Source organism: Zalophus californianus, chromosome 17, assembly GCF_009762305.2.
Source record: "Zalophus californianus isolate mZalCal1 chromosome 17, mZalCal1.pri.v2, whole genome shotgun sequence".
Lineage (NCBI taxonomy): Eukaryota > Metazoa > Chordata > Mammalia > Carnivora > Otariidae > Zalophus > Zalophus californianus.
Genome location: NC_045611.1, coordinates 48047699 through 48322297, shown reverse-complemented (window position 1 = coordinate 48322297; position 274599 = coordinate 48047699). Strand labels below are relative to the sequence as shown.

Here is a 274599-nt window from a genome sequence, read left to right as displayed (position 1 = left end):
GATGGCCATGTTTCTCCCCTGGATGACTGGGTGGATGGAGGTGCCATTCATTGAGACAGGAGAAAATACGAGGAGGCACAGAGCTTATTCAAAAAGGTTCTTTTCAGAACCTCTGATGTCTGAGGTGCCCATGGGACATGTGCTGGATCCAGCAGTCTCTATTGGCTCTGCAGTCGATATTAGGATATATTCATGTGCAGTATCACGGAGAGAGCCTGGGCTGAAGGTTTGGACATCATCAGCATACTGGTGATAGCTAAAATCATGTGGGCGGATGATGTCTCTCAGGAAGACCGTGCAGAATGAGAAGAGCTATGGGCCAAGAAAGGAGCCTGGGGAAGAGCCACATTTCAAAGATGTGCAGAGGAAGAGGAGTCCCTATACGGACCAGAGAAGAAGCAGTCAGGGAGGAAGAAGAACAACGAATATGCTAGGTCATGGAAGCTGTGGTAGGCAGCCTCTAAGAGGCACCCAGTGACCCCTGACTCCTGCCTTGTGTTATCCCCTCCCCGTGAGTGAGGCCTGGACTTAGCGACTCACTTCTCATGAACAGACTATGGCAGAAGTGATGGGTTGTAACTTCCAAGATTAGGTTATAAAAAGACCACAACTTCTGTGCGTGCTTGCACATCTTTTTTCCCTTCTCTCTTCTCTCTCTCCTTCCCTTCCCTAATCCCTTTGTTGGATCACCCACCCTGGGGAAACTATGGCATGCTATATCCCCCCACACACACAACCCGAGCCTTCAGACAAGATCACTACCCCTCCGCTAAGCCGCTCACGGATTCCGGACACACAGAAACTATGAGATAATAAATGTCTGTCGTTCTTGAAACACTAAGTTTTGCAGATCGATTTGTTACGCAGAAGCCAAGGGAGGAAAGATTTTCCAAGAGAGAGGTACTGGTCAGTGGAGTCAGATAAAGACTGAAAAATGTCCTTGGATTTGGCAAAAGGAGGTCACCCACAAGCTCAGTGCAAATGGTTTCAGTGAGTTAAGGCTCAGATAGGAGATGAAGGGTGGGCTGGTGAGCAGGAGTGCTCCTCATCGCAGACATCCATTGTTTCTGCCTGCCCAGCATCCATTTCCCCCTCGTCTGTGACAGCTCCCTGATCTTTCTCTGAGTAACCACCCTTGGCCTCCCAGATACGATTCCATCAGACTGTCCGTCAGGATGCCCAGCTGTCCACAGGCCAAGAGGAGGCCACGTGACTCAAGCCGCACCAATCAGAGGCTCTCCCTGGAATTTGAATCGTGAGCTTACGTGACCTGCTGCTGGAACCTGGTTGGAGCTGATTCATGCGGCAGCCAGGGCCCTGAGGAAACTGTTATTCCTTCCTGCTGTCTCCATCCCTGCCACTGCCCTGGTTCAAGTCCTTTCAGAAGCGGGGCTCTTCAGTCTCTCCCTCCATCTTGTGAGCCACCCTCATTTCCTTCTAATCAATTTCTTTCTTGCTTAAGATCACAAGTCAGTCTCTGTTGCTTGCAGCCAAAGAACCCTAACTCATACATATCTTTTCAAGAATTTTGGATGGGATGAGGAGGAGAAAAAAGGACAAGCACTAGAGGTAGAAGGAGGTAGAGGCTCTTTGTTAGTTTTTAAGGCAGTAGAAACTTGGACATATGAATAGGCAAAGAGGGAAGAGAGAGCAGGAAGGACTGTCGAAACAGAGAAGGGAAGGATGATGGAGTGATGCTCTGGGAGTCATGATGGGCTGGGCGATGCATGGGTGGAGAGGCCGGCCTGCAACACAGCCTGGAGAAGTGAAGTAAATCTGGGTGTGGATACCTATAGGTTTGAATAGGAAGCTGCAGGAAATCACGACCGATTCGCCTTAACTGTATTTGTTGAGACTGAAAAGGTAGTGTCAGGGGTTCCTTGTGGGAGAGTGGTGACAGAGAGAGGCTGGCCAAGAAGTTGGCCTACTTTGCCACCATCCTTCTCTGAACAGGTCACAACCACCTGGACTGAGGCTAGGGATATGCTGCTAGATGAGGCAGAAGGCCCCCACGTAAAGCAGTCAAGAGTGTGCTGGTCATTTTCCCTTTGCCCTTCCAGGTCCACTCTCCACCCTTCTCTACCCATATGGACAACATCCTCTGGGGTCCCTTGCCCTCTGACATCTAGCTGGGACCTCCACAGAGGCACCAGCAAGATGTTAAGAGTGGGAGAAGAAAGCACCGTTCTGGATATTTCTTCTTCTACTCCCAGCTCTGTGTCAGTACCGTGGTTCTGGCCGTAGCTGTACCTTTCACAACTTCAGTGCCTCTCAGGCATGTCCCATGGCTCTTGCTGGGCTCCAGTAGTACCATTTCCTTTCCTCACCCCTGCAGACCTAAGGGTGGTCACAGCTTCCTGTTGCTTTCACCTCCCTTGTTGGTTCCCTCAACCCTGCCCACACCTCTGCAAATAGTTCCTTCATTAAATTATCTTCGAAATCCCAGCTGTGATGCCCTCTGTTTCCTGCTGGGACCCTAACTATTAGAGAGCTAGCAAGAAAGATCAGATAGTCTAATATGAAGCTCTGGCTGGGCAGGGAAGGGAGAGAAGCCAGGAGGGGTCTGGCCAACTGGCCCCATAATCTACAGGTGTGATGGCAGTGGGGGCCTGGAAGGCAGGTGCTGGGATCAGAGTGCAAGATACTGGATTTCAGGCATGGAAATAGTAATGGGTTGTGGTTAAAACAAGGGCTTTTTTTGTTTTGTTTTAAAGATTTTATTTGTTTTTAAGTAATCTCCACACCCAACCATGGGGCTTGAACTTACAACCCCAAGATCAAGAGTCATATGTTCTACCAACTGAGCCAGCCAGGCACCCCTAAAACCAGGGCTTTTTAATGTGAGACCCAGAGAATCCTGTGTAGCATCCTAGCCCTGCCGCTTCACTGCGCGTCAGCCGGGGAAGTGACTTCACCTTCCTTAGTGTGCATCCTCACCTTTAAAATGAGGCTACTAATACCAACCTTGCAGGTTTTTGTGAGGGTAAACCCGTGTAAACCATTTGGCGCTGTGCCTGACATGTGGTATGAATGCTCAGCAAATGTTTGCTATGTGCGCTGCACTTCCAAGTAATGACTAAGTCCAAGGTGTGGTCACGGGAATGAATGGCTAGAGTGGGATGAAGGTCAACAGAGATGAGGTGGAAGGAGACCAAGAGGCTAGATAATTGGAAGACTGAGTCATCACCCTCCCTCCAACCAGGGAGGTTAAGTATTTGAGTAGGACAGTGGAATGGGATGCAGTCTGTGAGGAGGTGCTAGAGTCTTCAGGAATGAGGGCAAGTGACCAGAGAGTCAACAGATGTCAATGAGGAAGTGGCATTGAGGGTGGTAGAACCTGAAGACATAAGCCTCAAGGAAGCCCGAGTTCCGTGAAGCCAGATTAGAGTCAGTGTGTGCCCCTTCTGAGCTTCCACAGCCCCTTGTATGTCCCTTTGAGATGCCCCCAGTGATCATGTCCCCCACCAAGCCAGAGCCTGTCAAGGGAGGGGTTGGATCTGACCCATCCTGTAGTAGCCAGAACAGATGATGGGCAAATGATTGTTGAATGATTTGGGAGGTCAGGAAAGGAGCACAGTTCTGGGTGACATTTAGTAAAGTGGTAGGGCCAGGATGCTAATGCAGGACTCTCTGGGTCCCAAATCAAAAAGCCCTGGTTTTAACCACAACCCATTACTGTTTTGCGAGCTCAAAATCCGGTATCTTGAGCTCTGATCCCAGCACCTGCCTTCCAGGCCCCCAGGTCCCCACTGCCATCACACCTGTAGATTAGCTCACAGAGAGCTCCACTCCCCTGATCTCTCTGTTTGGGGCCAGTTGGCCAGACCCCTCCTGGCTTCTCTCCCTTCCCTACCCAGCCAGAGCCTTATATTGGACCATCTTATTTAGGTTTGACTTTGTCCCATTTATCTCTCTGCATTCTCTTTTAATAACCTAGTGCCTTAAAAAAGACCTCTTATTCAATTTAAACAAATGTTCCCTGAGGGGCACCTGGGTGGCTCAGTTGGTTGAACATCCGACTCTTGATTTCGGCTCAGGTCATGATCTCAGGGTCAAGATCGAGCCCCACATCGGGCTCCGCACTGGGTGTCTCCCCTCTCCCTTTGCCTCCACCCCTCACTCGCTCTCTCAAATAAGAAAAGAAACAAAACGAAAAGAAAAGAAGACAAGGGGCACCTGGGTGGCTCAGTTGTTAAGCGTCTGCCTTCAGCTCAGGTCATGGTCCCAGGGTCCTGGGATCGAGCCCCACATCGGGTTCCCTGCTCAGTGGGGAGCCTGCTTCTCCCTCTCCCACTCCCCCTACTTGTGCTCTCTCTCTTGCTGTATCTCTCTCTGTCAAATAAATAAATAAACTCTTTAAAAAAAAAAGACAAATGTTCCCTGAGATCTCATACATTCTATTCCACCTATCTGTAATACCCTTGCCCATTCTATCCACCCAAAGACTTCCTACTCGTCATTCAAGAATGAGCAGAAATTAATCATCAGGGAGAAGAAAAATAAACCACAATGATACCACACATTCATCAGATTGGCAAAATTAGTGTCTGACAATACCAAGTGTTGATGACGATGTGTAAAGAGAGGTTGCAAAAAGAATTCTCATTCAGTGCTGGTGGGAGAGTAACCTGGTACACTTTAGAAAAATAGTTTGGCAATGTGGCAGTCTGCAAAATGTCCCCCAAAAGGTGTCTACGGCTTAATCCCTGGAATCTGTGAATGTGATCATGGATGGCAAAAAAAAACTCTGCAGATGTGGTTAAAGTAAGGATTTTGAGATGAGGAGATTATTCTGATTATTCGGGTGGTCCCTAAATGCCATCACATGCATCCTTATAAGAGGGAGGTCGACAAAGGAGATGTGACTCAGTCAGAAGAGGAGGCAATGTGATCACAGAGGCAGAGATTGGAGGGATGTGGCTGCAAGCCAAGGGATGCTGGCAGCCACCAGAAGTTGGAAGAGGCAAAAAGCAAAATCTTCCCTAGAGCCTCTGGAGGGAGTATGGGTCTGCTGACACCTTGATTCTAGCCCAGGGAAATTTTTAGATTTCTGGCCTTCAGAACTACAGAGAATACGTTTCTTTTGTATTAAGCCATCAAATTTGTGGTAATTTATTACATCAGCCACAGGAAAGTAACATAGGCAGTATCTACCTGAACATATGCATGTCCACCAGTTTCCCTTCCAGGTATATCCCAACAGAAATGTAGGCATTCATTCACCAAAAACCGTGCACAACAACGATCGCAGCAGCCTTATTTATAACAGCCGCAAACTGGAAACAACCTAAATGTCCACCAACAGTGCAATGCGTGAAGTATTTGGGGGATGTTCATAAAAATGAGTTAACTACTAACAGACATGTGGAGGAACCTCACAAACACACCACTGAGCAAAAGAAAGCAGACACAACAGAAGATATATTGTATGATTCCATTTATATCAAGCGCAAGAAGAGAAAAAAATGAACTACATCATTGAGGAACATAAAACTAGCAAAAAAAAAAAAAGCAAGGAATTATTACTGTAAAATGTGGGATAGTGTTCCCAGCTAGGGGAAGCAGTGGGGGGGGGGGGGGGGGGCTGTGGTCAGGAGGGAGCACATGACAGCCAGGTGTGGGGTGGTGAGGGGCTTCTGGGGTGTGGTAAGGTATTAATGTGGGAGGCACAGGTGTTTTACACAGGTGTTTTACAACGCACTAACACCATCTATCCGTTGTCCGAACTTTTCGGAATGTTCTATTTCGCAGTTGAAACGTACGATGGTGGTGTTGATTCTAAACAGAATGAACAGGGGTCCGATCCACGAGGCCTTCCTGGGGCCCTCCATTCATGTCCTCTGGGCTCCCCCAGCCTCTGCTGCTTCTTCAGGCACCGCCCACCCCGGGCTGAGACCCGCGGGGGGCCCGGGGGCCCGGCGTGGCTCGCCCGCCAGCACAGGAGCTGCGGACCCGGGGCCCGCCTCACTCTACCACCTTCTAGCGTAATCGTACTGTCACTGTCATCGTGGCCAGCCCGGGGGGGGGGGGCAGATGGCCGCTGTGCCAACGAGGGGGTGTCTGACTCCGCACCGCCACTTACCTCTGACTCTGCCTGTCCATCCGTCTCTCTGCACCCCGTTCGGTCATGTTCCCTAAGGCCTTCCAGGGAGCCGTTCTCTCTGCTGGAGGACCCCCTCTCTGTCACTCTGTTGAACTCCTACTCATCCTTCAAGAGCCAGCTCGGGGCTCCTCTCCTCTGTGAAACCTGCAACCTCCTCCTCCCCTAAGCTCCCACAGGCCCCCAGTTCGCCTGGCCGCAGCCTGTCCATGCCCGGCTCCACAGAATCCTTCTCGACTCCTGAAGCTCTTGGATCTCCCTGGCTTGTCCTCATGGCTTGGGTCTGACCCACTTCTGGGCCTCAGGAGTGTGTCGGTCACCTCGGTGTCCGGCGCGGGCTCTGGCAAGTCCAGGCCAGCTCCACAGCGCACGCGCTCACGGAGGCTCTGGAGGCGAGAGACATCTCCTCAAGGTTCCCGCCACAGCCGACTCCTGGCACGCACTGCGCCTGCGCGGGATCCGCTGCCTCGCGGTTAGGCGTCTCCACTTCCGGCACGCGCGTGCCGGCAAGAGACGCCGACCCCCTGCTGAAGAGGGCGGGGTGGGCGAGGCGGGCGGGGTGGGCGAGGCGGGCGGGGCCTCGAGGATGGGGGAGGGCGGGCCATGGGCGGGGCCCGTGTCACGGAACTGACGCGAGGACAGGGCCTGAATCTCTCCCGCAAGGGGCGGGGCCCCTCATTCATAAGGGGCGGAGAGACAAGCCTCAAAGCCTGAGGATGAGGCCGACTCCGCAATTCAGCCCGGCGGAGGCAGGACCAGCAGCAGCTCCCACCCCCAAGGATGGAAAGCCCCAAACCTTGAAGAGAAAACCTACTCCCGCCCAGACCAATCTCCCCAATCGGAGGGAAGGGGCGTGGAAACCCCCCACCTGCCTCCCCAACCTGCGTCCACTAGGGGAGAGAGGCTCTGGAACTCAGTGCTGCTCTATCCACCAGGCCAGTCACCCCCCCCTCTGAAGCCCATTTCCTGTCAAAAATGGGGGTAGAATCCCTACTTCACACAAGCTAAGCATTAAATAGATCTTGAGGAGGTGCCCAGGGACCTTACTAGCTCCCTTCCAGAGAGAGTAAAGGTATAGTCTGAAGTCAAAAGCAACTAGCTAGACCAGGTCTTGACTCCAGTACAGGACTCAACCCCTAGACTTGCCACAGTGTCCCTCTACACCAACACCGGCCAGGGGTCTAGGTTCCCAGATGTGGGCAGGAGCACCCGGAAAGGCCAGCAGTCCCTGCCCACCCCCTCTCACCCACCTCCATTCCCCAGCCCGGCTCTCTTCCCCCACAGGAAGGAAAACCTTGGTTATTGTGTAAGAAACCTGAGTTCCTAAGCCCTTAAACAAGGGGTGGGGAAAGGGGCCACAACCTCCGGTAGCCACAAGGCAGCGGGAAGCAGTGTTGGGCTCGGGAGGAAGAATGCAGGTCCAGATTTAAGACGTGACTGTCCAGAAGGCATGAGAAGCCATCTGGGGAGGGATTCCAGGCAGAGAACTGTGGCTCATGACCAGTGTGGTTTCCAAAGCTTTGGACTAGACAGCTGGCACCTCAGGGAATAAAATCAAAACACTAGTACTCCCAAGAACCTAACAAGAGCAAAGTATGTGCAAATGGGGTTGGGACAGGTTATGACTCCAAGGCAGTATTTCGACAGATGAGGAAACTGAGGCCCAGAGAGGAGGGGAGGCCTGTGGTAGCAGTGGCAGATGATGCTCCAGCAACCTGCACCTGCCCTTCCTAGCCGGATACTGGGAGGGGAGGCCTGTGGTAGCAGTGGCAGATGATGCTCCAGCAACCTGCCCTTCCTCTAGCCGGATACTGGGCCAGGAACCCCAGGATTGGTAATGGGCCCAGATCATCAGATCCTTCCTCCAGCCCATAAAGAGAGAGTCCTAGGGAGCCTTAATGCCCACCCTAAGCCCCAATCCAGGGCCGTTTTATTGGCGCCACTTATAAAAGACCTTTCTCATCAGCCCCAAGCCTTTGCCTTCCCTTTCCGAGAAGGAAGTTGGTTTCTGATCCTGGCCCCATGGGCAACAACACACTTGGTCTGATGCTGCTGCAATGCACGTGTGACACTCTGGGTGCAGGTCCTTGTGCAAGTCTGCGTCCAACCGTGGAGAGCAGGAGAATGTGGAGAGCCAGGTCTGTGTATGGAAGCTGGGCAGAGAGCCCTGGCTGGCTAGAGAGATGAGTGGGCAAGGTGAGCAGGCCCCGTGTGCACCCTAGCCCCAGTGCCCAGCGTGGCTGAGGTCCAGGGTTGGGGGAAGTAAAATCAGAGATCCTGAGAGAGAAGCCCTTAGGCCAAAGACATGTGTGGAGCAGGCCAGGGCAGGAGCCCAGGGCAGATTCCAGGGGGGGCAGTGTGCATGTGTGCACGCAGCCCACAGTCAGGAACACGGTGTGCAGGGGGCCTTTGGTGAATGTGTAGCTATGCCTCCCTCCCGTTCTGATCTGCATGCCTGAGTCCCTGGCCTCCTGAAGCTGAGGGAACACACCAGAGGGTAGGGTTGGGAGGAGGCTGGGAAGGAAACTCAGGTGGAAGTGGTTTGGGCTTCAGAGCCCACATCCTGTGGCAGAGTCTGTCAAGGGGCCAGGACATCTGTCCCAGTCCTCAGGGCTGCTGGAGTGACAGTCTTCTAGGGGCAGAGATGGATGTCCTCCGGGGGGAAAAAGTGGCCCGGAGGCTAGGAGGTGGGTTCAGTCCTGCCAGGTCCGGAATCAGGAGGCCTCAGTTGGGCGTCGTCCTCCCTCCTCCTCCATCAGCAGCAGGCGGCGCCGGCCAGCCTCGTAGTCGGCCTCGTCCACACTGACCAGCAGGCGGACAGCCTCCCGGCCCACGGCCTCGCGAAGGGCCTCAGTCAGGAACACGCCCCGCAGGGCCTGCAGCAGGGCGCCACTCAGGTAGTCGCCCCAGAAGGCGTCCAGATAGGAGAGCTCGGAGAACTTGATGTCGCACACCACGGAGCCCAGGTCCCGGGAGCGCAGCACCGCCGTGGCCTGCCCAAACACGTCCAGCTGCCGGGCCAGCGCCTGGGGCCGCCGGGAGGCCACACCCTGCTCCAAGGCAGGCCCATGCTCACAGTACTCTGCTCGCACCCTGAGCCGGATGTCTGCGGAGAAGGAGGGACTGGTCAGGGAGGGGCCAGCACTCCACACACGGCGGCGCAAGGGACCGGCGCAAGGGACCAGGGCCCGCAACCCCTTCCTCCCAGCCCGAGCGTCCTCCCACAGGCTCCTCCCACAGGCTCCTCCCCCTGCCCCATGGGTTGCACTGCACCTACCCACATCCTTCCCCCTTGTGGTAACCACACCCAAGTACAGTGACACCCTCCCGTGGCTTCTCTCCTGGGGCCTGGTCTCTGTTACCTCCTGACCCGGCGACCTTGGCGACCTCCTCTCCCCTCACGTGCTACCCTCCAGCCTCAGCACCCTGCTGCACCCCTACCCACCAGGCAGGTTCTGCTCAGCCCTGCCTCTCCTTCAGCTGGGGATGCTCTGGCCCGCCCCGCAGCACTTGCTCCCTCACTTCCTCCAAATGCCACCTTCCTAATGAGGCCTCCCCTAACCTCCCGATTTAAAACGTCACCACCACCACCCCAGCCCCCGGCACTCCCAGTCCCCCAGACCCTGCTCCCTTTCTTCCCAGGGCACTTACCACCTTCTAATCTCGGTGCTTTCCCTTATACTGTCAGGCTTATCACCTGTCTCCCTGGGTGAGCCCCCTGAAGGGACTGTTTTATTCAGTGGCGTAGCCCTGTGGCACACAGTAGGCGCTCGATATATATTTGTGCAAGAACCCATGCCTGGACTGATGGACTTGCCTTGTGGCAACCAGGCTCCTCGTCCTGCCCTCAGTGAGACTCCTGTGGGGCCACCACACCCAGCACGCGAGCGCCGCCCAGGGGTCTCAAGGCTGGGACCAGGCCAGCTCTGCTGGCAGCAGGTGCCCTCTTCCCTCAGAGGTCGCTAAGATGATGGACCCTAAGCCCGGAGCTGCTGGGGGCACTTGGCCACCAAGAGGGGAGAGCATGAGGCCTACCCGGAGTCAAGACAGAGAGGAAAAAAATGAAGTTCCTCACACGAGCCCTGGAACATCCAGATTCTCAGCCAAGATCAATTCCCTTTTTGCTCAGGCCAGTCTGAGCTGAGTTTCTGCTACTTACGACCCTGCCCACACCTGCCCAAATGAGGGGGCAGCTCTGCACAGGGCACAGGACCCAGGACTTCCTAGACTGTCCCTGTAAGTGTGACCTCGGGCGGATCACCTCCGTGTGGGATTACTAAAGCTCCACCTGTGACTCAGGCTAACAGAACCTCCTCTCAACACCACACCGGCTGTGAGGGTCAGCTACAAGCTGGAAAGGACAACAGACACTACCCACATATGAACTCATTTAATCCACGACCGCCCCGTCAGACAGGCCCTACTATCACCCCAATTTACAGGTGAGCAAATGGAGGCAAAGAGAAGGGAAGGGATCTGCCCAAGGTTGCGCGGTCAGGGTGTGGTGAAGCTCCACAGACGTCACTGAGCGTCCTGTGCCCCAGGGGGCAGCTTCGGGCCAGTGGAGACGATTCTAACCCAGGAGACTTTGGGCACTGCTGTGTGACCTGGCACAAGTCAGCACCTCTCTGAGCCCAGGTTCTTGCTGGAACCTGGGAATTCCACTCTGAAAGGCTGTTGAAAGGATTAAAGCGAGAGCAATGGACGGAAAAGACGTGGCTAGCACTGCAAACAGCGCCCAATGGGTGCTCCAAGAAGGGCCGCCGCCAACAGCTCCGATGTGCCAAATGCTTCACCCCCGCCATTCAGCCAGACCAGCCCTGAGGGGGCGGGGGCCACAAGCAACCCAGTGGACAGATGAGGAAACAAGCTCGGGAAGGGGAAGTGCCAAGTGCCTGACTCCCTTTGCCTTCCACACACGGTGTCAGCAGCAGAGCACAAGGTGGAAGGCAGGTCCCCACTCTCCCAGATGACTTCTCAGTACCACCCACTTCCTCCTCCCACCCCAAACCCTTCCTCTTTCTGCGAGGGAACCTCACCCTCTCCACTTGAGGCCCAGGGAACCCAACCTGGCCTTGGTGCCCAGGGCTTCCCGTGGCACTCAGGCCTGGCTCCCTTCGTGTTAGGAACTACACAAGACCTTCAGGCCCACAGCCTAGACTCCCCTGAGTGTCTGACCATGCCCTCAAGTGGTGTGGACCAGGGAGCAGGGAATTGGGAGGGGCAGCACCTGTCCAAGGCCACACGGGGCAGCTCAGTGGCAGAGGCACAGAGCCAGGTGGCGGAGTCCGACAGACCTTGAGGCGAGTCCCGGCTCTGCCACTCTCTAGCTGTGGGGCCTTGGGCATGTGACCTCACCTCTCTGAGCCTCAGTTTCCCCATCTGAAAAACATAAACAGACAAACAAGAGGTCCCTGCTGCATGGTGCGGTCATGAGAATTCAAAAAAGCAACTCATGAAGCACTCGCCAGGTCCTAGGACACAGAAGGCACCCAGAAACAGGAACTGCGATTTAGACACCCATCTCTCTACCCCATGGCCCCTGCCCAGGCCTGACCCTCTCTCACTTGGGCCCCTGAGTCAACCTCCTCCCTCAGTCCCGGCTGCGTTCTCCCCTGCCCTGCCTCCAGTCACAAGGGCAGCACCCCCAGCACAAGCCTTACTCACTCACACGATGACCTGTCCACCTCCTCTGTCCAGAGCAGCCCCACTCAGTCACCAAGGCCCAGCTCACAGGACCACACATCCCGAGCGGGTGAAACCCCCCCGGATGGCCTTCCTCCTCGGCACAGGTAGGTACTCAACCTGTGGCAGAAACTGTTCAGAGCCTACCCCCAACATGGGGGTGGAAGAACGAAAGGACCAGAATGGACTGGTGTGTGTCCCATCCATTCTTTCATCCAACAGATCTATTTACGAGGTGCCAGGAATGTGGGGCGACATGCGTGCCCCGCCACCAGTGGGCCTGCAATATACGGAACCCCAGTTAGGGAACACCTCTCATGGGCTAGGCCCTACCCAAGGGCTCTCCTGACCTTCGGCCCTAAATCCCCACAGCACTTTCCTTATCCCCATCGACAAATGAGGAACTCCTTCCCCAGACCACAGTCCAACCTCGGGTCGGGAGCACAACAGCGTGGCATACACAGAAAGAACAAGGAACTCCATGAGGGAAGAGGAGAAGACCTGTGTTACTTGAAGCCACCCCGCCACCCCTGGCCAGGAATCAGGGGCACCAAGCCCCATCTCTCCTTTAGTCCTCAACAAAATGACCAAAGAACAATAGGTGACAGATATAGAGTATTTACTGGAGACTGGCACACACGTCACATTTATTGACCCCTTGATTCTCCCTGCAACCTTCTAAGGCAATGCTATTACCTCCTTTCTGCAGATGGGGAAACTGAGGCACAGGATGAGTCACCTGCCCAAGGGCACACAGGCAGGAAATGGCAGAGGTGGAATTCCAACCGGGGTGCCTGGCTCCAGAGCCTGAGCTCTTAACTCCCCCATCCTGTTTGCTGCCTGTCACACACACAATCACAGAAACCTATCATTAAAAGAAATCCCAAGGGCCACAGGAGAAAATTAGAGACAGCGAGGTGTAATTTAGATTTCAACGATGAGACGGAACCTCTCTAGGAATGACACTGGAAGTAAAATGTGAAGAACAAGTAGGTCGAAAGAGAAAAACAAGAAGGAAGAGCAGCCTTCCCAGAAAAGAGAACAGCCCGCATGGAAGTCCAGAAGTAGAAAATGAACTTGAGGCATTCACAGGCTAGGGGCCAGGGTGGCCGGACCACGTGGACGAGAAGGGCATCAGGGGATGACTGGAGGTACGGGGCCTCACGAGGCAACCACACCCCCGCCCCCGCACCTCAACGGCCTCCTTCGTAAAACCTCACCCCAGGACCTGCTCTCAAGGGGTCACTTTGGGGATTACACCGCTGGCTGCAAGTAAAGAGCAAAGGCCAGTGCCTGGCATATAACGAGCCCTCCGAGGGCCTCAGGAAGGACGTGAGCTCATGCCGAGGTGACTCGGGCTGCACGGCGGAAGCGGCAAGGCGGCAGGAACAGAGTCAAGGCAGGGGTCAGGGAAGGTCAAGGGGCCAGGACAGATGCAGCAAACATGGAGACAAGTGGACGGACTGGCCCACGTGTGTCCGTGAGGAGCAAGGCGGGAAGAGCGTCTGGCCCCCGTGTGACCCGGGCTGGGGACTGGCTGAACTGCTTCCTCTGGCCAGGAACACCAAGCATTTAGCAACAGTCCCTCCTCCACCTGGGCAGCTGTGTGGAAAGGCTCCCTGTCCCCAGGACATAGGGTTTGGCGATGCCTTCCTAGTGAGGACAGCTGTTCTTGCTCCTGCACGCAGTTCGGCCCCAGCACCCTCTTGTGCCCCAACCCCATACACCTCATCCCTCTCTCTTCTAGGGCAGAACGAGAGGCAGAGGGAAATGGGCAGGGGTCCCCAGTGGGGGGTCAGGGAAGGGACAGGGACAGGCACAAGGGGAAGAGAGGCAGCCAGAATGCTCTGATGGAAAGACCCCTGCCCCTCCAGGGCCAGCACCACCCTCCTCTGGACAACAGCGGCACCCAACCCCTGCTTTAGTCTCTTCCCCGGGACGCGGCCAGTGTCGTCATGTCAAATGTAAGGTTCGACTGAACTAAAAGATAGAGGCAAAGAGGAGACGCTGCCACCAACGTCAGAGAAAAATAAGCAGCCACTCGCTACCTGCTTCCCGATGGAAAGCCACAATACCACCTGGGAAGTGAGCTTGAAAATAAAACATCACACCAGAATCTGATCAAGCCTCTCCAGACCAACCACTGATTTTCAGGAAACATGGATAATAGGGGACCCTATCAATCAACTTGACTGTAGGATGCAATTGGCAAAATCAGTTTTTAGGAAACGCTACATGGGGCGCCTGGGTGGCTCAGCCGTTAAGCGTCTGCCTTCGGCTCAGGTCATGATCCTGGGGTCCTGGGATCGAGTCCCGCATGGGGCGCCCTGCTCCGCGGGAAGCCTGCTTCTCCCTCTCCCACTCCCCTTGCTTGTGTCCCCTCTCTCGCTGTGTCTCCCTCTGTCAGATAAATAAATAAAATCTCAAAATAAAAACTACAGGACAACTACTTTCAACAAATACAAAGCCACGGGGATAGGGGAAGGAGAGCCGACATGGCGGGGGAAATCTCAGAGATCAGGAGACTTACGAGAGCCAGCACTGCGGCGCCTGGGTGGCTCAGTCAGTTAAGCGTCAGACTTCCACTCAGGTCATGATTCCAGGACCCGGGGATCAAGCCCAGCATTGGGCTCCTTACTCAGCGGAGAGTCTGCTTGTTCCTTTACCCCTCCCCCTGCTCGTGCACTTTCTCTCTCCCTCTCAAATAAATTTAAAAAGAGAGAGCCAGCACTTTTTTTTTAAGTTAATTTCTTTTTTATTCTTTTTCTTTAAAGATTTTATTTATTTGACACAGAGAAAAAAAGAGAACATGCACAAGCAGGGGGAGCAGCAGTCAGAGGAAGAGGGAGAAGCAGGCTCCCCGAGGAGCAGAGAGCCTGACCCATCCCAGGACCCAGGGATCGTGCCCTGAGCCGAAGGCAGATGCTTAACTGACTGAGCCACCCAGGCGCCCCATAGAGAGCCAGCACTTCTGAGACAATGGGACAACATTAGAGCATTAACTGGACATTTGACAGGAAGAACTTAATGTTTTCAGTGCGGTAATTTTTCCAAGAATTCTGATCTTTTAGAGGTACACAGTGAAAAATCCACAGACGACATAACAGGATCCCTGAAAGTGACTCCAAGACACCGTGGATGGTCCAACAGGATCACCCACAAGCTGCCAAGGGCTGAGGCACAGTGAAGGGGGGACCGGGTCATCACGCTGGTGTGCCTGCCTCTGTCCCTCCTCCAGAGAAACAAGGAGAAAAGCAAAGCTCATCCTGTCACTCAAATCCTCTGGCTGCTTTCCGTCACGTAAAGCAGTGAAAGCCCTGGCCCCCCGGCCCACAGGACGGGCCCCCCACCTCTCCTGCGCTCACCTCCCAGCAGCCCCCTTGCTCGGCCAGCTTCCTCACCAGCCCTTCATCACCACTGGCTCACTCCTACTTGACCTTGGCAGCTGCTGTCCCCAGATCTAGAACACTCTTCCCCAGCCAACCACACGCTTGTTCTGTCTCTTCCAAGAGGGCTTCTGAGACCACTCTACCTTGAAAATACATCCAAAACTGCATTTTCCCTCACTCCCTCCCCCCTTGCCCTGCCTTCTCTTCTCAGCTGCCCTCTGAAGTTTCTGTCCACTTTCTCCTCCCACCAAAACACCTGCTCCGTGAGGACAAGCGTCTCCCATCCCTGCTGTGCCTAGCGCATAGTAAGCGCTCTAAGAACACGCGTGGAGTAACAGCATGAACCAAGCCTGCCACTCTGCACAGTGGGGGCTGTCACCCCTACCTCAGGGCTGTCTTGAAAACTCTGGGCCAGGCGAGTAGTGTGCCCAGCACAGGGCCCGGTGGATGGCCCTGAAAGGGATGGGGAAACTCAAGAGGCCCTGTGTCCAAACCCGGGGTACTCCGGACACCCTTCCCCTTCGGAAACCCAGAGTTTGGTCCAATTCTTCCCCTCTGGGGAGGGCAGTTGACTAGGGGTTAAGCCCCACAGCTATCACACACGAGGGAGCAAGAATGGCAGGTCACTCCGGTCTGAAGGAGCCTCCTTCCACCTCTGGTCTTGGGCCTCATCAAAGGTGAGGCATCCTGGCTTTCAGAGGGAACCACCAGGGCCCTACTGGGGAGAGCCTCCCTCCAGCCCCACCCTGCCTAGTGAGTCAGCAGTCAGACCTGCTTACAGTCCTCCCAGCAAGACCCAGGCACACCCTGCGTAACAACCTCCCTGCCACAGCCCTGCCCTCGGGGAAGAGACCTGAAGCCTCCACAGGCAACAAGACCCCTCCCCAGCCTCAGCTCAGCAGGCTCCCTAGGGAGGCAGGGACTCCCTCTGCTGCCCAGCCAGCCCCGTGGCTCTGCTCATGACTGCCTGCCTGGGGGAGAGTCACACCGGGCAGCTGAGGGTTGTCAGGGGACATCTGCCGGCCCTATTGGTCTGTTCCTCCCGGCAGCACCAAGCGGCTATCTGCAGCCTCATTGGTGGAGTGGATGGGACACTCAGAGGAGAGGGAGCCAAAGAGGTGTGGGCTGAGTGAGAGTGCACCCACCCATGCCCGTCTATGACCCTCAGGGCCACGTGGAATTTCCCAAAGGCAAGGTCAAAGCACGAATCTCTAAAGCAGAGCCCACAATCCACCTGGCCTACCACACGTGCAGGCCCAGGCAGCCCTGTTAGTCCCCACCTTCTCCCCAACAGAACTTTCCCGGGCCAGACCTCCAGCCTCTCCTGCTCGGGCTGTCCAGCCTCTTCACTCCGTTCCCCGCTTCCTTTTTGTTTACTTACACACACACCAGGCACGGCACATACTACATAAATACATATACCTAGCGCAGTTCTACGTACTTTATAAATCATCATTAACTAATTTTCCAGATGAAGTCAGAGTTCCATCAAAAGCAGGTGTCAGATCAACCTTGTTCCCCTGCTGAAAACCCGAGGTAACACTTGCCATATGGAATAAAATCCACACTCCCATCCACTCCAAGGTCTGCCAGGCCCAGTGGTTTGGCTCCTGCCGGGCTCCTCCACCCACTCCCCACCCTCTGTTCATGGCACTATCTAAAGCGAGCTTCAGTTTCACTGATCTGTCACCCTACTAGAAGGTCGCCGCCTCCCCAAGGGCAGGGCCCCCACTGCTATTCCTGTCCCAAGCACACTGCACAGTAACAGCAAGAAGACGCACCAACTGGTACGTAGCACATAGCATAGGCCTCAGGCCAGGCACTGGGGCAAACATATTACCAGGCTAATTCATTTTCTCTCTCAACAACCCCACGTGGGACGCGCCCTATCAGCCTCCTTTTACACCAGAAGGGTTCAGTCACCTGCCCAAGGTCAGACAACCTATCTAAATGCCAAGGCTAAGGGGTGAATCTGGCAGCCTGCCCCAGGATCCTCGTTTTTTACCCACACGTTACTCCACTACAGAGTAAGTAAACCTATAAAAACGTTTACTGAAAAAAATAGACAAAACTGAGAGCAAGAAGTCATCAGGAAAAGCTTCCTGGAGGAGGTCGCACACGTGATCCTTCCACGACACGCAGGACGGAGACAAGCAAGAGAGGATGATGAATGGAAGCTGCCGCCTCCCCACTGGGTGTGCCACACTGCGCACGAGTGTCCGCGTCTGCCCCCCTCAGGCTCAGCAGCCGGCTGCGGGCACCATCCAGGCATTCGCTGAGGCCCACAGACACCTACCACAGGTCACTTTGCCTTCTGAGGCAGGTCTGGCTGGCTCCTGCGGCTGCTGGGGGGCGGCGGGGGCCCCTCTCCGCCGCCGTCGGGCACCACCACTCGGCCGGCCCCGACTCCGCCGCTGCCGCTTGGTCGGTGGGGAGCCTGAGGAGAGAAAGATGGGGCACACTGAGGACCAGGATAACAGGTAGAGCACGGAGGCAGGGGCCTGCAGAAGAGCTCAAGGCTGGTCCCCATGCCATGAGACCTGGGTGAGCCCCTCTGCTTCCTGGGCCTCAGTGGCCCGGTCCATAGGATGAGTGGTGAGTAGAACCTAGCGTCATCTAGAAGAGCACACCCCACCACCCAGCAGCCCCACTCCCAGGTCTGACCCTGAAGAAAGCCCTGCACAGCCACGCCAGGAAACAAGCATGACAACAGACCACTGGGGCATTGTTCATAACTGTCTAAATGTGAACACAATGTAAATACCTGGCAAGCAGTACACAGGGTAATTCCCAGAGTAGACTGTTTAGTGAAGTAAAAGCAAGGTGCAAAACAAGTGTCTATGATTTGCTACATCTTGCGTTAAAAAAAAAAAGAATATATACAAACTTGCTATTTTTGCAAGACAAAACACTGTAAAGACAAATAGGAAATGAACGAAATTAGTTACCTACTCACTAGGGATTGGGGACCAGTGGAAATGATCCTTCTAAGAACATCCTTCTTACATATGGTAGTTTTGACTTTTGAGTCATAAAACTGCTTTACATACTCAAAAAATTAAAGAGACAAAAAAACACACCAACTATAGAATTAAACAGAAACAAACGAACCTAGCTGTATATAAAATTGGTAACGCGAACTAGAGAAGGATTATTTCAAGTAACTTGGAAGAACATTCTGACTGTAAACTCTCGGTGGGATACGCCCCTAGGACAGGAAGAACCACAAATAAATGGTATGCTTCATTCAGTAGATAGTCGGCAGCGGTACTGAACTTTCAAAGCTACAACTGTCATAAAACGAAGCAAATAAATCTGTTATCTCAAAATTTTTAATAAACGTTTTTAGTGTACAAGAAACACATCTTTGTATATTAATTTTGAAAACACTAAGACGAATTTTTTTTGGGGGGGGATAGAGGAAGTGCGTGCAAGAGCAGGAAGGACAGAGGGAGAAGGCTCAAGAGAATCCCAAGCAAGCTCCACGCCCAGCACAGAGCCCGACACGGGGCTTGATCGGAGATCATGAGATGAGAAAGATGGGGCACAATGAGATTACGACCTAAGCTGAAATCAAGAGTTGGATACTTAACCAACTGAGCCACCCAGGTGCCCCAAAAAAGTAATATGAATTTTTTTAAAGCAATTTCTAGGTCTGTTCACTAAAAGAGCTCAGGAACCACACACATGCAGCACCCAGAGCTTGGTCTCTAAATGTCAGTGCCTCTAAAAGGAACCAGGCTTCCTCTGGAAATAGCTGATTCCAGGGCTGGGGAAGGAAAAGTACAAGTTGAGTGCAGGACATCTTGCAGTGCCCCAGAGCAGGAAGCCCAAAGAATGATGGAGCCACATCAAAAAGACAGTAGGAGCTAGTCAATTCGAACCTCAGGAAGAATGACTAATGGATTCTAACACAGTAAATAAATAATTATACAGGAATCCATAGTGCTGCTCCCCCTCCTCCCAAGGAGAGAGAGGGAAAAAAAAGAAAAGTCTCGAAAGAATGCCAGCTAATAGACACTGGAAAAGAATAAGAAAATCACCATTTTGTGAACACCAATGTCATCACTGGTTTAAGAAGAGATGACCGATGCCTGCTAAACCCACTGGGGATGCTGTTGGGGAACAGTATGTGCCAAGTGTCATCCCACAGATTGACTAACCATTAAAGGAGGAAATGTCCCTTTACGGAGGACAAATATGGCAGACACCACCTTAACCAAGTGTTCAAACTTGCCCACTCACAGCAAGAAAACGAGACCGTCAGCCTCTTGATGTGCTCCAATGCGAAGCACACAGCATCAACCAAGGAACATTCCTGCCAAAACATGTAACCTGAATCTCATCAAACCTCCTGACCCACTTTTTATTGTACCTTACTCTACTTCACTCAACTCTCAGTCCTGGAAATTACTCTCTTCTGGCCACACGTTTACAGGGTTTTTGAGTTTCGAGTCATAAATTAGAAACAACGCCCAGTGGCTGCTACCGTGCTTGTCTCTTAGGGTGAGGGTGTGGGGGCTCCCCACTTCACGGGAGATACACCCGTTCCAGGACCCCATGAGGAAATGATCGGACACTTCCAAAACAATCGTGACATTCTACAAAACAAGTGGCCCGACAGAGTCAATAAGTCAACGTCATGGGAAGAAAAGAAACAAATTTGGGGCAGGGGAGGAGTTTGGGTTCTCAAGTAAGAGGTTAAGGAGACATAATAAATGAACACAGGAATGCTGGGTGGCTCAGTCGGTTAAGCATCTCCCTTCGGCTCAGGTCATGATCCCAGGATCCTGGGATCGAGTCCCACGTTGGACTCCTTGCTAGGCGGGGAGCCCACTTCTCCCTCTCCCTCTGCCTGCCACTTCCCCTGCTTGTGCTCTCTCTCTCAGACAAGTAAATAAATAAAATCTTTTTAAAAAAACCAAGATGCAGAGAAACTCAACTATGAGTGGATCCTGAGAGTGGAGACCATCTTGGGGAAACGTGAAAATGAAGCGTTAGGGTATCAGAGGATTAGTATTCATTTTCTTAGGTATGATAATGGTCTGGAGATGATCTAGGAGAATCTTCTCATTCTCAGGAAATGCCTGATGATTTAGGGATAAAGTATCCTGATGGGTGTAACTTACTTTCAAAGAGTTCAACCGAAAATCCATTGTTACATATACGCACACAAGTAACAACCAAAAATCCATTGTTAAGTACATACACAGTAAAGCAAAAGTGGCAAAATGTTAAAATTACTGAATCAAGGTGGAAAATAGGAGCATGCTCACTGCACTTATCTTTCAACTGCTCTGTATGTTTGAAATTATGTTTGAATAATTTAGGAACTAGGGACAAGAAAACAGCCTAAATGAACTGGCAGGGCAATTAAAAGAAACAAATTAAAGGTACCTGACGTGAATAAATCTCAGAAACGTGTCCAGCAAAGCCAGCCACGTGAAGACTACCCACCGTGTGATGTCATTCAGATGCCCTATAAAACCACCACAAACAATTCCATTCGTTGCTTCCGGACACATGCTTTTGTAGAATAAACACCACACATAAAGGAATGTGGACACAGAATAACCCCTCAGGCCCCTTCCTTGATGGGCCGGGATGGAGAGGGTTCATCAGGGCTCAGGAGGAAGAAAGGGACGCTGCCATCACGCCCACGCAGCGAGGCTCACCTGTCTCCCACTGACCCTGCTGCGTGTCTGAAGTACTGCTTGACTGCCGGCGGCGGCGGCGACTGCCTTCAGTCCTTTTGGAAGAAGAGCTGGAGGTGCCGTAGTTGTAGCGTTCCGGAGACACTTCAGAAGGAGAAAAACGGAAAGAAGTATTCCCAGCCTCCAGCCCCTCCCCAGCCCAGCCTCAATTCCCAGCTGGAGATGGACTCCGGCCCCACTAGGTGCCCGAGCTCCCCAGAGCCCAGAGCCCAGATAGCTGCTCTCTCTCAAACGCCTCCTGCCCAATGGTTGTTGTATGCCTACAGAGAGATAGGGACTTGTGACCTCCTGGGGCTGTCCAAACCATGTCTACAGCAGCTCCAACTGTCAGGATTGGAGTCTGTAAGCCGAGTCATGGTCAGGATCCCTGCAATGTTGCCCACCCCCCAACCCCGGCCGCCTCGAACTGCCCCCAACGCTCCCTGAGCCCCCAAGGGGTAAGCAGGCTCCCCCAAACCTCCCTTCCATAGCCTAACCTCCACGTATATTCTTCCAAAAACACGGCCAGTTCTTCTCTAGTGATGCCCCTCTCCTGGTTATCCAATTGCCAAGGGCTTCCTCTGGGCAAGGGAAGTTCGGAATCCCCCTCCAAAACCAGCCACTGCACCACTAATGACCCAGCCAAGGCCCCAACAGCTCGAGGCCTAAGCACGCACAGGACTCCTGTCCCTTAAACCCCGGGGTTCCTCACCTCAGAACTGCTCCCCCAGGAGTACTTCCCTCACAGGACTAGGGGCATCAGCTCGGAGCCAAACTTTCTACCTGGGTCATCTGCAAGCCCCTGTGTGAAGTGGCTTCTTACCTCCCTCTCTGCTCTTGCTTTGTCAGTCTCCCCTGCTCCTGCCACACTGGTCTCTGATGATACCAAACTCATTACTGACTCAGGGCTCGAAAAGCTTGTATTTCCCTCTGCCTGGCATTTTCTCCGCTGAGATCTATGCACAGCAGGAGTAGAACCTCCGTTTAAACATGGCTTTTTCAGAAAGGTTTTGACTGGTTATCCAATGGGGGGGGGGGTTCCTTCACTATGAAGCGCTCCCTACTCTCTGTATTCTCTTAACTTTGCTTTAGTCTTTCTATAACCCTATACAAAAGCAAGCTATCTGCCCCAATGGCTACGTCCTCCCCACTAAACATAAGCTTCATGAACAAACACTCTGTCAATCCCAACACCTTGTATCTCCTGTGCGCAACACGCAAGATTCAGTTCTTACATGTGGACAAGCTGCTTAACTTCTCTTAACCCTGTTCTTTTCCCTGTAAGATGAGAACACTAACAGGACTTCCTCACGGGATTACTGGGAGGATATAAGGCGACAGTTCACACGAAGGGCTTACCGCTGTGCCTCGCATGAAATAAGCCCTCCATAAACAGTGGCCACAAACACCACTGATGTGGCCAAATTCCACAAGCTCACCTCTCCCAAAGCCATGCCTCCTCCCTGTTGTGTTCCTCATTGATACTGAGAGAAGGGGAGGAGCGAGTTGGGACACAGGCTGATACGGTGCTGTCTGTATCAGGCCACCATGGAGGCCCAGCCAGGACAAGGCCCCGTCCCCACCGGAAGTCTGTCACCCTCCCATTCAACCATACCTGGCCGGCGCCTCTTGCGCGCCAGGTGCGGCAGCAGGTCGTGGCGTGCCAGCACGCGCAGGAGTTGCCCCAGCAGCCGAAGGTTGCTCTCGTCGCACTGCCCGCGGCGCTCCAGCTCCAGCAGCAGCTCCAGGCCGCTTCGCGCGCGAGCCAGACCGCCGGCCGCGCCGGGGGCCTCGTCGAGCAGGAAGGCCAGCAGCTCCAGCTCGCACTCGGTCAGCTGCCCGCCCACCACCTCGAACATACGGTGAAGCGACAGCATCCCGTAGTAGTCCAGGCATTCATCCTCCTCCCAGCTCGGGGCCGGGGTCAACCCGGACAGCGCCATACCCAGGGGAGGGAGGGGGCGGCACAAGCTCTGAACCAGGGCCTAGAACCCACACAGCGGGGAGGGGGCAATGGTCAGCGACGCGGGGACCCGGACCCCGCCCCCGCCGGTGCGTCTCCCCCGCCCCGTCCTGCCGGGCAGGGCCACCTTCGCACCCCAGGCTTCTCTGCCTCTCCCCTTCCCTCAAAAAGGAATGGTACCGCCCGAGGTCCCCTAGTAACAGGTCGAGACGCTAGACCCCGTTCGTCCTCCCAAGAGTCGGGCCGACCCAGCCCGAACGCCCCTCCCCAGGTGGTATGCCCCGAACCAGCCTCCGGACCCGACCAAGTGATTCGGTCCGAACCAGCGTGGGGGCCCGTCCCGGGGAACCCTGCCAACTGCCCTCTGACTCTGGGCAGCACTGACCGGACGTGCCCCTTGGCTCCGTCCACTGGTACTGTCCGATCAGCGCCGCGGCTCCACCCAAATGGTAGCGTCCGAAAGTGACCCTCTGCCCCCCACAAGTGGAACCGACCAAAGCAGCCCGTCGCCCCACACAGGTGGTGCTGTCCGATCCCGACCCCCTCGCCCTGTTAGGGCGGTACCGCCCTCCCCCCAACACCCAAGTGGTTCCGTCTACCCGCCACCAGCCGCCCTCAGGCCTCTCTGGATCCTCACCGGATTCCGGCGTCTGACGACTCCTGGGCGACGGCCGCAGCCACTTGTTTTGGATCTTTCTGGCACCTTCTCTATTATTACGCCTGCGTCACCTCGCCCCTCCTCCTTCCCCCAACTCGCGCAGGTGCGACCGCCACGCCCCTTAGGCGCAAGCGCAGAGTGAAGCTTCCAAGCCCCACCCCTCCGGGCCCGCCCCCAACCGTAGCGTCTTGCCCGCCAGTGCTGCGCCTGCGCAAAGCGAGAGTGATTTCCGCGTCTGAGTTGGATCTGTTACCTGGTGGCATGCAGGGTTGCTTCTGTCCGCCCGTGACTTAAGCCGCTGGATCCTTGTTGCCGCACGTCAAGCCCTGTTGGAAATACTCATCTCATGGACTACAGCCCCATCCTAGACATGATTTAGACGCCCACATTACCACTGCTCCCAGCTGCCCAAGGCAAAGGACCACAATAGCAACCGTCCTGGCTTCAAATAGCTCCCAGACCCCTTATGATCGGGACTTGGACGCTCCTCCGTCAGCCTGCCCCTTACTCCTCATGGCAACCAGGAACCTACGTCACAACCGTGCCATCTCATGACCCCAACTGGAATCTCCTTTCACCCAACAGAAGCCCCATCTCTAAGTTCCTTCCCCTGATCAAGACCAGGAAGCTCCCCCATCTCATGTTAGGAACCAATACCTCCTTCCCGATTGCAATAGGCCCCTCCATCCTGACTGTTCACTACCTGATGGCATCCATCACAGTCTCCTATTACAGACAGCCTCTTCCTGTCTCAAATGCCCCCCACCCACCCAACAACCCTTTCCAATCTCTGCCCTCCAAAGTCAAGGAGCCTCCCAATACCCCCTCTCTAACCTGCACCTACAAGTTTTCATTCTTGCGAGGGCAGGTCCCTATCAAGAGAGCTGGAGCCCAGGCTGCGTATCTGAGCAGCTCCCCTGAGGCGGAGCCTTGGGCATGGTGGCCACCCCCCCCCCAACACACACACTTAGGTGACTCAAGGTCAGGGCTCGCACATACCTTGAAACAAGTCTCCCCGGAGTGGTTCCCACCCTTGAATTATCTCCCCTTGAAAGGTGGGGGGGACCTAGGTCCTGCTTGGCACTGCCTCAGCACTGGCTCTGCCTCAGCACTGGCTCTGCTTGGGCTGCAGCAGTGACCTTGGAAGACTCCCTCTCTCTAATGTCAATTGTCACCTATTGAGACCTACTCCTGGGCCAGACACACAGTAGGCGCCCGATACGTGATTACCGTTAAATCAAGTGAAGAGTGGGAGGGAAGGGAAAGCAATTTTACAAACTGGGAAGGACTACGTCCATGTTAGATGGTTTATAGTGAGCATCCACAGTGTATCAGTGCCGAGCGCTTTTACGTGTCTGATTTCATTCAATCCCCTCAACAGCCTTCGAGATGGATGTGATTCAAGCCCATTTTACACAGGAGTAAAAGGCCCTGAGAGAAGTACCCCAAGTATGTCTGGCTCCAAAGCTATTCTCTCAGAGATGCTCAGCCTTTTCAGCTACAAAATAACACCTCCGTCAAGGTCTCCCGCCACCCAGTTCACTCCTCGCCTTCCAAAGATGCCCACTTCTCACCACTTAACTCACGTTTGGCAGGGCAGCCCAGAAGAACTGCGCAGGCGCTTGCCTGAGCCGCACCCCCAAGCTCCGCCCACAGGGAACAGTTGTGTGCGTGGAGAAACTCGCCGAGCCCCGCCTGAGCGTCAACACGCAGGCGCAAGGGCGCGTGCCCTTCGCTGACGGCTCTGATTGGCTGCCACGGGTAAGGGCAACGCCCAATGGGAGGCGTGGATAGTGAGGGGTCCCGCACGCCTGGAGCAGAGAGGGTCTGTGTCAAGAGCGGCGGGGGCTGCAGGAGGCGAGAGAGACGGGTGAGGGCGCCGCGGGGCGGGCGGGGGAAGAGAGCGCTGGGCGTAGGGAGAGGGCGGAGGGAGAACGAAGGGGACACCGGGGGACGAAGAGCCCTGGGGCCTGCGCTAGGGCGGGAGCGGCGTGGAGTGGGAGGAGAGCGCTCCTTCCTCTGTGCCCTAGAGCATTGATTGCACTCGTGCGGCGTGCAGGACTCTACCCTGGAGCCCGCCGCCCCCACCCCTTGCAGGGTGCTCTAATGCAGCGGAGTTGCTAAGTCTGGTCGGTGAAAAGGGACGTGTAGCGGAAAAGTTGAACTTCCAGGCCCCTGGTGGGTTCTTTCCTGGAAGGATTTATTGGTCTACCGTGTAAAAAGCCCCTATCTCCTCCCCACCAATGGTACACAATCCCACAATTGGGAAAGGAGGAATGTAGACAAAAAGTCCAAATTTTAGATTGCCCGGGTCACCTTCCAGAGGGACATATACTGGGTGCCTACTTTGTGTGTAAGCCTTACACCAGGCCTTGGGCCTCGCCCGATGGGAGTTCTGTTTGGAGTGCGGCTGTAAACAAGGAAAAACTGAACTCTGGGGATCTGGGCTGACTCCTTCTAGGAAGATCCTTTATTGGGTGGCTGTTGTGTGCAGGGCCATGGCAATTCAAATATTAGTGAGGGAGTAGGAATAGGTAGTTAGGAAAAGGTAAGTCCTGGGCTTTTAGTAAATCATTTATTCAGGGAGCATGTATCGGGCATCATGAAAACAAGGTCATGTGCTGGGCTGTGTTATTGTGGGAGTTCACTGTCCATGGGGAAAGTTGGTCTGGTGGGAGAAGTGGAATGGGCACAGGGAGAGTTAGACTCTCATGGCCTCACTTCCTGGAGGGAGCATTTTTCATTCACAGCATATCTACTGAGTACCTGTTGTGGGCTAATCATTGTTCTTGGTGCTAGAAATATATCAGTGATGAAAAAACTAACTTCCCTGCTCTCTGGGAGCTTAGTATGAGCAACTTTGCCTGCCTGGATGTAAGCTGAGCTCCACCTGCCCTCTGGCACTAACAGATGAGTTAAAAAAGAGATGGAGACAGTGGAAGTTGGATTCAGAGACTAGGTTGTAAGGGGTGCAGTTGTTTGCTCAAGTGGCTCAGAGGCCTGGGTTGTGTTGAGCCCACACATGTAGAAAGGGAGATGGGGGCATGTAGAGGGAAGTTCAGAAGTTTTAAGATCCCCGTCCCAGGTCCGTGGTTTTGTTGGTGACATCAGCACCTACTGTGAATCAGACCTGCCATGCCTGCATGCTCAGTCTGAAGAGGAGCACAGACTGCATCCCAGGCTCGTGATATTGGCTTTGCCAGAGGTGGCACAGATTACCATAGGAACCCCAAGGAGGCAGGAGTGGACATCCCCCTGGGGATGTAGAGATGTTGTCAGAAAAGGCTTCACAAAGGAAATGCTGGGTACGGTTTTGCTAGACCAGAAAAGGAGAGAACTTTCTCGGCAGAAGGAATAGCAACAGGAAAGACTTTGGGCTCGGGAACAACATTTCTGGAGAACCACAAGTCATGGTTCTGTCTGACCTTTCTCGGGCACCGGGGCCTTCGTGGTCAGCACTACTTTTACTCCCTTTCACGGGTGACAAAACAATGTCAGAGAGAGGAAGTTAATAACGTGCTGGTGCTCAGATTCAAGCCAAGGGCAGTCTGGTCCAGAAGCCTGTGCTCTTGAACCCTTTGCTGCTCTGTATGTGTCCATATAGTAGGAGGAAAGGTGGTGCCCAGTGAGGAAACCATCCAGGCAAATGTCAAGAGGCGTAAAGAGACACGTGTTCTTAGAAAGGGTGCGGGTGGACCTCTGGGTAAGGAGGGATGGTAGCATCGGGGGCCAGACGGAAGGGGGATGTCGCTGTCTTACAGATGTCTGGCACCATGGGGCATGCATCCGCTTCGGAGTCACATGTTCATTGAAAACTGAGGCACCAGCACTTGATCCAGGCTTGCTGATTGATAGAGGCTGGTGAGTGAGGGGACAAGCGGGGAAGCTCCTGAGCCGCCCCCCACCCCGCCACCACGCCCCTGGGTTCCTGATGTCTCACCAGCTCCCCCTTCTTTCTCCAGGCACCGCCCCCCCCCCCACCATGGCAGAGGTGGCGGCTGAGGTGGCTGAGCTGCCCGCACAGATGTCGCCAGGGGCGGTGGAGATGTCAACACCGATGTTCGGGGAGATGTCAACAGAGGTGACCGAGATGACACCTGGGGAGGCGCTGGCCTCATCCCTTTTCTTCCAGCATCACCAGTTCATGTGCTCTGAGTGTGGCAGCCTCTACAACACGCTGGAGGAAGTCCTCTCGCACCAGGAACAGCATGTGCCCACTGTCACCGAGGATGAGGCACTGGCCGCCCAGGATCCTGGCCTGGAGCCAGAGCTCATGGCAGGGCCTGAGGAAGGGCCTTTCCAGTGTGGGGAGTGCAACCAGCTCATCCTGTCCCCCGGCGAGCTCCTGGCCCACCAGGACGCCCACCTCCGGGAGTCTGCAAGCCAGATCCAGTACCAGTGCGGGGACTGCCAGGAGCTCTTCCCCTCGCCTGAGCTGTGGGTGGCTCATCGCAAGGCCCGGCACCTTTCTGCTGCAGCCACCGAGCCGCCAGGGCCGCCCCCGCTGCCCCCGCCGGCACCGCCCCCTCCACCCCCCGCTCCACCTGAAGTTAAGATGGAGCCCTACGAGTGTCCCGAGTGCTCTACCCTCTGTGCCACTCCCGAGGAGTTCTTGGAGCATCAGGGCACCCACTTTGACTCCCTGGAGAAAGAAGAGCGCAATGGGCTAGAGGAGGAGGAGGAAGAGGAGGAGGAGGAAGACACAGAGGAAGACACAGAGGAGGAAGAGGAGGTGACGGCAGAGGTCGGTGAGGATGCTGCGGGAGGCGACAGGTCCACAGCCGCCCGGGCCCAGGGCTGTGTGGATTGTCCCCAACCCTGGACGGCCGCGGAGGCGCGCCGGCGACACCGGCGGGCCTCCCGCGGCCCGGCATCGGCAGCCCACCCCTTCCACTGCAGCCAGTGCCAGCGCAGCTTCAGCTCGGCCAACCGGCTGCTGGCGCACGGGCGGGCCCACGTCGGGGGTACACACGAGTGTACCACCTGCTCCAAGGTCTTCAAGAAAGCCGCTTCCCTGGAGCAGCACCTGCGGCTGCACCGCGGCGAGGCGCGCTACCTCTGCGTGGACTGCGGCCGCGGCTTCGGCACGGAGCTCACGTTGGTGGCCCACCGGCGGGCTCACACTGCCAACCCGCTGCATCGCTGCCGCTGCGGCAAGACATTCAGCAACATGACCAAGTTTCTCTACCACCGGCGCACACACGCCGGCAAGAGCGGGGCGCCCCCCTCGGCGGCGGCCTCCCCAGTGCCTGCCGAGCCCGCACCCCCACCGCCGCCGCCGCCGCCCGCCCCGCCTGCCCAGCTGCCCTGCCCACAGTGCTCCAAGTCCTTCGCCTCGGCCTCCCGGCTCTCGCGGCACCGGCGCGCCGTCCACGGGCCCCCCGAGCGGCGGCACCGCTGCGGCGTCTGCGGCAAGGGCTTCAAGAAGCTGGTCCACGTGCGCAACCACCTGAGGACGCACACGGGCGAGAGGCCCTTCCAGTGCCACTCGTGTGGCAAGACCTTCGCTTCCCTGGCCAACCTCAGCCGCCACCAGCTGACCCACACGGGCGTGCGGCCCTACCAGTGCCTGGACTGTGGCAAGCGCTTCACGCAGAGCTCCAACCTGCAGCAGCACCGGAGGCTGCACCTGCGGCCTGTGGCCTTCGCCCGCGCGCCCCGCCTGCCCATCACCGGCCTGTACAACAAGAGCCCCTACTACTGCGGGACCTGCGGCCGCTGGTTCCACGCCCTGGCCGGCCTGCGGCTGCACCAGCGCGTCCACGCCCGCGCCCGCCCCGGGCCCCCGCCCCCGCCACCGCCACCACGATCCCCACCCCCTGCCCCGCCGCCGCCGCCCCCCGAACCTCAGCAGACTATCATGTGCACCGAGCTCGGGGAAACAATCGCCATCATCGAGACGTCCCAGCCGCTGGCACTTGAGGACACGCTGCAGCTGTGCCAGGCGGCACTGGGGGCCAGTGAGGCAGGCGGGCTCCTGCAGTTGGACACGGCCTTCGTGTGACACAGCTGAGGAGCAGCAGTAAAGGAGTTGGGTTGCGACAGCCGTTGTGGGCCCCTCTGGGGAGCAAGGGGAGCCCCACCCCCACCCCCGCAAGCCGCTCTGGCACCCACTGGGTGCCAGGATCCACCCTGGCCTCTTACCCACGGACTCCTCACAAGAGCCCTGTCCAGGTGTCTCTCGCCACTTTTCTCTGCCTATGGGGAAACTAAAGCTCTGAGGCCTGATGTGATCCGTCCCAGGTCACCCCACTGCGTTGCAGAACAGGGCTTGCCAAGACTCTTGGCTCTGCATCCATCACCCTGGTGCCCAGCAACCCCGACCACGTGCCAGATCGGTGCTGGGCACTGTCGTATACCTCTTCAGGCTCTTGCTCGTCCCCAAGCCCTCCTCTCCCCTGGACCCCAGGGCACCCAGGACTTGGCTCTGCCTGGTAGAGAAAGGTACTTGAGTTCTCTGGGCTTCCTTAAGCTCCCTTCTGACAACGTCGAAGGAACTCTATAGGTACCCAGGTACTCCGCTGCGCGCTGAGTGATGCCAGAGCCCCAGGAATGACTCAGAGCCAGGCGCTGCCCCAGGAGGCACACGGTGGGGTAGGAGGAACACCCAAGTACAGATGGCCTTGCTCTCTTTGAGTGTGTCTTGTTGATTCATTCAGCCTGGGAGTCCTCAGGCCTTCCTCACACATGCTGGGCGATGCTGGGGGCTGGAGAGGAGTCAGGCCTCTGCCCTGCCCCTGGGGAGCAGGCAGATCTCAGCCCCGGGATCCTCAGGGCTGTGATGGGGATGTGTAGGGACAGTGGGACCCCAGAGCAGGGAACAACCCCTCCTCTCCCCTGCCCCCGCCCCAAAGGAAGTAGTCCTTGAGGAAAAACTAGGAATCTGCTAGCGACAGAGGAGGAGAACATAGGCAGAGACAGCACTGCAGAGGAGGGTGAGTTCTTGGTCGGCTTGGAGACCGTCCAGTTAGTCACAGCTACAGTAACCGCGAACGCGGCTGCCTAGCCGTGGCAGGCACGCGGTTAGCACTGTACGTGGATTGTGACCCAGCAGGCCTGTGAAGTGATCTCAGTGTCAGCCCTGTTGTACGGATGAGAAACCAGGGACAGAGACTCACCCAAGGTCTCACATTAGGCAGCGGTGTCACGGAGATTTGAATCCCGGGGGTCCGCTGAGCCCATGTCTCTAAGCAGTAGTTGAGCGAGTGTGACCTGAGACTGGGGGGAGGGGGGCAGCGTCCAGAGGAGGATTTGCTATGGCTGGAAGAAAAGTGAGCTGGTGTCACAGAGCAGTTGGGGTTTGTTGGGGCCCCCGAAAGATCAAAGGTCTTAGGAACAGGAAGGGATCCCCAGCCTTTTCAAAGGTTACCTAAGGTGGCAGTCCTACCTTCTCCAAACAGAAGCAGATGATTTATGGCAGGTCCCTGGGGCAAGCTCCCGCCAAGCCTCTACAGACCAAGGTGTTCAGGCAGGGGAGGCTATGGCTGAGAGTTGTCTGGGAGGGAGGCAGGCGCAGACCTGGGAAGGCAGGGAGAGCCTGCCCCAGAGGTTGGGGCAGCGGGGGATAGGGGGAAGAGAGGGTCGGAAGTGGGGCTTCGGGCTTCCTGGCATGAAGGTGGGGCCAGGGGGAGGCCGGAGATGGTCTAGGAGGGGAAGCATGGGACCAGACTAGGGCAGAAGCCACGGGAGTGGGAGGGAGGGTGAGCGACCACCTCAGCGACCTCGTGGCTGAACAGTTGTGAGCAGCAAGGGAGGCAGGGGGACCAGCCCTGCTCCCGTCTCTGGTCTCCTTGCTCTACGTATTCATCTTACAAGGTGGGATCCAGAGGGTATTAAGCGGGGAAGGCGAGGGATTGTCCTGGGCAGTATACAGATACCCCTGGGGCTGGCCTAAGCAGACTGGAGAGTCCAGATGCCACAGGAACAGGCCCTGAACTCTTGGGACATGTTCAGAATTCCCCCTTTTGGGGCCCCTGGCTGGCTCGGTCAGTAGAGCATGGAACTCTTGATCTCGGGGGTCGTGAGTTCAAGCCAAGTGCGCCGCCCTCCCCGCCCCCCGCGCAATGGACGTAGAGCTTACTTGAAACGACAAACTCATTCCCTTTTTCTTCACAATTGAAGTCCAGTGGAGGGCATATCATTTGCTCCTCCCCAGGCCTCCTTCCACTTCTGGGGCCTCCTGCCCTCACATACCATTGGCACCACATGTAGGAGATGCCATTTCCCTCTGCCCGTGGCCCCACCATCTGGCCCCAGCATGTTTTTGAAGCAAGGGAAGAAGCCAAGTTCTCTGCACCAACCTTCCCAGGCTTGTCACTTCTCAGCATCCCTAGATAGGGGCCAGGTACGTGCCCTGTTTGAAACAGAAATGAAAGCTTGGACATCTGTTAGGGTTTAGGGACCGCTTCTCTGCCCACGTCCGTGCCCACCAAGAGTCTACATCCAGGCTGTTTTGGCCTGAGTGACTACGTGTCATCCGGTGTCCCGTGAAGCAGCAGGTAGCTCGGGCTGTGGGACACAGAGCCCTCTGTTCAAGTCTTGACTCCGCCACTTTCTGTCTGTGGCCTTGATCCCTGATCCCCAGTTCTCAACTGTCACCTGGGGAGGACAGTGCCTGCCTCCCTCCTGAGGCAGAAGAGGACAATGGCGGGGTCCATGAGGCCGGCTCCCCTGAGGCCTCTGCAGCGGATAAGCCAGACTCTGTTCATCACACGTGTGAAGGAGAGCGGAGGCCCGGGGAGGCTGGGCACGTGAGCCAGGGCCAGGACCCAGGCCTCTGGCAGCCCAGCCTGGCTTCACTCTCAGCGGTGCCCCTGCCTGAGAGGTCCTGTCCCAGCACAGCCCCTCAGGGCAACCTCCCTCACCTCCACTGAAACAAGGCAGCCAAACAGGAAGCAGGTTTTCATGCCAATAATTTATTGAACGGAGGTCTGTACACAGGCAAACCTTACTGTGGAAACTAAGACATCGGGAGCTCCCCCACCCCCACCCCCTCAGCCCTCCAGGGTGGGGAGAGGAGGGAGGAGACCTTAGGGGCAGAGGACAGGAGGGGGGACACAGTTGTAGAAGGGGGACGGGCCAGGTTGGACGGTGTGAATCGACGTTTTCTTTAAGAAAAAAATTATAACAATCTATTTACACCCGGGGGGGGGGGGCAGGGAAGGGAAGAGTAGACGGGCTGGTCTGGTTCTATTTACAAGGGACACAGGAAGGGAGAGGGGTTGGAGGAGTGTAGGCCCGGGAGGAGGGGAGGGGGCCGAGGGGGTAGGAGGTCCTCATGCCTCCAACCCCCTGTCCTTCCTTCTCTTCCCTCCCCACAACCAGTTAAAATCCTCTTAAAAAGCCCACCACAGGGTGAGGCTGGTGAGGGAGGGACTGGAGGTAGGGACAGGGACTCATTTACCTCTGCCCTCTAGTCTAGGGGCCCAGCCAGGTCAGGAGCTTGATGGGCTATGGTCCCCCTTCCCAGCCCCACTGGGGGCTCCCAGATGGAAGAGTAGTTGGCGGAGCCCTCAGGAAGAGTTAGTGAGGGGAGCTGTGGCGTCGGGTGACTGCCAGTCCGAGCCGGTCTGAGCCTCACTTAAAGCTGAGGGGGAGGAAAAAGCAGACAGTTACCCTTTGCCTCTCAGACCTCCCCCAAGAGCAGGAACCCGGTGGGGGATGCTACATCAGAAACGGACAGCTGCCACTCTAGGTCCGGCGCTGCGTACTCGAACACCAAAGGGCCAGGCCGGTCACTGGGTGACTCACCCGACAGCCGGGCCCCACAGAAAAGGGGGCGGCTAGAACTTGGCCCCAACTCACAGCACTGCCCTGAGGAAAGGCAGGCCCAATGCTGCCCAGTCAGATTTTCTTCCCCAAGAGACACAGGAAAGCTGGATTTGTAACACGCAATGGCCTCCATTTTTAAATACGGGCAACAAATTTAACGTCTTGTTTGTTTGTGCATGCCAAACATAGGTCTTTGGTTTTCCAGTTGGCACTTAAACACAAATATAGACAATCAGACCCGATAAAGGTGGCTGTTCACACGTACGCTATCAGATGTCAACAACTTCCACACCCGTGCGGGGAACTCGGGGGCTGTAGGCACAGGCTGGCCTCCCAGGCTGAGAAGCAGAGGGCCCTCAACTTACCTTGTGAGGATGGAGTGAGGGAGGCAGTGCCCGCTGGGGACCTCAAGTGAGGAGGGATGAGAATGGCGTTGAGAGATGGTTGGATGGAGAGTTCTAGAGACAGGATTGGACATGCCCAGTCAGCAGGCGGGGTGTTGGGAGACGGGGTCGGGGTTAGAAAGGGGCACCAGGTAGCGACCCAGCTCTTGGCAAGGCCAGCTGACACGTGTAGCTCCTGAATGCTTTAAATGACAAACCAGAAGGGGCCCAGCACAGGTGACCGCAAAGCACAGGTGAAGCAGCTTCGGGGCTCCTGTATTGGGGGCATCTCCCGAGCGCCCCTCCCTCAGCATCCCGCTCCTATCTCTAACACCAAGCCCTCCTCCACAATCTTTGCCTGCCCTTCCGGCTCCCTGCCTCCCAAGCTGTGCCCTCACCTCCAGGACTGAAATTGAAGAGCGGGGGAAGCGGGCGGTTGTTGGGGAGCTGGGTTCCGTGACATCGCAGTTCATCAAAGAAGCTGTGGGCGCAGGCTTCCAGAGGGGAGAGCCTTGAGGACGGTGTGTACTCCAGCAGGCTCGAGCAGAGTGCGATGGCCTCCGGCGGCGTTCGAGATTTGAACACCTTAGGGGGTGGTCAGGAGGGTGAGCCGCCCAGGTACTATGGACTCCCGCACCCCCACTTCCCATACGAGGCACAACCACTGAGGGGAAACCACGTTCTTTGGGGTGAGCAGCTCGCGCGGGTCCCATCGTGGTACAGGCCCCGCAGGGAGCCTGTTTCCCCAGCAGAGAAATGGCACTCAAACTTACCATGGACCCTCAACTTCCAGAGGATGGGAGATGCCATAAACTTTGAAATCTGATGAGTTACGGCCCCATTCCCAAGCCCTGACTCTATAGCCAGGTCCCCAGACCAGCTGGCCTCCAAAGGGGACCTCGGCCATGCTGCCTGAGCCCCTAGCCCCGTCCCACCTTTGTCCAGGGGTGAGCTTTAATCTGGGGAAACTTGAACTCCGTGTAGTTGGGGTTCATCTCTCGGATCTGTTCCCGGGTTGGTGTTCCCAGCACCTGGAGAAGGGACAGGTCTGAGCCAAAGCCCCTATCCCTCAGCCCCATCCCTGCCCACCCCGCCGTGCCCTCACCTTGATGATCTCCACCAGCTGGTCTACCCCACTGTCCCCGGGGAAGATGGGCTGGCCCAGGAGAAGCTCGGCCAGTACGCAGCCAGCTGACCACACATCTGAAGGGGAATGCGGGGAGGGTCAGGGCTGCCCCACCCACCCCCTCACAAACGCTTCCCTACCCCCGCAATCATCCTGAGGGTGCCAGGAGGGAGCCCCATTTTCACTCGGCCCCAAGAAGCAGCACCCTGCTCAAGGTCCTGCAGGGTTTAGGGACACGGGAGCCCGCTGTTGAACCTCCAGGTCTGCCTGACAGCGCCGCACTCTGCAATCCAAGTGTTTGCCACCTTCGTTGCCTCTCTCCCCTCAGCGACCCCAGGAAGCCCCTGCTCTACCCCTAGCCTCCAGACAGCCCAACGTACCTAGCACAGGCCTCTGTGTTCTTTGGGCCTCGAGAAGTTCCAGCCTGAAGTCCTGGGCCCAGGCTCTATCCTGCCCACGCGAACGGCTACAGGCTGGTACTCTCACCCCGACCCTGGCTTGTACCTCGACCCCCCGAGGCACAAGTTCACCCCTAAGGACCACACAGTTCACACTGCCGATGAGTGTTCTCTCCCAACCCCTTCACGCCCTCTCCTCAAGCCTGGAAGGTAGCACCGTCATCCCCACCAACAAGGAACGCCCCCCCCCCCCCCCCCCCAAGCAAGCCTCCGCTCCAAGGTCACCGGCAGCCCCTCCCCCCCGGGGCTCAGCCCATCCCCCCAGGCCGAGAGGAGAGGGCAGACTGGGAGATTCCAGAGCCCAAGTGGACTCTGGAGTCAGGTCAGCTTTCAAAGCCCAGCCCTGCCCAGCCCCAGCGGTGCGAATGCAGGCAGGCGGCCTCAACCGCTCTCCGCCTCAGCCTGCTCGTCTGTGAAGCGAGCAGACGCCAGCATCGCCCTCCAAAGTTTGGGAGGACTGGGTAAAAGAACACAGGTTAAGCTTGTATCACCGAGCGCGGCCCACAGCCCACAGAAAACGCAAAAGCTGCCGCGCCGGCCGCTCCCCACCCCCGCCCTCCTGTAAGTCTGACCAATGGATGAGGTGTAATCAGTGGCTCCAAAGATCAGCTCCGGGGCCCGGTAGTAGCGAGAACAGATGTACGAGACGTTGGGCTCCCCGCGGACCAACTGCTTTGCACTGTGGGAAGAGAGGGGCAGGAGTAAACAGAAGGCAAGCGTTGGGGTTCCCCTCCCCCCGCCGCCCCTTCGGCCAACCAGCGCACTCCAGGTCAGGCCCACCTGCCAAAATCGCAGAGCTTGAGGACAGCAGTGTCGGGGTCCACCAGCAGGTTCTGGGGCTTGATGTCGCGGTGACACACACCCTGGGAGTGGATGTAGGCCAAGCTCCGGAAGAGCTGGTACATGTACACCTGGGAGGGGCAGCGGACGGCACAGATGCAGCCCGGCTCCGCCTGCCTGGCCTCCAGGGCCCTCCCGCACTCCTCTCCCCGGCTCAAAACCTCTCCTGCTGCCCCTGGGCCCTCAAGCTTTAGTATGTGCCAGAATCACTGCAAGAGCTTGTTGAAACAGGGACCCCTGGGTCCCCCTCCCAGAGTTTCCCCCTCCCGTAAGTTCAGGATGGGGCATCTGCAACATCCGGGCCGCTGCCACTCCCCACTTCGAGAATGCTACCTCGGCCACACACCTCAGCAGAAGCCTGACGTCAGGAAGGCCTTGTGGGAGCCAGTCACTCAGCTCCAAAACCACCGGCTATAGGAAGGGCTCAGCCTCCTTCATCTGCCAGTCAAAACCACCCACGGACTAGCCTCTCTCCGGCTGGATTTTCCTGCCACTCTCCCTCCCACTGATTACAACATAAGTGCCAAGAGAGCAGGGATCTTGGTGTGTTCCATCTCCGCCGCCGCGTCCCCCAGGGCCTAGACCAGTGCCCAGCACGTAGTAACTGCTCAGGCCAGCTTCCCGGGCCCCCCTCCTCCTCTGTTTCTGCTGCCCTTGGCTAGAGATGCCGCTTCCTCACCCTGCACCTGATGAGCTCCGGGAAGCCTTCCTTGATCCTTCTTATCCCCCAAAGCAGGCAGGCCTGGGGGCCTGTTTCCAGAATTCCCTGTGCTCCTTCTAATATGGCAGTTGCTAGTCGTTTTATAGTTCTTTGTGACAACAGCTGTCCGCTTGGCTAAACAGAGCTCTCCCGGAACAAAGTCTGGGTCTCAGTCATCTGGGCTTCTGGAATCGCTCGGTGCTGGGTTCAGCACACAGGCAGCCATGGTAGGGATTCACCAAACCAGGGGACTCCCCTCCCGGGAAGCAGGGTCCCCCAACACCAGCCACCGGTAGAGCTCTGCGGCCCACCTGGGCCCAGGGTTCTTAAGGCCGGCAGGAGGAACGACCTTCATCAAACCTGAACCCACCCACCTCCTCCCGATGCTGAAGGTAGCTGCAGCCTCTACGCTCCACATCAGCCCTCGGCTCACTGATCCATTCACCCATTCATTCAAACACCGGCTAGGATAGTAACACCGGGGCCACAGCACCAGGCCCTGCGGAATGAGCCTGCACAGATGATGGAGAGGCATGCTTTCCTCCAGCCCTGCCTCCTCCCCACCCCCTTCTGCCAAGGCTCCGAAGGCCAGGACTCGGACCTCAGTGTCTCTCCCTTGGCATTCTCAGGCCCCAGCCCAATTCCGCGCTAACTCCACCAACACCAGTGGTGCCCCCGGGCTCCCAGCATGGACCCGAGCAGGTCCCTTGCAGTCTCCCCAGACCCCAGTCAGCCTGCCTCCCTGATTCAGTCAGGCCTCAGGGTGGCCTGCCCAGCACTGGGCAAGCTCCATCTAGGGCAGTTACGGAGACAAGGACAGGCAACACAAAGCCTGTAGACGGCAACATAAATCTGGAGAATGAGGGAACCCACAGAAGACAGGAGGATCCAGGGTCCCTGGCTTTGTAGGCCTGGGTCCCAACAGCCTGCCTGCCTGCCCACCTTGACATAGATGATAGGGATGGTCAACTTGGCCTTGGTGAAATGGCGGGCCACCCGGTACACTGTCTCGGGCACGTATTCCAGCACCAGATTTAGATAAAGCTCGTCTTTCTGCAGAGTGCAAAGGAGAGGTGTGAGGCACTGTGAGGAACGGGGCGGGGAAGGGGAGGGAAGGCTTGTGGGGGTAATGGGGGAAGGACTAGCAGTCACAGGGAAAAGGCAGGCAGGAACATGGGTGGAGGACTCCCCCGCACACCCAAGGTCTCACCTTCTCCCCACTGGAGTAGAAGAAGTATCTCAGCCTCACGATATTGCAGTGGTCCAGCTTACGCATAATCTGAAGCTCTCGGTTCTTGGAAGCAAAGGGAAAGCGCCTCAGACAACAGCTGACTCTCCCTGCCGCCCCTTGCCACAGCCCTGCTCCTCCACTCCTGCCAACAGAGCCAGGCACTGACTCCTTGCATCCCAGCTCCAGAGCCCCTCTGGGGCAGCCCCGAATTCCTCACCCCAACCCATGCCCCTCACACACACGCTGGAGGCCTATGGGCTAAACCCAACCTACAGATGGGTTTTTTTTTTTTCAGCCCACCATTCAAAAGTGTCCAATTTATTGCTGACCTTTGAAAATCAAATGTCTTCATATATAAATTCAGTTTTCCAGCTTGTCTTGAATAATCAGATGACATGGCCACACAAGGCCTGAGTGACAAAAGACAAGTACTGGCCACCCAATTCACCCTGGTCCCCACTCCTCTCTATTGCTTCCCCTAGAGGCATCTGGGCCCTTGAACCCTGACTTGATCCTGAGTCCCAGGCTCCAGACTTCCATCTTCCCATAGGGGGTCCGGCCTCAGCCTCTTCTCCGAGACACGGTCCTGGTCTCCTCCCTATTCTCGGCTCCCCTGAGTTCTGGCCTTGGGAACTCCTGCCCTCAGATCCCTCTCACTTCTGGGACTCAACACTAATCAAATTCTGACCCACACTCTGGAGCTCCTCCTGCCCGAGGGTTCTCACTGCCAAGGCCCAGGCCCTGACCTGGTTCCCTCCCAGCTTAGGCTTGGGTCCTTTATATCCAGACTAGCCTAACGCTCCAAAACGCCAGTCCTTGCAACGCCAAGTAGCCCTCAACCTCCACCTTTTCCGTCTCCTCCTTGCTCCCTGGGCTTCCGCTAGGTTACAGGGCACAGCTGTATAAAGGAGGAAAGGGCGCCCCTTCCTCAGGGAGACACAGCCCCACACCAAGGCACAGTGGTTCGGTGAGCATAGGGCGGGCTGGATTTCACCCTGCACTTGCCAAGCACCTGGGTCAGAGCATGACCTTCACAAACACACTCATTACCTCTACCAGCATCCTTCCCTCTCTGTGCAGAAGGGTAACTTAGTGGGTAAGGTGGGAGGCTTCAGGATCAGACAAGCCAGAGTCTAGCCTTGCCCTCAAGTTAATTCTCTAATCCGAATCTCAGTCTTAGCAATACACCAATACCTACCCTCAAAGAACCTTCACGTGAATTAAACATGAACTTGCCTACAAAGCACTTCACACCAACCCAAAGCCCAATAAACATCAGCTCTGGGCTCTCTTGGAACCCGTACCCCCATCTTCCACACAATTCACTCCCTTCTCCTTCCATTCTCTGGCCTATGTTCAGAGCCCTGTGGAAACCCAAGTCCAGCACTCTCACTAGGGCCCCCTCGCCCATCATGCCTGGTCACACTTCCTTGTCCCCATTCGCCCCCAAGCTACCTTGAACCTCTTGTCCTGGAGAACCTTCTTGATGGCCACCAGTTCCCTGGTCTCAGCCAGCCGTGCCTGGTACACGACCCCAAAGGAGCCATTGCCAATCACTTTGATGTCTGTGTAAGCCACCTCCTGGGAGCGTTCCGGGCCTTGGCCTAGAGTGGCTACCACTGTGGTCACCTTCCCGCTGTCACCTGGGGAACAAAGGGGACACACGATCCACTGACCTTCCCCTTCTTGCCACCACCCGATCACAGGGCTGTGGGAGGGAGGGAAATCACTACAGGATGCTCACTGGGGGCCTCCTTGTCCCTTCTTTGTCTTTGAGCAAAGGTAGGTGTTGGATGCCTCCAGGCGCCCTTTCTCCTCTTCCCTTCAGGGAACCCCAAATCCTGCCTCTTCTCATGTGGGAGGACAATGACAAGTAAACCTCTTGCTGCTCAAGTGTTGATAAGCCGTAATTTCTATCTCTAGTAAGCAGTAAATCACTGGTCCCTCTTGGTTTGAGGACATCCTCACACTCCATCCGCTCTTGAGCTTACTGGCTGCTGGGGCCCCCTCCTGACTGGGGAAAGCCTGACCCAGTCTCTTCCACTTACCGGAGCAGCAACCCTGAGATACTTTTGCTTTAGGAGAAGCACTGACCCTTCTGACAACTTGGGGGAGAGTGACCTCTAAGTCCTACTTGGTAGGGCTGGTAACCGCCACTGGGTTTTGGTGGCAGAAAGGACTCCTCCAGGTGTGAGTGCCCAGGGCCATGGCTCTCACTTCTGGGGGACAGTCAGCCCCTCCCCCAAATACTTCAGGGTTAGAAAAGGTGCTGACCTGACCTCATCGGCGCGGCCCAGAGCCCCAGACCCCTTCATGTATCTGGGTGGCCCCCAATGGACAAGTACTAAGTGGTGGGAATGGTGAACCTGACCTCCGTTAACAAGGGGCTATCCAGGCCTCAGGCATTTGAAGGAAAGTTGTAATTCCCAGTTCCATTCTCTAGACAGCAGCAAACCGTTATGGCATTCTTGGGGAGGAGTGACCCCTTTTCTTTGGGGAACCTTTCGTCAGTTCCCCAAAGAAAAGGGGTCACTGATAAATCAAATCTGTTTTGAGGGGATCACTATCACCTTCTTTTGGAAAAGAGACTATCCTCTGTAGCTATTCTTCCAGAGCCAGTGACACCGTATCTCTGGATAACGAAGGGAATTTAACCTCAGATCCGTATTCTATGGGGAACTGTAACCCTTCCTGATTCTGTTCCATTTTTGTGGAAAAAGACCCACCATGACAAGTTTTTTTTTTTTTCTTTGTTTGTTTTTTAATAAATTCTACCCCAAACGCGGGTCTCGAACTCATGACCCCAAGATCAAGAGTTGCATACTCTTGCCGACTGAACCAGCCAGGTGCCCCAAGCCAAAGAAAAGTGACTACGGACTTGATCTGCAGGATGCACTGATTCCCAGTTTGTCCTTATTTCTAAGAAGCAGCAACCATTAATTCCTACCACTGGGGATACAGTTCTGTTATAGATGGGTGATGGTAACAGATCTTGCGTTTTAAAAATCACAGGTTGCCTGGATACCAGGTTTGGGAAGCCGTGACCCTATCTTTTAGGGACAGAGTAAGCCCAAATCCGTTTCTATGTGATATTCATTCCAAATCCCCATCCTCTAAAGGGAAGCAAATTTAGATCCCCCTCCTTTTGGGGAGATGGTGATCTTACTCTTTTTGGGAACAATAACTCTCTAGCCCCATTTGCAAGCGACGATGACTCCTGATCCTGTTGTCTAATGGATGGCAACATCAGATTCCTGTTTTGGAGGCTCAAGGACCCAAGACCTCGGTACTGGAAGAACAGGAACCTGTGACCTCTGTTTTTTGAGGATTACTAATGCTAATCCTAAACTCCAATTGATGGTAACCCCTCAATCCCTTTCTCTGGGAGGGGGACAGCTCAGATCCCATGTTTGGGAAGCACAGTGAGCTGGAGCTCCTATCTGGGCATACGGAAGAACCAGATCGACGTCTGAAGGGCTTCAGGAACCCTGATCTCCAGCCCCCACGGACGCCGCTAATACTCACGGCCCAGCTTCACTCCCGGCGGCGGGAAGCTAGTGCCCGCACCGGGGCCGCCGCTGCCTCCTCCGCCGCTGCCGCTGGGGCCGCCCCCGGAACTCGAGGCCCCCACGCCCCCACCCATGGCTCCGACCGACGCCTTCCCACCGCCGCTGCCGCCGGGGCCGGAGGCCGAGCCCCCGGGGCCGCCGCCGCCACCGCCTCCGCCGCCGCCTGGCTCCGCGAACGAGCTGGTCCGCGCCCGGCCCGAGCCCCCAGGGCCGCCCCCTGAAGGCGCGCCGCCGCTCATGGCGCCGAGCGCAGGCCCAGGCCGCGGGGCTCGGGCTGCCCGGGCTGCCCCCGCCGCCGCCGCCGCTGCCGCCGCCTCCCCCTGGCTCTGGCCTCTTCCAGGCCGCGCCGCTCGGGCTCCGGCTCCGGCCCAGCGCCCGCCGCGGGGCACGCCGGGAGTTGTAGTCCGCCTGCCCTACGCCCCGCCGTCGCCGCCCTCGCTCCGCACAGAGAACCGCGTGGCACGCCGGGAAATGGAGTCTGCAAAGGCCTCAGAGCCGACCACGGGGAATGACGGGTCGCGCTGCACGTCAGGAAATAAATCAGGGGAATGTGTCGACGGCGGACTCTGAAGCACTTTGGAAAGTGGAGTCAGAGTCACACACTCACTCCACTGCAGCAACTGCAAGCCCTAGGTGTGTTTCAGAAATGTAGTTGCAGCCACTCTTTCGGTGAGCTTTGTAGGCCTGATGCCCGCCGGGAAACAGAGTCCAGACGCTCATTTAGTCTATTGGCTATGTATGTCGATCGGCGCCAGGTGCACTGTGGGAAATTGAGTCGGCGCCGGTGTATCCGCAGATATAGGGCCGTGAGGCAAGCCGGGAAGTGGAGTCGTCGCCACGCCCTCACCGCATTGCAGGTGTAACGCGACTTCCAAAGCACGCCGGGAAATGGAGTCCCATGTGCTCCCCCAGCCCCAAGTAGACACTGCAATTACGGAGATAGGCTAGAAAATAGAATAGGTAGGTACGGCGTTCTTCTGTCCTCCTGTGCTAGGCCGCAGTCCCTGCCGGGAAATGTAGTCAACACCAAGGCTTCAGAGTAGTTGCTACAGAGAGCCTTTGTATCTTCTGGGAAATGGAGTCCAAGGCAGGCTCTCCGTTTGAGGGGGAGGGATCTACCGGGAGCCCGGAGCATGCTGGGTAATAGTCCAGACCGGATCCTGACCCTTTATGAGACGAGGCTGCAGAGGCTTGCTGGGAAGTGAAGTCCAATCGGTACTTTTGGGAAAGCGAGAGCCAAAGGTGAGAAAGACATCACTCCCTTGGGGTAGACTGCGGAGTGTTCAACGCCTCCTTCCCCTCCCCAGGCCCCAAGAAAGAGCTGAAGTTGATCAGGGGCTGCAGGAAAATGGGAGTTCAGACATTCCAAATTCCAAGTTTCCACAAATCAGGAAGGAAAAATCCCCCTCAATTTGGGGAACAAAGTTACCGGTGGTCTCTCAGAACGATAGTCCTCAAATACATTTTCGCTTTTTCTACCAACGTGGGTTGCACCAAGAGGCTGAGACGAGCATTAAAACAGGTGAAAACAATTTCTGTTTTGAATCCCGTTTCAGCTTTTTGCGTCCTCCCGCTTCCTAAGTTTACAGGATCCAGGAGGGCCCCAAACGAGGAAGCCGGCTGTAAGGAGTAGCCTCGGGTTTTGTGCATGGACTAGGTCGCCCTATTTATCGATTAATACCCGGAAAGACACTATCCTCAAAGGACGCTGGGAAACGGAGTTCGTGTGAGCGAGCGTGTGGTGTGTGTGTGTGTGTGTGTGTGTGTGTGTGTGTGCGCGCGCGCGCGCGCGTGTGCGAGTGTGTGTGTCCCGGAAATACTTGGAACTAGATTGAAATCATCCTCAGCCCCTCCTACCTCGTAGAATAATGGGAAATGGAGTCTCTAGACTTTCCCTTAATCTGAGTCTATGTTCATACTAACTGTCCTGCCCTTTCCGAAGCCTCAAGAAAGTCTCGTCCACTCGGCCTGACTGCAATTCCCAACGGACCCACAGACCCCTGGGGCCGGACAGTCTCGCCGAAGCCTTCTCGGACTACAGTAACCAAAAGGCAAAGCGCGGACATACTTCCGCTCCCTTTTCAATGAAGGCTGCTGCGTTGTGAACAGTCCAGAGCGGGTGTTTCTGGGAGCTGTAGTTTTTCAGCCAAATGGTGGTTACTGCCCTCTGACGGCAGCTCAGGGATGAAAAGCAAAGATCTTAGTCAATCCCCAAGGCTGGGAAATCCTACACTGGACCAACAAGGCCCAAAAGAGCAGCGGAGCGGGGGCGGGACGGGGGCGGTTACTTAACGGACAGAACTCATGGCACACGCGCAGTGGACGGCTCGTGGGCAACCGCCAAGAGGGGACTGAGGTCCGTGGGAGTCTGAGGGCGACCATCTGAGGGAATCTTACCAGGATGTTTGCAGGGGCGAGAACGTTTGTTGAGGGGTGCTAGGGCAGATAGTAAGTGTCTATGAGGGGCCTGTGGGTGTCTGGAGGTGCTCAGGGGAGTCCGTGGAGAGGTAAGGGGTCTTACTGGGGTCCAGTGGAGAAGTGACTGGGGATTTGGAGCGTTTTTAAAAGGTCTGTGGGATACCAAGAAACTACTGCTGATTGAGGGGATCTCTGAGGGACCCGAAGGGGTGAGCGATGTTTAAGAAGCATCAGGGAGGAGCTTCGGAGGCCTGGGGGGGCTGGGGGAGGGGAGTGCTGGGGGTTATAGGCATGAAGAGAGTCTCTGAAAGGATGAATTAATTGATGAAGTGTTGTGAGCTCTATAAAGGGCTTTCTGTTTGGAATCCGAGATCCTGGGATGTAGAAGGGAGCCAGGGTGTGGTCTTGCAGAAACTGAATAGGCTTAGGTGAGTCATTAAAGATTAGAGGAGCCGCTGGAGTTTTCAAGACGGGGGAGATGCCACCTGTGACATCCCACTGGGTCAAAATTGGGGGCAACAAGTCTGGCTGGGCTGTGGTCTGACCTGGAGAGCAGTTCTGGAGCTGAGCACTTTTTAATCCGCATTAGACCTGGTTAGAGGTGCTCTGAAGGCACTGGAATCGGGCTGAGACTCCTAGTCTGGGTCCTCCCTCCTCCCCCCAGTGATAACATCCCCCTTTCTCCATCACACCACCAACCACCAACTCCGTTGCATCTATGTTGCCAGGAGACATGCCTCATCCCAACTTCCAGAAATAGCCCAGTGGCCCCCACCCCAGGGAGTGACTTACATCACCCAGGAGAGGGAGCAGTTGCCCGCAGCCTGCCAAGGGAGCCTCGGTTTCCTGCCAGTACCCCAGCCCTGGATCCTCTCTTCACTGCCAATCGACATCATCTGGGACCACCCACCCTGGGCTGGCAGGAAATGAGGGTGAAGCCTGAGTAGATAGGAGCTGCCAGTTTCTTCCCCCTCAGACTTGTGCAGGGTGGAGTTTCTCCGTGAAGCCAGTCCAACAGGCCTGAGTCCTCCATTCCCACTCCATTTCTTCACTGTGTGGCCTTAGGGAAACTCCTTCCTCTCTCTGGGCCTCTGGCACCTCACCTGCTCTGAAGGGGTTGGGCTGTCCCTAAGGACCCTTTCGGCTTGAATTCCTCCTGATTCTTTCACCCCTGAAATCAAGCTCTCCAACCTGCGCTGCTAGCTTTAGGAGCTCACCTTTCAGAGCCTATGATCTGGAGACCTTTGTCTAGATCCAACCATACTGGCCTTAGGAGGAACATGGGCTTTAGAAACAGACCTCATTTCGAGTCCTGCCTGCGCATAGGGCCTTGGACAAGTCACTTAACGGAGCCACTTGCCCCCACCTTGCTGGATGTGGGAGATAAGGCGCTGCAGCTAACTAGGTGTCAGGCACTGGGCACACGGCAAGTCAATCAGTAGCAACTAGGATTAAACCTGTCCCTTCTCAATTTGCTGGCGGACGACGTTCCCTCGGTTTGACAGAAAGACGACTAAGGAACGGTGGAAGCTCTACATTTCAAGAGACCCTGCAGGCCTGTTGGCCGAAGTCCCACTCCAAGCCACAGGGACACAGACAGGAATACACAGCAGCAGAAAGGAAAGGCAGTTCAGGTGATCGGAAGAGCAAGGGCAATAGCGTGGTTTCAAGGACCAGGGGAACCCCACAGAATACGGGAGTGGTCAGAGGGCCAGAGGATGCCTGAGACCTTTATCATCAGGCCCTGGGGGTTATGTGCCTCTGGGGTCAGATCATTTCCCAGGCCTGGATTGGACCCATTCAGATGGGGTTAGACCCTCTGGCCATAGATCCCCTGGAGGGCCAGTCTAGACTCCTGTCTCTGAATCAAAGGCTGAGACCTCGTGGTGATTGTACCCAGCACCCAGGACAGATCACCTCATCCAAAGGTCCAAAGTTTTATTGTTTTGAATACATTCTCCAGCAGCCCCCCAACTTCCCTCCCCCCCCCACCCTCCACCCCCAATACAGAATAAGGCTTGACCACAGACCCCCACCCCAGGGGCCCCAGCTAGGAGGCAGAGGGGGCTTCCAGTTTGGTTTCAGGGCACCCCCTTCTCACCCCCCCCCACCCGCCTGCCTGTGGGCTAGTCCTAGGAGCAGCTGGGGGTGAAGGGGTTGGACCAGTGCTGGGGTAGGGGGTGGGAGAGGAATAGCAGGCACTTGTAGAGATTTGTGGCCTATGGGCGGCACCCCTCCCCCTCCTCTACCCCCCACCCCCCAACATGGAATTTTTGGTTCATCATAAAATGTCCCTCCCTCCCCTGCTGCAACCCTGTGGGGTATGAGAAACCCAGGCACTCAGGGCCCCTGGAGGGGCAGGGAAGGCAGGATCGGGGCTGAGGATGGCCGGGAGTAGACAGGGACAGGGACAGGGACAGGGACAGGAGGCAGAAAACAGGGAGGGAGACAAGGCTTTTACTTCCTAAGCGATTGTAATAAAAAACGTTCCTGGGCATCGAGGCCAGGGCCTCAGTTCAAATATAAATTCCCCAGAATGGAGGTGGCCCCCTCAACTCCCCCCCCAACCCCCCACCACCACTTTGCCTGGAGCTTAGAAACCCACAGATAGGGGAAAGCCCCCAGCCCTGGGCACCCACCCACCCTCACCATTAAAAAAAAAGAAAATTAAAAGTTTTATACAAAACGTGGGGGCAGGAAAGGGGAGGAGGCAGGGAAGACACCAGAGCTGTCCTCACCTCCAGGGCTTGGGGGGGGGGGTGGTTAAGGCAGCAAAAGAAGCATGGGAGGTGGGGGGACCCGGGCCCCCTGCCCACAGCCCTCAGGAATCTCGATGCTCCAGAGAGAGCTGGGCTGTAGCATGCTGGAGGTCAGAGCTCACTCGCCTCGGGGTGAGGGGTCCCCCGGCCTCCCCGGGCCCCTCCCCACGCACCTTCTTGTCCTCACCCTCATCCTCCAGGCCCCCAGTGGGGCCCCCACCCCCCTCCAGGCGACAGTCTTCGCTCCAGCGCCGCTTAAAGCGCAGCTTGAGGGGCATGCACTGTGCTGCCCCGGGTGCCTCGCCAGGCTCGGGCTTGGGGGGTGCAGGTGGGGCACGAGGGGTCTTGAACACCTCCCCATCTTCCTCATCTTCGTCGCTGATGTCAGTCACCTCCACTTCCTCCGACTCGCCTTCCGAGATGGGCTCCACCTTGATCTGCGGCGGCGGCGGGGCCAGCGCCCCCGCCCCGGCACCCTCGGCCAGCCCGCCCGCGCTGCCGCCACCGCCGCCGCCACTCTTGTCAGCACCCACCGGAGCCTTCTCCCCGGCCGCCCGCTGCCGCCGTCCCAGCGGGGGCGGCTGGAGCTTAAACTTGAATGGGGAGGAAGAGGAGGAAGAGGAGGACGAGGCTGAGGAGGGGACCGGTGGGGTCTCGGGCGCCATGGGCGGCAGCGGGCACTTGTCAGGGCGCTGGGGCTGGGGCACCACCAGCCCAGGGTAGTGCAGGAAGGCGCGGGGACTGAGGTGGTAGTTGTAGACGCTTTGGGTGTGGGCCTGCAGGTACCGTTTCATGTCCTCAGGGCTGAAGGAGAAGTGGGAGCCTCCCCCTGAGCCGCTGGGGCCCCCGCCACCACTGGGGTACATAGGGCTCAGCGTGGGTGAGGGAGTGTAGGCCAGGTGAGTGGGTGTCATGGGCAGAGCCGGTGAGAGCTGAGGGGGAAGCAGGGAGCCAGGCCCAGCCAGAGGCGACACAGGGAAGGGACTCAGGGGCTCGGGGCCACCCCGGGGCCGGGGGTAGACGCGGAAGACGCCAGGGTCATGGGGCAGGCGTGCCAGCGGGGGCCCGCGGAAGGCCCCCAGCTCCGGAGGGCCTGGCGGCCGGGCCCGGGGGTCCTCTCCCAGCGGCTCTTCCAGCTCTGACGTGCCATCGCTACAGTCACTGACGGAGCCCCGGCCCAGGCGCCGGGCCACCACAGCCGAGAAGAGGGAAGATGAGGAGGAAGAGCAGGCCGGTGGTGAGCGGGGGTCCTCGGTGGGGGACAGCACCTCGGAGGGCGTTGAGGGAGGGAAGCGGAAGTGGCTGCCACCCGACGGCACTGGCGGGGCACTCTGGGGCACTGCCCCCCCTGCGGGAGAGGGGAGACGTCGTTGTCAAGGCCCGTGGCCCAGCCTGGACCCAGAGGCACATCCCCTTCTCCCTCTGAGGCCCAGCACACCCGCCCTAGTTAACTCACCAGCCAACCCCACATCGATGAAAGGGTAGTTAACCAGCACCAGTTTGTTGAAGTTGAACTTGTAGGTGAACCGTTTCCCCTTGGTCTTGTGCAGAATGCGTTTGTTGTAGTAATAGCTGTGGGCACAGAAACACATCGGATGACTGGTCACACCGGACCCCAGTCTAGACCTCATTCCTTGACCCGGGTCAGGTGCTGCTCACAGAGAGGGACCAAGAAACCTGGGCCACGCAAGAGAAACCAAGGACCCGGAAGAACGGACCTAGCTCTCCCCTCAGGTCTGGGACCAGACCAGAGGCCACACCCAGGACTGCAGTCTCTCCTCAGGACACCTCTATGGGACAGAGGTGCTCAGAGGAGGCTTAGGACTTGCCCATCCATGGTCACACAGCTATGATTTGGCAGAGGATCAAACCCAGAGCCTCTTCCCATGGGTTACAGGCTCCCCAACCAGTGAGGGCTACCCGCAGCGGCCCAGGGGCTTCGGCCCCTCCTCACCGCAGGGCCCGGCTCAGCTTGTCATAATTCATCTGAGGCTTGCACTTGCGGACGCCCCAGAGCCGAGCCACTTCATCGGGGTCCTTGATGACGAATTCCCCGTAGTCCCCCTGCCAGGCGATGACCCCCTGGTACTCCTCCTTCCGCAGCAGCTCCAGGATAAAGTGCCACAGCTGGATCTGCCTCGAGCCAGGGGACGACTCCGGCTTGTAGGCCCAATCCGGGAAGGCAAACCCTGGGGACAGGAGGCAGGGGAGTGGCCCCGGGTCAGGACGCCAAGTCCAACGCTCCGGGTCCCCTCCCAGGGTCCACCCTCCTACCCCGCCCTCCACATGGGGAAATCCGTCTCCCCTCCGCCAAGTCAGGACCTGAAGTTAGAGGGAGACAGTGTGTGTCTGTGTGTGAGGGGGCTAGACAGGAGCTGGGGGGGAAGGGAAGCTGGAGCCTGCTCCAGCGACACCGGGAGAAACAGGAAACCGTCGGCGGCGGGTCCCGGGGCCAGTGCCAGGGGGCCAGGCACCAAGCCAGGCCGGCGGGCAGGCCTGCCAGTGGGGGAGGGGCAGGAAGGGGCACACGTGGCCAGCCGGGTTGGGGTGCACCCCCCCAACCCCCCCAACTCCCATTCAGGGCCAGTTATACCCCTCCCCCAACTCACCCCACAGCTCCAGTCCCCTCCTGGGAACATAACACTGTCTCCCTCCCAAAACCTACCAGAGCCCTACTCCCACCCCAGGACCCAATGATTTTTTTTTTTTTTTCTTAAAAGGACCAGGAGGGGTGGGGTGGTTGGTTGACGATGAGGTCAGCGCTTGCACACACAGAGGCTTCTGTCTTCCCTGGAGAGTGAAACCCAGACTGTCTGAGTACAGCCCCCACCCCCAAGCCCTAGACCCTCTGTGCAGCACTGCCCTCCCCGGACCCAGGCACATGGACACAACCTGGCTGGAAGGCCCCAGCCCAGGCCTGGAGACTGAGCAGGCAAATGATGCAGCCTGTTCCCCCCTTCCGCCTTCTCATTCTCAGCTTCTTCCCTGCCCACCTGCCTACCCGCCCCCAGCATTAACCTTGGGTAGAGGTTGGTGGTGGGCTGGCTGGTCCCTGGAGGGGGTGGGCAGCCTGGGGTGGGGGGGCTGCGGTTGTCATTTCCCAAACCCCCGGGTAATCAGGGGCCATCAATAATTCAGCACTAGGCAGCCGGTAATGGAGGGGTGGGAGGAGGGAAGGGGAGGAAGAGAAGGAGGGGGAGGCAGGGCAGGGGCCCTGGTGCCACCAGAGGGAGAAGGCCAAGGTGGACAGCTAAGGATGGGCGGGGTCCCTAGTCCCAGTCAGGCTGCACGGTGAGCCTCTGGCCCCTGGCCCTGGCTCAAGCCCCAGCTCAAGCAGGTACCAACCAGGCCTGGGGCAATGCTAAGCCTCCCTCAAAGACTCCACCACAGTCTCAACTCCCAACAGGGGATCCTTCCCCTTGGGGACATGGGTTCAGCAGTTCTTACTGCCATAGGGACGACTCCTTCTAAATCCAGAGCTGACTCTCCCCTACAGTGACCCAGCTTCCTGAGCCCTGGCCTTGGGTAGAATGGGATGGCCAGCATTCCCCACATAGTCCCTGCCCAATTCAGAAATCCCAGCCTCAAACCAGCCCCTTAGGGCTCCAAGGATATGACCTCCAGCTGGTCACAGACCCAGAGTCCCACACCAGCAGCCCCTGTTCCATTCAGAAGTGACAGCCCCCAACAATGCCTTTCATAGATCCCAGCATCCGAAGCCCCATCCCTCTCACAGGAATCCAGGTGTTCACCCCATTATCCTCACCCTGCTCGAGAATCCAGGTCCCAGGGTCTTCCTCAGAGCTCAGAGGCCCTTGGGAATCCAAGTTACCAAGTCACTAGCTCCATGTACCCTCTGAACCCTCCAAAAAGCTCCTACCCCCCACCGAGGGCACCAAGCTCTGTGCTTCTCCCACCTAAGCCCCAATCTGGCTCTCAGACCCAGGAGTGTGTGTGTTGGGGGGGGGGGGAGGCGAAGCCCCTGAGACAGCAGTCTGGAGTTGGGGGGGGTATACTGACTTCCATCCTCCCCCCCCAAAATTAAAGCCACCCTTCCCAGCCCACCCGCCCCAGCCTCCTTGTCCCGGTAACCAGGCAACGTGTGTGCAGCGACAGTCCTGGGAGCGGGGGAGCAGGAGGCTAAAAATAAACTTTGCAGAAGAGAAGGAGTGAGAGAGACTACATGCAACACAAAGGGAACTCGAAAGGGAGGTGGGGGGCTCTGGAAAGGCCTCACGCTGCATTCCGGGGGCTGTCCCAGGCCACCTTGTTAACCCCCCCTCCCTGAGGGAGACCCCCTTCAGGGCTACGACCCTGGATCCCACTCCAGGCAGGGACCCTCGCCACTCCCAGGTCCACCCCAACCCAGCTTTCCTCATCGGACATGGCATACATGAGGGCCTGTTCCTGGCTTTGGGGGGAGAAGAGCGGGGGTGACGTCAGGGTGTCTCAATGGGGCTCTGTTCCCCAGGCCTTGGAGCCAGGAGCCAGGCACGGGCAAGGGGAGCATGTGTGAGTGTGTTGTGTATGGGTCCACGTGCTTAAACAGGGAACCACCGGGCCTGCACCAAGAAAGCTTGGGGGAGCAGGACCTCTGGAGCATGGGGGGACGGTGAAACAGGGAGCAGGCAGCTGACACAGAGAGGTCCTCAGGACATTTTGAGACAGGGTGGAGAGGCGGCAGCAGACAGACAGGAAGGGTTGGTATGGCAGGGTCCCAGAAGGCACACCTGGGTCCCAGAGGCGGGGTAGGGATTCTCCCAGACAGACTGGAAATGAGGGGGGGGCAGAACTCCTGGGCACCCCCCAAATTCACATGACTGGCCAAACTTTTTTTAAAGAGACTATGGGGGTCGGAAGGGAGGGGTGGTGGTAGAGGAAGAACACGCCGACCTCCTGGGGGGCCCTACCACCTCCCCCACTCCAGGCAGCCCTCGGTGGCGCCAGAGCCGGGAAGAAAACAGGAAGTGGGAAACAGCCGCGGCAGAGAGGAGAGGGGCCGGGATGGAGGATCGGATGGAGGGGCGTGCGGACGGACAGACGCACCGATGGGTCGATCGGGAAGCCATTCCAGGCCCCCGCCCCTTCCCCCAGCCGGAGAACCCACACGCGGCTCGGCCCCAAGACAGGGTTAGGGGAGCGGCCCAGCCGGTCCCACCAGGCGAAGGCCCGTAGCAGGGAGGGAAGACGAGGCGGGGTTGTCTGGGCGCCTAGGCCCCCTCCCCGGGCGAGGGGAGGCTCCTGCTGCCCCCAAGGCCCAGGGGCCCTGGAGCCTGTGGGAGCCAGAGAGTATGTGGGACGCACGTGACTGACCCTACAGCACTCCGCACCCCTGCCCCACCCCCCTGCCCCCCTCCTCGGCCCCAATCCCCAGGCGCCGGAGCACGGCTCCGAGCCCTTTAAGAGCCGCCCCCACCCGCCGAGCGGAGGGGGGGCGGGGTGGGTGGGCCGGTCGGGGCACACACCCGCACACAGGAGCCCTAGCCGCGGCCGCCGCCGGGGGAAGGAAACAAGTTTGAACAGCGGCGCCCGGCCCCCTTCCCCCTCCCCCGTCCCCGCCCCGGGCCGGATTCCGACGGGGTAGACGGGCAGGGGGCGGCTGGGACCCCTCCCCCCAGCGCGCCCGGGCGCAAAGTCCAGCCCGCGCGAGCCCGGGGGCGGCGGGGGAGGGGTGGGGGGAAAGTCCGAGTGGGAGGGGGGTTAATCCCGCTGCCCCCCGCCCGCCGACGGAGGGGGGGAGGGGAACCTTGGCCCCTTAAGGAGGAGCAAGTTGGCGGGGAAGAGGGGGGGCGGAGAGAAAAGACGGCCGGTTGAAAGACAAGCGCTGGATGAGGAAGGGGGGGGTGAAGGGGGAGCCTCCGCGTCCCCCCCCCCACCTTCCCCACCCTCCTCAACCCCGGGGCCCCGGCGGCGCGGGTGGAGGGTACCCTGGTCTCCCCGGAGCCACCTTAAAGCCGCGCGTTCTAAGGTCGGAAACAAAAAGTTCCTTTTTCGAACGTTCGGGCTGCGCTTTGGAACTTTGCGACTCGGCGCGGGCGGGGGAGCGAGGAGTCGGCGGAGACGGGCGGGGGAGGGGCGGCGCAGCCCGGACCCCGAGTCTTGGGCTCCCCAATCACGCCCTCCTCCTAGAAGCCATCCCGTATCCCCTTCTAAGCCGGTGCGGGGCACGCGCCGCCGTGAAGGTCATGGGCCGGACCACGCAGCGCGGAACCGGGAATAGCGGGCCCCGTGGACAGGCCCCCCCACACGCCCCACACACGTCCCGGCCCCCAGAGTGCAACGTGACAGAGCGGCGGGGAGGGACCCCGCCACCCCCGTGATCCCGGGAGTGGGGGAGAACCCAGCTTTCGGGATCCAGCAGGGAGAGGACCAGGACTCGTTGCACCCACACCACTCCTCCCGGACCCAGAAATTGGGGGTCCCGTGCAGCACCCCTCGCTTGCGCCACGAGAAGCAACAGGTCTCGAGTGCTCGGGGGTCCCCCGGAACTGGGGATCACTCGGGCTACCCCGGAACCCCCCAGCCCCCCCAAAGTTTCTCCGCCTGGTTTCCCGGGGCAACAAGTCTCCCCCACACGTGCTGCCCCCGCCCCCACCTGTGTCCGCCGGGGTCTTCATGCTGGGGGGCCCGGGGCGAGGCGCCCCGACTCCGGGCCGCAGCTCCCGGCGCCCGCGCTGCCCCGTCCCGTCCCGCGCCCGTCGGGCCGCCCTCGGCGCTTCACCCGGCCTCGCCTCTCAGAGCCTCTCCCCTCCCCGCCGCCGCCTCCCGGGTTAATATCGCACTCCGGGGCCGGGACGCCCACGCCCCCCGGCCGGCGACGTCACCGCCGCGTCGCCATGGAGACACTGCGCCCGCCCCCTCCCCGCGCACTCACACACACACTCGCCGGCGCGCAGCCACTGAGGACCGGCCGGCTCCGGGCTTAAAGGGGCCGCGCGGCGGGGGAGGAAGGAAGGAGGGGGCGGGGGTGGGATGGGGTCCTGGGGGTCATGACCCTTTTCCGAGGCTCCAAGTCTGCAGATAACTTAAGTCCTTGGCACTCGCGACCTGCCGCCCCTCCTCCTCTCCTGCCCACTGCAGAATCCAGAGTTTCTTTTGGGAGCCTGTAAGAGGGCGGGGTGGGGGGGCACATGGAGGGGGGTCAGAAACTTTTGAAAGGCCTGGACCTTTCGGGAGGGGGCAGAATCTTCACTGCAAGGGGGCGGGGTCAAGACCTTGGGGGTTGATCAAGACCACAACATTTCCCACCCTGGCCTTACCCTACTGCCCCCCCCCCCATAGCCCTTAGCCTGAATGGGGGCAGCTGTCCAGGGGTGGGGTGGAATGGGTGGGAGGCATTTCCCAGAATCGGAAATGGGGAGGCGGCTGTGCCCTCCGTTCCTCCGGGGATGGGGTCTTGGCCTTCCAGATATCCCCAGTCCCAGCTGCGGAGGAAGTGACCTGAGAGAATGCATTCGGTAGCATCCCCCCACTCCATCCCCAGGCTGCAGCTGTTCTAAGGACGCGGCTGGCGTCAGAGGTACCCCCACCTCCACCACCAGCGCAGGGGTTCCGGAGGTGGGGCCAGGATGCGAGGGGGCGACCAAAGTCTGAACAAATGTGCTCCCAAGGGGCACTGGGGGGTCGCCAGGAGAGAGGAAGGTAGGGCTTAAGGATGAAGGCCAGTGCGTAGGGCAGTGTTAAGTCTGTTCTCCGCAGCAGGGAGGGATGGAAGAAGGAGCCTGAGGCTTCAGGAAACAGGAAATCAGCGCTGATCAGATGGCTAGTTGGAGCCGGCAGCAGGGTAGAGAGGGCAAATAGAAGCAATATCCACAGACCGAGCGTGGAGACAGTTTCAGAGAAGACTCCGAGGTACCAAAGGAGGGGAATATTGCAGGGGTTGGGGGGTGATGCTCAGAGAAACTGAAACTGAGAAGATGGGCCGGGAGAGACAAGCCACAGGGAGGGAAAGCCAGCAGGGTCAGACTCTATCTTCTTAGGGCTCTAACCCACGGCGGGTTCCTAGATGCATTAGAACAGTCTCTCACCATCGCCTCAGAAGAAGTCTCTAGCCTCTTCCTCTGTGGAGACCAAAGCCTCCAGAGAAGCATCACCTCCCTGGGGAATTATGTAACCTTGCCTACGGACAGTGCAGCTCCCCCACGGATATTGTAACCCTCTGGGAGCACTGTGGTCCAGCAATAATAATCACCATCATTGTTATTATAACAGCTCCCGAATTCCTAGGGCTCACGATGTGCCAGGCACTGGGCCAAGCATTGTATGGGGCATCTTGTCATTTGATGCTCACAAAACCCCAAAGAGGGAAGTTACTATTGTTATCCCCATTTACAGATTAAGAAGGTGAGGCTCAGAGGGGAAATCAGTCTGCCAAAGTCCTACAGCCAGGAAGTGTTGGGAGTCAGGATTCAAACCCGACCTATCCCATTTGAAACCACCCCCCTTCGCCACTATGCTTTACTAACACCTCTACTGTCCCCCCCCCCAAGAAAAAGACAATGCAGAGTTTCAAAGATAATAGGTCTGTAACAACTTCAGTGATCCCACACTCCCACCGACAAGAGAGACCTGTGTTGCAACCCTAACTTTGCTATTTCCTGTCTGTGACATAGAGCAAGGGAGTTTGCCTCTTTGAGCCTCAATTTCCTCATCTATAAAACGGGAATATTATTAGATCCTACATGACCTTTTTTTTTTTTAAGAAATTGGGGATGTGAAGTAAGTATGCAGTAAATACTGGTAATAATTAGTAGCAGAGGGCGCCTGGGTGGCTCAGTTGGTTAAGCGACTGCTTTCGGCTTGGGTCATGATCCTGGAGTCCTGGGATCGAGTCCCGCATCGGGCTCCCTGCTTGGCGGGGAGTCTGCTTCTCCCTCTGACCCTCTTCCCCCTCGTACTCTCTATCTCTCATTCTCTCTCTCTCAAATAAATAAATAAAATCTTTAAAAAAATTAGTAGCAGAATGAACCATATACCCCATGGATAATGTAAGCACGACTCACCGTATAGAGACTCCCAACTGTACACAATAAACAGGGTACGGACAGTGTGAAATGGCTTCATCCCACCCTGACCCAGTCAGATAATTCAATCCTATTGTTTCTATGAAGTACAATCATGGATGGTGGGCATGCCTGGTGGTAGAGTCTGAGCCATCACAGAGAATGGGCATCCCTGGTGAAAATGTCCCTTGGGTTGTGTGACCTCTGGTGGTTTGTGAAAACCTATCCACAGATAGTGTAACCAACTGAGCGATTGATGATGCGACGCTACCACAGAAATGTGGACCCTTTTGGATAGTTCACTTGCCTCGTGAACGCTGAGAGCAATCCTCAGGGAAGGTGGACCCATCACCACTGGTCATTCCTTAAAGATATGCCATCCAACCAAGGCCATATCAATTCCAATGAACAAAGGGACACTCCACTCCCTGCTCCCGTTCACTGTGAAAAATCTCCACAGATCCCCCCTGGGGCTTGTGAAAAGTGCAGTCTCTCACGAAGACCTAAGACATGCCTACAGTAAACAGTGTCATGCTCCGGGAAGAAAAGAACTCTTTCTAGACAGTGAAGGCACCCTTGCTCCCATGGACCTAGCACTTCTTGTTCCAGTTTACCATCCTGACACAGATAACACACTATCCTGTTGCTGTCAGGCTAAGGCATGGACAGAACCTGTCCCCAGAGAAGTCCCAACACTCCACAGACCTCACTCCTGGAAAGGAAACTGTACAGATGATGAAAATCATAGTTGCAACCTACCTATCACCTATAATAAGCAACACTGAGCCATCACTACTGCGTAGTGATGTATTGTAGTCCCCTTCGAAATAACATGAATCACCCTATATAGAGAGTGTAGCCACCTAAATAGAGTGACTGCCCCCAAACAAAAATGTAACCCCATTAGAGAGTACCACCCCTCTTCAGCTCCCTGACTTGAACTGCCAAAGGGCTCCCGGGCTCAGACCTGGGTCCTCCTCTCTCCTCCATCTATTGCTCATTCCCTTGGTGATCTCCACCAGCGCCATGTTTTCACATGCCATCTCCATGCTGATTCCACCCAAATTTCTCTCCAGCATAGGACTCACCCCTGGTCTCCAACTTCACACATCAGACTGACTCACCGGTGTCTCCATTGGGATTTCTCAAGCTTGCCAAGTCAAAACGGTTTTCCTCAGCTCCCCCAAACTGTCCCCACCTCAGTCTTCCCCATTTTGGGCGCCTGCAGCGCCATCTTGCAAGTTGCTCAGGCTGAATTCCCTGGAGTCCTCCTTGACTTTCCCTCACCCGTCATCTGATCAGAAAGGAACTCCCATGTACTCTACTTTTCAGCTGCTTCAGAATCAAGTTCCTCTTCACCACCACCACCACACCCCTGGTCTGGGGACTCCTCACTCTCTCCTGGCTGCCACCAGCCCCTATGGTTTGAGCCCCACCCACAGCCAAAGGGGTTCTAGTAAATCACATGATGTCCCTGTGCTGCCCCAAATCCTCTGTTCCCTGGGAGTAAAAGCCAACTCCCTGTAGTGACCAGCAGGGCCCTTCCTCCCTGACTTCACTTCCCACCTTTCCCCTCCATTTCTGTGCCAGCTTCACTCCAGCCTCTTTGCAATTCCTTGAACAGGCCAGGCAGATGCCTGCCTCAGGGATTTTGCCAGGGCTGTTCCATCTGCTCAGAAGGCTCCCCCTCACCCCAGAAGTATCCATAGCTCTGCCCTTCATCCCCTTCAGGTTTTTACTCAGAAACCACCTTCCCAATACCTGACCACTCTGTTTTAAATTGGAGCCCCCTTCCTTGACCCCTCTGTCCTTTCTATGCACTGTTTTTCTCCATAGCACTTTTTCTCAAGTGATATATATTACTGTAATGTATTAGCTAGTCATCTGAATCCCTCCTCCATCCCTGCTTTATCACCGGAGCCTACACCGGGGTGGGTCATAGAACAGTCTGGTAATATGTATCTGCTGAAATGAACTGAGTCCCTGTGCAGCTGGTATAACCCCACAATCAGAACCCATCAGACAGACAGAACAATGTCCATAACTGATAGAAACTCCCATTTGCAATGTGGCTCTCATATGGACAGTGGAAACCCCAAATAGTGCAATGCTCAAAAACAGCGTGAACCCCAGTAGAGGCAGCACGACCCTCATAAACCTCATACAGACAGGGTAACCCTCATAAATGATAGGAGCCCCATTCAAACAGCCCAGCCTTCATAAACTTTGTGAGCCTCGTATAAAAGGGCAACCCACATAAATGGTGTAAACCTCATATTGCCAGTGTAACTCTCATAAACAGCGTGAGCCCCATATACATGGTGAGGCAGCAAATAAACAGTGTGGGTCCCCCTACAAATAGCGTATAGTCTCATTAGTGTGCCCCACCATAGAGGCAGCGTGGCTTGTTGAACATGTGAATTCCTCTATCGACAGGGTCAACTTGTACAACCTGGGTAAACCCATATGCACAGTGAAGACAAGCATATAAATAGGGTCGTTTCTATAACCAGTGTGGCTTTTCATGTGAACAGTGTAGCCCCATAGTCACATGGCCTCATGCAGTGTAACCCATGGGCACTGTGCCCTCACGTGGACAGTGCCGCCTGCCTCAGTGGACCACTCAGTGAACAGTGTAGATTTCACAAGGATTGCAGTAGGGGTGCCTGGGTGGCTCAGCTGGTTAAGCGTCTGACTTCAGCTGAGGTCATGATCTCAGGGTCCTGGGATCGAGCCCCATATCAGGGTCCTGGGATTCAGCCCCACATCGGGGTCCACGTGGGGGGTGTCTGTGCTCAGCGGGGAGTCTGCCTCTCCCTCTCCCTCTGCCCCGCCCCCTGCTTGTGCAGGCACCCATGCACTCTCTCTCTCTCTCTCTCTCTCTCTCAAATAAATAAAATCTTTTAAAAAATCCAATGGCTGCAATAAACCTCAATGTCACTATGTCAGTTTTCAGTCATTGATAATGTAGCCCTTTTCCATAAACAGGGAGAAAACCCATATTCCATTTAAGCCCCCTAGGCCTTTGTAACCTTCATAAAATTATATTATCCACCCCCTCCCCAAAGTCCTAATTCTCCCATTAAAAGTTACCCAACTGTCCTTCAACACACACATGTATTAAGACAGTAGGAGTCCCTGAAGGGTGGAGTAACCTGTCACAGGACAAAGAGGTCCCAAATAAAGACAAAGAAATGGTGAATTCGTGAATGGCAAGGATTTTCCAGGGCCCAACACAGGATAAGCCACATAAAAAGCGCCCGTCTGGGACGCCTGGGTAGCTCAGTGAGCTGAGCATCTGTCTTCGGCTCAGGTCATGATCCCAGGATCCTGGGACCAAGCCCCGCATCGGGCTCCCTGCTCGGCGGGGAGTCTGCTTCTCCCTCTCCCTCTGCTCCTTCCCCTGCTTGTGCTCTCTCTCTCTCCCTCTCTGTCAAATAAATAAATACAATCTTAAAAAAAAAAGCACCCCTCCTATTTAATGAGCACTTACTATACGCAAGGCTCTGGATTCAACATCAGATTTCATTGTCACCTCAACTTTATCAGGTAGGTACTCCAATGATCCTCATTTTTCAGAGGAGGAGAGTGAAAGTTAGGTTCCAGGCAACACAGTTAACTATGGTGACAGCTGGGACATCAAGTACTGGACCGTAATGCTTCCCGATAGACTGACAAATGCCCCAAAGATATGCTGAACCCTGAAAAACCTCCCCAAAACACTGCCGCCGCCACCAGCAGCACCACCAGCCTACAAACTGCGGACAAGGTGACCAGTAAGACTGAGACAGCATAAACTCTTCAGGCAGGGATAACCTCCTGAATACTAACGATCACACTAATAGCCAAGATTCTCTGCTGGAGACAGTCTTAAATGCTTTGCACATATTAATTCATTACAACCCTATGCCGAGGTGGGTTGTTTTTTCTTTTTTTTTTCCCAATTATCCCTGTACAGATGTAGAAATGGAAGCACAGAGGGATGAAATGACTCACCCAAAGTCACACAGCTGGGGAAGAAGCCCACCTAGCTGGGTTTGACCCCAGCAGCCTGGCTAAGCCTGTACTATCCTGCTTCCTGCAACATCACCCCCCACCCCCGCCCGCCGCTTCGCGGGACAGTGTAATTGCAGTGAACTGTAGAACTAAGTTAACTACAGTTTATGTAATTCTCCCAGGGGCAGGGCACGGCTCACTGTGCACACCTTTCCTTGATGACAGGGAAAATAGGCCTTAGACAGTATGAATTCCCATGGACAGGTCTCCTTCAGGCATGGTGTAACTCCAATAAACAGTGAGGATTCCTCTGTGGACACTGGTTTTTGTGGGGTTTTTTGGTAGATTTTATTTATTTACGAGAGAGAAAAAGTGAGAGAGAGGAGCAGAGGGAGAGGGACAAGCAGGCTCCTCACAGAGCATGGAGCCAGATGTGGGGCTCGATGCCATGACCGTGAGATCGTGACCTGAGTGGAAACCAAGGGACAGACAACCGACTGAGCCACCCAGGCGCCCCTCCTCTGTGAACATTGTAAACGCACCATAGCCAAGACGTTCCTGAATGGGACAGCAGAGGCCCCTCTCACTACAGCAGAAAATACTCCCTGGGCAGGGTGAGTTCCTTCATGGCCAGTACACACCTCCCCACCGACAGTCTGATTCTCCCTCACACCCGATGTGAACTGACTGCGGACCGTGAAACACCATCCCCATCAATGGAAGTCTCCCTCTAACGCAATAGAATCTCCTATGGGCAATGAGAACTCCCACCCAGTATGTGGTTCCGGTGGACAGTATGATGTCTCATATCCATGACAAAGTTAACAAGGACAGGGCACATCGCCACGTATGGGCAACCTTCTGCAGCTGCGGTGAACCCCTTTTGTGACAGTGTGAACCACTCTCCAAGGGTCTGCCTACATAGGCAATGGGAACTCTCTGATGAGTATAAACTTCCCTCAGACCCAGCATCTGCCCAACGTACCCAGTCTAAACTGCCCTGTGAAAGTTCCCTCAGAGCCCAATGTTTAAATGCAAACTCTTCTAGAATGTCATTAAAACAGTATAAAATAGGATGGTTATAAAATAGTACGTGCAAGTCATAATCTAATACTGTAATTGTGTAAGATTCCTTCCCAGTGGAACTTGCAGACAGTGAAATTTCCCCCTCTCTCAAAGCAAATCTCCCGTGGACCGTCATAACGCGTATCACCTTCAAACTCAGTGAACCCCACTGGACAACTGACATTTCTTCCCCGCCCCGCGGTGAACTGGCCATATGTCACAGGTCGTGGGAACGTTGCACAGCATATGCACCTGCAATAGGCTGGGTGTGTTTGCTCCACAACTGGTGTGAATCCTGTGTGCATACTGGGAACCCACCACAGGCAGCGGACGCCTCGGCTGAGGCCAGTGTTCACTGCTCCCCATTACCCTCAATCTAGGGCAAATCCAACGGGGAGAGTATGGAGGCACTGCAGACAGCTTCACACCTGGTGTAAACCCCGTGTCTGGGCGGCAGGGATCTACGACTGGCAGGGCATATCGCTCTCCTCCCTACCCTGTGCGAACACCCCCCCCACACACACACACCCCGAGACCTTAAAAATGTCTCGCTCCCGCCAAGTGCGAACACCCACAAAGTAGCTCCCCACAGAATGTAGTGTGAAGGGAATGTGGTGTGAAGCGCCGCCTTTTCCCATCTTGTGCCCCGACAAGCCTAGGGGGGGCTGTCAGAAAACTGCATCGCCCTACATGTCAAAGTCTTGGAAGAGAGGACTGGTCCCCAGGGTCCCCAAGCCCCAGGCCGCGCGCGTTCACTCCACGGCAGCGCGCGCCTCCCCACACGCGCACGTTCTCTCCCCTCCCGGTGGCAACAGGGCTTTCCGCGGGGCCGCGCCGGACTTTCTGAGGCTGTTGATTGGTCATAGTCCCGGCCACCCTACAGCCAATCAAGCGGGGGAAAGGTGACATCACTCGTTCTCCTCCCCTCCCCCCCACCCCAAACTTCCCTACTCCCGGCTACCGACAGCAACAACCACGTGGGGGAGGGGTAACAGAGTAGAACCCGGTGAGGTCATTGCACCGCCCCGGCCGCTGCTGATTGGCTGTGGGGCTTGCGGGTGGCGGTTGGCTGCTCCTCGCACCTCCCCCTCGTGCCGCTACCGCCGCCACTGAGAGGAGCCACGGCGACGCCAGAGCCGGGAATCCGGGTGAGTCGGGGCCCTAGGTCTAAGATGCTCCCGGTGTGCAGGGAGACTTACAGGAACTGCTCTGTCCGACTTTTTCTCCTCGCCCGGGTTCTTTGGTGCTCCAGCACTCTGTCACATGGGAGTTGTAGTCTGCTTTTTACTATCGACTATGGGCCGGAGACGTAAGAAGACTACCGTTCCCAGCAGGAATTGCGACTAGCCGGTCAACAAACGCTCAGGCCACGCCTTCTCAGCCTGCTTATTGGACAGCCTGTCCCTTAGCCCTTCCTTCTTGCACCTCATTGGCTACTGTCCCTCACAGAGGCTGGGTTCCGGCCTAGAGTGCAGGGCGACTGGGTACTGTATTCGTCAGTCTGCACTAAGACGGCCTGCAATTGGTCAAGGCTGATGCCCATCACTTGTTGTGGGGCAGGGCCCTAGGCAGATCAGGCGGTCGTAGGCTCAGGTTGGTGTCGGTCCCAGAGGGAGGCCGGTCTTGGACTTTGGCCCCTCCCCCTGGCGCTGCCGGGTGGGCGGGATTGGTCCTGGCGAATGTCGCTCGTCGTGGAGAGGCGGAGCCGGCCAGGCTGCGGATATCTATTGGTCTAGGACGGCGCCGGTCAGCGGGGTTGTGGCCGGTGATTGGCTGGCTGCTCCAGCTGTTGCAGGTCCATTCACCATTTTGTGTGTTGGAGTAAAAAAAAAAAGGGAGAATCGAGAGGGAGAGCCGGAGGGGGGGCGGGGAGGGACCGGACCGGACCGAGCCGGGGCCACGGCCCCCCGCCCCGAAACCCCGCCGAGCCCGAGGTGAGGGGCGGGGCCAGGGATGACACGGGCAGGGGGGATTTGGGGTGCTGGGGGCCGAGAGGGGACAGGTGGCAGGGACGGGGAGGGGGTACAGGGGGAAAAAAGGTGGGTTGAATGGTGGGAAAGGGGGGTAGAGTGGACGAAGTGGTGGGGAGAAAGAGTGACAGAAAAGGGGTGACGGAGAGGGGATGGTGGGCAGAGAATGGGTAACAGGAATGGAGGGGTTACAGGACTAGATCAGGGTGACAGGGAGAGGGAGGGGACAGAGTTGGAGGGGTGACAAGGAGAGGTGATGGAGAGAAAAGGTGACAGGTCCAGAGATGGCTGACAGGAGAGTGACTGGGAGGAAGGGGTGACAGAGAGAGATGAGGGGGACAAGGATGGGGTGGCTGAGGAGGGGGCCTAGGGCCTGTGAGGAGAGAGGCAGAGGTAGAGGTGGTGACAGGACGAGAGAGAGAGTGGCAGAGAAGCTGGTGCCAGGAGGGCTGATGGGAGCAGAGGGCACGAGACCCTGAAGAACCAGGGCCTGGGCTTCAGGAGTTACTGCTTGGATTCTGAAGGAGGTGAGGGCCCACAGGGCCTTGGGTGGGAGTTATCCAAAGTGGGGTGGACAGGAAGGGAGTAGGCCCCAGGGGAAAGAAAAAGGCTTGGCTTCTGGGGTGAAGAGGCAGGACCAGTCGGCAGGGTCCAGGGGTGCCAGGCCATATGGTTGTAGGCCCTGGGTGGGGTATGCAAAGGTTTGTGTTTGGGCAGGACTGGGGCCGGATCTCAGTCCCCAGGACGGTGGCCCAGCGGGTCAGTGGGGAGAAGGTGGTGGCAGCTGCCCAACTCCTGGGCACTTGGATGCCTGCCCCAGTGTGGGAAGCCCCGGGCCCTACAGGCTCTGCCCGCGAGGACCCCAGGACTGGCCCAGAGAAGGAGCAGCCTGGGATTGGAGGGTCCACGGGAGGAGCAGGCCCCAAGTAGGAGAACACAGGACCAGGGGTCCTGGGGGAGCTTGCAGACTGAGTCAGGGGTGTCTCTGATTGTGTTTGGGTTATGGCCCTGGGTATCCGCACCCTCCCAGAGGCCCCCTTTTGGCCTCTCAGCTTCTCTTAGTCACTTCAGAGTAAAGTTTTTTCCCTTTTCTTTTCTCAGGGCAGCTTGAAAGGGGGCGGGCAGTAATGACTGTTCAGGAAGTGGGTGAGGTTGGCCTGCTGGGCTTGCCCTGCTTTCTTTGACCTTCTCCCACTTACCCCCACCTGGAGTCGGAGGGCATATTTGGGGGCCCCAGGGGGCCGGGCCATCTCAGCCACCCTGCCAGAGGCAGCCCAGTCAGGGCGGGGGAGGCGTGCAGGCCAGAAGGGGGGCTGGGCTTGCTGGGATCACGCTGGGTGCTGTGGGGGGAGGGGCAGGCTCCCATCCAGTGGGACAGCGAAACCCTGGGGTGTAGCTCCATGTCCCACTGTGTGATGACGTGTGTGTGCCTCTGTGTGTGTTTTTGTGCGCGTGCGTGTGCTCATGCACGGCCCCGTGGCAGCACTGGGTATCAGCTCTTGCCCCAGACGTGCCCCTGCCTGCTCCCTGCCAGGATCTGGGGAGATGGCTATACCTGGCAGGCCTGGGGTGCAGAGCAAGAGTGGGCAGCCGTCCCTCAGGACTTTCAGCTGCCCACTCCTTCCCTCAATGTCTGGCCATGCCAGGCGGCCCAGAGGGGGTGGGGGTGGGGGTGGAGAGAGGCTCCCATCATAGCCCAGTCACCTCCTTTTCTGTGACTGTGTTCCTGTGCATGTGTGTGTATGAGTGTGTGTGCTCTCTGGACAGTGACAGTGCAAGGAAGCGTGCCCTCTGGATCATGTGACAGGCGGCACACTGAAATGGTTAGGAGCACAGACTCTGGAGCGGCCAGATTGCCTGGGTTCAGACCCTAGCGCTGCCATTTCGTAGCTGGATGAGTTTGAACAAAGTTGCTTGAGCTCTCTGTGCCTCAGTTTCCTCAAGTAGGGCTGTTGGTCGCACCTGCCTCTTAGGGCTGTCGTCAGGATGAAATGGGTTAATAAAATCAAGTTCGGCCCACAGTTTGGCACAAAGTGCATGCTCCACAGGCGTGAACTGTCACTGCCTTTTTGTGTCCCCTTGGGCAGTTACACTCACATGCTGTGGCCTGTGTAGAGGAAACAGATCTGTGTCAGTGGCCCCAAGGAGCCAGAGCACATAACTCGGGACATGAGTGCCAGTCTGTCTGGGTGCCGGTCAGGGGCCCCCATGAGTTGAGGACAGCCAGGAAAGAGCCTTCAGGTATTCATGGAGCTGAGGCGGTGGCCTTGGCAAGTGGGAAGTCTTGGGGGACACTGGCTATTGGGGGGAGGTTCATGAGTTGCTCCCGATGATCCCTGTCTGCCCTCCCACCTGCAGGTGGACAAAAGATGAAGCCAATGAAGAAGGCATGTGTCGGCCTCCCAGGTTCTGGCAGTGGTGGCAAGTCCCCACCGGCCACCCGGGCCAAGGCCCTGAGACGGCGAGGGGCTGGGGAGGGCGACAAGCCGGAGGAGGAAGACGAAATGGTGCAGCAGCAGCCGCCGCCACCTCCGGGGCCAGAAGAGGCTGAGGAGGGTGAGGAGGAGGAGTCTGAGCGGGGCCCTGGGGCTGAGGGGCTGCCCCCGGAGCTGCCCCCTGAGGACCCGGCGGCCCCAGGCCCTGCTGAGGACCCCAAGGTGGAGGGGGAGGCGAGCCGCTGGGAGCCATCACTCAGCCGTAAGACGGCCACGTTCAAGTCTCGAGCGCCCAAGAAGAAGTATGTGGAGGAGCATGGAGCTGGCAGCGGTAGCAGTGGGCCGGCCGGGGCCCCTGAAGAGCGGGCACGGACCCCTGAGGAGGCCGGCGCCCTGGGTGTCCCTCCACGGCCACCCACCTCCACCCGTTCCTCTTCCACTGACACAGCCAGTGAGCACTCAGCCGACCTGGAGGATGAGGCAGCCGAAGCTTGTGGGCCGGGCCCCTGGCCCCCAAGTGGCACCAGCGGCGGATATGACCTGCGGCAGCTGAGGTCCCAGCGGGTGCTGGCTCGGCGGGGAGACGGCCTCTTCCTGCCGGCCGTGGTGCGCCAGGTGCGCCGAAGCCAGGACCTGGGGGTACAGTTCCCCGGGGACCGGGCCCTGACGTTCTACGAGGGGGCACCCGGCGGCGGTGTTGATGTGGTTTTGGATGCCACGCCACCGCCGGGTGCCCTGGCGGTGGGCACAGCTGTCTGTACCTGCGTGGAGCCCGGCGTGGCTGCCTACCGTGAGGGTGTGGTGGTGGAGGTGGCCACCAAGCCCGCTGCCTACAAGGTCCGCCTGAGTCCCGGCCCCAACTCGCAGCCGGGCCTGCCGGCCGCCCCACCACAGCCCCCACAGCTGCCACACCGTGAGCCCGAGGAGGCCGTGTGGGTGGCCCGCTCTAGCTTGCGCCTGCTGCGGCCCCCCTGGGAACCTGAGGCGCTGCCAAGGAAGCCCCCTGTGGGCCCCGAAGAGGAGCAGGCTGAGCCAGGGGGTGTCCTGCCCCCCTGCCCTACTGCCCTGGACCCCAAGCAGCCTGAGGATGCGGAGGTGTCGAAGATCAGCTTTGGTGGCAACCTGGGGACTTGTGAGGAGGGCGAGGAGAAGCACCCGCCAGCCCTGGGCACCCCGGCCCTGCTCCCACTGCCCCCGCCCCAGCTCCTGTCTCCCCCGCCCAAGTCCCCAGCTTTCGCGGGCCCCGGCCGCCCTGGCGAGCAGCCGTCGCCGTGCCAGGAGGGGAGTCAGGCTGGCAGCCGGAGCAGCAGCGTGGCCTCTCTGGAGAAGGGGGCTGCGCCAGCCGCCCGGGCCCGCACGCCACTGACAGCCGCCCAGCAGAAGTATAAGAAGGGGGACGTGGTCTGCACGCCCAACGGAATCCGCAAGAAATTCAATGGCAAGCAGTGGCGCCGGCTGTGCTCCCGAGACGGCTGCATGAAGGAGTCGCAGCGGCGGGGCTACTGCTCGCGCCACCTGTCCATGCGAACCAAGGAGATGGAGGGCCTGGCGGACAGTGGCCCTGGTGGGGCCGGGCGGCCGGCGGGCGTGGCGGCGCGTGAGGGCAGCACCGAGTTTGACTGGGGTGACGAAACATCGCGGGACAGTGAGGCCAGCAGCGTGGCGGCCCGCGGGGACTCGCGCCCACGCCTGGTGGCTCCTGCTGACCTGTCGCGCTTTGAGTTCGATGAGTGTGAGGCGGCCGTGATGCTGGTGTCGTTGGGCAGCTCTCGCTCTGGCACGCCCTCCTTCTCTCCCGTGTCCACGCAGTCGCCCTTCTCACCGGCCCCATCGCCCTCCCCCTCGCCGCTCTTTGGCTTCCGCCCCGCCAACTTCAGCCCCATCAACGCCTCACCAGTCATCCAACGCACTGCCGTTCGCAGCCGCCACCTGAGCGCCAGCACCCCGAAGGGGGGCGTGCTGACACCACCGGACCTGGGCCCCCACCCACCGCCGCCTGCCCCCAGAGAGCGCCACTCTTCTGGCATCCTACCCACCTTCCAGACCAACCTGACCTTCACCGTGCCCATCAGCCCCGGGCGGAGGAAGACAGAGCTGCTGCCCCACCCAGGGGCCTTGGGGGCGCCCGGTGCGGGCGGCGGAGGAGCCACCCCGGACTTCCCCAAGAGCGACAGCCTAGACTCCGGTGTGGACTCGGTGTCCCACACGCCTACACCCTCCACACCGGCTGGCTTCCGGGCTGTGTCACCCGCCGTGCCCTTCTCCCGCTCCCGCCAGCCCTCGCCATTGCTGCTGTTGCCCCCGCCTGCTGGCCTGACCTCGGACCCTGGGCCCTCCGTGCGCAGGGTTCCTGCTGTGCAGCGGGACTCACCCGTCATTGTTCGCAACCCCGACGTGCCGCTGCCCTCCAAATTCCCTGGGGAGGTGAGCACTGCTGGCGAGGCGCGGGCAGCGGGACCTGGGCGGGGCTGCCGAGAGACCCCAGTGCCCCCTGGGGTGGCCAGTGGGAAGCCTGGCCTGCCCCCACCTCTGCCAGCCCCCGTGCCCATCACCGTGCCTCCAGCCGCGCCGACTGCCGTGGCCCAGCCGATGCCCACCTTCGGCCTGGCTTCTTCACCCTTCCAGCCGGTGGCCTTCCACCCCTCACCTGCTGCCCTATTGCCCGTCCTGGTGCCCAGCAGCTACACCAGCCATCCTGCCCCCAAAAAGGAAGTCATCATGGGCCGACCTGGGACAGGTAAGAGACGGTGGAATGGCTGGGTGAGGGCTCATGTGGGACGGGGCCACTTGCAAACTGGCTCTCGAGAGAGGTGAAGCTCCCCACCTTGGGAGGGGCTCAAGGGGAGATTAGCCTCCCCTCTGCATAGATGTTTCAGCGGGAATTCACATGCCAGGCAAGGGACTGGACTTGGAAGGCTGAGTGCAGTGTTTCCAGAGACCTCCTGTTGGGAATGCACTCTCAAGCGCTCTGTCAGTCAGCAGACCTTTCCTGAGCTTCGGGAGCCAGGCCCCCACCATCCTGATGGGGTAACAGAGGAACAGAGTTGATAATTGTGATGACAGCTGCCGTGTTTGGAGGGCCGGTGGGGGCATCACCATGATAATAAGCATCGTGTGCGTTACCTCGCGGAACCCTGAGACACACCCCGTACTGTACCCAGGGCCTGTTCTCAGCCCTTTGGAAATATCCGCTCATTTCGTCTCCATGAACCTAACAGGCAGGGGCTAGGATTATGCTCATTTAAAGGCGACTGAGGCCAGGTTAGTAACTTGCCCTGGATCCCACGGCTAGTAAATCCTGGAGCCAGCCTGCAAAGCCAGGCAGGCTGGCTCGTCCCCGCTGGGCCACAGTGCCGGGTCGCAGATGGGAAGATGGAGGCTCCAACGGCGCCTTCTGCCTCGGGGTGGCAGGATCGGGACTGGAGCGCTCACCTCACGCCTGTGCCCAGTAAATACCACAGGTGCAGTCAGTGCCGTGGAGGGGAGCTGGGGGTGTGCTGGGCAGGCCTCCAGGTGTGAAATCCAGTCTGGCTGCCCTCAGGAAAGGGCGTGTAAGCCAAGAGTTGAAGGATGAGTTGGAACCAGCAACCTTGGGCTGGAAGAGCCTCCTAGGAGGCCAGAAGGAGCACAGCTGAGGGAAGCTGTTATGTCCAGAGGGCTGAGGCCGGAGGCCGGGAGAGCCAGAGGCCAGGCCAGGTTGGGCCTTGTCAGAGCAACTGTCAGGGAGGGCGACCAGTCACCAGCTCCTTCCCTAGCACCTTTTTCTTCTTCATTTATTAATCCACTGTTGACTGAGTACCCTGACTCTTTGCTAGTTGGTGCTGAGGACACAGCCCTACCCTCACAGGGCTCACAGTCCTGGGATAGACAGATCTGTCCCCAGACAGTGAGCATCCGGAGCAGTCCGGGCTGGGATGGGGGAAGCCCAGGAGGCGGGGGGGTAGGGGGGAGTCAGGGAGGGCTTCTTGGAGCAGGGGCCAGGGTCTCTAAAGTGAGATGTGCAGGGTGTGCAGAAGCGGGCCTGGGTAGGCTGGCAGGAGGGCCATCAGGTGGAGGGAAGAGCTTGGGCAAAGGCCTCGAGGCCAAAGTAGGTAGTTGAAGGAAGTGGAATCTGCAAAATCAAGGGCTCTAGATGATGGGCGAGTGTGGGAATGTGCGGCTGTATTGATGAGCAAGGGTTAGATCCCTGAGGGCCCTCAGGAGACTTGGGAACTTTATCTTGAGGGCATTAGGGAGCCATGGAAGGCTTTGAGCTGATCTGACCCACACTTGTACTGTGGAGGGTGAGTTGCTGTGCCTGAGACCAGAGAGAGGGAGACCAGGGAGGAAGGAGACCGGATCTCAGGAGGTGGGGATCTGGGTGGGAGCTGGGACTGGGGCAGAGACTGTGGCAGGAGGGAGCCCAGGCCCTGACCTTACGGAGCTCCAGCCCAGATCCAGGACACAGGGACACAGGGGCTGTGCTTGCCTCTCAGACTTAGATGCTGAGGTTGTGAGTTGTGTTTTTTGCCGGGCCCCCAGCATCTTTTACATTTGTTAGTATAGTTGATAGAAGCAAAATTCCACAGAGAGGGGCACAGCAGGGATTTCTGTCCTTAGCCAGATGAAGAAAGTGAAGCAGAAGGACTCCATCGAGAACTGTCCTCCTCTGCCCCCACCCCACATGCCTACAGCCCCCGACATTGCCTTCATAGCATTATGTCACGTGACCGTCGCTGCTGGCGCTTGGAGGAGGATGGCACCAATGCGGGTGACCCGAGGCCTACCAGGGCTGACCCAACAGGGGTACCTGCCACCATTTTCCTGATGAGGAAAAGCGACAGAAGAAGAGTCCTGATTGAGGTCACCCAGCCAGGGAGGGTCAGGACTGGGCCTTGAACCAGGTCTCCCAATCTCCAGATCCTGGGTCTCTCACTGCCGGAAGCTACAGCAGTCCTAATTTCTGGAGCACCGCCCGTGTGTGTGCGCGGTACACGGCTCTGTAAGCGCCGCCTGAGCGTTTACTCACCGAATCCTCACAACACCCCAGGAGGCCAGCACCATTAGGATTTCCAGTGTTCAGAGGGGGAAACCGCACCCCAAGAGGTTAAGTGACTTGCCCAAAGTCACCCAGCTAGGAAGAGGGAGAGCCAGGATTTGAACCCAGGCTGTCTAGCTCCAGAGCCCAGGCCCTTAAGTACTCTCGATAACGACGGTAACAGTAATAGTAACCCGTCTTTTGTTAAGCATTTACCACGTGCCCAGCCCCAGGTGTGGGGCCATCTCATGGAATCCACCTGATGCTATGCAGTAGGGATTATCAGCTCCGGTTTGGGGGGGGTGGGGGGGTGGGGCCTGAGGTTCAGGGAAGGGAGGCTGCAGGCTGTCTGGTCGTCAGAACTTGTCCGGTGCCTGTCCTGGCGGTTCTGAGCAGCGCCTCCCTAACAACACCCATGCTGAGGTATCCCGGCTGCCCTCAGATTCCCAGCCAGCAGGTCCTTTTGTTCTTCTCCCAGAGGCCTCCCCAAGCCCTTGGGAGGCAGGCACCCTGGGGCCCTCTGCCTCTGAGGCCCAGGTAGGGCAGATCCTGCCCAGTGGCATAGTGAGGCCGTGGTCTTGTCCCTTTCTGCCCGCTCATGCCAAGGCCTGACCCTCACTCAGGGCAGCAGGTGTGAGGGGGCGGCCTGGGACAGCTCGTCTGCTCCTGCCCCCCGCCAGGCATTTGCTTCCGCTGGGGGACGTGCTGGGGCAGGCGGCCGGCATTCTCCACATTCTGTGCATGGCCGGGCCAGCCAGCTGCCACTGCCACCTCCCTCTGACTCTTCCCGCCTGCTCCCCAGGAGAGGAAGCTGCCCCAGGGCCTGCAGCCCCAGCCCAGGAGGCCAGATGTCTCAGCCCCATTCCTGGCACGGCCTCCTTTCCAGCTCCCAGCTTCCGCCTGGCTTCCCTGTACTGACAGGCAGTGCCCCCTCTCCGCGGCCTCGGTCTGCCTGCCTTTGAGCCCCTGTGTCTCTCTCTGTTTCTCCCTTGGGTCCCTGCATCTGTCTGTCTAGGTCTCTATTTCTGGGCCTGAGTCTCTCTCTCTGGACTTTTGTCTCTCTCTCTCTCTCTGTCTGCCTCTCTATATCTTTCTTGGTTTGTCCCTCCCTAGACATCAGTCCTTGCCTAAGCTTTCATCCCACCTCTCTTCTGTTTTGGCCCCCTATCTTGGGATCCTGTGTCTCTGGGCCTTCCCTGGCCCTCCTCCCCCTCCTCAGACAGACTTGCTGCCCGCCTCCTAGCCCCTCACCTCCACCCTGTGCACATCAGGTGCTCCATCCCTTTGAATCAGTGGACAGTTGCTAAGCACTAGGTCCCTCAGTCCCCTTCTTGGGGAGTGGTGGGAGGTTGTACAGGCCTGGGAGCCCCTTGTTCCTTGACAAATTAACTGCCCACCACTGTCCCTGAAACGTGCTGAGAGGTGTCAGAAGCCATCTACATCCAAGCACCTGTTCCCAAGTCAGGCAGGAAGGCGGGGGCTGCATGGGCAAAGCTAGGAGATCCGGCTGTAGGGGAACAACAGGAAGGCAGCTCCTGTGCCCACCCACCTGCTAGAGGGCATGACCCAGATCACCCCAACTACCCCCTCAGTGCCTTGCAGGAGACACGTTTGGTGCCAGCTCCATGTAATGGAGTCCCACATGTAGTAGGACTTCAGAGACCGTGCTTGGCCAGGTGGGGAAAATAAGGCCCAAAGAGGGGCCTAGGTTCTCCTCACTCCCCAAATCCAGATTCTGCCCACCAGAGTTCCTGTTTTGTCTCAAACGGTGAACCCCTTCTCTCCCGCCAGAAGTCCCTCCTCATCTCTCCCAGGCCCAGGCTGAGCGGCCCTGGGGGAAGTGGGTGGGCAAGGCAGACCTGGAAGCAGGCACAGGCAAGGATGAGCAGAGGGAGGTACAGAGTCTGGGGAAGCCAGAGGACAGAGACAACTCTGGCTCGATGCAGGGTGATGAGGGAGGTACAGGTATGCTGCTCAGTGGAAGTGACATTTGAACTGAAGCATGAGGAATGAGTGGATTTCGGGAGAGTGAAAGAAAGGGGTGTTCCTGGCCAAGGCAGCCACAGCAACAAAGGCCAGGAGGGGTCAAAGTGCATGACCTCTCAGTGGCTTAGTGGAAGCTGGAGCTGATACTAGAGCCCAGGATTGGCAGAAGCGTGCCAAGGAGCAGTTCTAGCCAAGCCAGCTTGAATGCCGGTGGGTGAAGAGGCAAAAGTTTAGAGCAGGAGAGGGAAAAGGTTAGATTTGGATGTCAGAGATCTCTGGAGACTCTCCTGGAGAGGGAGGAGGCCTAGGCTGGGAAGAAGAGGATGACCTGCCCAGGAGAGAAAAGAGAAGGGCCGTTTTTGAGGTAGCGGGAGTCAGTCTTAAGGACTTCGCAGAAGAGACCCCAGCACCAGGAGCTGCAAGGGGTCAGGCTGCCTCCTGGCGGCGGCGGCGGCGCGGCGGCGTCCGGCGGGCGCATGCGCGAGGCGGTGCGGGGGGGGGGGGGGGGGGGTGGTTGCGGCGGCCCGGAGCCCCCGGCGCCCGGGCATTAATGGCTCCATTAGTGGCCGGGAGGGAGGCGCATTAGCGGCGGCGACGGCGTCTGGCTCCCATTACCACCGGCGGCAGCGGCTGCACCGCAGGCGGCTGGACCCTAGCCCGCCGCGCCGCCTCCTCCGCCCGCACCCCGTCCCCTGTTCCCGCTCCCCACGGGGGCCTGGGCCAGGGAACCCCCGTCTCCCTGTTTCCGCAGAAAAGCTGATTGTGAGGCCAGGCAGACCTGGGTTCAAATCCCGACCCTGCCACCTCTTGATTGCAAGAGCCTGTCCCCCTCTGAACCTTTTTCTTGCGAAGCAGCCGGGGAAACAGGGTGCACCCGGGGCTTTGCAGATCCGGACCGGTACCCTGAGGGCCGCGCCCAGCCCCGGTCCGTACCGAGGGGCGCGGATTCCCGCGCCCCAGGGGTAGGCCCTGAGCGTCGGGCCTCCGTCTTTCCCATTGGCCGCCTACGCGCCTCCCGGCGCTGATTGGCCGAGACCACCCCCCCCACGCCGTTGCGCCATTAACCCTTAAGTGGCCGCGCCCTCGGGCTGGGTGGGGGGGCCCCCCCGCAGACAGCTCGGGTGCCAGCTGGCCCGTGCCCCGCCGCGGCCCGCGTGGGTGTCAGGCCGGCCGGGCGCCCGCCCGCCCTCCCAGCACAAAGCGGCTTTGTGGGGCCCGCCGGGGGCTGGCTGGGGGCCAGGCGGCGAGTGGAAAATCTCGTGAGCGCGGGGAGGGTTGGAGAACGCAGGGCGGCGCCCCCTCCTCCGCCCGGGTGGGGGCGCCTCCCTCACTCCGCGCCGACCAGCCCTCTCAAGCTCGGGTGCCTGTACATTCCCCCACCCCACCCCCGTCCCTTTCCACCCCCAAACCCACATTCCCCCTCCTCCGTCCTATCCCGTCCGTCTCCCAATCCCTGGGGACCCTCCCCCACACCTCTCGGCTGCCTCTTTGCCTCCTAGTCCCCCTGCCTACCCCAGCCCCACTCACACTGACTCACCCCGGCGCTATTTTTAGGCCCCCATCCCTCCCGAGCCTCACAGCCCAATCCTGGGCTCGTTCCCCAGGCAACCCTGGCCGTCGCCGACGCCGCCCGGGGTGGGTGGGTGTGTATGTGGAGAGCGGGTGAGGGGAGCTGGGGACACCGGGGTGGTGAGCCAAGGCGGGGACCCGGGCCTGTAGAGCTGGGTGGGGAGCCGCGGGCGACAGGGGCGCGGTGCCTCTTGGGCTCAATAAATGGGCCCGTGAGTTCAGAGTGTGTCTGCCTGTCCCTCAGTCTGTCAGCATCCCTGGCTGTACGCCCCAGGCCTCTGGGCAGGCCTCAGCCTGTGCCACCCTGGGTGGCAGTTGGTGTCTCTGTCTGGGCTCCCTGTCCCCGGGCTGGGGGTGGGGTAGTGCTTCCGGCGATGTTTGGCGCCAGACCTTTTGGGGAATTGGTGATGGGGTGGTGCAGGGGGTGGCTGCACCATAGTTCCGTCAGGTACCTGCCTTGAGTGAAAGATGGTGTTGCACCACCTCTCAGATGGGACTGGGGCCCCGGCTTGGGAAACCCCCTCAGCCTTTTCCAATTAGGGAGGCCCCAGTTAGGGTTGAGGATGGCTGGAGAGATGGAGCTGTCTGGGGTTAGGACCTGCTCCCTCTTCTCCACTTCTAATCACCCCCACCCAGGGTTGCTCCACTCTGAACAATGGAAGCTAAGTATAGGGCTGGCCCAGTGCCCAGGGCAGGGGGGCCCTTCCCACCCGGATTCCGGCCCCTCCCTGCCAGGCTGGGTCCCCACTTGGCTGTACCCTACCCTGTAAGGGGCCTCTTCCCATCCCTCCTATGTGGGCACTGTGTCTTCTACCAGATGTGCAACCCTCCCAGATGTGTGGGGCCCTCTTTCCCTGCTGTGCCAGGCCTAGCTCTTTTTCTCACCCCACAGAAGTGGGGGAGCTGGGGGCAATGTTGCTCCGAGCTCTGTCCTGGGCTGCATTGTAGTAGGGAAGGGGTTAACTTGCCAGTAGGTGACTCACCGGTGGGGAGAGGAGGGGGCAGTGGTGGGGAGATAGCGGGCCACATTGATTTCAGCCTTGATTTCTGCCTCACATTGCAGTCCCTGGGGCAGTGAGGTAATGGAGGGTCTGAGTCTGGGGCTGCATAGGGAGGAGGGGGCAGTCACCTAATAGTCCCTCCAGTGGCCCCCTCCAGGCTCACAGCCAAGTGTCTGGCCCTGCACTCTCTGGAGGTCAGAGGGCTATGGACCGTCCCTTCCCCTCTGGGCCCAGATTACAGGTTTCTGTCCCCTTTCCATGCCTTCGGCTCTGTCAGTGGATGGAATAGGCTGGGAAAGGGATTTGTTTGTGCTTGTCACTGACTCCACCTGTGTAGGAGCCCACTCTTTGTCCATCTGGGCTTGTGCAACCTTTAAAACCTGCCCGGGGTGTGACCCCAGGCCTCTGCCTCTACTGGATATGACCCCAGGGCCCATCTTGGGTGATCCAAGGCCTCTGCCTCTCTCCCTGGTGGGCCCCAGACCTTTGCATGTGTCTCTGTGTGTGCTCTCTGGCCTTTCTGTAGTTCTTTCTGTATCACTGTCTGACCATATTCCTGGACGTCTGGGAGTGTCTGCCTGGGTCCACCCCGAGGTTAAATTTTCAGTAGTGGAAAGAGCAGCTGAGTTGGAGCACTGGGGTGTTACGTTCTGGAGGCATGATCTTGCACAATTTATTCAGTTTCTCTGAGTCTCATTTTCTCATCTGAACAATGGGCATAATAAAGTGTACCTCCCTGAGTGGCTGTGAGGATTCAGTGAGCAGTATAATACATATAAGCTCCCAGCACGCTGAAGCCTGTGTTTGTTTCCTTTCTGCCTCCTGGCCCCTTTCTGGAAGGGGTGGCTCCCAGCCTAGAGTGGTAGGGCCAGCCCACAGTGGTGCTCTGTGCCCCCCCCGCCCCCCACCGCATTATACTGTGAGGTAGGGGGTCCCAGGTGGCTGCTAAGTGTCAGGCCAGTGAATGGCCATGGCGCTCTGTATTCCTGGGGGGCCAGGGTACTGAAGTAGTGCTCACTGGGGTAAGCTTATATAGTGTGCGGGGGTCAGTACAATGGCATCTGTAAGAGTTAGCCTGTGTTGGGGATGGGAGGTGCCAGGAAGGCCCCATGAGAGTGTGTGAAGATGGAAGAGTGTGTGTGGTTGTGTGGGAGGGATGTGGGTGTGTGTGTGTGTGTGTGTGTGTGTGTGTGTGTGATGGACAAGCAGCGGTTGTGATGAGATGTGTGAGATAATGCTGCCTGTTTGATATGTTGTTTGTATGATGATTCATGTGGGCTGGCAATGAGATTATGTGTTGGTGAAGCATGTATGACAAGGCGTGCATGAAATGGGTGATGTGGAGGATGGGTGAGAACGAGTGTGTATGATGATGGGTGGGGAGTGATGGACCAGGAGTGTGGGAGGTAGTACATGCATGTGAGCAGGTGTTCAAGGTGTGTGACTTCGTGTGTGACAGTGTGAGTGTAAGGCCAAAGGGTGCATGTGACCGTGGGGTGTGTATGAAATAATGGGTGTGGCAGGAAAAGTCTGTCTGTGAGAAGGGTGTGTGTGTGTGTGTGTGTGTGTGTGTGTGTGTGTGTGTGTGAGTGTGTGTGGTGGGGGAAGAGTCGGCTGGCGTTAGCGTTGGTGAGGGCTCGGGGTGGCTCGCGTAGCCCTACCGCGCAGTTCGTCTGCCCTGCGGAGCCGTGCGCGCTCAGGCGGGCGTGAGGGAGGTGGGCCAAGCCGCGCGTGAGCGTGTTCCTCGCGTGGACTGGACACACGTAGCACCACACACAACCCCGGGGCCTCCGCAGCGCGGTGCCGCGAACCGCCCCTCTGGCTCGCTGCCTTTACTGCAGTGCGCCCTCCCTGCCACCCTCCTCCCGCGGTCCCGCCCCGGGCCGGCTTGGGGCCAACCGGAGCCCGCCCCGCCCTTCCCCTATTTGCATATGACTGACGTTCCCCCGGGGCGGCCAATGGGGGCGGGCGCGGCGGGGCCTGACCCGCGCGCGGCGGCGGCAGCCAATGGACTCACGCGCGGGGGGCCGGGCTTGCGCGGAAGGCCGCGGGGGAAGCGGGGAAGGGGCGGGGGGAGGTGCGGCGGGGGGAGGGGAGCGCGTAGTAGTGGCGGGGCGGGGAGGCGGCGGTGGCTCTGCGCGGGGCTCGCTCGGAGCGCACGGACGCACGCACGCTGGTCCGTCTGCCCGCCCGGAGCCGAAGGTCGACCCGGCGCTGAGCCGCGGGCCCGGAGCCCGGAAAGGCGGGGCGGCGGCACCGGCAGCCGGGGCGCGCGGGGCCAGAGCCGTTACCCGCCGGAGCTGCGAGGGAGGGAGGGAGCGAGCCAGCGAGAGGAGAAGGGAGGGGGCCGCCCCCGCGCACGCGCGCCGCGCCCCGCCCCGCCTGCCCCGCCCGCCAGGCACCGCGCGGGAGGAGGGAGAGGGAGAGGGAGGGGGCGGCGCCGATGGCCCCTGTGCCGCGCGCCCCGTGACGGCCCCCGCGCGCGCCGGGGGGCGGGGCGGGGCCGGCGCGCTCTGACCTCCCCCGCCCCCCGGGCGGCGGGAGGCAGGCGGCGCTGTGCGCAGGCGCGCCCGGCAGAGACCCCCCCGAGTGGGGCGGCCGGTGGGGGGCGGCGGGGGGGGGCATGCGGCGACGGCCTCCAGCTCCCCCCGGGCCCGAGCGGCGACGGCCGAGGAGCCGGCGGCGGGCGGAGTGGCGGCGGCCGCTGAGGAGGCGCGAGCCCCGGCCGGGCCCCCCCGCGCCGGACCATGTACTCAGCCCACAGGCCCCTGGTGCCCGCGTCCGGCGCGGCCTCCCGTGGCCTCGGCATGTTCGGTCAGTAGTGCCTGGGCCCTGCGACTGCAGGGGTCAAGGTGTCGGGGTGCTAAGTGCGGCGTAATGGTGTTAGGGGTATAGTACGAGAGTGATAGAGGCGGAGTACAGAGGTGACGGGAAAGTTACAGAGCTCAGCTGGGCCAAGCGGTTAGTGACGGCAGGTGGGAGTGTAGCGGGAGTGATGGGAGAGAGGCGAGGGGAGTAGCTGGGGACAGCTGTGGTGTTTGGGTGATGGGGTGGCACGGTCCGTTGTCATTGGAGGTGAGGTGTGCAGAGTAACTGGCTTGGGAGCATGGATTAGGATAGGGGCAGCGTGAGACCTGCTGGCTTTAGGTGTGGAAGAGAGGGGGAAGGGAGTGTGATCGAGTAGTGGGGCTAAGAACAGGGCTTGAGAAGTGAGCGAGGCGCTGCTTGCTTAGAACAGAGTGATGGGCTGGAGTGTATGTGGTGTGCTGGGCAGAGACGGAGGGGCCCAAGAACCTGGATGGGAGTGCACTGAGGAGGACTTGAGGAGGGGCAGGACCAAAGGACTCTTCCCCCATTGTCTGCTGGTCCCCTTCTTCCCCACCCAGCAGATGAGGAGGCCCGATGGGAAAGATCTTGGTGAAGAGAGGGACCGGTCTAGATCCTTGGGGTTGGAGGGCCGAGCAGGCTTTTGCGGTCCCCAGTGTCCCAGGGATCGGGGACAGGGTCCTCAGAGCATCTTGAGACCCCCTCTGGTGCTGGCTTCCTTATTTCTGTTCTGTTGACTTGATGTCTACTTTTTCTTTTGTCAGCCCCTTGCAGAATTAGGTCTCGAGGCCAATGTCTCCTATAGAGCTTTCTTAGTCCAGGCTTTTGAGGGCATAGAGGGGTCACCCCAGGTCAGATTGATCTGGATCAGGGGGAGGCTTGGAATGATGGAGACCAAGGCTAGGGCGTTTCCCTTCTCTCTTCATCGTCTTCCCTCGCAGGGGCCTCTTCAGCTGGTTCCACTTCCCCCAGGGAGCCAGCAGTGAGAGGGCAGCCCACTCCTAGGCTAGGCCTGCCCCAGGAGTCCTGCCAGGAATGGGTCCCAGCCCAGGGCTTACCCTGCTACCCCCCAGCTCCTGGGGCAGAAGGTTGGACCCCTGGGACTGGCCCCCTGGGAGGGAAGTGCCTTGCTGTGCATATTTTCAAGAAAACACCTGGCACTTTTGTCTTCCTTGGGCATAGACTTAATAACAGTTCCCTTGTTTGCCCCATTGTCTGTGCCTTTTCTTCTAAGGAGTTTACCACACCCTCCCCTTTTTGGGCAAGGGGGATGGATGCTGCACCCAGGATAAGCTCCAAGGTTGAGAGGGAGCGGGGCTGGGAGACCTCTTCGTGGGCAGTAGATTCTCTTAGGGGGTGGGGGGAGACGCTGGAGCCACCTGTGCCCAGCCCAGGAAAGGCGGGTCTGGCTCCTTGGGGTTTGTGGTACAGGGAGGGAGGCAAGGAGAAAGACTTAAGATCCCACACTCTGTGGGTAATGGAGAGGGAAGAGAAGGGGAAACCAAGCCATGGTCTCCTCAAGGGAGAGAAAGGGAGTGCGAGGTGAAGATGAGGGGCCATGTCAGATAGCAACCTGGGTGCTGGAAATGTGGCATGACTGGGGAGGGTTCCTAGCCCTGCTGAGGTCTTGGGGCCTTGGGAGTATGAGATGGCAGTCGAACATGGCCTGGTTTGTGACAGGAGCCAGTCATTCCTCTGGCCTGGTCCCTGGTGGCCGGGCTGGTGGCGGTGGGGGAGGGAATGGGGCGTGAGGCCTATTTCCCTTCCCAGCTACTGTTTTCTTTTGTATAAACCTCGAAATCTTTCAGGGAGGAGTTTTTCCTGAGTGATGTTGTACGCACAAGCCCATGAGGCTCTCGGATAGTGGAAGGGGGTGTGAAGGAGGCGTGGAGCCACCTCATCCAGGGTGGAAAAGAGCTTGAGTTGGGGGTCAAGGCCAGGGACTCCTGCTGCATAGCTTAGCTGGCTTCTTCCCACAGTGTGGACAAATGTGGAACCTCGCTCTGTTGCCGTGTTCCCCTGGCACTCCTTAGTCCCCTTTCTGGCCCCCAGCCAGCCCGACCCCTCTGTGCAGCCAAGTGAGGCCCAGCAACCTGCCAGCCACCCAGTGGCCTCCACCCAGAGCAAAGGTGAGGAGTGGGGGGGCCATGGAAGGCATGGGGATAGGGTCCGGGCAGCCCAAGAGCCCTCTGACCTGCTCCTCTGCCCCCAGAACCTGCTGAGTCCGCGGCTGTCGCTCACGAGCAGCCACCAGGTGGTACAGGGAATGCTGATCCCGGGCGGCCCCCTGGAGCCACCTGCCCTGAGAGCCCAGGGCCTGGACCACCCCACACTTTGGGGGTGGTGGAACCTGGAAAGGGTCCCCCTCCTACTGCTGAGGAGGAGGCCCCTGGCCCTCCAGGAGAGCCCCGGCTGGACAGCGAGACAGAGAGTGACCATGATGATGCGTGAGTACCATGAGGTTTGGGACTGGGCGTCGGGGGGGTGGGGGGGGTGGGGCCAGAGATGTGGCCCTCACTTTTCCTGCCACTCCCACCACAGCTTCCTGTCCATCATGTCTCCTGAGATCCAGTTGCCCCTGCCACCCGGGAAACGCCGGACACAGTCCCTCAGTGCGCTGCCAAAGGAACGAGACTCCTCTTCAGAGAAGGATGGACGCAGCCCCAACAAGGTGCCTCATCTCTACCTGTCCCTAGCTCACCCTGTGGCTGCCCAAACCTTCTCCTGGTTTTAACCGTCTCACTCTGCTGCAGCGGGAGAAGGACCATATCCGGCGGCCCATGAACGCCTTCATGATCTTCAGCAAGCGGCACCGGGCCCTGGTCCACCAGCGTCACCCCAACCAGGACAACCGGACCGTCAGCAAGATCCTGGGCGAGTGGTGGTACGCCCTGGGGCCCAAGGAGAAGCAGAAGTACCATGACCTGGCCTTCCAGGTAATGACTCTTCCTCTTGGCTCCTCCCCAGCTTCCTCTGGTGGGGTGGGTGGTAAGTGAAGGGTCCCTCCTCTCTCTCTCCTGCCAGGTGAAAGAGGCCCACTTTAAGGCTCATCCAGACTGGAAGTGGTGCAACAAGGACCGGAAGAAGTCCAGCTCAGAGGCCAAGCCCACGAGCCTGGGGCTGGCAGGCGGGCACAAGGAGACCCGGGAGCGGAGCATGTCAGAGACAGGGACTGCCGCTGCCCCTGGAGGTTGGTCGGCTCCTTGGTTGACTCGTCCTGCCCCCTCCCTCCCTGAGAGGTGCCAGCTACCCCCTTGTTTGCTCAGCCCCTGCTCCAGAAGGCTCTGTCTGTTCTCTCATTTCATTTGAGGACTTTTAGCCATAAAGGAACTGGTAGTTGTTTTGTATGAAGGAGTCAGGGAGGTCCAGACAGGTAGAGTCTCCAGGCAGTTGTCTCCTTGTCGGATGTCATTTACTGAGCTTGTAGTACATGCTGGGTACCAAGAGGGGTATAACCTCTACTTCTGAAAGCTATACCCCCATTTTCCAGATGAGGAGACTGAGACTCAGGTAAAAATCATTTGTCGGAAGTTATAGAAGACTAGTAAATGGTAGAGCCAGAGCTTAAACCCCAGCTTGGGTGGTTTCCAGAATCATAGTTGGAAGCCCCTCATTGGCTGCATATACTGACAGTGTCAGTAGGTGTGCATAGCGCCTTTCTGAGGCGCTTTTTTAGAGTGATCTGTGGGTACGGGCCTGCAATTCTCTGAAGGTGGGATTGCTTTCTCTCTGAGATAGGGGAATGGAGACTCAGGCCCATGGTTATTAGCTAGTAAGCACCACACTACCTGTTTTCAGCTTTCTATACTCAAGAAGGCCTACCTCCCGGGGAGCAATCCATTAGGAAATGCTGGGCTGGTGGCTGGTATCTCTTCTGCCAGGTAGCCCGGGAGTTTCAGACTTCCTTCTGCTTCTCCAGTACGTAGTCACATCTGTGGATGTCTTGGCCAGTCTAGGTGCCGCTAAGGGGCTTCTTGACTCTGTGACACCTCTCTCCTTACACTCTGCAGTGTCCTCGGAACTCCTGTCCGTTGCAGCCCAGACACTCTTGAGCTCGGATACCAAGGCTCCGGGGAGCGGCTCCTGTGGAACAGAGCGTCTGCATGCAGTGGGGGGACCTGGCTCAGCCCGGCCCCGAGCCTTCTCCCACAGTGGGGTCCACAGCCTGGATGGTGGGGAAGTAGATAGCCAGGCACTACAGGAACTGACTCAGGTCCGGGGGCAGGGGAGATGGGCAGGGAGGGCTGCCCCAAGGTGATGGCCCCAGCTGAACTCTCCCGGTACCTGCCCTGCAGATGGTGTCTGGCCCTGCATCCTATTCTGGTCCAAAGACTTCCACCCAGTATGGGGCTCCAGGCCCCTTCTCAGCCTCCAGTGAGGGAGGTGCCCTGGCGGCCAGTGGGCGACCCCCGCTGCTGCCCACCCGGGCCTCCCGTTCCCAGCGTGCAGCCAGTGAGGACATGACCAGTGACGAGGAACGCATGGTCATCTGTGAGGAGGAGGGAGACGATGATGTCATTGGTGAGCAGTTGCAGGGCCCAGAATCCTGCCCAGAGAGCAGTAGGCTAAGGTTTGGGGGGGTGGGTAAAGATTTGATCTAGGACTCAGGCTCTTATCGTTTTGCATGTTTGTTTAAGATTGCAGGCGTGTTCAGCTCAGGTCCTACTAAGTAAACCCAGCCCTGCCCTTGGGAAGCTTCTGGCCAGGCAGGAAACCAGGAGCACAGGGGCATGGATGGCCGGGCCATGGGGCCTAGTGTTAGGTGGTAGTACCTGCATGCTCTTAGGTTCTCCTGGGCAGGTGGTCGCACCCTAGGCTGCGATCTTGGACAACAGTTACTGCTGGCTTAGGGGGCTGAGGCCAGAGCCCGGGCTCCGTGCTGCCCCTGCCGGGCACTCCTGCACCCAGCTCTTTTGCCAATACCGTTCGCTCCCTCAGCTGACGACGGCTTTGGCGCCACTGATATTGACCTCAAGTGCAAGGAGCGGGTGACTGACAGCGAGAGCGGAGATAGCTCTGGGGAGGACCCAGAGGGCAGCAAGGTGAGAGCTGGGGTATTGGCGCTGTCTGGTGACGGTCCTGGGAAGGGGAGATAGCTGTTCTGGTGCGCATTGCCACAGAGGAAGATGAAGGCCCAAAGAGGGCAAGCTGCTCGCCCCATGGCGAATTGGGTCACAGCCTGGATGAATTGAGGCCTTTAGCTGGCCTTGCTGCCCGGCAGGACAGGGACGGGCAGGGTGTGGGTGTCCAGGCTCCCTTGATGTGGTTGCGTCTCCTCCTTCCACCTAGGGCTTTGGCCGGAAGGTGTTCTCGCCTGTGATCCGTTCCTCCTTTACCCACTGCCGCCCACCGCTGGACCCTGAGCCCCCAGGGCCCCCGGATCCACCAGCTCCAGCCTTTGGCAAAGGCTACGGGCCCACCCCATCCTCCTCCTCCTCCTCGTCCTCACCTGCCTCCTCCTCAGCCTCTGCCGCCACCTCCTTCCCCCTGGGCTCAGGGACCTTCAAGGCCCAGGAGTCAGGGCAGGGCGGCAGGGAAGGCCCACTACGGCCCCCACCTCCTGGGGCTGGGGGTCCGGTGACACCTTCCAAGGCCACCCGGTTCCTCCCAACGGATCCTGTTGCCTTCCGGCGCAAGAGACCTGAAAGTGTGGGAGGCCTGGAGCCACCGGGCCCCTCGGTCATTGCGGCACCTCCTGGCGGGGGAGGAAGTGTCCTGCAGACGCTGGTCCTGCCCCCAAATAAGGAGGAACGGGAAGGCGGCGGAACCCGCATGCCCCCGGCCCCAGCCCCATCACTGGCCTATGGGGCCCCAGCAGCCCCCCTGTCCCGCCCAGCTGCTACCATGGTCACCAACGTGGTGCGGCCTGTCAGTAGCACTCCTGTGCCCATCGCCTCTAAGCCCTTCCCCACCGCTGGCCGGGCCGAGGCATCTCCAAATGACACAGCAGGTGCCAGGACTGAGCCGGTCACAGGGTCCCGGGCACCTGGGAGCTCCCCGCTGGGCGTAAGCTTAGTGTATTCGGACAAGAAGTCAGCAGCAGCCACCTCGCCGGCCCCACATCTGGTGGCTGGGCCCCTCCTGGGCACTGTGGGGAAGGCCCCTGCCACAGTCACCAACCTGCTGGTGGGCACACCCGGTTATGGGGCCCCGGCGCCCCCTGCTGTTCAGTTCATAGCCCAGGGGGCCCCTGGCAGTGGGGCCACCACAGGCTCAGGAGCAGGTGCTGGGAGTGGCCCCAATGGGCCAGTGCCCCTGGGCATCCTGCAGCCAGGTGCCTTGGGCAAGGCTGGGGGAATCACCCAGGTGCAGTACATCCTGCCCACGCTGCCCCAGCAGCTTCAGGTGGCGCCTGCCCCAGCACCAGCCCCTGGGACCAAGGCAGCAGCTCCTGGTGGCCCCGCACCCACCACCAGCATCCGTTTCACCCTCCCACCGGGCACCTCCACCAACGGCAAGGTTCTGGCGGCCACCGCGCCCACTCCTGGCATCCCCATCCTGCAATCTGTACCCTCCGCCCCGCCCCCCAAAGGTGAGGTCTGGGTTCAGCGGCGGCGAGGGAGAGGGGCCCCAGGCCCCTTGTGGCTCTCTGGCAACTTCTCCTCTTTCCACTTGCAGCCCAATCGGTTTCTCCTGTGCAGGCCCCACCGCCGGGCGGCTCAGCCCAGCTGCTACCTGGGAAGGTCCTGGTGCCCCTGGCGGCCCCTAGCATGTCGGTGCGGGGCGGAGGGGCTGGCCAGCCACTGCCCCTGGTGAGCCCGCCGTTTTCGGTACCTGTGCAGAATGGGGCCCAGCCACCCAGCAAGGTAAGGGCATCCTGGCTCCACCTGTTTCCCGTTCCCTCCCCTCCTGGGTGTTGGTTTCTGTGCCACGGTTTCTGTCTGCCTTTTCTTTGGTCTCGTGCTTTTTTCCCTTTTTATCTGTCTTCCGGGAACCTTGTCTCTAGGATCGTGTCTTTCCGCGCGCTTCGATGTCTGTGCGCGTCTCGATTCTGCCGTCAGCATCTGCATCTTGTTCCTTTGTGTGAAACACCCTTTGCTGTTTTCTTTGTTTCTTTCTGTCTTGATTCCAAATTTTGTGTTCCTTGTCTTCGCTGAGACCCACCTTTCTAGGTCTGGGTCTGCCCCTGCTCCAGCCTGAGTCCCCAGCTCACCCCAGCCTGTGGGTGCCCTTGCCCACAGATCATCCAGCTGACTCCGGTGCCCGTGAGCACACCCAGCGGCCTGGTGCCGCCCCTCAGCCCAGCCACACTCTCTGGACCCACCTCGCAGCCTCAGAAGGTCCTGCTACCCTCCTCCACCAGGTAATGGCAGCTGAGCCCACACCTGGAGGCCAGCCCGGAGAAGGGCCTGGGGGTGGGGGGGTGGGCAGCTCACCTCACTCCTCCCCCTTCCTCTCCCTGCGGCAGAATCACCTACGTGCAGTCGGCGGGTGGGCACGCGTTGCCCCTGGGCACCAGCCCTACGTCCAGCCAGGCTGGAACAGTCACCTCGTATGGGCCCACAAGCTCGGTAGCCCTAGGCTTCACCTCGCTGGGGCCCAGCGGACCCGCCTTTGTGCAGCCCCTACTTTCAGGTGAGGGGCAGTGTGGCAGGCAGAGATGGGGACCCAGGGTGGTGCAGAGGTGGCCCAGGCCCTAATTGGGGCCCCTGCCTCTCTTCTTCTGTCTCCATCCCTGCAGGCCAAGCCCCGCTGCTGGCTCCTGGCCAGGTGGGCGTGTCACCCGTGCCCAGTCCCCAGCTGCCGCCCACCTGCACGGCCCCCGGAGGTCCCGTTATCACGGCGTTTTACCCTGGCAGCCCTGCACCCACCTCCTCAGCACCCCTGGCCCAGCCATCCCAGGCGCCCCCAGGCCTGGTCTACACTGTGGCCACTAGCACCACCCCACCTGCTGCCACCATCCTGCCCAAGGGCCCACCAGCCCCTGCCACTGCCACCCCGGCCCCCACCAGCCCTTTCCCTAATGCCACAGGTGGGTGTCGGGCCATCCCAGGGTGGGGTGAGTTGGGAGACCCAGGAGAAGGGCTCCAGACAGGCCTGGCTCAGCAAATGCTCTTCTCTCCACCGGCAGGCTCCATGACCTACAGCTTAGTGGCCCCCAAGGCCCAGCGGCCCACCCCCAAGGCCCCCCAGAAAGTGAAGGCGGCCATCGCCAGCATTCCCGTGGGTTCCTTTGAGGCAGGTGCCCCTGGGCGGTCAGGCCCTGCAGCCCGGCAGCCCTTGGAGCCTGGCCCAGCCCGGGAGCCCCCTACCCCCGAATCTGAGCTCGAGGGGCAGCCTACGACACCGGCCCCTCCACCACCCCCAGAGACCTGGCCTCCCACAGCCCGGAGCAGCCCCCCGCCGCCCCCACCTGCTGAGGAGCGAACAAGCACCAAGGGCCCTGAGGGCATGGTGAGTGCACAGCAGGCCCAGGGCCTCCTGTTGCTGCCTGGCTCTGTGCGTCAGTCCGCCGTGTGCCTTTCTGCTCCATCCCTCTTTCCCGCACATCTGTCTGACCTGTATCCTTGTTTGTGGGGCTGGGGCGGGGGGGTGGGGGGGGTGGGGGTGGGGGGGGGAGGAGGCTCTTCTGTTCCTCTTGCTTGTCCGTATGACCGGGTCTTTTTCAAAACTCTACACCTGGGGCAGTCAGCTTCTGTCTCTTTGCTGTTCTGGCTTTTGCACCAGTGAGTCTGAACCCAGTGTCCTCCGTCTCTCTGCCATCCCTACCCCAGGCCAGCAAATTCCCCGGCTCGTCTTCAGACTGGCGAGTCCCAGGGCTGGGTCTGGAGAGCCGCGGGGAGCCTCCCACCCCTCCCAGCCCAGCGCCAGCTCCAGCCCCAGCCCCTGGCGGCGGCGGCGGCGGTGGCGGTGGCGGCGGCGGCGGCGGCGGCGGCGGCGGCAGCAGTGAGGGCAGCAGTGGGAGGGCAGCTGGGGACACCCCCGAGCGCAAGGAGGCCGCTGGTGCCGGCAAGAAGGTGAAGGTGCGGCCCCCGCCCCTGAAGAAGACCTTTGACTCTGTGGACAAGTGAGCACGGGCTGGGGTCTGCGGCAGCATGTGCGGGGCTGGCAGGAGAGGGGGGCAGCTCCAGTCTGGGACGGGGGAGGTGACCCTGCCGGCTCTCCAGCAGGGTCCTGTCGGAGGTGGACTTCGAAGAGCGCTTTGCTGAGCTGCCTGAGTTCCGGCCTGAGGAGGTGCTGCCCTCGCCGACCCTGCAGTCTCTGGCCACGTCGCCCCGGGCCATCCTGGGCTCCTACCGCAAGAAGAGGAAGAACTCCACCGGTAGGCGAGTGTGGGGCACCCGGGGAAGGCGGGGGACAGACTGGGGCCGCCACTGCTGAGCCTGCTTGCTTCCCGTTGGACCAGACCTGGACTCAGCCCCCGAGGACCCCACCTCGCCCAAGCGCAAGATGAGGAGACGCTCCAGTTGCAGCTCCGAGCCCAACACCCCTAAGAGTGCCAAGTGCGAGGGGGACATCTTCACCTTTGACCGCACAGGTGCCGGCGCCGAGGCAGGCGGAGCTGTGGGGACCCGGGACCTGCAAGAAGGGTGGGGTCTAGGGAGTGGGGTTACAGATGAGAGGTGGGATGGCAGGTCAGGGATGGGGGGGTGGGGCCTGGAGCCTGATAGGGTCCGGAGGCGGGTGCTGTCTTTGGAACTCTGCTGTGGAATAGAATTCGGTGAGGGCTGGGAAGACGCTTTAGGCGGGGGGTGGAGGCAGGCTGCTGCAGGCCCCTTGACCAGACCATGCCGCCTGCGCTGCTCCCAGGTACGGAAGCCGAGGATGTGCTCGGGGAACTGGAGTACGAGAAGGTGCCATACTCCTCACTGCGGCGCACCCTGGACCAGCGCCGTGCCCTGGTCATGCAGCTCTTCCAGGACCATGGCTTCTTCCCATCAGGTGAGCCTAGCTCAGCGTCTTGGGTAGGCACTTGGAGAGGACCTGCCTGCTCCTCTCACCCTCCTCTCATCCTCTGTCCCCAGCCCAGGCCACGGCAGCCTTCCAGGCCCGCTACGCAGACATTTTCCCCTCCAAGGTCTGTCTGCAGTTGAAGATCCGCGAGGTGCGCCAGAAGATCATGCAGGCGGCCACTCCCACGGAGCAGCCCCCTGGAGCCGAGGCCCCCCTCCCCGGACCGCCCCCCACTGGCACTGCTGCTGCCCCTGTCCCCACTCCCAGCCCTGCTGGGGGCCCTGACCCCACCTCACCTGGCTCGGACTCTGGCACAGCTCCGGCTGCCCCGCCACTGCCCCCACCTCCAGAGCCGGGTCCCGGACAGCCTGGCTGGGAGGGGCCCCCGCAGCCCTCCCCCCCACCCCCCGGCCCCTCCCCAGCTGCCACAGGCAGGTGAGGGGTCCGAGAAGATCCCAGGACCCACAGTACCCCCCTCAGGACACGGACAGTATGTAGGTGGCAGGAAGGGGGGGGCAGGATGGTTACGTCCTCCCCACTAAAGCCATTTCGTCCTTTCTAGTTTGGGGCGGAATGAGGCCTGCTCCTCCTGTCTATCCCCCCTCCCCCCACAGCTTTCTCCCTGTGATGGGGGGCAGCTGAGGGGAAGCAGGGGCACAGTCTCCCTCCACCGAGCCCCTGTATATAACCTGGAGTGTGTTACCTTCAGACCTTTTCACTTGTACTTTATGCAAAATGGCTCATGTGAGGGCTACAAGCTGGAGGGTAGTGCGGGCCTTGGGCCACAGGGAGGTGCCTGTGGAGTAGGGGGGAGTTCATGCACCCCTTTTTTCCCCAGAGGGGCTGGACTCAGGTTAGTTTGGGGTGGGGGCTCCTGCACTTTGCCACAGGCATGGGGAGGGTTCTCTCCCCACCCCCTCTGCCCTCCCAACTTGGGTTGTACTTTCTAAGAAGGTGATTCCCCCTACCCTTGTCCCCGTCCCCAGAACAAAACATGTTGATCATGTGCAATATTTCTTACTGTGCCGAGAAGCTGAAATGACCGAAATTAAAGCTGTTTAACACACCTGTGTGGCTGCCCACTCTCAAGGGAGATGGGGTGTGGGTTGTGCTGGTCCTGTCCCCAGATGGGCAAGGAGCTATACACTAGCTATATGCTCCCCCCGCACCTCACTGCGGGGCGCAATTCCAGGACCCACCCTCCCGACACTGTGGGCCGAGGACCCGGACTCGCCGTGGACCGAGCAGCCTCTCTCCAGCCCTGGTGCTTGGGGCTCACTATGCCTACTCTCTTTCACAGCCATCCAACAGGAGGCCGTTTGGGGAAGGGGTCAGGTGAGGTGCTACAAGAAGGGCGGTTCACCCTTGAAGTTCCAGCTGGACCTGAGAGGTCTGAGCCTCGGTGGTGCGGGGCAAGGGACAGTGCTCTTCTCGGTGATTCCTGCTGCCCCCACATGGCCCGAGCCAGCACTGCAGCCAGGCCCACTGGAGCTTCTCCCCGGTCACATCCCTTGTGGCCAGCCTGAGGACCGTGCCCCTCTGGCGAGACAAATACCCATGCCCTGTGTAGAGGGAAGGCTGCTTGGGATGGGAGGGTCAGGAAGCTTCTACAGGAAGTGGCATCTAAGCTAAGACCAGAGCACCAGAAGTTCCAGCCAGGGGAGGATCTGCAGCAAAATGGGGAGGGCAGCTTCGGATGGGCTCTGACTGCTGGGTCACTATGTTCCCAGAATTCTTACTTAACCTCGACGGTCTAGGGTGGCGTTGGCAAACTGGTTTCGCCGAGTGTCTTACTGATGGACAGTGCCTGTGTGCAGCGTTCCCAATAGTAGAAACCTGCCAGATTCTGTAAGAACCAGAGTGCCTTGACGGATCAGCAGATGCCTGCTTCAGGCAGAGAAACAGGACACCCTCCAGAGCGTCAGGGTCACAGAGGTCAAAGCTGAGGTGGAGGGACCCAGAAGGGCTGGGCCATAAAGCAAGAAACGGGAGACTGAGGAACGAGAATTTAATGTCGGGGAAGGAGGATGCTTAGGGTGCAGCCTCTGGCAGGGGGACTCCCTGGCCCTGGTCTTGGGCCAGCAGACGCAGAAGCAGGGAGTGCAGGGCCCGACAGACAGGTGTGTAGCCCAGGCGGCTCAGATGCAGGTAATCGTACATATCATGGTGACTTATGGTACCGTCTGAGTGCACAAAGCCAGGGTCGGCATCCAGGAAGTGGGCCCGTGGGTGGCCAGCCAGTGCTGCTCGGACCAGCTCGTTCACCCGTCGGTTTTTCTCACGAAGTGGGTTAGGGTGCTGGCCCCTCGGAAGCAGGCCCTGAGGAAGGGCACCAAGAGTTGTGAGGAGCCATCCTACCGGCATCTGGGTATCCTGTGCTCTGGGCCAAACCGTTCACCCTCACCAAGGAGTGGTGAATACCCTGTGGAATACACTAGGGATGGGAAAGCGGGGGGGATTGGCAGGATGATTCCCGATACCGTGTCTGAGACTCCAGTTCAGCAAGAACCTTCTGGGTGCCAGCCCCTTGCCAAGTATCAGTCCTAAAAATGTCAACAGCGTGGCAAAGGGTCAATCCCTCTTTCTGAGGAGGGAAGGTTCTGGCCGGAAGTGATGGAGCCTGGATCCACCCTGGGAATGCCTGACGACTTCTGGCTAATTGTTTTGAGTTTTGCAACACCCCCAGAACCTTCAGCAGTTTCTTGGGCAAAAGAGGCTAACTGGTCCCTGAACGTGACTTTAACTACAGCCGCTGGGTGTGTAGCAAGCCTCGATGTGAGCTTTTGCCTGAAAGCCACTTCTCTGCCACCATGCTGCCCAGAACCTGCTGCGGCTGCACCTGAGGGGGTCCCGGACCACTGCCATTCTTTCTTCCCTGACCTCCCACCATCTCACCAGCACCACGACCCGGGCCTGGGGCTGCCGTTGGTTCACCAGTTGCACAATGGCCTTGATGCCACCAGTCACTTGCTCCGCTGTGTGCCCGTGGTTGTTGGTACCCACCCAGACCACCACGATCTGTGGAAAGAGAGGCAGGAAGCAGTGGTAAAGGGGGAGGCCTAGGGTGCTTTCGCTGCCCACCCAAGCTCCGCTCACCTTGGGCCGGATGTGTTCCAGCTCTCCATTCTCCAGCCGCCAAAGCACATGTTGCGTGCTATCATTGCCAATGCCAAAGTTAAGTGCGTGCAGGGGAGAGAAGAGCTCCCGCCAGATCTGTAGACAAGAAGTGGTGTGGGCACAGGGGCGTTGGCAGCAGGGACCACGGCCCTCTGTCTGAGCGTGCACCAAATGTCAGCACGGAAGAGCCCTGTCTTATGGAAGGAGTCTGGTCAAAACCTCACTTTATGCAAACCTAGTATAGTCTCCCTTTCACAGAGCCCCACAGAAGCCAGACTCACTTTATGGAAACCCACTGGGCTTGAGTCACGCATTGAACCACTAGCCTTACAGTTGATGAAAGCCATTACGGTTTGACCTCACTCAGTGGAAAGATAACATAATTGAGCCCCCTTTGTGGAGAGCTATTACGGCTGACTTTTCACTTTGGGGAAACGCTGCAGCTGTGCGGCCATTCAGTAGGGCTGTGCACTCCCTGAAGCCAACAATAGAGTCTCACCTCAGGCAATCTCGCAAGAAAGCCTCAATCTGACAAAGATTGGTCACACAGTTCCTTCTCAGTACAATGTTGCCCCTTACACCAAGATTTGGGGTGTGGGGTGCTGCCCGAGGCTACTCCGGGAACCTCATACTCTGTCTGGGCTGGGGTCTGATCCAGGTGTGTCAGTGAGGGCACAGGCCCGGGTGGGGCAGGGGGACGGGGACGGGCCTCACCTCGCACTGGTGCATTAGCTGGACCAAGGAGTCCCCGATGAAGACCACTTCGGGTTCCTTATCTTTGCTGTCGGCCACGAACCGATGGTGCTTTGGGGACGTACAAGGGGGAGTGAATGGCACGCGCGCTCCTGGGCCCGCCCCGCTCCGCTCCCTTAGGCAGCACCCACCCGACTGCCCGGTTTCCTAATCATGTACAGAGAGCGGGGCCGCACAGCTGCTCTCCTGAGGCCCCTCCCGGAGTCCTGAGTATCGCGGGCCGGGTCGCTCACCAGGGACATCCAGCGTCCGTCGCCCTGCACGTCCTGCACCGGCGTGGGCTTGCTGGCTGGATTCTCCTCTCCGCTCATCTTGGCGCCGCAGCTCCTGCAGGATGGGCGAGCGAGGCCGACCCGGGAGAGTTGGCCGAGGAGGTGGCTTCGCCACGCCCACCCCTCCCTTCCCGGCAACAATGGACGGTCCCGACGCCCGCACTCCAGCGGGGACGACGGCCGATCCCGGGCGCCGCCTCCTCTGCAGGAGCGGAAACGTTCACTTCGAAGGGGAGGCGGAATCGGGAACACATGCTTCCCCCGCGGCGGCCGCGCAGTGGACTCGCCCAGCGCTTCCCGCCCGGGCCTCCCCCTCCCCCTCCCCCTCCCTCTCCCTCTCCCTCTCGCGCTCTCTCTCTCTCTCCCTCTCTCTCTCTCTCTCTCTCTCTCTCTCTCTCTCTCTCTCTCTCTCTCTCTCTCTCTCTCTCGGGCGGCGGCCGCTAGCGCACCGGGGCACCTGGGGACGGGGAGGCGAGACCATCCAGCACCCGTGGGGGAGGGAGAAAGGACCACACCGGTGTCAGGGGGAGGGGCGAACTACCTGAAAGGCCGAGAGTGGGGGAGGGGGAATCTAGAGCTTTTTCTGTGTGTGTGTGTGTGTGTGTGTGTGTGTGAGAGAGAGAGAGAGAGACACGGGATCACCAGGTGTGTGTGTGTGTGTGTGTGTGTGTGTGTGTGTGATCACCAGCTGTGTGTGTGTCTCATTCATGTGGTGGGGGGGACGGGAATGAGTGGAGGAGTCCATTCCTGGATCGCTTGAGGGGGTGGCTCGCACGCACCTGGCTAGGAGGGGACGCTCCCATTTTCTACCGAGGTGGGGAGAAAAAAGGAAGATGGCAAAATGTGAAAAAAGAGCCTCAGTTGTAAGGCTTAAGGCAGCACCAGGACTTTAGTGAGCCTACCTGCTCATGCCCCCACCCCTGCCCCCCTCTCAAAAGCACCAGTGTTTGTGGCATAAGATCTAAACTACATAGCTTTGCATTACATACATCACAGGCAGCTGCAAAGAGGGCAGCAGAAGGTGCAGAAAGAGAAAGGAAACTAGAGATGCTTCAAGGCCCAGGTCCAGCCTGGCGCCCCTCCCGCCCAGCTCATCTTGCAGATCCGTGGCCTCCATTCCCCTCCCTAAACCCACAGGTGTGTCTGGGCTCTGAAACCTACAGCCATAGCCAAGGCCACCTAAGGTCGCCCCTCAACACCCCATATTAATCTCAAATCTCAAGTCTTCCCAGCTCTTCCTGTTCTCAGGGACCTCCTCTACCCCTCTAAACTTCCTGGTTATATTTCTGAAGCTCCACTCCCAGATGGGACCTGCCCACCTATTCATTCTTTCTAGGTAGGTTGATACTGAGATAGTCTTATTTATCATGTTAATGTTTTGCCTCCATCCCCTGGCCTGGAACAGGGCCTGACTCATAGTACCAAGTACCATCGCTGCTCACGAGAACTTGAATGAATATTAAATGAATGGGTCAGATCCTGGCCTTGTCCCAGCGTGTTGGGGAAGACAGATCAGACACAGCTGGGAGAAGGATCAAGGCTGTGATTAAGAGAAGTAGAGGGGGAGGAAGAGAAGGACTCTGAGGGTGAGGGGTTTCCCACTAGTATTTGAGTTAGGCTTTGAAAAATCAGGAAGACTGGGTAAGCAGTATTACACAGGTAATACAGCTTATTGGGGGGGGGGGCCTGGGTGGCTCAGTTAAGCATCTGCCTTCGGCTCAGGTCATGATCCCAGGGTCCTGGGATGGAGCCCCCCATCCGGCTCCCTGCTCAGTGGGGAGTCTGCTTCTCCCTCTCCCACTCCCCCTGCTTGTGTTCCCTCTCTCGCTGTCTCTCTGTCAAATAAATAAATTTAAAAAAATCTTAAAGAAATATATATAGCTTATTAGGGCATGGGGAATACTCTGGTCATAGCTTGATTTTAAAGGTTGAGGAGGGGGCACGGTGCCTGGGTGGCTCAGTCAGTTAAGCTACGGACTCTTGATTTCAGCTCAAGTCATGCTCTCAGGGTCCTCGGATCAAGCCCTACATCGGGCTTCACACTCAGCAGGGAGCCTGCTTGAGGATTCTCTCTCCCTCTCCTGCCCCTCCCCTTGCTCATGCTCGCTCTCTCTCAAATAGATAAATACATCTTAAAAAAAAAAGTCTGAGGTACTAAGGATAGATAGATCAATTAGAAAGGTAGAGAAACACTTCTGGAAGCAAAGCTTAGCGAGAAACAGCTTTGAGGCATTCATTTCATTCAAATCAAGCGCTGTTTCAGGTTAGGTATATTGGCTCATACTACTACCAACTCCATTTTACAAATTAGGAAACTGAGGGTCTCAGCAGTTACACACTTGTCCAAGGTCACACAACTCAAATATGCTAGTTTGGGCATTTGAACCTGGGGAGTCCTAACACCAGATCCAGCTTCTGAATGACAACTCTACACTGATTGGGGACCGGCAGCAAATGGAGACTACGATGGCCCTTTTCCCCTGTGCCTCGTCTCCTCGCACTTTCCGGAGAGAAAGTCCGCTATTAGACATCTAAGCCAATCAGCATTCAGGAAGGGGGCGGGCCCCAGTGGGCCTCACAGCTAATTGGTGGGTGGGTGGGGTCCAAGGACAAATGAAAGAGGTTTCTGAAAGTAAGGCTGGAATGGGCGGGACTATAACCGGCACTCTGTGCCTCGTGCCCACGTCGCTGGAGCAGGAAGCCAAAGGGCGTGGGAGGGACACACGCATGCGCGTTGTGCGCAGGAGGGCCAACGTGAGGCCCGGAAGAGACTCCGGTCCGTCGTGAGCTAGGGTTACCGCGGAAAAGAAGCCACTGCACCCCACAGCCACGTGGGGTGGGTGTGGGGCGGGGTTCGTTGGTCCAGGAGAAGGTGAGGTGCTCCACGCCCTGCCCCCACCGACCGTACCCCCCTCCCTAACCTCAACTGCCCACCCTTGCCTGGTCTCCTACCCTAGGCCACCTCGCTCCCGTGACTAGGCCCCAGTTCCTGGTAGCTCCGCCGTTGCCCTTTCTGCTCTCCCGAGGTCTTCTCAGCCTCTCCAACTTCTCTTCTGCCATTTCTCTCTTCTGCCTTTCTCCCTCTGCCATCTCTTTCTGCATTCTGCAATACCTCCTCTATCCCTAGATTTCTCCTCTGTCCACGATCCCTTTCTGGTTCCCCAGATCCCTGTGGTCTCATGATCCTGTCCCCATCCCCCATCTTTTAGCTGTTTCCTCACGCCCCTGTACCCTGTAGCCCTTTGTCTATTCCCTGACAAATCTTCCCATTGACCATGACTCCCTTGACCCCACCCAACCCCTATGACTCCTTACCTGACCAAGCCTTTGCCAGTCGCTCCCTCCCCACTACCTTACTCCCATCTCGTCTCCGTAAATAGTATTTCCACCTCAGCCCAAACCATCTCCTCTTCTCACCATTCACTTTTAGTCCCTGACTTACCTGCATATGGTTGACCATCCTAGCTTTCTCTTCCAGGACACTATGGACCCCCGAGGGCCAGCCCCCCAGCCTTTCCAGAGGCCTGAGAAACCTGGTCGTGTCCGCCGTCGGAAGACCAGGCGGGAGCGCAACAAGGCCCTGATGGGCAGCCGCCGGCCATTGACCCGTCAGGATCCTCCTGTGACCAGTCAGGATTCCTCTGTGGCCCCTACTGCTCCCAAGCTTGTGGTCATAACCCAGGGCCGGCTGAGCCGGGAGCACCGGGGTCTCTTCAACCATGAGGTGAAATCTCTGGACGTGGCACGGCTGCTTAGCTGTGAGTCCCTGGAGCCAGGCACCCCTTCAGTGCCCACCAAATCCTCCCCAAGCCCAAGGCGGGCCCAAGAACCGGCCCCGCAGTCAAGGGGCAAGGAGAACCAGGAGCCTAGAGGCTCTGGCCCAGGCCCACCCAGTCCCCCAGAGCTCCCTGGCTTGGGGCAGCTGCTGGAGGAGCTGCAGTGCCAGCTGATTCTGCCACAGGCCTTCCCCAGGAGGAACCTAGTGCAAGAAGCCAGGGATGCCATTGTGAACACCTTACAGGCCTGCCATGGCTGTGTGCCCGACCTCACCGTGGTGCTCCGTGGCTGCCAGCCACCCTTACCAGGTGAGCCTGCCTCCTGCTCCCTGTACTCCCCTTCTTGTCTGCTCTGGCTCAGCTGTCCCCCATGCTTTTTTCCTTTGTGTCAGGGACCAAGCCTGGGGGCCCTGAAAGCCGAAGAATGACACCCTCCTGGATCGACAGCCCCGAGCCGGCCCCAGGGGAGGGGAGGCAGAGGAGGCAACAGAGGACAAAGGAGCTCACCTTTGCCATGCCTCACACCTCCAGCACTCCCATGGTGCACGGGGTGAGCCTGGCACCGCCAAAAGGTCCCTGGCCACCCCCCTTGCCCTTGTTGCCTTCGCCATCCGGGGCAGCCTGGGGCCCCCCAACAGCCTTTGACCTGCTGAAAAGCATCTGGCTGGTAGCCACACCGCCCCCTCCGCGGCCCTGGGGGGTCGGGCCCCAACAGCCCGTGCCTCAGCCACCATCACCCTTGTTGCCCAGAACCTCTGCCCTGGACTGGAGCCCCAGCCCCCCTGCCCCACTGCCCAGTCTCTCCTGGGTGGTGGCCCAGAGCAGTCCAGAGGCCTGGTCCTTTCCACCCATGAGACTGTACTGAGGGGGCTGAGGCTGGGCTGGGGGCACTCCTAATCACCTCAATAAAGTACCTTCTACATGGTCCTCTTGATTTTCAGTGAGTGGCTGACCCAGGACAGCAGCTTTGCTTTGTTCTGAGTTCTGGGTCCAAGAGGGAGGGGAAGATACTGTCACTTGTCACCTTCCTGGGGTTTGAGGCGCCAGGGGGCTGGGGAAACCTGGGGCTTTAGTCAGTCCCACACATTCAGCCACTGAAGCCAACTATGTGCCGGGAGTGCAAGGAGGGAGTGATGATCCTGCCCTGGTGATGAGGGAGTTATTCAGAAAGGAGCAGACGTAGACTTTTACACATTTTAAGATTAGTAAAAACTTACTAGTAGAGGAGGAAAAGAACCATCTCAGGCAATCCTAGAAATGCTGTTCTGTGGGACAGTATGTGCATATAGTCCATATCCCTCGGCTGTCCTGGGACCTAGAGCGAGTCACGTCACGTCCAGGCCCTGCCCTTGATGGGCTCCTGGTCCAGCAGGCACAGGAACTGTGTTTGCAGGATCACAACAGGAGTGGCAGATGAGGCCTGGAGCTGCCCCACAGACTTTTTACTTTGGCCCAAGATATAGTTTACATTTTTGAATTAATTGCCTACTATTACAAATCAGTTTGCTTTAAAACAAAAGCAAAACAAACAAAAAAAGCCTAACACATTTCTGGCTTCTCTGGAAAAAAAAAGAAAGAAAAAGAAAGAAAGAAGGAAGGAAGGAAGGAGAAAAGAAAGAAAGAAAGGAAAGAAAGAAAGAAAAAGAAAGAAAAAGAAAAGATCTGGCAGCAGACCTACTATCCCTTCTGGCAACAACTGGCTCAAGCCAAGTAGCAGAGGCCGCCTTTTCACGGGGCTCACACTCTCTCGCACTGAAATGTTTCATGCACTTATGTTTCCTGCTTGGCCCCTGGCTTAGAAAGTTTTTTAAAATGATATTTTGAGGAGCAACACATTTTTTGCAGAGGAGGGGGAGGAACGAAGCTAGAAATGTTTGTTGGAATCTGATCAGGAAAATGAAGCTGAGGGACTTGGACGCTACTCTCTAAAGCCTTTCCAGGGATCCTCATTGCCCACTGGGAAACCATAAGGTTGGAACCAGCTGGTAGGGGACTGAACTGGGAGATTACAGGATTTGGCTGAGGTCTAATGAGAAAGTGGCGATGTTGGGTTTTGAACCCAGGTAGTTGATTTCAGTCTACTCTGGACTTCTCACAACACCACCTCTTCTGAGAGGCAGCAAGCCGGTTTCACACCCCAGGGAGCAGTGACTGGACAGGGTCAGGTGATGGAGTGGAGTGGTTGTGGCCCAGGGTTGTGCCATCTCTGTGTTTTGTGACCCAGGACAAGTGGTTTTCCCTCTCCCACCTCTGTGTCTCTGTGGGCACTTCACAGAGTCCACAGGATCTTGGGTGGACACAGCTGGGGATGGCTGTCATGCGGGGCGGGGATGAGCAACAAAAGAGCAGTTTGGGGACTAAATTCGGGGGAGGTCAGGACAGAGCTGGGGTCTATGGTTTGGGGGGTCATCCCGAGTTGGCAGTCTGGAGGAGGCGGCACGGCTTGGGGGAATGGGAGTTCAGTGTAGGACACGGGGAGCCAGAGGTGTCAGGGACACTCTCAGAGGGGAGGACTTAGGCTGGGGCGGGGTGGAGAGGCGTCCTCTCTCACACTGATTGGGAAGGCGGCAGGCCAGGCCATCCCGGAGGAGGGGGCGGGGAGCGCGGCGGCCGGCGGCCCCTTTAATCGGGGGCGCGCGCTGGCCGGCCCGCGCGCTCTCGCCGCCGTCGCCCGGCCGGAGCGGGAGTCGGAGCGGAGCTGGGGCCGGGGCCGGGGCCCGTAGCGGGCGGAATGGAGCCCCCGCGAGCGCCCGCTCTGCGCCTCCTGCTGCTGCCGCCGCTGCTGCTCCTGCTCCTGCCACTGCCCCCCCGCGTCCGGGCCAAGTACGTGCGGGGCAACCTCAGCTCCAAGGAGGTGAGCGCGCTGGGCCCTCCCCTGCCACCCGCCGGGCCCCCTGGGATCCGAGGGAAGGGAGGGAGGAGGGTGCCGCCCCGCCCCCTGCCGCCCTTCCCTGGCGGTCCCTGGGAGCCGCGGGGGGCGGCGGGGGGGAAATGGGGCTGGGGTTATGGGGGTGGGGGGACTGGGTCAGTGTTGAGGCTGAGAGGGGCTGTGGATTCGAGAAGAGACTTGGGGGTTGTAGGAGGGACATTGAGGTCAGAGCTGGGCGGGGAGGAGGGCCCGGTTGGGAGAGTCGGAGTTTGGGGTGGGGGTTGGGCGGGGGGGGGGCGGGGGACGCCGAGGTGGTGCTGAAGGGACAGCACTTTTCACTCCGCGGAGAGTCTTGAGTTCACGCTCCTGCTCAGGGCCCGGAGAGGGCCCCAGCATGAGATGGTCTCTGGGACCCCTCTGGGGGGCATGTGTGTGGATAACCCTGGGGGGTGGCAGTCAGATGGTATCTGGGACTGAACGTGGCCTGGGTGGGTATCTGGCCCTCCAGGATCTTTCTCAGGGCACTTGGAAAAATGGGACAAGTGTTTGAGGGGAGAAGAACCTTGAGGGGGTGTGGGGGGGCTTCTGAGGCAAGAATCCTGGCCCCAAAGCGAAGGGATCACAGAAGAATTTGGGATGTAACCTGGTCCTCTTATGCTTCTTGGGAAACCAGGTACCCAAGGGTAGGGAAGGAAAGTTGGGGGCCCGTGGAGTCGAGGAGAGTTTTCAAAGGACTCAGCAGGACTGGGCCCCTTTTTCAGGACTGGCTGTTCCTGACGAGATTTTGCTTTCTTTCGGATTATGGCCGACTGGACTTCCGTTTCCGATACCCTGAGGTGAGCCTTCCTTAACTAGTCTCTATGCTGAGGCTGGATACTCCCTTGGCCTCCCAAGGCAAGGGCCACCCCAGCTCTCTGCACTCCCCCAAACTTCAAAATCTCTGGGTTTGCAGGCCAAGTGCTGTCAGAACATTCTCCTCTATTTCGACGACCCATCCCAGTGGCCAGCTGTGTACAAGGCAGGGGACAAGGTGAAGGCTGTGAGGAGGGTGTATGGGCGGAGAGGGGGGAAGGTCGAGGCTGGCCAGGGGGTGACCATGGCCCTGCCTTCCCCAGGACTGCCTGGCCAAGGAGTCAGTGATCAGGCCCGAGAACAACCAGGTCATCAACCTCACCACCCAGTACGCCTGGTCGGGCTGTCAGGTATGGGCCCAGTCTGGGGGAGTGGGCAGGTGCTGAAGGCCGAGGGCCTGGGGGCTGCACAGACAGGCTTCAGCCTTCTTCTTGTTTCTCCCCAGGTAGTGTCAGAGGAGGGAACCCGTTACCTGAGCTGCTCCAGCGGCCGAAGCTTCCGCTCCGTGCGCGAAAGGTGGTGGTACATCGCACTCAGCAAGTGTGGGGTAAGGGGCTGGGACGGCCGCCCGGGCCTTCTCCTCCTGGCCTTCCTGCTGATCCCCTGCCTGCCCAGGCCCCCCCTCACCCCTTAGGCCTCCACACTCTCCACAGGGAGATGGGCTGCAGCTGGAGTACGAGATGGTCCTCACCAACGGCAAGTCCTTCTGGACGCGGCATTTCTCGGCTGATGAGTTCGGTGAGCATATGGGGACCCAGAAGCCAGGATCTTTGTGAGGAACCCCCAGCCGGACTGAACCATTTCCTCCTTCCACCAAATCGGCAGGGATCCTGGAGACAGATGTGACTTTCCTCCTCATCTTCATCCTCATCTTCTTCCTCTCCTGTTACTTTGGATGTGAGTCCAGCACATGGTGGTAGTGGTGGGGTTAGGAGTTATGGGGGGCAGGGGTGGGGGAGGTGAGCTACTCTCTCTTCCTGCCGGTGAACCCCCTTCCCCTGCCTACTTTCTAGATTTGCTGAAAGGTCGTCAGTTGCTCCACACAACTTATAAAATGTTCATGGCTGCAGCAGGAGTGGAGGGTGAGGTTTGGAGTAGCTCAACTTTGAGTTCTGTCAGAGGAGGGGCCTAGGGTCCAGACACCTGGGTCTGAGGGAGGAGGGGCTGGGGGCCTGGACCCCTGGGTCTGAGGGAGGAGGGGGCTGGGGCCCTGGACCCCTGGGTCTGAGGGAGGAGGGGGCTGGGGGCCTGGATCCCTGGGTCTGAGGGAGGAGGGGGCTGGGGGCCTGGACCCCTGGGTCTGAGGGAGGAGGGGGCTGGGGGCCTGGACCCCCGGGTCTGAGGGAGGAGGGGCTGGGGAACTGGACCCCCGGGTCTGAGGGAGGAGGGGGCTGTGGGCCTGGACATCTGGGTCCTGGAGAGGAGAGACTGGGGCCTGGACTCCAGAGTCTCCGAAGACATCAGTGGGAAGAAATGGTCTAGAGTCCTGATGGGGATGAAGGAGGAGTTTTGGCCATCTGGATCATAGTGCTAGGGAACCGTGATGCCCCAAAGCCGGTTTCTGTCCTTTCCTCCCTCTGCCCGTTCTCCCCTCAGTCCTGAGCCTCCTGTTTTTCTGCATCTACTGGGGCCAGTATGCCACTGATGGCATTGGCAACGGGAGTCTGAAGATCTTGGGTGAGAACGAAGTGGGCTGGGGAAGGGTGCCCGGGCTCTCTCCGAGCACTGTGTCTGAGACACCCTCTCCTCCCTTCTCACAGCCAAGCTGCTCTTCTCCTCCAGCTTCCTCATCTTCCTGCTGATGCTCATCCTTCTGGGGAAGGGATTCACGGTGACACGGTGCCCAGGCTGGGGCGGGAGGGAGTGCTGGGGGGAGGTGTGGCTGGGCTAGGGAACAGGGCACTCGGGTGGATCTGGGGGGTGGCTGCCCGCTTCTCCCTGACAGCCCCCACCCCTGCTGTCTCCCCTCATGGCCGGCTGCCAGGGGCCGCATCAGCCACTCGGGTTCCGTGAAGTTGTCTGTCTACATGACCCTGTACACCCTTACCCACGTGGTGCTGCTTATCTATGAGGCCGAGGTGAGTGCCACCCGCCACTACCCAGGCCTTGCCTCCCCGCCACCCCTCCCCCAAGGCTTTTGGCCACCTCCTCCACCTGTCTGCCAGCCCTTCTTCACATCGCACTCTTGCTGGCTCGCTCGCTCCCACTCTGCGATTTCTGCCTGCCCATCTGTCTCTCTGAGTGCATGCCTCCCTTCTTCACCATCTCTGAGGAGCCTTCTTCCTCCTCCCTCTGTCTCTCACTGTCTGTCACATTTATGCTCAACGTCATGGCTGAGAGTTCAGGAGTCCCGCAGACCTGGATTCCACCCTGGCTCTCCCACTCCCCAGCTGGCTGACCTTGGGTGATGCCCGCCCCCTTGAAGCCTGTTTCCTCTTCTGGAAAAGTAGGAGGGTTTTACCTATCCCAGTGAGGCTCCCCTAAGGCTTTATATGACCTTGGCTTTGACTTTGGCCAAAAGGTGTCCCTCTTAGCCTCAGTTTCCCCCTCTGTGAAGTGGGGTGATAATAAGACCTAACTCACCGGGTTGAGGCAAATGGAAAAGCTTACGTATGGCAGGTGTCTCGCCCCATGTTGGGCCCCTGGTAGCAAATGTATTCTCTTTCTCTCTGCGCTTCCGTTTCTGTTTTGTGCTCTCCAGCTGCTTCTGTTCTGAGCAAGTATCTCTGCCCCCTGGGTGCTCAGGGGTGGGGTCTGGGGTCCCTGTGTGGAGGGCAGGGGGTCAGAGCTATGACGAACCCTCTCCCTTGCGTCCAGTTCTTTGACCCGGGCCAGGTACTGTACACGTACGAGTCGCCGGCGGGCTATGGGCTCATTGGGCTGCAGGTTGCGGCTTACGTGTGGTTCTGCTACGCCGTGCTCATCTCCTTGCGCCACTTCCCGGAGAAGCAGCCTTTCTATGTGCCCTTCTTTGCTGCCTACACCCTCTGGTGAGACGTGCTGGGCCCCCAGCCTGTCCCTCTCTGCCGGTCCTGGGGCTTCCTGGAAACGGCTATCCCTTTCTCAGGCCCTCCTCAGTCAGGCAGCTGTCCCAGAGTCTGCCATTTACTCACTTTGTGACCTGGAAAAAAGTCATCTTCCCAAATTAAAAAAAGAAAAGAAAAAAAAGGTGCCTCAGGTTGCCTACCCATAAAGAAAGGATTCTCTTGAGCATGCGTCGGGGAATATGTAAGGCACATAGTAAGTGTTCAATAAAAGCTAGTTGTAATTTTTTATCGTTCAACGTAACATAGCAGTACAGTAGGGCCTGACTGCCTGGGTTCAGATCCCAGTTCTAAAGCTTGTAAGCTGTGTGACCTCACGCAAAAATTAACTTCTGTCGGCCTCAGTTTCCTTACCTGTTTAATGGGGATGGAAATTGCACTTGCCTCATAGCGTCATTGTGAGAGTTAATGAGTTTATATACGTGAGATGCAGTAAGTCCTTAATTGTTATTGTCCTATGTTAATTCATTCACCAAACATCTTTTGATTTCCTATCAGGTGCCAGGATTTGGGGTGGGGTGGAACTGAGTTAAATTCAACCTAGTCTTTGCCTTCCAGAATTTCCCAGGCCAGTGGGATTCCTGCCCCCCTTTTAACCTCTGGCTTCTGAAGGTCACACTGGCTTCTCTCCAGTTTGGGACCCACCTGGGCTCCATGTCTGTGTGCATGGCAGGGGAGCTGGGGCCATGGGGTGGGGATGAGGGCAGGGGCAGTGTCTCTACTGACCCAGTACCTCCCCTTCAGGTTCTTTGCAGTTCCTGTGATGGCCCTGATTGCCAACTTCGGGATCCCCAAGTGGGCCCGGGAGAAGATTGTCAATGGCATCCAGCTGGGGATCCATTTGTATGCACATGGCGTGTTCCTGGTGAGGAAGGGCATCCAGGTGGGGGTGGGAGCCTGATGGCAGAGGATACGTGAGGCTGAACCTTCTGTTCTGAGTTCTCCATCCATTTCCTTCACTTCATCCCTTTAGTCATCCAACAGACATTGAGAGCCTGCTGGGTTCCTGCAGGCTGCTCTCCTGTGTCCGCCCCCCCCCCCGCCCACAGCCCACCCTCTTTTATTCCTTGCTCCCATCTTGTCCTGGCCTCTTCCCCAACCCAACCCCCCCCCTTCCCCTTAAATAAACTCTATGCTCAACGTGAGGCTCGAACTCATGACCCTGTGATCAAGAAGCCTCATGCTGTACCATCTGAGCCAGTCGGGCGCCCAATAACCCCACCCTCTTTCTTTCACCCCCTTCCATTCCCATTCCGGACCCTGTGTCCCCAGACTCTCACATTTCTCTTCTCTATCCCCCTGCCTTTCCCAAACCCCTTGGTCACTACTCCACCCTTCCCCAACATGTTCTCCCATCTGCCATCACAGGCCATTGTCCAGGAAGAAGCAGGTGGGGTGGGCCAGGCTGGGGTCCCAGGGGGACCTGGATCTGAATGCTATCAAGAGGCTATCAGCACCAACCTCTTCTTTGCCCTGGTTTATATCCTCTCTGGCCTTCTGGGTGACAGTTCATGTACCTATATGTTCATATATCTCGTTTAATTGTCAGAGCAGCCCCAGGACAGGATGGATAATGGTGGTTGAACCCACTCCACAGAAAGGGGAAGAGGCTAAGGCCCAGATGGGGGAGGTGACCTGCTAGGGCCTCCATGGCCTTTGGTATTAGGGCAGGAGACTTTGAGCCCAGTCCTTCAGCAGACCGTCAGAGAGCGCCAGACCTGGACATAGGCATTGATGAGGGTCCCAGGTCTTGCCTGACCCCAGGGGTCCACAATGTGCTCTGGGTGGGGAATGTACTCAGTCACAGGTGGCCAGGTCCCCCATCTTCCACCCCAGAGCCTGACTTAGTTCCAGACTCACCTTCCCAGCACAGCCCTCCTTGAAACTCTGCAGGAAGTCAGAAAGGGACAGAAAGAGGAGAACTGCTGGGGACCATCACGTGCCAAGCCCTGCGCCGGGGCTTTGCATTTCTACCCTCTCCTCACCTTTCCAAGTCGGCCCTGCAATCCCTTTTCCCCAGTGAGGCTCAGGGAGTTTTATCAACGTGACCCAGATCCCATACTCAGTGAGCTGTGGGGCGAGAGGTGGGGTGCGGGCCCAAACATGGAAATGCAGTGCCCTTTTAGCTGTATTTCACCTTCAGCCAGTTTCTTTCCTAAAAATGCTGTTAGGTGAGCACAGTTCCACCTCTGGCATTCCACAGCTCCTTGTCCCCTGTTGAGCACAACATTAGTGGGGGGGTCATGCTGGGCTCCCATGTGCAGTGCTAGAGTCACACATAGTCCCTGCCCTCATGACCTACCAGACTAACTGGGGACACATCTCTACATTCGACCAATATTTATTGAGTGCTTATGAGGCAGGTACTGTTGTTCTAGCCGGTATTGGGGATTCAGCAGGGAACTGAACAAATTCCTACCTTCATGGTGCTAACATTCTAGAGTCTATCTGGTGTTGTCCAATTGACCTTTCTATGTTTATGAAAATATTCTATACTCTGTGCTGTCCAATACAATAGCTACTATCCACATGTGGTTACTGAGCACTTCAATGTGGCTAGTGTGACTGAAGACAAAAATTTTTATTTACCTTTGATTAATTTAAATGTAAATAGCTCCATATGGTTAGTGGCTGTCATACTGGACAGGGAAGGATGCTGACACTTAACCAATCTGCGATAAGTCAGTGATCAGGGCTCTGATGGAGGAAGGATCGCAGAGTGGTCAACGGAAGAAAAAGGTGGGAGCTCAGGGCACAGTGAGAGCCCAGAGTAGGTGCCTAATCCAGGCTGGAGGGCCGCAGGGAATCGTGGGGGATGTCAAGTGAAGGGGGATCCTTAGGACCCCATGTTTATGGAGACGGCCTGAGGCCTGGAAAGCGCTTCTCCAACCAGCACCTGGCCTCTCGCCCCAGATCATGACACGCCCTTCGGCGGCCAACAAGAACTTCCCGTACCACGTGCGCACGTCGCAGATCGCCTCGGCCGGGGCCCCAGGCCCCGGAGGGAGCCAATCCACGGACAAGGCCTTCCCGCAGCACGTCTATGGGAACGTGACGTTCATCAGCGACTCGGTGCCCAACTTCACGGAGCTCTTCTCCATCCCCCCGCCCGCCTCCTCCGTAAGCCCCGCGCCCCCGGCGCACGAGGAGCTGCTGGCGCCGCCCCTGGAGTACTTGACCCCGCTCCCGGCCCCGCCGCCGCCCCCCTCTCCCAGGCACCTGAGCCCACCCCCCGCCTTTCGCACGCCCCGAGCCCCAACACCGCGCCGCGACCTACCCCCGGCGCCCGCGCCCACCCTGCCCGATTGGGTCCTGGCGCTGTTGCGCACGCCCCCGCAGACGCCACGCGCCGTGCCCCCGCCACCAGCCTTCCGCGGCTCTCCACCCACTCCCCGGCCGCCGCCGGAGTTCGCCCCGCGCGCTCCGACGCCGCCCCTTGAGTACCTGGCCCCGCTGCCCAGGCGCCCGGCCACCCGGTCCTTCCCTGATTGACACCTGCGCCCGCACCTCGGGAGGGGGGCTCCTTTGCGGGGAGGGGGACGGGCCTTCGGGGCCGCATCTGCCCCCCGTGGGTCCCGGATGGCCTCTGACCCTGACCCCCCTCCCAGGCCGGGAAGCAGGTGGAGGAGACGGCGGTGGCGTTGGCGGTGGCCCCGAGGGGCCGCGTGGTGACCATGGCCGAGCCGGGCGCGGCCTCCCCGCCCCTTCCCGCTCGGTTCCCCAAGGCGGCCGACCCGAGCTGGGATGGCCCGACGCCGCCCTATCAGCCGCTCGTGCCCCAGACGGCGGCGCCGCACACCGGCTTCACCGAATACTTCAGCATGCACACGGCCGGGGGCACAGCACCCCCGGTCTGAGCACCCTTGCCCACCCCGCCCCATGGGCCGCGCGCCGGGCCCCGGCCGGGCTCCGGATCCCCGCTCTATCCCGGCCCCAGGGCTCTGCCATTCCAGGCCTTCCCGACCCTCCCCACCCCGCGCGCCCAGGTAGGGGTGCGTACAGTCCCGCTCCGCCCCCTTCCCCCGACTTTTGTGCCAAACGGTCCCGCGGGAGCCGCTCTCCCCGTCCCCTCCCTCAGCCCCTGCCCCGAGCGGCGCCGGATTCTGGGCTCCCGCTGTTCCGAGACCTACGGCCCCCTGGTCCCCTCCGAGACCTCTGATCCTGCCGGACCCCGGAACACCAGTGACGATCGCCGGGACCCTGCCCGTGACTCTCCAGGACTCCGCGACCCCGAGCCATTGCTCCTGGGACGGATATTGTGAATCCGGTCTCGACTCTGAAACCTTCCCTTGGATCTCTGTGACCTCGGACCCGAGCTCTGCCCACCCCATCTCCATCCGGGGGCCCTCCCTCAGGTCCCCGGCGGAAAGACTTTTTTCCCTTCTTGCCAAAATAAAGCGGATTCGTTGAGTTTTTATCTAGAAAATGGCCTCTTTACATCTTGATGGTGCTCAGAGGCGGGGCGGAGCATGAACCATTCCAGGCTCTGGACCTCAGTGTGTCCATCTGTGAAATGGCATTTTGGGAGGGGCCTGCAATAACCTGGCCTTCATACTGGCCCGGAATCTGGGGGCACCGAACATCTAAATCATCCACCAGAACCCTCTTACTGCACCGCTCCTTTATTTTTTACCGTCTCTTCTTCAGTCAGGGCTAGAGGCGCCCTCCAGTGGCACAAACTTTGCTCAACCACCTGTACCCCGAGTCTGCGTTACGATTTTAGCACTGCGCATGTGTAGTTCTCTCTTCCCAAGTCAAGAAGGTCACTGCTGCGCACGCGTCTGGGAACAAATGGGCGGGGAAGTTTCCGGAAGTCTCCCTCCGTGCAGGGGTGGGGTTGGATGCTCCGCAGTCCTCCCAGGGCCGCTCTGACCAGCGGCTCTGCGACTTCTCGCCTCCTCTCCATCTTTCCTCCCACAGCGGCCGCTCGGCCCCCGCCCCCTCGTCCTCCCGGCGGGTCTTCCCAGGCCGCTCTGGCCCGAGCGTCCCCTCGTCTCACTGATCTGGCCCATCCGGCTCCGGAGGGAGGCGCGGGTGGGTGAGCAAGGGAGTGCGTCTATGGGGTCCAGGCCCGAGCCCCTGAAGACGGGCTCCGCCCCCGACACCCGCTCGCGCCCCGCCCCCGGCTGGAGGGGGTCTCTCTCGGATCTTCTGGGCCTGGCCCGGCAGGACCCGCACCCTCTATGGAGGCCCCCGCCGGGCTGTAGAGCCCTTCGCCCCCTGGGGACCCACCCGTATATAAGGTCCGTTTTGGCCTGCAGCGGCCCGCCTTTGTAACTGCTGGACATCGTCTATGGGGTCAGCTAGCCTATGGGGGCCCGTAACTGTAAGGGACTCCCACGGTCCCTAGGGGTCGGCCTCGTCCATAACGACCCCATTTACGGGTTCTTCCATGGGTCTATAGGACCTACTCCGCGGCTTCCAGAGCCGGTCTACAGCGGCGGTTCCCTTCGTGGGGTCTGCAACTCCTGGACCTCCCTGGTCTACAAGGCCATGTCCCGTCTATAGAGGTCACATTTGCAGGGCCTCACGCCGCGTGGAGTGTCCTCTCCCGGTCTTTAAGACTTGTCCCGTCTGTAAGAGTGCGGGAGGCGGCGATGGCCCTGGGCCTGGCTCTGGCCGTGGCGCTGGCTCTATCTTTGGCCCTGCTGGGGCCTCTGATACCTGGGGCCCAGGCAGGGGACTGCAAGGGGCAGCGGCAAGTGCTGCGGGAGGCGCCAGGCTTCGTGACGGATGGTGCGGGCAACTACAGCGTCAATGGCAATTGCGAGTGGCTCATCGAGGGTGAGTGGGGCCGCGTGGGTCACACACCCACCCATTCGCTAATTCATTCATTTGTGCACTCATTAATCCCACTCACCGCATTCCCACACCCCGGTTCTGGTCCAGGCCCTTTGCTCTGAAATGCAGCCAACCTGGGCCCTGTCCTGGAAGTCCTTGAAGTCTGGTGGGGGAGTTGCACCCAGGCCCAGATGGACAATTACAAGCCAAGAGCATCAATGAGAGATACTCTGAATGATTGTTAGCAACTCAGGCTCTGAGCCCAACCACTTGCTTCAAATTTGGGTTCCACTTCTCACTAGCTTTGTGAATTTGGGCAGGCAGCTTCCTTTCTCTGAGGTCCAGCTCCCTCCCCTCCCAAGTAGGGTTCATACTAGTATTGACCTCATAGGGTCGTTGGAATTCAATGAGAACACCATTTAACATGCCTGGCACATAGTATGTACACAGTAAATGGTATTAGGATTATACTGTTGTTATTTTTATTATTTACTTATTTATTTTTAAAGATTTTATTTATTTATTTGACAGAGAGCGAGAGCAGGAACACAAGCAGGGGGAGTGGGAGAGGGAGAAACAGGCTTCCCGCGGAACAGAGAGTCCGATGCGGGGCTCGATCCCAGGAGCCTGGGATCATGACCCGAGCCGAAGGCAGACACTTAACGACTGAGCCACCAACAGGTGCCCCTGTGGTTATTTTTAAAGTAATTCAATAAAGGCATTTTTTTCAGTCATTCATGTGCCAGACATTATATTTGCTATTGAGACATAACAGAGACCAAGGCAGCCCCAGCAATCCGTGATGACTTGGGGCTTAGAATCCGGTGGGGAAGACAAACACATGAATAGAGAGTGACAACCTAGAGTGGGTGGGACTGTGATGGAGGAACCCCAGGGGCCTGTGGGAGCCAGAGGAAGTACCTGACCTGGGGGTTAGGGGAAGACAGAGGGCTTCCTGGGGGAGGAGATGTCTGAGCTGAGACCCAGAGGACCAATAGCAATTAACCGGGAGGAAGAGTAAGAGCATTCCGGAGGGAACAGCCTATGCAAAGGCCACATTCTTACCCTTGTGGGCTCCTAGTCTAGTGGGGGAAGCAAACCCACCCCCAAGGAGTGGGAAGCCCAGAAGACGTCTGATTTAGCCTGGCCTGGAGCTAAGACCAAAGGCATGTGAAAGAGGGAACAGGAGGGCCCCCCCCCAGGCCAGGAGAATAGCCCATGCAGAGGCCTGGCAGCAGGAGGGATGATGCTTTTGAGGACACAGAATACAAGAAGACAAACAGTGAACCAGAGGGTGGAGGACTGATTTTGACCTGTGTCCTGAGGGCACCAGGGAGGTGGAAGAGAAGTCCCAAGGCCGTGGCTGGAGAAGTCCAGGAAGGCTTCTCTGTAGCGGATGTAGGAGCTGGTGTCCAAGGAGTGGTAGGAGTCCCCCAGAGGAGGTTCTGGGCAAAGGCCAGAGGCTTGATGTCCCAGATCAGGCATGGTCTCCCTTTATAGGCTGCAGACCTTGGTCTTTATCCGAGGACACTGGGGAGTGTGGGAGGGTTTTGAACAGGGAAGGACATGATCTGACTTAAGTTTTAGGTCTCTGTGGCTGTTGTATGGGGTGTGGATGAAGCATGTTTCTTGGGGATGAGTGTGTGTGTCCCCAGCTTGGGGGCCATGCCTGTCTCGGGGTGTGGGTAAGCACAGAATGGGAAGTATGGGTATGTGTTTGATGTGTACATCATTATCTGGCCTTAAAGAGCCCAGCCTTGTTGGGGATGGTAAGGCTGGATGCAGACGTTCATTCTACAGCATGCTCAGGCTATGTCTAGAAGGAGGTAGAGGGGTTGGGTAGATGGGCGGAGGGGGATGAGAGAATACTGGGGGTCACAGAGGAGGGGCCATTGGAATAGGGTTCTGAAGCATGCATAGGAGTTTGCTGGGTGAGGAAAAGGAACAGCTTCTGTGAAGACAAAAGAGAGGCTGGTGTGTCTCAGGAGCCATATCTAGGTTTTTCTGGTCTGATCGGACTGCTGGCTGAGAGGTGCGGAGGGCGCCACAAGCAGGGGAAGAAAGGCCTTGAATGTCATGCTGAGTAACTTGTCTTCTTCTCTTGGCATTGATGGGGAGCCAAAGAAGGATTGTGGGTGGTGGCCTGGAGACTTGGTGTGCTAGTCTTGCTGGAGAGGAGGAGGTGGAGAGGGGCTGAGAGCACTGAGAGGTGTTTGGGAAGTTTCACCAGTGAGATTTGGGGACCACCTGGTGGGGCGTTGGGAAAGGGAGGAGTCTAGGTGACTTCCAGATCCTCCTTGATCTCCCATGCTTCCCATATTACCTTTGAGAACAAACATGTTCCCCCATCCTTTAAAAAATAAGCAGCTGACCCACTTCCTTTTGTACCACATCCACGCTTTATTGTAGCCAATCCTCATAACATCCTCATGAATAAAAAGGCATTCTGCTTTTGAAAACCAGGGGGTTGGGGTGCCTGGGTGGCGCAGCCGGTTAAGCATCCGACTCTTGGTTTCGGCTCAGGTTGTGATCTCAGAGTTGTGAGATCGAGCCCTGAGTCAGGCTCCTTGCTCAGCTCAGCATGGCATCTACTTGGGTTTCTCTCTCCCTCTGCACTCTCCCCACCCCCATGCGCTCTCTCTTTCTCTCTTCTCTCTCTCAAAAAAATAAATAAATATTTAAAAAGAAAATGAAACGCAGGGAGTTTTGGGGTTGGATCCCTGTCCAGGAGGGCATGGGCGTTGAGCCTGTGTTGGGTGGAAGCAGGAGACCTTGAACTTAGGGAGGAACTTGGGGAAAGCAGATGGTGAGCTGGCTTCCAGCATGCCCTTGACAAAGATGTACTTGTGATTCTGGGAACTGAGCTTTATATTTTGGTTGAGGCTGGCAAGATTCTGGGAGGTCTGGTTGCCTGGTCTGGCGAAATGGTTCTTCTTCCTTCCCCAGACCATGGTTTGGGGTCTGTGTGATATTCTCAGGGGCTCTGGCCAGAGCCTGAGGGAGGGCTGCCAACTTCAGTATTCTTTCTTTTGTGCATTTCTTCATTCCTTGCTCAGTGCCAGGCCCTGTGCTGGTTAATGTCAGGGAGGGACCCCAAGATGAGTTAGGCCTAGGCCCTGCCCTGTGGGCCTCCTTGGCTGCAGAGGAGACAAACCCAGACACAGATGGTCCTGGCACAGAAGAATGAAGGTTATAAAACCTAAAAAAAAAAAAAAAAAAAAAAAAAAAGCCCTCCATGGCTCCCTGCCATTCCCGGTATGCAGGGGAGCATGCTGAGGGGCATGGGGGAAGGGGCCGGCCCAGGGTCCCCCAGCAGGTCAGGAGCAGAGCTGGAACCCAGGTCTAGTTTCCTGAGCCCCTAGTGTGAGATGTGGGCTGAGGGTTATGGAGGAGGGCTGGGCCTCTCCCATGGTTGTAGCTGGATGTCAGCTGGGACTACAGGTCATCCAAACACTCACTCACCTGAGCCAGACGTCCGCGCAAGCTCCCTCACGGGGCTGGCGGTTGCTGCTGGCCGCGGGCTGGAAGCTCAGCTGGGGCTGTCAGCTGGGACGCCGACACGTGGCCCCTGCCATGTGGCTTTGGCTTTTCATAGCTTGACAGCTGTGTTCTGAGAAGGAGCATTCTGTGATGTCCAGGTAGAAGCTGTGAGGCTTCTCTGATCTAGCTGTGCAGGGGCCAGAATGTCTGCTCTGCTGGTTTGTATGGGTCACGCTAGTCTTTCTGAGGGTCTTCCCAGATACAAGGGGCAAGGAACCAGCCCTCACCTCTCGATGGGAGGAGTGGCCAAGAAGTTTGAATGCACCTCAGTACCGTTATAACTCCACTTTCCAGATGAAGAAGCAGATCCAGAGAGGTTAGGGGACTTGCCCAAGGCCACACGGCTAGTAGCTAGTAAGTGGCAGAGCCAAGATGTGAGCCCAGGCAGTCTGGCTCAAGTCTGTGCCTTTAGCTACTACAATAAACTGAGCCTTCGGGTGGGGGTGGGGGTGCGAGAGGAGCTGTGGTACTCCAGGGTTTGGCCTGTTCCGGGGGAAGAAACTGGCCTCTTTCCTTGGAGCTCTGATCAGCCTGGAGCAGGCGACCCACCCAGAGGCCCTTTTCCATCTGGGAGTATGCTTCTCTGCTCAGGTCTGGACCCTGCCCCTCAGGCTTAGTGTCTGAGGCTCAGGAAAAAAGGAGAACAGCTCTGTGTGACCCCCGGGGTGGGGTCCTTTCTGGGGCACTTCAGCTTTCCCATCTGAATGGTGGGAGATATTCAGCCTGGTATCAGGAGTCCTTTCCGGGGCTGACACTGTAATTCCTTCTCTGGCCCCTGTCCCTCTGGCTGTCACAGCTCTGACCTCCCTGGGCTGTTGAGACCAGGGGCCCCTTGAAGGCAGGGCTTGGGTCTGACTCATCTTCGGGCCTCCCACATCACCAGGCAGGCCTTGGTATTTTGGGGTGAGGTACGTGGAGGCACGGGGAGAGGGTCCACATCTGAGCCCAGCCCCCCTGCTCTCGCTGCCCAGCCCCAAGCCCCCAGCACCGGATCCTGCTGGACTTCCTTTTCCTGGACACGGAGTGCACTTACGACTACCTGTTCGTGTATGACGGGGACTCTCCCCGAGGGCCCCTGCTTGCCAGTCTGAGTGGGAGCACCCGGCCTCCACCCATCGAGGCCTCCTCAGGCAAGGTCGGTGGGGCCGGACTGTGGGGGGAGCTGGGCTGTTGGGGGGCCAGGCTGTGCGGGGGTAGACTGTGGGGCTCTGGCTGGAGGTCCAGGTGGAGTTTGAGGAGCAGGGAGGGGGGGGGGTCGATGCCCAGAAGGAAACAAAAGAGGGGGAGGGGCAGAGAGACTGCAGGAGAGACTTGGCGTCAGTCAGACGGAAGGACACAAGGACAAAGAAGGGTGGAGAGAGACCAAGAAAGGAGGTGGGGACGCCCAGGGTGGGGTGGGGAGAGCGGCAGCCCGGCGTCCCAGTCCAGTCCAGTCCTCCGGCGCCCGGAGGCGTGCCCGTCTCGTGCCTGCAGATGCTGCTGCACCTCTTCAGCGATGCCAACTACAACCTGCTGGGCTTCAATGCGTCCTTCCGCTTCTCCCTGTGCCCTGGGGGCTGCGGCAGCCACGGGCAGTGCCGGGCCCCCGGGGAGTGCGCCTGCGAGCGCGGCTGGGGGGGCCCGGACTGCAGCCTGCAGGAGTGTCCCGCCTACTGCGGCAGCCATGGCACCTGCGCCTCGGTGAGCCTGTCCCCAGCTGTGTCGTGTGCCCCCCCGCCACCCCCCCCCCCGGGTCTGTGACCACAGCTACCGCTCCATCTGCCCCTGCCCCACTCCCGCCCGGGACCCTGCTGTCACCCTGTCGCCTACAGTGACACTCCCCTCTCCTCCCAGACCCCGACCCCGCCTGCCCTCCAGCCCCACCCCACCTTCATCTGCGGCCCCTCCTCTGCCTGAGCCCACCCCCCTCCTGCCTGTAACCTGCCTCCCGCCTGCAAACCCACCTGCCTTCCGCTTGCCGCCCGACTCCATCCTCCCACCCAGCCGCTTTGTCTGGCCCTGACTTCGGACCGCTGACCACTGACCTTGGGCCTCAGCCTCGCACATCCGGCTGCGGGACTGGGTCACGTCTTGAGCCCTCCTGCCTTCACCTCCCCAGGCTGAGGTCGCCCGGCGCAGGCTGTCCTTGCCCTCGCCGCTGTCCTTCTCCAACCTCTCATGCTGTCTGTCTTCATTTTCCTCTCCGGGGCCTTCTGTCTTTCCCGTTCCCTTTTTTTGTTGGGCCGTCTGCTTTTTTCTACCTCTCTGCGTCTCCCTGGTTGTGTCTCGGTGTCCCTTTCTGCCTCCATCTGTTGGCCTGTCTCCTTCCTGGCTGTTACTCCATCTCTCCTTTCTCATCCATCTTCTCCCTTCTCCCTTTCTGTCCTCTTGTCTCACTCTGGCTTCCTCTCTCCTCCCCCTTCTCTCTTTTTTTTCTCTCTCCATCCCTGCCTTTGTGTGCCCGTCCCCCTCCAGCCCCTGGGACCGTGCCGCTGTGAGCCTGGCTTCCTGGGACACGCCTGTGACCTGCACCTGTGGGAGAACCAGGGGGCTGGCTGGTGGCACAACGTGAGTGCCGGGGACCCTGCCTTCTCGGCCCGGATCGGGGCGGCCGGTGCCTTCCTGTCCCCGCCGGGGCTACTGGCCGTTTTTGGAGGTGAGCTGACGGGGTGTGCGTCTGGGGTCCGGAGGCTTGGCAGCCTGTGGCCAGGACTTGAGCCGTCTGCCCCTCCACAGGCCAGGACCTCAACAGCGCCCTGGGGGACCTGGTCCTCTACAACTTCTCTGCCAACACCTGGGAGCGCTGGGACCTGAGTCCTACCCCGGTACGAATCCTCCCCAACCCCCCGCCCTGCTCGGGGGCGCCTGTGCACTCCGGCAGACCCAGCCAGGGCCCCCCGGAGCGACCCTACCAGCCCGTACGCCCGCAGCCCTGCCGCTTGATATGGGCCCACCTCCTCCTACTGATGCTACTTTTCTACCTCTGATTTTCTTTTTGCTTTCTCTATCTCCGTTTTTGCATCTTATCCTTCTGTGGATCTCCTGTCTCTTTCTCTTGGTTTCTCTCTCCATTTGTGTCTCTGCCTGTTGGTCTTCTGCTCTCTCTTGATCTCTGTGTCTCCTCTCTGGGCTGTCTGTCTGTCCGTCTCTCCCTCTGCTTTTCTCTGCCACCTCCCCTATCCCTGCCCCCCTGCCTCCTCTGCCTCCTTTTTTTTTTTTTTAATTTGTTTTTGTTCGCCCGTGTCTGTCTTGCTGGGTCTGTCTTCCTTTTTCTCTTTGTGTATCTCTGTCTGTCTTTCTCCGTGTCTCTCTCTGGCTGGCTTTCGTGTCACTCTGTGTCACCATCCTGTCTCCCGGTCTCTTACCCACAGGCTGCCCGGCACTCCCACGTGGCTGTGGCCTGGGCCGGCTCCCTGGTGCTCATGGGTGGCGAGCTGGCCAATGGCTCCCTCACCAGCGATGTGTGGGCCTTCAGCCCGCTGGGCGGGGGCCACTGGGAGCTCCTTGCGCCACCTGCCTCGGGTTCCTCGGGGCCACCAGGCCTGGCAGGTCACGCGGCCGCCCTGGTGGACGACGTCTGGCTCTATGTGTCTGGCGGCCGCACTCAGCACGACCTCTTCTCCTCCGGCCTCTTCCGTTTCCGCCTCGACGGCTCCAGCAGAGGCTACTGGGAGCAGGTGATTCCAGCAGGTGGGCGACCCCCTGCCGCCACTGGCCACTCCATGGTGTTCCACGCACCCTCGCGCACCCTACTGGTTCACGGTGGACACCGGCCCTCCACCGCCCGGTGAGTGACCTGCCCTGCAGGGCCAAGCCTGGCCCAGGCCCCTGGGTCTTCAGTCTTTAGTGGTCTTCGCCCACTGATGGACTTCAGTCATCCAGGCCCTCCTTCCTTAGGTCATTCACTAGTTCATTCGTTCTCTTACTTGCTCATCCACTCACTGACTCTCTAACCTTTCCTTCACTCTCTTGGCCACTTACTTCCCATGCGCTCTCGCCTGTCTGTCCACTCAGCCACGCCCTGCTTGGTGGCCAGCCCTGGCTAGATGAGGCACGGAATCCGGGGATGAGCCGCTGGGAGACAAGTGGGGACATAAACCCCATCATGCCGGTCTCACCCTGCCTGATCACGCGACTCTTGAGAGCCCAGAGGAGGGAGAGAAGCCTTTCCTGCCCTGAGCCCCTCCTCTGCCCCTCCTGATAGGTTCTCTGTGCGGGTGAACTCCACCGAGCTCTTCCACGTGGATCGGCGCGTGTGGACCACCCTAAAGGGCCGGGATGGGCTTCAGGGCCCACGGGAGAGAGCCTTCCACACAGCCAGTGTCCTGGGCAACTACATGGTGGTCTATGGTGAGGAGGCTCCCTGATCCCGCCTGCCTGCCTTCTAGGGCCCCAGGCCCACACTGAGCTGAGGCTCCCTGCCTGGGTGTCCCCACCTCTGCCAGGCTTGCCAGCTGTGCCCCTTTCCTCCTTTCCAGGGGGCAACGTGCACACCCATTACCAGGAGGAAAAGTGCTATGAAGATGGTCTCTTCTTCTACCACCTCGGCTGCCATCAGTGGGTGTCGGGGGCTGAGCTTGCCCCCCCAGGGACCCCTGAGGGTGAGTGGCCCCTCTGTTTTCCTGAGGGGCTCCTGAGAGTCACACTTCCCTGACAGTGAATATGGGCTTTAGGCGGGAGCCCCGTTGGTCCTCCTAGGGTGAGCCAGATGTCCTGTTAGAGCTGGCCTCCGGAGGCGAACCTGTGCGGGGGAGGCAGGACGGGGCCGCTATTGCCATGGAGACGGGAGGCAGGTCCAGCAGCTCTGGTCTAGGCTCTAGTCCAGATTTTGCCAGTTTCCAGATGTCCCGGGGAATGACCTACACGTGACTTTTTCAGGGTCATAGAGTGCGCAAGTGGCAGAACCAGGATGGCCAGGACCCAACCAGCCATCTGCACAAAAATATCATTTAATCTCTCTGTGCCTCAACTTGCCCGTCTGTAAAACGGGGATGACAGTAATACTTAAACCACTGGCCTGTTTGTGAGAGTCGATTGAGATGGCGCAAAGAAAGAAGACCACCTAGCCAAGGGCTCAGTATGTTGACTTTCTGATAGTGTCAGCATCCTGCCCGCGAGGGCCCAAGGGCCCGAGGGCTTGCCTGGATAGGAGTGTGGAGAAACCTTTCAAACTCATTAAGTCAGACTGCTTAGAGAATCGGAAGGAAGCCATAGGCCCTCTGCTTGAAAAGACACTTGTACACACAAATTGGGCCTATCATTTCAGGGGGCTGTGGACTTCCCGGAGGCCCATCTCTTCTCCCCGCCCCACCGGACAGGAGAGCGAGGACAGAGAACAGGCATAAGGAAGGGACATTGACATTTAAGGGGTAGGCTGGGCTAAGGGTTCCCCATGGAACCCTGTTTGACCGTTAGGCATAAAGCCTTGGCCTGGCATTTGAGGCTCTTCTGCCTGTCCCTATCTCTCCTTTAGGCCAGAGTGTGAGGTTTCTGGAGGTCTCTTCGTCTGTAGTTTGTGAGACCCCAGGCCAAGTCCCGTGTACTTACAGAGCATATGGGTCGGTAAGAGGGTGAGGGGTCACCAGTCACTGACCACTTACCCATCAGTCAGTACTCTTGGTTCTGAGTGACAGGCTCCAACCCAACCAGCTTGAGCGAAACCGAGTTCTTTTTTTTCAAGATTTTATTTATTTATTTGACAGAGAGAGACACAGTGAGAGAGGGAACACAAACAGGGGAAGTGGGAGAGGGAGAAACAGGTTTCCTGCCGAGCAGGGAGCCTGATGTGGGGCTTGATCCCAGGACCCTAGGACCATGACCTGAGCTGAAGGCAGATGCTTAACGACTGAGCCACCCAGGTGCCCTGCAAAACCGAGTTCTTGGCTCACCTGAGTGACAACTGGCTTCAGGCTGGCCCCGGGTCTGGGCGCTCACATGATGGCATCAGCTAGTTCTCACTCAAGTTCGCTTCAGTCTGTGGCAGATTTGTCTTTTGCAAATGGTCACCAGCAGCCCTGGGCCTATATCCTACCCCTTTAAAATGCCCAGAGGGAGGAAGCACGTGCCTTTTCCCCAAAAATCATAGGAATTGGGTCCTGTTCCTAAACGAGTCACTGACCTGACGGGTCTGGGCTCAGCTTAGCTTGAGCCTGTGGACTGTAGTGGGAGACGGTGGTGTTCCCAGAGGAAGATCAGAGGCTATCCCCAGAAGGGAGGCTGGTGTACAGACAAAACCAGGTGAGAGCCAGGCGGCCTGCCTCATGGCTCCCCGAGGGCAGGAAGATGGTCCATTTATTGAGGAGGAAACCAAGATTCAGAGAAGTTGAGTCTCTTTCCCAAGGCCACACAGCTACTCAGAACCCAAGTAAGTGGTAGACCTAGGAATCAAAGCCAGGTTGTTCTGACCCCGAAGATCATGCTCTTTTTTTTTTTTTTTTTTTTAAGATTTTATTTGTTTGAGAGAGAGAGAGAGAGAGAGAGAGAGAGCACGAGCAGGGTGGGGGGGGGGGGCAGAAGGAGAAGCAGGCTTCCTGCTGAGCAGAGAGCCCGATGTGGGGCTCAATCCCAGGACTCTGGGATCACGACCCGAGCCGAAGGCAGACGCTTAACCAACTGAGCCACCCAGGCGCTCCATCATGCTCTGTCTTTTAAAGATGGTTTGGTCAGTGGTGTGGGAGCTCTGGCAGGTGCAGGGCCGGGCAGCCTAGGAGGGTTTCCTTGGGTGCGTTCAGTTGAAGCAGGAAGTAGGAGGCTGGACTGAGGCATAGGTGAGTCGGAATAGTCCTCTGGGCAAGGGAGCCGTGAGCATGGGAGGGGAGACTGGTTGGAGTCTCATGTCCTTGGGTTGGGGGGTGTCTGTATTCTCCTAGGCCGAGCAGCGCCTCCCAGCGGCCGATACTCACATGTGGCGGCTGTGCTTGGCGGCAGTGTCCTGTTGGTGGCTGGGGGGTACAGTGGCCGGCCCCGTGGGGACTTGATGGCCTACAAGGTGCCTCCCTTTGTGTTCCAGGCGCCTGCTCCGGACGTGAGCACTGGGGTGATAGGGAGAGGGTGGCTGGGGAGGAGGTAGCATGGTTCCCATGGAGGTGGGAGCAAGTTGGGGTGGGTCCCTGGGAGAAGGGCTGGGGGTCCCTAGGGATATGAGGGGAAGGCGGTTGGTCCCCAGGTTCAAGTGGAGAGGACTGGAGGTCCCTGGGGCTGAGGGCAGAGTGGCTAGGGGTCCTTAAGGTGTCGAGCAGTTGAGGGTCCCCGGGATCATCAAAGTGGTGGGCATGAGGGAACAGGCTCCAGGTCTGAGGAGCAACCCCCTCCATCTCCCTGCAGTACCACTTAGACTATTGCTCCATGTACACGGACCATAGCGTCTGTTCGCGAGACCCGGAATGCAGTTGGTGTCAGGGAGCCTGCCAAGCCGCACCACCTCCTGGGACTCCCCCTGGGGCCGTGAGTGACTGTCCTAGCGCTCTGTCTCCTAGCATGTGTCTCCCTCTGTTGAAACTAAGTAGAGAAGGACCTCCTCCCACTTGGGAGACTTGTTTTCACACCGAAGATTGGCACTCCTGCCGGCTGACCCCTTGGCCCCTCCCGATCCTTTTGAACTTACAACCCTGTCCCCAGACCCCCTAGCTCCTGCCCTCTCGATCTTCCTCAGTCCAACTGGCTTTCAGTTCCCTTCTCCGATTTCCTGACACTTTCCACCCTGTGACTCCCGAATCTACAGCACTTCCTAGGTCCGTTGCGCCCCCGTGGACAGTAACCCCTGTCCCCTCCCCTCCCTGCAGTGTCCAGCTGCCAGCTGCCTGGGACTGGGCCGCCTTCTGGGTGACTGCCAGGCCTGCCTGGCCTTCAGCAGCCCCACAGCTCCTCCCCGGGGGCCCGGCGCCCTGGGCTGGTGTGTGCATAATGAGAGCTGCCTCCCCCGCCCTGGTGAGTGTGCAGGGGCGGTGTGGGAGGGGGCGGCGCAGCGCCCCGCACTGACCTCTATTCCCCCCACCCTCCTGTCCTCACAGAGCAGACCCGCTGCCGAGGGGAGCAGATCTCAGGCACCGTGGGCTGGTGGGGGCCTGCGCCTGTCTTTGTCACATCCCTGGAGGCCTGTGTCACCCAGAGCTTCCTGCCTGGCCTGCACCTGCTCACTTTCCAGCAGCCGCCCAATGCCTCCCAGCCCGACAAGGTGGGGAGCCAGGGGATGGGGCCTGGTGTGTGGTCCCAGGGTTTTCATTTGTCAAATGGTTCTATACCACTCTTGTGGTTGCCTAATAAGCCTTTACAGTCAAGAGTCTGATTTTACTTATTGACCTCTAAAGATTTTTTTTTTAAGATTTTATTTATTTGAGAGAGCAAGAATGAGAGAGAGAGAGAACACATGAAGGGGGGGAGGGTCAGAGGGAGAAGCAGACTCCCTGCTCAGCAGGGAGCCCGATGTGGGACTTGATCGCGGGACTCCAGGATCGTGACCTGAGCCGAAGGCAATCGCTCAACCAGCTGAACCACCGAGGCGCCCAACCTCTAAAGATTTTTTTAAATTGTGCTAAAACACACATCGTGTAAAATTTACCATCAGTGATATGAAGCACGTTCACAACGTTGCACAACCATCACCACCTAGTTCCAGAAAGACACTCCAGATCCATTAAGTAATCCCTCTCTGTTCCCCCTCTCCCTTTGGCCCCTGGCAACCACTAACCTTTTAGTGGTTAGTGGTTGGCAATCTGTTAACTATGGATTTGCCGACTCTGGGTATGTCATATAAATGGAATCCTATATGTTGTATTTTGTATGCGGCTTCTTTCACTTAGAGTAATGTTTTCAAGGTCCATCCATGTTGTAGCATGTCTTAGAACTTCATTCCTTTTTACGGCTGAGCAATATTCTCTTGTGTGGCCGTGCCGCATCCGTTCATCAGCGGATGGACGTTCAGGGTGTTGATACTTATTGGCTATCCTGAATAGTGCTGCTGTAAGCATTCCCTGTATAAGCCGCTGTTTGAGTACCTATTTTCTTTTAAAAATTATTTTCCTTTATTTTTTTTCAATTGAGGCATAATTGACATACAATATTATGTTAGTTTCAAGTATATAAGGTAATGATTTGAAATGTGTATATATTGCAACAAACACCTATTTTCAACCCTCTTTGGGTATATATCTAGGAGCGGAATTGCTGGGTCATATTGTGATTCAATATTTAGCTTATCGAAGAATCACCAAACTGTTTTCCCCAGTGGATTCTTATTGATTTTGATTTTTTTTAAAAGATTTTATTTATTGGGGTGCCTGGATGGCTCAGTCGTTTGAGCATCTGCCTTCGGCTCAGGTCATGATCTCAGGGTCCTGGGATCAAGCCCCGCATCAGGCTCCCTGCTCCACGGGAAGCCTGCTTCTCCCTCTCCCACTCCCCCTGTGTCTCTCTCTGTCAAATAAATAAAATCTTAAAAAAAAAGATTTTATCTATTTATTTGACAGAGAGAGACAGCGAGAGAGGGAACACAAGCAGGGGTCGAGTCCCGCATCAGGCTCCTTGCTCAGTGGGGAGCAAGTGTGGGAAGCCTTCTCAGTGTGGGAAGCTGTCCCAGCACCCCCTCAATTCGACGCCACCCTGACTCTTCCCAGAAGATCAATTGGGATTTCTTTTTTTTTTTTTTTTTAAGATTTTATTTATTTGACAGAGAGAGACACAGTGAGAGAGGGAACACAAGCAGGGGGAGGCTTCCTGCGGAGCAGGGAGCCCAGTGCGGGGCTCGATCCCAGGACCCTGGGATCATGACCTGAGCCGAAGGCAGACGCTTAATGACTGAGCCACCCAGGCGCCCCTCAATTGGGATTTCTTATGTATCCTTGCAGGTCTACCCATTCACGTACACCTTAAATGTGACATTTAATTATTTTTCTTTCTTGCACAAAAAGTAATATTCTAGTCACACTACACTGCCACTTTTATTTCTTAGAATGTATCCTAGCAAGCTTCTTAGAACTTAGGAAATACCCTCTCTTTTTCTTTTTTTTACAGTTTTGTAATATTCCATTTAGATTCTAGGGCTGTGGTGCTATAGTTTATTTAGGTAGTCTCCCGCTGATGAATACTTGGGTTATTCCATTCTTTTGTAATTACAGAACGCGCGCTAATAAATCGTGTAGCGTGTCTGTCACTTTGAATGTTGGATCTGTACGCTCTCTCTCTCTCTCTTTTTTTTTTTTAAATCGTGTATTGGTTTATTATATAACCGAAAACACGTTACATAGGGTGAGGTCCAGAAGGGTCATGAGCAAAGGAGCTCTGTCCCTGTAGAGCTGGGATGTGACCCCCTGCTGGCACGGGGCTGTGTTCACTAACTTGGAAATTTCTCCGAACCCTGTAGTTCAGGGACCTTTTTAAAAAAGCGTGGACTCTTAAGGGCTTGGTGGAAAGTGGAAGGGTGGGATGTCGGAGAAGAAGTTCGCAAAAGGTCTGGGGTCCTGGAGTTTCATGAGAGAGGTGCTGAGTCGGGGCCGGGACCCTGCTGTCTATTGTCTGAGTTGGAGTCCCAATGCAGAGTGCCCCTGGCCTCGGTCTCTCGTTTGATGAGAGAGGGAAGGAGGTTGGGGTGCCTGATCTTTTCTAGTTCTAGTGTTTGCCTGAGGGGTGGGGCCCCTGTGGGGCCATGCACAGAAGTGCTCACGCATATCCTCCTCCGTGGCTTGCCCAGGTCTTGATTGTCCGCAGTACGACCATCACTCTGACGCCCAGCCCAGAGACCGACGTGTCCCTGGTCTACCGTGGCTTCATCCATCCGCTACTGCCTGGAGGGCCCGGAGGGGCGGGGGCTGAGGATGTAGCTGTGTGGGCCCGAGCCCAGCGTCTACATGTCCTAGCCCGGATGGCCCGGGGCCCTGACACGGAGAACATGGTGAGGGTGCCTGAACACACAGGGGGCTGTTAGTTATAAATGTGGGGGCTGGGGTGTATGGTGCAGGGGAGGCCTGGGGAGAAATCAGAAGCACAGGATATATCCTTAGTGGAGGGAGGGCCCTGGGGTTTTCAGTTATGAATGGAATTGGGGGTGAATTTTGAAGAAGGTGGGGAGGGTCTGAGTTACCAAGTCAAACTCCCCCTGAGGAGGAGGTGGGTGGTGGTGGGGGGGGTTGTTGAGGGTTCTCAGAGGTTCTTGGGGTCTAAGGAACTCTGAGGCCCTCTTCCTCTTCCCAGGACAGGGGTAAGTGCTAGGTGGGTTTGGGGTTCTTGGAGGTTTCAGGGGTTGGGGTGGCTGGAATGTTCTCAAGCCCCTGTCTCTCCCTCACCCGTACCCAGGAGGAGGTGGGGCGCTGGGTGGCTCAGCAGGAGAAGGAGACGAGGCGGCTACAGCGCCCAGGGTCTGCTCGCCTCTTCCCACTGCCTGGCCGGGGCCACAAGTATGCGGTGGAGATCCAGGGCCAGCTCAATGGCTCGGCGGGCCCCGGGCACAGCGAACTTACCCTGCTGTGGGACCGGACTGGCGTGCCAGGTGGCAGCGTGAGTACCCAGGCCCTGGCCTCAGATCCCTGGAGCTTTCCGAACCCCAGACCACAAATTCTAATTCTCTTGACCTGACCTCCCGCTCCCCCACCGACTCTTGAACTCTGGGCCTCACTTTGAGCCCTCCAGACCCCAACCTCTGACCCCCAGACTCTGACCCGATCTCACATTCTGACCCCCTGCCTACATCTCTGACTTCTCCTGCCCTGGCCTGACTTCCGCCCTCTGTATTTGGCTCTCTCATCTCTAGATGCTCTCAAACCCCGATCCCCTTTTGTCTGCTCCTCCTAAATCCTGGCTTTCCACATGCTTGGGGTCTTAACCTTGTCTCCAAACACGTCCTTAGCGCCAAACCCTGACCCCTGCCCCCAACCTCGACTCCTGCCCTGGGACTTGGCTTGTGAACCCCCGGCCCTCACGTGAGCCCTTCCCCCAGGAGATCTCCTTCTTCTTCCTGGAGCCCTACCGCTCTTCAGCTTGCTCCTCCTACTCCTCCTGCCTGGGCTGCTTGGCGGACCAGGGCTGCGGCTGGTGCCTGACCAGCGCCACCTGCCACCTGCGCCAGGGCGGGGCCCACTGCGGGGCCGACGGGGCCGGCGGGTCCCTGCTGGTGCTGGTGCCTGCCCTCTGCCCGCTCTGCGAGGAACACCGCGACTGTCACGCCTGCACTCAGGTGCCTGCCAAGCCACAGAGGGGAGGTCTCAAGATCAAGGCAGCCGAATCAGGCAACTGGGAAAGGGGGAGGGCCCCCTGGAGTTGGCCGGGCATCCGAGGGGTCCCCTGGGTGCAGTGGGGGGAGACAGGTGGGGCCGTTGTCCTTGATCTGCGGGTGAGAGCCAGGTGGGGAGCAGGGGAGAGGGGCTGGAGAGTGGGCCCCTGGCAGTCAGGACTCTCCCTGTTGTAAGGGCCAGAAAACCCAACTTAGCACCTCTTTACCAGAGGGGCATTTGTGGGCTCTGGCACCAGAGCCCGGGAAGAGGTCTTTAGGCCTGTGGTTTAGACCGTGTGGTCAGCCGTCCATCCCCCTCTATCCGATACCCTCACTTCCCTGGAGGTTCATTCCTTGGGAGTGGCAAGGGAGCCACGAGGGCTCTGGAATTTCATCTCCCCCACTCAGCCCCCCGAGGCCCAAGTGGAAGAGAGCACCTTTCTGTCCCCACCCCACTCTCACCCCCAGTTCAACTGAAGTCCCAGAAGCACGTTTCGTTGGCTCTGGTTGGGTCTTGTGCCGACTCTCAGAGCCATCTGCGAGGCTAGCGGGGAGGGAGTGTGGCCTCTTGCCCACCTCTGGAGCTTAAGGATCCACCAGCCCCAACCGGACCAGACATAGGGGTTCTTTTGCCCCAAAAGGGAGTGGGTGCCGGAAAGGCGGATCCCATGGATGCCATTGGCTGAAGGAGAAAGTCTAGAGAGGCAGGCCGCTGGGGAGGGAGGGGGGCTTGGAGGGGTGGTCTGTGGGGTGGGGCAGGTGAGGGAGGTAGCTACTTGTGGAGCCCAAGGTAGATGGCCATCTGGGCTCTTATTCCTTCTTTAATTCCCCAGGACCCCTTCTGCGAGTGGCATCAGAGCTCCAGCCGCAAAGGGGACGCCGCGTGCAGCCGGCGGGGCCGGAGTCGGGGTGCCCTGAAGAGCCCAGACGAGTGTCCCCCACTCTGCAGCCAGTGAGCCTCCTGGGCCCAGGGGGAGGGGAATTAGGGGGCGTGTGGGGGCCGCTGCACGGTCTGACCCTGCCCCTGCTCCCCGCCCCCAGGCGCCTGACCTGTGACGACTGCCTGGCCAACTCCAGCCAGTGTGCCTGGTGCCAGTCCACGCACACCTGCTTCCTGTTTGCGGCCTACCTGGCCCGCTACCCGCACGGGGGCTGCCGTGGCTGGGACGACAGGTGCGGTCTGGGCCGCGGGGCGGGGCCCACAGAAGGGAGGGCGCGGACCCCCCAACCCACGCCTGTCGCCCCGCAGCGTGCACTCGGAGCCTCGGTGCCGGAGCTGTGACCGCTTCCTGACCTGCCACGAGTGTCTGCAGAGCCACGAGTGCGGCTGGTGTGGCAATGAAGACAACCCTACGCTGGGCCGGTGAGGCCGGGAGGCGGGACTGCGAGGCCGGAGGGCGGGCGGGGCGCGGGGCTCTCGCCCGCCCTGATTCTAATGGCGGATTGTGTCTGTGTGTTTCTTCCCTTCCCCTCTCCGTTTCCCTCTCTCCTCTGTCTCCACCTTCTCCCTGTCTCTGTGACCGGTTTCTTCTCATCTTTCCTCCTTGTCTTTCTGTCTTTCCTTCTCTCTCCCTTTCGCCGTTTCCCTGTGTGTCTCCTGTCTGACTCCTCTGGGTTTCTCTCTCTCCTTCATTTCTCCTTATGTCCTTCTCTCCGTGTTCATGTTTCCGTGTCTCTCTTTCCCTCTCTCCCTGTCTCCATCTCGGTCTCTCGTTTGTTTATCATCTCCTCCTTCCCACCCCTCCTCCCTTTCCCGCCCCCCCCCAGGTGCCTCCAGGGGGACTTCTCGGGGCCGCTGGGTGGGGGGAACTGCTCCCTGTGGGTGGGGGAGGGCCTGGGGCTATCTGTGGCCCTCCCTGCCCGCTGGGCGTATGCCCGCTGTCCCGACGTGGATGAGTGTCGCCTGGGCCTGGCGCGGTGCCACCTGCGGGCAACCTGCCTGAACACACCCCTCAGCTATGAGTGTCACTGCCAGCGAGGCTACCAGGGCGATGGCATCACCTACTGCAACCGCACGTGAGCGGGGGCTTGGTTTCCATGGAGATGTCACCCGGGGCTGGGGCACGTGGAGATGGAGGGAGGAAGCCGGGGAGGTGCTGGGGTGCCTCCCGGGGAACCAGCATCCCCAGTGAGCCTGGGGTTTTCACCTTGCAGGGTAGGCCCTTGTTAGAGTGACAGGGTCCCCCAGTGTAACACTAGTTACTGTGGAGACGGGTCACCCCGGGACTGTGGCCCATAGTCTTCAGCGTTGCCATGGAGGTGGAGGAGGACCCAGTTGAAAGGGGTTTTCACAGAGAGCAGATCACCAGTGATGATACGTGGTTACCATAGAGACAGGCGTTACCACGTGTGGTTTAGTTACCCTGGAGACAGGGCTGCCCACAGAGTCCAGGACGAGGAACCACAGTGGCCAGGGATGGCGTTGCCGTGGAGACGAGGCGGTGGACTGGGGCCGGGGCGGGGTGGGGAGGGTGGGGATGGGGGGTGTGCCTTGGGGGCCCCGGGCCCCGCCCAGCCCTTCCCCACTGCCCCCCACCACGCCCTCAGGTGCCTGGAAGACTGTGGCCACGGTGTGTGCAGCGGTCCCCCTGACTTCACCTGCATATGTGACCTGGGCTGGACGTCTGACCTGCCCCCGCCCACGCCCGCCCCGGGACCCCCGGTGCCCCGCTGCTCCCGGGACTGTGGCTGCAACTTCCACAGCCACTGCCGCAGGCGGGGGCCTGGCTTCTGTGATGAGTGCCAGGGTGAGCGGCCTCAGGGACCCTCCCCGGGGCTCCAGTGTCCTTCCTCTGCCTGGGCGTCTGGGTCCCCTCACCCAGCTAGGGATCCCCCTGCCCCATGGCCTGCTCCCGACCCCACACGGCTTCAGTGCCACCCATCTCTTTGGTGGGGGCTCGGGCCCCTCTGGGGGGGCTTGCAGAGCCTCCCCGGTCTGGGTTTCCCTGGTCACCTTTCTCTGGAGCAGCCGCGTGGGGCCAGGGATCGGCCAAGCATTGTGGGGCTCCTCCTGCCCTTGCCCTGACTCCGTGTCCTGCCTGCCGGGGCCTCCACAGACTGGACGTGGGGGGAGCGCTGCGAGCGTTGCCGGCCCGGCAGCTTTGGCAACGCCACGGGCTCAGGCGGCTGCCGGCCCTGCCAGTGCAACGGGCACGGGGACCCGCGCCATGGCCACTGTGACAACCTCAGCGGGCTCTGCTTCTGCCAGGACCACACCGAAGGTGCCCACTGCCAGCTCTGCTCCCCCGGCTACTACGGGGACCCTCGGTGAGACAAGCCCGCCGGGAGGGCCAGGGCGGGGTTAGGGACCAGATGGGACAGGGCGGGACCTGGTCTGACGCTCTTGCTCATCTCCCTCCATCTCCCCAGGGCCGGTGGCTCCTGTTTCCGGGAGTGTGGGGGTCGCACCCTCCTCACCAATGTGTCCTCAGTGGCGCTGGGCTCACGCCGGGTCGGGGGGGCCGCTGCCTCCAGGGGGTGGGGCAGCAAGAGCCGGGCCAGGCCTCTCCTACTGTGTGTGGGTTGTCTCGGCCACTGAGGTGCTACAGCCCTGTGCCCCCGGGACCCTCTGTCCCCCGCTCACCCTCACCTTCTCCCCCGACAGCAGCACGCCCTGCACGGTGAGTACCCAGGGTGCCAGAGTTCAGGCCCGTGTCTCCCCCAACCCAGTCTGAATCCGCAGATGGACCCTGACCCCGCCTCCCTGTTCCTTTATCCTCCAAACCCTAAGCTCTCTTCCTTAGACTGCAGACCTTCATTCCGAAGCCCCCCCAGACCCTCCCCATTCCCCTGATCACTTCCTATTTCCTGGGCTCCCCACTCCCTGGTCTAGGCATGGTTAATATTTGTACTTTGTGTGCCAACTCCGACCAGTAGGTAGTGGCCGCCAGGAGCTGTGTATTGAGAAAGAGCCTCCGTGCAAGAGTGCCTGATCCATGCGCCATGTCTGCTGCGCACACAGGAGGGGAATGGTGGCCACAGTTTGTCTGTCCAGAAGTCTCCCGGGCTCAGATTGCCCTTCCCTCTTGAGCTCCTCCTCCTCCCAGACCTCCCGCGTCCCTCTTTCTCACCCTTGCCTTCCGTCCCCTGATCCTTCACTCTGCATCCTCCGCCTCCAGCTGAGCTACGTCCTGGCCTTTGATGGATTCCCGCGCTTCCTGGACACTGGTGTCGTCCAGTCGGACCGCAGCCTCATCGCTGCATTCTGTGGCCTGCGACGGGACAGGCCCCTCACTGTGCAGGCCCTGTCTGGTACGGGGACTGGGCAAAGTGGGACCCTGTCGGAGGCTGGGTAGCCCTTGCCCCTTAAGCTGTTCCCCCCCCCCGCCCTCCCCCCCAGCTCTGGGGCGGGGGATCAAGACCCAGCCCGACTCTGCCCCTGACGTGCCAGCTGATGCCGTCCCTTGTTACATCTGGGCCTCCGTTTTCTCAGTTGAGGGGCTGGTAGAGAGGTTTGTCCTGGCTGGACGGCCTCTCTGGAGAGCAGGGCCGAGTGGGACAAGTCTCTGGGAGACACAGAATGTGGCTGGTGTGGAGGCCCCCTGCCCATCTCCTCAGCCTGGTGGTTCTCCACCAGGGGGGTTTTGCCCCTTGGGCCCTCTGGCTCTGTCCTGAGTGCTCCTGGCATGTCACGGGTGGGGGCCAGAGATGCCGCTCTGCATTCTGCAGTGCACCGGACAGCCCACAACCAAGGCCCCGTTACATCAGCAGTGCTGAGAGTTTGGGAACCGGCTCCGTCTGATCGAGTAGCACTAAAAGTAATTTGTCACCTGTGGCAGTTGAAGGACCCTAGTTTGAACCATCGTAGATCGGCGAGATCTCCAGGGCTGGGAGAGAGAGGGCAGAGGGGTAGTTGGCCCGCTGGGGGTTGCACTCAAGCCCAAACCCCTCCCCAGGGATCAGCTAGAACCGAGGGGCCCTCGATTTCATTTCACTCAGCCGTTGTGAACCGAGCACCTTCAGTGAGCCACGCCTGAGCTGGGTGCTGGGCATCCAGCAGGGAGCAGGGGGACGCAGGCCCTGCCTTCGGGGACCCACGGCGGGGGGCAGGGGGGGACACACAGCACTGAACAAATTCTAGTCAGAATAGTGACACCTTTGCCAAGGGGCAGAGGAAGTGGGAAGGAGCAGGCACCTGGCCTGTCTGGGGAGCTGGGGAGGGCTTCTTCACCGAGGTGAGATTTCACTGGAGCCGTGATGGGGATGTGTGGGCGAGGGAGGAGGGCGGCTTCTCCAGGCCCGAAGAGCAGCAGGTACCCAGGTCCTGAGAGGCCGGAAGGGGCCTGCAGTGCTAGAGTGCTTGGGGCTGGGACAGTGGGGGCCTTGAAGTCAGAGGGCCTACGGCCGCTCCCCACACCCCCCCCCCCGCTTTAACATAATTTTATTGAGGCACTGTTTACATATCCTATATCTAATCCCTGCCCCCCCCCCCCCCCCACTAATCGGTTTTGTAAGGAGACCCGGTTTTATGCCAGAGCTGTAGGGAGCCGTGCAGAGTTTGGAGCTTGCCAGTGACGGGACTGGGATCGGAATTTGACGGGTTGGATGAGGGGGAGGGTGTGCAGCATGCAGAACAGTGAAGCATGGCAGTGATCACACATGATAAGGAGAGCCTTGTCGCCCTGGCCAGTGACACCGGATTTTCTCTAACCCTGGGGGTAGAGTAATGTCCTGGAGCCCCACCCGGCCACGAGCCTCTGGCCCCTCTCCCCCCACAGGGCTGCTGGTGCTGCACTGGGAAGCCAACGGCTCCTCGTCGTGGGGCTTCAATGCTTCAGTGGGTTCTGCCCGCTGCGGGTCGGGGGGCCCCGGGAGCTGCCCGGTCCCCCAGGAGTGTGTGCCCCAGGATGGAGCCGCAGGTGCTGGACTCTGCCGATGTCCCCAGGGCTGGGCTGGCCCCCACTGCCGCATGGCTCTGTGTCCTGAGAACTGTAATGCTCACAGTGGGGCAGGGACTTGCAACCAGGTATGGGGGGGGGGGGGGACGGGCAAGCCACATGGGACAGGGGTGGTGATCTGGCTTCCCCTGAGCCTCCTTCTGCTGTTCCCCAGAGCCTCGGTGTATGCATCTGTGCCGAGGGCTTCGGGGGCCCTGACTGCGCCACGAAGCTGGACGGCGGGCAGCTGGTCTGGGAGACCCTCATGGACAGCCGCCTCTCAGCCGTGAGTCGTGGATGCCACTCTGTCCATGGAGGTGCCACGCAGCCCGCCTCCTGGATGGTTCTCCCCTCCCTGCATTTCTGGGACCACCCCTCAGCCCTGACTCCCAGCCTGACCCCTCGTGTCCTCACCTCCACCCCCAGGACACTGCCAGCCGATTCCTACACCGCCTGGGTCACACCATGGTGGAGGGACCTGATGCCACCTTGTGGATGTTTGGGGGCCTCGGCCTGCCCCAGGGGCTGCTGGGGAACCTGTACAGGTGAGGACTGTCTCCCGGAGGTGGGATGCCCGAATGAGAGGAGGTCACGACCTCAGGAGATGCTGAGATGTGTGTCACATAAGAGTCCCTTTGGGGGTTAAAAAAAAAAAAAAAAACTGGCGTAAAAAACCCTCTAGAGATGCCTGGGTGGTTCAGTCGGTTAAGCGTCTCCCTTTGGCTCAGGTCATGGTCCCGGGGTCCTGGGATGGAGCCCCACGGTCCCCTGCTCAGCAGGGAGTCTGCTTCTCCCTCTCCCTCTGCCCCTCCCCCTGCTCGTGCACTTTCTCATTCTCTCATGTGCTCTCTCTTTCTCAAATTAATAAATAAGATATTTTAAAAACAACAACAAAAACCCCTATAGGTGAAGGACACCAAAAAGATACTGGGACACTTGTCACAGGAGGCTCACTTTGGGGTCTGGGATACTTATTTGGGTGGTGCTACCCCAGGGGGGATGGTAAGATGGTTGTCAAAGGAGGGGTGCCCTAGGGGATTTGGGGATAACTGTGCAGGGGGGTCACCCCAGGTCATGCTGGGATGCCTGTATGGTGAGACTCCTTTTCTGCAACCTTCGTGCCAGGTACTCAGTGAGTGAGCGGCGGTGGACACAGATGCTGGCGGGAGCTGAGGATGGGGGCCCAGGCCCCTCACCCCGCTCCTTCCATGCGGCTGCCTACGTGTCCGCTGGCCGTGGTGCCATGTACCTTCTGGGGGGACTCACAGCTGGGGGTGTCACTCGCGACTTTTGGGTCCTCAACCTCACCACCCTGCAGTGGCGGCAGGAGAAGGTGAGCCCCTCTCCCTTCCCCCGGCCCTGCTAGACATGATCCATGTCTAGCAGGGCCAGCCAGAGGGCCTCCTGCCCGTTTCACCCCCAGGGGATGCAGCTTCTCCCCACTCCCCACCGGGGCTCCAGTACGAGTCCTAGAGTTGAATCTCAGCCATCCTGGGTCACATTGCAGTCCCGAGCGAGCCTGTGGCCAAGTGGGTGGGGTAGTCTTGTCCGCTTGGCTGGGATGCACGCACTGTGGGTGGGTACAGTCAGCCCCACGTGGCCAGAGTGAGAGCACAAGGGCCAGGGCTTCCCAGAAGAACACCAGGCTGCCCCCACCCGCATCGGTGACACTGAGCAGGCAGAAATGGCAAGGGGCCTCCCACACACCTGCTGGGACCGTGGCAGGTTGGAAGCTTGGGGTCTGACCAGCCCCGGGCAGCTCACTACCTCCTTACCTGGTTCAAGGGGAGTGTCCGGAGTTCCGAGTCTTGGAAGATGACCCCTAACCTCCAGCTCCCTGCTGACCTCTGCCCTTTATCCCCTAGGTGCCCCAGACCGTGGAGCTCCCGGCAGTGGCTGGTCACACCCTCACTGCCCGCCGAGGCCTGTCTCTGCTCCTGGTGGGCGGGTACTCCCCCGAAAATGGCTTCAACCAGCAGCTGTTCGAGTACCAGCTGGTGACTGGCACCTGGGTGTCTGGAGCCCAGAGCGGGACACCCCCCACCGGTAGGGCTGGGGATAAGTCAGGGACAGCACCTTGGACGCCTGGCCATCCGGGGCTTTGTGGAGGCTCTCTGTCCACTGCCGTTACCCTGTGGTCACTGCCCTTAGACCTTGTTATGTCCCTGTCTTCCCCCCCACCACGCCCACCCAGATTCCCAGACCTGCTCTTGAGAAGTTCAGTTCCCCATGAAAGGCTACCCACCTCCTGCCCAGTGACAGTGGGTCATTGCGTTCCTCTCCCAGGTCCTGGGTTCCTTTCCCTCAGGCATTCCCCTTCTCCGTTCTTTGCTCATTGTCCCCCCAGGACATGCAGGTCACTCCGACTCCCCCTCTTCTCTTGCTCGGAGTCAGTAGAGGTGGTCCTTTGGAACCGAAGCGGGAGGGAGGGGTTGACAAGAGCTCCTCGGTGGCGTGGTCCCAAGAAGGGGAGCCCAGGAAGGTGTGAGGGCACTCCTAATCACCAGCCCTCCCCCCAGCGTCTGCTCCTTCGTGCCCCCCCAGGTCTCTACGGTCATTCTGCCGTGTACCACGAGGCTACTGACTCCCTCTACGTGTTTGGGGGTTTCCGCTTCCACGTCGAGCTGGCAGCCCCCTCCTCTGAGCTCTATTCCCTGCACTGTCCTGACCGCACCTGGAGCCTGCTGGCCCCTTCGCAGGGGGCAAAGGTCAGGAAAAGAGGTGTACACAGTTAGATCCAGGGAGCAGGAAGGAGGGAGTCCCCCCTTACCTGGCACCCCAGGGACTGGCTCAGCCCTGGACTCCTGGTCCCCTCCTTTCTAGTCCCCTAGACTCAACTGTGGCACCCCACACATCTCCCCTTCTTTCACTGCTCGCTTGGAGGGAAGCATCCTAGACGAGGAGGTCAGAGGCCTGGGTTCTGCCCCAGCTCTGTCCCACCCTTGGCATGGCCCTCAACTTCCCAGCCTCCCCATCTGTAAAACCTGGGACTGAGGCTCCTTGGGCCTCCCGCCTTCAAGGCCAAAGGAGATAGTGGATGGGAGTACGTGGACTCCGGACGTGCTGGTTAGAGACGATTGAGTTTTCCGTCTGCAAACATATCTCCAAGCCCTTTTGGGGACCGGACTGTAGGGGAGGCCCAAGCCTCACCCCAGGATGCCCCCGGCCAAGCTGGCCAGGTCACAGGAGAAACGTGGGATTCATCTCAGGCAGCCTGGGCCAGGTTCCAGGGGAACGGCACAGGGCATGGGGGTTCTGGGAGTTCAGGGAAGGGAGCTGGCCCTGGGGGCTGCTCTGAAGAATGAGGGAGGTCTCCTGGACAAAGGAGCTGAGATTTGAGGGAGATTAGGGTTGGGTAGGGCTGGTGGGGGCTGAGGTGTGGGAGGGTGCAGGGTGGCGGGTGGGCTGAGAGGCAAGCGGAGGAGTGTGGGCTCTGACCGGCCATCCTGCGGGTGTCTCCCCAACAGCCCCGCCCCCGGCTTTTCCACGCCTCAGCCCTGCTGGGGGACACCATGGTGGTCCTTGGGGGGCGCTCGGACCCCGATGAGTTCAGCAGCGATGTTCTGCTCTACCAGGTCAACTGCAATGCCTGGCTCCTGCCCGACCTGACCCGTAAGTCCAGTGCTTCCCCTGGGAGGCCCTGGGGACATCCTGCAGGAGCCCTGGCCTGTCCTGGGTCGCTCACTCATCCGGACTCCCTCAGGCCCCTACAGACCCTCTGGCAAAGCTGCTTTCCCCTCTGTTACCTGAACACCCATGAACATATCCGCCTTCCTTTTCTTTTCCTAGAAAGTTTATTTTTTGTCCTGATTATAAAAGTAATAATATTCGCTATATGTAATTGGTGAAATAAGAAGGAAAGAATCCCCCATGATCCTGCTCTCTAGAGACAGCACTATTATACGTGGGGGTGTTTCTTTCCAGTCTGCTGTTCGGAGGCCGGAAAGGGGCTTGGACCTTGTCTTTCTGTTTCACTTCCCAGTGTGACTGTGTATGCCTCTGGGGCTTTTCCTTTTGCGTCTCTCTCGTACTCTCTGTCTCTAATTCCCTTTTGCCCTTATCTTGTTTGCTACTCTGTGACTTTCTCTTTTTTTCCCCTGGAGGATTTTTTTTTTTTAATTTTTAATTTTTCAAAAGATTTTATTTATTTGAAAGAGAAAGAGAGAGAGAGAGCACAGCAGGGGAGGGACAGAGGGAGAAGCAGACTCCCCACAGCGGGGAGCCCGATGTGGGACTCGATCCCAGGACCCTGGGATCATGACCTGAGCTGAAGGCAGACGCTTAACTGACTGAGCCACCCAGGCATCCCTCTTCCTGGAGGATTTAAAAAAACTTGAGGTGAAATTCACATAAGAAAATGAACCGTTGTGAAATTAACGATGCAGTGGCACCTGGTACCTTCAGGAGGTTGTGCAACCAGCACCTCTGGTTCCAAAAGCTTTGTCTCCATCCTTATTCCATTCTTTCTGCTTCCTTTTCCTGTTTATCTCTCCCTCTCTTTTGCTGTCCTTGTCGATTCTCTTGCCCTGTATGGCCTTACGTATCTTCTCTGTCCATGTCCGTCTCTGCCGTCCTTAGCCCGTCGCTCTGCTCGGCATCCCTCTCTGACCGGCCTCTTCATGGGGCTGTCTTCCCTGAGTCTCTGAATGTTCTGTCTTTACCCAGGCCCAGCCTCTGTGGGGGCCCCGATGGAGGAGTCCGTGGCCCATGCTGTGGCGGCGGTAGGGGGCCGCCTGTACCTCTCAGGGGGCTTCGGGGGAGTGGCCCTGGGCCGCCTGCTGGCCCTGACCCTGCCCCCTGACCCCTGCCGCCTGCTACCCTCACCCGAAGCTTGTAACCAGTCTGGGGCCTGCACCTGGTGCCATGGGGCGTGCTTGTCCTGGGACCAGGCCCATAGGTAACCATGGTGACCGAACGGTGCATGGGTGGATGGTACTGGTGCCCTCCGAAGGGGGTTCTGTGCTAGGCCAGGCTTGTGGGGGGAGGGGGGCACTCAGGAGGGTATTGTCCGGACAGGGCACCGGCTCACATGGGAAAACGGGCGCTGCATCACAGGCAAGGTCAGGCTGGGGGACCCCTGAGTGAGAAGCCCTGCTTGTGGGCTGGGGTGTCATCCGAGAATGTTTTCTGGAGGAGCTGGGTCCGAACTGGCTCCCAAATGACCACTAGAGTTTAGACCAGCGAAGGTTCCCACGAAGAAGCGGGGCTGTGCCTGGTGTATTTTAGGGACCATCTGTGCTGGGGGAATGTGAGACTGGAGCGGTGGTGGGGGCAGCTCAGGAAGGGCTCCCAGTGCCTGGCTGTGGCGCTGGGCTTCTGTTGTTCGGGAGGCCAGACATCTCAGGAAGCTGAAAGGGCTGTCCTTGGTTCAGCACAAACTCTTTTGGCTGCATTGTTATCCCGAACCGGTATGAGGCTACTAATGGCCTTGGCTTGTCCCATTAAATGTGTCATTGTGTTTGCTACTGAATTATTAAAGGATTTGATTTATGGGGTGCTCCCCCAGATTCCAGTAGGAGTGTTATGTAACAGTGGGTACACCCACTGCTTTTCTAAAATCTGGAAAGTTCTGAAATTTGTGCCTTCAAGGATTTTGGATAAGGGATTATGATTATGAACCTCCACTGTGGGTGATGGGGAGCCAGGGAAGGTTTGAGCAGGGGAGGGCAGGGGCAGACCTGGGCAGAAAGCCCTGGGGCTGTTGGGAAGGAGCCAGCGGTGAGGGGAAGCTGTGGGTGGAGACCTGGGAGGAGGCTGAGGAGGAGGAGGCTGGAGAAGAAGAGGCCTGAACTGGGCAAAGGGCTGCAGGGGTGGAGAGGCGGGGAATGCCTTGGTGGCTGGAGGGACAGGGGAGTGTGGGATATTGTCCAGTACCTCTGGCTGGAGTGGCAGGGGGCCGTGAGACCATGGCCAGGTGGGGTGGGGGAGGAGCAGGTTGGGGAGGCCTGGGCTGAGACCAGTCCGGGATACACGTGGGGGGGGGGGGGCGAAGGATGATGTCCAGGAGACACCGGGAAGAGGCAAGGGCGGGTGGAGGGGGGACGGGGTCTGGCTGGGTGTGCTGAGCCAGGCCTCCTGCCTCCCCAGGCTGGGCTGCGGGGCCCCCCCATGCTCCCCCATGCCTCGCTCCCCCGAGGAATGTCGACGTCTCCGGACCTGCAGTGAGTGCCTGGCCCGCCACCCCCGGACCCTGCAGCCTGGAGATGGAGAGGTGAAGCGGGGGAGGGGGAGTGGGGGGGTGTCTCGGGAACTTCAGCTGGGATTGGGTGGGAAGAGCTGGGTCGCGGCGGGGGGGGGGGGGGTTGCCGGGGACCCTGAGAACCCCGCTGAGCCCATGTTCCCCCACCCAGGCATCCGCCCCCCGCTGTAAGTGGTGTACTAACTGCCCTGAGGGTGCCTGCATCGGGCGGAACGGGTCCTGCACCTCGGAGAATGACTGTCGCATCAACCAGAGAGAGGTGTTCTGGGCCGGGAACTGCTCGGAGGCTGTGTGCGGGGCTGCCGACTGCGAGCAGTGCACCCGGGAGGGCAAGTGCATGTGGACCAGGCAGTTCAAGAGGACAGGTGTGGCTCCCCACTGAGGACGGCCTCGGGCCCCCCACCCCCCGAAGGGGCAGAGCGGGGGAGGGCCTGGAGGCCAGGCCCAGGCTCTGATTCCTGTGCCCTTGACCCCAGGGGAGACCCGCCGCATCCTCTCAGTGCAGCCCACCTACGACTGGACGTGCTTCAGCCACTCTCTGCTGAACGTGTCCCCAATGCCGGTGGAGTCGTCACCCCCGCTCCCCTGCCCCACTCCCTGTCACCTCCTGCCCAACTGCACCTCCTGCCTGGACTCCAAGGGTGCAGACGGGGGCTGGCAACACTGTGTCTGGAGCAGCAGTCTCCAACAGGTACTGCCGGGTGGGGTGTCCGGGGGCCCTCCCCGCCCTGCCCCTGCCCCTCTGTCCTACTTCCTCCTCCGTTTCCCTGGCTCCGGTCCCTCCTTGGTGCTTCCTGTCTCCTTCTCCTTCCCCTTCTTTCCTCCCCCACCAGCACCTCCTCCTTCCCTCCTGGCCTCTCGAGTCTCCCTGTCGTGTCTGCTAGGACCCTGCCACGCCGCCATCTTCCGGACCCTGCAGCCGGGGTCACGGTCCCCCCCATCCTTCCCCCGACTGCTAATGCCATCTCGCCTCTCCCTCCCAAATCTCTGTGCCTGCCTTCTCCGTCCCTTTCTCTGCTTTTGGAACTTCTGGTTGTAAGATACAGAGACCCGCTCGGTTTTATTATATGGAATTGGGGTAGGAAGTCCTGCGGCTCCGTCCTTCTCGGGCCTCAGGGTCTCTAATCTTGGCCGTTCTCTGCGCGTCTCCATCAGCCCCTTTCTCTCGCCTTGATCATCCGGGGTTAGCTCACATTCTCAAGGGCAGACTTTGACTCAGCTGACCGGTGAGATGTCCAGCTGTGGCCTAGTGAGACGTGGCCAGGGAGGGGTAGGAACACGGCATTCAGCTGCGGGCTGGAGAGATGGCTCTCTGTAGGTGTGGTCTGGGCAGGCAATGTGGGTACCAGGGACAGTCCACCCCTTGACTGTCCGGCTCCTGCTTACCCCGTAGAGTCTGGTCCAAAGATGGCTCTGCTTAGCATGATTTGGCCGCCCCCAGTGGCAGCCACAAGCCCTTCGACCCCCAACCCCACCCCAGGGGGAGACAAGAAAGATTCGCCTCCTGCTGTCACATGCAGAAGCAGTGTCGTTCGTTGGGCCGGAGTTCTGGGTCTCTGAGTCCCGGTGATGTCCACTTCTCATTCATCCTTGTGGATGTTCACGAGTGACCACTTGCCATCTCGCAACACATGCACCTACGTGAATCTTTGGTAAAATAGGACCGATAACAACAGACCCAACACCAACAACCCGTTCTCCAATTCTCTGGACACCGACTGAGTGTCTAACAACTCCGTTCACTCCTGACACCGCCCACCTAGCACTGGGGCCAGATCCTACAAAGTTCAAGTCCCACAGGCCTGCCCCCATTTTGAGGCCAGTCACGCCTTCAGACTGCCTGTGCTTCTGACCAACAAACTGTAAATCGGTTTCTACCACCCCCACGGCAGGTTTGATCATTTGCTAGAATGGCTCACAGACCTCGGAGAAACAACTGCTCGCTAGGTACCTGTCAAGATGAGCTAGAATCCCGCTCTCGGGAATTAACATTCCCATATCTCTTCCAAGAGCGCAGGGGATGCAGTTGATGGTGTTGGGCAGCATCACCTGTGGCCACTAGGGAGGTCACAGCAAAAAAAAGCTGTGCAGACTGGGGACTTGGTCTCCCACCTCCCCCCCTCCCAGGTTGCCCCACCATCTGCTAAGGGGTGCACTAAATTTAGATCTGGAAGCCAAGCTCCAGCAGGTCAGCAAGGCTCAGCTCACTGCTGGCCGTAAGCGTCTGTGGGCTCAGAGCTCTGGCCACAGCAGCGAGGGTGTCTATTTCAGGATTGCGTGGTTGCTGAGTGCTGTCAGGCAGCCTGGACTAATCCCTGTCTTCTTAAGGCCCGAACAGTAAATGAAATACTCTGACACCCTGTGGAAAGTTCCCAAGAGTCTGACCCTGACTGCACACCTTGTCTGGGTCCCAGGACGTGCTAAGTGATGACGTGTGAGCTACTGGGCAGCCCCTGACCGCAGACTCCGCTTCCCAGCCTAGCACGGGAGGACCCTGTGGCCCCAGCAGCCAGCTCCATGTTTTACCTAAGTGACAGTGGCTTGCAACCCTGCACCTGTCGCTAGTTTCTGTCCCAACCTGGGATTGTTGCCTCCCTTTGGTTGTGAGAAACAGCCATGCGCGCTAAGCCAGGTGGGGAGACCGACACCGCCAGTCACACCAACACAGTGGTACTTCTTGGAGCCCAGGGTGCAAAGTGCAGCCAGGCCTGGCGACGGAGCCTGGAAAAGCTGCCCTCCGCCCCCCCAGCCCCGCGTGCCATGGGCTTGGGGTATGTGGTCCTCATCGATGCTTCCTTCTGCATCTGCTCTTTTCCTGTCCCTCTGTTCTTTTCATTTGCTGTGATTTGCTCATCCTAACAGCCCCCAAAGCCCTCACCTCCAGAATCTTCCAGTTTCAAGGATGCCCCTAGCCTGACTCCCATTGTGGACTCCCAAGTTACAAATGCTTGACAGGGAGAATGTGATTAACCCCTGCTGGTGTCCACTTTGACCCATCAGCTGTGGCCAGAGAGGGGCGAGAGCTCCGAGGAGGGGGTGCGGTCCGGGAAGACACCCAGAGTATGTTTGATCCTCTTTCTCTGCCTCTCTCTTGCCCACCCCCCCACCTCATTTCCCATCTCCCCTCCCCTGTACAGTGTCTGAGCCCCTCCTACCTGCCCCTGCGATGTATGGCTGGAGGCTGTGGCCGCCTGCTGCGAGGACCCGAGAGCTGCTCCCTGGGCTGTGCTCAGGCTTCCCAGTGTGCCCTGTGCCTGTGGCGCCCCCACTGTGGCTGGTGTGCCTGGGGGGGCCAGGATGGGGGCGGCCGCTGCCTGGAGGGTGGACTCAGCGGTCCCCGTGACGGTGAGCCATGCTCGGGGGTGGGTCTGGCCCAGAGAAGCTGGGGGGCGCTGGGGGGTCTCGGAGGTGGGGCTCAGGAAGGTAGAGCGAGGGCCCCAGGTGGCTGGGCGGCTGCTGCACAGGCACCCGGGGCAGCTCTGCGTGTCCCTGCGCCAGGGCTGACGTGCAGCCGGCCTGGGGCCTCCTGGGCCTTCCTGTCCTGCCCCCCTGAGGACGAGTGTGCAAACGGGCACCACGACTGCAACGAGACGCAGAACTGCCACGACCGGCCGCACGGTTATGAGTGCAGCTGCAAGGCGGGCTACACCATGGACAAGTGAGGCGGCGGGGGCCCAGGCGACTGTGGGGGGGTTGGGGGGGGCTGTGGGAGCAGGGCCGGCACAGGTGTGAGGCGTGCGGTGCATGCAGGAAGGGGTGGAGGGCCAGTGCGTGGAGGGGCAGGGCTCGCCGGGAAGAGGGAGGATGGCAGGCTAAGCCCCTGAGGGAGATGGAGGCTAGACCCCGGAGGCGAAGCATGGGACAGACCAGGGGTGAGCCACGAGTTGAGGGTGGTCTAGTGGGTGGTGGGCTGGCCAGAGCCCTGAGGACCCCGGCCCTGCCCTGACCCTCCACCTCCCCCGCCCCCTGCCCCCCGCCCCTGCAGCGTGACCGGGCTGTGCCGCCCCGTGTGCGCCCAGGGCTGCGTGAACGGCTCGTGTGTGGAACCCGACCACTGCCGCTGCCACTTCGGCTTCGTGGGCCGCAACTGCTCCACCGAGTGTCGCTGCAACCGCCACAGCGAGTGTGCGGGCGTGGGGGCCCGCGACCACTGCTTGCTATGCCGCAACCACACCAAGGTGGGCTGCCCGGGGCCTCCGACGCGCCCCGGGGACAGGCCCTGCCGGCCCTCAGCCCATGCGCCCGCGCCTTGAGCCTCACTCCGAGCCTGGAGGAGCCAGCCCCGGGGGTGTGGGGGGGGGTGGTGTGGGGAGGCTTTGGGGACACTGCCTGGATTCGTGTCAGAGAGGGGCCGCCCCGGAATAGGGGACAGAGTCAGTGCTGGACTAGGGAGGTGGGGCCGTGGAGGAGGACTTCGGGTGGTGCAAGGAAGGGCTTTCTGAGCTCAACACTTTGGGCTGGACGGGCATGAACGCCACCCCCCTCGGCCCGAGTCACCAGAGGTGTGCGAGCGAAGGCAGAGGGCTAAACTGCCCCAAGGCTGGGATGGCCCAAACCAAGAGCGTGAGCCCCTGCCGCCCTCCCGCGGTGCTCCCAGAGGGCCCCTTCTCCCACTCTACCTGCTCTGACCACCCCGTCCCCGGTTTCCAGGGCAGCCACTGTGAGCAGTGTCTCCCCCTGTTCGTGGGTTCAGCCGTGGGGGGCGGGACCTGCCGGCCGTGCCACGCCTTCTGTCGTGGCAACAGCCACGTCTGCGTCTCCAGGAAAGAGCTCGAAATGGCCAGGAAGGAGCCCGAGAAGTACTCGCTGGATCCGGAGGAGGTAGGAGAGGCCACAGGCCAGGACTCCTGGGTCTCGGGGACAAGGGGGCTGGCCCACGCCTCTTTGCGATCACCTCGTCTTTCCTTGGCCAGATTGACAACTGGGTGACCGAGGGGCCCAGTGAAGATGAGGCTGTGTGTGTGAACTGTCAGAATAACAGCTATGGGGACAAATGCGAGAGCTGCCTGCACGGCTACTTCCTCCTGGACGGGAAGTGCACCAAGTGAGAAGCAGGGGGGCCGGGGACCCTAGCCCTGCCCACGGGGAATAGCTCTGGGAGCCACACCCCTCTCCCCGGTTCTCTGCCCTCAGGCAGGAGCGGACAGGATCCCCAGGGAGGCCCCGGGCTGAGGCCGAGCTGGGGGCCATGAGCCAGGCTCAGGTGGGAGACCCCCTCCCTCAGAGGCCGGTGCTGACACGCAGACCACAGAGCGTCTGCCGTGGAGACTAGGGGGCAGAGAGGGAGCTGCTGAGGGGCGAGGCCTTCGGGCGGCCTCCCACCACCCCCCTTCCTTCCCCGAATGCTCAGTAGACTCAGATCATTTGGACCTGGCTTCAAGTCCTAACCTTGCCGCTGACTGGCTCCATGGCTTTGGGCAAATGGCTTGACTCCCTGTGAGCCTCAGTTTCCTCTTCTGTCCTGGAGCTCGGACTCAAGCTCACCTGTGCAGCATCCAGCCTGGACCCCTGTGGGCCAGGGGAGCTCTGTGACCCCTGTCTTCTCCCCCTTCCTCAGATGCCAGTGTAATGGCCATGCAGATACATGTAACGAGCAGGACGGGACGGGCTGCCCGTGTCAGAACAATACGGAGACGGGCACGTGCCAGGGCAGCTCCCCTAGCGACCGTCGGGACTGCTACAGGTACCAGGTACGGCTGGAGAAGTGAGTTCCAGGCCAAGGGCCCCGCACCCCGAGAGGGCCACTCATTCATCCAGCACATGTTTACTGAGCACCTACTGTGTGCTGGGCTGCATGGGAGGCACCGGGACGCAGTGGGCACCAAAATGGGCAGGGTGTTCTGTCCTCGGGAAAGTTGCATTCCGGTGGAGGATCCCAGCAACAAACGAACAAGTAAGTCAGATGCAGAGTATGTTAGTGATCAGCAGTGAGGAGAAAGGAATGGGAATGGTAGATGTGACGACGAGGGAGGGCCTCAGTGGGAAGGTGACGCTTGAGAAACGAACTGATAGAAGTCGGGATACCAGACAAGCAGCCACGGGGTTTGTGGGCGAGTAGAGAGTGATCCAGGCAAGAGGATCAGCCAGTGCAAAGGCCCTGAGGTGGGACGTACCTCATGCAGTCCAGAAACAGCAAGGCTGGCAGGTGAGGCCGGCCTACCCTGTGCTGTGCCTGGGGCTTCAGCAGTCCCATGCGGGAGCCCTGTTTACCGCCTGGGTACAGAGGAAGGATCTCAAGTTCAGCGAGGTTGGCCACATAGGTAGTGAGGAGTAGAGGCAGGTTCGACAGAGCCCTTCATCGCTGCGCCTGAGAGTTCTAGAGGCCTCCACATCAGGGTGGGACAGCAGCGCTGGAGTGTGGGGTCCTGGGGGCCTCCACACTGCTTCGGGGTGAGGGACAGTCACCAGGAAACTGCTGGGGACTGAGGGAGCCTGGGGCAGTGGCTGCTCACCAGTCGGTCCAGAATGTCAGGACTTGGAAGGTGGCCGGGCGCTGAGCTCAGCCCTGACCGCCGCCCCCCCCACCCCCCCCCCACCCCCCCCCGCTCCCCGCAGTGCGCCAAGTGCCGGGAGTCATTCCATGGGAGCCCGCTAGGTGGCCAGCAGTGCTACCGCCTCATCTCCGTGGAGCAGGAGTGCTGCCTCGACCCCACGTCCCAGACCAACTGCTTCCACGAACCCAAGCGCCGGGCTCTGGGCCCTGGCCGCACGGTCCTCTTTGGCGTGCAGCCCAAGTTTACCAATGTGGACATCCGCCTGACGCTGGATGTGACCTTCGGTGCCGTGGACCTCTATGTCTCCACCTCCTACGACACCTTCGTGGTCCGCGTGGCCCCTGACACAGGCGTCCACACCGTGCATATCCAGCCCCCTCCGCCCCCGCCGCCTCCCCCACCCCCTGCTGACGGCGGACCCCGGGGGGCCGGGGACCCAGGGGGACCAGGGGCCGGAAGCGGGCCAGGTGCCCCAGCCGAGCCACGGGTGCGGGAAGTGTGGCCACGCGGCCTGATCACCTACGTGACGGTGACGGAGCCGTCGGCAGTGCTCGTGGTTCGTGGCGTGCGGGACCGCCTGGTCATCACCTACCCGCACGAGCACCATGCTCTCAAGTCCAGCCGCTTCTACCTGCTCCTGCTGGGCGTGGGGGACCCGAGTGGGCCTGGCGCCAACGGCTCGGCCGACTCGCAGGGCCTGCTCTTCTTCCGGCAGGACCAGGCCCACATCGACCTGTTTGTCTTCTTCTCCGTCTTCTTCTCCTGCTTCTTTCTCTTCCTCTCGCTCTGTGTGCTCCTCTGGAAGGCCAAACAGGCCCTGGACCAGCGGCAGGAGCAGCGCCGGCACCTGCAAGAGATGACCAAGATGGCCAGCCGCCCTTTTGCCAAGGTCACCGTCTGCTTCCCGCCCGACCCCGCTACGCCGGCCCCTGCCTGGAAGCCGGCCGGGCTCCCGCCGCCCACCTTCCGCCGTTCCGAACCCTTCTTGGCACCCCTGCTGCTGACCGGGGCCGGCGGGCCCTGGGGACCCGTGGGAGGAGGCTGCTGCCCACCAGCCATCCCCGCCACGACCGCTGGCCTGCGGGCCGGGCCTATCACCCTCGAGCCCACCGAAGATGGCATGGCTGGTGTGGCCACGCTGCTGCTCCAGCTGCCTGGGGGACCCCACGCGCCCAACGGTGCCTGCCTGGGCTCCGCCCTCGTCACGCTGAGACACAGACTGCACGAGTACTGTGGGGGCGGCGGGGGCGCCGGGGGCAGTGGGCACGGGGCTGGCGCAGGCCGGAAGGGACTGTTGAGCCAGGACAATCTCACCAGCATGTCCCTCTGACCCACGGTGGGGTCCTCAGCCACGGCAGCGCAGTGCCCTGGTGACGCCGCCCTGGACTCGGGGCTCCTCCCCCCCTCCCCCGACACCGTGTCCTCAGAGACCTCCGGCTCCCTTTCCCTGGGGCTCCCCAGCCAGGGCACTCGCCCTTCTGCAGCCTACGATTATTTATTGAATACTTAACTCTACGCTGTTGAAGGCACTGGGCAGAGCAGAAAGCGAGACAGACCAGTTCCCTGATCTTGTGGGGCTTCAGTTCGGGTGGAGGGAGACAGTCGGTGCGTGCCAGTGTGTGTGCGCACGCACGCACACACACACACACACACACACACACGTGAGATCGTTTCTGTGAAGGAGAGGTGCCAGGAGGGATCACGGGATGTGGCCATGAGGGACCGCGGGGTAGGGTAAGTTGGGCATTCGGAGAAGCTGGGCCTAAAGATGGAGAGAAGCGGCCGCGGGGAGAACGCTGGGAAGTGGGTCGCAGGCGGTGGGAGCTGCAAGGGCAAGTCCCAGAGGTGGGGACCAGCGTGCTTTATTGGAGGGATCGGAGCGGTGGCCAGTGTGACCCAGACCGAGTGCGAAGAGGAGGCGAGGTTGGGGACCAGGCAGGGGTGGCATCACCCGGGGCCGTGCGGGCCCCAGATAGGGTTTTGAGTTTTATTCTCAGGGCAATGGGAATCCGTGGGACAGTTGTATGAGGGCGAATGACAGGATCCGACGTACCTATTCAAGAGATCCCTCAGCTGTGGTGTGGAGAATGGGTCGGAGGGGACAAGAGATGACAGTGGGCTGGACTAGGGTGGTGGCGGGGAAGGGGTGTGTCAGGGACAGGTGCAGGATGTGTGTGGATGTTGGGGCGGGGGAGAGGGGAATCCAGGATGACCTCGACTTTGTAGCTCAAAACTATGGGCAGACGGCGGGGTCGTCTATTACAGTGGGGCAGCCTGGGGCTTGTGGGGACGATCCGAAGGCCAGTCTGAGATGCCCTGTTCAGTCAGGCCCAGCCAGGGAGACAGACCGCTCTGCGTATTTCAGTGGAAGGAACCGAGTGCGGGGGATTGGCTGTTCTGGTCTGCCCATCAGAGGTGGGACGGTGAGGTAGCAGCCACCACCTTGGACTTCGGAGCTCCTGTCCCCCTCGAGGACCGCCCCCATCCTAGCCATCTTGAACTTGGGACTCGTTTTTGCAAGACTCCATCCCCCAGCTGCGGGTTTGGACCTTGAGCTGAGCCCCGCCTCTTCTCTGCTGGGGGCCTCAGTCTAGGAGGCTGAAAGAGGGACAGCGCCTGAAGCAGCAAATAAAGAGTGTGGGGAAGGCCGGTGTCTGAGCTCCGTGTGCATGCAGGAGATGGGGTGCCTTGTTTCTCGGAACAGCACCCGAGTGTGGATAAATCCAATTGGTGCGCTTACCTTGGTGGCCCCTTGGAGCCGCGTGGCTGGGCCTGGCTCTGCCCTGCCTCTCCTTTGCAGGGGTGGGATGGTGCTGCTTGTTCGTCCCTAGAAAGGACGGACCTAGGGGAGGTGAGGGCTCGGAGGCCTCTGGCCCTTCCTCAGATCCCTGTTGCAGGGAGACCCATTTGTCTCAGGAGGTAAAACAGACTCCCTTGGTCCCAGGCTTGGGTTTTATTCTGCCCTCAGAAGAGTTGAGGCAGCAGAGAGACCAAGATGCCCCAACATGATGAGTTTCCTCAAATCTGAGAAGGCTCTCACGGCCCGAACGGGGAGCATCTCGGGAGCCTGCCAGGCCCACAGGGCAAGCAAGAGCATGGCGCGGGTGGTGGAAATGTGCCCTCAGTCGGCCTTGTGCAGCGTGGGAGTCCGGCTGAGAGGTAAGCAACATGCCTTCCAGTTCAGCCAGCCTGGGGGCAAGGCTGGTGGCTTCATCTGGTGGTTAGCCAAAGACACTGCAGTGAGGTGCACTTAGGGGGTGGTTGCGTCTGCAATGTGGTCCACGAAAATCATAGTATTTCCAGATTTATGGGCAATGCAAAGGATTTTCAGGGATGACTCTGCCCACACAGGAGTTCTGCCTTGATGAGCTGTTGGTAGGACCTAACCTCCACGACGTGACTGTGAACTTGTATTTGCTGAGTACCCGTGTTAGACAGTTCTCCTGGCCACGTTCCAGCCCAACAACCGTATGAGGGGGGTAACTAATCCCGGTGTGCAGATGAGAAGACCGAAGTTCATAGACATCATTCAGCTGTTCAGGGACAGCTGCCCCGTGACTCAAATCCACATGCCTGACCACCAGGCCCTCTTGCCCCCTGAGGAGGGAGGCCCCGGGAATAAGGAGGGGACAAGGCCACAGAGAGAGCAAAAGGGACATCGTGCAGGTTCTTCCTTAGCCCACCTAGCTGAGCGCTGTCCCAGCACAGAGCGGGCACTAGGGGCAGGTGTTTGAAATACCCCGTTTCTGCCAGGGGTAAGGCATAATTTCGCACCCAGGAAGCTCGCCAGAAGCAGGCATGCTGCCTCGGGGAGTCCCAGGCCAGTGGAGCGGTCATCCTGCACCACCAGGAAGGAGCTAAGGTGGTCCTTCGAGATTCGTCTGCGTTCTGATCAGACTTTTGGTAAGGTCTCTTTCCCGCCACCAGCCTGTGACTGTGCCTTCTGGGGCAGAGCATTTGCACTGTGACTGGACCCTGTCCCTGGGACACAGAACCGCCCTCTCCAGCTGCTGTGCATACCGCGCGGATGCCCCTGTACGAATGCCCTATAGCACGTGTCCTCTGTCCCTCCACGTTAGCCCCTCAGCGGGCACCTCGCCACCTCGCCCTGAGGTGTATATTCATCCACATACATGAATGCAAGAGGCTCCCCAGGAGCATGAGAGAAAGCCTGAGCGTGGGAGCCTGAAGGTCTGGATTCAGGGGTCTGTGTATGGCCATCAGTGCCCTAAGGACTTCGGGAAAAGGGGTGGGGGGGCGGATTTCACCAAGGGCCTACAGCATTCCAGGTAGTGAGTGCTGGGTGCTTGGTGTGTCTTTTACTCTTCCCAACATCAATGCTGAGAGGTACAGGTTGGTGCCCCCGTTTTGCAGATTTGGAAACTAAGCCCCTTGCCTAAGGACCCAGGGCAGATTAACAGCCCAGATTCTGATGCAAGCCTGTCTGTCCTTTGCCCCCTCCCCCAATTACCTCTAAAATAATGTCCCTTTTCTGCGTCCATGGCTCCCACCTGTGATCACTCCTCTCCGCCTGCAATGGGCTCCACACTGTTCTAGGAGTTGGGGACACAGCTGTGAATGAGGTCCCTGCCCTCATGGAGCTGACAAGCCAGCGGGGAGCCAGATAATGAATAAGCAAACGATGTGGTATGTTGATATATGGCCAGAAAAACAAGGTGTTGAAGGAGGGGAAGGGGGGTCAGTACTCGCTATGGAAGATAAGGTAGAAGGGAAGGCCTCTCTCTTCAGATGGCGTGTGAGCAGAAGTGAAGGAATGAGCCGTAGGGACATGTGAGGGAAGAGAATTCCAAGTTGGGGGAACGGCTAGTGCAAAGGCCCTGCGGTGGGAGCATGGCTAGCATTGGAGAAACAACCAGGAGACTCGTAGGAGGGAATAAGGAGGAGAGAAGGGCACAGAGGAAGCAGGAAGCAGATGGTGCAGGTCCTTGGGCCACAGTGAGGGCTCTGGCTTGAACTCTATGCAGGAAGAGCCATGAGAAGGTTCTGAGGGCAGGAGGGGTGCGACCTAACTCAGGTGTTCACAGGGCTTCTCTGTGGGAGGAAACTAAAGAGGTGGAGTTAGGGCGCAGAGCCCAGTGAGGAGCCACTGCATTAGTCTAGGCTGAAGAGGAGGGTGGCTGGAACAAGGTGGGGGCAGTGGAGTAGGGAGAAGTGAGGTTCTGGATATATTCTGAAAGTAGAACCAATGGAACTTGTTGACAGGTTGGGACATAGGGTAATAAAGTGACTGAGCAGCTGGAAAGATGGGGTTTGCTATTTCCTGAGAGGGGGAGCCTGGGAGAAGCAGGTTGTGGGTGGGGAATCCGGAGTTAGGTTTTATTTATTTATTTATTTGAGAGAGAGAGAGAGAGAGAGAGAGTACTTGCGGGGTGGGGGAAGGAGAGAGAATCTCAAGCAGGTTTCATGCCCAGCAGGGAGCCCAACGTGGGCTCTCTGAGATCCTGAGATCATGACCTGAGCCAAAATCAAGAGTCGAACGCTGAACCAACTGAGCCACAGAGGCACCCCTGGATGCCTTTAAAACCCAGGTTTTAAATTTGAGATGCCCGTTAGATACTCCAAGTAAAGATGTCACTTGATGGTTGGATACACAGATGGAGAGAGAGAGCGAGAATAACAGCAAATAATACAAATAACAGAATAGTGTAGTGTTATTATACATAATAATATTAACAAGTTTATTAAGCTCACTCTTTGGTCTTTCCATCTGTTCTGTCTCTTGCTCACACAGTAGCCATATGACATATTAGGGATTATCCTCGGAGGAGGAGACAGGCCGAGAGAGGCTTATTAATTGACTAAGATAACACGCCTAGTAAGTGGCAAGAGTTGAGATCAGATCCTTGGTCTGCCCAGTTCTGAGACCAGATTTTCTTAATCTGCTAGTCGCTTTTGCAATAAAGAGAACTGGGTGATCCTTAAGGATTAGTTTCAGCTCCAGGGAGCCTTGAACCTGGCAGTTCTCTGCTTTGGAGATAAAGGACCCCCTCCCCCCAAACCTGTTAGGAATGTGTGTAGGCCAAGAGTCCATAGGTATTGACTTAGTAGGGGTGGGGGACAGGCTCTCCTAAATTTTTTTCTGGAGCTTTTTCTGGTTTTGCTTATTTTCAGGATCCTGGCAGAACTTTGGTTGGGCAGTTTAAGGGGTTAGTGGTTTCACTCTGTTAATGAGGGACCCGCTGGTTTAGCGAGGTAAGAGACTTGCCAATGTCATACACAGCAGGCTGGGGTCAAGGCTCTGACCCTGGCATCCTTCCACACCTAGACATCTTCCCTGTGTCCCCACACCCCTCACCAAACCTCCTTCTCCACCCAGATTCCTTCCCTGGGACAAAAAGAATGCAGGCGGAGTTGGTTTTCAGGTTTTTATTGTGGGCGTATTTCTGGTAGCGGGATAGCGCGGAGGGGCAGGCCCTCCCACGAGGCGGCAGAGGGGGCCGAGGGGGCCGAGGGGGCCGAGGGGGCCGAGGGGGCCGGGCGTGACAGGTGGAAAAGGAGGAGACGCGGGGAGCTGTTTTACTCCCGGATCTTCAATTCCCGCGCCATCTGACAGAGGGCGCAGGGCAAACAAAAGGTGAGGGCCGCCCAGTCGTGCCCGACGGAGCCCTAGAGGGTGGGGGAGAGAGAGTCAGGAGCCCCGCCATGGGTCCCCCTAGGAGGTCCATCCCCACCCGGGCCCCGCGACCCGCACGCACCTGGATGTGATAGCGCTCCCGCATGCCGGTGCGCAGGGAGTGCAGGCCTCCGGGCAGGTAGGGCGCGCAACAGCACTCCCCGAAGTCGTCGGAGATGCGGCAGGCGAGGCACAGGGGGGCGAAAGTGCCGCACAGACCTGGGGGCGGGCGCGGGGCAGTCAGAGCGGGGCCCACCGGGCGCCCCGGGCCGGCTCCGCCTCGGGGAGAGGCGAGGCCGGTGCTCCGCGGCGCCCAGTCGAGGGTCCCGGAGGGAATGAAGGGTCCCAGCGGCGGGTGGTTTAGGAAGCTGGGAGATAGGGTTTTGGAGGGGGAGCTGGGGCCACAACGGGGAAAGTTGAAGGTGCAAGGGACGGGGAGGTTGAGGGTCGCAGGGGAAGTTGGAAGAGGTGACGTCAGGATCCTGGGGAGTGTTGGAGGTGGGAGGAAGGGGTGAGGGTTAGAGTGTGGGAATTCGGGGTCTAAGGAAGGGAGGGGGCGTGGGGTGCTTGGGGCCTGGCCCCGCCCCCCGGAGGGAGCCGCCGGCACTCACAGACGGGCATGTCGTTGCAGCAGTCCGTGAGTCCCGTGTGCCAGTCGCTGAGCTGGGTCTGGTAGCAGCTGCTAGCGCACTGGGGCTGACTGGTCACTGGGTAGGACATGGCTGCGAAGGTGGTGGGCCAGGGTCAGCGGGCAGCCCGACAGCCCCTCCCGGACACCGCATCCCTGCCGCCCCTTCCTCTGCCGGGCAGTCTGGGCGGGGCCACCAGGCCGCCCACGGAGGGGACACACCACTGCGCCCCTCTTCCTGTCCGCCACGTTTGGGCACTGACACCCCAGTCTGTCCCCATCGCCACTGCCTCCTGCACATCTGGTTGGGCTGTGGGTGGGGAACTCCTGCAAGTCTGGGCTAGGGTGGGTGCCACATCCGGGCGGGGCGAGATGTGCGCCGCCTCCTCCTCGTCTGGGCCTGGGGAGCCGGGTTCCCGCATTTCCAGGGGCCTCTGGGGTGCAATCAGGCGCCATCTGTCTTCGAGGCCAGGGTGCCCAGGGGAGGGAAGCGGCCAGGTTCCAGGGCCTGCAAGGGTTCCAGTGATCCCACCTTTGCCTTTCACGTTGTCGTGCATCTCAAACTGCATCTTGCTGGCCCTGAGGAGGTGGCGGTGTTGGGGACGGCAGAAGTGGCCGCGGTGACAGTGGCTGAGTCTGTCCAAAGGATGCTGGATACTGGGGGAGGGGCGGGCAAGGAGCAGGGGCACTGGGGGCTGGGTTCTCAGGGGGAAGGGCACTGGGGAGAAAGAGGCCAAGTCAGCCTGCCAGCTGGGAGAAACATGGAGTAGGGATGTACGGGGTGGGGGCGAGAAACTCGCCCGTCTCTGTACGGCTGCCGGACAGACCCCACAGGACCTTCCTCATACCAGAGGTAGAGCTGGAGACAGAGACCAGGGGACAGAGACAGGCGGAGTCAGAGACAAGTGGAGAAAGAGATCAGAGCCAGGTGCCCATAGCAATGCCACCAGTAACACTCACACCTGCCCAGCGCTTTGACTTCTCTGCAAGCCCATTTCGCAGATGGAACACCGAGGCTCAGAGAGGTGAAGAGAAATGCCCCACATCCGACGGCCCAGGCCAAGGGGGTTAGTAGAGGCCGTGCTGGGCCCCAGGACTTCCAGATTCAACCCAGCGCCACTGAGGTTGAGAAGGTGGACACGGAGGGCATTGAGAAAGACAGAAGTGTCCACCGAGACAGTCAGAGATATGCAAGGGACAGAGATGTCAGTGGAGTGGGGGTGGGGGGGGAGGACACAGTGAAGAGGCTGTGGGCAGATGCTCCTACCTGCAGGAGACAGCAATGGCGATGATGCAGACAGGTGTGGGTGAGCCGGGCACTGTGTTCTGTCTCTGGCCAGGAGCTGCTTATATTGGGGCGGGCCACACAGCCCTGGGCGGGGCTCTGACGGAGGTGCCCAGGGAGCCCAGCCGGTCTGGCTGACCCTCTTCCCCCCACAGGAACTTCCCCTCCCCGGCTCTCCATCCCCCATCCCCCCTTTTCCCCTCCAGCTCTTGTGGGACCAAGGAAATCAGGGAGGGGGCCAGGGATGCGGAGCTGGGAGGGGAGACAGAAAGGGGAGCAGGCAGAGAGAGACAGGGGGTGAGGGGAGAGAAGGCAGAGGGGAGGCGCGAGGGGCGCAGCTGGGCTACAGTGCAGAGACCCAAAGAGAGGGACAACAGAGAGACGGGGGAGGGAACGGGGGACACAGAGACAGAAGGGGAGAGGCCCAGATGGGAGAGAGAAGGGGATTCAGAGAGGTGGACAGAGACGAAGACATAGAGAGATGGAGAGATGCCGAGACAGAGAGGGACAAAGATCTGGGGGAGAAACAGCAGAGAGAGGAGCCAGATTCAGAGAAGAGACACAGAGGTGGAAAGTGGAGAGGCAGGGAGGTGGAGGAAGGAATGGGGGGTGCAGGAGAGTGCAGTGGGGGCTCCCCTGTGAGGGCCTCTCCTGTCCCCCTGAGTGAGGCTCCCACTTCCCTGGAAGAGGGGGCACTGTCCTCCCATCTGGGGCCACCAGGCACATGGGGGGCAGTGTGTTTTGGGGGTGACTCATGCTGGCAACCAAAGTAACTCAACTCACTCGACCTTCAAACTGGGAAGGGAGGAGGCTGGGAACCAAGAAGTGTGGTTCTGGTAGGAGATGGATGTGGCCCAGGACTGGGGGTGGGGGGCAACAGAGCAGATTGGGGGCACGGGGGCCGGACTCCTGGATCTGAGGGAGGAGGGGCTGGGGCTTCATCTGAGCCCTTAACAGAGGAGGGAGAGGGGCTCAGATTCTGGCTGGGGGTGTAGACTCTTGGGTTAGGCTAGGCTGCACCCCTGAGTGTGCAGGGGTCCTGGGATTTTTGACTGCTGGGCTCCTGAGGGGTGAAAGAGCGAGGGGCCTGGAGGCCTGAGTCACCAAAGTCTGCCCCCAACAGGCCTGGCAGGGTTGGAAGTGACTCAGTGAGGGAAGCAGCATTAGAGTCGGGTGGGGTTTCCAGCCCGGGTGTCACCCCAAAAATGTAGGAGGCGCTGGAAAATTGGGGTGTTACCTGCAGAGAAGGTAGTGGTGTCACCCCACTGGGAATGGGTATGGGGTGATGGCAGGTGGATCACCCTGTCCGCCTGGGACCCCAGCTTTTCCCTCACCTCCCAATCCAACCCACACCAGGACCCAAGCCTTGGTCTCCCAGCACCACCCAGATGGCTCGCTGTCCTTGTCCCCAGACTGATGGGTGGCACTCAGCGTTTTGCTGGCGCCTGTCCATTACTTGGTCCAGGAGCCTGAATGTCTAGGAACATCTTCTCTCCACTTCTGGTCTAGTGTCCCTGTGCCCCCATCTCTGCATCTTTGCCTCGCCAGCTCTGTATCTCTTTCCTGATGTGTTTCCAAGCTGCTCTGGTTCTCTGTCCCCCCATCTCTGAGTCTCTGTTCCCTCAAGCTGTGTGTCTCCTGCCCTCGTCCCGGGGTCTCTGCCTCCCATCCCCGCATCTCCATCTCCAGGCCTCCGCATGGAGGCAGCCCCAGGGCCCCATCCCCCAGCTGGCCGGACCGTGATCTGCAGGTGACTCAGGGTCAGTCATCTGTGAGGACCCCAGGGCTTCCAGGATGACAACCCGAGTTGTCCTCAGGTTTCCTCTCCCCATTCTGACACCGCCTGGGGGTGCAATTAGACAGCAACTCATGTAGATGAGGAAAGCGGGTGGGGAAGCTGTGAGGTGGCCTGCTTCGGGGCGAGGGGGAGGGCCGGAGCAGGAAGAGCAGGGGCCTGGGGGCTGACCAGTGGCCATGGCTGTCCCGGGGCACCTGGCATCCATCCCCTCAACAGGGTTGCCAGATAAAATATAGGATGCCCAGTTAAATGTAAATTTCAGGTAAACAACAACTACAACAACAACAACACTGTTTTTGGCGTAAGTATGTTCCATGCCATCTTGGGGATATACTTATACTAAAAGAGGTATCTGTTGTTCATCTGAAATTCACCTTTAACTGGGTGTCCTGTATTTTTATCTGCTAACTCTGGAACCCTGCCTTTAAAGACAGAGGAGAGGAATCCAAGTCCCTGGCCCCTCTTTTTCCAGAACCCAGGATCCCAGGCCTCCCGCTCTTCTTCCTCAGGACCTAAGAGTCCAGGTCCAGATCCCCGTCCTCCTCTCTCCTAGAATCCATGACTGGGCGGGGGCACTCAGCTCCTATTCCCTCAGCACCCAGGAGTTCAGGCTCCCAGCCCCTTTCTCTCCAGAATCCAAGCGTCCAAGTCAGGTCTGGGTCCAGTTGCCCAATGAGGGTTTCATAAGGCGGGTGGTGCCATCCGTGGCCCTCGTGGAACCGGTCAGGCAGAGCGGACAAGTGAGGTTGCCCCCTCTTCCCATCCTGAGCCTGCTGCTTCCTCGAGGGCCAGCCCAGTGGGGCTGGGAGCAGAACAGGAGCTCAGTGGCGTTCTGGGTGGGACACCGAGTCTGGGTTTGGGTGTGGTGTGTCTCTGCGTGTGGTGTGTGCGTCTCTCTCTGGGTGCTGTGTGTCCCTGTGGGGGTTGTCCCCACATCTCTGTGTGTTCTGGGGTGTGACATGTGAGGGGGTCTTTTCTATTTGTGTGTCTATATTGCCTTTCTGAGAGTCTACCCACTGTGCATCTCCCCGCTCCTCCCCCGCTGTGCATCTCGTTCAGGTGTGGTCGGTTGTCATGGTTCTAGAACTCTGACTGGATTAAGGGAGGAGTGATTTACTGAATAGGAGCCTCGTGTGATGGGTTCCAGAGCCAGAAAACCTGGGTTCAAATTCTCATGGCCTCTTCCTGGCCCTGAAAACTTCGGCCAATCACTAAGCTTGCCTGGACCTTGGTGTGTCCGTCTTCAAACTGAGTGGTGGCAAATAGAGTGGTTGTGAGGATTCGACGAGTTAGTTCATGGGAAGGGCTTAGAACTGTGCCTGGCACTCAGAAACGTTTTGTGTTTCTGCGGGTGATGACAGCAAGGTGCTGTTCTAGTTGCTGGAGATACAGTTGAGAATGAAACCAAGTCTTCTCGTGGTCCTGGCTGGGTTTGAATGAGTGGCCTGCCTGTGGCTGGGCATATAATTGCATACCTGGGGTGTCTGATTTGCATGTGGAATAGGATATTTCTGTGTGTGTTGTCAGTAAGGGCGATTGTGTGATTGTGTGCTGATGTTTATGTTTGTGTTTGTGGGTGACTGCGCGTGGTGCATGTGATTCTCTGATTGTGTGGGTGCAAATGAAGATCCCACTAAGCAGGTATCGAGGGCATGTGTTTGGTGTGATCTTGCATTTCTGACTCCGAGATGCCAGGGGTGTGTCTGTATTTGGGGTCTTGAGAACCCCTCTCTCAGCTCCTCCTTTTCATGTCCCACAGGTGACCCTGGGAGGGTGACTTCTCCCAAAATGATCCTCAGTTTCTTCCCCTCCTCCCTCTTCCTTTTCTTCCTTTTTATAAGACTTATTTATTTATTTGAGCAGGGAAGGGGCCGAGGGAGAGGGAGAGAATCTCAAGTAGACTCCCAGCTGAGCACAGAGCCTGACACAGGGCTTGATCCCAGGACCCCGAGATCATGACCCAAGCCGAAATCAAGAGTTGGAGGTTCAACCGACTGAGCCACCCAGGTTCCCCAAAGCCTCAGTTTCTTCTTATTGGGGATAGGGGGCCCTGTGTCCTCGGATGAAACACCTGTGTGAAAGGGAAGGTGGGAGGAGATGGGCGAGGCGAGGGAGAGGCTGAGAAACACGATGCGGACACAGAGAGATGGTCAGGATCGGGACAGAGGAATAGCTGCCCAGAGAGGTTTGTCCATCCATTCGGTACGCATTTGCTGAGCTCCTGCGATGTGCCGGGACCTCTGGTGGGCATTGTTTCAAGGTGTGGGGGAAAGCAGAGAGGCCCAGAGAGATGCCCCAGGGTGGCCCACTCATCTCCACGGTGGGACTTAGTGACAGTTCTGAGTGATGGAGGTGCAGTGGTGGAGAGGGACAGAGAAGACCCTGCCCCTCCCCAGTCCTTCCTGAGGCCCAGTCTGTCCAGATGAAAGAACAGAGGCCATGGGGGAAAGGCCCCTCCCAGGCTGGGGGCACCCCCATGAATCATTTTCTTATCATCTCCTAATAGGATAATGACATGCCTGCCCCCTCCTAATCACTATTTTTGACCCCAACCGGGTCCAACGCCCATAGTGAGAAGGGTTGGACAAGTCTGGTATTTGGAAATCAGCAGAGGAGATACTTGAAAGCCCCAGTCCTAGGTCCTTCCGACCCCAGGACCCAGGAGTCCTAGGCCCCAGCGCCCTACCCCACCCCACGAGTCCCCGCTTGCAGCCCCTCTCTTTTGTTTGCTGTCTACCTTTTCTAACCTCCCTGGGCCTGTCTTTATCTCTTTGCCTGTTTATCTCCATCTGTGTTTTGTGTCTCTCCTGTCTCTTCACATCTGCCTCTTGATTCTTCCTCACTGGGCATCAATTTTCTCACTTGTAAAACGGGGATTATAATAATCTGATCTCTTAGAACTGTAATGAGGAAGACATGCGATAATTATGTGAGATGCTTCGCATAGAACCGGGGCCACAGTCCACGCCATACAAGAGAGAGCTCTCTTATAATTATTGTTTTTACTATTTTAATCTCTCTTGGTATCAATGTTTTTCTCTTTGTCTCCATGTGAGTTTCAAGTCTCCTCCCGCTCTGGGTTCCCCTGGCAGACAGCACCCTGGCTTCCCTTTCCGGGGAAGTGGAAAGGGCACACCGAGGCCAGAGCTTCCCCTAAGCCTCCTCCTCTTCATTTCTATTCTAAGCCCCACCTCGCGGGACCCAGAACTCTTGCCTGGGGACAAGGCCTGGCTCCAATCCCATAAATAGCCACATAAAATCTGAAACCTCAAATCCGTCATCCCGGGGCAGGCCAGAGACTCTTGGGAGTCCCCGTCCCTACACCCCGACCTTTCAGGTTCCCAGCTTCCTCCTTCCTCAAGATCCAACCATTCAGATGCTCCTCAGATCCTGAAGTCTAGGTTCCTCTGTTCCTCCTCCCTCAGATCCCCAGCCCCTCCTCCCTCAGGACCACGGAGTCCAGACTTCTCAAGTCCCCATCATCCCTTAGGACCCAAGGATGAGGCCAGCGAGCAGCGCGAGCGGCTAGACCCCACTTTCGAGGCGCTGCTGCAATCCACCACGCCCTCGGCTACCACCCCTTTGCGTTTTTCCAGAGGCGGGCCTGAACCGGGAGCGCAACTCCGGAGGCTGGCTGTGATAAGCTACCCATGACGTCAGTCACTATCTTCCAGCCAATAGACGCTCCGCCTCCTATCGCCCTGGACCACTTGGGGCACGTTTCCCTGGTAGGCGGAGCCCACGGTCTAAGTCGGGCAGCGATAGGCTCTGGAAGACGCCAGTCTCCGCTAGTCTCTGCCAGGCAGCCAATAGGCCGGGCACCTGCGGGGTGGGAATCCCGCGGCGCCCCGCAGAGGCTGGAGCGGCCGGTGAGGGAAACAGGTTCTGCAGGTCCAGTCGGTAAGCTCTTCCCAGCACGCCCAGTACTGGGATTCTGGACATAGTTCGGAGGGGAAACGGCGAGGCTTGGTGGGGTTGAAGGCGGAGGGGGCCGCTTAGCCCGGGCGACCGCGCATTTTGCTTTGTTGGGGAAACTGAGTCCCAGACATTCATGTCTCCGTTCCATTCCTCTCACCCTCAACCTGATTCCCGGCTGCGCCTACCCGGCCTGCACACCCATCCGTTCAGTCTCTCCTGCCCTCATTCTCTCTCCCACTCACGGGCTTTCCCATTTCCTTCTGTTGCTACTCATTGGCTCGCTCATCACACACTCAGCCACCTATTACTCAAACGTTTCCCGAGGTTTCCGGTGTGCCAGCGCTTGTGCTGGACGACGGTGGTGACCAAGATGAGTCAGGCCTAGGCCCCGCCTTCGAGGATCCCGGGTCAGATCCCCGGGAGGACAGACACGTTGATGGGCAGGGGTGTGCGGAGGTGGGGAGAGTCTTTCTAGGCTTTGCTGGGTCAGGAAAGGGTTTCCAGAGGAGGGGACATTGGCGCTGGATCCTGGAGGGGCAGGAGGTGCCAAGCAAAGGAGAAGAGCGTGTGAGAGGGTGTTTCAGCACAAGCGAAGAAAGGGAGGCATGCGGGAGTATTACTCTGTGTAGGTGCCCAAGAAGGAGGCCAGTCAGGTCCTTGCGGTGGGGTAACTATAAGGCTGGAAGAGGATGAAGTGAGCAAGGCCAGCCTTGGCAGCATGGACTCTGTCCTGGGGTGGGGTGGTCGTGGGGAGCCATGGAAGGGTTTAGATCCTGCAGGGGAAGACCAGGTCAGAGCTGGAGCCGGAACTGGAGAAACGAGACTGGACGCTGCCAGTAGCCCAGAAGGTGGCTTGGGCAGACACCCAGGCAGGAGAAGATGAAGCGTGGATTAGGTCAGAGACGGAGGGGATAAGGCAGAGAGAGGTTCGAGAGGCAGAAACAATAGAATATGGGGCTTGATGGGCTATGGGACGAGGGGCTGTCCAGGACAAGACCCAGAGTTCTGGCCTGGGCTACAGGGGTACAGGAGCTGTCCCTGAGATGGGGACGGGAAATACGAGCGGGTTGGTGGGTGGATGACTGTTTTGGGAGAGATGAACAAGGGTTCCTATGAGTTCAACAGGGGGAACAAGACCTTCAGGGAGAGTTCTGGGCTATGGCTCCCTCCTCAGCCCTCCATGTCTGGCTGCCCACATCCCATGGCCCTGCAATGGCTCTGGACAAGGTCACCAAGGACCCACCTGCTCCCTGCTGAGGCATGAGGATAATATTTCCATCCTCATCTCACGCCGACCACTCCCTCCCACCTGAAATCTCCTCTTGTTTCCTGGTTAACTTCTTCCCTCTCCGGCTGCTCCTTAGAACCCGCGAGAACTGATTCCCCTTTTACTGCCCACCCCTTTCCTGGGGGTAGTGGGCCTCAGGGCTCTCTCTCTGTCCTGGTCCTCTGCTCATCCCACCTGTCCACTCTTCCTGGAAAGGTTCTAGTCCCTCAGCTCCAGCCAGAAGTGAGCAACCAGCCTGCTCTCCTGCCCCCTGCTGCCTCCTGGATGCCCCCCCCCCCCCGGATTGCTTCACAGAGACTTTTCGATCTCTCCATGTGCAAAACAGCTCTCAGTAGACGGCCACCCTCCTTGTACACACCAGAGCCTCCTCCCAGTAAAGACACAGCCTCACTGTCCACCTGCTCCCATGGCTAGCCTGAGCGCCAGCTTCATCCCCAACTGCTCTACTGCAATAAGTCCTCTTCAACCTCAGTTACCCCCATGGCCTCTGCCCCAGCTCAGGCCTTGTCTTCCCTGTCCCCAGCCTCCTCTGCCTCCAGGACTCCAGTCTTTTCCCCTTTCAGTCCATGCCCCAGTGTCCCAGCAGGCCCTTTCAGTGCCTTAGCTGATCCTGTCCTTCTGCTGCTCAAAGCCCTTTTGTGGCTCCCACTGCCCTCCAGTTCAGTCCAGATTGTACTCCAGGACCTTCAGGATCTGCTCTTGCCGACTGCTCCAGGCCCCCCAGGCCACTTCCCACTTTGTACCTGACCTTCTAGCCAGGCAGAGGCTTTGATAACTGCCCAGTGGCTCTCACAACTTTGCATGTTTCTTCTGCCTAGCAGACTTACACTTATCCTTTAAGGTCAAATTCAGATCACCTCCTCTATGAAGCCCTCCTTGATTACCACACATGGAACCTGGGGGAACTGTGACATGCTGTGTCTGGCTGGGTCTCTCCGCCCATTCTCCCTGAGTCCCTTGAGGGCAGGCCCTGGATAGAAATCATCTCTGCTCCAAACCCAGGGCCTACAAAAGGACAAGACCTCAGAGTCTTGGTTGAGGGACTGAGTGACTGTCACAGCTCAGCAGAGCTTGCGCTTCCAGTATTTGGGGTGATCAGTTTTGTTTCTGGTTTCCTGATATAGTTGCTGCAGTTCTCTAACGTTTGGGTTTTCTTTTCTGGGTGGGTGCTGGGGCTGGGTCTGCGAAGGGGAGTAGCTGAGAACCCAGGGCCATCTGGCACACCACTTGGATTAAGTCTGAAGGGGAGGTGGTCTGTGTTAGTAGGGGCGTCCAATCCCTCCGCACCCAAGAATCCGAGCCTGCAGTCCCCTCGTTCCTCAGGACCCAGAAGTTGGGCTCCCAGCTTTCTACTGCCAGGCTGCTCCGATCCCAGCAGCAGAGTCCGATGCTGCCCCCTGGTGGGCGACACCCGACCCTATTTGCAAGAGGCCAAACTAATTAAAATACTTTTATTTACAAAGGAACAAAACAAACCGTCTTGCCAGGTAGGGCCAGGCCCCCACCCTGCGGCGGTCACAGCAGCAGTAGAAGGCGATGATGGAGTGCAGCTCCAGCTGTCTACGGAGACTCGTTGGTGTGCGCCCCCCACCCCTCAGGCCAGGGTCTCGGCTTTGGGCCCCCGCCCCGACCCCCCCCCGCCCCCGGCCGTCCTCCCACCTTAAGGCACAGCCTGCCCCTCCCGCGCCTGGCCTGACGGAGAGGCTGGAGGGGATCGGGAGCCCCTCGACCGGGGGTGGGGTTGGGGGGGACGTACCCGCCGCCTAACCGGGGGCGCATTCACCACGGAGGCCGGCTCAGATGGGAACAAGAGGCCTTTAGTGTCGCCCCCGCGCAGCCCCAGCTGCCCGCGTGGCCCGGCTCGGGCTGGGGCTCAGACGGGCTGCGCGGTGGGCGGGGCGGGCTGAGCGAGGATGAGGCGGATGCACTCCACGCACTGCGCGGCCGCCTGCCGTGTCTCGCGGCACAGCGCCGCCAGGCTCAGGAAGCCGTGCGGCAGGTCCTCCACCACGCGCAGCTTCACGGGCTTGCCCAGGCCGCGCAGCCGCCGCGCGAACATGACCGAGTCGTCCAGCATGGGGTCCAGCGCGCAGGCCTGCGGGACGGCGCGGGTGGGGCACGGGGCAGAGGAACGAGGGGAGGGGGGCGGGGAGTGGGAGACTGAGCCTCGGCCCAGCATCTCCGGCCCCCTCCCCCCCTAGACCCACCACCTCTTTCCCTTTCCCCGACTGCAGGGCTCCGCAAGACCGCGAGAGGAAATAGCAGCCCTGGTTCCCCTGCAGCCCTCCCGCCCCCGGGCATTCCCTCCTGGTGGCACGCCTCTCCCTTCGGCTGGCAGCCAGGCTACCTTACCCCACCCCCACCCCCACCCCCACCCCTCCGCTCTCTCGCTCCCGAGCTCCCTTCCGCAGGTGCACCTGGCCCCGCCCGCCCCTGCTCCCCGCCCCGCACTGTCCCAGTCTGGCGCTCACCACAATGTGCACGGGTGGCAGGCTCTGTAGCATGCCGTCAGACGCCAGCAGCGGCGACATGAAGGGGTTCTTGACGATGGGCGAGTCGCAGAGGGGCATCCGGGCGGGGCCCTGGCTGGAACGCCTAGGGTGGAAACCCTCAGGGAAGGCCGCGCGCGCGCTGCAGCCTCTGTCCTTGGTGCTCAGCTCATCCTGTGCCTTAGCGGCCTCGGGTGCGTGGTCTGGGCCAACCAAGAAGTTGACGTCGGAGGGTGTGGAGGGGCCAAGTGTCTCCGCAGACATTGACAGTTCCGGGCTGTTTGACGTTTCAGAGCTGTCCTTTAGGCTCAGGTTGTGTAGGGTCAAGCTCTTGAGGGAGTCTGTGCCCAGCGGGCCCCCGGGCTGGGCCAGGGCTGCCTCAGACACGCTGCGCCGCATTGGCTCTGCAAGAGGAGCAGGGGCAGGTGGCCAGTGGGGGCCACAGATCAGCCTGGCTCTGTGGACTGGGTGTGTGAGTGGCGGTCAGGAGAGGTCAGGCGGGAGGGCAGTGGCCTCTGCAGGAGGAGCTGCGCGCTAGGGCTGTGGAGGCCGAGTGTTCCCCCCCAGACTCCCGTCCTCGGGGATGGGTGGGGAGCCCCAGGTGCCCCAGGCTGCAACTCCAAGGGGGAGGTGGGAGGAGTCACCGTGGAGGGGTGTGTGTGTATGTGTGTGTGTGTGTGTGGTAACCGGGAGGGTGAAATGCAAGTCAGTTTACCTCTGGGAGCCTCAGTTTCCTCCACTGTACAAAGAGGGGATAAAAATAGTCCTTACCTCATAGGAGGTGGTGAGGACTCGGGATGAGGCACTGCTGCCCCCTGGGAGGTCACACACTATCCTCATGTTTTATTACTAGGCCCGGTGCCTCGTTCCAGCTGCCTCCCTGACCCCAGCCCGAGGCCCAACCAACCTGTGAGGGCCACTCAACACAGAGGGTGTCAACAGTGGAATAGTGAGCAGGCCACGTTCACAGGGAGCTAAAGAGAGTCTTGGGAGCCTATTCGATCCCCAGGGATCCCACACCTGCAGCCACACAGATCTGCTCCCCACATTCCTTCATGTTCTTTAGTTTTATCCCTTACCTTTGAGCGACCCGACAAGCAAGTGCCCCGCTGAGGCCAAAGACACGCTTCGGGCTGCGTGGAATGCCCACCTGAGCCTCCGCTCCATTAATCTGATCCGACCTATGCTGCTTACCACTGGGGCCACGACCCTGCCTTTTGCAGGTATCTTTTCTTTTTTAACTCGTCTATATAAATCCACGAAGGCAAGATGCAAGACGATGTGAGAGTAACTGCATAAGTGCCCCGTGACCCAAGAGGGTCACCGGAATGGAACCAGTGAGGGGAGTCACGGGGCGCAGCCTGTCAGGGGTGCCGGCATCTGCTAGGAGCACCTACTGGGTGTCGGGTTTGTGCTGGGTGCTTGGCACAAATAGTTGCATGAAGTCCTTATAACAACCTAATGAGGCAGGTCCTCTTACCATCCTCATTTCATGGAGGAGCAAAGCAAGGCTCACAGATAGGGTACCTGGCCCCCATCACCCCGTAGGTTGCTCGACTGTGGGCCTCTAGGGACTGTACCTGTCACCTCTAACCTTTAGGGAAAGCCCCAGTGTTCAATGGTCCACGGTTCAAATCCCTTTTGTTTTTGTGTGTATTTGCATCCATTTGAATATCCTAAAATTTAAAAAGTTAAAGTAAGACACACTCAGTTGGAATAATTTTCTGAATAGGAATGGTATCTGTCTTCTTCTGAACACGCACTATTATTCAGAAAATACTGTTGGCTTGCTGGAGATAGAAAATGAGCTGGCTGTACTTTAAAATCATTAAAATGTTAAAAAAAAATTGTGGGGAAAAAATAGATCCCTGGATGTTGGTGATTTTTGGCTGCATGAGGATCCTGCCCTGCCCGAGGCTGGAAATCTCTCCCACTGACCGAGGTCTGTGCAGTCAGTCTGCTGATCCCTCCGACCCCAGGCTCCTAGGCCAGCCCCCGGAGTGGGGCATTACCCCCATGTGTCTCTGTTAAAAGTCTGGGAAGAATCTAGGAGGGCTGGACTCCCCCCCCTGAGGGCCCAAGGGATTTGAGTGGCATTCTTGGGATCAAAAATTGGCACATGTGGCAGGCCTTCTGAGTTATTTCCTGGGGTTCCTTTCTGGGATGGGCTGTTTGCAAGGCTACCCCCTATAGTTCCTAGGAGTTCTGAGATGACCTGGCGGACCAGAAGTCCTGGAAATTCTAGGATGTGGAGTGTCGTGGAAAAGCAAGGCTGTGTGGTAGTCCCCAGGGCTAAATAGGGGGTTAGAGCCAGAAGGTGATCTCTGCTTCCCTGAGCACCCGAGGACACAGCCACTCGCCTCCCCCCAGGACGTTCGGTGTATCCGGCTGTCCCTGCTGTCCACCCCGAGTGGGTGTGTGAGGGGAGGGCTTCACTCACCTGCCGTGGGCACTGAGTTCGTGTGGGACTTGTGCCCACTCAGGTCTAGGAAGGAGTGGAGCCAGGAGGAGGCGCCCACGCGGAGGTCTCGGAAGAGCAGGGCTGTGTCCCGCCGCACCAGCCCCATCACGCCCAGTGCCTTCTGGTCTGAGTCCGAGTGCTCCTCTGTCTCCCCACCTGTGGAGTATGTGTGGAGGGCTGAGGCCCAGTCTCAACACCTGGAACGTCAGGCCTCGGTGCCCCCGGGGACCCAAGGATTTCTGATGGCTTCAGTGGGGACCAGGAGTCTCAGATTTCCTCTCCCGAGCCCCGGGAGACTGGGCGCCAGCCCCCATCCCTGCAGGACTCCAGCATCCAAGTCCCCCCCAGGCCTCCAGCTGTGTGTGTGGCGGCCTTACCAGCATAGGCGCTGACACACTTGGTGAGCACGCTGAGGGGCAGCAGGGGGTCCATGAGGCTCAGAAGGCGGGAGGGCGAGGCGGTAGATTGTAGCATCGTGGCTGGGTAAGCTGCCATGATGCCATCTGGCACCCGCACCCCGTAGGCTGCTGCCCGGAGGGACACGGTGAAGCAGAGGTTCCCACCTGCGCTGTCCCCTGCGAGGCATATCCGTTCCCCTGTTGAGCCTGGGTTGGAGGGGGCTTTGGTCAGCCTGGCAGGGAGGAGCTCAAGCTCTGAGCCAGGAGCACTGGACTCTCAGAGGTGGGGTATGGGGGCCCCAATCCCAAGGTCTAGCCAACTGCAATTTTAGAGATTGGTAAACTGAGGCAGGGGTTTGGGGGACAGTGGTCGGGGATCAGGCAGACTGAGGATGTGGAGATCAGGAGGCTCTGGGAAGCTTGAGAGGCTGGAGGTCAGAAACAAGGGGGACAGGTGGTGGGAAAGGGGAGACCAGGGCCCATTTCGGGAGCGAGGGGCAGCTGAGGCCTGGAGATGGAAGGGCGGGGTTCAGCTGACCATACAAAAGAGCCACATTCCTGTGCCCTGGGGCACGCCCCCACCTTGCCCTGTGCCTCTGGAGAGGTCAGAAGCAGGAGGTCAGAGGAGCTGGAAGAATGGTCTGGAGCGTGGGCCGGGAGGCTGGCAGTGCAGGACAGGGGGTGGAGAAACAGGAGAGAAAAGGTCCTCGGGGATGGAGAGGTGGGGGGATGGGGTGTCAGGGCTAGAGTGGGGGGGGCAGGAAGCAGAAGGAGGAAGTGGTTGAGACGGAAGGTCTGGAGAGCAGTGGGGCAGGAGGGGGTAAACAGGTGGCAGAGAGCTGGGGAGGAGGAGATGGCAAGGGAGGCAGGGGGTGCAAGACTGAGGCCTGAGCTCTCTCTCCCAGTGCAGCACAGGGTGGGGGCAGGAGCAGGGAGCGGGTGACAGTGAGGGGCAGGGGCTCACCGAGGAGGGCACAGTGCTTGACAGCCCAGCAGTAAGCGTAGAAGCACTCCTCCAGCGCTCGGGGGAAGGGGGCCTCGGGGGCCAGGGAGTAGTCGACGGACAGGATGGGGACGCCCAGCTCCTGGGCCCAGCTCTTGAGGTAGGGCTCATGGGATTTGGAGGTCTGGGCCACGAAGCCACCGCCATGGATGTGCACCACCAGGGACTGTGAGCGGGGTGCCTGCTGGGGGCGTGGCCGCAGCTCCAGGCTCCAGGGCCCCTCGGACTTCACCAGGCTGCTGAGCAACTCACTGTCCTGCGGGGGGTGGTGAGGGAGGAGGATCTGGGTGAGGCTGGGGTGGCCTGCCGGGGCCTCACCCCACCAAAGGGATGTGCTCAGAGAGACAGGATGGGGGCGGGGCAGGGGTAAGCACTGAGAGGTGGGAGGGCCTCTGGGGAGTGGGGCTGTTGGTGCTCCTTGGCTCTGTATCTCCTACCTGTCCTTCACGCAGGTCATAGGAGATGAGCCTGACGAGGACCGGCCCGGGGCCCGAGTGGGCCAGAGGAGGTGAGATGGTGACCGTGAGCTTGGGGTCAGCAGTCAGCGGCATTTCAAAGGCCTCTGGTGGCAGACTGAGCAGGCGGCTTACCCTCACCGTAGCTGATGTCATGTTTGCTAGAGACTGGTGGGAGGGAACAGGAGGGGCGCTGGGGAGGAGCTGCTTGCAGCCCCTTGTGCCTCCTCTCCAATCGCCACCCCCTCTACCATCACGCGCTGTCCCAGGCCTGGAGCCCTGCCGAGGCCTGATGTGGCCTGGGATGGGGTCTCTGGGCCCCAGTGTGCCCATCCTGTAACATTGGTGGGGCCTTCATCAGGCCCCCTTCTCACCGATAGCACCTCAATCTCAGTGATATTCCAGAAGGCTTTCCAGAAGTGCACATCTAGGTTCTGTATGATCCGCTCAAACTCCGCACCGCGCAGCTCTGGGTCGATGGCGAAGCGGCCGCTTGTGAAGAGCGAGCTGGCGGTCACACCTGGGGATTGGCAGGGGTGGTCGGGGGCCCAGTGGGAGTGGGGGCTGGGGGGGTGGAAGAAGGAGGAGGGACAGGAAGGGAGGCGAGTCTGCAGGCAGGATCTGGCCAGGACTCACCAAGGCCTGTTTCGTTGCGCTTATAGTGCTCCCCGAAGGACACCAGCCCGATGGAGATGGTCTGCAGGAACGGCCGGATGGCGGGCGTGAACTGTGGAGAGATGCCGCTGGGTCACCCACTGCCCAGGAGGGACTGGAGGCGGGCAGGGGTGAGGGGCAGAGACGTGGTTTGGGGAGAGACGTGGTCATCCAGCAAACATTTAGTGAGCTCCTACTGTGTGCCAGGCACTGCTCTAGGCGACAGGAAGCAAATAAAGGCATATGTTCGATGTTAAGGAATGCTTCGTGACCAATGCTTTGAAAATTTGAAAAAACAGTAGGTGGAGGGGACACAGACTGACGACTGGGGGTCAGGCTACTTAGATGGGTAACCGGGAGGGTGCTGGAGGAGGAGCAATCCAGAGGAAGTGAGGGAAGGGTGCTCCCTGCAGAGGCCGTGGCAAGTGCAAAGGCTCTGAGGCAGCCTGTGCTTGGCGGGGATAACCTGTGCGGCTGGAGCAGAGTGAATGAGGGGAGAGGGGTGGCAGCCAAGGCCAGGGAAGCAGAGGGGGCTCATGGAGGGCCTGAGGAATGTGGATGTGTTCCAGACGTGGGTGGAGCCATAGAGGGCTGGGAGTAAGGTGATGCAGGGATTTCCTGAAAGTCAGCGAGGACAGAGATGAGGCCAGGCGGATGGGGACCAGTTCCTGGGCGGCAGGAAGACAGACAGGAGATGGTCAGAGACAGACAGGGCCAGAGATCTTGCGGCAGAAAGGCAGCCAAATGGGGAGACAGCATCTGAGGGAGGAGCCAGGCCAGCTAAGAAAAGACAATGGGGAGACAAGATCAGAGAAAAAAAAGCCATAGGAAGCTGGGCAAGGGGCCAGCAGGGTTCTTTTGTTCATTCAACAAATACAGGCCTACATCCTACTTTGTGCTAGGCACTAGGCTTGGGAGCAGGGGGCAGGGGAGGGGGGACCGGGTGCTGAGTTAGAGCCCCATGTGGGAGGCTTCTGCCCTGTGGGGGCTGACATTTTACAGGGGATAGCTGTCCCGTAGCATAGCAGCTGGGCCCTCAGAGAAGAGCTGTCAGGCATGACCTTGCCCCTGGCCAGGGGCCCAGTGGGCCAGAGAGCACAGCGGTGCCTGGCCATTTTGCCTGGAATGCTGGGTTGGGTGGCCACAGGATCACTCTCCGGGGACTCCAAGGTCATGGCCGGGACACAGGGAGGAGCCAGCTGTCCCAGCTGGGCTGATCAATATTTGTGGGGGGTCAGCTTAGGTGAAGGGAAGTTCCCAGGAACACCCAGGCTGCTCTGTGGGAAGCGGGGAAGGAAGGCCGAGAGACTGCCAAGCCCACCTGGGGTGGGGGTGGGGCGGACCCGGAGAGAATCGGGGCGGGGGGGGGGGGGGGGACTGCAGAGTCGCGCAGCTCCAGATACTCCTGCGGGGGGGGTTCCCCGATGTGGGGCTGGGGCCCCGGGGACCCTGCACTGACCTCACACAGGAGCATGTTGGGTCTCTGCTCTGAGTCCCCAGGACCCCCTCCCACCTCCCCCCTCCCCAATTCTGAGCCCCCAAACTACTTTTGCTCTGAGTCCAAAGGCTCCCAGGCTACTTTCCTCTTGGTGTTAAGGTGAATGGTACCCCCCTGGGGGTGGCTGGGGTGGGGCCACCACCAGGTCTCCCTCATGGTCACCAACTCGGAAGTGCTCCTTGGCCTTCCCCATGGCCGGAAAATCCTGAGTCGAGTGAGAGCTCCCGAGGTGAGCCAGAAAGCCCAGGCCGACCGGGGTCCCATGGAGCAGCCGCGACCAGAGTCCCTTGAGCCTCTAAAATGGAGCTAGCCCCCTCCCTCCTGCCCATGCCTCTGGGGGCGGGGTGACTAAATGGGGTGTGCTCTTATAAAGAGGCCTTTGAGAACAGTACTAACCACCCTCCTGAGGGGTCTCAAATGATCTCAGAGGACAGACAGGTCACTGCAAAGAGTGGACAAATCTGAGTGTGGGGATCCTGGCGCAAAGAGCTATGCAAGTTAACGATGTCTTACTACACGGTGGAATCGACACAGGGGCCACAAGTTTGAGACCCCCCCCCCACAACCCCGTGCAGCCGCCTAAGCCCTAGACGGCTTCCCCTTTCTGAATCTACCGTCCCCGGAGTCCAGTGATACCACTGTGGTAATCCCACCATGCTGTCGGGCCAGTTAGGGGGGCCACCTGGCACCTTCACTGTGGGTCCGGAGGAGCGGGGCTGGGGGGAGTGGGGGGCTCACCTGGAAGCCCAGACAGCGGCCGTAGAAGCAGCCTTTGTGCAGAGTGACGTACTCGTGCAGGAACTCAGCAATGAGCCCCTCGTCACCCTCGAAGAAGAGCCCCCCGGGCTGGTTGGTGGCCAGCAGGCGCTGGGCATAGTAGGCTAGGGCACGGAGCTGGGTGAGGGCGGCCAGGTAGGCCTCGAGTTCCGCCAGGTTGTGGCTGGTGCGGAAGAAGATGCTCCGGCGGTTGGAGGCCACGTAGCGGGATTTGTGCAGCAGGTGCGCCAGGCAGCAGCGGGCCGTGTGCACCAGGCTGCGGTACCCGTTGGCCGGCGTCTCGGCGTCCAGGTCGAAGAGGTGCGCCACGCTCAGCAGGCGGCACAGGGCCGGCTCCAGCCCCAGCGCCTGCTCCCGAACCCCCGCGAAGACCCCCGACAGCCGTCGTGCTGTCTCCCCAGGGCCCTGGCTCGAGAAGAAGGCCATGTTGTCTTCTGCCAGAGTCACCAGCGACTGTGTCATCGTGCGCAGGTCCATGCTGTGTGTGAGCCGCGAGGCTGCGGGCGAGTGGGGAGCCCCCATCAGGCAGGGATGGACCCAAGGGTGGAGTCTAGGGCCCCATCCCCTTCCTTTTTCAGACCCAGGAGTCCAGGCCCCAGACTCCTCTTCTCCGTGGTGTCTCCTACGTGGGACTCTTCTTGGTTTCCTAGCTCCATGCCTCTCCTACAACCCCGGAGTCTATCCACCCCTCTGCTTCCTTCCAGGGACCCAAGAATTCAGGTAGCCGTCTCCACTTGGCTCTCCTGGGGCCCAGGACGCTGAGGTTCTCTGAGAGGTGTGGCGCCCAACTAGGTCCCACCTCTCTCAGGACCCAGGGGTTCAGGCCCCCTATCTCACCTCCTTCTCAAGGCCCCAGGCGTCATCACCCACAGGCCCTTCCCCTCCCCCAGTATTTGGGAGAGCTCAGCCCTCAGCCCACCCATTCCCGTCTACCTGGTGGTGTCCCAGGATCCTGGTCTCAAGCCCAGTTCTCTTCCGGAACCCAGTTCATAATCCTAGCCTTACTTCAAACTGAGGAGTCAATCCTGCCCCCTCCTGGTCCCTCGGATCTGGCTGTGGAACCCCCTCCAAGCTCCAGCTGCCTCCCTGTTCCTCTGTGGGATCCCCACAAGACGGTCCCACTGCTCCCGAGCTGGGTCCCCTGGCCTTCGGGCCTCTCCACTTGGCTTAGACCGCACGGGCCAGCCCCACTACCCTGCCTGGAACAGCTGCCCTCGCCTCTGCCGTTAGCCTTGAGCTCACTCTGCCACACCCACGCTAAGAACTTTCTCAGTGCTTGCTCACCCCGAGAACCCGACTGCCTCCATTCACGTTTCAACTGTTATCGGTAGCATCCCCATTTTACAGGAGAAACTGAGGCTCAGAGGTGTTCAGTAAGGAGCTGAAGCTTGCATCAAAAGTGGCCGCGCAGAATTCAAACCCAGATCTCTGGGTCCAGAGACATTACTTAAATCGCTGGTCTCCCTCCCAGGGCTCTGGAAGCTGGGTTTCCAGCTATGGCCCTCAAAAACTTGCCCTGGACAACGCCCGACTCCCCACACTTCAGGGTCCCTGGTGATCTTCCCTCCGGGGTCCTTGTACTGTCACCCAGGCCCTGGACAAGCTACTGTTGTCCCCCCTTGGTGGAGACGGTGCCCTCTGCTCTGGAGACTCTTCTCTCCTGAAGCCCACTCAGGACCTTGCCTGGCTTCTGCCTCATCCCCCAGAAGGTGTCTCCCCTCCCTTCCAGTACCTGGGGTTTTAAAGCGCGACCCGTTCCTGTCTCTTAGCAGACAGTGCACTCACCCCTCCCAGACCTCTTCTGAGCTCCCCCAGGCTGAGCTGCGGGCTGGGCTAGGGCTGAGAGTGGGGAGTGCCAGCAGAAGCCTGGGGCCATAAACCGGCTGGGAGGGGCAGAGCCTGCCCGGGGTGTGGCCACGGGCCCCACCTCCCGCCCAGAAAGGCCTGGGAACCCGCGCGCGTTGTAAACACAGCAGGGAGCCCAACTCCCCGCGCCCCCTGCTGGTCCCCGGCCCCCGCTCAAATGCGAGTCCTTGTCCCAGGCTCCTTTGCCTTAGGACCCCGGAGTCCAGGGCCCCAGCGCCTTCCTCGCTTGGATCCAGGAGTCCAGACACTCAACCCCCTCAGTAATTAGAAACTGAGATATCTAGCTCGCCAAGCCTCTTCTCTCTTAGGAGCCAGGAGTCTTAGCCTCAGTGATGGAACAAAGTGTCTCTTCTCACCCAGCCCGGCTGCCCTCCCTCTCCCCAGGGTGGAGCTCAGAGACCAAAGGCCCAGTGATCTCAGCTCCTGTCCCCCAGGCTGGCCCTGGCACAGGCGGCCCCAGCTATTGGGGGGGGGGGGAGAGAGGGTAGCCAGCCATGCCTGTCCCTCCCGAGGGCACAAAAGCTGATTAAGGGTGGTGCCAAGCTCAGCTAGGGGTTCTGAGCCACACATGTCCTACTGTGTGGTGTTCCCATACAGGGCACCTGCCACTTACCCTTCACAGGCCATCCTGCTGTGACTGCCATCCCCACCTCACATATGGGAAACTGAGGCTCCAAGAAACACTTTACCTCTGTTATTCCATGTGCTCCTTACCTGGCCAGCTGTTTCTCACCCTTCAGGCCTCCGCTTGTCACCTCCGCACAGAGGCCCTCCCTAACTACTCCTCTCCACCTAAGACACACCCCCATCATTACTTTCTGCCATCAGACTTGCGTTTCTTCCTAGATTTTTACACACTTGCAATTAGACACGTTCATTTACAGGTTTGTTGCTTGTTCCCCCCCAGGGACAGAACCACACTTCACGGAGCTGTGAAGCTGACGTGTAGAGGCGCAGCTCTTTAGGAAAAAGGATATAAAATCACAAATACAAACTTCGGGACAGGGCTTTGGAAGGGGTCTGCACGAATGAGAGGCCCTAAGGTCATTTGCCTGGCTGTAGGTGAATCCTCTGTCTCTCCTCCTTTTTTTTCTTTTTTCTTTTTAAGATTTATTTATTTATTTGAGAGAGAGCACGAGAGGGAAGTAAGAGGGAGAGAGACTCTCCATCAGCCTCCCTGCTGAGCGGGGAGCCTGATGCGGGGCTTGATCTCATGACCCTGAGATCACGACCTGAGCCGAAACCCAGAGTCAGACACTTAACCAGCTGCGCCACCCAGGTGCCCCTGTTTCTCCTCTTTGATTATCATGCCCCCTCGGGCAGGGGGGTGGCCCCAGGGCTCATCATGGGATCTGGCACATAATAGGTACTCAGCAAATATTTGAAGACGGAAAGAAAGCGTGAAGAGTCAGAGTGGGGGCAGAAGCAGGTGAATGGGAGCTTGGGAGAGGACCACTGCTCCCCAGGGCAGACAAACAGATGAACAGACAGAGGCCTCTGGAGACAGCACTAAGGCTTGGTGGCCAGGTGAGCCTGGATGGGCGGTGGTGAGGAAGAGGCTGAATCCCAGGCCTTCATGATTCCAGGGCCCTGCTCTTCGCCCTGTTCTAGGCAGCTCCCTGGGGGCTGAGCTGGGTGGAGCTGGGAGGAAGGGATATTGAGGTTGCCCAGAAACTTGCCAAGAATCTCAGGCAGAGGGCACTGGGGCAGAGGGAGGCGCCCAAGGCCCATGGGCAACAACTGGGGTAGAGGTAGGACCCAGGGGGGTCTTGCTGCCTGGCGCCAGCCCTTTGCCCTAAAGAACCACAGGACAGCCAGACCCAGCCTGGATTCTGGCCCCTGGGGACTGAGCAGGGGTGAGAAGGGAAGCAAGCTCAGGGAGGATGGAGGAGCAAGGACCAGCTCTGAGGCCTGGGAGGGGCAAGGGCTTCTGAAGGGGAGAGGCCTGCGGCGCAGATGCATGCCAGGCACTGTAACTCATTTCATCCTCTCCACGGCCCAGGGGCTAGGGACCGTCACCACCCCTTCTGGCAGTGGAGAGAAGTGAGATGCCGAGGAAGACGGGGCCGCCCACGGTCACAGGACCCGCTAGGATGGCTCAGCCGGTCTCTGCAGAGTTTCTGCAGTGTGGGGGGGCTCCTGCTCTCCATCAGGTCTCAGCTGCCCGCTTTCTGGGTGGTCAGGTGTGAGTGTCTTGGAGGCTCACACACAAATTTACATATGTATGTGGGTACATGTCATGCATAGTGTTTGCCTGGCTTGTGTTTGTGGGTGGGTGACATTTTCTCCCCAGTCTGTGCGTTTGTACGTTTCTCCGTACGTATGAGGGCATGTGCATATGTATGTGTCACGGCCCCCGTACGTCTGAGGGCATGTGCGTGTGTGTGTGTCACGGCCCCCGTACGTCTGAGGGCATGTGCGTGTGTGTGTGTCACGGCCCCCGTACGTCTGAGGGCATGTGCGTGTGTGTGTGTCACGGCCCCCGTACGTCTGAGGGCATGTGCGTGTGTGTGTGTCACGGCCCCCGTACGTCTGAGGGCATGTGCGTGTGTGTGTGTCACGGCCCCCGTACGTCTGAGGGCATGTGCGTGTGTGTGTGTCACGGCCCCCGTACGTCTGAGGGCATGTGCGTGTGTGTGTGTCACGGCCCCCGTACGTCTGAGGGCATGTGCGGATGTGTGTTTGTGTTCTTCTTGGCCCGTGAGATTGCACGGGCAGGTGTTTGTGTGTGTATGGACGTATACACTCATTATCTGTGTGCACCCGGGTGTGTGTGTGTGGGGGGCACTTCTTACTCTCATCCAATGCATCACAAAGTTCTCTCTACTCTGCCTGCCCCCGCAGAAACCTCTGGAATCTGGCCCTTCTCCCACTTCCACTAACCCCTCATCTAGAGGATTTTAACAAGTCTTTATGTGTCTCTGATTTTGCCCCCTTCAATGTCTTTTCCACATAGCAGCCAGAGGATTTTTCTAGAACTTCAGTCTGGTCACACAATCCTAACCCTGCAACAGCCCCCATCCTTTGCTCTCAGGATAAAGCCCCAAATCCTAGACATGGCCGCCCAAACCAGGTGCTATCTGGGCCCCCTGCCCACCCAGCTCCCTAATCCTCCCCTCCCTTGCTGAGCTCCCTCTGTGCTGTAATAAGCCACTTCCTTGGGCCTCAAGGTCTCTGCCTGAGCTGTCCCCTTTGCCTCCCTGCCCCCCTTGCCCAGCAGTCAGCACTTGCTCATCCTTGGGTCCAATGTCACCTTCCTGGGAAGCCTCCCTCTTACATTTTCTCAGGACTTTCCCTCTTGTATTTGCCAGTTTACAATTATATCTGATTTGTGGGATTATTTGATTGATATCTGTGTCCCCAGCTCAAATGTGAGTCTGTCCTCACCACTAAGAGTCCAGGCCTGACACAAGTAAATGCTCAGTGAATGTCTGCTGAACGAATCTGTGAGACTGGAGCTTTCTGGGCCCACAGTCAAGGTGGGGGCACAGAGCAGGTTTGAGTTCACACACCCCTGCCCTCAGGAGGTTGGGTTGGCCATCTCTCTGCCCTCACCTGCCAGGTAAGGAAGCCCAGGTGACCTTGCTCCTTCAGAGCCTCAGCATCAGCATCTCGGAAATGGGGAGATCATAATGACACTAGAGTCATTGGTTCCAGACAAGATCAAACTGATGACTAGGACTGCTCCAGCCAGCCTGGATGTCCTTGGGGCAGGGGCAGGGTCTGATTCACCCTAATGAGATGTGGCACCAGGGCAGAGTCTCAGGAAATGACAGGTGGATCTCAGAGTTTAGTGGAATGAGCCTTTGTGAGTAGGTGGGCCCTTGGGTTTGTGGGTGGGACTGGCTCAGCCCTGTGCAAGGCACCCCACCCAAGAGGATTCTGACTCCTCATGACAAGCCTAAGGGCAGCATTATTATTATTATCCCAGTGTTACAGTTTGAACATTCCTTCACTTACTAATTCAATAAATACCTGAGTGCCTCTGTGCCTGGCATATCAGGCTATGAAAATGTGGGGTAAACAAGGCAGACACGGGCCCCTTCTTAGGGAACTCACTGCCTAATGGGGAGTAATAGTAATCATAACCTCCACCTCTCAGGCAGACTTGCTGTGTACCAGTATCCAACGTGCTACACTCATTCAAACCTCACAACAGCCCTACGAGTCAGGGAGTCCTATCATTCTGCCCATTTTACAGCTCAGAAAGTTCGGACAGGGATAGAAGAAGCCTGTTGCCCAGTGTACCACGGTTTATGACCCCAGGAAACAGGCGACCAACGCCCACATTTTTAACTTTGGTCTGTACTGCCTCTGGGCACACTGTCCTGCTCATGAGGCTGTGTCTGGCAGTATGACAGTGAATGCCCTCAGGTCCCAGCCTGAGCTCCGAGCCTGTCTGAGTCTGCGTGTGTGCGTGTGTGCAAGTGTGCGTGTACTTGTGTATAGCCAACTCCAGTTCTGTCTTTGGCTAATGATGTTGCCTAAGGCAGAGAGGACAATGGGCTTGGGGTCTCTAGGGTCTGGGGGCTACATCAGTTTCTTCACAGGAACTTCCCATTGGTCCTCACTTGGCTTCACAAATACTCATCACCTAGCAAGGACTTAATGTGCGGTCCTGCCTGGGGCTTGCAATATCTCTGTTGGTCTGTCAGTCTTTCTCCAGCTTGCTGAGATCTGTAAATAATATAACACCTTAGGAACCCAGTTGACAGCCCTCCCTTCTTTGTGCCAGGGAGGGTGTGGTGGTCTGAAGCCTATCCAGGGCTCCCTATTCCTAAAAAGAGTGGGGGTCAGGAAGTTAGGCCCCAGTGGTGCTGGGCTGAAGCAGGGAGGCTGACAAGGAACCGGAGGCACGGATTGTACGAAGGATGGGAGGATGGACTGTTTTGAGCCATACTGGCCCTGGGGCATTTCCTACTACGAGGCACCCCTTCCTCCTACTTTTTCCTGACAGTGAATGCTCTCGAAACTTCCTCTCTGAGCAATAGTTTCTAAACCTCTCCATTATCCTCTCATGAGTGCTGGGGCCCTGAAAACCGGCGCTTGAACCATTTCCCCGGTAGGAAACACTGAAGCCAGGAATTGCCCCACGGTCACACAGCGAGTACGGAGCCGGACCGGGAACTCTAGTCTTGGGGACTCGCATTCTGGACACTTCCCAAGTCGTTACTGGGGCGTCCGGTAGTCTCTATGCTGAGGGTAATATTCCACTCTCACATCACCCATTCTCACAATGGATCATCCCCGCATCCCCTCGCAGGGCGGCAATGGGCCAGCCCACGGGCTCCCCCACTTCTCGGGGCAGTGGGTCCGTCCACTCAGTCCCCAGTTCCCCGCAGGATGTCCAAGGTTCCTTCCGTTCTGCTGCCGGCCCCGCGCGCTCACCTTTGGTTTTGTTTTTTCGCCACCGCCGGCGGCTACGACTCTTGGACCCCTCTTTGGCCCTCTTCGAGGCCAGGGCCCCATCGGCCCTGGCTGCCCCGCTTTCCCAGCCAGACTCCATCAATTCTCCGCGGTCCCCACGCGGGGGCCGATTACAGCCGCCAGGCCCCGCCGGGAGAGCCAATCCTCGTCGCACACCACCACCGGGCCCCCATATCACCCAATCCTGGGCTTGCTCCTCTCTGGATCCCGCCCTCTGAGCAATCCGGGCCTCACTCCACTGCCGGGTCCCGCCCCCAAACCCAGGGGCCTAAAGCCTGGCCCCGCCTCCTCGCACACTTTAAAGGGCCCGTGACCAACGAAAATGCAGCCCTGGAGGCGGCGAGAAGTGTCCTTCGGGCAGGACTAGTGGGGACTCCCGCGGGGGTCACCCCAGAAGGGAAGCCTCGATCTTCTCACGTGCTGACTCTCAGCCTCACTTTCCCACTCACCTTCCCAAGTAGGGATCCCCTAGAACGCGACCCGGCCCGCCTGCGGTAAGGGGAAAGCGGGGCGCCTTTGAGCCTCCGCCTCGGCGGGGTGGGGGGGGCGGGCGGGGTGGGCCAGGTCCACCGGCAATTCAAAGCCGGGGCGGGGCGACAGCACTGGAGGCGTGGCTCTGCCTGCGAGCTGTAGGAGAAGGAAGCCCCGCCTTCTTCCTGCCTTATTCGTCCTATTGCTCTTTCTCAGGATTCTTTTCTCTGCTTTCTCCCTCTCTCCCAGGGAATGGAAGGGCGGGGTAAGGAGAATGCTCGGCGCCTGCGCACTAGCCCGAAGCCGCGGATCGGCCCGTCGAGAGCGACGGTAGAGGGCCTGGCGCGTGCCTGCGAAAAGGCGGGAGACGGAAGGGGCTCGAGGCTCGCGCATGCGCACACAGTCAACTGCGGACGGAGCGTCGGAGGAGAGGTTACCGCGTTGGTGTGTGGAACGCCTCCCTTGAGACTGGGTTCTGGAGCCTACTGAAATAGCTCTTTATCCTCAGCGCCAGAAAAAAAAGACCTCAAACCCTCCCTTTCCGTCCTGCCCCTCCTCTCAGCTGAGGCCACCATTGCCGGCCCTTCCGGAGCCCCTCAGCTTCTGGACTGGGGCTGCCTTGCCTCCCCTCAGGCTGCTTCAACAACTAGCCCCTCATTCCATGGACGAGACTTTGCGTGCCCCCTTCGGCCCGAGCGCTGTGGAGCTGGAGCCTGCCCTCCCCCAGGGGCACCATGGCCTGCGTCAGAGGGGGAAGCAGCGCTGGCGGCTTAGCGGAGTCCCGGGCCCGGCCCGCTCCGATACTGCTCCCCGCAACTCTCCCTTCGTCCAGCTTCAGCCTTGCCCGAGACTTCGGCAGACCCCGCAGCCCCTCTCCCACGCCACCCTTCCTGAGAACACAACCCCCAGGCCACCGAGCCTGGCTGGACTGGAGGCGGCCTGGCAGGGGAACAAGTGCCTCCCTGCCCGCCCGGGGCGACCTGGAGAGCTCAAGGATCCCCGAGGCCCGATGTTCCCCCTAGTGGGGATGGAAACGCCGTGAGGGTAAGGGTTTACGGGTAGCACCAGGTGGCTGGTGCCTAAGGCAGAGGGTGCCCCAGGGCTGTGAGTTTGGGGACCGATGAATGAATACTGGCGGGGCTTGGGGGTGGGTGGGAGCTACTCTCTTTTCCTGGCCCGAAGCCCAGAGCCCTGTCCCACTTCTGTCTGATTTCCCCCAAATCCTCCGTGGGGAGGCAGCCTGGTGCAGGGAAGAAGTCACAGCCTGGCTCTGCCACTCCCGATATCAGCCCTGCCTCCTGCAAGGCCTTTACGTCTCCAGGCCTCAGCCTCCTCATCTATCAAATGGGGCTGTTGATCTTTGGAAGGACTGGTGAGGGATCCCCAGAGCCAACCTGACATACTGGCGGTCCTTAGTTCCTCTTGACTGAACGAATGACTGTCTCTGGGAGGCTCGCTCATTTCCTCCCGCCTCAAACTCACCTGTGTCCCTGTAGTGTCTGTGATTCTGGCTGCCAGTTTTCTTCCCGTGTGCTGATATCCCACCATACCCTGATGCTGCTTCATGTTTCCCCTTGAAGGCCAGCTTCTTTCCCTGGGCCACTGTTCCACCCCTCTTGGGTGATGAATTGCCCTTTAATGGAGACCCCACATCTGGTTCTGAGTCAGAATCTGTGACCCACTCATAAAACGTCCTCCACTCTGAGGCTCGTCGCTGTGTGGATGCTTGGTGTAGTTTTGAGAGAAATCCCCACTCAGTCGAAGATCTCAGCTGGGATTTGGCTCCTCGGACTGGAACTCTTTGCTGGGCTGTAGGGTCTGACTGTCTCAGTCTCTCTTGGGATGTAGATTCAGTCTGGGCAGGTGATCCATTTTTGCATCCAGGTCTAGGCTCGGCTGGAGGTGTTAATCCAGCTTCTTGTTGATCTGGAGGTTGCTGCACTGGGCCAGGTCCTGGCTGGGCAACATGTGCCTCTCTCAATTCTGGTTCCTGTTGAGTTTCAGATTCTTTTCCTGGCCCAGGTCCCTGCTGGAAGGCAGCTTCCTGTTGAGAGGAGGGTACCCGGTGCACGGCAGGTGATTGCTGTGGTGCAGGCTCCTGCGGGGCAGGAAGTTCCTGCTGCAAACCTGAATTTTGTGGGGTGCTAGGTTCCTGCTGGGATTCAGCTTCATGTTGGGCAAGGGGCTCCTGCTGAGTGAGGGGTCTTTGCTGTCGATCGGGCTCCTGCTGAGTACTGGGTCCCTGATGAGTCTTAGATGCTGGCTGGGGTGTGGCTGTCACTTTTGGCCCAGGCTCTGGCTGGGTGATGTGTGTCTGGGGTGGCTTAGGTTCCAAGTCAGGCCTAGACACTGACTTAGAACCTGGCTCCACTGTTGTTACTTCCCTCTCGGGAGGTGTTGCTCTCCCAGGTTTCATCCTTCTGGGCCCCCAAGGCCTTTTTTGTCACAGACCCCTCATTGATTCCTCATAATGGCACCTCCCTTTGGATTCCACTCCTTCATCCTGGCATTCCTGGTCTTCCTTTTTAAGGCAGTTGCAAGTGGCACTGCTGACCTCCACTCCTGTGCCTCTTGCTGTGGGAGGAGGGATTAGGAACGGGAGGAGGCTGTGTGCCCAGCACTCTCCTACCAGAGGGGAGGGGCTTGCCCTCTTGTGTCATAAATAGGACCCCACCCACTTACCACTCAGTTAAAGTGTTTTTTCTCTTAAGGCAAGCAACCTAATTTAGTCCTTTGTTTCATCTGGGATGACAGAAGTCAGATACTGGATGAGTGTTCCTTTTTTTTTCCCCCTCCCCTTCTGACATTTCAGGAAAGGGTTAGAGGGGAGGCAGTCTTTATATGTTTTAATAATCTTTTCCTCTTTATTCATCCTTTCAAATGGCTGCCAGTTTAATATCCTTATATTATTGCTTTGATCATTTTATTTCCATGTTAAAAAAATGACACCCTCCCATTTTTACAGCTTGAAGCCCTTTTCAGTGGCATTTGAGATCTTCCACACCATCTCTCTAGCCTTGAACTGTGGTTATGAATATGTGTTTCCTTTTCTTTCTTTCTTTTTTTTAAAGATTTTATTTATTTGACAAAGAGAGACAGCGAGAGAGGAAACACAGAAGGGGGAGTAGGAGAGGGAGAAGCAGGCTTCCTGCCTAGCAGAGAGCCCGATGCAGGGCTCGATCCCAGGACCCTGGAATCACGACCCGAGCCAAAGGCAGACGCTTAACAACTGAGCCACCCAGGCGCCCATGAACATGTGTTTTCTGTACTAGATTGGAAACTCACAGAGTGCAACGACCATTAACGATAATGATGATGATAAGAAGAATCATAAATATTGAAGGCATTTTATGTGTTGGGAGGCTGTGCCAGGGTTTTTTTGTTTTTCTTTAACCTACATTGTCTTTAGTAAGATCATGTCGGATTCGTTGCTATACCTGCTTTCTTTGCCCCACTTAGCTCTTACCTCAAAAAGGTTTGTTAAATGGGTAAAAGCATTAAAAAATTGGGCAGTGGAGAGGAAGAGTGAGGCTGGGGGTGGGGAGAAGTGTGTGTAGAATCTGGGTAGAATTTGCAGTAAACAGGCTAGAGTGGGGATTGAATGAGTTGCCAGACCCCATTTGAAAGAAATGATTTTGACTTATTACATTTAAAAATATTTATTGACTTCTGCTTGCTACTTGCCTGGTTATATTTAAGGTCATTTGGGACCAGTTAAGAAGCCAGGGTTTCCAGGTTTCTTTCAGGTAATTAAGCTTAAGCCCGGGAAAGGGGAGAGAGAGCAGGGCACAGGAAAAGACTGACAAGAGAAGAGGGCACCAGAGGGAGCAATAATCTCGGGGAAAATGCTTTGTGAGAACACTGGAGAGGGGACACGGAGGGTGAGCTAGAAGTGAGAGAAGAACATCCTCTAGGTGTGCTCACTATCATCTTGACTGAGAATGTTTCATTGGGAGAGCGAGCCCTCAGAGGTCCTACAATGGCAGAGCAAAGCTTGCTAGCTGACATTGTTTGAGAAATTCCTGGCAGGCTCTGGAGTGCTTGTTTGGCTTCCTGTGGTGCCTTTGGTGCCCTAGGGTGAAAATAAAGATTAATGTTAAAAACGTTTTAAAAACTTAATTTTTGGGCACCTGGGTGGCTCAGTTGGTTAAGCGACTGCCTTCGGCTCAGGTCATGATCCTGGAGTCCAGGGATCGAGTCCCGCATCGGGCTCCCTGCTTAGCAGGGAGTCTGCTTCTCCCTCTGACCCTCCCCCCTCTCTGTGCTCTCTCTCAAATAAATAAATAAAATCTTTAAAAAAAATTTAATTTTTATGAAAGCTTTCAAGATGATATAAAAGTGAGACTCGTCCAATGGAAAAAATAAAATTAAAAAAAATTTTTTTTAAATTAAAATAAAGAAAATATATTCTTCACTCCTCATTCCTCAGAGCTGGATGCTTAACCAACCGAGCCACCCAGGTGCCCCCCAAAATAAAATACTTAAAAATAAATAAATAAATTTTTGATAGGTACTACCAAATTGTATTTTACTTCTACCACCAGTGATAAGGATCTTGATTTATCTCATTCTTCATAATATCATTGTTTCAATCAGTTTAATTTGCCAATTTACTTTTTATATGACATTTAAAAACGTCCCAAGGGAGGAACCAAATTCTATTTGACATCTTCAGAGATCAATGACCGGGTCCCCAATAGCCCCATCTCCCTCCACTTTGATAAGCAATGAGCTTCTAAAATCTAAGAATTTGGTTGAACCTTTCTAGTATTAGGAAAACTGTATCCGCCTCCCTTGCTCTTCTTATTTCCTCAAGTTGATATTGAGTAGAAAGTGTTGAGAGGTGTGCTTATCTTGGTGTTCATTTCACTTCTCTTGTCTATTCTCAACCCCTGCTCCGTCCCTAGTTGATTCCACAGAGTGCCTCTGGTTTAAGGAAGGTCATTCTTTTGAAACTTACTGGTTTTCTTCACACGGGCCTTGTACTGATCACAGGGACACTGCTTCTTTGGCATCTCAGGCACTGTCATGATTTTTCTTTTAGGGGCTCTCAGGAACCAGTCTGAAATAACAGGTTTGGTGCTTAGAGGGGAAGGTTAGTATCTTTGAGAATAGGGAGTGGGGGCAGGGCTTTACTTGCCATCTTCCTCGCCTTCCAGTTTCTTTTTCAGACTGCAGTGGAGGTGGGGAAAGGGGTCAACACAGAACAGTGGGGATACCCAGTTATATGAGCACCAGGATTTCTGAGTTGTTTTGCCTGACCTGTATTGGCACGAATTTGGTGGCAGGTTTGGAGGGGGCATCAGGATATCATTAAGGAGACCAAAATATGAAGAAAAGATTGAGGCGGCTGCCTTTGGCTGCTTTAACTAGGCCAAGCATTTTGCCTCTCCGATTTCAGTCTTATTTATGGGTAACCAAAGGTCAAAAACAAGATCCAGGAATTTTTGTAAGGCAGCCCTGGGTTCTTGGGGGAAAAGACTAAGGGAGAAGGGGCAGCCAGAGATTCAGCCAGCTCTCCCTGGACTTTGGAGGGGTCCTGCTCTTGCTTGGAGACTCAGGAAGAAGACAAGCGTTGGTGCTGCATGTGGTGGGCTGGAGGAGAGGGCAGTGGGTGAAGTCAGCTCAGAAAACATCTGTAGTGGTGTGTGGGGGGCAGGGGTGGGGCTCAGGGGAGGGAATTGGATGGTGATGGTGCAGTTCTATTGTTGATACTGACCTTTGCACTTACATTCTTGGCCTTCTTCGGGGAGCCACCTCTTAGGAGCCTGGCGATCGTCCCGATGGCCTCTGGCGACCCCTGGTGGAAGGAAACAGGTCATGGCCAGGCACCGGAAAGGGAAGGGGCCAACAGAAATGGTACCCCAGCATTGTGCTACCTGCATCAGTGGTTTTTCCTTTCTCTCTCTCTTTTTTAAAGATTTTATTTATTTATTTATTTTAGAGAGAGAAGGAGCACAAGGGGAGCAGTGGCAGAGGGAGAGGGAGAGAGAGAAGCAGGCTCCCTGTGCTGATGCCAGGCTTGATCGCAGGACCCCGAGACCAGGACCTGAGCCGAAGGCAGACACTTAACTGACTGAGCCACCCAGACATCCCTAATTTCCTTTTTTATTCAGGGATCTAGGGTACTTCAAGAGAGGAGTATTTTAAATGGATAAGGAATTGAGGTTTAGAATCTGGCTTAGAGAAGAACTTAGCTGGAGGTAGGTGGAAAAAGAATGGCTTCTAGATGGAAGAAAGGACAAAAGGTGGGCATAAATCAAGACCTGACAGGGATACCTGGGTGGCTCAGTTGGTTGAGCATCTGACCCTTGGTTTTGGCTCAGGTCATGATCTCAGAGTCATGATCTCAGGGTCGTGGGATTAAGCCCTGCATTGAGCCCCAGGTCGGGCTCTGTGCTCCATGTGGAGTCCCCTTGGGTTTCTCTCTGTCCCTCCCACCCTTCTCCTGCTCTCACTCCCTTTCTCTCTCAAATATATAAATAAATTTTTAGGAAAAAAAAAAAAAGACCTGACAATACCCCCTAGCCCCAGCACACATTAAAATTCTCATGACTTAAGGAATGAGAACAAGGAGCAGATTATTCCATAAACTAGTCAGGATCTTCACCTGACCTTCAAGTTCCTGTATTTGAGTCCATAATCCCAGTTCAACTATAAAAGGATGGTATTTACTTTTGTGCCTCCGGAACAAATCCATTCCTCTTTTGGCCTCTAGTCAAGTCTGTCTTATTACCTGATGCTGTCTTATTCCCATTTTGTGATACCTAAAATATTTCTATGACAATCAAGGATGACGGTTGATAGACCTGAGACTCTGGAGCTAGAAGTGGGCCCAGATGATGCTTCCTTTGTATAGTAGTTTCTGATATTTCCTGTAAAAGTTAATTATGCTTTCACATGGTTCTCCATTGTATTTGAAGGCAGCTCCCTTAACGCACAGTTATATGTATAGTTTGTTGTTTGAAATCTACGGTGGACTGAATTGTGTCCCCCCAAATTCATGATGAAGCCCTAATCCCCAGAATGTATTTGAAGATAGGGCCTTTAAAGAGTTGACTGAGTTAAAATGAGTTTGAGTCAAGATGAGGTCGTTATGGTGGGTCCTGATTCAGTCCGACTGGAGTCCTTATAAGAAGAGATTTGGGCAAAGCGATACCAGAGATGTGAGAAAATAAATTTCTGTTGTTTAAACTCCCCATTCTGTGCTAAATTGTTAGGGCTGCCCTAGGAAACTAAAAATCTTTCTCCCACAGATGGCTCAATAGTCATTCAACTACATACAGCTGACACATGGTAGGCACTTAGTAAATGTTTGTTCAATAAGCAAATGAACAGATTTTCTGGAGAGGGCCCTTAGAGATCATCTGGTTCAATCCAGGGCTCTTTCCCAGACTTGTGCCCTTTCTGCCACACAGATGGAAGGTGTTGCATCATTTTCCCAAGTGCTAGTTTCCAAATTGTTCTCATGTGCTGTTTTGAGTGCTATTAAAATAATTTAAACAGGCACACATAGCCCCTGCCATCTAAACTTTTCTAATATTTTACTCTCAACTGACCTCTACTTGTAGTTCCAGAGGAAAGCCACAGAGTGCTAGAGCCAGAGGGAATCTTGGAGGTTATTTAGTTGAATCTCTTTATTTAGAAGTTTTTTCATTCTAAATGTAATATAGCTATATTAGAGAAAATTTGGAAAGTGCAAATAAAGAAATCTTTATTCTTATCGTCTTGTGGTATTTTGGTGTGTTTCCTGCATATGATTTTCTTTATACAGTGATAACCATAGTATGTGAACAAGTTTCTTTTTGTTCACTTTATAAGCATGTTGCTCTGTCATCCTCATAATGGACATTTTTATTAACTTTTTTTTTTTTGAGAAAGAGAGAGAGTGCGAGCATAGAGGGGCAGAGGGAGAGAGGGAATCTCAAGCAGGTTCCATGCCCACGCAGAGTCCTACTCAGGGCTGGATCCCATGATCCTGAGATCATGACCTGAGCTGAAATCAAGAGACGGACACTCAACCAACTGAGCCACCCAGGTGCCCCCCCCTTTTAAAAAAAATTTTATTTATTACTAGAGAGAGAGAGAGTGCATGAGTTGTGGGAAGGGGCAGAGGGAGAGGGAGAAGAAAACTCCCCGCTGAGCAGGGAGCCCAATGACAACTCGGGGCTTGATCCCAGTACCCTGGGATCATGATCTGAGCCAAAGGCAGACGTGTAACGACTGAGCCACCCAGGCGCCCCAATAACAGACATTTTTAATGACTGCATAACATTCCCAGTAAGCATATGAGCTCCTAATTATTTAACTGTTCACTCATTGCTGAATATTTAGATTGTTTTACTTTTGGATATTGATAAATTTATGTTTGTAACTGTTTTCCAAATGTTAGATTATTGTCTTGGGCAAGATTTCCCAAAGTGGAATTGCTGGGTCAAAAGTTAAGAATAGTTTTATGTTTCTTGATATTATTACTAAATTGCTTGTAAAAGGGTTGTACTAATTAACCAAATCACTCTCCCTTTTTTTTTCAGATGAGGAAACTGAGGCACAGAGAGAGCAAATGAAATGCCCAAGTTCACAAAGGTAATGGTGACGCCTCTGAAGCTAAAACCCAGGTCCAGGTTTCTTAAGTCTGTTGTTTTTCTGCAGCCTTTACAACCCTAATTCCATGGTGTAACTTAAAATGAAGCTGCATGTTCCTGTAATATTGTGTTTCCCAAACCTCAGACATTTCTGTGCCACCTTTATGATGCTTTTTGTAGCTTGTACCACCTCTACTATTATTTACTTCTTACTTTTTCTTTAAACAGATTTAATTTACAAAACAGCCTCATCCTCTGCAATATTATCTGTGAGATTAGGGGCTTGATACATGCTTAGATTTTTTTCTAAGATGCATTGACATAAACATAACTATTGAAGTAAAAGCTAATTTATGTCCTACCGAAAATCAATTTTGGAGAATATTGATACAGTGGAATAAGCATGAACTTTACATCCAGGCAGGTGGACCTGGCATCAACTACTTGCTCTGTTAGTTAACGATGTTGTCTCGGCTTCTTTGATCTTTGGTTCTCTGGTTTGTAAAACGAGAATAGTAGTATCCACCTTGCAGAATTAGGAATAAATGAGCTACTGGGGATGCCCAGTGACCAGTGCCCAAGTAGGTGTTCAGTACATGATGGTTATTATTGTGGTTATTATTGCGGATTTCTGTCACTCAGTCCCAAAGAGGGTGTCTGTGCTGGAATGTTAGGTTTGTTGCTTTATGCTGACCTGTATGTGTAAAGAAGCTACTCCTACTTGTTAGGATTCGTGGTAGATCTATCATTATTTTGACTTCCCTGTTCCACTACATATTAACTTTATGATTTCGGACAAGTTGCCTAACTTCTGTGTTTCATTTACCTAATTTGTAAAATGGGGCTAATAATAGTCCATTAGTGTGTGCGCATGCATCTGTTTCCTAGCTTTGTCCACTAGAGGGCGTAGAAGCACTAGCACCTAGTAGCCATGGGCAATACCTTCGTGCCCATGGTTTGTGAGTACTATTCTCCAATGAAAGGAGCCAGAGCTCCTTGGAGAAATGGCTGATTCCAAGGCAGGCCAGGGAAGTACAAGATGAGCCCGGAACATCTTGTGGTATCAGAAAGTCCGGAACTGCTAAAAAATGATATGTCAAAAAGACATAGAAGCCTACTTGCAGGAGCTCTCAATAATCAATTCTGAGACAATATGAACAACATAATAAATAATGATAGTAATGGGTTATAATCCGTAAATATCCATGAGTCTTTACTCATATAAACAAATAATTCAATAAATAAATGGGAGAGAAGGAGAAGCTTTTTCTTATAGTAGAATCCCAATTAATAAATGTAGAAGGAATGTTGGAAATAGATAATCACCATTTGGCTAATACCATAGTAACATTTGTTGAAGGTGGGAATCATCAGTGGATTTTAAAAATTAGTGGGCAAAAGTATGATGAGAAGAAACAGGCTATTTGCATAGTCTTAAAGTATCTCTCCACAAGATACTTATTAATTATAGTGGGGAAAAGAGTAGCTTTACATTAGAGAAACCTGGCAGACACCACCTTAAGCAAGTGTTCAAAATGAATATCATCAGTAGTCGGGAATGATCAGTATCGTGGGCCATCTGATTTGATGCATGGAGAGGGCACACATGACTTCTGTGGTATTCTTGCCAAAAATGCATAATCTGAATTTAATCATGAAGAAACATCAGACAAACCCAAACTGAGGGGCTTTCTACAAAATAACTGACCAGTACTCTTCAAAACTGTCAAAATCATGAAAGAAAGGAACGCTGAGAGACTACTCTAGCTTGGGGAAAACCAAGGAGACATGACAACTTTATTCAGTGTAGTATCCTGGATTGGATTCTGGACCAGAAAAAGGACATTAATGGGGTGATTAGCAAACATGAATATTACTACATTCATTAATAGTATTATGGGGGTGCCTGGGTGGCTCAGTCGTTAAGCATCTGCCTTTGGCTCAGGTCATGATCCCAGGGTCCTGGGATCGAGCTCCGCATCGGGCTCCCTGCTCAGAGGAGAGCCTGCTTCTCCCTCTCCCACTCCCCCTGCTTGTGTTCCCTCTCTCGCTGTAAATAAATAAATAAATAAATAAATAAATAAATAAATAAATAAAACATTTAAAAAATAGTATTATGTCAATGCTAATTTCCTGGTTTTGATAATCATATTATGGTTATGTAAGATGTTATTTGAAAAAAACTGGATGAAGGATATATGGGAACTCTGATTATTTTTATAGCATTTCTTAAGTCTGAAAAATGAAAAGTGAATTAAAAAATACATTATATTTCTGTGAAGACACAATGAGGTAATATGAGTGAAGAGCTTACAACACTGCCTGCCACATAGGATTGCTTAACACATTCAGCTATTATTGTAGATTAATGTAGTTAATGATGTTATAAGTAATTTATCTGTTATTATAAGTGATTTGTTTCCTAACATTTTCATATATTCTTATCTAGTCTCCTCCCTCTCTGTGAAAAACACACTCTGCATGTATGTGGTTATTTTAAGAGATAAAGTAAGATCCGATTTTATTTTGAGAATTTGGGGGGGATGGGAAGGTGAGGGGTGTCGTTTCCTCTAGCCAGACAGGTCCTGCAAAGCTGTGTTTGGCTGGAAGACTGAGATGGAGCCGGATGTGGCTGTAATAGCGCCACCTGGCGGCAGAGGGAGCTTTCCCCAATTCATTGCCATTGTGCTTTAGGAGCGACTTGAGATATTTTACTCAGTCCGTTTATTGAATCCTTGCTAGGTATACATTATAGATCATTTAATATTCACAACAACTATATGTTCTAAATGGTATTTTACTCATTTTAAGATGGTAAAATGGGCTCCACAAAATGAAGCAGCTTGTCTAGGGTTGCAAAGTAAGGGTGGAACAGGATTTGGATCTAGGTTCCCTGGGCTCTAAGGCTGAGTCTGCAGGTCTAAGTAAGTCTAAACGTGTCGTCAGGTTTGAGAACTATTGCAGGGGTTCTCAGCTGGGGATCAGTTTCCCCCTCCAGGGGACATTTGGCAACGTCTAGAGTTAACTTTATCTATCTTAACTGGGGGCAGGGTTGGAGAGCCTGCTTTTGGCATCTAGTTGATAGAGGCCACACAGATGCTGCTGAACATCTTACAATGCACAGAATAGCACCCTACAGCAAAGAATTACCCAGCCCCAAATGTTAATAGAGCTGTTATCAAACCCAGGTGTAGAGTCTTTTAAGGGCAACATTTTGAACTTAGAAACCTGAGCATTTATTCTTTCACTTAGCAAATATTTACTGAACACTATACTGGATAGTGTGAGGGATATGGAAACAATATACCAGACTGTGCCACCAAGGAGGTTACAGTCTAGAAGGGCAGGGGTGGAGGAAGGAGGAAGGTACACCTTCAATATAGGACAGAATATGACAAGAGCAAAGAGAGAGTCAGGTTTGGACTAAGCACGTTCACAGGACGGAGGGCTCGTATCTGGTTGAGAGAGGTATCAGGGAGGCTGTGAGGAGGAGGTGGTTTCTGAGCTGAGTGTATGAGTGAAGTTAAGCTAGTGGGGAAGCACGAGACCCATTCAGGGAACAACCAACAGTCTTAGTTTAGGTGGAACACAGAGCATTTGTTAGTGAGATGAGGGGTGGATTGGAAAGGCAGGTTGTGGTTAGAGCTTTGAATCGAGGGTGAGGACTCTAGCCTTGGTGTCTGTCACTATGATGGAAAAGCCTTCCCCTCCAGACTGGCAGTCTAGACCCTAGCACTATGGGGCCCAGCACCTCCCAGAGATCTCTACAAGGGAAGTGTAAAATTGGGGTGGAGTAAGGTGAACTTCTGATTTTAAGGATCAAGTTAAATATGTAAAAAAGCTATTTTACCTCAAAGTAGCCGTCGAGGAGTTGGTTCTCTCAAGTAGAAACATACATGGGATGAGCTCTCTTCTGCATGGTTGTTCGGCTAATGGTGAGGCCACCTGAGATGTAGTAAAAGCTGGAGCTGATTTGGAGCCTTTAACCTAAGGCCTGCTTCCCAAAAGGTGAGCTTAGTATGGCTAAAGCTTCCAATATGGATACTGTCTGGTGATATGATTTTTCTAGTTTATTACTTTACCATTAAATAGCATTAAAAATTATTGGTTGCATTCTGGTGCGCTATAAAGAACATAAGCAAGGACTTCTCATCCTCCATGAATGTACAGTTGCCTTTAACACCTTTACACTGCCGTCACCGAGACTGGCTCTTCTGGAAAGGGATTAACGGCAGAAGGTAAGGGAGCAGATTTTTTTTTTTAATTTAAAAATTTTACTTAAAGATCTTATTTATTTGAGAAAGAGAGTGAGCACAAGCAGGGGGAGCAGCAGGCGGGGAGAGAAGGAGAAGCTGACTTCCCTCTGAGCAGGGAGCCCGATGCGGGACTTGATCCCAGGACCCTGAGATCATGACCTGAGCCGCAGGCAGACGCTCAACTGACTGAACCAACCAGGCATCCCAAGGGAGCAGATTTTTATTGAGCCAGTGTATATCTATATTTTGTTAGCTACAGTTTCAGATATTTTGATACCCACTATCTCATTTCGGTCTCGCAACATTCTGGATGTAAGTATAGTCTTCTCCTTTTTGTAAATGAGGAACCAGGCATTGACAGAAGCTAACTTGTCCCAAATCCTTGTAGCTGGAAGGGGCTACATTTCAATGCATGGTTGTTGGTTTTTTGGGTTTTTTTTTTTTTGCCGCATTTTCTTCTCTGTTTTGCCGCATTTTCTCCCCCTTGCTTCCCCTTTATAGAAAATTAATCTTATTACCTGGATTTGGGCTGCTAGTGACCACAGGCATCAGCATTAGTGGCAGCAACAGAAGGAGGAAAGAGATTAGAATTTTCATTGCGACTGTTGGTGCTGCTGTTGAGTCACTTGAAGAGAGTGTGGAGGGTTCCCAGTTGGAGGCCCCCGACGTCTTCCTGGGGATGGCGGTCTGGGCTTTAATCCCTGGCCAGTGTTCCCATTAGAGGGTGAGAACAGCTAAGTGACGCTGACCTTGTTAGGTAACAGGTTTACAGGAATCTCGGAGGCAAAACTGGCCAAACAAAAAAATGAAGCATTCTTAAGAACACTAGAAGGTGACTGACAACTTGGCAGCAATACTGGTTCCCTCCCCTCCTCTTCCCCCACTCCTTACCCCCCAGGGTGCTAGGATTTCTTCCCCAGATCTTTTTGCTCTTTGAATTTCCTTATATCTTTTTTGGTGCTTTCTAGCTTAATATCGGGCAGGAAAGTGAGTACTAAGGGTCAGCAGAAGAGTGGATGACATGATTTGTTCCCCCTCTGTCCTCCAGGCCCCTGGAGCAACAGGAGTGTTGCTTGAGAAGTTGCCCTGTCCTCACTCTGTTTACAATTTCCTACCAATTCTGTGGCCACATACTTCCCACTTCTGTGGGAAGCAGAGAGTACCGAAGATGAGAGGCTATTTCTCTCTTGCCCAGAACATTGCCCCTGGAGCAGTGGGTCATACTGGGCTTCCTTGTTGTTCATCAGGAAGGTGGCTGTGGCTTAATTGCTCCAGACTAAAGGAGAAGGAACTGGGTTGGTGGAAGACCCCCAGGGCTTCAAGGCCAAGAAGGTTTGAGAAACAGAAACCATAGGAGGGAATTGCTCCAGACTAAAGGAGAAGGAACTGGGTTGGTGGAAGACCCCCAGGGCTTCAAGGCCAAGAAGGTTTGAGAAACAGAAACCATAGGAGGGAAGGAGCCCTTAAAGGGTGTTTGTGCTGTTGGGATTGTTGGCTCCAGACTTTGGAAACAGCCCAGGGCAAAGGAAGAAGGTAATACTACTTAGAGTAACCATTAAGGTGAGAACATCAGTACTTACTAAACTTGACTCATTTCAGAGACTTTGGGAAATGTGCTCAAAGAAAGGGGAGAGACAGGCTTGAATGCTGAGTGATATTTGCGGGGGCGGAGGGAAAGGTTAACAAGGAAGTCCTCCCTGGCAGCCTCCAGGCAGGAGTGAGAACAGGTGGCGTGATTGTTTGACTTAGGAGGGGAGAGGCAAGGCATGAGTGAAACCCTTTTTGATTTCTGTATGATCATTCTTACCCTCTCAATTTTCTTTTCTTTTTTTTAAGATTTTATTTATTTATTTGACAGAGAGAGAGAGAGAGACAGCGTCTAGAGAGGGAACACAAGCAGGGGGAGTGGGAGAGGGAGAAGCAGGCTTCCCGCGGAGCAGGGAGCCCGATGCGGGGCTCAATCCCCGGACCCTGGGATCATGACCTGAGTAGAAGGCGGACGCCTAATGACTGAGCCACCTAGGTACCCCACCCTCTCAATTTTCAAATTATTGCTGCTTATCGACATGTTGGAGAGTTGATTATAGACTGCTACTACAAAGTTTATAAAGCACCTTCATGAGGCAGGCACAACGGGGATTTGTCTCCAGTTGAAGGCGTGGGCTTGTTCTGAGCTTGGTCTGATATAAACCACGGGTGTGGTTTCTCTGGGGAATTCTAACAATGGTCTCTGTTCTCCGGAGGCTCAAATCTAACCAGCGAGATGACATATATTCATAAAACCTAGAGTTGGAAGTGGAACCAAATTCCAGAAGTGGCAAGAGTTCACTGTGGGCTCAGAGTCACTTGGGGGGACTCTCGTTAGGTGGAGCTTGGGCGGGGGCTTGCTGGTAGGGTAGGATTTGGATTGGTGGAGGCCACAGAGGAGGGCAGTGCAGAGGAGCATGGAGCTAATTGGATGGGGATCTTTGAGGGTAGTGGAGGGGGTGTTACTGTTCATTTTTGCATAGGGCCTGGCACTTCGGGAGTACTCTATCAATGTTTGTTGAATTAAGGGATATTCTCATAACACTTTAACTAGGCCTGATATGTTAGGAAGCATGTGAAAAGTGCAGTCCATTATCAGAAAGAAAATTTCACTGATGAATGGTCATGTACCACAAGGGACCTGGTGGGAGTGCTTTCCTTTGCCCACTGAGTTTTCCGTCAGTCTGCTCCCCAGCTGCTGCAGTGTCAGTGAGCTCCTCAGCCCTTCCTCCTGGTCCCCTCAGCCCTGGCTCCCTGTCAGTTCCCTCTGTTTGGTCTTCCCCTCCAAGGACTTGGGGTGGGGTTTGGGTCCTGGGAACCATGGGAGGGGGCTTTGGGTCCCTCAGGTCCCTTGATATAAAACACCCCCGGGACAAACAGACTTTTTTCTTGTTAATATTGACAACTACTTAGAGCCCATCTTGAGAACATTATTTGTTTCAACCCAGCCTCTCTGCCTTACAAAGCTTCCCCTTCAGGAAGGAGGTAAGAGAAAGTGGGGAGAAAATACCATTCTGCCCCTGGTGGGTTTCCTGACTCCACAGTGTACTTAGTAGACATTCAGAAATGTTTGTTGATTGATTCCATGATTCATGCTGCCCTAATAATCATTTATTCATACATATATTCAGTAGACATTTGAGCACCTAACGTGTGCCTGGCGTTTGCTAGATGGTGGCTACCGAGAAGAATGTGTGAGGCTGTCCCTGAGGGGCTCTCACTAAACATAGAGACCCACCGAGGGCTAACCTAACTGCTCCATTTCACAGAATGGAAGTTTAAGTTATATGATTTGTGCAACATCATACAGTTCCATTAACCTCAAAGCCACAGGACTAAAAAAAAAAGAAAGAAAGAAAGAAAAGCCACAGGACTACTAACACTCAATTTTTCTGACCTGCTAGAATTTCTGTTCGTGTGGCAGCCGTGGTGAGCTCTAACAGGATAGAGTGGACATTCAGAATGAGCCCACAAATGCCTTGGATTAACCAGAAGGAAATGTCTGACCCAACTATGACTGTTTGGGACATTTGCATTATTACTATTTTTTTTTTCACTTTGAGCTTGAAATGAGGAAAACTGAGCCCAGAAAACAAGAGTGGAAGATTTTCACAGGGGGTTGCTGGGATGGTCCTCAAAAGTCTGTGTCTACCTCTGTTGAGGTATTTCCCACTGAACTGTGATGGTCTGGCTTTGAATTTAGGTGCCCTCCATGGCCCAGAGCTCAGTGAGGGCAGAGACCCGGGTCTGGTTCATTTTTGTGTCTCCAGGGTATAGTACACAGCAGGCTCTAATAAATATTTCTTAAAAAAATAAAACTGAATATGGGGCTCCTGGGTGGCTCAGTCAGTTTAACGTCCAACTCTTGATTTTGGCTCAGGTCATGATCTTGGGGTTGTGAGTTCTAGCTCTGTACTCAGCAGGGAGTCTCTTTGAGAGTTTCGCCCTCTGCCCCTCCCCGCCACTCCCTCTCTCTCAAAATAAATCTTTTAAAAAGCTGAATAAAAAGTATACGCCAACAGAAGTGTGGGGTGACCGAGCCGCTGTACAAGTAGGAAAAACCAGTGTCGTCGCATCAGCTGATGTGGCTTTCTAAGACAGGTCTGGCGCCCAGCATGGGAAGCGGGTGGTCCCGTGGCTCTGCTGCTCTGGTTAGAACACTCCTAGGATACTGAGTTTCCGCTGTGCTGGACACACTTCGCTGGCCCATTGGAAAGGGACAGAAAAGTGTAGGGACTTCAGGATTGTCATTTGGGAAAGGTCTGTTTTGTGAAAATGTATTAGACGCATTTCAGGGCCAACAGAGTAGGACTTGGACTGGTGAGTGTGCAGCAGACACGTTCGGCTCAGGATGAGAAAGAGCTGTCATAGCAAAGTAAATTTCCTTGGAAAATTACAAGTTTACTGGCAGAGTTCAGGCAGGGGCTGGATGTCTGAAAACGTGTCGCAGTGATTTTTTTGTTGTTTTTGAAGGTTACAAGGGCAGAGCTTGGCTTGGAACCCCGCTTCCCCACTAATACCACATTTTATTACATATTAGAAAAACTGCCCTTTGAATGATGACATGACTGTATCGTGCAGGCTGAAGTCTGTCTGACAGCTCCTTCCGGTCATTGTGGGTGGTTGTGATTCTCTTACGTAATCTGTGACTTGGACTTCACCCTCTCTGCTGACTCCCACCCCCTTCAAGGGCAAGAACAGTGCATGCACGACCGTGCATTTACGGTCATGGCCACAAGATGGCAGCGCTGCCCCACTGGCACTTCCTAAGACCACAACTCAGGTGTGGGCAAGTACCTACTATTGTGTGTGGGAGGGGGCCGCGGTGTTAGGATGAGGGAAAAATGAATGAAAAAATGAATTAGACACAAATGAAGTGAATAGGTAATTTTCTTCCCTGTCAAGTGACAGAGTTGAGGTGAGTCTGAAACCATTGCATTTTAGAACTGGAACCCCCCCTTTTTTTTAAATAAAGATTTTATTTATTTCAGAGAGAGAGCGAGCATCGGCGCACATGAGTGGGGGGAGGAGCGGAGGGAGAGGGAGAAGCAGACTCCCTGCTGAGGGCAGGTCTCCAGGTGGGGCTCGATCCCAGGATCCTGAGATCATGACCTGAGCCAAAGTCAGACTCTTAATCGGCTGAGCCACCCAGGAGCCCTTGGAGCATACTTTAGGGAAGTCTCTTAAACTTCAATGTGTTTACAGATCACCTTGTTTAAATACAGGACTGATTCCTCTGGTGGCGCCTGAGATGCTGCATTTCTGATAAGCTTCTGGACGATGCTGCTGCTGGTTGCTGGGCCACAATCTGTGTAGCAAAGCTTTTAGAGGTCATTTAGGGATTAGGTCTCACTTTACCTGATTTATGGATGAAGAGAAACTGAAGTGCAGAGAGAGTATGTAACTAGCCTAACAAAGTCATGACTTCAGTGTGTAATTTTTTGCATTTTTTTAAAAGAGTATTTATTTATTTGACAGAGAGAGACAGCGAGAGAGGGAACCACAAGCAGGGGGAGTGGGAGAGGGAGAAGCAGGGAGCCCGATGCGGGGCTCGATCCCAGGGCCCCGGGATCATGACCTGAGCTGAAGGCAGACGCTTAACGACTGAGCCACCCAGGTGCCCCACTTTTTACATTTAAACCCAAGCTTCTGTCCCTTAGTCCAGTTCTCACTCCACTGTATTGTGTGGCCCCCTTTGCGGTTGTTAGTGGCATCTTTTTGGCATAGGAACCCAGAACCCTGATTTTCACCATTTTCACCACTGTCCCCTTTGGTCTTTGCTCAGGGTGTCGCTTTGGTTACTCTCTTACTCAAAATCTTTGAAGGCTCTTGTGTAAATACAAGACCAAGTTCAAATGTCTCTGTCCAGTTTTTGTGGCTGTACAACATACGGTCCCACTTTGGCAAGCTTACCTAACTTCCCTGTTTCTTAATCTTATTTTTCCGCCATAGTTCTCCCTGCTCCTTCCTGTTCCCTAAACATACCGTGTTCAGTCTTCTCTCAGTGGCGGTGCTACTAGACACACCTGCTTGTTAATCCCAGATCCACCACCGACCTTGGCGAGTTACTTTACCTTTCTGAGGATCGGCATCCTCTGAAATAACCCCCAGTGGTGGTTGGGAGGAATACAGAAAATACACGCAAACCCCCTCTCACTCCAAATTAGCATCTCTGGTGGTGCCTGACACCTGCTTCCCAGTGCCTGTGTTGCTCATCATCTCTGTTTCCCTAAGGCTTAACCATTCAAAGGCCTAACCTGAATCGTGCCTCTTTTGGGAAACCTTTCCCAGCCATTCTTGACCTTGTTGACCCCACCCTTCTATAAATTATTTCACCTAAGTATTAGCATTGAATTATGTGCCAGCCTCTCAGTGAGATCCCAGAGAGAGGCCTGAGGGATACTTGGAATTATAATAGTTGAGGGATAATTGAGTTGCATCTTTTTGTAGCGCTCACTGAGTGTGTCACAGCTACCTTCTCTTTCGTCACTTACTGCCTAGCAGCAGCTCCCTTGCACCAGCAGCACCAGCTCCTGGTAGTTTGTGATTACTTTAGGGATAGTTCTCATCAGGGTCCTTCCTGCCTCTGGATTTGGGTTAAACTGGTGTTCCTCTTTGCATGTTATCGATGGCGCCTCCAGGGGTGATGAAATCTCTTTATGGAAACCTCAAGATAATAGTGATAAGGAAGTTGAGCACAATATCATTGCTTCAACAACCCCGTGACAGGAGATTGTGTACACTTTCCTATTTCATGAAATTTACAACAGGGTCCTTACTTCAGAAGAGATTAAGGAGAAAGATCAAATGGGGAGGGCAAGCTTGTTTAAGGGAGGTCGTGTAGCTCTGACTTAGATTCTGTGAACAGTCCATTCAACTGTACCTGGAAGTGCTCATCTTTGCGTGTATTTGTATATTTGTATCACGTTATGTATAACTTCCTCCCTCAGTGGAATTAGAGGAGCTCACTTCAGGCTCATAACAGTACAATTACATGGTGTGTGCCTTCTCTGCGGCAAAGGTTTCCCTGAAGTCTGGAGAGAAAATAGACCAGCAGGGCTGGACACTTTACTTAGCATCCTGCCTTCTTTTTTCACTGGACAGCAGTCTACTCACCCATCACTTTCTCAATCAGGGGATTTTTGGTCTTTGCTTTCCCCTACCATGGGTCCATGGTAAAGTCCAAATATATTTATCTTGTGCCTGGAACTGGCTGTTATTTTTAAAAGAGAGGCCTGAGGAATGGCTTCCTTATTCATTTCCAGGATTCTAATCTTCATTGACTAAGCTGGTGGTTTCCAGCCCTGGATGCTGGTTAGAATCACCTACAGGGCATTTAAAACCTACCAATGCCTGTGCCTTATCCCCAGAGAGTCTGACTTGATTGGTCTATGGTGTGGCCCCGGCATTTGTAGTTTTTAAAAGCTTCCAAGTAACATAGTCATTTTACAGAGAAACCTTAGGCAAGTGTTCAAAGTTAACGTCACCAGTAATGGGAGATATCCGTATCACCGGCCTGATATGATGGACTGAGAAGGCACAGCATCACGTCTGTGGTATTCTTGCCAAAAGTGCATAGCCTAACTTTAATCATGAGGATATATTAGATAAGCCCAAACTGAGGGTCATTTCACAGAATAATTGGCCAATATTCTTAAAAAGTTAAGTTAATGAAGGTAAAATAATTTCTCAGAAACTGGCCCAAATTAAAGGGACTAAGGAGATAACACCGCCAAATACAATGTTTGATCCTAGATTGGTTCCTAGTCCAGAAAAAGGACCTTAGTGGAAAGGTTGATGGAATTTGAACAAGATATGTAGGTTAGTTCATTGTATTATCAATGATAATTTATTGATTTTGGTCATTGTACTGTGCTTATCTATAACATTAATATTTGGGGAAGTTGAATGAAAGGTATATGGGAACTTGGACTATTTTTGGAACATTTTTGAAGGTCTGAAAGTATGTCAAAATGAAAAGTTAAAGAAAAAAAACAAAAAATCTTCCAGGGAATTAATGAATTGCCAGAGTTGAGAACCACTGCCTTAGGCCATCTTGCCTAATAATGTCAGAGTTATCTTCCTGACAATGCTATTTTGTCATGTTTCTGACTTTCTTAAAGTTTCCCAGTTACTCCTATCATCTGTAGGATAAGTTCAGATTCCTCAGGCTGCCGTTCAGGGCCCCTGTAGCATGCCCCGATCTGCTGCCTTGCTCAGCCTGTAGTTTTCTTTCTTTCTTTTCTTTTTCTTTTTAAGATTTATTTATCCATTTTATTTTATTTTTAAAGATTTTTTAATTTATTTTTCAACAGAGAGAGAGACAGCGAGAGAGGAAACACAAGCGGGGAGGGGGGTGGGAGAGGGAGAAGCAGGCTTCCTGCTGAGTAGGGAGCCTGATGTGTGACTCGATCCCAGGACGCTGGGATCATGACCTGAGCCGAAGGCAGACGCTTAACGACTGAGCCACCCAGGCGCCCCAACAGTTTACTTTCTTGTGTCTGAATTTATTCTTTCTCTTATTTCTATAATGCTCTTGCCTTCCTGCTCAGTCTCCTGAATTATTGTTCACCCTAAAGCCCATCTCAGACCCTGTCTCTTCACCGAAGCCCTTTGTATCTCTGTTGGAAGCAGTCATCTTTCCTTTCCTTGAATTCTAGTAGGTAGGGTGGCGTGGAGTGAAAACATGAGCTTTAGATTAAGAAATATGTGAGTCTGATGGGCGCCTGGGTGGCTCAGTCAGTTGGGCGTCTGCCTTCGGCTCAGGTCATGATCCTGGGATCCTGGGATCAAGTCCTGCATCGAGCTCCTTGCTCAGCAGACAGCCTGCTTCTCCCTCCGCCTACCCCGCTGCTCGTGCTCTCTCTTTCTCCCTCTTTCTCTAAAATGAATAAATAAAATCGTAAAAAAAATAAAAGAAATATGTGAGTCTGAGTCCTGGTTCCATTTTTAACAGTTCTTAGAGAGGAGACAAGTGACTTCTTGAAGTTTTAGTTTCTCACTTGCAAAATAGGGATAATAGCATTTACTTCAACAGGCAATTCTAAGCATTAGATGAAGTCTAAACATAAAGGTCTCTAGCACCTAGGAGGTTCCTTCCTCCCTTGGTTTGTAGCTCAGCAGTCTGCAAAGGGATTGTGGGGGGGTGCCTGGGTGGCTCAGTTGGTTAAGCGACTGCCTTCGGCTCAGGTCATGATCCTGGGGTCCCCGGATCGAGTCCCACATCGGGCTCCCGGCTCAGCAGGGAGTCTGCTTCTCCCTCTGACCCTCCTCCCTCTCGTGCTCTCTATCTCTCATTCTCTCTCTCTCAAATAAATAAATAAAATCTTTAAAAAAAAGGGATTATGGGTGCAAAGGTTCTCATCAAAATTTTCTGCTAGTCTTTAAAAACATACTAGTACTGAGATGATAGATACTCCTGAGCTGAATTGAGTGCTTGGGGCTTTAAGAAATTCAACTGACATTCTTTTTTTCCTGGAACCCAACTCAGTGAATAAGTGACCTATGGATAGAAGAATGTAACCCAGCAGAGGGAGAAGGGAGGGACAATGGGTTTCTAAATGGGAGAGCACTGTGATACCTCCCACACCAACCCCCCTTTGCTCTCGGTCAGACAGCACTTGAGGAAGTACAACTCCTTACTAAACTTCTTTTTTTTATTTTTTTAAAGATTTTATTTATTAATTTGAGAGAGAGAGAATGAGAGATAGAGAGCACGAGAGGGAAGAGGGTCAGAGGGAGAAGCAGACTCCCCGCTGAGCAGGGAGCCTGACATGGGACTCGATCCCGGGACTCCAGGATCATGACCTGATCCGAAGGCAGTCACTTAACCAACTGAGCCACCCGGGCACCCCCTTACTAAACTTCTTAAACCATGAGTCCTGCCAAGCAGCCCTCACTAATCCATTCCATGCCCAAGTGCACATGTACAGAGGTGAGTCAGGTCCCCTGTGCGGTGAACGCTTCGCTCCCTTTTCTGCCCTCTCAGTGCTGGGTGCTCTGGTTTGGCCGCAGTCCCAGGTCTCTAGTATTGGTCTGAGAAGACAGGCCCAGGAGGGGCAGACTGAGAAGGAAGTCAGATCCCAACAGGCATGGGAAGAGATAGGCGAGGCTGCCATTGTACAAAGGCCACAAACTCTGGGTGTGTTTTATGACTGTTTCTGCATTTCGAATCTCCTCTCCTTTATGACCATTCGAAGAACTCTCTCAACCTCCTGCTTCTCATTACATCTTCTTTCCCTAGTGCACCTCTTTTGTGGCCAGAGAATGGCTGTGCAAATAGTTGACAGTTCAGGAAGAATGACTTTTCATGGGGACCAGGAACCTGACCCCGTTTCTTCCCAAAAGAGATTGAGGTTCATAAAAGCAAGCTTTTATGAGGGATGTGCAATTGTGAGTGTGGTGTGAGGGAACAGGTGCATCTGTGAAAGGCAAGACAGGAAACAAAATGCTGACCATTGAATCCTGCAAATGGGGTCAGAGAGCAAAAATCATTCTGGAAGGTAGATTTCATCCAGGAGACTGCTGAAATCTTAGGCTGCTCTGCTCCCAGATTAAATTACTAATATTTATTTGGGTGGGAGAGGAGGTTATATTATGTGTTGTGGGATGGGTAAATTACTTAATGTCTCTGTCTCAGTTTTTTTAATCTGTTAAAACAAGGGTGATGACATTCATGGGATTTTTTAGTGAAGACTGTAGCTACATCACAGCGCCGGGCACATAGTGGGTGCTGGGTGGGTGGGAGCTCTTACACTTCTGGCAATAGGCAGAGATGCTGCCCTGGTCACCTGGGTGGGGACGCACTTTTTCGCCAAGGTCCTGGCAGGCCAGCTGGAGATGAAAATGATAGGGGAAGTTAATTTCCAGGAGTAGAAGGATTGGGTCACAGTAACTCGTGAACAACATTCTGGAAAGTGTCGTAATTGCACGGCAGGATCCCCAGAGTGTTGTGTGGCTTCTGTCACAGTTACTGTCCCTGGGGGCCTAGGAATGTGTCCTAGAGCTAGAATGTGTCCTAGCACTGAGCTGTGTGGGCGGAGAGGGCAAAAAATGGAGGCCTTGCTGGAAGCTGAGCCTAGAAGTGGGCTTTAGGGGACGTCTTGGCAAACAGCATTCCTTCTGACCAAAGAATTCCCTGCTGTGGCTGGGCTGCTCCTGCCTCCGCACTGTTGTTACCTAGAAGGAGTAGAGAAGGACTGCAGAAGGATGACATAAAGAAATGAATGTACGGGGAAGCCTGAGTGGCTCAGTCGGTTAAGCGTCTGCCTTTGGTTCAGGTCATGATCCCGGGGTCCTGGGATCGAGCCCTGCATGGGGCTCCCTGCTCAGTGGGGAGCCTGCTTCTCTTTCTGCCTGCTGCTCCCCCTGCTGGTGCGCTCTCTCTCTCTCTCTCTCTCTCTCTCTCTCTGACAAAATTTAAAAATCTTTAAAAAAGAAAAGAAAAGAAAAGAAATGAATGTACAGATTCACAGGGCAGAATTGGAACTGGCACGTGTAAGTTATGAGGAATTCTGTGTAAGTTTTATGTGAACATAAAAGGACTTCAAAAAACCCAGAGTCTCCATGTAAATAAATATAGTGGCTGCCTTGAGTAGCTATTCCCAGAAGCACTGAGGCAGAGTCACAAACGGTGTGGGTAGTATGGTAGTATGGCCTTCTTTGCTAAATGATGAGAAAGGCAAAGGAGGAAATGGGCACGGGGCAGAGAAAAGGGGGTGGCGAAGGAAAGGGTGGAAAGGGATGGTTAGTGAGGGCTGACTGCACTCCAGGCACCAGCTTACTTTACTCTGTCCGTGTCTTTTCCTAATGCAGTGAGCCTTATCCTTGTGCTACAGATGAGAGAAAAAGAGGCTCAGGGAGGTGAAATGACTGGTCCAGTGTCATCCAGCCAGTTAGCGACAGAGCTACTGTGCTTCACCTCAAAGCTTGTGCTCTTGCCTATGTGTCAGAAAAAAAAAAGAGAAGGAAGGCAAAGCAAATTTCTTTTGTAGAGTTTAGAAAAGTTGCCTGTGGTACACAGAGTGATGGCCTCCCCCAAATGTTCATTCCTAATGCCTGGAACCTGTGACTGTTACTGAATTCAGCAAAAGGGGCTTCGCAGATGTGCTAAAGTTAAGCATCTTGAGATGGTAAGAGTATCCCGGATTATCCAGGTGGGCTCAGTGCACTCACAGGGTCCTTGTACTTGAGAGAGGGAAGCGGGAGATCCAGGATTGGAACACTGCAGTGAGGGTGAGCAAGAGCCCACTAGCCATCGCTGGCTTCGAAGGCAGAGGACCTGGGAGCCCCTAGCGGTGGGGTCAGTTGGAGAAGCAGATCACCTCCTGAACCTCCCGAAGGAATACCAGCCTGCCAACACCTGGATTTTAACCCAGTGAGACCCATTTTGGACTTCTGACCCCCAGAAGTGTAAGAACTGGAAAAAGAAAGTATTTGATCTTTGCATTCCGGAAGGTTACAGTCTGCCACCTGGAAAAAGACTGGAAGAAATATGCCCAAATGTTAACCCTGATTAAGTTTAGATTACAGGTGGAAAATGAGTATGGGTGACAGTTATTTTCTTTTTTATACTTTACCTTAATTTTCAAAAATAAAAGCATTAAATATCATTACTCTAGGATGTTATAAATAGCCCCTCCTGGGCTTGGGGCCAAACCAGAGCACCCAGCACTGAGCTATGTGGGTGGAGAGGGCAAAAAATGGAGGAAAGCCTTCACCGGACAGGGGACCTGACTCACCTCTATACATAGCACGTGGGCACGGAATGGATTAGTGAGGGCTGCTTGATTTGTAGAGTGTGTTCTGATTGCCTGCTCTACTCTGTGAACTTTCTCCAAAGCCTTTGCTTGCCTTCCCTCCTTCCCACCTCTCCTCTCATCAATCCACAGCTCCCATTTTCCAGAAGACTTATAGGCAGTTAATATGTGACCCCCAGACAAAGAATATCCATCTGGGCAAAACCGTAAAAAATCAATGTGCTGTGGGAGCACAGAGCGGGAAGCATTCATCTGCCTGTGGGAGCCCCTTCAAGGTGTCTGAGGGAGCATGCCATTTGAGTTTGCTGAGGGCAAGGGCAGGAGAAGGAAGGGTGTGAGAGGTGGAGGGCGGGCTGGGGCAAGGGCTGGAAGAGAGAAACAGTGGATCCCTCCACCCCTCACAGCATAGAAACAGTAGACTCTGCCCTGAGGGTAAGCATGAGACTTTGTCCTTCAATCTAAATGGTCCATCACCTCAGTGGATCAAACCCAAAGGAACAAATCTCTAGGCATCAGGGAGTAAGGTCAGAGACCCGTTATGGGGCGAACTAAGATACTCAGGCAACTCGGAATCTTATCAAGTAGCTTTGGACTTGGTGTCCGGGGAGAATGTTCTCATGAAACATTTGTTATTTAGGGGCATCTGGGTGGCTCAGTTGGTTGAGCAACTGACGCTTCATTTCGACTCAAGTAGTGATCTCAGGGTTGTGGGATCAAGCCCTGAGTCAGGCTCAGCGCAGAGTCTGCTTGTCTCACCCTCTGCTCAAACAAACAAACAAACAAACAAACAGAAATATTTGTTGTTTAAGGCTCAGGTTTTTCTGTTCTTTCCCTCCTGTTTCTTGCAGTACTGGGGTGGGCAGGGCTCCCCCTGTCCTGTACCCGTGCCCAGTGTTTTGAAGGAAGGGTTTGTTTCCTTGTTGTTTGTTTCCTTCAGCTAGCTCTGAGGTTTTTTGGTTTTTTTGTTTTGTTTTGTTTTGTTTTCTTTCACCAGCAATTAAGGAAATGATAGAGTGGCTCCTTTTCTCCACTAACAGTCTCATAATGGAGTCATCGAAATCTCGTCTTGATTCTTCCACCCTCCAGGGAGCCACGCCTTTTCCTGGTCCTCCTAGATCCTGGGTGACTCAGAGGCCATGCAGAGCTCTATGTGAGGGAAAACAAACACGCAACAGAAAACAAAACCCAGGAGTGAGTAAGAACTGTTGCAGTTGCCTCTGTTTTCTTAAGGTGTGTTCCTTTCTCCCTTCCCCCTCTCCACCCTGATATTTGAGGGCCAAGTCCCCATCTCTGGGCACAAAACTGGTTTCCTTGCTGCCATTATGGTTTGGTTCCACCCACCCAGACAAAGGGCCTTTTTTCCCCCCTACAGTCAAAGGCCCTAGTGCTTGGCCCTAGGAGTTCCACTCTGAACTGGTGCCAAACCTCGAGCCTTCCTGTTCTGTTCCTCCCAGGTCATCTGGGAATTTGCAGGCTTGCGGGGTACGGTAGGGAGTCCTGAGTTATGTCCAGAAAAAAGGGAAGATTATGGGAATCCCGCACGGAATTTTGGCCCTTTTGCCATGGCTAGTAGAGCACAGGCCCCGTGGCTTGAACGCCCTAGCCATGCCTTTCTTCTCTCTTCCTCCTTAAAGTCTGTATCATCCCTTCAGGGCCCAAGGATCTACCATCAGATAAAATACATTTGGCTGATATCTGGGTGAGAGGTGACATGTTCCCTGGGTGGCTGGCCTTTTAGGTTAGAGTGGAGTGGTGGATATTTTTGGCCTGGTCTTATCAGGGCTCTCTTTGGTAGCAGGAGGGGTAGGGCCCTCCCAAATCGTGCAAGTCTTGACAACCAGCCTAAGGAGTTTGGAGTCCTGTGAGTGGGGAACTACCAGAGGCTTTCAGTGGGAAGTGACCTGGTCAGATTGTTTTTCGGGACACACGCTCTGGCAGCTGGTTTGTTGCAGCTGTGGGGAGTCCACGTGGGAGTCTGAGATCTGAGCTGGGAGTGCAGGGGCAGGGGAGCCGTTTGAAGAACTGGCAGGCCTTGGTGAGTGACCAGAGTGGGTGATGGTGGGTGGGGGAAGACGAAGATGACTTGGAGCTGAGTCTGGTTTGGGCTCTTGGGTCGATCGGGTGCCAATAGCCCTGAGATGAGGATGAGGGATAGATAGGCTGGCTTGTGACTGAGATGCTAAACACCATTTTGGGTATGTTTGGATGAGATGCTTGTGGACTGTCCAGGTGGAAATACTAGGGGCAGTGGGGAGAAGCTCTAGGAGGAGGCCGGGCTGGGGCCGGGAAGTGGTGGAGGCAGTGACGGAGAAGAGGGAGCGTGCCGAGACCTTGTCCCTCAGCTCGGCGTGGTCCCCTCAGCTTGGTGTGGTCCCCTCAGCACAAGGCCGGGGGTACGCAGGCCTGAGCGCTATTCTCCATCAACCTGTTCTGTTGATCAGAGTGATTTTTCAGGGTTTTGGCCAGATGGATAGTCTTCGTCTAGGGGTCACATATTAACTGCCTATAAGTCTTCTGGAAAATGGGGGCTGTGGGTTGATGAGGGGAGAGGTGGAAAGGAGGGAAGGCAAGGAAGGGCTTTGGAGAATGTTAACAGAGAAGAGCAGGCCATCAGAACACACCCTAGAAAACACTTGACATTCATCACAAAACATAAAAGCACAATATAAATTTCAACTTTCGTTGAGAGCCCGGTGTCCAGCGTCCAGGGGCAGAAGGGAGTGGTGAGACTACCAGGGCACAGGGAAGGGGTAATTTAGGATTAAGCTAATAGCGAAGCAGCTAGCTCTAGAAACCCTAAAGCTTTAAAAGTTACTCGACCTGTCAACTTCTTGGGAGTAATGAGTGTTATATGTACATATTGCAATATAAAATAGTACTAGACAACAAATGTGGTGTGCTTACTAATTATAGTACAACTGACAAGTAGTAGAACAGCTAGTACCCAGCAAATACCATGTGCTTTCTACCTGCCAGGCAGTGTGCTAAACACGGTAAATAACTAGATCACCTCACGTGCTCGCCGTAACAGCACATGTGGTGGGTACTTTTATGAGCCCCATTTCACAGACGTGGGGGCTCAAGCACAGTCGTCTGCCCGGCGCCCTGCAGCTCGCGCTCGAGAGCCAGAGTCTGAGGCCAGGTCTGGGGACTTCACCGCCTCTGCTCTTAGCCACCGGGTGGCAGGTGGGACAGTGAGAAGGTAGGACTTCTCCGAGATGGTCCTTGAGCATCTGTATCAGAATTATCTGGGATGTTTGTTAAAAATTGAGATCGACGGGTCTCACCCCGGACCAACTGAGAGCAGAATTTCTCAAACACTGATAGTTGAGACTACTGAGTGGGGGCCGGAGGTCTGGGTTCTGGAAGGCAGTGGAATCTTGGCTTCACCCGCTGTTTGGATCTCGTCCGTCTGTGAATCGACAATGTAGTCTACGCTTGCTTTCTTCCTGTGGGCTGTTGGAGGGGTACATTCTGTCCTGAGAATGGATGAAATTACGCTGACATTTATGACAGGGAGGCATTCGGAGGCAGCGTCCTTTATTCACATTTTCCTTCCACCCTTCATTTGCTTCTCCCTCCCCCCCCGCCCCAGCGTGGGTTTCACTTCTCTGCCTTTCCCCCGCGTGGCTTGCCACCTGGGTGGGACAGAGGCTCGGGGAGGGCAAGGGAACCTGGGAGGGGCTCAGGGCTCTGTGGTGGCCGTGGCACTACGGGGAGAGCTCTGCACGCAGCTTAGCTGCTCCACCCTGTGAGGGTGGGGGCAGGGGAGCCGCAGCCCGGGGTGCTGGGTGGAGACCCCGTCACCCACGGCGGTGGGGTTTTCTGAAATGGAGGGTTAATCTCCCTAAGGCTCCACGCCAGGCAATGCAGATAAACAGGAGGAAATGCCAATCCTCATCTCATCCTCTAGTGAGTTTGGAGGGTGGATCCAGTTACACCCCTACCTTGAGTGAGGACAAGGGAGTTTTATACGGTTCACCTTGGGGGATATTCCCACCCTGGCCTCCAGAAGACCCAGAGGGATGGGGAGAGCCCTGGGCTGGGAGTGAGGAGAGCTGGTTCTTAGTAGTATGTGAGCTAAGCGTTACTGGAGAAAGTCACTTGTCTACGCTGGACTTGGTTTTCTTACCTGAAGTTGAATTTGGCTGAGATATATCTTTTATGTTCCTTCTTGCCCTCAAGTTCTGACTCTGTGATTAGTAGCAGGAAGACAGGGGCAGCTGTGGCAGAGCCCTGAATGCTTCTCCTGTCTCACATGCCTGCCTTTCCCCAAACGAGCAGGTTGGAAATTCTGTTTGTGTCTCTTCTTGCACAGCTCTGTGTTTATTTCAGTGGCCTGAAGATGTCCACTGCGGGTGTGGTGAGGAGGCAGGAGTCAGGAGCCTCCCTTGGCCCTGGGGAAGGAGGGCCGAGTTGGGGGTTCCCTGCCATTGCACAGAATTCTCACGGTTTGGTTTGATATGACTTCCCTTCCTATTCTTCTGCCTCCTGCACAGCCTTCCCCTGAACATCACATTCAGTTTCCGGAGTGGGCTATGATTGTTTGGATAGCTTTCCTGGCTCTTATCTGTCTGTGGTTCCCTGAAACAAATAGCAGGAAATTCTTTTCATAGCCATCAGGGTCTCCGCTTCATGTTTTCCTCTTTCCCCGAAGAGCCAGACAGAACACGCAGGCCACGGAGATGCATGTGCATGCTCTAGCTCCCAGCGTTCATCTGTGCTGAAGCGTGATGGGCTTATATTCTTAATATTGTCTGGGGGCTCGAGGTACACTTATGAGTTGTGTGGTGTCCTAATGGCTTGTGTGTGGCTACCATTTAGTTTAGAGTGAGTGCTGGGAATGTGCACGCCTGTGTTACAAGGGCCTGGGTGTGTGCTTGTGGATCAGACTCTGGGGTCAAGGTGGTTGATGCTGAGAGGAAGTGATTCAGGAGCTGGTTTGCTCTCTCTGTTTCTGCTTTTGTTTGCGACATACTGGTAACGTGTTGTCAGAGGGCTGATTAAAAAGATGTTAGAAATTTCCTTAATCTGGTCTGAAATTCACCTTGTTTTATTCTTGGGTGTGTAACCTGTGAGGGTGTGGAGAGGTGGAGAATGAAACACTGGATCTTTCTGAGCAATCGAGGTCGGTTCTCACAAATTAGATGTTGATTATTTAGCTATCGCCACCATTGGATTTGTGAGCAGGATCCAGAGGATTGGAGCGCTTTGGTGACAGAGGTATTATGTTGTTCTGGGATGATTAGAGACAAGTTGACAAGCAGGAAACAGATCAAGTTTGTGGCTTGTTTCTAACCAATCTTTAGGCATTCTGACCTTTAAGAATAATTTAATTTCCCTGATGCTGTCACCTACTACCAACTGTCAGGAGCTGAATTTTCAAGGATAAATGAAATTCGCTCCCTGTCCTGAGTTGTTAATAGTTGGTCTTTTCTTGGACAAGGCTTTCTGGGCCTAATTCCCTCAGTTCCCGACTCTCTTACCAGGAAGCCTTTGAGAGCTCTCAGAACCAGACAGGAGAGGTTGACACTGGAATGGCAGATGCACGAGAGAGGGACAGGAGTCCAGCTCCCTGTACTGAGCACAGTGACCGTGGGAGGTAGGAAACTGGGCTCCTTCAGAAATGTTATGATAGGTAACATGGTGGGGATGGCAACTCTGATTGTCCCCCACCTTGTCTCTCAGCTCCTCATGACTCAAGAGCATGCCCTCAAGCATTCCCAGAGATGGACAATGAGTGTCTGTTCCTTGGGGCTCTGGAAGCAAGATTGGTTAGCTACTCTAAAGAACATCAATAGTGAGGGACGCCTGGGTGGCCTAGTCAGTTAAGCTTCCCACTCTTGGTTTTGGCTCAGGTCATGATCTCAGGGTCATGAGATTGAACCCCATGTTGGGCTCCACATTCAGCATGGAGACTGCTTGAGATTCTCTCTCTCTCCCTCTCCCTCTGCCCCTCCCAGTCTTTCTCTCTTTCTTTCTCTCTCTCAAATAAATAAATCTAAAAAAAGAACAACAACAACAAAAAGAACATCAGCAGTGAGAAGGGAGGGCAATTTGAGGCCCTATAGAATTATCTTTAGGGAACTACAATTACTTCACTCCATTCAGACCAGGAGGTTGGTGGTAGCTAAGGGTGGGGAAGAGAGAACAATGCACAAAAAATGCTCAGACAGGTGCCAAAACTTCTCATACCAAGCTCATATCCTTTCTACCCTTGCGAGGCACCAAGTGAACTTGGGTAGTATTCCCCTCTCTGTGGAAAAACCATTTTGCTAAGGCTTCGTGATGTCCTTTTGTGACTTCTTTTCCTCTTCAATACTGCCTTTGATATTCATTTCAGCCTGAGGTCATTTGTGTAAAATTACTGGGGGTAGGGTGAGTGACATCTTTCCAGACTCTACATTCCTGGGGTCGGCTCTGGGCTCTGCACATTTCTGCACATTTCAACCCTCCAGGTTGACCCTGGGAGCTTAGTTCCAGCCTGGGTCCTTCTGTAGCTCTTTCACCAGCCCGGCTGCTCCCTACAAGAGAGGGTTCAAGTGCTGGGATTTCTGAGATGTCCATGTGCCTTTGGAGTCAGGTAGACCAGACCTGGATTTAAGTTCACGTTTTGTTCTTTATTTTTTTATTATTTTTTTTAAAGATTTTATTTATTTATTTGAGAGAGAGAGAGAGAATGAGAGAGAGAGAGCATGAGAGGGAGGAGGGTCAGAGGGAGAAGCAGACTCCCTGCCGAACAGGGAGTCCGATGCAGGACTCGATCCTGGGACTCCAGGACCATGACCTGAGCTGAAGGCAGTGGCTTAACTGACTGAGCCACCCAGGCGCCCCACGTTTAGTTCTTAATTAACTGCATGACCTTGGCAAGTGACTTAAACTGCTATACTCCTGTCAAATGGAGATGATGCTTACATAATAGTTATTATAATAGTAAAATGTCAAATGCATTGAGCACCTTACACTTATTAATTCGGTTAATCCTCATACATTTCTGGGAATTAAGTAGTTGCCATTGCTAGTGTAGTTTTTCAGATGAAGAAACTGAGGCACAGAGAAGTCAAGCAGCAGGTGTCAGTTAGTGCAGTTACACAAGTGGTGGAGCTGGGATTCTGAACTTGGGCAGTTTGACCCGGAAGCCTGTGTCCTTAACTACTGTACTAGATGTTGTATTCACAGCATGTTAACAAGAATTCATTGAGATAAACACTTAAAGCACCGGGTATAGTGCTTGGCCCATAGTAGGCACTCAGTAAATGGTACCTGTTACCACCAGAGTGGAGAAGCTTCCTTCCACGTGGGCAGGTGGCAGATGTGGCCCTGGGTCTGGGTGAGGCAGGAGGGACTGGAGTCCCTGGGGCTTCCATGGTGTCAGGGCTTCTACTGATCTCTCTTTCAGACAGGGCTTGTTGGCAAAAGTCTCGTCCTTGTCATCCCAAAGTTGCCTGACAGGCCCCGAAAGGAAAACACAAGAGCTGAAACTGGGTGGCCCTTCCAGCCAGCCGGGGCTCAAGAACCACTTCTCTAACTCTGCTTCTGAGGAGCTTGACTTCTCACTTCCTGACGTGTTATGCATTTAATCAGGGCTTCCAAATAAGCCACCTGTGGAACAGAGTAGGGCTAACTGCCTAAATTGGCACAGGATGAAGGGTTAGTGCCAGGAAGCCAGGGAGACCCAGATGTGGGCTTCAGAGGAGGGCGGTGTCAAGCTGGCTCTGCTGCCTGGTGTGGTGTACCTTGGCTCTCCGCCTCGCCCTGGGAAAGGCTTGGTCATTGACGAGTGGTTCCGGCACGCCTGCCCCACTTGAGGTGCCAGCTGGGCTTAGAGGCCACAAGGCTTTGGAATCCCTTCATGGCTCTGCCACTTTTTAGTTGGGTGGCCTTGGCCTTTTATTCATGTTCTTCGACCCTCAGTTTTCTCATTTGTGAGAAAATTGTGAGGATCAAGTGAAATAACATACATAAAGCACCAGAATAGCAACTCACATACTGTAGGTGCTCAGTAACTGCTCTCAGTCATGGGTGGAGGCAGTTGGGGGATGGGAGGAATATAAAAATGAGATTCTTTGCCTTTTTTTTTTAAAGATTTTATTTATTTATTTGTCAGAGAGAGAGTATAAGCAGGGGGAGTGGCAGACAGAGGGAGAAGCTGGCTCCCCGCTGAGCAAGGAGCTCCATGCGGGACTCAATCCCAGAACTCTGAGATCATGACCTGAGCCGAAGACAGACGCTTAACCAACTGAGCCACCCAGGCATCCCCGATTCTTTGCCTTTAAAGAGGTTACAGTCTGGGTGGGGTCAGGGGTAATGAGACAGGTAAACATATAAATCACAACCTCATAGGGATGGTATATAATGTAACACAGGGCCCCAAGTATAACTGACATGAGGGGTTTTAGAGTTCAGACATAGGAGAGCTGCCCTGTGGACTAAGCTGCTCAGAGAACGCTTCCTGAACAAGTGAACTGTGCAAATGTTCAGAGGTTAGGAGGACGGCAGAGGGGCATTCCAGGAAAATATCCGAGAGGAGACCAAGCAGCATAAGTTCAGGGGAAGGAGAGGAAACCAGTTGGATACCCCTAAAGGATAGAACCATCCTTAACAAAGGTTAGATAAAGGCAGATATTCCAGACAGGATTTTTTTTAAAAAGATTTATTTATTTATTTGAGAGAGAGAGAGAGAGAGTGCATGCGAGCGGGGGATGGCGGGGCAGAGGTACAGAAGCAGACTCAGCTCTGCTGAGCACAGAGCCCAATGTAGGGCTCGATGGCACCACCCTGAGATCATGACCTGAGCTGAAACCAAGAGTTGGACACTCAACCAACTGAGCCACCCAGGTGCCCCCCCCCCAGACAAGTTTTTTTAAAAAAGATAGAGAAAGGTGAGTTTCAGGCAGAATTTCAGGAGAAGTTCCAGGGTTTCAAAATTATAGTGATCTGTAGGTAGAGCAAAGGAGGTGGCTGCCAGTAAGCTCAGGCCAAGCTAAAGTTCAGGAGAGGAGCCTAGAGAGCAGAAAGAGAAGGAAACCTCCCCCCACCCCCCAATCGGGACCTATCAGTTTACATATGGCACCACCCAAGTTTTCCTGAAAGGGAGTGAAAACTAAGTCAGGCCAAATCCTTAGGGAGTCAATTAGGGGCCTGAGGAACTGGATCTGTTGTCCAAGGAAGTTTAGACCTCCGCATCTGGTATCCAGTGGGAATTCTCTGGTTAGGCTCTGGCTATCCTTTGCTGAAAATGTCTGTCTGTGAAAAAAATTCTTTTGTATTTTTTTTCTCTTATTGTTCCTGTTGTTAGTTCCTACTGAAAAAATTAGTCAGTCTTGGCTGAACTAAGTAGAAAAGATTTGTTCTTATCTAGCCAGTATAATTAGGGTGGTTTTAAGAACAGCTCTGGAAAACAATGTGGTGGTGGCCATGCCTTCCCACTGCCCTTTTGATAACTTTAATAGCATGACTGCATTGTCATTATGCTCTATTCTTTATCTGACTGAGTACACATCTCTCACTCCTTTGAAAGCAGCTTAACGTTAGAACCTGTATCTATATTTGACTTTTTTTTTTTTTAAGATTTATTTATTTATTTATTTGACAGAGAGAGATACAGTGAGAGAGGGAACACAAGCAGGGGGAGTTGGAGAGGGAGAAGCAGGCCTCCCGCAGAGCAGGGAGCCCGATGCGGGGCTCGATAGCAGGACCCTGGGATCATGACCTGAGCCGAAGGCAGACGCTTAACCCACTAAGCCACCCAGGCGCCCCCTGTCAGTAGTTTCTTTGCAGGTACTTTAAAAGTCAAACATAGAGGGGCGCCTGAGTGGCTCAGGCGTTACAGAGCAGTTACAGAGCAGAATGACAAGTGTTGTGACTGAGGGACAGATGGAGTATTACATGAACACAGAGGAGAGTCTCATAATTCATCTGAGATGAGGGTGGAGGTGTTGAGACTGGTCAGACAAAGCTTTTTTTCCTTTTTCTTTTTTCAAGAGCAAAATTCTAAAGGAGGAATAAAAATTGAGGAAAGAGTCTTCCAAGCAGAGGGAATAGCATGTGCAAAGTCAGTGGTGTGAGGGGTCTTATATTCAGGGAACTGCAAGCGGTTGAGTATGTTGTAACAGGGAATACAGAGGGATGGTGGTTAGAAATAAGCAGTTTGGATATAAAAGGCTAAATAAATAAATAAATAAATAAAGGCTTTTGAGGAGGAATCAGCATGACTGAATGAGAGCCTGACTTGGATTTTATCCTCTGGGTGATGGACAGCTACACCTAGATTTTAGGCAGAGCATTGACATGATCAAATTTGTGTTTGGAGATCACTTTGACTATCAAAGTGGAAAACAAAATGGAGTCAATTTGTGGGAGGAAGATGAGCTACAACCAGGGCAATTCAGCAAGGAAACCCCAGGCACAGGATAGGTGAGGTCGGTGATTGCTGCCCCTGCTCCCCTAGGATGCTCCTCTCCATCTGTACCTATAGATGGGTACCCATAATGAGTGTAGTTTCTTCTTTTTATTTTAAAGATTTTATTTATTTGAGAGCAAGATGGCGGAGGAGTAGGAGACCTGGATTTCGTCTGGTCTCAGGAATTCAGCTGAATAGGGATCAAACCATTCTGAACACCTACGAACTCCACAGGAGACCGAAGAGAAGAATAGCAACAACTCTCTGAACAGAGAAGCGACCACTTTCTGGAAGGTAGGACGTGCGAGAAGTGAATCCGAGGCGATATTCGGGAGGGTAGATGGCGGGGGAGGGGGCCTCCCTCGGCCGCTTCCGGCAAGTGATAGAGCCACGGAGCACAAAATTGGACCTTTTAGAAGCCGGCTCCGCGGAGCGATGTCGCTCCAGTGGCTAAGCGGGGGGTGGAACCCTCGCGGGACAGTGTGGTCTCAGGACCCTCGGGGTCACAGAAAGACGGGGGGTGCCTGAGTGCGGCGGAGCTGCCAGGTATCGGAGCGGGGAAGCCGGCTGCAGAGACGGAGCCGAGGCGTGGGCTCTCAGCTCGGGGTGGCCATAAACTGTGATCCGCGGCCCAGTCGGGCCACTGCTCCTCCAGCAGGGACCCAACAAGTGGCAGATCCGGGGAGACTCCCCTTCCTCCCCCGGGAGGAGCGGCGCGGGAGCGCACTGCAGGGATCTGCTGGGTTTGGAGACTCCACATGGGGTCGGGTGCCAGAGATAGAAACCCTCGGTCACAGGCCAGGTGAGCACGGAGTGCGGCCAGAGACCGGGGACACCGGAGTGACTGCTTTTCTCTGGGGGTGCACTGAGGAGCAGGGCCCCAAGTTCTCGGCTCCTCCAGGCAGAGATTGGGAGGCCACCATTTTCACCCTCGTCCTCCAAAGCTGTACCGAGAGCTTGCAGGGAACAAAAGCTCCCGAGAGCAAACCCGGGCAGCTTGCTTAGCCCGGGCTGACAAGGGCGGGGCAATTCCACCTCCGGCAAAGACATTTGGGAACCACGGCAACAGGCCCCTCCCCCAGAATATCAGCACGAACAGCCAGCAAGCCAAGACCAAGTTTACCAATCAAGGAGAATGGGAGAACTCCAGTGCTAGGGGAATATTGCACATAGAATTCATGGCTTTTTTACCATGATTCATTAGTCTTTCAAAGTTAATTTTTTTAACTTTTTTTTTGAATTTTTCTTTTTCCCTTTCTTATCAACATCTTATCAATCCCTTTTTGAAAAAAAATTTATTTTATTTTTCATTTTTAGAGTCATTCTATCCCTTCATAGTAGATACCCTTATTTTTGGCATGTATATATATATATATAAGTTGTTCTCTCTTTAAAATTTTGAGATAGTTTCTTCTAACAGATCAAAATATACCCTAAATCACTAGTGTATGGCTTTGTTCTAGTCTCCTGCCTGATCACATTCTCTCCCTTTTTTTCTTTTTTTTTTTTTAAATCTCCTTTCTTTTTTCAAACAACTTATCTTATCAATTCCTTTTATAAAATCTTTTATAATTTTCATCTTTACAGTCATCTCCCATCCCTTCATTGTATCAACCCTTATTTTGTACATACATAAGTCTTTCTTTCTTTAAAATTTTAGGAGGCACTTTCTTCTAACAGACCAAAATACACCCAAAATTTAGTGTGTGGCACTGATCTATGCGCTAGCCTGATCATATTTGATCATATTCTGGTTTTTTTTTGTTTTGTTCTGTTTTTGTTTGTTTTTATCTTTTTCTTTTTTTTTCTCTTTCTTTTTTCTTTCTTTCCCTTTCTTTCCCCCTGGTTTCAGGTCTTTTCTGATTTGTTTAGAGTATATTTGCTGGGGACGTTGTTAACCTGTTAGTATTTTGTTCTCTCATTCATCTATTCTCCTCTGGACAAAATGACAAGATGAAAAAAATCATCTCAGCAAAAAGAACAAGAGGTAGTACCGTCTGCCAGGGACCTACTCAATACAGACATTAGTACGATGTCGGACCTAGAGTTCAGAATCATGACTTTAAAGATACTAGCTGGGCTTGAAAAAAGCATGGAAGTTATTAGAGAAACCCTTCCTGGAGAAATAAAAGAACTAAAATCTAACCAGATCGAAATCAAAAAGGCTATTAATGAGGTGCAATCAAAAATGGGGGCACTAACTGCTAGGATAAATGAGGCAGAAGAGGGAATCAGCGATATAGAAGACCAAGTGATGGAAAATAAGAAACTGAGAAAAAGAGAGATAAACAACTACTGGATCACGAGGGCAGAATTCGAGAGATAAGTGATACGATAAGACGAAACAACATTAGAATAATTGGGATCCCAGAAGAAGAAAGAGAGAGAGGGGCCGAAGGTATATTGGAGCAAATTATAGCAGAGAACTTCCCTAATGTGGGGAAGGAAACAGGCATCAAAATCCAGGAGGCACAGAGAACCCCTCTCAAAATCAATAAAAATAGGTCAACACCCTGACATCTAATAGCAAAACTTACGAGTCTCAGAGACAAAGAGAAAATCTTGAAAGCAGCTCGGGAGAAGAGATATGTAACCTACAATGGTAGAAACATTAGATTGGCAACAGACCTATCCACAGAGACCTGGCAGGCCAGAAAGGACTGGGATGATATCTTCAGAGCACTAAACGAGAAAAATATGCAGCCAAGAATACTATATCCAGCTAGACTGTCATTGAAAATTGAAGGAGAGATAAAAATCTTCCAGGACAAACAAAAACTAAAGGAATTTGCAAACACGAAGCCAGCCCTACAAGAAATATTGAAAGGGGTCCTCTAAGCAAAGAGAGAGCCTAAAAGCAGCATAGACCAGAAAGGAACACAGACAATATACAGTAACAGTCACCTTACAGGCGATACAAAGGCACGAAATTCATACCTTTCAATAGTTACCCTGAATGTAAATGGGCTAAATGCCCCAATCAAAAGACACAGGCTAACAGAATGGATTAAAAAACAAGACCCATCAATATGCTGTCTGCAAGAGACTCATTTTAGACCCAAAGACACCCCCAGATTGAAAGCGAGGGGGTGGAAAACCATTTACCATGCTAATGGACACCAAAAGAAAGCTGGGGTGGCAGTCCTTCTTTCAGACAAATTAGATTTTAAAACAAAGACTGTAATAAGAGATGAAGAAGGACACTATATCCTACTTAAAGGGTCTATCCAACAAGAAGATCTAACAATTGTAAATATCTATGCCCCTAACATGGGAGCAGCCAATTATATAAGGCAATTAATAACAAAAGCAAAGAAACACATTGACAACAATACAATAATAGTGGGGGACTTAACACCCCCCTGACTGAAATGGACAGATCATCTAAGCAAAAGATCAACAAGGAAATAAAGACTTTAAACGACACACTGGACCAAATGGACTTCACAGAAATATTCAGAACATTCCATCCCATAGCAACAGAATACACATTCTTCTCTAGTACCCATGGAACATTCACCAGAATAGATCACATCCTAGGTCACAAATCAGGTCTCAACTGGTACCAAAAGATTGGGATTATTCCATGCATATTTTCAGACCACAGTGCTTTGAAACTAGAACTCAATCACAAGAGGAAAGTCGGAAAGATCTCAAAAACATGGAGGCTAAAGAGCATCCTACTAAAGAGTGAATGGGTCAACCAGGAAATTAAAGAAGAACTAAAAAAATTCATGGAAACCAATGAAAATGAAAACACAACTGTTCAAAATCTTTGGGATACAGCAAAGGCAGTCCCGAGAGGAAAGTATATAGCAATACAAGCCTTTCTCAAGAAACAAGAAAGGTCTCAAATACACAATCTAACCCTACACCTAAAGGAGCTAGAGAAAAAAACAGCAAATAAAGCCTAAACCCAGCAGGAGAAGAGTAATAATAAAGATCAGAGTAGAAATCAATGAAATAGAAACCAAAGAACAGAGAACAGATCAACGAAACTAGGAGCTAGTTCTTTGAAAGAATTAACAAGATTGATAAACCCCTGGCCAGACTTATCAAAAAGAAAAGAGAAATGACCCAAATCAACAAAATCTTGAATGAAAGAGGAGAGATCACAACCAACACCGAAGACATACAAACAATTATAAGAACATATTATGAGCAACTCTATGCCAGCAAATTCGATAACCTGGAAGAAATGGATGCATTCCTAGAGATGTATCAACTACCGAAATTGAACCAGGAAGAAATAGAAAACCTAAACAGACCTATAACCACTAAGGAAATTGAAGTAGTCATCAAAAATCTCCCAACAAACAAAAGCCCAGGGCCAGATGGCTTCCCAGGGGAATTCTACCAAACATTTAAAGAAGAATTAATACCTATTCTCCTGAAACTGTTCCAAAAAATAGAAATGGAAGGAAAACTTCCAAACTCATTTTATGAGGCCACCATTACCTTGATCCCAAAACCAAAGACCCCATCCAAAAGGAGAATTACAGACCAATATCCTTGATGAACATGGATGCAAAAATTCTCACCAAAATACTAGCCAATAGGATCCAACAGTACATTAAAAGGATTATTCACCATGACCAAGTGGGATTTATCCCTGGGCTGCAAAGTTGGTTCAACATCTGCAAATCAATCAACGTGATACAATATATTAATGAAAGAAAGAACAAGAATCATATGATCCCCTCAATAGATGCAGAAAAAGCATTTGACAAAGTACAGCATCCTTTCTTGATCAAAACTCTTCAGAGTATAGGGATAGAGGGTACATACCTCAATATCATAAAAGCCATCTATGAAAAACCTACAGTGAATATCATTCTCAGTGGGGAAGAGCTGAGAGCTTTCCCCCTAAAGTCAGGAACGTGGCAGGGATGTCCACTATCACCACTGCTATTCAGCATAGTATTAGAAGTCCTAGCCACAGCGATCAGACAACAAAAAGAAATCAAAGGCATCCAAATCGGCAAAGAGGAAGTCAAACTCTCACTCTTTGCAGATGATATGATACTTTATGTGGCAAACCCAAAAGACTCCACCCCAAAACTGCTAGAACTCATACAGGAATTCAGTAAAGTGGCAGGATATAAAATCAGTGCACAGAAATCAGTGGCATTCCTATACACCAACAACAAGACAGAAGAGAGACAAATCAAGGAGTCGATCCCATTTACAATTGCACCCAAAACCATAAGATACCTAGGAATAAATCTAACCAAAGAGGCAAAGGATTTGTACTCAGAAAACTATAAAATACTCATGAAAGAAATTGAGGAAGACACAAAGAAATGGAAAAACGTTCCATGCTCATGGATTGGAAGAACAAATATAGTGAAGATGTCAATGCTACCTAGAGCAATCTACACATTCAATGCAATCCCCATCAAAATACCATCCACTTTTTTCAAAGAAATGGAACAAATAATCCTAAAATTTGTATGGAACCAGAAGAGACCCCGAATAGCCAGAGGAATATTGAAAAAGAAAAGCAAAGCTGGCGGCATCACAATTCCGGACTTCCAGCTCTATTACAAAGCTGTCATCATCAAGACAGTATGGTACTGGCACAAAAACAGACACATAGATCAATGGAACAGAATCGAGAGCCCAGAAATGGACCCTCAACTCTATGATCAACTAATCCTTGACAAAGCAGGAAAGAATGTCCAATGGAAAAAAGACAGTCTCTTCAACAAATGGTGTTGGGAAGATTGGACAGCCACGTGCAGAAGAATGAAACTGGACCATTTCCTTACACCACACACAAAAATAGACTCCAAATGGTTGAAAGACCTAAACGTGAGACAGGAGTCCATCAAAATCCTAAAGGAGAACACAGGCAGCAACCTCTTCAACCTCAGCTGCAGCAACTTCTTCCTAGACACATCGCCAAAGGCAAGGGAAGCCAGGGCAAAAATGAACTATTGGGATTTCATCAAGATAAAAAGCTTTTGCACAGCCAAAGAAACAGTCCACAAAACCAAAAGACAACCGACAGAATGGGAGAAAATATTTGCAAATGACATATCAGATAAAGGGCTAGTATCCAAAATCTATAAAGAACTTATCAAACTCAACACCCAAAGAACAAATAATCCAAATAATCAAGAAATGGGCAGAAGACATGAACAGACATTTTTCCAAAGAAGACATCCAAATGGCCAACAGACACGTGAAAAAGTGCTCCACGTTGCTCGGCATCAGGGAAATCCAAATCAAAACCTCAATGAGATACCCCCTCACACCAGTCCGAATGGCTAAAATTAACAAGTCAGGAAACGACAGATGTTGGCGGGGATGTGGAGAAAGGGGAACCCTCCTACACTGTTGGTGGGAATGCAAGCTGGTGCAACCACTCTGGAAAACAGTATGGAGGTTCCTCAAACAGTTGAAAATAGAGCTACCATACGATCCAGCAATTGCACTACTGGGTATTTACCAGAAAGATACAAATGTAGGGATCCGAAGGGGTACGTGCGCCCCGATGTTTATAGCAGCAGTGTCCACAATAGCCAAACTGTGGAAAGAGCCAAGATGTCCATCGACAGATGAATGGATAAAGAAGGTGTGGTATATATACACAATGGAATATTATGCAGCCATCAAAAGGAATGAGATCTTGCCATTTGCAACGACGTGGATGGAACTGGAGGGTGTTATGCTGAGTGAAATAAGTCAATCAGAGAAAGACATGTATCATATGACCTCACTGATATGAGGAATTCTTAATCTCAGGAAACAAACTGAGGGTCGCTGGAGTGGTTGCGGGGGAGGAATGGGGTGGCTGGGTGATAGACATTGGGGAGGGTATGTGCTATGGTGAGCGCTGTGAATTGTGCAAGACTGTTGAATCACAGATCTGTACCTCTGAAACAATGCAACATATGTTAAGAAAAAAAAAAGAAGAAGATAGCAGGAGGGGAAGAATGAAGGGGGGAAATCGGAGGGGGAGACGAACCATGAGAGACAATGGACTCTGGGGAAACAAACTGAGGGTTCTAGAGGGGAGGGGGGTGGGGGGATGGGTTGGCCTGGTGATGGGTATTGAGCAGGGCACGTTCTGTGTGGAGCACTGGGTGTTATGCACAAACAATAAATCATGGAACACTACATCCAAAACTAATGATGTAATGTATGGTGATTAACATAACAATAAAAAATATAAAAAAAAGATTTTACTGATTTGAGAGAGAGAGCATGCAAGCGAGCACGAGGGACCAGGTCTCTAGTACCTACCATAGCACCTGGTAAACAGGAGGTGGTTCAGAAATGCTTCTTAGATATTTCACTCCTCTTTGTACCACCCGAGCCTAACTTGATGCCTGACCTTTGGAGGTGTTCAGTGGGCCTTGCTTGGCTCCACCACCGTGACTTGTGTAACAGCTACTGGGCACTGATTTGAAGGTAGGGTGGGTACCCTTTCTCCTGTGGTCACAAACTAGACGAAATTGCTTTCCAGGTTAGGACTGACCTTGAAGATATCTTTTGCATAGTCTTTCTCAAGATGTTTCCAAAGACATTCTCCATCTCGTGATGAGTCTTTGTTCCAAAGTGAACAGTGGCTTCCTTTAGGGCAGGAAACATATTTTTATTCATTTTTGTATTCCTATGACTTATCACAGTACATGATACATAGTGGGTGATGGTAGGTATTTGTTTCATGAATTTGAAATTCATTGTTTTGGACTTGAAATATGTTTTATGAAATATGCTGATTCCTCCTCATAAGCCTTTATTTATTTATTTATTTAGCCTTTTATATCATATTTTAATGTGCATATACTAAAATTTACGTATCTGTGTAAGAATCATTAGAAGACCAGAAGCAACAAGACAGAAGTCAAACAACCTCCCCTTGCATGTGGGTTGTATGGCAGACTATACCAAGTCATTGACAAGAACTGCAATATGCAGAATAATAAGGCCAGTCCCCTCTTGTGCCACCAAAGAGCAGCACACAAAGTAAATATGAAACACAGAAGCATAATAATTGTTGCAAGCAGTCTTGTTGTTTCAAACATTTTCTTCAGCTTCATGGGTCCCATTAAAAAGCACATCCTGGCTAATGCAGCAATATTTCCAAGGGTATAAAATGCTGCAAAAAGCTTTATGCCACCAGGAAGCCACAGCAATCCAGTTTCAAGGATAGAGAAGAAAGTGCCGCACACGAAGCATATGACAAACCACTTCAACCTGGTGTTGACCCTAAGGGATGAGGCATCCAGGACCTGTGAGGTCCGTCGTCCTGACCACTCAGGACCCACCACAGCTTCTCCGATGGCCCTGCTCCCCCACCACACTGGCAGCCCCTGGTTGCTGGCACCCTCAAAAGCCTTTTAAACCTGTAGCCTAATGGGCAACTAGGCATACTGAGGACTGGAGGAGAGGAACTCTAGGAGATGGGAGAAGTTAGCAGAATGGGAAGTAAGTTATTTCTCAGAAATATTTAAAAGCTGAATTGAAACAATTCAGAACAGTTCTAGGCCAAAAGTTGTGGGTTTCTTAGAAAGTCCTATTGGGGAGATTGGGAAGCTCTGGGTTCCCTTTACCACTTACCATTACACAGATTATTTGTTTCTCATATACTTTATTTTAATTTTTTTTTAGATTTTATTTATTTGAGAGAGAGAGAGAGCGCATGTACGAGAGGGCACAAACGGGGGCGAGGGATAAGCAGACTCCCTGCTGAGCAGGGTGCCCAACACGGACTCTGTCCCAGGACCCCAGGATCATGACCTGAGCCAAAGGCAGATGCTTAACTAACTGAGTCACTCAGGCGTCCCTCTCCTCAGTTATTTAAATGACAGTTAAACTAGATGACTCAGCATGTTTTCCTGATTCTTTGTCTTTCTTTTTCTTTTCTTCATTAGGAATGCCTTGCTCTTTTATGCCATTATCATCATCCTTTAATTCCCTGCTGAAATGCTACACTCTTTCCCTGAAACCCTGTGGAAGAAATAGTCTCGCCCTACCCTGAACATCTCAGTTTTTAGACCCCCTCATGGTACTTAATGTTATTACTAGAATTATATTTCGGTTATCATTCCTATTCCCACTAGAAAGAAGGGATCTAATTTAGCTATGTGTATTTCATAGCACAGGACCTTGTAAATGTTGAGTGAGCCATGTGAGAGAACTGTATTACTGGTTAGTGTGATGTTTAACTTTACATGTCAACTTGACTGGGCCATGGGGTGCCCAGATATTTGGTCAAACATTATTCTGGGTGTTTTTGTATGAGATTAACATTTACATCGGTAGACTGAGTAAAGCAAATTGCCCTCCTAATGTGGGCAGACCTCATCCAATCAGTTGATGGCTTGAATAGAAGAAAAAGGTTGACCCTCCTCTGAGTAAGAAAGAATTCCTCCTGGCTGTCTGGGACATCAGCTTCTCTCTGCCTTCAGACTTGAACTGAAACATTGGCTCTTGGAGCCAAACATGGGTCTGGAGCTTGCTGGCATTCGGACTGCAACTACACCATTGGCTCCCCTGGTCTCCAGCTTGCTGACTTACCCTGCAGATCTTGGGACTTGTCAGCCTATTTCATCAAGTGAGCCAATTCCTTATAAATCTCTATCTATCTGTCTATCTATCTATCTGTCTGTCTATCAGTCTATCTATCTGTCTGTCTGTGTGTCTATCTGTCTGTCTATCTATCTGTCTGTCTGTCTGATCTCTGTATCTAGATACATATCCATCCTATTGGTTCTATTTTTCTGGAGAACCCTGACTAATACACTTAGGTCCTGGATTTTATTTTATTTTTTATTTTATTTATTTGTAAAGATTTTATTATTGAGAGAGAGCGAGAGCGCACAGAGGGAGAATGAGAGGGAGAAGCAGACTCCCTGATGAGCGGAGAGCCCGACGTGGGGCTTGATCGCACGACCCTGAGATCATGACCTGAGCCAAAGGCAGATTGAGCCACCCAGGAGCCCCTAGATCCTAGATTTTAGAAATATTCTAGAGAAAGGAAAAGAGTTTGATCTACCTTTCCTGGAATTGGATTAACATAAGGCCACTTTTAAAATGATGCTTACCTTTGATACCTTTTCATCTTCTGAATGCTTCTCATGTGAACTCTTCTCCCTTTTCCAATATTTCAGCCACATAGGACTTGGACACTTCCATCAGCGCTCCACTATAGTACCTGAATGAGGCCCACCCTGCTTCACATGTAAGGCCCAAATTTTCCTTGCTTTTGAGTCCTCTTCCCAACCCCACCCTGTCAGAGCCCCAACTCAGTGTGGTAGATCTGAGGTAGGTGGTGGGGGAAAGCAACCTGACCATTCAAGTGATTCATGTATAGCTGAGAACTCCCTAGCCTTCTCAGAATCATTTGCTAAATGAATTGGGTGAAATATCAAGTAATTTAATAAAATGGGGTGAAGTTTTTAGGCAAAGTGGGAATGATATCTTTGAGTAACTGCCCAGTGGGCAGGCAGGACAGCCTTCTGACCGTCAGCCGTAGGGTGAGCACCTCCTATGCACTTGCTGCTTTGGCAGATTCTTCCCTTTTCTATTTCTGAAACCACAGCTTCTCTAAGAACAATAGCAAGTAAGCGCTCCCACAGAAATAGGGGTGGAGACTCTGCTGCCCGCACAAAAAAGGAGGGAGAGGAAAGGGAAACTGTGTCTCCACTGGATCTTTATAAGTTAGCAAATACTTAGGGTTTTGAAAGGCTCATTTTAGAAGAATATAGACTGTTTTAAAGATGATGAGAAAATCAGTGGTTTTATATTACGTGTGGCCATGAATGAAGACCCTGGCAGGAGAGCAGATGTCAGTGGAGCATGAGAGTCACCCTGTTCGCAAACATGTTGGTTAGTCACATCTGCACTGAAGCTGCCCTGGCTTAAAATACTTAGTGCCTTGCCTATTGTAAGACAGATCTTCTCTCCAGGTTTCCTGTAAGAAGGAAGGGGAGGATTTAGGGGAAAGATCATGATCATAATATAAAACTACAAACTCCTTGCATCTGTTTCCATATTTAAATATATTATGTCTTTCTCATATTAAAAAAAGTCCCCTGGGGTGCCTGGGTGGCAAAGTCAGTTGGGCATTTGACTCTTGGTTTCGGCTCAGGTCGTGATCTCAGGGTCATGGGATTGAACTCTGCATCAGGCTCCACGCTTGGCATGGAGTTTGCTTGAGATTCTCTCTCCCTTTCTCTCTGCCCCTCCCCAACGCGTGCGCTCGCTCTCTCTCTCTCTCAAATAAATAAATCTTAAAAAAAAAAATCTCTTTTTTGAACCCTATTCCTCTTGCTGACTTCCGCTCTAGCACTGTCTTCCTTTGTATAGACAAACTTCTTAAAAGTATTGTTTTTAACCAGTGTCTCCATTTGCTTATCTCCAATCCACTCCTCAGCATCATAGAGTTAATTCTCTTCCCACGCTGTGCAACCAGAACTGCTCTAACCCAGGTTTCTAATGGTGAAGTTATCCCCAAACAGGATAAACCCTTCTCACCTTTGTTTTACATGATGTCATAGAGCCCTTGCCCCTGTTGGCCACTGCTTCACTCAGACTGCTGCCGTGGCCCCCACTCTGGTGGCTCCCCACAAATCTGCCCATTCCTTTTCAGTTCTCTTTGCCACCTCCTCTGATCTGTCCGTCCCCTAAATGCCATTGGTGTCTAGAGGTCTGTCTTGTCCTGTGCCCTCCTCTCTTCCTGTATGTACTCACCAGGCCCTCTGTGACTTCAGTCATAATCCATCTCTCTTGAGTTGTGTATCTCCACTGTCTGTTGGGTACCTGCTTTTGAATATGTAGCATGTCCCAAACTGTCTTACCTCCAAACCTGGCTCTTTAAAAATAATAATAGTTATCATTATAGTAATAGATGTGTGCTGGTAGCCCACAGTGATCTGTGCCAGAAACCTGCTACCACCCTGCCTCTTCCCTTCGTCATTCCCTCAGCTGGTCAGTCGTCAGTCTTGACGGTGTTACCGCCTACCTATCTCTATCCTGTCTCCTCCTTTCCAACGTAACTCACACTACTAACTCAGGCCCCCATCATCTCCTTCTCTGGATCCCTGCAACATCTTCTCTCTGACTCCCTTCCTTGCCTCCAGCCTAATTAATTCTGGGTCCCCTCCCAGCCCCTTGCCCACATTGTGGCTGGAGTGGCCCTTATCAAACAAACTTCTGATCGCATCCTTTTCCATTATTAAAGTCCTTCAGTCCTTCTGTGTTGCCCTCCGGCTGCACTTTGACCTCTTCAGCATGGCTTCCAAGTTTTTTTCCTGTTAAAATTTAAAAGACCTCAGTGTACTTCCGCTTCCTCTGTCTCAGTCCTGCCCCTCACCCCAATTCTTGCACATTATGTTCCAGCCACACCAAAGTACTTTAATTCCTGAAATTCCCTGCTTCTATGAGTCTGGGCCTTTGCACTTATTCTGTCTGCCTAGAACACTCCTGTCATGCCTCTTTATTTTCCTATCAGTTTGAGTTATCTTTCAGGCTTTGGTTTGTACCTTACTTCTGTAATCTACTACACTAACACACCAACCCTGGATTATGCTCCTGAAGTTCCCAGCACTTACCCCTTTTGTAGCACTTACTATGCTCTCTTGAGACCATCTGATGAATGTACTGTAAGCACCTTGTAGGCAGAGATGATGTGTTAAATTCCTGGGGCCTAGAAAAGTACCTTCCTTTATTTTTTTTATTTTTTTTTATTTTGACAGAGGGAGACACAGCGAGAGAGGGAACACAAGCAGGGGGAGAGGGAGAGGGAGAAGCAGGCTTCCCGCCGAGCAGGGAGCCCGATGCGGGGCTCAATCCCAGGACCCTGGGATCATGACCTGAGCTGAAGGCAGACGCTTAACGACTGAGCCACCCAGGCGCCCCAGAAAAGTACCTTTCATATAATAGATGCTCAATAAATATTTGTGGTATCAACGAATGATTTCCATAGTTACTTAGGACACCTTTCTTCTTAAGTCAGTTGAACAAGTGGTATAGAGCTGGTAGGGAGAGAGCACAAATGAGGTCCAAGGCCTTGATATCAGTTTTTGTTGTTTTGTTTTAATTAAAGCAAAAGTTCAGATTTTTGCAGTGTTACAGGCTGGCTATGGGTCTTAATGGGCTTGTGGGCTAGTATAACTGAACCTAAACTCCAGCCGGCTGACACTGTCCTTTTCCAGACCTTTCAATTTCTTTTTAAGTAACAGCTTGAGATAGAATTCATATACCATACAATTCATCCATTTAAAATGTATAATTCAGTGGTTTTTAGTAAGTTCACAGAATGGCATGACAGCCATCACTGCAGTGTTAGAACATTTTCATCACGCTAACAAGAAACCCCATACCCATTAGCAATCGCTCCTCATCCCCATCTCCTCTCTCCATTCCCTGGAAGCCACTAATCTTTTTGTCTCTATGAATTTGCCTGTTCAGGATATTTCATATAAATAAAATCATACAATCTGTGGTATTTGTGACTGGCTTCTTTCACTTAGCATGACGTTTTTAAGATTCATCCATGTTGTATCAGGTGTCAGTATTTTATTTTTATTTCTTTTTATTGCCAAATGATTTTCCATTACACACCCTATTTTGTTTATCCATCCATCAGTTGATGGATATTTGGGTTGTTTGCACTTTTTGACTAGCACAAATCATGCTGCTTATGAACATTTGTGTACAAGCTCTTGTGTCGACATAGTTTTTATTTCTCTTGGGTATATATCTGGGAGTGGAATTGCCGGGTCATATGGAGGACTTCAGATTTTTTGTTTTTTTAAGTAGCCTCCACACCTATCTTGGAGCTTGGATCCATGACCCTGAGATCAAGAGTCGGATGCTCTACTGATTGGGCCAGCCCGGTGGCCCAGGACTTAAGATTCTAAAGAACAGAGGGCACCTGGGTGGCTCAGATGGTTAAGCGTCTGCCTTCGGCTTAGGTCACGATCCCAGGGTCCTGGGATTGAGTCCCGCATTGGGCTCCCTATGGGAGCCTGCTTCTCCCTCTGCTTCTCTGTCTCTCATGAATAAATAAATAAAATCTTTAAAAAAAAAAGATTCTAAAGAACAGAGGTTGTAGGGGCGCATGAGTGGCTCAGTCGGTTGGGCGACCAGCTTTTGGTTTCAGTTCAGGTCATGGTCCTGGGGTCCTGGGATTCTGGGGTTGAGCCCCACGTTGGCTCCTTCCTCAGAGCAGAGTCTGCTGGTCTGCTGGAGGATTCTCTCTCCCTCTGCCCTTTACTCCCCCCCCGCCCCCCCTGCCACTCATGCACATGCTCTCTCTCTTTTAAATAAATAAATCTTTAAATAAAAAGAACAGAGGTTGCTTCACAGAATAAGCTCACAAGCACACGAAGCACTAATAACTCTTGCTCTTTAATTTATTGATTTACTGGCAGGCAAGTTTTACAGCTGACTCTGAAGATTTGACATTAATCAAATTTCTCTATCTAATGTAAAGTAGCCAACGAATGTGCAAAGTCCAATTCTCCTGTGCAGGAGAATAAAGTCCTTCTTGGGTTTAAACAGAAGTGGGAGAAATTAGTGTCTGGTTCTGCCCATTTCCACTCCCACTCCACTGTACCCCTGGACCACACAGGGCTGGCTGATGGAGTCATGCAGGAAAGCTTCAACTGGGGAAGCTGGCCTAATAACTGACTTTAACTGTAATTAAATCACTGCTACCCTCTGTATTTACAGTAGGAATGTATTGTTCCTTTTGTATTACACCTCTCTTTGGCTCTTCTTTTTTCATCTCCAACATCTCTGCCACCATATACACTCCTGTCTTTCTTTTCTTCTCAACCTACTGGTAGTATCAAGTTGTTCCTTGGTCCCATTTAAGTTCGGACAATAAAGTTATGAGACTCAACATGAGTTTTAGGATTCCTTTTACAAGTATCTCATATCCAGATAAATACAGCCACCTTAAAAGTAGTTGTCCTGGAAAAAAAAATAGTTGGCCTGGGTGGCTATACATTTATTCCAAGAGTTCTTTTGTTACTCAAAACATTTTGGTATTTCACGTAGTTTCTCTCAACACCTGTCTGAACCTTACAAGAAGACCAGTTTCACTTCCTTAATAATCATACCTAGTACCGCAGGGGGCCTCCCACTTTGCTTGTATTTATTTGTCTTCCTATTCCCAGTTCCCCTTTTCCTTTCTAGCTCTAGTCCCCAGACAAGAGGAGTTCTGGATTCAAATGGGGCAAGGCTCATTGACACAGAGAGGCAGTGAAGGGAGACTGGCATGTTTCACAAGACTTTGACCTTTAAACAAAGCATGCTTAAGCAGCTCTTTTTTTTTTTTTTAAAGATTTATTTATTTATTTGAGAGAGAGAGCAGGGGGAGGGGCAGAGGGAGAGAGAAAATCTCAAGCAGATGCCCCACTGAGCACGGAGCCTGATGTGGGGCTCAATCTCAGGACCTTGAGATCATGACCTGAGCCAAAATTGGAGGCTTAACCGACTGAGCCACCCAGGCGCCCCTAAGTTGCTCTTTTTAATGTGACTTTCTTCAGTGTCCCATTTCTGCTTTGTGATCCCCCCTCGGCCTTTTTTACAGGAAAAAAAAAAACATAAAATACTGGGGCTGGGAATATGGCCTTGAATTGTTCTCTCAGAGGAAGCCTGAGGAGAATGAGTAGAGAGAGGCACGTCAGAGGGCTCCATTTCCTTCTGGTCCTGGGTAGTTAATGTTCTACCAGCAATTTCCACTCTTGGGGAGATGCTGCTCAGGGTAGAGGGCAGTTAGTACAGAGTTGTGATTCGAGGGAGACCTGCATCTGACCTTCCTGCTTTATCTCTAAAGTCTATAGCTGTGATCTTGTATCTTCTTAGTTCTTAGACTTTGGATCTTCATATTTTCTTCCTCTTTGAGTCTCTGCTCTGGGAGAAAATGAAGATGTTTATTAGGGACGGGGGGGAGGGGAACCCTGAAATTTGCAAAACAAAAATTAACATATAGCTGAACTTCCTGCCCATCATGCCTCCCTCTTCTCCCCAGCAGTTTCTGAACCTCCCAAAACCCCAGTGAGATGTTAGCTGATTGTACAAATGTATCTACAGGATTTCCTTAAGATGGGGCTATGTTTGAAGGCTTTATGTTCTGGTTACCATCTTACCTGCTTTTCCCTTTTCCAGAGGATTCTACTTCTCATGAATAGGTATGAGACCAATGGTTGAGAAATTCAGCCTCCCTTCACCCTTTAGTAATTGCAGAATAAGTGATGCAGAGGCTGTTTAGATAATATAGGTGTGGAGAGAGAGGAAAAGGAAGCACTGGAACACCTGCTGGGGGAGAGACCAGAGAGCACCATTAGTCAATGAACATCTCTGGAGCAGAGTAAGGGAGGAGGTGGAAACAAAGAAGGGAGCTCAAGGAAGCCAAATAATTGTAGGAATTGAGGGTATAATAGGGGAGTAAAGGGGGCTAGGCAAAAGCTTTTGGCAGTCCCTTCCCTAGTACCTGAAAGAGTTGCTTGATTAGTGGCTGTTATGGACTTGGCCTTAGGGTACGTTCTGGGGGTATAGAGATAAATAAGATACAGTCCTTACTTTACAAGTGTATAGTCTAGCAAAAAGAAGAAAGGAAACAAGTACAGATTAGATGAGATTTTAGGGATGCCCGGGTAGCTCAGTTGGTTAAGCGTCTGCTTTCAGCTCAGGTCCTGATCCCAGGGTCCTTGCTCAGCGGGGAGTCTGCTTGTCCCTCTCCCTCTGCCCCTCCCCCCCGCTTGTGCTCATACTCTTTTTCTCTCTCTCAGATAAATAAATAAAATCTTTAAATTGAAGTATAGGTGACATACAATACTATATTAGTTTCAGGTGTACAACATAGTGATTTGACAATTGTATACATTATGAAATGTGCATTGTAAGTGTAGTTACCATCTGTCACCATACAAAGTTATTACAATATTATTGACTGTATTCCCTATGCCGTGTTTTTCATCCCTATGGCTTATTTTATAATTCGAAGTTTGTACTTAAATTTTTTTTTTTAAGAGAGAGTTCGCGCCTTTGTTTCCATGCCAATAGTGCTTTCACAAACATGGTGAACGTTACTAAACCTGGCAGACTTTCTGCAAGAAGTGTGGCAAGTACCTACTCCACAAAGTAACACGGTACAAGAAAGGCAAAGATTCTCTTTATGCTCAGGGAGAGTGACGTTATGACAGGAAGCAGAGTGGCTATGGTGGGCAGACTAAGCTGATTTTTTGGAAAAAGCCTAAAACTACAAAGAAGATTGTGCTGAGGCTTGAATGTGTTGAGCCCAATTGCAGATCTAAGAGAATGCTGGCTAGAGTTTTGAACTGGGAGGAGATAAGAGAAAGGGCCAAGTGATCCAGTTCTAAGTTTAATATTTTGTTATATTATGAAGACAATAAAATCTTGAAGTTATGTTAAAAAAAAGAGAATGCGTGCATGTGGGAGCAGGGTAGATGGGGAGTGGGGGTGGGGGGAGGGGCAGAAGGAGAGGAGAGAAAGGATCTTAAGCAGGCTCCATGCTCAGTGCAGAGCCTGATGCCGGCTGATCTCAGGACTGGGAGATCATGACTGGGAGATGGTGACCTGAGCTGAAACCAGGAGCCAACTGCTTAACCAGCTGAGCCACCCAGGCACCCCAGGAAGTCTGTACTTCTTAATCTTTTTCACCTTTCACCCATCCCCCCTCACACCTCACCCCTCTGAAAACCACCAGCTTGTTCTTTGTATTTATGAATCTATTTCTGTTTTGTTTATTTAGATTCCACATATAAGTGAAATCATATGGTATTTGTGTTTTTCTGTCTGACTTATTTCACTTAGCATAATACCCTCTAAGTCCATCCACACTGGCAAGATTACATTCTTTTTTATGGCTGAATAATATCCTACTATGTGTGTGTGTGTGTGTGTGTGTGTGTGTGTGTATAACATATTTTTTTGTCCATTCATTTATCAATGGGCACTTGGATTGCTTCCATATCTTGTCTATTATGGATAATACTGCAAATAAACATAGGAGTGCATGTATCTTTTTGAATTAGTGTTTTATTTTCCTCAGGTAAATACCTCGAAGTGGAATTGCTGGGTCATATGGTATTTGTTTTTAATTTTTTGAGCAACCTCCATACTGTTTTCCATAGTGGCTATACCAATTTACATTCCCACCAACAGCTCACAAGGGCTCTATTTTTCCCATATCATTGCCAATTCTTGTTATTTCTTGTCTTTTTGATATTAGCCTTTCTGACTGGTATGAGGTGATATCTCATTGTGGTTTTGATTTGCATTTTTCTGATGATTAGTGATGCTGAACATCTTTTCATGTGACTCTTGGCCATCTGTATGTCATCTTTGGAAAATGCCTATTCAGGTCCTCTGCCCATTTTTTTTTCGAAGTCTATTTTTAATTTTCTTTTAAGTAGACCCTACACCCAACGTGGGCTCGAACTCATGACCCTGAGATCAAGAGTCACATGCTCCACTGATGGAGCCAGCCAGATGCCCCTCCTCTGCCCATTTTTTAAATTGGATTATTTGGTTTTTTGGTGTTGAGTTGTATGAGTTCTTTATATATTTTGGATATTACCCTCTTATAGGATATATCATTTGCAAATATCGTCTCCCATTCAGTATGTTGCTTTTTCATTTTGTTAATGGTTTCCTTTGCTGTGCGAAAAGTTTGATGTAGTCCCAATAGTTTATTTTTGCTTTGTTTCCCTTGCCTCAGGAGACAGATCCAGAAGAATATTGCTGAGGCCGATATCCAACAGATTACTGTCTATGTTTTCTTTTAGAGGTTTTATGGCTTCAGGTCTTAAATTTAGGTCCTTAATCCATTTTGAGTTTATTTTTGTGTATGATTTAAGAAAGTGGTACAGTTTGATTCTGTTGCATGTAGCTGTCCAGTTTCCCAGCACCATTTATTGAAGAGACTATCTTTTCCCCATTATATATTTTTGCTTCCTTTGTATGTAATTGACCATATAAGCTTGGGTTTGTTTCTGGGTTCTCTATTATGTCTCATTGATCTATGTGTCTATTTTTGTGCATGTACCATATTGTTTTGATTACCGTAGCTTTGTAGTATTGTTTGAAATCTGGGACTGTGATTATTCCAGCTTTGTTCTTCTTTCTCGAGATTGCTTTGGTCATGTGGGGTATTTTGTGGTTCCATACACATCTTAGGATTACTTATTCTAGTTCTGTGAAAATACTCTTGGAGTCTTGGTAGGGATTGCATTAAATCTGTAGATTGCTTTGTGTAGTATGGACATTTTAACAATATTAATTCTTCCACTTCATCAGCATAGTATATCTTTCCATCTATTCCATTTATCGTCAGTTTCTTGCATCAGTGTCTACAGTTTTCAGAGTACAGGTCTTTCACCTCCTTGGTTAAATTTATTCCTAGGTATTTGATTCCTTTTGATGTGATTTAAATGGGATTATTTTCTTAATTTCTCTTTCTGGTATTTTGTTATTATTCTGTAAAAATGCAACAGATTTCTGTATATTAATTCTGTATCCTGCAGCTAAAATTTATTGTTTGCCCACTGTCTTCTAAGCATTTTACACATGTACTAACTCACTGACTTCTGACAATAGCCCTGTGAAGTATGTATTGTTATAATCCCTGTTTCATAGGTAAAGAATCTGAGGCACGGAGAAACATTACAAGTAGCCTGCCCAAAGTCTCAGAGTAGGTCCTTAGGAGCAGGACCTCCAAGGTAGTCCAGCTCCAGAATGTGTGCTCCTAAATAACATGGTCTCTGGTAAGTCATCCAAAGCATATGCCTAAACTCTGCTGCTTCACATCTGCATGCCTTTGTACCACTGGTTTGCCCTTTGGCCTATACTACTTTTTTCTTAAAGACTCTGGTTAAGGGGAGGATGCTCCTTTAAGATCTTCTCAGACTTTGGGCACCTGGGTGGCTCAGTTGGTTAAGCGACTGCCTTCAGCTCAGGTCATGATCCCGGAGTCCCAGGATCAAGTCCCACATCGGGCTCCCTGCTCAGCAGGGAGTCTGCTTCTCCCTCTGACCCTCTTCCCTCTTGTGCTCTCTATCTCTCATTCTCTCTCTCTCAAATAAATAAATAAAATCTTTAAAAAAAAAAAAGATATTCTCAGACTTCTTTTGCCTATCCTAGAGGCAGTCACTGTCCTTGGATCTTGACTGCACTTTGTCAAATTTTGTTAAACTACATAGTAGTGTATGTTGGAATATCTGATTCCTTGTGTTACAAGCTTCTGGAGAGCAGGGACTTCTTTTTTTTCTGGAAAATTTCAAACAGTTGCAAAAGTAAAGCTAATAATAAGATGAATCCACATACTCATCATGCAGCTTCGGCAATTATTTTGTGGCTGGTATTGTATCATTATACTCCTCTCCTCAAACCTGGATTATTTTGGAGCAAATTTCAGACATCAGATAATTTCATTAATATTCCAATTGTACTACTAAAATATAAGGTATCTTTACAAAAATATAACCACAATACCATTATTGCACTAAAAATTAATACTTCCTCAGTGTCTTAAAATATTCACTGTTCTGATTTCTGCAACTATCTCATAATTTCCCCCCCTTCCCTTCTCTTTCCTTCCAGCCTTTTTTGTTCCTTTATTCTTTCTTTGCCTACCCCACCACCCCCTTAAAAATCCAAGTAAGGGGCTTTATTTTTTTTAATATTTTATTTATTTATTTGAGAGAGAGAGAGAGAGAGGCAGACAGAGGCAGAGGGAGAAGCAGGCTCCCCACTAAGCAAGGAGCCCAACGTGGGACTCAATCCCAGGGCCCTGGGATCATTACCTGAGCTGAAGGCAGATGCTTAACCAACTGAGCCACCCAGGTGCCCCGGGCTTTATTTTTTAATCTTCATCTTCTCATCAGCCCCTGGCTTAGTGCTTGACATACAGAAATCCTCAGTAAATGTTTGGTAAATGAATGACTCATCAGAAATCTATAAAAATGCCCTAGTTGAATGAGTGTAGCCTTATTGTCATATTTGGTTGGTTTCTTTGCGTGGCTTTTGGTTTCTGGTACTTTAGTTAGGGATTAACTTAGATGCTGGCTACCGTCAGATTACTAAAGGTTTGAGGACAGTGAGTGTGTCTGTGACTCAGACATTTGCATGCTAGAAGGAAATGGGCTGGGTTTTCTTGTTTCTGTTTTTTTTTTTAAAGATTTTATTTATTTATTTGAGAGAGAGAGAGAGAGAGAGCGCGCGCACATGAGAGGGGGGAGGGTCAGAGGGAGAAGCAGACTCCCCACGGAGCAGGGAGCCCGATGCGGGACTCGATCCCGGGACTCCAGGATCATGACCTGAGAGGAAGGCAGTCGCTTAATCAACTGAGCCACCCAGACGCCCTCTTGTTTCTGTTTTTTGTCCCTAGTCTCTATTTCACTTTGAGTTTGGATGACCGTGTTTGGCTTTTTTGCTATTTCTTCAAAATAGGGATGACCCTGAAGGAGCTCCTTGAGAGCATGAACAGAGTTCACTTTGTGGTGGTAGGTTTTGTACCTGATAGACTGAATTGGTTGCTCCTTCACTTACTTTATTTTTAAAAATTGAGATGAAATTGAGATACACTGAAATGCATATAGATCTGGGTGCCTGGGTGGCTCAGTCGGTTAAACATCTGCTGCCTTCTGCTCAGGTCGTGATCATGGAGTCCTGGGATCAAACCCTGAGTTGGGCTCCCTGCTCAGCAGGGAGTCTGCGTCTTCCTCTGCCACCCCTCCTCCCCCACTCCCGCTCGTGTTTGTGCTCTCTTTCTCTCTCAAATAAAAAAAATAAAATCTTAAAAAAAAAAAAGAAATGCATACAGATCTTAAGTGTACCATTTGAGTTTTGGTAAATGTATATACATCCATGTAATCACCACCTGAATTGAGATGTCAAATGTGACCCAGAAAGCTCCCTTGTGCACCTTTGCAGTTAATTCCACCCCCTATGGTGAATCCTAACATCATTAATTATTATTGCCTATTCTTGAGCTTCATTTAAATGGCATCATATAGTATGTGCTCCTTCATGTCTAGCTTCTTCTGCATAGTATAATGTTTTGGAGATTCATATATCTCATTTTAGCAGTAGTTTGTGCCCTTTTTATTGATGACTAGTATTCCCTTGTATAGATATACCACAATCTGTTTATCCATTCACATACTGATGGATATTTGTGGTTTCCATTTTTTGGCGATTATGAATAATGCTGTTTAGAAGCATTGATGTATAACTCTTTGTGTGGATATCTATTTTCATTTCTCTTGGATAGATAGCCAGAAGTGGGATTGACTGTATATTTAACTTTATAAGAAAATGTCAGACTCTTTTCCAGAGTGGTTGTGTCATTTTCTATTTCCACCAGCAATATGAAGAATGCCAGCTGTTTCCCATCTTCACAACAGGTGGTATCAGCAGTCTCTTAAAGTTTAGCTACTTGCCGATAATTTTGAGTACTCCTCTGTGCCTTGAAGAATAGATTATTCATTTTATGCCCATCACGTGGAATATTCTCCTAACTCCTCAGTTTTTCAATTTTACCTATGTTTTAGGTGTTTCCTGACACAAAATATACATGAGAATTACCTGGGAGTCTTTCCAAATAACCCAGGTCTCACTGAAGACACACTGTACCAGCAGCTTTCTCAGGGATTGTTCATGGACTCAGTATGTATGTTGGAAAAGTTCCCCAGGTAATTCCGATTTCTATTCCTAGCTAAAAACCACTGCTTCGAGGCTCAAGTCCTACCTGTGATAACAGAGGTTCTTTATCCTGTCTACACGTCAGCAGGATCTGGGGAGCTTTCAATACTCACCAGTGCCAGGATTCCAGCCTGCACCGATGGAGTTGGCATCTGGGGGTGGGGCCTGAGTGTCAATTGTTTTTTAAAATTTCCCCATCATTCTAATGTGCAGCCACATTTCCCATTGGATTTCTTTCTGTCTTCTCTTGTAGCATTTATACCTTTTTATTTTTATATTATAATACTTTTTCATGTCTTATCTCCTGTCTTAGGCATTATGTTCCTAGCCTTTCTCATTTCTGTGTCTTTCATGGAGTCTGTCACCCACATTTGTAGCACAGTAGGTGCTCAATAAGCATTTCCCGAACACATGGATTGGTCATCAGAAAAAGATCGCAGTCACAGGTAGGTTGTGTCCTCAGTCTCAGAGTCCCTCTCCTCCCTGGGGTTGGAGTTGTGATGACCACTAGGGGTAACTCCTCTGTGAGGTAACAGAACCTTGCCCTGTTTGGTATTTGTTTTCAGGCATATCACTCGGACTAAGAATTATATGTATATATGGGGTACAGCAGCAGGGTTGGGTAAGGAGACAGATCTAATTAGAATGGAGGAGTTATACTAGAGTTGTGGTAAAGAAGGTAAGAAATATTAGTAAAGAGGAAGAAATTTGATCTTACCTGATAGGCCAGGGTAGGCCACTACAGACCCTTGAACAGGAGGGTGAACCAGTTTTTAGGAAGATAGTGAGGCAAGAGTGAGCAAGAAAGATTTTAATAGAGAGACCAGAGACAAAGAGTCAGGCTGTACCTCCAGCAGTTATTGAGGGCCTGGGTTGTTTAGGGTCATGGGAAGCGACAGAACAATGTACTGAGAGGTGTTAAAGGACCATCAGGTTTTGTGATGTATCGAATCTGGGAAACCAGAGAGCAATGTGGAGGAAACAGTGGTAGTGTGGAAAGATGTGGAAAGAGAGGAGTGAGGTGCCGGGGAGGGCTGTGGGGGTGGGGATGGGGGGTGCAATTTAAATAAGGAGGAATTTCAGAAGGTGTTTGGATGTGAGTGTCAGGAGTTCTGGGAAGCAGTAGGGGCTAGAGATACAGATGCAGGAACCATCTGCGGAGAGGCTATCGAATCTATGGAAGAGGATCGTGGGCAAGTATCCAGTCCGGGCCTCACTACTAAATCTGGTGTGGGGCGTGACGCACAGGTCAGGGGGTGGAAGGAGGAGAATGCCCAAGGAGGAGAAGTTGTCCGTGGTCTTAGACATTGTAAAAGCGGACAACGTGAGGATGGTGAAAATATCTTTGAATTGGGCTAAGGACGGATACTGACTTTCTGCTGCACCTAGCGGTCTTGGGTGTGGAGGCGCCACTGCACAGGGGCCAGGAAAAACCAGGTGACAAGGACAGGGGACGCAGCACACGTGCTTCTATGGCTTGGACATGAAGGAGATGAGAGAATAGGCTAGTACTTAGTGGGATTAATAAATGAAGGGTATTCAGGTTAGAACACCCTAGAGAAGGGTCTGTGTGACTGGACCTGTGGAGGCTCTGAGCCCAAGCTGTACTGCTGCATCTGATTCACCAGAGCCACCTGTGCAGGAAGCGCCACTTGTCCCTAATAAAGAGGCCTGGAGATCTTTTACTCATGAAATCATGTCTCTCAGAAGAAAATAGGCAGTTTCTTCCAAGCAGGTTGAAGCTATGGCCTGTCATTTCTAGATAGACTCACTTTGTCAGCAGGCATGCAAATGACTTTAGCTAATTTTCTGATCACTGGATCAAATATCTGTAGACTTAGGCTCATTCTGACTCCCAGTTCAGCAAGTTCTCTTTCTTCTGCCTGTAAAGAAGATATTGTCTAAAGCAGTATCAACCGTGAGGCAGCATGTTCATGTTGACTTTATAATTTTTATTATAAATATAGAGCAGATTTTACAAATAATTCAGAAGTAGCCCTAGCCAGACAAAATTAAATAACACAGAATAGCATGGATGAGGGGAAGTATATACAGACTGTGTCAGGGTTAGAAAACCCTTGAAAGAGGTACCTGAGTATAGAGAATTCCCAACTCGCCCTCTTTGAGGGGCCTCAGACACAGCATGACATCAAGTAATCAATATCGAATAAAACCCCTTTCTCAACCCCAAAGAGACTGTGTAGAGGAGGCTGGGTGGGAAGTATGTTGCCTCTCCTTCTTCTGCCCTTCTTTTCTATTCTGCACACTGGGGCTCATAGACCCCGTGGGAGAAAACATTTCAGAGGCTGTTCAAGGCACCTCCAACCCAGTTATCACCCTCCCCTGTCCTCACACCCCTCACCGCCCTGGTTCCCCAGGAGCGTCAGCACCAGGGCAGCTTTCCAGGGGGTAAGCAATGCCAACAGGGGTGTGAGTGTGTTCCCTTCAGGGCACCCCCACTTCTCAAGGACCAGTGGAACCTTGGCAGAGGCCAGGTCTCCTAGAAAGTGAGTGGGGCAGACACCATGCACAGCAGAGACATGGAAAGCAATGGTGGATGAAGACCGGACTGAGATGCCGGGAAACTGAATTAGACCCATTCCTAGCCACGAAGGAGGAAAACTGCTGCTGCTGCTGCTTTTCTTTTTTGGAGCCCCCGACATAAACACCTTGAGGAGCTCCTGGCCAAGGGGAATTGTGCGGTCTTGGTGGCTTCTTCCACTGAAGGCAGTCAGGTTGTCTTACCTAGCTAAGTAGATATAGCCCCTTTCACATAAACAAGCAGTTGCAAAAACTAGAATGTCAGACTATCTCAGGGAAAGAAACTAATACACCAAACTGCGTTCTTTAACAATTTTTTAAATAATCTCTGAAGGGTAGCTCTCTGACTCCTTTCCCAAATTCCCAGCTGATTATCTCTACTAAGAGCTGACTGCTCCCTGAAGCTGTAAGCCCTCCTTCTGTGGGCATCTCCTTGAATAATAAAATATTTTTTATTTTATAATATGTTTATTATTATTATTATTATAAATATGTTTCATAATACCTGCATTTTTTTTTTTTTTTTGCATTTTCCTTTAGGAATCACCTGTAGACCTCAGCGAATAATTTTCCTAACTGCTTCTAGTGGGTTCTCTGAAGACAGGCTTGTCAAATGGCTTAGGTGGCTTTCTAGTTACGCAGCAAGGTGTTTAGGCCCTGGTAGACAACTCTGACAGTGGACAAAGGTGTGGAATTTGGTTCAGCATCCCCATTCAGCCTATTTGTCTTCCTGTGCAGGGTGGGGTTCACAACGGGGCTTTGGAGAGAGAGAAGTTTTTACTTTTACTTCTTCTCTCTTTTCTTTTCTGGCACGTGCATTTCAGCGGATCAGGAGAGGACGCTCAAGGTTATGGTAAATTCAAGTTAGACTCCAGTAGGGCAGGACTGGGGCAGGAAGGAATAGGTACGTTTAAAACAAGGGAAGGCCGAGGGGCAGAGGTTGTGGCCACTTCCCAAGGTCTGCTTTGCCAAATTTCAATGACAAGGAGGGTTGGGTTTCCTAGAATCCCGGATGTACCTTTTCATCTATTGACACTGAAGGGAGGGGCTGTGACCAGGCAGCCCGGAGGCGCCTCATTAGGGAGTGAGGTGGGGAAAGAGGCTTCTTCCCCTTTTCCCTGAGGGTAAAGGGATCTCATAGTGAAGGGGACGAGAAGCTTGGAAAGAGCACAGTGAGCAGGACAGTTTGCGTTACATCTTTCGTACTTCTGTATACACCGTTTCTGTGGCTGCTGGGGATGGGGAGGCCGAAGTTGATTTCGTTGATTCCTGGGCATTGAAGTTCAGGGAAGAATATGCAACTTCTTCAATCTGAAAGGCATGAGAGGTGTGGTCAGTTAAATCAGAGGCATAGGTCAGGCCCTCACCTTGTGTGCTGTGATTCAGCACCATGTGCTATCACCACTTCGAAACTGAAAGCTTTGGAGAAGGGTTTTTATTAGCCACGATTACTCTGCTTGCTAACATCCTGTTGAGTGATCATTAGAAGAGATAGATTATAGTATTTATTCATACTGGAATGCAGTGATACAGCATCTGAGAACGGACAATCTACAAAGGCATAGGAGGACATGCATGAATCTCACAAAACAATTTTGAATGAAAGAAGCTAGACACACACAAGGATGTACTATGTATCCCATTATGTAACAGCGTAAACAGACAAAAGTAGTGCATTGGAAGTCAGGATAGTGGTTACTCTTTGGAAGGAAGTAACTTGAGTGGATGGGGATGACAGGTTTTATTTCTTGACCTGGGTGCCTTTTCTGTTCAACTCATGAAAATTTATACATCGTTAAAATATATTTATGATTTAAGCATTTTGGTATATATGTATATTCTACTGAAAGGTCGAGAAAAATTTGGTTAAATTATGGTAAAGTAAAGGAACCAAGATCTCAGAACCATTAGAATGGACATCATCCTTTGTTGGTAAGAGCAGGGTCAGTGAAGGTAGAGGAGGGAGAACCATGTGGTGCCTTATGCTGGTCACTGTGCTGGGTGCTTTCCATTGGTCGTCTCATTTGATTCCTTCAACTTCTCTTTGAAGTAGGCAGCATGCCCATTTTACAGATGGCAAAGCCCGGGCTCAGAGAGCTTACGTTACTTGTCCAAGGTCACAGGGCTATTGAGAGTCACAGCCAGGATTTAAACACAGGATGGGGTTAATTCCAAAGTCCACATTCTTGTAATGAGGTAGAGTCATGAACCAGTAATCCTTTGTTTGTTGCTGCATTGAGGAATTTTGACCCAAACCTGATCTCACATTTGTATCTTCAAGAATAACCCATTCTACACAGAGATACTTCCATGAGAAAATCAGCCATTGATGAGTGAAATAAGTCAATCAGAGAAGGACATGTATCATATGACCTCACTGATATGAGGAATTCTTAATCTCAGGAAACAAACTGAGGGTCGCTGGAGTGGCAGGGGGTGGGAGGGATGGGGTGGCTGGGTGATGGACATTGGGGAGGGTATGTGCTATGGTGAGCGCTATGAATTGTGCAAGACTGTTGAATCACAGATCTGTACCTCTGAAACAAATAATGCAACATATGTTAAGAAAAAAGAAAAAGAAGAAGATAGCAGGAGGGGAAGAATGAAGGGGAGTAAGTCGGAGGGGGAGAAGAACCATGAGAGACGATGGACTCTGAGAAACAAACTGAGGGTTCTAGAGGGGAGGGGGGTGGGGGGATGGGTTAATCTGGTGATGGGTATTAAAGAGGGCACACTCTGCATGGAGCACTGGGTGTTATGCACAAACAATGAATCATGGAACACTACATCAAGAACTAATGATGTAATGTATGGTGATTAACATAACAACAACAACAACAACAACAATAATAATAAAAAGAAAATCAGCCATTGAAACTAGTTGTGCTTACCTTGTTAGACAAATTGTCAGGATGGTCCTTACCTGGGGAAACAAAAGCAGAGTTCCCAATCCATGAAAATGCAAAGCTCATTTAAGGCCTTAGAATGGGGGTTGGCAGGTGAGAGCAAGGGTGGGGAGGTGGGTCCTAAACTGTTGTGGTTTCTAGCTGAAGGAGGTGGCAGTTGGCGGGAGGATGGGGTAAGGAAGTGGCCTATGAACGCTTGAGGAATTCACTTTGCTCAGGGTTGGGGTCCAGACCCAGGGCATTGGTACCAGAGGAGGGGTAAGAGTAGAGCCACAGGAGACCTCAGTCCACTTCCGACAACTTCTTCCAGCTCACAAGGTCTTGATTTTCACCCAGATGTATTTCTCAGCAACAGGCTTCAGTGGCAAGAAGGGACACTGAGGCCCACAGTACCCAGAGCACCACAAGACAGGGAAAGTCTCACCAAAGGAGAATGCCCACATCCATCATAAAGGCAGGAAGGGAAGGAGTACGGACAAGGAAATGACTCCTGGAAACAGGTCCATCCTTGCTCAGGCCTGCTTGGCCCAAGCAGTGAATGTTTCTCCCAGGGCTGTGTCTCAGGGGAATCTTTTGTGGCTAGAAGGGTGTGAGGACCTATGCCAACCTAAGGTTGGGAAATGGAGATCCCCTTCCAAAAATTCAGAAGGTAGGAAGTAGTTTGGGAATCCAGGATTCCCTGTTAGGGCAGGGCACATGGTGGAACACACCAGGTCTCACTGGGTGAGTGGCTTTACTTACTGTGGTTGGAGGCTGAGGGTTTGTGCTCTGTGACATCACGCAGGTCACTTGCCCTAAATAAATATCAGACACTGTGACTGCCATTCCCAAGCATAGGATCTTTGGTCCTTGAATTAGGAAGGACATTGTCAGCAGGTAATTCCTTGGGGTTCCTCAGTGTTCATTTATACTGTGGTTGGTACTGCCTTTCCTCTTAGGGCCTCCTCCTTCAGTCTACCCACAATCTCCTAGGATTTGTTCCTTTCCTGTTTGCTGGATGTCCACATGTGGGTCCATTGTTTATCAATTGCATCTGAGCCTACTTGTACCCTGACACCTTTCCCCTTCTGTAGGTAGATGCTGGTTTTTGTCTCACTTTACTTATTGTCCAAGAGGCCTTTGGTTGTTTTTTGCCTTTTCTTAGGTTCTCTTCCTCTCTCCTACAACTGTTCAAAAGAGCACACGACTCACTTTCTCCTGCTCCTCCTTTCATTTCCTCATTTTTTTCCTTCTGGGACCTTGTCTTCCCCGACTGGGAGACAGAAACATAGGGGGATGGGAATAACTGTGTCCAAGAGACAGTGGGGTCCAGGAAGCATAAAGAAGAGATCCACAGGAATTAGTGCTGAGAAGCAAGGGTTTAGAAAGAAGGAGGAGCAGATCCAGGTGCAGAGACAGGGGCAAAGTCTCCTTCCCTCTCCCAAGCATGGCAGTTAGCCTTGGAGAAAGCGGAAGAAGAGGAAAGGTCATCATACCCGCCAGTCTTCCTGATAAACAGAAAGTACACCAGGGCTGCTATCACAGCAACCCCAGCCAGGACTCCAATCACAATGCCCACAATAGCCCCAGGTGGGAGGCCAGAATTTGGTTGCGTTCTATCATCTGTCATGGAAAGAAGAGAGAAGAATGAATGAAGGTGACATTATTTTACAGTGGGGATCCCCTGGGGGACAACTCTCAACGTGTAGTAGTCTCTACTTGTTCCTTCAAGGAATACATTTTCTGTGGGAAGGTTGCTGTGAGGGGATTAGCTGACTTCATCCTTCAATTTTTTCTCTCACCGTATTTTTAGGCTGGTGATCAGACTTGCCTCAATTCTCTCCTGGCCTTTCGGCACTCAGATATTTTTGAAGGCTTTGGAAATGTGAGAAAGGCTGATTGCTATTTTTCTATAACTTCCCACCTTCTCATGGTTGCATGTTTTTCTGTGTGCCAGCTGTGGCAGCCATGAATATGCACCTCTCAGGTCTCTTGTGGTGAGGACTTAAGTGATGGAAGGCCTGGAGAGTGCATTCTGAATTCACCATCTCCTTTGCACAGAGACCACACTTCCCACAGAAGGGGGAGGGATATGAAATAAGCCCAATTCTATGAGAAATCGTTTGCCTCTTAAGGGTGACTTGAGCTCAAGGACCCCTCCCCCCGTCACCTTGCAGACAGACACCCTTGTAGAACTGCACTTCGATCTAAAACTTTCTTCTGTCACATCTGCACGACAGTCTGAGGAACCTCCCAGGCTCCTCCCACTCCTGTCTTACCTTCACAGGCATTTTTCCTAATAAATAAATAAATATTTTTCCCAATAAACATAAATAAATAAGTAATCCCACTTTGGCTGCATCTCAGGGGATAAAAACTAACATACTAGGCTTGAAACTTTGTATTCGACTCCTTTTTTTTCCTTTCCCGTGTTCAGTTGGTAACTATGTCCCAGTGACTAATACCATTTGCATCTGTTTCTTCTTTTTTATTTCTGTTGCCCTCACCAGCCAACTCAAGCCTGATGTATTAATATTTTCTTAAAGGTTTATTTATTTATTTGAGAGAGAAAGAATGAGACAGAGAGAGCACGAGAGGGGGGAGGGTCAGAGGGAGAAGCAGACTCCCCGCCGAGCAGGGAGCCCGATGCGGGGCTCGATCCCAGGACTCCAGGATCATGACCTGAGCCGAAGGCAGTCGCGTAACCAACTGAGCCACCCAGGCGCCCCAAGCCTGATGTATTAATATTAATGTTAGCTACTATTATGGTGTACTTAGTATGTACCAGGCTCTATGGTAAATACATATATCTCATTTGATCCATATAATAATGCTTTCAGATAGACATTATTTCCAGATGAAAACACTGTGGCTTGGAGTAGTGAACAATTTACCCAAAGTCATATGGCCAGTAAAAGGTGGATCTAGGATTTGACTCTAGGACTACCTGACTTCATAGAAGCTAATGATAATAGGAGTAGTAATAGCAGCTAACACTTATGGAACATTTTCTCTGTGTGTAGCATTTTGCTAAGGGTTTAATTGATTATTACATTAAACCTTCCCATGAAGCAGGTACTTATTACAATTTTCTTTTCTTTTTAAGATTTTATTTATTTGAGAGACAGAGTGAGTGAGAGAGAGAGAGATCACGAGCAGGGAGCCTAATGCGGGACTCCATCCCAGGACCCTGGGATCATGACTTGAGATGAAGGCAGATGTTTAACTGAATGAGCCACCCAGGCGCCCTCTTATTACAGTTTCCAGTTGAGGAATATGAGGCTCAGAGAAGTTAAGAATCTTGTGCAAGAAATCTGTAATTGTAAATACTTACATTAAAAAAGATCTCAAATCAATAACCTAACTTTGTAAGGAACTGGAAAAACAAAAACAAACTAAACCCAAAGTTAGCAGAAGGAAGAGAATAATAAGGATTAGAGTGCGGATAAATAAAACAGTGAGTAGAAAAACAGTAGAGAAAATCTATGAAACCAAAAATTGATTCTTACAAAAAGATGAATAAAATTGACAAAACTTTAACTTAAAGAAAAGATTAAAATTACTAAAATCAGAATCGAAAGTGGGGGAAATCACTACCAACTTTATAGAAATAATAAATATTATAAAATAATAAGTATTATAAAAGTACTATGAATAATTGTATGCAAACAAATTGGATAATCTGGATGAAATGGACAAATTCCTAGAAACACAAAACCGACCAAGATGGAATCATGAAGAAATAGAAAATATGAAAAAACCTGTAACTAGTAAGGAGATTGAATCAGTAAGAGCATTCAACAAAATTCAACATTCTTTCATGATAAAAACCTTAAAAGTAAAAATAGAAGGAAACTGCTTCAATATGATAATGGCCATAGATGAAAAACCCACAGCCAACATCTTACTCAATGTTCAAAGACTCAAAGTTTTTCCTCTAAGATCAGGAACAAGACAGGGATGCCTGTTTTTGTCACTTTTATCCAAAATAGCTTTGGAAGTCCTAGCCAGAGCAATAATTAGGCAAGAAAAAGAAAGAAGAGGCATTCAAATTAGAAAGAAGTATAAAATGATCTTTGTTCACAAATGACATGAACTTACACATAGAAAACACTAAAGATTCCACAAAATCTGTTATAATAAACAAATTCAGAAAAACTGCAAGATACTAAATCAACACACAAAAATCAGTTGTATTTCTATATACTAACAATGAATAATCCAAAAAGGAAATTAAGAAAATTCTATTTACCAGAGCATCAAAAAGAATAAAATACTTAGGAACTAATTTAACCAAGGAGGTGAAAGATGTATACACTGAAAACTACAAAGCAATTGCTGAAAGAAATTAAAGACATAAATAAATGGGAAGACATTCCATGCTCATGGATTAGAAGACTTAAGATGACAGTACTACCCAAAGTGATCTGCAGATTCAGTGCAATCCTGATCAAAATCCCAATGACATTTTTTTTTGCAGAAATAGAGAAATCTATCTTAAAATTCATATGGAATTTCAAGGGACCCCAAATATCCAAAACAATCTTACAAAAGAACAAAGTTGGAGGACTCACATTTCCTGATTTCAAAATTTACTGCAAAGCTATAGTAATCAAAACAGTGTGGTAATAGCATAAAGACAAACAAACAGACCAATAAAATAGAATAGAGATCCCAGAAATAAAACCTTACATACATAGTCACACCATTTTTTACAGGGGTGCCAAGACCATTCAGTGGAGAAAAGACAGTCTTTTCAGCAAATGAGGCTGGGAAAACTGGACACCAATGCAAAAGAATTGAATGCTTACTTAACACCGTATATGAAAAATTAACTCAAAGTGGATCAGAGACCTAAATGTAAGAGTTGGAAGAAAACACAGGGTGAAACTTTTCATGACTTTGGATTTGGCAATGATTTTTTGGATATGAAACTAAAAGCATAGGCAATAAAAGAAAAAACTAGATAAACTGGGCTTCAATTAAAATTAAAAACTTTTGTGCATCAAAGGACACTATCAACAAAATGAAAAGACAACCCACAGAGTGGGGGAAAATATTTACAAATCACATATCCCATAAGGGTTAATATCCATAACAGAGAACTAAAACTCAGCAACAAAAAACCTAATAAAAAAATGGGCAGAGGGGGCGCCTGGGTAGCTCAGTCATTAAGCGTCTGCCTTCGGCTCAGGTCATGATCCCAGGGTCCTGGGATGGAGCCCCACATCAGGCTCCCTGCTTGGCGGGAAGCCTGCTCCTCCCTCTCCCACTCCCCCTGCTTGTGTTCCCTCTCTTCCTGTGTCTCTGTCAAATAAATAAATAAGATCTTAAAAAAAAAAATGGGCAGAGGACTTGAACAGACATTTCTCCAAAGAAGACATCCAGATGGCCAACAGGCACATGAAAAGATGCTCAACATCACTCGTGATCAGAGAAATGTAGATAAAAACCACAATGAGATATCACCTCATGCCCATTAAGATGGCTATTATTAAAAACAAAATGAAACAGAAAACAAGTATTGGTGAGGATGTGGAGAAGTTGGAACTTCCTTGCATTTGCTGGTGGGACTGTAAATGGTGCAGTCACTGTGGAACTGGTACGGCAGTTCATCAAAAAATTAAACAAAGAATTACCATTTGATGCAGCAATTCCACTTCTGGGTCTATGCCCCAGTGAACTGAAAGCAGGGATTTCAGTAGATATTTGTAAACCCATGTTCATACCAGCATTATTTATAGCAGCCAAAAGGTGGAAAAAAAACAAAAGTTCATAGACAGATAAATGATAAACAGAATGTGATACATACACATGAGGGAATATTATTCAGCCTTAAAAAAGAAATGAAATTCTGACGCGCTACTACATGGATGAACCCTGAAGACGTTATGCTAAGTGAAGAAAACCAAACAAAAAAATAAATATTGTTATGATTCCACTTAATCTTAGAATAGTCACATTCACAGAGACAGTAAGTAGGACGGTGGTTCCTGGGGTTAAGATTGGGAGTAGGAAGTTACTGTTTAATGGATGGTGGTGATGGTTGCACAACAATACAGATGTACTAATGCTACTGAACTGAAAACTTAAAATGGTTAAAATGATAAACCTTATGTATATTTTACCACATAAAAAAATGGTAACAGAGGAAAAAAGGAATCTTGTGTAAGGTCACACAGTAAATGCCAGACCTAGGATAAGAAACTGACTATATCTGATTCAGAGGCTTAGCTCTTAACCACTCTGCCATTCTGTTTACTGAAATGGTCTCTTGATTCTATTCTGCTCTTCTGGCCTCTATGACTTCTATCCATTTTGCACATCATTGGTAGAGTAATCTTCCCAGGAAGATGGAACACGGGGCAAGGTGTCAGTTACCTTCCACAGCCAGTCTGACAGGGTCACTTTTACTGGAACTGCCTGGGTTGGAGACCTCACACTGGTAAGTCCCGGCATCTTCCTTCCTGACAGGGTCTATGGTGAGGGTGCTGTTGTCCTGGGACAGCTTCATCCTCTCCGTGAGCTTTAGACTCTCGTTATTGAAGAGCCACCCGATAGAGACTCCAGTGTTATTTGTGGAGCAGGTCAGGACCACAGAGTCCTTATTTCCTGTGACTGTGGTGTTGCTGGCATGCACAGTGGGCTGGGCCACTGGCTCTGTGGGGAAACACAGGTGATAGAATGAGAATGGGCCTGGGGCCTTGGGTCACACTCCTTCCTCTGAGATGCCAGCCATTCGGAGGGCCCCGGCGAGCTCTGTAAAGGTGCCCCACAGGATGGCCCTGCTGTCTGCAGAAGGATGAGTGTCTTTGTTCAGGTGACGATCTGTAAGGAGAGGGCTATACCTCCGCCTCTGACCCTCAAATTCCCTTCTGGCCCTCAGTCCTGTGTCTGCTCTGCCTGGACATCTCTGTAGCATCAGCACCAGGAACCTCTTCTAAGCCCACATGTCCAGCATCCTCATCATCAGGTGGAATTTTTTACCCAGTGGCTTTCTTGTGACCCTTTCCTAGAGCTTTCTTTTCCTAAAAGGTCAGGCCCCTTCTCTAGTATGGTAGCTTTACATAGAAAGGGAAGGCATTTCCCTCTTATTAAATAATTTATTAGAAAATGAGAATGGGGGGCGCCTGGGTGGCTCAGTCGTTAAGCGTCTGCCTTCGGCTCAGGTCATGATCTTGGGGTCCTGGGGTGGAGCCCATATTGGGCTCTCTGCTCCACGGGAAGCCTGCTTCTCCCTCTCCCACTCCACCTGCTTGTGTTCCCTCTCTCGCTCTCTCTGTCAAATAAATAAATAAAAAATCTTTAAAGAAAGAAAGAGAGAGAGAGAGAAAGAAAGAAAAGAAAGAAAGAAGGAAAGAAAGAAAGAAAAAGAAAATGAGAATGGCCCAGCCAGTCTTTGTGAGTTTAGGACCTGGAGAAGTTCCAATCTAAAGGGCTTCTCAATCTGAATCAGACTTTTACTTCCTGGCCTGTGGATTGCATATTACAGGGAGGAAATCTTTAGAGTAGTGGTCACAGTTTTAACAGAAGGCTGGTACTCTTAGCTTTAGGTATAAATATATACTTTTGGCACTGCTCCTTCTGTCCCATGAAGGGACTTCGTGGGGGAATCTACCATTATTCACTGCTCTCCTTAAGTGTAAACGTACTGGTGTCATGTAGGGTTATAGAACTGGTAGACTTCAGAGCCTGACACAATCAGAGGGTCTGCCCCAGGGCTTGCTCCTGCCCATTTCCCGGCGGCCTCACGTGAGGGAGACTCTGGCACAACTGGTAGCACAATTTGGCCAGATTGAAGACAGACTTCTCCTGTACCTTCTCCATATGCCCCTGTCCCACCACAGATGAACTCAGAGCAGAGTCAGTCTATACGGTGAGCCAGGAGCAAAAGGACCTTCCTTCTCCCTCTATAAGCTCCCCGCCCCAGCAGCGTTCTGGGGCTGAGAGAACCCTCTCCCACATTCCAGGCTGGACCCGAGGTCTGCCATGAGAAATCAGAGAGCAAGGGGAGGAAGCGTCTGCAGACATGTAAAGGGAGAGTACAAGGACAGATTTGGGATTTGTTTGTGACATAAGCAAATGCCAATAACTTCTAGGCTCTTTGCTGAACGCCAGACAGACCTTCACCACAGCGATCCATGCAGATGCTCCAGGGATCCACTTACCAGAGACTGTGATAGTCTTGACTGTGGTCTTATTGAGGCGAGTGCCAGAGTTATAGGCGAGGCAGGCATAGGATCCGCTATCATTCGCTGTGATGTTGGGGATAAAGAGCTCCTGTGTGGATGACTGGGGCCTCCCATTGATAAACCAAGAATACTGTGCGGGCGGGTTAGAGGCTGCGTGGCAGGAGAGACTGAGCTTGGCCCCTAGATGGTAATAGGAGTCTGAGGGGGAAATGGTGGGGGCATCCGGGCCATCTGGAGCAAACAGAATAAAGCCACAGGTGATGCAATGAAAGGGAAACCGAAGCTCCCGGTCTGTATTAGGGCCACAGTGTCCCTCTGAGCTGGGTCCCAACCTCCTTTTAAAAAGTCCCAACCAGAAGCCCCATGTTCACTGAGCCTGGGTCTGAGACATTCACTTGTGTCTCCTCACAGGCTACTGACCCTCTCAGGGAGGAACAGCCTATCTCCTCCTAGTCTTGGCTTAGGCTGAGTCTGCCCAGGTTTGCCTGGGACAAGAAGCCATGGCCAGCCTGGGGGTCCAGCTGAGAGTCATGGACTCGGACCCCAGAAGTATGGATGGGCCTGGCCCCCGGCATGTGGATTTGGGCTGACAGCCCGGGCCAGGTAGGAAGGGAAGTTACTCACAGAGAACATTCAGGGTGAATGGGTCACTACGACCGACACTCACTGGGTTCCGAGTTTCACACTCATAGGGTCCTGTGTCATTCCTTGTGACACCGTGTATAGTGAGAGTCCTGTTGTCCAGGGACAGCTCCAGCTTGGCGCTGGCCGGGAGGCTCCCATTGTTTACTAACCACAGGTAGCCTGTGCTCTGAGTTTGAGGTCCACACGTTAATACAACAGAATCCACATTCTCCACGGGGTCGGAGTTGTTGCTTGTGATGCTGGGTTTGGGTAACTCCGCTGTGCAGACAACAGAGAGAACATTGCCCTGGGTGGTACCTGAGTCCTTCAAAGAATAAGGCAGGTCTGTGAAGCTCAAGACAAATGCAAGAGGATCTGAGCGCTCAGAGAACACAGGCCACCTGCTCTCCATGTGAGAGCAAGCACAGGCCTTCTCAGGTCAAAGAAGCGTCAGGGTTTGGTTGTAGAAGACACAGGACAGGGAGCCAGAGACCACCCTGGGCCTCGGCTGGTTCTTCCCTGACCAACTGACTGTCTGACCAACCTCAGAGGCCTGACCTGGAAAGTGCAGGTGCTGAGGCCCTTTCTACGGCACAGACCTACACCAGTCACCCTACAGGTGTTCTCCCCTAGGCCTTGCTTTCCAGGGTTGTCCTGGAGATGGGTAATGATGGGCCTTCCCAGAGCTCATAAGCCTGGAGAACACTGGACAGCATGGCCTGGAAGCGGGTATTTGAGCAGAAGTAATACCAGGGGACACCAGGGCCAAGCGTGGAGGTCAGTCCAGCACTCAGGCTGCGGGGCCACGAAGTAGGTCAGTTCTGCCCAGGTGTTCCATGGTGACTGACCTGAGACAGTGGTGGAGCAGAGTCAAGACTAGAAATGCTCCAGAAAAGAGTGAGGGGGACAGGCAGGGCCTGGCTGGCTGTGGCAGAGAACTATGTGCTCTGCGCTCGGTCTTTAAAGTCTGTTTTCCCACCGCAGAGGCCAGTGAGGACCATGCTGGTCTTTCCTGAAATACAAGTGGGTGTTTGCAAATGCAGAACGGGTGACCGGTGGTAGGTGGGGGAGTGTGGGGGAAGGGCATCTGGCCTTCATGGACCATTTTAAACACAGTTATGAGATAGAAATTTGAGCAATTAAATGGTTTCGATATGTGAAAATCAATATTAATACCTGAAAAATCTAAGACCAGTTTCTAGAGCTCCCTAGGGAGCGCTATATGTTGCAGACCAAATTCTGCAGTCCAACCACGACACATTATGAACGAAGGAAGATGTTACAGTGGGTTTGAAATCAGTGACTCCCTGGGTAGAGAAAGACATGTGAGTCCTATTAAGAAATAGTATTGATCGGGGAAAGTCTGAGGTGCCCCTGTTATATAAAGGGAGTAATGATACCAAATTAGTAGAAATGATGTGTGTTATGTCAGTAAATTTAGGAAAGAAAGTCCCTGCCACCAATTTCTATAGTCAAAATGGAAAGAAACCCAATGCTTGTATGTGACTTGCTTTTGACCTCAGGAAACACAAGTTTGATCCTATTTACCCAAACTGGGCAGCATCTAAGTGAAAGGACAGGGACTGGTGGATCGCACCGTGTGAGAGGATCCCACCCTATGGTGAAGGTGTCCTCAGGAGCACCCACGTGCGTGTGAAACAGGCAGTGAAGCAGTCGGAAGGCGCAGGGTCTGGCCAGCCCCCCGGGGGAGGGTCTGGGGAACCCCTGGGAAGAACGAGAGCCTCACCAGGACGAGCACGTGAGTCAGGAGTAACAGGCATGAGATGAGCCCATGAGCTTTTGGGGACTGCAGACCTGCCCTCCTGCCTTTGACTCCCTGCTGGAGTCATGTAGGGAGGAGATCAAGGGGTCCCAAGTCCTTGTCATGGGGTGTGTTCCACTCGTTGGCGTCACGGAGGGAAAGAGTCCTGGATGAGGGCCCAGTGACAGCTCGCTCTCCTGGTGACCTGGGGGAACTGGCTCCTGACGGAGCCTGGCAGAGGATGCCGCTCGGATTTCTGTGTCCTCTACTGTTGCCTGGGAGGGCGGGCGGGCCACAGGTGTTAGCAGGAGAATGCAGGGAAGGCTTAAGGGTTAGTAAAGGCGGCTGTGCAGAGCAGGGGTAGTCCCAGCTGGAAAGGAGCAGGAGGAGGAAGATGAGGGACAAGGTCGGAGCAGAGAGCCAGAAATGTCCCAGGCTGTGAGCAGTGAGGGTCACAAGGGACTTCACAGACTCCGGGCACTAAGAGCCCACAGCCGCCCCAGGGGCAGGATCCTCCCATGGCTGAGCAACACCACAGTCCTCGTGAGACTCTCGGGCAGTGGCCTGAGGGGCTGGTGGTCAGAGGGACAGAACATGGGTCTCAGCCCCTGGAGGGACAGGGAACAGGTGTGGCCAGAACCTCCTAGAATTGTGCATCCAGGGTCCAGAATCTGAAGAGACTGGGAATCATTCATTCATTCCTTCCCTCCTTCATGAAAGAGCAATTGAGTTGTGGGGCCCTGTGCTGGTTAGGGGTATGCCGTCGGGAGGAGACGGCAGAGTCCTTTCCCTTACACTCCAGTGGGATGCCATCAGCACATCAGGAAACGATAAGTGATTCCAAGTCCGATGCAGGAGCTGTGGATTGGCCACCTGAGGGGAGGCCTGGGCATTCCCCAACTGACTCTGGTCATTGATGAATTTAGTTCTTGAGTAAAAACATTAATTTTCCATTTGCACTCACTTCCCAGCCCAGAAAATCTACCTTGAGCTATGTATTCCTAAGAAGAGAGGTGTGATCCAACAGCTGGTCCCAGGGTCCATAGATGCCTGATAAGGCCCCCGACAGGCCTGTACCTGCAGACAGACCTTGTAGGATTGTGATCTGCCTGGGTGACTCTGATTCAATGTCTGCATTGCCCTGTGCCTCCGTTTCCCCTCAATAAAATCAAGTAAATGGTCTCAGGCTTGCCGTGTTGTCTGTAATTAACCTTAAATCCTTCACCATTACCTGACCTAAGGCTTGGTATAGAGGAGCTGCCCAAATAAACATGTTACTTGCCTGCATGAGAGACGGCTCCCTCGGCCTGATCCCTGGTGTGGGAGTTGCTGCCAGGAGCATCTTCTCTCCTCTGTTCCTCCCTGGGGGCGCTGACCTTCTTCTGGGGTCTCCTATCCCGCAGGGCCATCAGACTGTGGCCCAGAGACCTTGCCTATCTCTGTTCTCCACCCCAAGTCTCATGTGAAAGATCAGGCTCTGCCCCTCCCCAGATGTGGCTCTTGGTGCCAAGCCCTGGCCGGTGACCAGCTCAGGAACCTCAGGACTCAGGCAGCCAGGGAATTGTTGCTCCCAGTCCCCCCTGACAGGAAGCCAAAACCCACGTCTGGAATGGACTCCTCAGGGTCACTGGAGTCAGGAGCCCTGAGACAGGGGTCTGGGCAGGGGCTTTCTGGGCTGAGCTCTGGTGGGGATCCCAGGGGCCCATTAAGCCTGACCCTGACTGAGCCCTGCAGGGTCTTTCTCAGGGTCACATGGAAGAGTCCAGCGTTTTGGACTGAATCTCTCTCCCTCTGAGTTACTCCCATCAGAGTGGTCCTTCTGTTTGCTGCAAATGTGCTGTGGCTGGAATCCAGGAAGGGAATTCAGAGCTTAGGAAGTTTGTCTCCACTGTGTGTGTCCCACACTAAATGTTCCAACCCGATACAGGACATAAGGCAGAGGGGAGGGAGGTGCAATCCAGCCCTGTGATCCTGTTGTGTGAAGTAGAACTCACCCCACCCAACACCAGAGGGGAGAGAGGAATTACTCACGGAATACGCTCAGCTGTCCTCTTCCTTGAACAACCTGTAAATTTTTCTTTATGATTTGTACGGTGTAGTATCCTGTGTCGTTCAGGGTGATGTTCTGGAACAGCAGGGATCCATTGGGGTATATTGTCTCTCTGCCACTGTATGCAGGCCCTGTGGTACTATTTTGTGTGTTTACTACATATGATACAATTTGAAGGCTGGGCTCTGCAGTTGGCCCTCGGAACCAGCCATAGCCTATAAGATCCCCAGGCCGATTGTGGACACTAAGAAGAACGTTCTTCCCTTCAGCAACATTGGGCGGCACCGATTCCACAGTGACTTGGGCAGTGGTGGGCGGGTTCCAGAAGGTTAAGAGTGAGACTAGGAGGGAAGGGAGGAGACAGATCAGTATTTGGACCTATGTGTTGGAGGGAAAGCTGGGGCCCTGGAGACAGAGCAGGTCCTAATCCCCCAGCTTCGCGGTGTGTGTCTGAGTGTGCACGGGTGTGTGTGTGTGTCTCCTGTTGGTCAAGGTCAGCGGCATGACCACACTACTTCAGCGCCTCTGAACTTAATTTCCTCCGTTTTGAGCACTCTTCCTCACATGTCTGTCGCTCACTGCCTCCCTGCCCTCGGATACCTGCTCCCACTCAGGGGGTCCTGGGGAGAGGCCTGCTCTCCCCACCTCCTCTACAGACCCTCTGTCTTCACGTTCTGACCTTTCCCTGCTCTGTTCCCTTCCTGGTGCTTGTCAGTACCTGACATCACGTTCTAGACGTCTCTGCGTGTCTGTCTTCCTCCCCATAGAAGTGAGCTCGGGGAGGGCAGGGACTCGTCTGATCTGTGCTGTACCCCAGGGGTGGGGCAGGCTGCAAATCCCCGGGGATGAATGAATGTGGCCTCAGGGCTCTCCAAATCTGGCGTTTGTCTGTTAAGATCTCAGGTTGGTGGGAAGGGGCAGCGATTAGGTGGTTGTTATCAGTTTCAGAATTCAGTCCTCAGTGATGAGTAACTTGGGAAACGGCCCTTGGCTCTCCACTTCCAGATCATGAGATTTTCCCGTTGCTGAGCCGGCTCCCCGGTCCTGCCCTGCTCCCCTGTCTCATCTCAGAGCCCTGTCCTCCCCGGGAGACCCCAGCCAGCCTGTCTCTCCCATCCTCCCGCCCCCTCGCAGGGGATCATCCCTGTCACCTGCCAGCAGGAGCTCCTGCCAGGGGACGCGTCCTCCTCGGGGAGGGGCCGAGGGGGGCTCCATGGTGCCTGCTGCCCGGTCCGTCCCTCCGTCTGGGGGAAGAGCTTCTGCTCCAGAAACGCTCAGGAGCACTGCAGTCCTGTCCGGTCAGCTCTACGGTCCTTCCTCCCTCTGAGCTGCGCGGCCTCTGGGGGCAGGAGCGCTGGGCGGGGTCACGTGGGCCGGGGGCGGGGTCTCTGCCAGGGCCCCTCCCTCCTGACTCCCTTGTCCCATTCCTCCCCTGTCATCTCTGTCCACATTGCGGTTCCCTGGGAACGGCTGAGGCCTCTCCGTCTTCAGCTGTGATTTCCCACCATATGGGAGAGCGCGCACATGTCCTTGTTCGTGACCCCCACACCTCGGGGTCAAGGTGCAGGGTCAGCGCCCCCACAGCCCTCTCTCCCTCCCCGTGTGGCTTTCCCTTCAGAGCAGGAGTCTGGGGGCTGCCTCAGGAACTCTTGTCACAGGGATGTCACCCCCACTGTGCGCTGGAATCACCTGTGGACATTTATCAAGTCTGTGGATGCCCAGGTGACACCCAGAAATGCTGTTTCAGCTGATGCCCAGCCAGGCTGAGAGCCCATGATGTGGGGGTGGGGCCGCCCCTCCCTCTCCTGAGCCCACGGAGGGTCTGCAGATGCTGTGAAAATGCAGATTCTGACTCAGCAGGTGTGGTGTCGACTCCAGAGTCTGCCTCTAACAAGCTCCCAGGTGATGCTGATCGTCCTGGCCCCGGAGAGCACACTCTGAGTAGCCAGACTGAGGGGCACCCAGTTCCCTTAGAAGATGGCCCTTCTCCCTACTACAAGTTGGCCTCTGCTGAGTCCTGGCCTTGAGTCTGTTGGCACCACACACAGAGCCCCAGGGTCCCCAAATCCAGGGGATAATTTCTGTTGTAAGGGAGAAGCCCAGCTGGGCACCTGTCTCCCCAGTGTTCTCACAGGTCTGGGGAGGTTGGACTGACACCTGGCAGCAAGATCCCAGAGATGACTCTGGGAATGAGAAAGGGGCAGGCCGGGTGATGACTGGTAAGGGACCCACAGTCCATCCCTGGGTGTCCCCAGCCTGGTCTGCTTCCAGGGACAGAGACCCAAGACCAGTTGTCTCAGGAGCTCAGTTCCCAGGTGGGAAGGGAGTTTTCTGTGTGTCCTGGGATGAGAAGAGGTGGTGGAGGGTCCGATGGCTGAGGCTCCCAGGAAGGTTTTTAAGGAGACCCTTCCTCTCCGTGTCTGTTGGCTGAACTGTGGCCCAGAGACTGTCCATGTGCCCCCTGAGTTTCCTGGGCAGCCTGTGTCCTCTGCCTGGGGAAATTTCCTGTGGTCACCCTGCCTCCCCCAAGGATGGTGCCAGACAGGGACCTCTGACAGATCAGGGTGCTCCTAGGGCCCTAGAAGGAACGGGCAAGACAGAACAGACATCTGGGAGGGACCCAGAAGGGTCTGTGGGAGAAAGGGATGGAAACCAGACTCCTCCACCTCCTTAGCTAAACCCAGCTTCAGGATTTAATGTCCTGTGTGTTTTCTGCATGTCCCTATGTCGCCCCCTGGAGACGATGCTGGGGGCTGCACCAGGGATTTTGATCAGGCTCCAGAGGATGTGAGAGGGAGGCCCTGAGTCCTGGGCAGAGGTGAGGGACTGGTCAGCCTGGGTCCTGGTCCCAGCAGGTTCTAGACTGCTTGACTATATCCCAGGGCAGGGTGAGTCCAGGGAGAGGACAGGCACTGTCTAGAAGATTCTTGATCCTGTGTCAGGAGAATTGTCCCCTCAGAGAGATGTACTCCCTCAGCAGGAGCTGTCCTCAAAATTTCAAGGAATGACCTTGTAAGGGTCTTTTGAGACTTTCAGGAAAATCTACTGTCCTGGGGTGCTGGGCACCACAATGCCCTGTCTCCCATCACAGCACTGTGCGGGGATTGCATCCAAGTCATCTGTGTCCCTGTCTCTGCTCTGCTCTGGTCTCCCCACAGGAACCAGGAGCTGGGGCGGCTCCACCCGGAGACTCAGTTGAGGGATCCCAGAGCTGCCTCTGTGAAAGGGGAGGAGACCCTCAGCCTCGGGGAAACAGGCAGATGCTGGGTTCTCCTGTGCCGTCTACCCAGGAAGCTCCGCTCATTCCCCACGACTCCTTGGGCTGCTGAGAAACATTCAGGAAGACATAGCAGGTGTCCCCACAGACCAGGGGCCCTCAGGAAGAGGAGTCACCCCCTGATATCTTTGGAGATCAGTGTAGGGCTATGAACTCCATGGGTAGTAACTGCACCTGGGGTGGTGATCCAGAATTTGTGGCAGGTCACATCTCTGAGAGCAGAGGAAGGACACAGCTGCCCACCCAGGCCCTCCGGGGAGAGCAGTCAGTCACAGACAGAGATGCGAGGGGGTGTCCGTGTTCTGGGAATGAATGGGGGTCTGACCTCTAACTGGAGGAGGTCCCGACAGCCTTACAGGGACAGCCTCGGGCACATGCTGGCCCCCTCTATGCTGATGCCAGTGCCCTGGATCCGCAGGGAAGAGGCTCCGACCCCAGGTGACATGGGGGTGACATGCTTCCTTTGTGCGGTTTCCCTCATGCATTTAACGAGTATTTACTGGGCATCTGTGATGTGTCAGGCCCTGGGCTGCGTCCTGGGAACTCCACCGAGAACAGGACAGATGTGGGCCCTGGACTCGTGGGATTTCCCTTGCAACAGGGCCACGGGCAGTCAGGAAATCATGGCACTGAGGAGTCATTATAATCTAGAGAACGGCCAGGAAGGGAAAGTGTCTGGTGCGTCTGGAGCATGTCAGGGGGTCTTAGCTGATGGTGGGTCCCATGGAGCACTCCTGAGAAAGTGACCTTTTGTCTGAGGCTGGAAGTGTGAGTGGACTTTTGCCTCTCGAAGGACAGAGGGTGTGGAGGGACGAGCTGCCCATAGAGGGACCAATCTCAGCGGGCAGACGCCTGGCTGGCCAGAGGCGCTGACGGAGTCCAGCGTGGGGAGCCTGGAGAGCCAGGAGGACTGTGACGGGGTGAGGCAGGCTGGGGAGGGTCAGACCCTGCTGGGCTGTGGGTGCTGAGGAAGGCTCCCAGGTGTAGAGCAGCTCTGCCGCCCTCTGGTGGACAAGGAGGGAAGTGGAGAAGGCCGAGTCAGGGTGCCAAGCCGCTCTGCATGTTTATTCAACATCAGTCTAGACATTTCACATGGATTGAATTATCATGTTAATACTCCATCATATTCCGGCTTTGTGAGTCCCAATCTCTGCTGCTGTAAGTACATTCTCCCTGCCTCTTCCCTCAGTAAAATATCACCAAGCTCAGATTTCCAGGAATGTATATTGATGTGTGTTGTCTCCAGTAAGTTACAGTGTGTGTGTCCCTGGGCGGCAGTGGTGTGTGTGGCTGGAATGCGGGGTGGTGGGTCTGTGGGGAGAAGAAGGAGAAGCAGGGCCCTCGGCGTGTCAGGGGGGGAAGGTCTGTGTCGGGGGGCAGAAGGAGGAGGATGGACAAGTCAATTTTCCTTCTTACTCCCAGGACCTGACATCAGCCCAGGGTCCTTGACCCTGGAAACACACAGCACCACACACCTCTCTGTGTCCCTGGGCCAGGCGAGGTGGGAGCTGCTTCTTTCCTATTCATCAGGACCTGGGCCTCCTGTTCCTCACAATGCTGAGATGGCTTCACACTCATGGTCTCACCTGGCACCTAGGAAGACCCCCACATTGAGGCCTGGGTTTCTCCTCTCCCCGCTCCCCGTCCCTGGGGTTTCTGTCCTGCACCTTCTCTCTAGGCCTCTGTGGCTAGCCTCAGCCAGCGGCCCCACCTGCTTCTGCTCCAGGCAGTGTCATTCCCGTTTCCACCCCTTGATTCCTAGATGTGAGAATCCTGGCTGTGGGAGAAACAGCACAGACTGGTCACAGACTCAGAGCATGTAGAACCTCCTGGAGTTCCTCCCCCCGGCCCTAGCCAGTGCTGTCCCTGAGTGTCCAAAAGGCCAATCCCACTTTTCTCTCAAGACAGCTGCTTCAGGATCGTACGGTGAGTGAGCACACACATCGCTGCATTTCGTTTGCTCTGAAGTGAGTCCCTTGATCAGAAGCAGTGCTGTGTGGGACACTGTGACAGTCGATAAGGCATTCTATGAATCCATGGATGGTCATTTTGTCAGGAGCTTTGTGTGTAGGGAAGGCAAATCCGTATCCAGAGTGAGTGCCTATCCAGTAAGAACAAAACAGTGCTCCTTCCATGATGGAAATGGTCCAATGTCATCAACCTGCCAGCAGGCAGCTGTCTGGTCACCCTGGGGAGTGGGACCATATCGGGGGCCCAGCGTTGGTCCCTGAGCTGGCAGATGGAGCACTCAGTGGTGGCCATAGCTAGACTGGCCTTGGTGAGCAGAAGTTCATGTTGCTGAACCTGTGCATAAACTCCACCTGCCCAGCCATCGTGGCCACTTTGCTCATGAGCCCCCGGGCAATGACAGGTTGGCTAGGGAAAGAGGCTGAGTGATAACCACAGAACAGGCCACGGATCCACTTAAGTATTAAAATCCTCCCATGCTAACATGTATGGTGAGTGTTCAAAAAGGTTTATCCACATACCTTTTTCCCAGACCTCCTTGTCACCAGTTTTCCGACCATGTTCCTTCCAAGTCCCTGACCATGTAGCCAGATCATTGGCCACAGTCGGTATACAACCACATATCAGGCCATTTCTCCTTCCAAGCACAATGAACAACCGGGTGTGCTGCCTGAAGCTCTGCCCATCAAGAGGATTTCCCTTCGCCCGTGCCCATTAGGAATGTTCCAGAAAGGGGCTGTCGTGCTGCAGCTGCCCACTTTCGAGTGGTATCTGCCTGGCATACAGAACCATCTGTAAACCAGGCCCGAGGTTTCTCTCCCTCCATCAACTGATCACAGACGACTCGCCGTGAGGCCACAGGTGTGGCTGGGAGGGAGAAGGCAATGTCGCAGGGGTGAGGAGTGTGGGCGTCTGGGCCATTTCTTCACGTGCCGCATGTGCCTTCAGGGCCTGGCCAAGCTTGATCATCTCACTTCCCACTTGCATTTGATGAGGGAGCGCTGCTGTGTATGCCTGGCTTAATGGTCTGGTGTGTCACCCAGTCCACGGTGGAATTAGCATCAGTGCAGAGCCTGTGTCCAGTAACCTCCAGAGGGTCTGGGTATATTTCCTATTCCCCATCGCATAGACCACTTCGGTCACGTGGTACCTGGGTGGCCCGTGGTTAAGCATTTAGTCTGTACTAAGATCTGGTAGCCCGCCAAAAGCTGTTTCTCAAAAGGAGAGCAGTTAGCGAGAGGATAGCAAGATTTTGCTTCCCAAGCCTAAGGGGCCTGCACTGTGATTCACTTCTGTGGGCTTGCCAAGGGATCCAGACACCAACCCTGGCCGCTCCCGCCACCTCCAGCACCGCTGGACCTGCTGGGCTCTGTGGCCCAAACGGCAGAGCAGTTCACAGAGAGGGGGACCTGCGGCAGAGCCTTCTCTTATTCTGGGCACCACTGAAAACTAGCAGCTTTTTGGGTTACTTGGTAAATGAGCCAGAGTAGCACACCTAAATGGGGAACATGTTGCCTCGAAATCCAAAGAGGCTCACTCGGCGTTGCAGTTTGTTTTTGGGTGGTACGAAGAGCAGGATGCAGCAACAGATCCTTCAGTTTAGAAGAGGTAGATTGGGGGCGCCTGGGTGGCTCAGTTGGTTAAGCAACTGCCTTCGGCTCAGGTCATGAGGATCGAGTCCCGCATCGGGCTCCCTGCTCCGCGGGGAGCCTGCTTCTCCCTCTCTCTCTCTGCCCCTCCCCCTGCTCATGCTCTCTCTCCCAAATAAATAAATAAAATCTGGTGACTAACATAACAATAAAAACTTATAAATAAATAAATAAAATCTTTAACAAAAAATAGAAGAGGTAGATTGATAGGTCCCTTCCCCTTGGGCCCCTAGAAATTTCACTGAGGTTAAAGGCCCTTGAATTTTTGTTTGATTTATTTCCCATGTTCTGCACAGAAATGTCTTACCCAGAAGTCTAGAGTCACTGCTAACTTTTTTTTTTTTAAGATTTTATTTATTTAATTGACAGAGAGAGACAGCGAGAGAGGGAACACAAGCAGGGGGAGTGGGAGAGGGAGAAGCAGGCTTCCCGCGGAGCAGGGAGCCCGATGCGGGACCCGATCCCAGGACCCTGGGACCACGACCTGAGCCGAAGGCAGACGCCCAATGACTGAGCCACCCAGGCGCCCGAGTCGCTGCTAACTTCTTGCCCACCGGGTCCAATCAGCATAATGTCATCAATGCAAAAGGCCAGGGTGATATCTTGTGAGAGGGAAAGGCAATCAAGATCCCTGTGAACTAAATTATGACACAGGGCTGGGGAGGTGATGCGCTCCTCAAGTAGGACAGTGAAAGGGTGGCTGGCCTTGCCAGCTGAGAGCAAACTGACTCCAGTGGGTCTTTACTAACAGGTACGGAGGAAGAAGTATTGGCCAGGTGGTTAGCTTCATACCAGGCACCGTGGGCGGGGGTAATTTGCTCAAGCAAGGAAACCACGTCTGGTACAACACATGCCGGCAGCAATCGGAGTCACCGCCTGGTTAAGCTTAGGGTCATCCATTGTCACTCTCCAAGACCCGTGTGCCCTTCAAGTCCTTGATGCTGCACTGATCTCTGCGGTCCCTCCAGGAATGTGTGTGGCTTTCAGTTTACTATTTTCCAAAGTAGTTCTAGGGCTTTCCACTTGGCCTTTCCCACCGTAATAGCCCTTACTCCACAGGGTGGGGAACCAATGTGGGGATTCTGCTGGCTGTTGAGTATGACTGTGGGAAATAACCACAGGATTGGTTCAGCGATACCGGCCCCCCCCACCCCCTGCCCAGGCCCACTGTGAGATGGACCTAAGCTCAGACTCCGTGGACCACCTGAGCTCCATAAGCCCCCCTCCGATTGGTGGGCCACTGTGACATTTGGGTCCTCAGTTTAGAGCCCATGTCTTTCGGTGCCCCAAAGAGCTATTTGCTTTTCTCCAGTGACCATCAACTTGGTAAAAGGCACAGGTCCCTCTGGGGAAGACTGGGAGAAAGGTTAACAGTATAAATTTTTAGCAGCATACTGGGGTCCTTCCTCAAGGGGACCTGGCCCCTCCTTTGTTCAAAGAGTTCTGGCTCTTTAAACTGGTTCAAGTCTGGGAATTGACTGAGGGGCCATAAAACTCAGTTGCTATGATTCAAGATAGACTTTTGTTCACTTGACCTAGAACTCTTCTTCTTATACAGACCAAGTAAGAATTTAGTAGCTTCCCATCTATCTCATTTCTAGGAACATCATGATCAACTAGCCAACGTCATTGTCATTGGTCCCCGTGAATCAGACTATTCTGATTGCTGCTTTGGGTCTGCTGTCCATTATGGTGACACTGCATTTAGGTTTCCCAGTTCAGTGGCAGCAGCTTCCACTGTAATTTCTGACCTACAGAGAAGAGCAGTCACAGAGCTCTTCAGGTGTGCTGGGACTCCCTTATAAACTCAGACCTCACAGTCATGAAAGACAAAGTTGTGTCCTCTGGACTCTCCCAGGGTGGATGAGCAGGTCTTAAATGCTAAGTCCACGCCACATTCCAGTCTCCCTTAGCCTTTGGATCCCTTCCTCTGTCTCTGAGTCTCGGGGCTATTCTCTGATGCAGAGAACTCATGGGTCTGTCAAGATAAACAGATACAGATGCAAAACTTAGCAGTGACCTGGTAAGGATTTGAAGATACTTTCCTCACAGAGGTGTCCCGGTGCATGGAATCTCGGGGGGGGGGGGTGGAGAGAATATTCCACAGAGAGTCTCAGATTCTCCTGGGGTGCCCAAGGGGAGTGAGCCAGGTGAGGAAAGACCCATGGATGTGCACCCTCTGGTCAGGCCTGACATAGTCAGTCTGGAGGGTCTCCTCTCTTGGGGTGTCTGTGTTCCGTGGGAATGTCCCGTGCCTTGGCGAGAGTGTGAGGTACTTCATGCTGAGGCTTTTGATTTGAAGGGAACTCAGGCCCAGGTGACTGAGAAGCCAATGCAAGGAGGTCCCTACCTTGGAGGATGTGGGTGTCCTTGGAGCCCTCATTCCCAGCTGCTCCCTGGGCTCATATGACAGAGTTAGGGGAAGTTTTGGTAAAACTTTGGTAAAACCCAGGGGTTGCCTGGGTCAAAGGCCTATGGAAAAGTCATCCTCTTTAGCTGAGGGCAAGAGAATGTCATGGAATGGGGGATGAGGGATGGAGGTTGGGAAGGGAGGACTCCCACATTGGAGGACTGTGGGGAGATGGACTGGTGAGCCAGAAGCAGCCCCAGGGCCCAAGTCATGGGGAGGGGATGGTTCCACACATAGTGGGCAGCTTAGGCGGGACGTGCAGGAAGAAGATGCCCCCACTCTCCCTGTTGGCACTGCGGGAAATGACTGTAAGTCCATGACTCTGAAGGACTGGATCACCCTTCTTAACTGTCCCTGCCCTCCCTGTAGTGGAATTATACACCCATACCCTTTGTCTGCGACCTTGCAGCTCTTCCCACTGGAAGAGGAGCATGTCCGCCCACCCCCACCCCCATTCCTTCAATCATCTCGAGCTTCGCTGTATGCTTGCTGAGGCTAATGGACGGCGGGAGCAGAGATCTGGGCCGGTTTGGGGCCACGCCAGAGGAGGCCCAGCACATTGTCCTCACTATCTCCACATCAGCTACAGGAAGAGTGTCTACTGGTGACCCGCTTTCCTCTGGTGCATTTAGGAAACCTGCTACACATCACAGGCCGTTTGCAGTCTGAGGTCAGAGCCGTGAGTCTGGTTCTCTGGTCCGAGGGAGCCGTCTTCCCTCAGGGCCAGGTGTCTTCAGGATGCTCTGACCCCAGCAGGGCTTCTGCTCACCAGTCCTGCCTGTGGTTCTGCCCCCAGGTGTGGCCCAGGGAGAGCCTCTGTAACAGGGCCGAGGCCCAGGGGCTTGGAGTTCAGGTGGTGAACCCAAACAGCCTTGCCCCACTCCTAATGAAATTGATGTTTTTAAGGATCCTCCAGTAACTTGGTGCTTGCTGCAGGTCGTAGTGGCCTTCATCAGGCCAAGAGCTCCCCTCCGGGAATAGTTTGCCATTGGTTTCCTTATTGCCCCAATCTGAGTGGGTATGGAACCTCATCAAAGGCCACTTTGCTTCTTTTCTCGCCATTGGTAATGATTTTCTAGTTAATGTTTTAATGTGGTAAAAGGCAATGGTTGATTTTGAATGCTAAATCAACCTTGCATTTTGGGCAAGAAATTCAGCTTGTTAATTCCTGATCCATTTCGGTAGCATTTCATTTGGGGATTTTTTATCCCTGGTCCTGAGAAAGGCTACATACACCTTTACTCCCTCATTCTTTCCTGGTCTGGTTTTGACGTGAAGGTTATACCGCCACATAAAATGAGTTTGTGAGTGTTCCTTATTTGTCCTGTTCTCTGGAAGAATTGTTGAAGGTTGGAATGAGCTGGTCTTTGTTTTGTGGATGTTGCTTTTTTGTGTGACCTGAAGAGATTTTATACTTCCTTTTATGTTAAGTAATATGAACATTGCCATAAATTTCCACATAGGTGTGTGCCTATGAAACCATTGCCCAGCTCAAAGTAGAGAACGTTCCCCACACCAGGAAATGCTCTCATGCCCCTCCTTGCCCTTAGGACCCTCACCATCACCTCCATTCTGACCTCTACCGCCAGAGATTGGTTTTGCCTCTTTGGGAACTTTACACAAGTAGAATCAATTTGTTCCTTTCCGCATTTGGCTGCTCTCCTTCAAGTCTGTGCTGTGGGATTTATCCACGTTGTTGTGTAGCCTTTTTCATGTTGCTTAATATTGTTTGAATACATCACAGTGTTTGCCCATTGTACTATCGGACATTTGCATTCCTCTACTCTTTGGCTCTTCTGAATAATACTAATATGAATATTCTTATGCATGTGTGTGTTGCAGTTCTAATGTGTCTAACTCATTTCCTTGGGGGTAGATACCATTGTATTTGCTGGAATATCTTCTAAAATATATAGAAATTTTAGAGTCTCCTGCCAGATAGTTGAACAAATCTTTAACTCCACCAGCAGTGTTTACACTTTCCAACAAAGTGTAACACTTTCCAACAAACATCAAGATTGATGTTTGTTGGTATTGTCAGTCTTTTAATTTCAGCTATTCTCGTGTGGCTGACATGATAGTTCATAATGGTTCTACTGTGTGCTTCCCAAATAAACAATAAAGCAAATGCAGCTTTCCATAGGCTTGTTGGCTATTTTCACATGTTCTACTGTTCAGTGTCTCTTAGAGTTATTAGCCACCTTAAAAAATTGGATTGTCAGTCTTTTTCTAATTGCTTTTGGAAGATTTTGTAAAGCACTTTGGACATGGCTTCATCATATAGATACACACACACACACACACACACACACACATATGTAACTTGTATATGTATGAAAGAGAGAGGGAGAGAGAATTGGGTGTCTTTTGAAGACCAGAAATTCTAACTTTAATAAATTTAAATCGATTTCTAAAAGATTGCATGGTGTGATTTAGCGTTCCTATTTTTCCTCCATAGAGATATTCATATTCATTTTTTCTTAAAGATTTTATTTATTTGACAGAGAGAGACACAGCGAGAGAGGGAACACAAGCAGGGGGAGTGGGAGAGGGAGAAGCAGGCTTCCCGCCGAGCAGGGAGCCCGATGCGGGGCTCGATCCCAGGACCCTGGGATCATGATCTGAGCCGAAGGCAGACGCTTAATGACTGAGCCACCCAGGTGCCCCTTATTTTATTGTTTTTAAAGATTTTATTTATTTATTTGTCAGAGAGGGAGAGAGAGAGAGAGAGCACAAGCAGGGGGAGCGGCAGGCAAAGGGAGAAGCAGGCTCCCCACCATGCAGGGAGCCAGATGTGGGGCTCGATCCCAGGACCCGGGATCATGACCTGAGCCAAAGGCAGATGATTAACCGACTGAGCCACCCAGGCGCCCCCCCTTCATATCCATTCTAAAGCCATCTGTGTTTTCTGTGAGTGTGCACGCATGTGGCACAATATGTGTGTGTGTGCGCGCACGAGTGTGTATGTGTGTGTGTAAAAACATTTTAACTATTAACTAAATTTCCTTCAATAGTTAGAGTACAGGTCAGATTTCTTATTTCTTCATGAGTTAGTTTATGTTATTTCTAATTTTACTAGGAACATTGTCAATTTTGTCTAAATTGTGAGTTTATGGCCATGAAGACTGTTTAGACTCTTCAAGTTCTGCTGCAGCTTTAGCTATGGCCACTATTTCCTGCGACTAACGCAGCTTATTTGTGCTTCCTCTATTGTTTTGCTGATGAATTTTTCCAGAGGGGTTAAAAATTTATAAGCCTTTTCAAAAAAGGAATTTTGGGGTGTGTGGATCTTCTTGATTCTGTATATGTCTTCTAGCTTATTGTTTTTTTCCTTTTAAGTTTATGGTCACTTTCTTCCTTCCCTTTGTTTTTCCCCAACTCCTTTAGCTGGATGATGAACTCATTTGTAATCAGCCTTTTCCAGTATCAGCGTTTATGGTAATGAATTCCCTTGGGAGCACCACTTTAGCTGTTTTGCTAGAAGTATATTTTTAACCAAGTACCAAATATTTAAAACATCCAGGCAGAGCCGTGTGGCAGTCTCCCATGCACAGAGGAACAACTCCCCTGGGCCCAGCCTCTATCCGGGGTGCACTGCCCCTGCAGGGCCTGAGCCCCCAGGGTCTCCAGCGCGACTAGGATGGGACCCTTGGCAGGTGGAAATGTGGCAGTAGCCATGGCAACCCAGTGTCAGCACCTCCTATGAAACATGGAGGAGCCAGAGACCCAGGCCCCCTTTCCCAGTCCTGGAGATAAGAAATGTTTTCTTATGTGTCTCTCAGACACATGTCCAGAGGACTTGGCTCCTCCAAATTTACATCCTAAAGGGGTCCAGCCATGTCAGGGATGGAGAAGAACATAGTGGCCTGAGCAATGCAAGGGCCTCCTCTTGGACAGTGTCCCCAGGACATACCTTTGGGAGGGAGAACCTGCAGGGCCCAGATGGACCCCATAGAGCCCCTTTCCCCCCAACCTCCCTCTCCCCTTTCTTTGATCCTGTGATTTCTTGGACCCAGGTCTTGTCCCCAGGCTTCTCTGGGGACACTGAGGTGACAAAGTTGTGGAGAGAAGGGATGGAGCTCATTCCATTTATAATAGCATCAAAAAGAATAAAATGCTTAGAAATAAACTTAACCTGGGAGGTGAAAGATGTATACACTGTAAGCTACCAGATGTTCGGGAGGAAATTAAAGAAGACACAAATAAGGAGAAAGACATCCATGTTCATGGATTGAAAGGCTTAATATTAAGATGTCAACGTTACCCCAAACTATGTACATATTTGATATAATCCCTATGAAAAATGCCAGTGACTTTTTTGCGTAAATAGGAAAATCCATCCTAAAATTCATATGGAATCTCAAATAGTTAGGACAATCTTTAAAAAAGAACAAAATTGGAGGTCTCATGCTTCCCAATTTCAAAACTTACTACAGAGCTAAAGGAATCAAAATAGTATGGTGCTGGCATAAAGACATATAGATACCATGGAGCCCAGATGAAAAGCCCCAATTATTTGATGAAATGATTTTAGACAAGGGTGCCACGACCTTTTAATGGGAAAAGACCATCTTTTCAACAAATGGTGTTGGAAAACTGAATATCCAGATGCAAAAAAATGAAGGTGGACCACTGCCTTACACCACCTACAGAAATTAACTCAAAATGTACCAAATCCTAAAGGTAAGACCTAAAACTATAAGACTCTTAAAAGAAGATATAGGGGCAAGGCTTCATGACATTGGATTTGGCAGTGATTTCTTGTGGGCTTGTCATGAAGTCCAAATGCCACCAACGAATTAATGGATAAGCACAATAGAATATATATATAACTTGAATAGAACACTAAGAACACAAGCCAAAAAAAAAAGAAAAGAAAGAAAAAGAAAAAAAATAGATAAACCGGACTTAAGTCAACATAAAAAAAAAAGAAAAAAGTCCATTCATCAAAGGACACAATTAACAGAGTGGAAGGCAACCTATGGACTTTTTTTTTTTTTAAGATTTTCCTTTATTTATTTGATAGAGAGAGACAAAGCGAGAGAAGGAACACAAGCAGGGGGAGTGGGAGAGGGAGAAGCAGGCTCCCCGCGGAGCAGGGAGCCCGATGCGGGGCTCGATCCCAGGACCCTGGGATCATGACCTGAGCCGAAGGCAGACGCTTAACGACTGAGCCACCCAGGTGCCCTTTTCTCTCTCTCTTTTTTTATTTTTTTAATTTTTTTTAAAGATTTTTATTTATTTGACAGAGACACAGTGAGAGAAGGAACACAAGCAGGGGGAGTGGGAGAGGGAGAAGCAGGGGCAACCTATGGACTTTGATAGAGCAGGCAGTTAGCTAGATATGAGCTGGAGACAAGGGTGGTGTACACAGCCATTTCATGGTTTCCCCACCTTCCGGGGCCAAGAACAACAGGTGCAGAGCATGCGCTCTCCTGTCCAGCCTGTGTCCTACAATAACCTGTAGCTTCATTATAATATATTTACATTGCCGTCTGGACACCCTCCCCCCCACCCCCGCCCTCCACCCTGGGGGAAGACAGCCATGACAGTTCCTGCAAGAACCTTGTAGGGCCAAAAACTCCTCCTCCCAACTGGTAGGGGGAGTCTCTGAGATGACAGGAAACAACCCCACCTGTGATCCATAACCTATACAAACATAAAGAGACACCCCTAAGCCTGGGGCAGTTGCCATTTCTGGGCCTACCCCCTCTCCCATCTTGCAAGGGTCCTGTCCTTGATAAACTGCTTTGTGCCTGCTTCCTTCCTTCTGGCCGTCTTTATTTGAGCATGGGTCCTCACGGAAACCTTTCGTGGGGAATCCAAGAACCAAGACCTCCATTCACACAGCGCTAACCTCCCGCCAGTAACAGAATGAGAGAAAATAACTTGCAAATCATATATCAGACAAATGGTTAATGACCAGAATATACAAAGAACTCCTACAACTCAGCTACAACAAACCTAAATTTAAACCTGATTTTAAAATGGGCAAAGCTCTTCAATAGACATTTTGCCAAAGAAGATATACAAATGGCCAATAACCACATAAAAAGTAGCTCAACATCACCAATCATCAGGGAGATGCAAATCAAAACTACAGTGAGATACTCCCTCACACCAGTTAGAATGGCTAGTATCAAAGAAGCCCAGAAAACAACAACAGCTGCTGGGGAGGATGTGGAGAATTTGGAGTCTTGTGCATTTTTGACAGCACAGTAGAATGGAAAACGGTACTGTGGAAAACACTATGGAAAACGGTATTGTGATTTTCCAGATATTGTCCATAAAAATGCCATATGGTCTGGTAAGTTCACTTCCGAGTATATACCCTAAAGAAATGAAAGCAGGAACTGAAAGAGGTATTTGTACACCCATCTTCGTAGCAGATAGCCAAAATGTGGAAACAACCCAAATGCCATCAACGAGTTAATGGATAAGCACAATAGGATATCATTCAGGCTTCTGACCATCCTGGGCAGCCTCTGTCTTCTGTCTCGGGGCTTTCCTGTGGTCACTTGCCTTTGCCCATGGGTGGTGCCAGGTAGGGAGTGGGGAGCTGCACAGGGACTCTTGACAGAGCAGAGTCCTTTGAGGCCTCAGGAAGGAGCACACAGGAGAGAACAGGCACATGGTAGGAACCCATAAGTGTCTGTTGGAACAGGGCACAGAAGTCAGGCTCCTTATCCACCTCCTTAGCCAAAGCCGACTTCATGTGTTTATTTCCTGTGTTGTCTGCGCGTCCCAATGTCGCCCCCTGGAGGTGATGTCGGGCTGCACCGGGGATGCTGACCAGGCTCCAAGGGAAGTGAGGGGCCCTAAGCCCTGGGCAGAGATGGGGTTACCGCCAGGCTGATGGGCTGGTCAGCCCTGATCCTGGTCTCTGTGGGTCCCAGGCTTCTTGACTCCATCCCAGTGCAGGGTAAGCCCCAGGAGAGGACAGTTGTTGCCCAGAAGATTCCTGATCCAACATCAGGAGAACTGTCTACCCAGGGGGATGTGTTGCCTCTGGTGGTGGTCTCTGTTCCCAGACTTCCAAAGAAAGGGCCAATGAAGGGTCTCTTTTGGCTTTTGGGAGAGGGCACGTCAGAATGCCCTGTTCCCCCATCACAGCCCTGGGGCCTGTTGCATTCAAGTTGTAGTTGTCCCTCTCTTGGCTCTAAGCCTCCCCATCAGCCCCAGGAGCTAGAGCAGCTCCACCTGGAGACTCAACCAGGGAGTCTGACCTCCATGGGACCCTCAGCCCCTCTGAGATGGAAGCAAATTCAGATCCTGGGTTCTCCTGTCCCGTCCTGCGCAGGAAGTTCCCCTCATTCCCCCGGACTCCTGGGGTGGTAAGGTGTCTTCAGGGGACCATAGCCAGGTATCCCCACAGACCAGAGACCCTAGGGATGGGGAGTTACCCCCTGACTTCCTTTAAGGTCAGAGCGGGGCTCTGACCTCCTGATGGTAACTCCACCTGGGGTCAAGATCTAGTTTGTGCCAGGTCAGATCTCTGAGGGAAGAGGAAGGACACAGGCTGCCCACCCAGGATCCCCAGGGAGAGAAGTGGCTCACAAGGTAGAGATGGAGTGGGGGATGTCTGTTTCTGGGAATGAATGGGTATCTGATGCTCACTGTTGGGAGGCCTCTGTCCTCCCTCCTGAATCTAGAAGGGGCAAGGACCCGTCCCTGGGACAGCCTCGGGCACCTGCTGGCCTATTCCCATGCTGATGCCAGTGCCCTGGGTCTGCAGGGAACGGACTCTGACCACTGGTGTTACATATGGGTGACATGCTTCTATGGTGTGGTTTTCCTTATGGATTCCACATGTGTTTATTGAGCTTCTCTTGCTGGGTGCAGACAGGGATGCCTGGATATCTGACCTGGCTGCCGTCTCATCCTCCAAGACATTGTCACTGGAGCAGTGTCTGTTCAGAGTCCCCACTGGGCACAAGGAGAGGACCGCCCCATTTCTCATCAGGGGCTTCGTTGCAGATGGCCTGCACCCCGGGTCCACGTGTTGCTCTCTTGGCTGGTACCTTGACACAGCTTGTCTTCTGTCTTCCCATTGCCTCAGCACAGCCTCCCTGGCACAGGGATCCGGGCCCTCTCAGGTGCGTCCAGCCTCGTGTAACCTTCTTTGTGTGGGACAGAAGGGCTCAGTTATAGGATCGGGGCCGCCTCCTGGGGAAGCGCCTCCACACCGAGGTGACCCCCACGTGCTAGGACTCGCGTGTCCCATTCCGCCACATCTTGGCGGGGTGGTCATGGGGTCTGGGCAGAACTGGTGCGGGCTGTGCCCCGGAGCTCCAACCTGCTGCCCATAAGAGCTGAGTGTGGGTCGGTGCTTTCTGGAAGAGATTCGGTTTCCAGAACTTCTCAATCTATGTCGGCAGACGTGGCCTGTGTCCAGCGGCTCGAGGTTCTGGTGATGGCCCGGGCTGAACCACAAGGGAGCCCCCAGGGGCCCCACACCTGCCAATCAGCGACCCGCGCACTCGCAGGGATAACCCGTGCCCTCGAACCCGCCGAATCCAGAGGTGGCTGGGTGCTTGGTGAGGGCACTGAAAAGGCCGCTCCCTTAAGTGACGGAGCATCAGAGGCTCCTGTGGTTCAGAGACGGGCCCAGGGTTGGAGGGCAGGGTGCTGGCAGCCCACAGGTGCGGGGAACCAGACCAACACTGGCCAGTCCCGGACTAAAGTCCATTTTGTGGGGTGTAGATTCATACATAAGGAATGATGCCAAGGTATATGATTCTGAAGATAGACACTCCTGGGATATAATGTACTTTTTTTTGAGAGGGAGTGAGCCTGGGGACGTGAGGGGAGGGGGGAAGAGGCAGAGGGAGGGGGAGAATCTTAAGCAAGCTCCATGCCCATCGTGGAGCCCACTGGGGGCTCAGTCTCACCCCTGAGATCATGACCTGAGTCAAAATCAAGGGTCTGCCCCTTCCCCACAGGAGGCACCCAGGTACACTTAATGTTCTTCTTGTTATTTCTTCCAAATGATAGTATGACTTTGCAGTCATTGCTAAGATGCCTCTCAAATGGTGAGAACATCAGAGAACACTGTCTAATGACATTGCAGATAGATTTGTGCTCATGTATGTTTTTGCATCCTAATGTCTAGTTTTCCCTCAGCCGACTTGGCAGTATTAACCAGTGGGTATCCTTCTGATCTGTGGTTACACGCTTTGCAAAACCAAGCTTCCAGCTGGTGAGCCACAGGTAGCCATAAATTAATCTCCCTTAAATATGCCTCCTTTGGAACCTGACCGTGCCCTTTGTCCAGGCTGAGCCCTACCGTCTCCGCTTCAGGGCCCCCTTTGCTCTTCCACCAGCGGAACAATCCACTAGGGGGCACTCACGCTCCTCCCTGAAGCCTTCTTGTCCACCTTTCCCATCTCCTGAGACAAACCAAGTGTTTTCATTGCCACCACCCCCAACCCTCAAATACTCTCAAGATTTGCTCAGAGTGAAGCTCCGGGGGCAGAAATCAGGGTCCCCAGAGGAGAACGTCACAATGGAGGACATAGCAGAATGGACTGGGGACCTGGACCCAACCCCAGGTCCAAGGCATTGGAGAGGGAATGGTGCCAGGGCCAGTGGGCAATGTAGGCTGGACACTCAGGGCCCAGATGCCCCAGCCCCACGAGTGGGCCCTGGGGAAAGTGACTGTGAGCCTGGGTCCCTACAGGCCCCGTCACTTAGGATCTGTGCAAGTGGGCCTTGGCGGGGCTTCTGTGGAACATTCCAGACTAGGCCTCCTGGGTATTTCAAGAAACTTCTTACCTGGAAAAAGCGGGAGAGGTGTGTCATTCGCTGACATGGCCCAGGATCTCTCTGGGCCTGAGGGAGCAGGTGGTGTTCAGGCTTTACCCCCAACTCCAGATTAGGCCCCAAGACGTTAGGAGAGTTTAGGTCTTGCCTGGCCTGGCTCTGCAGGACACCACTGCTGGGCTGTCCGTGGGGAACTCGACCTCCCCAACCCCTGACTGCAGTGCAGGAATGAGACCCCGAAGTCCCCTCAGACTTGGACAGTGAGGGAGCACAGGAGAGCTCGGGCAGGGGGATTGAGGAGAGACCGTCATTTCTGGAGGTAGGAGTGGTTGGGTGATGGGCACACACGTGGGACACAGCAGCGGCCGCTGAATCACTAACCGAGAGGTTTTCCTCTGGAGAATTCAGCCTTCTCCCTGCAAACATTTGCTCACCGCCCCCCTCAGCGCTGCTAGCTGAGGTGCCTCATTCCTGTTCAACAAGCCAAACCTACATCAGCTCTTTGTCCCCATCACACCTGGGCAGCTCACTGTGCCCAGCTGTGCCGACCTCCAGGGTCCTCAGAGCAGTCACTGCATCTCTGTCCCCACCAGTCTGGAGGCCGCGGGACCGGGCTCTGTGTCCTGATTATCAATCATCTGCCAGGAGGGGGCAGCTGCCGCACAAAGGAGAAGATGCAGGAACACTTGTTAGCCGCTCTGCTTGCCAGCAAGTCCACCCATGGGAGGGGAACCAGGAAAATGACAGAACTTCCTGCTCATTTCAACTTGGATAGTGTTGCCCTGGGAAATCCATAGAGGAATACACGGGTATTTTCTTATTTCCTAGTCACAGGCTTTTGAGTTTGGAATGACAAATTTTCCTTGGATGTCGCTGTCAACCTCAATCCCACCCATCTGGGGCACCGACTGCAAATTCCACACCCTAGCGCAGGTTTGGTATTGGGGCCAAGACACTGGCAGCCCGGCCCAGGGGAGCCTCTGTGACAGCTGCTGCAGAGATGTTCCTCCCAGGGCGTCAGCACCCAGCTCCATGGTCCCTGCCCCTTTCCCTGCAGGCCCCCACCCCTCAGGGACACCTGCCCCACGGACATCGTGTGCGTCATTCCCACACTGCTGCTGCCTGTCTGGAGCTGTCCAGGATCCTGTAGGTTCCTTGAGGCATAGGGGTGTGTGTGTGAGTGTGTGTGTGTGTGTGTGTGAGTGTGTGTGTGTGTGTGTGTGTGATAAGCCCCCGCACACATGCAAAATCTGAGGTTGAGGGAATTTGAGATTCATTCAATAAATACTTATTTTACATTCAAGGATTCACTGTTAGGACTCCATATCAAATAAGCGACAGTTTGTGTTGTACTGAATCCCTTTTCTTAATCTTCCTGCCTGCCCAGTGCTAGAGTGACCCATCCACACCCTCTGCCCACCCCTTGCAGCTCCTCCCACTAAAAGGAGTGTGTTTATCTGAGACTTGGCCATAGGAACATACACACCAGGGATCCCCATTTTCTTTCTTTTTTTTAAGATTTTATTTATTTGTCAGAGAGAGAGAGCAAAAGCAGGGGGAGTGGTAGGCAGAGGGAGAGGGAGAAGCAGGCTTCCCACTGAGCAGGGAGCCCAATGTGGGACTCGATCCCAGGACCCTGGGATCATGACCAGAGCCAAAGGCAGACGCTCAACGACTGAGCCACCCAGGCATCCAAAGGAATCTCCATTCTCAAAAAGCACCCTATGTCATTCTCAAGAACACCAAGAATCTGAGAATCTTTCCCAAAACATATATAATTGTAACATATATAAAATATATAATATAAAAAATATATAAATATATATAAAATATATAATCTGTATAATTCCAGATTCCACCAGGAGGACAGATCATTGCCACATTGTAGTTTACAGGAGATTTGCAAATCAGTCCTCCTTATCCTAATCTACAAAGCTAAAGCAAAGCAAACTAAGTGTCCATCCATGGACGAATGGAAAAAGAAAATGTGGTATGTATGTAAAATGGAATGTTATTCAGCTATGTTTTTTATTTTTTTAAAAGATTTGAGAGAGAGAGAGAGAGCACAAGCAGGGAGAGTGGCAGGCAGAGACAGAAATAGACTTCCCACTGAGCAGGGAGCCAGATGCGGGGCTCGATCCCAGGACCCTGGGATCATGACTCCAGCCCAAGGCAGCCTCTTAACTGACTGAGCCACCCAGGTGCCCTAGAATGTTATTCAGCTCTTAAAAAGAAGGAAATTGGGGGACACCTGGGTGACTCAGTTGGTTAGGCGCCCGACTCTTGATTTTGGCTCAGGTTGTGATCTCGGGGTCTTGAAATGGAGCCTCGCATCGGGCTCTGTGCTCGGCTCAGAATGGGCTGGAGATTCTCTTTCTGCTCTCCCTGTGTCCCTCCCCTTGCTCACGCACTCTCTCTAAATAAATAAACAAATAAAATCTTTTTTTTTTAAGAAGGAAATCTTGTGACACCATGGATAGACCTCCAGAACAATATGCTAAATTAAATAAGTCAGAGAAAGACAAATACCATATGATCTTACTTATATGTGGATCACAAAAACAAAATAAAAAAAAAACAAGTTCACAGATACAGAGAACAAACTGGTGGTTGCCAGAAGCAGAATGGGATGGGACTCCTAACAAAGGGTGAAGGTGTTCAAAAGGTCCACACGTCCAGTTATAATATAAACAAGTCCTGGGGAATGTAACACACAGCATGGGGACTAATAGTTAACAACCCAGTATTGCATATTTGAAAGTTGCTAAGAGAGTAGATCTTAACAGTTCTTATCACAAGAAAAATAAATTTTGTAACATGTGTGGGAACAGATGTTAACTAGGCTTGCTGTGGTCACTTCACAATATATACAAACATCGAATAGTTCTGTTGTACCGGAAACTAATATAACGTTGTGGGTCGACTATATCACGATTAAAATAAGGAAACCAAAGTTCTCAAGTAATTATGTAATCAGTTATGTAGAGGTACCCAGAATCCTAGAGACAAAAAGATCACTTGTGGCTCTGAGCTCCCCTCAAAATATAGCAGAAAAGGATCATAGTTGAAGCTACAATTCTCCATCCTCCCACACTGGGGACTTCAGACAAGTGTGTGTCACAGACTGTTATTCTTTTGGCACAGCTGGATCAACAGCTCACATACGGACCGAGTCCATAAAGCTGTTGGAACACGCAGGGCAGATAATCCCAGCAGGGCTGGCACGGTGTCTAAAGAGCTACACAGGGGGCACCTGGGTGGCTCAGTTGGTTAAGCGACTGCCTTCGGCTCAGGTCATGATCCTGGAGTCCCGGGATCGAGTCCCTCGTCGGGCTCCCTGCTCAGCGGGGAGCCTGCTTCTCCTTCTGACCCTCCCCCCCCATGTACTCTCTCTTTCTCTCAATCTCACTCTCTCAAATAAATAAATAAATAAATAAATCTTAAAAAAAAAAAA

General features: G+C 54.4%; 13 protein-coding genes and 4 long non-coding RNA genes across 48 annotated transcripts in view; 7 read left to right on the top strand and 10 right to left on the bottom strand.

The window, feature by feature from the left end:
• Positions 1 to 7999: 7999 nt before the first annotated feature.
• Positions 8000 to 23891, bottom strand: DEDD2 (death effector domain containing 2). 2 transcript variants are annotated; one of them, XM_027618921.2, is made up of 6 exons: positions 23742 to 23877; positions 23468 to 23608; positions 22483 to 22852; positions 20850 to 20972; positions 17471 to 17611; positions 8000 to 9206 (listed from the first exon to the last, which is right to left on the bottom strand). In XM_027618921.2, the coding sequence occupies exons 3-6, from the start codon at positions 22808 to 22810 to the stop codon at positions 8815 to 8817; spliced, it is 984 nt and encodes a 327-aa protein (XP_027474722.1). In that variant the 5' UTR covers positions 22811 to 22852; positions 23468 to 23608; positions 23742 to 23877; the 3' UTR covers positions 8000 to 8814. The 2 variants fall into 2 exon arrangements, with proteins under 2 accessions (XP_027474722.1, XP_027474721.1); XM_027618920.2 differs by having other exon boundaries at positions 23468 to 23891.
• Positions 23892 to 25107: 1216 nt separating this feature from the next.
• Positions 25108 to 30110, top strand: ZNF526 (zinc finger protein 526). 3 transcript variants are annotated; one of them, XM_027618917.2, is made up of 3 exons: positions 25108 to 25249; positions 27250 to 27349; positions 27451 to 30110. In XM_027618917.2, exon 3 carries the CDS (start codon positions 27471 to 27473, stop codon positions 29490 to 29492), a length of 2022 nt encoding a protein of 673 aa, XP_027474718.1. In that variant the 5' UTR covers positions 25108 to 25249; positions 27250 to 27349; positions 27451 to 27470; the 3' UTR covers positions 29493 to 30110. The 3 variants fall into 3 exon arrangements, with proteins under 3 accessions (XP_027474718.1, XP_027474717.1, XP_027474719.1); XM_027618916.2 differs by lacking the exon at positions 25108 to 25249 and adding an exon at positions 25274 to 25358; XM_027618918.2 differs by lacking the exons at positions 25108 to 25249; positions 27250 to 27349 and adding an exon at positions 25275 to 25358.
• A 2273-nt stretch (positions 30111 to 32383) lies between these two features.
• Positions 32384 to 41922, bottom strand: GSK3A (glycogen synthase kinase 3 alpha). Its single transcript, XM_027619982.2, has 11 exons — positions 41523 to 41922; positions 39453 to 39640; positions 37977 to 38060; positions 37709 to 37819; positions 36007 to 36137; positions 35799 to 35905; positions 34748 to 34845; positions 34578 to 34673; positions 34041 to 34227; positions 33625 to 33717; positions 32384 to 33074 (listed from the first exon to the last, which is right to left on the bottom strand). The coding sequence occupies exons 1-11, from the start codon at positions 41803 to 41805 to the stop codon at positions 33001 to 33003; spliced, it is 1452 nt and encodes a 483-aa protein (XP_027475783.1). The 5' UTR covers positions 41806 to 41922; the 3' UTR covers positions 32384 to 33000.
• A 4067-nt stretch (positions 41923 to 45989) lies between these two features.
• Positions 45990 to 57017, bottom strand: ERF (ETS2 repressor factor). 2 transcript variants are annotated; one of them, XM_027620142.2, is made up of 4 exons: positions 56870 to 57017; positions 48698 to 48932; positions 48200 to 48315; positions 45990 to 48091 (listed from the first exon to the last, which is right to left on the bottom strand). In XM_027620142.2, exons 2-4 carry the CDS (start codon positions 48727 to 48729, stop codon positions 46806 to 46808), a joined length of 1434 nt encoding a protein of 477 aa, XP_027475943.1. In that variant the 5' UTR covers positions 48730 to 48932; positions 56870 to 57017; the 3' UTR covers positions 45990 to 46805. The 2 variants fall into 2 exon arrangements, with proteins under 2 accessions (XP_027475943.1, XP_027475942.1); XM_027620141.2 differs by lacking the exon at positions 56870 to 57017 and adding an exon at positions 53339 to 53500.
• Positions 57018 to 61814: 4797 nt separating this feature from the next.
• Positions 61815 to 88570, top strand: CIC (capicua transcriptional repressor). Of its 7 annotated transcripts, XM_027618788.2 has the most exons (22): positions 62641 to 62740; positions 65135 to 67635; positions 67837 to 67948; positions 79590 to 79739; positions 79823 to 80057; positions 80152 to 80281; positions 80364 to 80546; positions 80635 to 80800; positions 81621 to 81823; positions 81906 to 82131; positions 82549 to 82652; positions 82900 to 84142; positions 84229 to 84416; positions 84792 to 84913; positions 85019 to 85185; positions 85292 to 85582; positions 85682 to 86004; positions 86325 to 86617; positions 86718 to 86872; positions 86957 to 87088; positions 87361 to 87492; positions 87576 to 88570. In XM_027618788.2, the coding sequence occupies exons 2-22, from the start codon at positions 65146 to 65148 to the stop codon at positions 87941 to 87943; spliced, it is 7413 nt and encodes a 2470-aa protein (XP_027474589.2). In that variant the 5' UTR covers positions 62641 to 62740; positions 65135 to 65145; the 3' UTR covers positions 87944 to 88570. The 7 variants fall into 7 exon arrangements, with proteins under 7 accessions (XP_027474587.2, XP_027474589.2, XP_027474588.2 ...); XM_027618786.2 differs by lacking the exon at positions 62641 to 62740 and adding an exon at positions 61815 to 61954 and having other exon boundaries at positions 65135 to 67948; XM_027618787.2 differs by having other exon boundaries at positions 65135 to 67948; positions 86721 to 86872.
• Positions 88571 to 89496: 926 nt separating this feature from the next.
• On the bottom strand, positions 89497 to 91866 carry PAFAH1B3 (platelet activating factor acetylhydrolase 1b catalytic subunit 3). Its single transcript, XM_027620072.2, has 5 exons — positions 91608 to 91866; positions 91336 to 91425; positions 90601 to 90717; positions 90400 to 90522; positions 89497 to 89823 (listed from the first exon to the last, which is right to left on the bottom strand). Exons 1-5 carry the CDS (start codon positions 91683 to 91685, stop codon positions 89536 to 89538), a joined length of 696 nt encoding a protein of 231 aa, XP_027475873.1. The 5' UTR covers positions 91686 to 91866; the 3' UTR covers positions 89497 to 89535.
• A 2502-nt stretch (positions 91867 to 94368) lies between these two features.
• On the top strand, positions 94369 to 96336 carry PRR19 (proline rich 19). The gene is made up of 3 exons (XM_027620073.2): positions 94369 to 94518; positions 95125 to 95731; positions 95815 to 96336. Exons 2-3 carry the CDS (start codon positions 95131 to 95133, stop codon positions 96285 to 96287), a joined length of 1074 nt encoding a protein of 357 aa, XP_027475874.2. The 5' UTR covers positions 94369 to 94518; positions 95125 to 95130; the 3' UTR covers positions 96288 to 96336.
• A 1752-nt stretch (positions 96337 to 98088) lies between these two features.
• TMEM145 (transmembrane protein 145) lies at positions 98089 to 106603 on the top strand. 5 transcript variants are annotated; one of them, XM_035725331.1, is made up of 16 exons: positions 98089 to 98276; positions 99053 to 99127; positions 99244 to 99321; positions 99407 to 99493; positions 99589 to 99690; positions 99797 to 99881; positions 99969 to 100040; positions 100157 to 100225; positions 100740 to 100820; positions 100904 to 100982; positions 101128 to 101221; positions 101961 to 101978; positions 102932 to 103052; positions 105101 to 105307; positions 105796 to 106173; positions 106266 to 106603. In XM_035725331.1, exons 1-16 carry the CDS (start codon positions 98154 to 98156, stop codon positions 106595 to 106597), a joined length of 2001 nt encoding a protein of 666 aa, XP_035581224.1. In that variant the 5' UTR covers positions 98089 to 98153; the 3' UTR covers positions 106598 to 106603. The 5 variants fall into 5 exon arrangements, with proteins under 5 accessions (XP_035581224.1, XP_035581225.1, XP_035581226.1 ...); XM_035725332.1 differs by lacking the exon at positions 101961 to 101978; XM_035725333.1 differs by having other exon boundaries at positions 105796 to 106494.
• Positions 106604 to 107142: 539 nt separating this feature from the next.
• Positions 107143 to 165795, top strand: MEGF8 (multiple EGF like domains 8). Its single transcript, XM_027617427.2, is given in 46 exon segments — positions 107143 to 107971; positions 112480 to 112643; positions 112982 to 113188; positions 113963 to 114143; positions 114224 to 114312; positions 114859 to 115274; positions 115692 to 115837; positions 115966 to 116088; positions 118357 to 118511; positions 118811 to 118930; positions 119269 to 119413; positions 119497 to 119660; positions 122172 to 122372; positions 122774 to 122974; positions 123414 to 123650; positions 124520 to 124638; positions 124728 to 124859; positions 124936 to 125049; positions 125454 to 125702; positions 126234 to 126433; positions 126743 to 126953; positions 127056 to 127149; positions 127151 to 127306; positions 127805 to 127937; positions 129404 to 129651; positions 129738 to 129848; positions 129989 to 130107; positions 130688 to 130895; positions 131428 to 131608; positions 132107 to 132270; positions 133030 to 133174; positions 134228 to 134459; positions 135650 to 135773; positions 135913 to 136126; positions 136238 to 136452; positions 138899 to 139106; positions 139260 to 139419; positions 139747 to 139939; positions 140412 to 140582; positions 140675 to 140805; positions 141319 to 141451; positions 142317 to 145414; positions 146034 to 146158; positions 161149 to 161518; positions 164610 to 164665; positions 165275 to 165795. Coding segments are annotated over 42 exon segments (8370 nt in total). The 5' UTR covers positions 107143 to 107784; the 3' UTR covers positions 143586 to 145414; positions 146034 to 146158; positions 161149 to 161518; positions 164610 to 164665; positions 165275 to 165795.
• CNFN (cornifelin) lies at positions 148744 to 149973 on the bottom strand. Its single transcript, XM_027617445.2, has 4 exons — positions 149781 to 149973; positions 149501 to 149611; positions 148972 to 149108; positions 148744 to 148882 (listed from the first exon to the last, which is right to left on the bottom strand). Exons 1-4 carry the CDS (start codon positions 149971 to 149973, stop codon positions 148793 to 148795), a joined length of 531 nt encoding a protein of 176 aa, XP_027473246.1. The 3' UTR covers positions 148744 to 148792.
• On the bottom strand, positions 159244 to 177902 carry LIPE (lipase E, hormone sensitive type). 9 transcript variants are annotated; one of them, XM_027617430.2, is made up of 10 exons: positions 176788 to 177902; positions 167503 to 168038; positions 165249 to 165339; positions 164987 to 165132; positions 164595 to 164780; positions 164119 to 164413; positions 163134 to 163361; positions 162736 to 162912; positions 160278 to 160699; positions 159244 to 159901 (listed from the first exon to the last, which is right to left on the bottom strand). In XM_027617430.2, exons 1-10 carry the CDS (start codon positions 177719 to 177721, stop codon positions 159680 to 159682), a joined length of 3237 nt encoding a protein of 1078 aa, XP_027473231.1. In that variant the 5' UTR covers positions 177722 to 177902; the 3' UTR covers positions 159244 to 159679. The 9 variants fall into 9 exon arrangements, with proteins under 9 accessions (XP_027473231.1, XP_027473240.1, XP_027473233.1 ...); XM_027617439.2 differs by lacking the exon at positions 176788 to 177902 and adding an exon at positions 175284 to 175368; XM_027617432.2 differs by lacking the exon at positions 176788 to 177902 and adding an exon at positions 174796 to 175029.
• LOC113935483 lies at positions 175149 to 211495 on the top strand. The gene is made up of 4 exons (XR_003524039.2): positions 175149 to 175328; positions 175555 to 176349; positions 183840 to 183891; positions 211453 to 211495. It is a non-coding gene; the product is annotated as an uncharacterized LOC113935483 (long non-coding RNA).
• On the bottom strand, positions 178141 to 188930 carry CXCL17 (C-X-C motif chemokine ligand 17). Of its 2 annotated transcripts, none has more exons than XM_027617447.2 (4): positions 188665 to 188930; positions 181037 to 181105; positions 180266 to 180367; positions 178141 to 179377 (listed from the first exon to the last, which is right to left on the bottom strand). In XM_027617447.2, the coding sequence occupies exons 1-4, from the start codon at positions 188741 to 188743 to the stop codon at positions 179280 to 179282; spliced, it is 348 nt and encodes a 115-aa protein (XP_027473248.1). In that variant the 5' UTR covers positions 188744 to 188930; the 3' UTR covers positions 178141 to 179279. The 2 variants fall into 2 exon arrangements, with proteins under 2 accessions (XP_027473248.1, XP_027473247.1); XM_027617446.2 differs by having other exon boundaries at positions 178145 to 179377; positions 181025 to 181105; positions 188665 to 188929.
• Positions 211496 to 211585: 90 nt separating the features above from the next.
• On the top strand, positions 211586 to 252046 carry LOC113935484. Of its 3 annotated transcripts, XR_003524041.1 has the most exons (6): positions 211600 to 211627; positions 221458 to 221528; positions 230960 to 231087; positions 233875 to 234015; positions 234339 to 234471; positions 251001 to 252046. It is a non-coding gene; the product is annotated as an uncharacterized LOC113935484 (long non-coding RNA). The 3 variants fall into 3 exon arrangements; XR_003524040.1 differs by having other exon boundaries at positions 233875 to 234471; XR_003524042.1 differs by lacking the exon at positions 221458 to 221528 and having other exon boundaries at positions 211586 to 211627; positions 233875 to 234471.
• On the bottom strand, positions 218799 to 224054 carry LOC113935485. The gene is made up of 3 exons (XR_003524043.1): positions 222824 to 224054; positions 221392 to 222260; positions 218799 to 218914 (listed from the first exon to the last, which is right to left on the bottom strand). It is a non-coding gene; the product is annotated as an uncharacterized LOC113935485 (long non-coding RNA).
• On the bottom strand, positions 235957 to 253408 carry LOC113935478 (carcinoembryonic antigen-related cell adhesion molecule 1-like). Of its 5 annotated transcripts, XM_027617440.1 has the most exons (9): positions 253231 to 253408; positions 252061 to 252420; positions 248268 to 248546; positions 247620 to 247874; positions 245833 to 246111; positions 240948 to 241074; positions 240214 to 240266; positions 239458 to 239489; positions 235957 to 237877 (listed from the first exon to the last, which is right to left on the bottom strand). In XM_027617440.1, exons 1-9 carry the CDS (start codon positions 253292 to 253294, stop codon positions 237758 to 237760), a joined length of 1569 nt encoding a protein of 522 aa, XP_027473241.1. In that variant the 5' UTR covers positions 253295 to 253408; the 3' UTR covers positions 235957 to 237757. The 5 variants fall into 5 exon arrangements, with proteins under 5 accessions (XP_027473241.1, XP_027473243.1, XP_027473244.1 ...); XM_027617442.1 differs by lacking the exon at positions 240948 to 241074; XM_027617443.1 differs by lacking the exon at positions 245833 to 246111.
• A 20077-nt stretch (positions 253409 to 273485) lies between these two features.
• The window catches only part of LOC113935482, a 65421-nt gene continuing 64307 nt past the window's right edge, over positions 273486 to 274599 (bottom strand). For all 3 annotated transcript variants that reach the window (XR_004819763.1, XR_004819762.1, XR_004819764.1), the window contains one exon: positions 273486 to 274599. This exon is cut by the window's right edge and continues 1380 nt beyond it. This is a non-coding gene — a long non-coding RNA (uncharacterized LOC113935482).

Coding starts and splice junctions, on each gene's coding strand:
- DEDD2 (XM_027618920.2), bottom strand. CDS start 22,810: ATGGCGCTGTCCGGGTTGACCCCGGCCCCGAGCTGGGAGGAGGATGAA. Junction 17,612..20,849: donor GCAGGGTCAGTGGGAGACAG/GTGAGCCTCGCT, acceptor TTCTCTCCTCAG/GCTCCCCACCGACCAAGCGG. Junction 9,207..17,470: donor AGAAGGCAAAGTGACCTGTG/GTAGGTGTCTGT, acceptor CCTTCTCCGCAG/ACATCCGGCTCAGGGTGCGA.
- ZNF526 (XM_027618917.2), top strand. CDS start 27,471: ATGGCAGAGGTGGCGGCTGAGGTGGCTGAGCTGCCCGCACAGATGTCG.
- GSK3A (XM_027619982.2), bottom strand. CDS start 41,805: ATGAGCGGCGGCGCGCCTTCAGGGGGCGGCCCTGGGGGCTCGGGCCGG. Junction 35,906..36,006: donor AAGCTCTGCGATTTTGGCAG/GTGGGCCTGACC, acceptor CTCTTCCCACAG/TGCAAAGCAGTTGGTCCGCG. Junction 34,846..35,798: donor TGATTACACCTCATCCATTG/GTCAGACTTACA, acceptor ATTCCCCTTCAG/ATGTGTGGTCAGCTGGCTGC.
- ERF (XM_027620141.2), bottom strand. CDS start 53,360: ATGAAGACCCCGGCGGACACAG. Junction 48,933..53,338: donor GAAGACCCCGGCGGACACAG/GTGGGGGCGGGG, acceptor TCCTGTCCCCAG/GGTTTGCCTTCCCGGATTGG. Junction 48,316..48,697: donor AAGCTGAGCCGGGCCCTGCG/GTGAGGAGGGGC, acceptor CTGTGCCCACAG/CTATTACTACAACAAACGCA.
- CIC (XM_027618786.2), top strand. CDS start 65,146: ATGAAGCCAATGAAGAAGGCATGTGTCGGCCTCCCAGGTTCTGGCAGT. Junction 81,824..81,905: donor CACTACAGGAACTGACTCAG/GTCCGGGGGCAG, acceptor CCTGCCCTGCAG/ATGGTGTCTGGCCCTGCATC. Junction 86,005..86,324: donor CCAAGGGCCCTGAGGGCATG/GTGAGTGCACAG, acceptor TCCCTACCCCAG/GCCAGCAAATTCCCCGGCTC.
- PAFAH1B3 (XM_027620072.2), bottom strand. CDS start 91,685: ATGAGCGGAGAGGAGAATCCAGCCAGCAAGCCCACGCCGGTGCAGGAC. Junction 90,523..90,600: donor TGGAACACATCCGGCCCAAG/GTGAGCGGAGCT, acceptor CTCTTTCCACAG/ATCGTGGTGGTCTGGGTGGG. Junction 89,824..90,399: donor AGGCCCGGGTCGTGGTGCTG/GTGAGATGGTGG, acceptor GCCCTTCCTCAG/GGCCTGCTTCCGAGGGGCCA.
- PRR19 (XM_027620073.2), top strand. CDS start 95,131: ATGGACCCCCGAGGGCCAGCCCCCCAGCCTTTCCAGAGGCCTGAGAAA. Junction 95,732..95,814: donor CTGCCAGCCACCCTTACCAG/GTGAGCCTGCCT, acceptor CCTTTGTGTCAG/GGACCAAGCCTGGGGGCCCT.
- TMEM145 (XM_035725331.1), top strand. CDS start 98,154: ATGGAGCCCCCGCGAGCGCCCGCTCTGCGCCTCCTGCTGCTGCCGCCG. Junction 99,494..99,588: donor ACGCCTGGTCGGGCTGTCAG/GTATGGGCCCAG, acceptor GTTTCTCCCCAG/GTAGTGTCAGAGGAGGGAAC. Junction 100,983..101,127: donor AAGGGATTCACGGTGACACG/GTGCCCAGGCTG, acceptor GCCGGCTGCCAG/GGGCCGCATCAGCCACTCGG.
- CNFN (XM_027617445.2), bottom strand. CDS start 149,973: ATGGCGCCTGATTGCACCCCAGAGGCCCCTGGAAATGCGGGAACCCGG. Junction 149,612..149,780: donor CGATGGGGACAGACTGGGGT/GTCAGTGCCCAA, acceptor CCACCTTCGCAG/CCATGTCCTACCCAGTGACC. Junction 148,883..148,971: donor GGGAGCGCTATCACATCCAG/GTGCGTGCGGGT, acceptor CCCACCCTCTAG/GGCTCCGTCGGGCACGACTG.
- LIPE (XM_027617430.2), bottom strand. CDS start 177,721: ATGAAACCTGGGAGAGCAACACCTCCCGAGAGGGAAGTAACAACAGTG. Junction 168,039..176,787: donor CAGACACTACAGGGACACAG/GTGAGTTTGAGG, acceptor ACTCGCCCGCAG/CCTCGCGGCTCACACACAGC. Junction 162,913..163,133: donor GTGTGTCAGCGCCTATGCTG/GTAAGGCCGCCA, acceptor CATACTCCACAG/GTGGGGAGACAGAGGAGCAC.
- CXCL17 (XM_027617446.2), bottom strand. CDS start 188,743: ATGAAAATTCTAATCTCTTTCCTCCTTCTGTTGCTGCCACTAATGCTG. Junction 181,106..188,664: donor CACTAGCAGCCCAAATCCAG/GTAATAAGATTA, acceptor TCCTTCCACCAG/GGGTCGCCAGAGGCCATCGG. Junction 180,368..181,024: donor CCAAGAATGTAAGTGCAAAG/GTCAGTATCAAC, acceptor CTGTTATTTCAG/ACTGGTTCCTGAGAGCCCCT.
- LOC113935478 (XM_027617440.1), bottom strand. CDS start 253,294: ATGGAGCCCCCCTCGGCCCCTCCCCGAGGAGGACGCGTCCCCTGGCAG. Junction 241,075..245,832: donor TGTCAGACTGGCTGTGGAAG/GTAACTGACACC, acceptor TTTCCATGACAG/ATGATAGAACGCAACCAAAT. Junction 240,267..240,947: donor TTTATCAGGAAGACTGGCGG/GTATGATGACCT, acceptor ATATTTATTTAG/GGCAAGTGACCTGCGTGATG.